We start from the raw sequence: 288,358 nt of genomic DNA on the forward strand, positions 1-288,358 counted from the left end.
ATAAAGAAATTCATGTAAAAAGATAATTTCATCCATTTATGACTGAGCTTTTTAAATTTTTCACATGTTCATAAGTGTTGCTCTATCTTATCTGCAAATTAGAAAGCTCAAAATAATCTATGAGGATGAATGGGGGACACATATGTGGACAGTGCTAGCACAAAGCAATGGTCCCCTAATTCTTTCTAAGCCATAGGTACAAATAATACTGCACGGGCCAGTCACAACCAACAATCCAGGGCGTCTGCGCCTCCATCGGATGATGAATCCATCCATGAAGATCCTCCATTCCAGTCCCTGAATGCTCCACATCCCAAGCCGTCCTTGCGCAGAGACAGTCAAACGCTGCCAAAAAGTTGGGGAAATTCTCCCGCACACAGCCTTGCTCTCCTCGGGGGTCCCCAAACTCCTCTCCCTCTTTGAAGGCTCCCAGAGCCCGCCACAGCTTGAGAGCTATGAGGATGGCACTGACCCACCTGACCCTGCCACGGAGCTGGACCGCAAATTTGCAGAGGTGCTGGTAGCCATAAACGGGTGCCAGTCCAAACTTGTCAATAAGGTGGATGAGCTGCAACAGGACTTTGTTTTGCTAACGCATGATACCCATAAGGCCAAGGAGCAAATCACCGAAACTAAACGCAGAATATCTGAGGTGGAGGATGTCCAGAGGCCTATGCCGACACAGATAAGAGAGCTTCAGCGCCAGATGTCTGCATCCATCGACAGAGCTGATGATTCCGAAAACCGTCTGCGACGGAGCAACGTCAAAGTGGTTGGCCTTCCCGAAAAAGTGGAGGGGTCAGACCCTGTATCCTTTTTTGAAAATTCGCTCAAAAATATGCTACCTGCAAATAACTTCTCCCCGTTCTTCACAGTGGAAAGGGCCCATAGAGTGCCATCCCGCCCTGACCCCCCAGGGGGCAATCCAAGGCACTTTCTGGCCCGGCTGCTGCATTTTAGGGACAGGGACTCTATCCTCAGGGCAGTCCGTACCAAGGGAGAAATTCAGTATGCTGATAGCAGAGTTTTGCTTTTATCCTGATTTCTCTGCATCAGTCAGGAAACAGCGCGCACAGTTCACCGAGGTTCGTGCTCATCTCTGTGACAAAGGGTATAAATACTCCATGATGTACCCTTCCAAGCTCCAAATTGTGGACGGCCAGAAGACTCGATTCTTCACCCAACTGAAGCCCTACATTGGGCCGATGCAGCTCCTCGGGATCCTGCTGGAAGGCCCGCACCTCCTGAGTAACTGGACCGATATCCTTTTATCTGATGTGCTGTGACAATGCTTGACTTAGTCTTGAATAGACGTCAAGGTTCCAAATCACTGTTATGGTTTTCTAATATTGGTTTACATTGGGGCTCGTGCCTCGTAAATTGTACCCCATGACTGATGTGCTATCTCTTTTGGTCAACTTGGCCTGTGAGCCACATATGGCACTTCCCTCTCTTTCCCGCTCAGTACAGAGTACTGTTAGGGCAGCGCACAGTGAGTTCTGGGACGTACACTCAACCCATCCTGATTCTCTCCTAGTCTGGGACTCATACAAGTCCTCGGTTTCGGGGAGCATTTATGTCGGGGGTATAGAAAGTCATTGAATGCGCAAGAGGAAAGGCTGACCGCTGCACTGGTTACTGCAGAAAAGGAATATCTAGAGAAGCCTACTCCAGGGAGCAAAAAGACTTGGGCTCAGGCACAGAGGAACCATCTAGCTGTAGTGAAGGAGCGCACCAGAAAGAACCTGCTAGCCAGGGAAGCGTCCATCTTTGAATTTGGAGATAAAAATGGGAAGCTGCTTGGGTATCTCTCGTGGGCTGAACGTCCTTGTGCTTCCGTTCCCTGTATCCTTGACGGTAACGGAGATTTGATCACATAACTCCGGGCCATAAACATGATTTTTCACAAATTTTACTCTTCTCTCTACAGCTCCAGATTGTCCGCCTCTTCCGTCTAGATTTCCAGATTCCTTGATAGTCTCCCACTCTGGAGGCTCACACCGGAGCAGTCATCGGAGCTTGATGCCCCGCTCTCAGCGTAGGAGGTGGAACTGGCCATCCAATCGTTACCCCCCGGTAAGACACCTGGACTTGACGGGCTGGGAGGTGAGTGGTATAGGGATAACTGTGAGACTCTGGTCCCCCATCTCCTTAGCCTGTGCTCCGCTGCACTTGACAATGGTTCCCTCCCTGACTCCATGCGAGAGGCCCTTATTGTAGTTCTTCCTAAGCCTGGTAAGGAACAGCTACTTCCAGACTCATACCGTCCAATTTCCCTCCTAAACTCAGATGTTACAATACTAGCAAAAATTCTGGCAACAAGGCTTACCAAAGTAATATTATCCTTGGTTCACCTGGACCAGACAGGCTTCATGCCTGGGAGGGGAACTGACATAAACATACAAAGACTACACCTAAACATAGCGGAGGCAGAGAGGTCATCAGACCCGGGGTTTATATTATCCTTAGATAATTACAAGACATTTGATTCTGTGGAGTGGCCCTATTTGTGGACCCTCTTGCCCAGGCTGGGTATTGGCCCTCGCTTCACAGCACTAGATAGATTACTGTATAACGACCCTAAGGCTAGGGTAAGGACCAATCTTAATATCTCACCCTCCCTATGGCCAGGGGCACTAGACAGGGTTGCCACTATCTCCCCTCCTCTTCGCACTTGCCCTTGAGGCCCTCGCTGTGGCGATCCATCACTCCGATGGCATTAAGGGCATTACTAGAGGTACTATTATTGAATAGGTATCCCTGTACACTGATAATACACTGGTATGCCTTGGGGATGTGGGCCCCTCTCTGGAATCCCTTCTGTCCCTGATAGAACGCTATGGAGGGTTCTCGGGTCTCCGGGCTAACAGGGATAAATCGGCCCTTTTTCCCTTATCAGATGTAGGGGTACACTCGCTCCCCATCCCGGTCCAGGTGGTGTCCACTTTTAAATATCTAGGAGTCCAGGTATCACGCAAGGTTCAGGCATATACGGAGTTAAACATTACACCCCTGATAACTGCAACGGAATCGCACCTAAAAGCCTGGGCCACTCTCCCCTTGCCCCTGTACGGGCGTATTAACATATTCAAAATGATTTTTGAAAATGAATTCGGCTCCTTTAGCCTGACAGTGAAATTTTCCAAACTAGAGACTCTGATGAGTACCCCAGACCTCCCTAAGCCACTCACTCAATGCTATGCTCTACTACAAGAGCAAAAGTCCAGACCGTTTGATAGAGCCCATGAATGCTGGAGACAGGATATCCCTGACCTGTCGGATGATGACTGGAGGGAGGTCGAACTGTCCCACTTCACATCTGTAGTGAGTGCGAGGGACTTCCTGATCCAGTCTAAATTTCTACATTGAGTATATTTCACCGCTGCTAGACGATTCCGCATGGGAGCAATGCCCAATGATCTTTACTTTCGCTGTCAGACTGAAGTCGGATCCTTCCTGCACTGTGTCTGGTCCTGCCCTAGGGTTCATGTCTTCTGGTCCGAAGTGCTGGAATTCCTAAATCTGCACTTTGTATTCCCATGCTTACTGTCTCCCTCTGTGTGTCTCCTCGGCATCATAAATGAAGTTTTCAATGGCCACTATGACAAAATTTTCTTTAGACTTGTCTTACACTATGCCCGGAAAGTGGTGATGATGACCTGGAAGGACAAGGAGCCCCCTCCATTAAAAAGATGGATACTACTTATTAACAGTGTCATTTCCCACTACTGGTCCCTGTATGTCAACAGGAAGTGTCCCCAAAAGTTTGATTGCATCTTGTCCAGATGGTGCGTGATTCCCCATAGCCCCACAGCCTTATAATCCCATGTGGTATCTACTTCTCTGTGTGTGTGTGTGTACGACTGATTGTCTATGTGTCAATAGTTATTTATGTCGTAACAAGATGTCTGGCTACATTATTTGCTATCATCTATTACGCAATATCCCTCAGTTAATATTGGAACGCAGTAAGACCCTGATTGTTACCATGGATTTTAATAATTCTGCATTGTCGGGAAGAAAGTATGTAACAGACAATCTTGTTCTTTGGTTTTGTTTATTGTTTTTGTTAAAATTTCAAAAACTGCAAAAAATAAATACTTTTAAAAAAATAATAAACAACATTAAAGACAATTAGAGGGCATAGAGGAGTAGCCGGGAGGCCAGAACAACTATTCTGTAGAAGAAAGAAGGTGGAAGGATCAGGGACTCACCGGAGAGGCACCCACCCAAGAAGATCATGGAAGGTTTGTGAATACTGGAAATAGCGCCAAAACAGTCAAGAGCTGAGAAAACGCTCAAAGAAACCCAATGAACTGCAATCAATAACTTTATTAACTGGATGGCATTTACCTTGTGAACCCACTCCACTATACTGGGGTGATGAGGATTTGAAGGGGGTCAGATCCCTACCAAACTAATGGCTGAAAGTATAAAAAATGGGAGATAGAGTACCCAATTTGGTATAGAGGATATTGAAATGAGGCATGTGACCCAAAGGTTTTTTTTTTTTTAAAGTTTTGGTGGACAGTCCTAAGTCTGCTGGGGCCTGTTGGAGGACTGAGGTAGATGACACACTTCAAAAGCCATGAGTGATGCTTCGACTGCAACCCATTGCTTTGAGTCATTATGGTATTGCCAATCTACTTCCCGTAAAAGAACCATGGACAAATAATAGAGCTTCCAAGAGAGTGTCACCTCCTCTTTCTCTGGGACTAGAGAGAATCTCATATCTTATCCAGGATCTCCCTCCTCTGCAAATGAAATGGCCAAAGGCAGAACGCAACAAGAAGAAAAAGGAATTCAGGGGTGAGATCATCCTCAAAGCAACTGCTAAAAGTTCCATAACAAGGAAGTAGAGCAGGGGTGAGAGCAGACACCCTTGTATTGTGTCATTACCAATAGTAACGGGTTCTGATAGAAGACTAATAGAGATGAGCGAGCACTAAAATGCTCGGGTACTCGTTATTCGAGACGAACTTTTCCCGATGCTCGAGTGCTCGTCTCGAATAACGAGCCCCATTGAAGTCAATGGGAGACTCGAGCATTTTTCAAGGGGACCAAGGCTCTGCAAAGGGAAGCTTGGCCAAGCACCTGGGAACCTCAGAAAAGGATGGAAACACCACGGAAATGGACAGAAAACAGCAGGGGCAGCATGCATGGATGCCTCTGAGGCTGCTTAATCGCACCATTATGCCAAAAGTATGGGCAACAGCATGGCCATGACAGAGTGACCGAGTGAGGCTAGATAGCATCTAAAACATGCAATAATTGACCCTGACACTATAGGGGACGGCATGCAGAGGCGGCAGCGGCAGCGGCAGGCTAGAGAGTGGCATGGCGACATACCCTAAATGGACTCAGGCTTCAAACCAATGGGTGGCAGAGAGGAAGCAAAGGAGGTGAGCAAGAAGCGCTCAAATAATATCGGTACATGATAAAAGTTTGCCAGTATATTTTGTGGATTACACAGCAGGGTGGCGACAAAGTTAACATGGAAGCCATGAAAACAACACAGCTCGTTTGATAAGGGGACCATGTATGGAGGCAGTGAACTAGTAGTAGATTAAAGGTGCTGCAGTTAAAACTATGTTAGTTGGATCTTGGCATGGAGCTGGCGCTCCGCTGCCAGGCGAGCTTTCGCCAATCCAAGCCCCTGTCTCTAGGCTACTCCCCAAACAGCACTTCTAAGAACCTTTTGTATAAGATCAAGTGTAGTAGCGTTCTTATAAGTTTAGGATATGGCGGGTGAGGGGAATGTAAAAAGATGCGCAAGAAGCGCTGAAATAATATTGGTAAATGATAAAAGTTTGCCAGTATATTTTGTGGATTACACAGCAGGGTGGCGACAAAGTTAACAACTTTGATGTGGAATGCCCTGTAATAGCTCTTGGGCGGTGTGTCTTTTATCGCCTAGGCTCAGCAGTTTGAGCACCGCCTGCTGTCGCTTAGCGACGGCACTGCTGCTGTGCCTAGAGCTACCGACTGATGGCGCCATGGCCACGGATGGTAATTCGGAGGAGGAGGAGGTGGAGGAGGGGTCGGAGGAGGAGGAGGAGGCCTTTGAGACCTGGACCGAGGTAGGCCCCGCAATCCTCTGCGTCGGCAGTATATGACCAGCCCCAGGGTCAGACTCGGTCCCAGCCTGCACCAAGTTAAGTGTAGTTGCGTTCTTATAAGTTTGGGATATGGCGGGTGAGGGGAATGTAAACAGATGCTCAAGAAGCGCTGAAATAATATCCCTAAATGGTAAAAGTTTGCCAGTATATTTTGTGGATAACACAGCAGGGTGGCGACAAAGTTAACAACTTTGATGTGGAATCCATGAAAACAACCCAAATTTCTACCTGACACACCTCGTTTGATAAGGGGACGATGTATGGAGGCAGCTATATGGACGACTTTTGGAGGTAGCAATGGAGACAACGTGTGGAGGCTGCTATGGAGACAATTTAATTTGGATAGTGCCTGTATGTGGCAGTCCAAAAAAGTTTTCAAACCAGAGGAGCAGGTAGGTGGCCCTCCAGAAAAATGAAATAGATTGAGTGCCTGTATGTGGCAGTCCAAAAAAGTTTTCAAACCAGAGGAGCAGGTAGGTGGCCCTCCAGAAAAATGAAATAGATTGAGTGCCTGTATGTGGCAGTCCAAAAAAGTTTTCAAACCAGAGGAGCAGGTAGGTGGCCCTCCAGAAAAATGGAATAGATTGCGTGCCTGTATGTGGCAGTCCAAAAAAGTTTTCAAACCAGAGGAGCAGGTAGGTGGCCCTCCAGAAAAATGAAATAGATTGAGTGCCTGTATGTGGCAGTCCAAAAAAGTTTTCAAACCAGAGGAGCAGCTAGGTGGCCCTCCAGAAAAATGGAATAGATTGAGTGCCTGTATGTGGCAGTCCAAAAAAGTTTTCAAACCAGAGGAGCAGGTAGGTGGCCCTCCAGAAAAATGAAATAGATTGAGTGCCTGTATGTGGCAGTCCAAAAAAGTTTTCAAACCAGAGGAGCAGGTAGGTGGCCCTCCAGAAAAATGAAATAGATTGAGTGCCTGTATGTGGCAGTCCAAAAAAGTTTTCAAACCAGAGGAGCAGGTAGGTGGCCCTCCAGAAAAATGGAATAGATTGAGTGCCTGTATGTGGCAGTCCAAAAAAGTTTTCAAACCAGAGGAGCAGGTAGGTGGCCCTCCAGAAAAATGAAATAGATTGAGTGCCTGTATGTGGCAGTCCAAAAATGTTTTCAAACCAGAGGAGCAGGTAGGTGGCCCTCCAGAAAAATTGAATAGATTGAGTGCCTGTATGTGGCACTCCCAAAAATTGTTTAAAACAGAGGACCGGGTAGGTGGCCCTCCGGAAAAATTAAATGCATAAAGTACTATAGCTAGAGCCAGTGGGACCTGTCAAAAAATAGCCAGTTTCCTCTGCTTTAGTGTACAAAGAGGAGGAGAAGGAGGAAAATGAGGAGGAGGAGGAGTGCATAAATTATTCAGGTTGAGCTTCCTTCACCTGGTGGAGATTGGAAATTATGAGAAATCCAGGCTTTATTCATCTTAATAAGCGTCAGCCTGTCAGCGCTGTCAGTCGACAGGCGTGTACGCTTATCGGTGATGATGCCACCAGCTGCACTGAAAACCCGCTCGGACAAGACGCTAGCGGCAGGGCAGGCAAGAACCTCCAAGGCGTACAGCGCCAGTTCGTTCCACATGTCCAGCTTTGAAACCCAGTAGTTGTAGGGAGCTGTGTGATCATTTAGGACGATGGTATGGTCAGCTACGTACTCCCTCACCATCTTTCTGTAAAGATCAGCCCTACTCTGCCGAGACTGGGGACAGGTGACAGTGTCTTGCTGGGGTGACATAAAGCTGGCAAAAGGGGGCGTGGCTTGGCCGCTGACTGTGATGGCCGCATGTTAGAGGAGCTCCGTCTCCACAGCGCTTAAAACAGCTCTTTACCCCAGGTTACTGGCAACGAACACCCCCACAAGATGCCAGGGGCTTCGGCACAACCACCGGGAAGGAAAAGAAGCGGAGCGGGACCCGGCAGCATGCCTATTAAGGCTTTTTTCTCCTCCGACGCCACGAGGCAGCAAGATGGCCGCGGCTCCCCGATACCAGCCAGCGCCACTCTCCAGTCGGACACTGCTAAACCGCAGCATAACAAGCCCAGCAAGCTTCCGACCAAAACAATACCGGAGGGTAAGCAAGCACAAGCGCAATATGGTGCCATCTCCTCCACACTTGCAAGAGGAGTACAGCATGCCTCCCTTAACATTACAACTACAAGAGAACTCTTCCTCTGTATCCAACCACTCACGGAGTAGTGTCTCCTTAGCTTCCTCTCCCTCTGCTAGCCCAGCTAAGCAGAAGCAAAAGAGAGCAGACAACTCCTCTCAGGAAGGACTACATCCCCATCATCCTGAAACACCAGATGCACTGGCTAAAATTCAAACCACTAACAAAGCAGTATCAGAGGCAAAACTAAAAGCGATGCTTGAAGCATTCCGTCTATCACTGCATAAGGACCTCTCTGGGTTGATAACACCACTACAAGCCGCTGTAAACGATATAGGAGAAAGAGTGTCACAGGCAGAGGATAAAATGGAGCACATATCGGCGGCACATAACAGCCTGGTTGATTCCCATGACTACCTGGAAGAGAAAATCAAAACTATCCAAAACAAGCTAATAGACTCTGAGGACAGAGATAGAAGAAATAATATTAAAATAAGAGGCATCCCAGAATTGATACAAGGTCATATGTTAAGATCCTATGTACAGCAAATGACAAAGGCGCTCCTACCTGAGCTAACAGAGTATGAGCTGTGCATCGATAGAGCCCATAGGGTTCCAAAACCACCAAACTTGCCTGAGACGGTTCCACGGGACGTTCTCGCCAGATATTCGTTTTTTCATGTAAAAGATCAACTCCTTTCACAGACGAGGAAACTACAAGTACTTCCAGCTCTTCGTTGACCTTTCCTCAGCTACGCTACAAGCCAGGAAGTCACTCCAACCTATCACTTCTACCTTAAGAAAATATGAAATTCCTTACAGGTGGGGTTTCCCCACGAAGTTACTTATCCGCAAAGATAATGCCGTGCACGTTGTAAAATCTATTGAAGAAGGGATGTCTCTCCTACAAACATGGCAGATCCAGCTTGACAAGCTTGCGGGACCAACAAGGAAGGACTTTCCAGCACGCATCGAAAGAGAGTGGCAGACCGCAGGGGGCAAATGAGACTTTCTCTTTTGGGGTAAAGTAAATGTAATATTATGGTTCTTTCAAGTGGAGATGGGAAAGATGTAACTCCTCCTCTTCATGATCACCCATGAAGTTCTTTTCCCCACTTGAAATTGCACCAATGCTGTTTCACACAGAAGGTGTACTGTATGTTCTTCAATTGGGCACCACAAAAGTGCCTTCATGGTTAATAGTTTCGGTTAAACTTACTTGTTTTTTGTTATTTGTGACTAAGGTAACAATTCCATACAGAACTCTCATTTATAGCTTACCATCCTGGTACCAAACAATGACAGAGGAAAGAGTTTTCCCAATCATACACAATGGGGATTAAGATTGTATCAATGAATGTAAAGGGTCTTAACAACCCCTTTAAGAGATCCATAATGTGGAAAGAAGCTACACAACAAAAAGCTGAAATACTCTGCGTTCAGGAAACGCATTTCTCCAGTAAGCAACCTCCCAAGCTTGCACATCCCATATACACCACACTTGTAACATCTTCATTTAGCAAAAAAAAGAGAGGGGTTATGGTGTCATTTAGCTCTTCCTTAGCATTAACTATAGAGGAACAAATTATTGACTCAGAGAGCCTCTATATAATTATCATTTGCACAATCAATAATCTACGATATACTATAGTTTCGCTTTATGCTCCAAACAGGAAACAAAGCTCCTTCACCAGGAAGCTTTTCAAACTGATAGAAAAAGTTAAAAAAGGTAATCATAACAGGAGATTTCAATGCCATAAGTGACCCCTCACTAGACACATCCAATGTGAAAACCTCTTCACATAGAACATTCACTCTTAAGCAGCTGATCTGGTCTTATAACCTATTCGATATTTGGAGGCTACAACACAGTGGAGAAAGAGACTACTCCTTCTTTTCCAACAGACACAGGAGCTACTCCCGTATAGACTACATATTAATAGATAAATCACTTTTGGACAGATCTACAGACACCCGATTGGGGGATATTAGATGGTCGGACCATTCTCCTGTGTCTCTCACAATTTCAGATAACCTCTCTTCCCACAGCGATTTTGTATGGAGGGCCAAAAATACAATAATTAACCACTCAAAATATACCCCTAGATTAATAAGAGCTCTGGACGAATTTTTTAGATTTAATACCAAAGAAAATGGTAACCCCTTCTCAATATGGATGGCCCACAAAGCCTTCATTGGAGGTGAAATCACAAAATTGCAAATAATGGCCAGTAAAGAAAGAGAGAGAGAAATAGTATCTGTTCACAGGCAAATACACACTCTAGAGCAACAAAATAAAAACTCCCCCTCCCCCATGGTAACCGCCGCAATATTAAAAGAGAGAGATAAGCTAAGAAACCTATTGCTGTTAAGATACGCCCATAGCCATAAATTAATGAAAACGAAGTACTACTCACAAGGCCAAAAGGCAGGTGCTCTACTGGCTCGCAGCCTCAAGCAAAAGACTCAGCAAAGTAAAATCCCTTTTATCAAACACCCCATTACTGGGGACAAAATTATTTCCCCTAGGGGCATTATAGAAGCCTTTAAAACTTATTATGAGGGACTATATAATCTCTCAGAAGATCCAGAGATAATACAACCAACTCAGGAAATGATAAATAAATTTCTCCTTAGAGTAAATCTTCCCCAAGTATCCCAGGTTCAGTTGGATCTCCTTAACACCCCGATCTCCCTGGAAGAAATCAGAGACACTATTAAAGGGACCCCCTGGGGAAAGCCCCTGGCCCGGACGGGCTCCCCTCAGACTATTACAGGAAATTTGTGGATATATTGCTTCCCCATATAAAAAAATCCTTTGATTTAGCTTTCTCATCAGGGGAATTCCCCAAGGATATGCTAGCGGCCCTTATAGTTACCATCCCTAAACCAGGTAAACCTCCCACCTCCCCTGCAAATTTCAGACCCATATCTTTACTCAACAGTGACGTTAAAATATATGCCAAAATATTGGCCGGAAGACTACAGTCCATTATTCCCACTTTGATTAAAAATGATCAGGTAGGGTTTATAGCGGGGAGACAGGCCCCGGACAACACCTGCCGCTTAATTACACTTATGCAACTCTGTGAACGCCACAATGTGACTTTCTCATTTATGACCATTGATGCCGAGAAGGCATTTGACCGAGTGAACTGGTCGTTTGCCTTCTCGGCTCTCACTAAGTTTGGTCTGATGGGCCCAATCCAAACAGCAATCAAATCTTTGTATTCATTCCCTACAGCCCGGGTATACACTAATGGATTGTTGTCTACTGAATTTGCCCTTAAAAATGGTACTAGGCAGGGCTGCCCCCTATCCCCAACATTCTTCATTCTATCAATAGAACCCCTAGCTGAACTTTTGCGAATTGACCCTAACTCCACAAGAGTCAAAATTGGCCCCATTGAACATAAAATTGCGCTATTCGCTGACGACATAATCCTGATCTCTACAAACCCCTCCAAATCCCTACCCTCAATATTTAACCTGATACAAGATTATGGAGCAGTCTCTTATTACAAGATGAACACATCTAAATCCCAGATTCTCCCAATAGCCATACCCCAGGACCAATTGCAATTTCTTAAAAAACGCTTCCCGTTGGATTGGCAAACGGCCTCTATCACATATTTAGGGATCCAATTAACATCCCCCACCTCCAGACTGTATGAAGCAAATTTTCTTCCACTTATAGCTGAAATTGATAAAGACCTTTCTAAATTTGATAAGGTCATACTATCTTGGTTCGGCAAAGCTGCTGTATATAAGATGAGCATTCTCCCAAGATTCCTATACTTATTCAGGACAATCCCCATACAAATTCCTAAATCCTTCTTCACCACTGCTAATACACAAATTAGGAAATTTCTCTGGCAAAACAAATCCCCTAGGATTGCTTTAAATATTCTCACTAGACATAGACACATAGGAGGCTTAGGAATTCCTGACCTGCACAATTACTACATATCTGCAGTTGCAGAACAGTTGATACATTGGTGGCGCAACTCTAAAGAAAAAGCTTGTGATGGAAACCCAATTAAATAATAACCTCCCATTAAGGAACAGGATGATTGCGGCAATGTGGCATCTATCCCCCCCACCAGTAATATATTCAGCAATTTCAATCTCAGATTGGGCATTTAGTCAAATCATCACCACATTAAAACAAGATCATGTTCCTGTACAATTAGACCAGATTCCCCTGACCTTCCTGGAACAGCAAATCCCAAACATTAAACTTACAGCTTGGCATTGCAAGGAAAGAAAGAGCACTTTGCAAGATATTACATTAGAGACCAAACTTCTCCCATTCTCGGACCTGAAAGAGAAGTTCGCCCTTACTTCACAGGAAACCTTAAATTACTTAAAAATACGTAATTTTTTCCTTCAAAATATAGACCCACAGCCCGCAATGATCCGGTCCCTACTGAAATTTCTAGATGATGTTAATTGCACTAAAAAAGGTATATCTATGATTTACAGATTATTAAACTCCAAACATAAGTTGGTCAAAACATCATTCATACTCAGGTGGGAGGAGGAACTGGGGAATACCTTTGAACTTGCCCAGTGGCAAAAAACTTTTGCCTTTGTACAAACTACATTCAGAAGCACTAATTTTCAAGAAGCAATGACCAAAACTATAATGAGATGGTATTTCTCACCGACAAGGCTTGCCTCAATATACCCCTCCTCCTCACCCTTATGTTGGAGAGGCTGCGGAGCAAGAGGCACTACTTCCCATATACTTTGGGGGTGCCCGGCTCTTCAGCCCCTGTGGAAGGCCACATTTGATCTAATTAACAAAATAGCCAAGGCACATATCCAAAACACTCCACACTTGGCGCTTCTCTTAATGGGTATTGAGGATATCAATTATAGGGTCAGAATAGTGGCTGCACACCTACTCATGGCTACTAAATTAGTGGTCACTAGGCACTGGAAGGAGACTTCCCCTCCCGTCTTCCAAGAAGTAATTAATGTCCTGAATGAAACTTGCACATACGAGCAAATCATATCACTACACAATAACATAAGCGATACCTTATAAAATGGGGATCTTGGCTAGATAACTCGCTTTGCACAGTAAAAGGAAATATAGGAATCTAAACTACAGAAATTATAGTCTGGAGATTACCCTCCCCCCCCCCCCTTTTTTTCCCCCTGTCCCCCTTCACATCCCTTAGCCGTGCGCTAATCTAAAGGGGCAGTACTGATAAAGTAATACTTGAGAGTGAGACAATATGGAAAATTAAGAAGCTCTTAGTCACTTTTGTTTTGGTTTAATGTTTTGGTTTCCTTACATTGTTAACTTTAGAGATTATTTTGCTGCTCTCAGCTATGGTATAGCAGTATAATTGATTTGTGATTTAGATATATGACCTCGCTCAACCTTGCTACCTATAACTAATTCACAAGAGGGCATATATGTCAACCAATATGCTAATCCTATGTACCATCATACATTCCATGCTGTAATTGTATTCTGCATTCTTCTGTACTATACTGAAAAATTCAATAAATATTGTTATTAAAAAAAAATAAATAAAAAAATAAAGCTGGCAAAAGCCTTGTAAAGCGTACCCTTGCCAGTGCTGGACAAGCTGCCTGCTCGCCTACTCTCCCTCGCTACTTGTCCCGCAGAACTACGCACTCTGCCGCTAGCGCTGTCAGAAGGGAAATACTGTTTCAGCTTGTGCACCAGGGCCTGCTGGTATTCATGCATTCTTACACTCCTTTCCTCTCCATGGATGAGAGTGGAAAGATTTTGCTTGTACCGTGGGTCCAGGAGAGTGAATACCCAGTAATCGGTGCTGGAATAAATTCTTTGAACGCGAGGGTCACGGGATAGGCAGCCTAGCATGAAATCTGCCATATGCGCCAGAGTACCAATGCGTAAGAATTCACTCCCCTCACTGGCCTGACTGTCCATTTCCTCCTCCTCCAACTCCTCCAACTCCTCTTCTTCTGCCCATACACGCTGAACAGTGAAGGACTCAACAATGGTCCCCTCTTGTGTCTCGCCAACATTCTCCTCCTCTTTCTCCTCATCCTCCTCCACCTCCACCTCCTCCGATATGCGCTGAGAAACAGACCTAAGGGTGCTTTGGTTATCAACAAGGGAATCTTCTTCCCCAGTCTCTTGTGACGAGCGCAAAGCTTCTGACTTCATACTGATCAGAGAGTTTTTCAACAGGCCAAGCAGCGGGATGGTGATGATGGCGGCATCGCCACTGACCATCTGTGTTGACTCCTCGAAGTTACTCAGCACCTGACAGATATCAGACATCCACGTCCACTCCTCATTGTAGACTTGAGGAAGCTGACTGACCTGACTACCAGTTCTGGTGGAAGTTGACATCTGGCAGTCTACAATCGCTCTGCGCTGCTGGTAAACTCTGGATAACATGGTTAATGTTGAATTCCACCTCGTGGGCACGTCGCACAACAGTCGGTGAGCGGGCAGTTGGAGGCGGCGCTGCGCTGCCCTGAGAGTGGCAGCATCTGTGCTGGACTTCCTGAAATGCGCACAGATGCGGCGCACCTTCGTGAGCAAATCAGACAGATTGGGGTATGTCTTGAGGAAACGCTGAACTATGAGATTTAACACATGGGCCAGGCATGGCACATGTGTCAGTCTGCCGAGTTGCAGAGCCGCCACCAGGTTACGGCCGTTGTCACACACAACCATGCCTGGCTTCAGGTTCAGCGGTGCCAGCCACAGATCAGTCTGCGCCGTGATGCCCTGTAATAGTTCTTGGACGGTGTGCCTTTTATCGCCTAGGCTCAGCAGTTTGAGCACCGCCTGCTGTCGCTTAGCGACGGCACTGCTGCTGTGCCTAGAGCTAGCGACTGATGGCGCCATGCCCACGGATGGTAGTTCGGAGGAGGAGGTGGAGGAGGGGTGAAGGGAGGAGGAGGCATAGTAGGCCTGAAAGACCTGGACCGAGATAGGCCCGCAATCCTCGGCGTCGGCAGTATATGACCAGCCGCAGGGTCAGACTCGGTCCCAGCCTCCACCAAGTTAACCCAATCTGCCGTTAGCGATATATAGTGGCCCTGCCCGGCAGCACTCGTCCACGTGTCCGTGGTCAGGTGGACCTTGTCAGAAACGGCGTTGGTCAGGGCAGGAATGATGTTGTCTGACACGTGCTGGTGCAGGGCTGGGACGGCACATCGGGAAAAGTAGTGGCGGCTGGGGACCGAATACCGAGGGGCGGCCGCCGCCATGAGGTTGCGAAAGGCCTCGGTCTCTACTAGCCTATAGGGCAGCATCTCCAGGCTAAGCAATCTGGAGATGTGGACATTAAGAGCTTGGGCGTGCGGGTGGGTTGCACTATATTTGCGTTTCCGCTCCAGCGTCTGGGGTATGGAGAGCTGAACGCTGGTGGATGCTGTGGAGGATCGTGGAGGCGACGATGGGGTTTTTGTGCCAGGGTCCTGGGCAGGGGGCTGACTATCAGCTGACACAGGGGAAGGAGCAGTGGTGTGCACGGCCGGAGGTGAACGGGCTTGGTGCCACTGAGTGGGGTGTTTAGCATTCATATGCCTGCGCATACTGGTGGTAGTTAAGCTAGTAGTGGTGGAACCCCTGCTGATCCTGGTTTGGCAAAGGTTGCACACCACAGTCCGTCGGTCATCCGGTGTTTCCTTAAAGAACCTCCAGACTTCTGAAAATCTAGCCCTCGCCGCAGGAGCCCTCGCCACGGGAGCTTCACTACGTGACACATTTGGCGCTGATGCACCAGCTCTGGCCCTGCCTCTCCGTCTGGCCCCACCACTGCCTCTTCCAACCTGTTCTGGTCGAGGACTCTCCTCCGTCTCAGAAGCATTGTGTTCACCCGGCCTCTCAACCCAGCTTGGGTCTGTCACCTCATCATCCTCCGATCCCTCAGTCTGCTCCCCCCTCGGACTTCCTGCCCTGACAACAACTTCACCACTGTCTGACAACCGTGTCTCCTAATCGTCGGACACCTCTTTACACACTTCTTCCCCTACGTCAAGAAGGTCATCATCACCCACAGACTGCGACTGGTGGAAAACCTGGGCATCGGAAAATTGCTCAGCAGCAACCGGACAAGTGGTTTGTGACTGTGGGAAGGGTCCAGAAAACAGTTCCTCAGAGTATGCCGGTTTAAATGCAAAATTTTCCTGGGAGGGGGCAGACTGGGGGGGAGGAGGCTGAGGTGCAGGAGCTGGAGGAGTGCCGATTTCGGTGACATGGGTGGACTGCGTGGAAGACTGACTGGTGGACAAATTGCTCGAAGCATTGTCGGCAATCCACGACATCACCTGTTCGCACTGTTCTGGCCTCAACAGTGCTCTCCCAGTAACTTCAGACATGAACCTAGGGAGTGTAGCTCTGCGGCGTTCCCCTGCTCCCTCATCAGCAGGTGGTGTCTCACCCCGCCCAGGACCACGGCCTCTGACCCCTGCAGTAGTTGGACGCCCACGTCCCCGCCCTCGTCCTCTACCCCTAGCCCTCGGGTTAAACATTTTGAAAATGAAAGTTATAACTTTAATTTTTTTAAAACTTTTTTTTTTGTGTGTTTTTTTGTGTTTTTTTTTTTTTTTGTGTTTTTTAGTTTTTAAAACCAAACGATGCTATCCTATTGCTATGGCTATTTTCTAGCCAAGTATGAAAGCACACTACTATGCCAGATGAGACGACGCTGAGTTATGAAAAAATAAACGTAAAATAAAAAGGAAATGGCAGACTGTGCCTAATTGAAATCCAACCCCTAATAAATTTTCCCACTTCGGTCTTTGCGATGGATATGTGCGTCACTAAGCGCTAAACACAGCGGTCGCAAGTCTCACTGCAAATTCCTCACAATTTGCTAGTAGATGCACTGCAGCAAGGACAGCCACCAGCAGATCAACCAGAAATAAAATATATATAACGCTATTGTAGGCGTAAGTAAGCCGTTTGGATTCTCCTTTGGCTATTTTCTAGCCAAGTATGAAAGCACACTGCTATGCCAGATGAGATGACGCTGAGTTATGAAAAAATAAAGGTAAAATAAAAAGTAAATGGCAGACTGTGCCTAATTGAAATCAAACCCCTAATAAATTTTCCCACTTTTTTGTTTGAGGTGGATATGTGTGTCACTAAGAGCTAAACACAACGGTAGCAAGTCCCCCTGCAAATTCCTCACAATATGGTACTAGCTGCACTACTAGTGCCAGCAAGCCCAGCCACAAGCAAATAAAAAAAAAAATTATAACGTTATTGTAGCCCTAAGAAGGGCTGTTGGGTTCTTGTAGAATCACTCCTGCCTAACACTATTCTAATAGAACACCCTAACGCTTTCCCTGACCAGCAGCAGCTCTCTCCCTAGCGGCATCCAGACAGAGAATGATCCGAGCAGCGCGGGCAGCGGCTAGTCTATCCCAGGGTCACCTGATCTGGCCAGCCAACCACTGCTATCGACGTGTAAGGGTACCACGTCATGCTGGGTGGAGTGCAGAGTCTCCTGGCTTGTGATTGGCTCTGTTTCTGTTCGCCAAAAAGCAAAACGGCGGGAGCTGCCATTTTCTCGAGCGGGCGAAGTATTCGTCCGAGCAACGAGCAGTTTCGAGTACGCTAATGCTCGAACGAGCATCAAGCTCGGACGAGTATGTTCGCTCATCTCTAAAGACTAATGTAAATACAAAAAAAAATATGTATGGCTCTCCACGAGTTTTTTGAGTACCATGGTGCTCTAGAATCTGGATTGAAAACAGCATTCAGATACGATTTTGGAAAAAAAAAAATTAGCACCAGTTAGTAAAATTCATAGATAAATCTTTATTTCCTTTTAAACACTTTCCATAAAGTTGACATCAAAATACTTTTCACAAGATAGTGTTAGTCAATGCATTTTGAATGCACCGCAGCGTTCTTATTCATGACTGTGAAGTGGCACTGAACTACTGCTCTAATGCTGGTGGAGGAAATCCTCGCCTGATTTGCTAGTCTACTCAAAGACATGCAATGGAGTACAACATAATCCAGAGTCAACACAGTTATTTAAAAACAACCATATAAAACTTAAAGGAGGTCTTCCCACAAATCCAAGTCAGGCCCTATCCATAGGATGCTGATGGTCAGTGTGGTCAGTGTGGTCTCAGTAATGAGACCCCCAAAGATCACAAAAACTAGGGTTCTGATGGTGTCCCAAGTAACTCAGTTGGACCCCTCATCGCTCTAGGAGATTATTGGAGCAGAAAGCCCCTCATGACTGTTCTGCTACATTCATCTTTATAGAGCTGACGAAGATTGCCGAGCGTGGCGTTCAGCAATTTCCATCAGCTCCATAGAGATGAATGGAGCACAGCAGTCATGCGCGGCCGTCTGCTCCAATAATCTCTGGGAGCGTCAAGGGGTCCCACTGAGGTATGTGGTGGGCAAGGGATGGGGAGTATTTTGCCCCAGTGGACACACACCTCATGAACTCTTACAAAATATATGGCTCACACCCACAGCTGTTTGCTGCTGTGTGTACCCCGGTCATAGCTCTAAACACTAAGCATAATTTAGTGTCACAGTATTGTTATCCAGGTAACATTTTAGTCTTGTGATATTTTTTACTTGAAAGTGTGTGGATGTGATACACTTAACTGCTGATATTGGGCAGTAATAAGAAGCCAAAGCAGAAGATTGCTGTAAGTTACTACAGGAAGAAGTATCCTATCATTGTTCTAATTCCAATTGCTGCTTCTTATAACTCACTATCCTGTATATGTGGGGAGAGTAGTACTGAAATGAATAGTATCATTAGGAATTAAATAGTTACAGGAGTCATAAAATCTTTTAATTCTTTGTTTTGTTCAGAATGATATTTCTTGAGTTCAGTTCTGGTTTTAGAAGCAGAATATAAAGTTTAGGAAAAAATATACAACCCAGAACTCCGGCACATGAGGTCAGGATGGCGAATACCTCCACAGCCACCATGTATTTCCCTCTGGTGCTCAGATAAGCCGGGATCATGGAGATCCAGACACTGCAGAACAGCAGCATGCTGAAGGTGATGTACTTGGCCTCATTAAAACTGTCCGGTAATGTCCTCACCATGAAAGCCAGAACAAAGCTTACAGCTGCCAGGAGCCCCATATAACCCAACATGGAGTAGAAGCAGATATCTGACCCCTCATTACACTGAATGATGATCTTCCCAGGATACGTGTGATGGTTATACTCTACATAAGGAGGAGACACCAGCAGCCAAATAACACAAATAAGAACCTGCATAGAAGAACACACCAGGACTACACAGTTATCAACTTTATATGAAATCAGCTTCCTCCAGGAACTTCCGGGTTTGGTGGCTTTGAAGGCAATGCAGACTGTGATAGTTTTGGCCAAAACACAAGAGACTCCAATGGTAAAAAAGTTCCCAAATGATACTTGTCTCAGTAAGCAGGTGATGTCCACTGGACGACCAAGGAAGAAGAAAACACAGAGGAAGCTCAGCAAGATGGAGACCAGGAGGATGAAGCTCACAGTCCGGTTATTGGCTTTAACAACTGGAGTGTCCCAGTAATGGATGAAGCTTCCCAATATGAACAATGTTATAACACACAGAAGCAAAGCAAATGTTAAAAAAATATGAAGTAATATATCCTTCTCATAGGATAGAAACTCTACTACTTTGAAGAGACACAACATCTTCTTCTCGTCGGGCCACATATCTTCAGGACATTTATGGCAGGTTTTACTGTCTTATTTTGCATAAATAGAAAAAAATAAATAAAGTTGTTAAAAATAGTAAAAGGAAAACAAACAATATTAATATTCAACAAGATATTTCTGATTTCTATATAACATTTATTTAAAGAAGGACAAAAAATACTCGATTTTCTAGGGATTCACCACGAACATTTTACATGTCTTGAATCAGAACTTGAATTTAATTCAACCCACCTGTTGCACATCTAGGATATTTATTTTTCTTTAATGGTTGTCCTCACCTTATTCCTAATATTTTATTGGGAAAAACATACACTGCTTGAGGAGTAAGTCATACCTACGTTTCTAAGTCAAAACTGAAAATCAGAAACCATCAGAAACTGGTTCTATAAATCTGTGGTGGCCCCTCTGGTGCAATATAACATGCAGTCTGTTTGGTGCTTTTTGAATATGTACAGCATTTATATCTTTGATACTGTGTTATTTTGCAGTGACGAACCGATTATATTTACATGGATGTTGACGTCTTTTGTGGTGATGGTAGATACTTTATGACTGTACGTAGGACCTTGATGTGCACCGCCTTGTCTTTACCACCTTTTGTGATACTGTTTTTTATTGGGTGTTTTTAAGTCCTAGTGACGATGATATTGTTTGTATACTTATATATACATATTTTGTAGTGAACTGAGTACTGATTCTGTTGTATTTTTGGTATGAGAAAGCGCAAAGACCTCAAAGCTTCAGATAGAGGTTCAGGGCAACGGGACGATCTCTATTTCCTCTGGTTTCAGATTTGAACTCTTGCACACAGAGTAGGACAAGAGTCTAACTGACCCAATACTGGTCGAGATTTTAACTGTTTCACAGTTGAACAAATGAAACAAAGGCGGTTGGGTTGGCCAGACATTACCCTTCTTAGGCTGACGTGTGCAAGCTCATGTTTTCATAGAGCAAGATATGGACACAGCTCTGGAAACATTCTGCATACGTGGTCTTTATAAACCATGGAGTTGGAAGACTTGTCCCACCACTTTGTGTTGGAGATGCCCACCAGGGAGGGTGCACATTCCCTGAAAGACCCCAGGGGCCATTACTGATAAGTAGTTCTGGGATTAAGGACATCATGATCATTATTTGGTCTTGCAGAGCTAAGGAGGAGATTTTTTTAATAACTCAAAGATTATGATATTCCCTGATTGTGCTAGGGAAACATAACTTAATTAAGTTGGATTCCAAATGGTGCAAAAGCATTTTTGTGAGGCAGGAATAAAATGTTTTCTTTATTGTTCACAAGGAAAAGGATCTCTCTTTAATAACCCAGAGAAGGTCTCTAAATACAAACTATGAAGTAGGGCAGTCAGAAACAGTAACATTTATTTAAAGACATGAGGTTGGGTGGATGGAGAGAAACTTAGGGGTTTCATATCTGGATCTTGATACTGATACTGAAAAAAGTTTAAAATAATAAAAGTTTTACCCTCCATTGCATGGCCAGGATTACATTAGAAAAGGTGGATTTGAGGGCCTTTCCTCTTTGTTCGCTTTGTCAAACCTTTTGAAATATTAGCAAGGGAGAAGGCAAGATATGAGGGAATGGGAGTAGTGGGGAAAAGGAGACTCAGAGACTCCCAGGATATGATTCTGTATGTAATACAATTGGTAAAGGATTTTGCCATCTATGCGGGTATGTTAATAAATTGGGATAAATCCATCCTGCTGCTGCTGGATTACATCACAAAGTATCACATGGTGTGACCACAAATCACAGTCACCATAAACCACCATAGTGGGGTTATTCTATTGGACCCAAGGCAGATAGCATTTTGAGAGTCACCACAAAGACAGTCTACTCGGATGCTCAAAGGTGACCAAACTTTTCAGATAGACCACTACCTATTTTTGTAATCATTGGCATTGAGGCACTAGGTCTTTTCTACTTAATTCCCTGACAAGCCTTCATGGCATGTTGGTATTTTATGTTTACTACCTTAACAAAAAAAGGAAGATATTTAGTTGCATTTCATAATTGTGTGCATCTTAAACTTAACAGAATAGATTGTGATGATGATCGTATAGTACAATTAATTGCACTTTAAATTACATGGCCTTTACGCTTGCTAATATTCATGCCCCTAATAAATATCTATATACATTTTTTGAAGGCGTGCTCAGGATAATAAAGAAAATAATTTGGGGAGAAGAAGAATTGGGGGAGATTTTAACACCATAGTCCATTCTGAATTCCACTACTGGAAGTGCCAGGCGGATATTCATTAAAGATATAATACACCAACGTAATTTTGTCCCGCCACCCACGACTTGTGATTTCCTGCTGAGACCCTGTGGCTGTTACGCTCCTCTGCTGCCAGCCCTGACCTTCTGCTCTGCCTCTGACCCTGAACCTTTGCCGCCTATCTTGACCTCCTGCCTGTCCCCGACCACGAGTTTGTCTGACGACTCTGTACCTTGCCTCGGCTGCCACCATGGACAAAGTTACACCTGCGGAACGACCTGGAGGTGCCTCACTGCAGCAAGTCCAACCTGCTTTGCGGCGGGCTCTGGTGAAAACCGGATACCACTTAGACTCTGGTCCCAGGTGTCGGCTTACGTCATCATCCACAGTGGTCCAGTGGGTCCACTACCCCTGGAGCCTGACAAATTTCCATGATATATCAACATCAACATGGAAATGAAAGGGATTTTACGTCTCTAAACCCCACCATCGATACTACCAATGGTCTGGGCCAATTATGCCCCAATAAAACTAACTTTTTGTATAAACCATATTTAGAAAGTTAGATCCAGTTGGAGAATGAATGTTAGACTACTCAAATTATATCATATGGAAATCGGAACAAAGGTTAAAAAAATATTTGGAAGCACAGAGAAGGATTTGGAATACTCGCTCCTATGGTGCAGCCATGAAGCAACCACTGTCTACAGGAATTAAATAGTAGACAGTTGCATAGGGGGGAGTATGAAGCAGGTTCACCGGCTGAGCCCTCTTTATACTCATCAGGTGTTTGCTTCACAATGGAGCAAACACCCTTTGCTAGCACCTATGATGGCCGCCGGCAAAGCCGAGCATTAAAGAGTCACACAAAGATCCGAGGCTATCGTGTTTTAGGCTATCTATTAAAATGCACGATTTACACATTGTAATAGATGATGTGCAAAATCCCCATATACTGCCATACTGTATTATGGCAGTATATAATGGGATCAATCAGACAACCAAGGGTTAAAGTACCCTAGGGGGTCTGAAATATAGTAAAAATAAAAAAAAAATCCTATAGATTCAAATCACCTCCCTTTAAATATAAATAAACAGTAAAAATCATAAACCCATTAGGTATCACCGCATCCAAAATTCTCAATATATCAAAATATAATAATGTTTTTACATTGTGTTTAACCCTTTAATGGAAATTAAAGTCCAAAGTCGCAAATGGCACTTTTTTTGTCATTTTGAAAAATATACAAAATTCAATTAAAAGTGGTCAAAAGATCACACAGTTCTAAAAGTGAAGCAGAAAATGAAGCGTGGCCAGGGAGCTAACCTTGGCACCACGGCCCTGCACCAACACATGTAGGGTCACCATCCAATGGTCTGAGAGAAGTGGGTGTCAGATGTGGTCCATCCTGCAGGCGCAGCAGCAGCAGCAGCACCTAGTGGCACATATGCTGATTCAGCAAGTCAAGGCTCTAGCACCTCTGCTGAAGAGAGCTTTTTGTCTTTGACATCATCTCCCGGTCCAGATGCTCCTGCGCCAGCAGTCGTTGAGCGAGGCGATTAGAAAGAGTCAACTCTATGCGTCCAGCCATCCTAAGGTGCAGAAGCTGACCGTGCTCCTGTCGAAGTTGTTGGTACTGCAGTCTTTCCTTTTCCAAATCATGGACTCTGCACCCTTCAGAGAACTAATGGCTTGTGCAATTTTTTTTTCCAAAAAAGACTTTGCCAGCCCTTTACCAATATGTACAACAGAAGGTGGGCCAGTCCTTGAGCTTATCAGTTTTTTTCCAAGGGGCATGGCAACGTGGACGTGTGGAGCTGCAACTATGGTCAGGACCAGTACATGTCCTTTATAGCCCACTGGGTGAATGTGCTTCCCGCCCAGCCACACCAACAACTTCCACAAGAGACAACGCTTTCTCCTCCACATTGTGAAACTGCAGCTCCTGCACCAGTGTCCGCTTCCTCCTTCTCCACCACCACCTCAGCCTCCACAAGTGCTGCTGCATCACACCACATGTGCAGGGCACAGCGATGTCACGCAGTTCTACACCTGGTTTGCGTGGGCGAACAAAGTCACACAGGGTAGGAACTACTCAGCATCATGCAACAAGAAATCCATGTGTGGCTTTCTCCGGACAACTAAAAATCGGAACCATGGTGACAGACATTAGGAGGAAAATGGTGTCCAAGCTGCATAGAGGAGGGATGGTCCAAGCACCCTGCATGGTGCACGTGTTCAATCTGCTAGTCAACAAGTTCCTGAAGTCTTCCAGCCATCTGCAAGACATTCTAAATATGGCCAGAAAATTGTCCACGCACTTCAGCCTTTCTTACAAAGCCAAGCACACCCTACTCGAGTTGCAGCGTCAGAACGGCCTCCCCCAACATAGTCTGATATGCGATGTTTCCACCCATTGGAATTCCAGCCTCCATATGTTAGACCGCCTGTATGAACATTACATACAGCCATTAATGATTTTTTGATGATGCAAGCAGACTGTAGTACTCCCCTGTGTAACTTTGATGTCAGCCACTGGCAGCTCATGCGTGACACCTGCCGTTTGCTCAGGCCCTTTGAAGAGGCCACGTTATTTGTCAGTCGCCAGGACTGCGGGATGAATAATGTCATTCCACTGCTTCATGTCCTGGAACTCATGCTGCAAAATCTGTCTGTTTATGGCACTGGAGAAGTGAAGACTACATCTCATGGCCACATGAGTCCGGTGGGGGTTGAACTGAAGGAGGGTGAGGAGGAGGACATTGGAGCACAAACAGTCTGGTGAAATCAGTGGTTTTTCCACTCTTGTGAGTTGAAGTGAAAGAGAGGAGGAGCCGGAGCTTCCGGAGGAGGTAGAAGACAAGGCAGATAACTCAGAAGCACTGTGGCAGTATACTGTGGAGATGGAGGAAGGGAGTCCCTCAGAGTCACTTGCGCAGATGGCCCTCAGCATGCTGCTTTGCCTAACTAGTGACAGCCGAATAGTCAACATCCGCCATAGGGATGACTTTTGGCTTTCCACCATCTTGGAACCTCGCTACCGGTCAAAAATGGGTGACTTTTTTTCCCTATGCATATTTAAGCATGGCACAACGTTCTATAACACCCTACAGGCTCTCTGCAGCCAGGAAATAACTGTTTTTTTAATGTGATTTGGGTCTAATCAAATTTTTTCGAAAAATTCGGCAAATCGAATTAACAAATTCACCCATCTCTACTGGTAACATCTGCTAAGGGGAAATTTCACTCAACTTACTGTACTTGGATGATATCACAATGTATAGATTACTAAAAACGTTGACACAAGTATTAAATTAAACATTTTGTCTGGGATTGATAATATGCAAAAGAAGGTTGCAGTTTGGAAAGGGACAGCATTCACCAGACTAATAAAAATGCTAACTCTTCCCCAGTACAAGGTGCTCCATGTTATATGCCAATTATTTGAAACGAAAGCTGGACCCTCTTAATAAATCCGGCGTGCGGTATACTGATTGGTGGGACAAAAAGTTTTGTTTTGAACCTTTAAAAAGTTTTATTTTAAACCTCAGTCTTAGTAAATCCCCCTATTAAATTTATTTTAAAAATTGTATATCTATGATTGTACTGACCCAAAGAATAAAGCAAAGTTGCCATTTGATATGTGCAGTGAAAGCTATAAAAAAGATCCCAAAAGAAAATAACACAAATTTGGATTTTTTCCAGCTTTCCAGTACATGACATGGAATATTAAATACTGACACTAAGAAGTACAATGTGTTACACAAATGGTCCTGTGCAATGTACGCAGTGTATGGTATCAGACCAATGGCTCATGTACAGCCACCTTACAGAACCTTTTAGGTTCATCGCGAAATGTACACCACTTGACGATTTTCAGTAACTTTTTGTGAGTAAGGAATATATTCCATACACCAAAAGTCTTTGAAATTATTGGGAAAAGCTAACGATTGGCTGCAATTATGTATTTTGTATGTTACATGTTATAGAAAGTACAGACATGGAAACATTTCTCACCTGTTATATTGGACGCTTCCCCCTCAGAACATGGGACACAGTTATAGCAGCAGACATGATGTCCTCCATTAGGAGCCTTCCTGAATCCTGGAGAACATCGATCATTACACAGAGACTGCGGCATCTTTAAAAGGGATGAAATGTAATAAAATTCGATTGTAGCAAAGAATCTGTGGAAGTTTTACAAAAGACTTCAATATATATTTGAAGGGTTTCTTAGAAATGTTATCCTGGAGTGATAAATGAAAATCGCGGCACTTGTAAATCTCATCAGCTTACTTTAATTACAAAAGGACATTATCCAGCAAATAGGACGCGTCTCAGCAAATCCTCGCCGAAACATGTGCTATTTGCTGGATTTGCATTAAAATGTCCTTACGTAATTAAAGTAAGCTGATGAGACTTACGAGTGCTGGGAATTTAATTTCTCACTAGAATACTCGGCTTTGCTGAGCCCCTGAGCACCGTGGAACCAAGTGCCGCCCGAAAAGTTTTTTGTTCTGCTATCATGGAATATCTCAATGTACATAACTAGAGATGAGCGAACATACTCGTCCGAGCTTGATGCTCGTTCGAGCATTAGCGTACTCGAAACTGCTCGTTGCTCGGACGAATACTTCGCCCTCTCGAGAAAATGGCATCTCCCGCCGTTTTGCTTTTTGGCGGCCAGAAACAGAGCCAATCACAAGCCAGGAGACTCTGCACTCCACCCAGCATGACGTGGTACCCTTACACGTCGATAGCAGTGGTTGGCTGGCCTGATCAGGTGACCCTGGAATAGACTAGCCCCTGCCCGCGCTGCTCGGATCATTCTGTGTCTGGATGCCGCTAGGGAGAGAGCTGCTGCTGGTCAGGGAAAGCGTTAGGGTGTTCTATTAGAATAGTGTTAGGCAGGAGTGATTCTACAAGAACCCAACAGCCCTTCTTAGGGCTACAATAACGTTATAATTTTTTTTTTTATTTGCTTGTGGCTGGGCTTGCTGGCACTAGTAGTGCAGCTAGTACCATATTGTGAGGAATTTGCAGGGGGACTTGCTACCGTTGTGTTTAGCTCTTAGTGACACACATATCCACCTCAAACACCAAAGTGGGAAAATTTATTAGGGGTTTGAGTAGAATTAGGCAGAGTCTGCTGATTTTTTTTTTTTTACCTTTATATCATTTTATAGCTCAAACTCCTCTTGCAAAGCAGTGTGCTCTCATTGTAGGCTACAAAATAGCCATAGGAGAACCCCAACAGCTTACTTAGGCCTACAATAGCGTTATATTTGCCTTTTTTTTGGTTTGCTTGTGGCTGGGCTTGCTGGCATTAGTAGTGCAGGTAGTACCATACTTTGAGGAATTTGCTGGGAGACCTGCGACCGTTGTGTTTAGCTCTTAGTGACACACATATCCACCTCCAACACCGAAGTGGGACAATTTATTAGGGGTTTGAGTAGAATTAGGCAGAGTCTGCTGATTTATTTTTACCTTTTTTACCTTTATTTCATTTTATAGCTCAAACTCATCTTGCAAAGCACAAAATCCAGTTGTGTGCTGTCAGTTTAGGTTAGAAACTAGCCATAGCAATAGGATAGCATCGTTTTGTTAAAAAAAATAAAAAACTAAAAAAAAATAAACACAAAAAAAATTTTTTTTTCAAGTTTACACTTTAATTTGGAAAATGTTTAACCCGAGGGCTAGGGGTAGAGGACGAGGGCGTGGACGTGGGCGTCCAACTACTGCAGGAGTCAGAGGCCGTGGTCCTGGGCGGGGTGAGACACCACCTGCTGATGGGGGAGCAGGGGAACGCCGCAGAGGTGCACTCCGTAGGTTCATCATGTCTCAAGTTACTGGGACTCGTGGTAGAGCACTGTTGAGGCCAGAACAGTGCGAAGAGGTGATGTCGTGGATTGCGGACAATGCTTCTAACCATTTGTCGACCAGTCAGTCTTCCACGCAGTCCACCCATGTCACCGAAATCGTCACTCCTCCAGCTCCTCCACCTCAGCCTCCTTCCCCCCAGTCTGCCCCCTCCCACCAAAATTTCGCATTTGAACCGGCATACTCTGAGGAACTGTTTTCTGGACCCTTCCCACAGTCACAAACCACTTGTCCTGCTGCTGCTGAGCTATTTTCCGATGCCCAGGTTTTCCACCAGTCGCAGTCTGTGGGTGATGATGACATTATTCACGTAGTGGAAGAAGTGTGTAAAGTGGTGTCGGACGATGAGGAGACACGGTTGTCAGACAGTGGTGAAGTTGTTGTCAGGGCAGGAAGTCCGAGGGGGGAGCAGACTGAGGGATCGGAGGATGATGAGGTGACAGACCCAAGCTGGGTTGATAGGCCGGGTGAACACAGTGCTTCTGAGACGGAGGCGAGTCCTATAGCAGAACAGGTTGGAAGAGGCAGTGGTGGGGCCAGACGGAGAGGCAGGGCCAGACCTGGTGCATCAGCGCCAAATGTTGCCCGTAGTCAAGCTCCCGTGGCGAGGGCTAGATTTTCAGAAGTCTGGAGGTTCTTTAAAGAAACACCGGATGACCGACGGACTGTGGTGTGCAACCTGTGCCACACCAAGATCAGCAGGGGTTCCACCACTACTAGCTTAACTACCACCAGTATGCGCAGGCATCTGAATGCTAAACACCCCACTCAATGGCACCAAGCCCGTTCACCTCCGGCCCGGCATACCACTGCTCCTTCCCCTGTGTCATCTGCTAGTCAGCCCCCTGCCCAGGACCACGGCCCAAACACCTCCCGTGCGAAAACCCCATCGTCGCCTCCATGATCCTCCACAGCATCCACCAGTGTTCAGCTCTCCATACCCCAGACGCTGGAGCGCAAAAGGAGGTATAGCGCAACCCACCCACACGCCCAAGTCCTCAACGTCCACATCTCCAAGTTGCTTAGCCTGGAGATGCTGCCCTATAGGCTGGTAGAGACAGAGGCCTTTCAAAACCTCATGGCGGGGGCCGCCCCTCGGTATTCGGTTCCCAGCCGCCACTACTTTTCCCGATGTGCCGTCCCAGCCCTGCACAAGCACGTGTCAGAGAACATCCTCCGTGCCCTGACCAACGCCGTTTCTGACAAGGTCCACCTGACCACGGACACGTGGACGAGTGCTGCCGGGCAGGGCCACCATATATCGCTGACGGCACATTGGGTTAACTTGGTGGAGGCTGGGACCGAGTCTGACCCTGGGGCTGGTCATATACTGCCGACGCCAAGGATTGCGGGGCCTACCTCGGTCCAGGTCTCAAAGGCCTACTATGCCTCCTCCTCCTCGCACCCCTCCTCCACCTCCTCCTCTGAATTACCATCCGTGGGCATGGCGCCATCAGTCGGTAGCTCTAGGCACAGCAGCAGTGCCGTCGCTAAGCGACAGCAGGCGGTGCTCAAACTTCTGAGCCTAGGCGATAAAAGGCACACCGCCCAAGAGTTATTACAGGGCATCACGGCGCAGACTGATCTAAGGCTGGCACCGCTGAACCTGAAGCCAGGCATGGTTGTGTGTGACAACGGCCGTAACCTGGTGGCAGCTCTGCAACTCGGCAGACTGACACATGTGCCATGCCTGGTCCATGTGTTAAATCTCATAGTTCAGCGTTTCCTCAAGACGTACCCCAATCTGTCTGATTTGCTCACGAAGGTGCGCCGCATCTGTGCGCATTTCAGGAAGTCCAGCACAGATGCTGCCACTCTCAGGGCAGCGCAGCGCCGCCTTCAACTGCCCGCTCACCGACTGTTGTGCGACGTGCCCACGAGGTGGAATTCAACACTGACCATGTTATCCAGAGTTTACCAGCAGCGCAGAGCGATTGTAGACTGCCAGATGTCAACTTCCACCAGAACTGGTAGTCAGGTCAGTCAGCTTCCTCAAGTCTACAATGAGGAGTGGACGTGGATGTCTGATATCTGTCAGGTGCTGAGTAACTTCGAGGAGTCAACACAGATGGTCAGTGGTGATGCCGCCATCATCAGCCTCACCATCCCGCTGCTTGGCCTGTTGAAAAACTCTCTGGTCAGCATGAAGTCGGAAGCTTTGCGCTCGTCACAAGAGACGGGGGAAGAAGATTCCCTTGTTGATAGCCAAAGCACCCTTAGGTCTGTTTCTCAGCGCATATCGGAGGAGGTGGAGGAGGAGAATGTTGGCGAGACAGAAGAGGGGACCATTGTTCAGTCCTTCACTGTTCAGCGTGTATGGGCAGAAGAAGAGGAGTTGGAGGAGTTGGAGGAGGAGGAAATGGACAGTCAGGCCAGTGAGGGGAGTGAATTCTTGCGAGTTGGGACTCTGGCGCATATGGCAGATTTCATGCTAAGCTGCCTATCCCGTGACCCTCGCGTTCAAAGAATTTATTCCAGCACCGATTACTGGGTATTCACTCTCCTGGACCCACAGTACAAGCAAAATCTTTCCACTCTCATCCCTGGAGAGGAAAGGAGTGTGAGAATGCATGAATACCAGCAGGCCCTGGTGCACAAGCTGAAACAGTATTTCCCTTCTGACAGCGCTAGCGGCAGAGGGCGTACTTCTGCGGGACAAGTAGCGAGGGAAAGTAGGCGACCAGGCAGCTTGTCCAGCAGTGGCAGGGGTACGCTTTACAAGGCCTTTGCCAGTTTTATGTCACCCCAGCAAGACACTGTCACCTGTCCCCAGTCTCGGCAGAGTAGGGCTGATCTTTACAGAAAGATGGTGAGGGAGTACGTAGCTGACCATACCATTGTCCTAAATGATCACACAGCTCCCTACAACTACTGGGTTTCAAAGCTGGACATGTGGCACGAACTGGCGCTGTACGCCTTGGAGGTTCTTGCCTGCCCTGCCGCTAGCGTCTTGTCCGAGCGGGTTTTCAGTGCAGCTAGTGGCATCATCACCGATAAGCGTACACGCCTGTCGACTGACAGCGCTGACAGGCTGACGCTTATCAAGATGAATAAAGCCTGGATTTCTCTGCATTTCCATTCTCCACCAGGTGAAAGAAGCTGAACCTGAATAATGTATGCACTCCTCCTCCTCATTGTCCTCCTTCTCCTCCTCTTTGTACACTAAAGCAGAGGAAACTGGCAATTTTTTTGCCAGGGCCAACTGGCTCTGGCTATAGTACTCTATGTATTACATTTTTCTGGAGGGCCAACTACCCTGTCCTCTGTTTTAAACAATTTTTGGGAGTGCCACATACAGGCACTCAATCTATGTAATTTTTCTGGAGGACCAGCTACCTGCTCCTCTGGTTTGAAAACTTTTTTGGACTGCCACATACAGGCACTCAATTTATTTAATCTTTTTGGAGGACCAGCTACCTGCTCCTCTGGTTTGAAAACTTTTTTGGACTGCCACATACAGGCACTCAATCTATGTAATTTTTCTGGAGGACCAGCTACCTGCTCCTCTGGTTTGAAAACTTTTTTGGACTGCCACATACAGGCACTATCCAAATTAAATTGTCTCCATAGCAGCCTCCACACGTCGTCTTTTTAGCTGCCTTCACACGTTGCCTCCATTGCTACCTCCACACGTCATCGCCATAGCTGCCTCCAAAAGTAGTCCATATAGCTGCCTCCATACATGGTCCCCTTATCACACGAGCTGTGTCAGGCAGAATTTTGGATTGTTTTCATGGCTTCCATGTGAACTTTGTCGCCACCCTGCTGTGTAATCCACAAAATATACTGGCAAACTTTTATCATTTACTAATATTATTTCAGCGCTTCTTGCGCATCTGTTTACATTCCCCTCACCCGCCAGAACCCAAACTTATAAGAACGCTACTACACTTGATCTTATACAAAAGGTTCTTAGAAGTGCTGTTTGGGGAGTAGCCTAGAGACAGCGGCTTGGATTGGCGAAAGCTCGCCTGGCAGCGGAGCGCCAGCTCCATCCCAAGATCCAACTAACATAGTTTTAACTGCAGCACCTTTAATCTACTAGTTCACTGCCTCCATACATGGTCCCCTTATCAAACGAGCTGTGTAAGGCAGAATTTTGGGTTGTTTTCATGGCTTCCACATCAAAGTTGTTAACTTTGTCGCCACCCTGCTGTGTAATCCACAAAATATACTGGCAAACTTTTATCATTTACCAATATTATTTCAGCGCTTCTTGCGCATCTGTTTACATTCCCCTCACCCGCCATATCCTAAACTTATAAGAACGCTACTACACTTGATCTTATACAAAAGGTTCTTAAAAGTGCTGTTTGGGGAGTAGCCTAGAGAGAGGGGCTTGGATTGGCGAAAGCTCGCCTGGCAGCGGAGCGCCAGCTCCATCCCAAGATCCAACTAACATAGTTTTAACTGCAGCACCTTTAATCTACTACTAGTTCACTGCCTCCATACATGGTCCCCTTATCAAACGAGCTGTGTCAGGCAGAATTTTGGGTTGTTTTCATGGCTTCCTCATCAAACTTGTTAACTTTGTCGCCACCCTGCTGTGTAATCCACAAAATATACTGGCAAACTTTTATCATTTACCGATATTATTTGAGCGTTCTTGCTCACCTCCTTTGGTTCCTCTCTGCCACCCATTGGTTTTAAGCCTGAGTCCATTTGGGGTATGTTGCCAAGACACTCTCTAGCCTGCCGCTGCTGCCTCTGCATAGTCCCCTATAGTGTCAGGGTCAATTATTGGATGTTTTAGATGCTATCTAGCCTCATTTGGTCACTCTGTCATTGCCATGCTGTTGCCCATACTTTTGGCATAATGGTGCGATTAAGCAGCCTCAGAGGCATCCATGCATGCTGCCCCTGCTGTTTCCTGTCCATTTCCGTGGTGTTTCCATCCTTTTCTGAGGTTCCCAGGTGCTTGGCCAAGCTTCCCTGTGCAGATCCTTGGTCCCCTTGAAAAGTCCTTGGTCCCCTTGCTCGAGTCTCCCATTGACTTCAATGGGGCTCGTTATTCGAGACGAGCACTCGAGCATTGGGAAAAGTTGGTCTCTAGAGATGAGTGAACATACTCGTCCGAGCTTGATGCTCGTTCGAGCATTAGCGTACTCGAAACTGCTCGTTGCTCGAACGAATACTTCGCCCGCTCGAGAAGATGGCAGCTCCCGCCTTTTTGCTTTTTGGCGGCCAGAAACAGAGCCAATTACAAGCCAGGAGACTCTGCACTCCACCCAGCATGACGTGGTACCCTTACACGTCGATAGCAGTGGTTGGCTGGCCAGATCAGGTGACCCTGGGATAGACTAGCCGCTGCCCGCGCTGCTCGGATCATTCTGTGTCTGGATGCCGCTAGGGAGAGAGCTGCTGCTGGTCAGGGAAAGCGTTAGGGTGTTCTATTAGAATAGTGTTAGGCAGGAGTGATTCAACAAGAACCCAACAGCCCTTCTTAGGGCTACAATAACGTTATACTTTTTTTTTTTTGTTTGCTGGTGGCTGGGCTTGCTGGCACTAGTAGTGCAGCTAGTACCATATTGTGAGGAATTTGCAGGGGGACTTGATACCGTTGTGTTTAGCTCTTAGTGACACACATATCCACCTCAAACACCAAAGTGGGAAAATTTATTAGGGGTTTGATTTCAATTAGGCACAGTCTGCCATTTACTTTTTATTTTACGTTTATTTTTTTAATAACTCAGTGTCATCTCATCTGGCATAGTAGTGTGCTTTCATACTTGGCTAGAAAATAGCCATAGGAGAATCCAAACGGCTTACTTACGCCTACAGTAGCGTTATATATATTTGATTTCTGGTTGATCTGCTGGTGGCTGTCCTTGCTGCAGTGCATCTACTAGCAAATTGTGAGCAATTTGTAGTGAGACTTGCGACCGCTGTGTTTTGCGCTTAGTGACGCACATATCCATCGCAAAGACCGAAGTGGAAAATTTATTAGGGGTTGGATTTCAATTAGGCACAGTCTGGCAGTTTCTTTTTATTTTACGTTTATTTTTTCATAACTCAGCGTCATCTCATCAGTGTGCTTTCATACTTAGCTAGAAAATAGCCATAGGAGAATCCAAACGGCTTACTTACGCCTACAGTAGCGTTATATATATTTGATTTCTGGTTGATCTGCTGGTGGCTGTCCTTGCTGCAGTGCATCTACTAGCAAATTGTGAGCAATTTGTAGTGAGACTCGCGACCGCTGTGTTTTGCGCTTAGTGACGCACATATCCATCGCAAAGACCGAAGTGGGAAAATTTATTAGGGGTTGGATTTCAATTAGGCACAGTCTGCCATTTCCTTTTTTATTTTACGTTTATTTTTTTAATAACTCAGCGTCATCTCATCTGGCATAGCAGTGTGCTTTCATACTTGGCTAGAAAATAGCCATAGGAGAATCCAAACGGCTTACTTACGCCTACAGTAGCGTTATATTTATTTGATTTCTGGTTGATCTGCTGGTGGCTGTCCTTGCTGCAGTGCATCTACTAGCAAATTGTGAGCAATTTGTAGTGAGACTCGCGACCGCGGTGTTTTGCGCTGAGTGACGCACATATCCATCGCAAAGACCGAAGTGGGAAAATTTATTAGGGGTTGGATTTCAATTAGGCACAGTCTGCCATTTCCTTTTTTATTTTACGTTTATTTTTTTAATAACTCAGCGTCATCTCATCTGGCATAGCAGTGTGCTTTTATACTTGGCTAGAAAATAGCCATAGCAATAGGATAGCATTGTTTGGTTTTAAAAACTAAAAAACACAAAAAAAAACTAAAAAACACAAAAAAACACAAAAAAAAGTAAAAAAAAAATTAAAGTTATAACTTTCATTTTCAAAATGTTTAACCCGAGGGCTAGGGGTAGAGGACGAGGGCGGGGACGTGGGCGTCCAACTACTGCAGGAATCAGAGGCCGTGGTCCTGGGCGGGGTGAGACACCACCTGCTGATGAGGGAGCAGGGGAACGCCGCAGAGCTACACTCCCTAGGTTCATGTCTGAAGTTACTGGGACTCGTGGTAGAGCACTGTTGAGGCCAGAACAGTGCGAACAGGTGATGTCGTGGATTGCCGACAATGCTTCGAGCAATTTGTCCACCAGTCAGTCTTCCACGCAGTCCACCCATGTCACCGAAATCGTCACTCCTCCAGCTCCTGCACCTCAGCCTCCTCCCCCCCAGTCTGCCCCCTCCCAGGAAAATTTGGCATTTGAACCGGCATACTCTGAGGAACTGTTTTCTGGACCCTTCCCACAGTCACAAACCACTTGTCCGGTTGCTGCTGAGCAATTTTCCGATGCCCAGGTTTTCCACCAGTCGCAGTCTGTGGGTGATGATGACCTTCTTGACGTAGTGGAAGAAGTGTGTAAAGAGGTGTCCGACGATGAGGAGACGCGGTTGTCAGACAGTGGGGAAGTTGTTGTCAGGGCAGGAAGTCCGAGGGGGGAGCAGACTGAGGGATCGGAGGATGATGAGGTGACAGACCCAAGCTGGGTTGATAGGCCGGGTGAACACAGTGCTTCTGAGACGGAGGAGAGTCCTCGACCAGAACAGGTTGGAAGAGGCAGTGGTGGGGCCAGACGGAGAGGCAGGGCCAGACCTGGTGCATCAGCGCCAAATGTGTCAACTAGTGAAGCTCCCGTGGCGAGGGCTCCTGCGGCGAGGGCTAGATTTTCAGAAGTCTGGAGGTTCTTTAAGGAAACACCGGATGACCGACGGACTGTGGTGTGCAACATTTGCCAAACCAGGATCAGCAGGGGTTCCACCACTAATAGCTTAACTACCACCAGTATGCGCAGGCATATGAATGCTAAACACGCCACTCAGTGGCAACAAGCCCGTTCACCTCCGGCCGTGCACACCACTGCTCCTTCCCCTGTGTCAGCTGATAGTCAGCCCCCTGCCCAGGACCCTGCCACAAAAACCCCATCGTCGCCTCCACGATCCTCCACAGCATCCACCAGCGTTCAGCTCTCCATACCCCAGACGCTGGAGCGGAAACGCAAATATAGTGCAACCCACCCGCACGCCCAAGCCCTTAATGTCCACATCTCCAGATTGCTCAGCCTGGAGATGCTGCCCTATAGGCTAGTAGAGACCGAGGCCTTTCGCAACCTCATGGCAGCGGCCGCCCCTCGGTATTCGGTCCCCAGCCGCCACTACTTTTCCCGATGTGCCGTCCCAGCCCTGCACCAGCACGTGTCAGACAACATCATCCGTGCCCTGACCAACCCCGTTTCTGACAAGGTCCACCTGACCACGGACACGTGGACGAGTGCTGCCGGGCAGGGCCACTATATATCGCTGACGGCACATTGGGTTAACTTGGTGGAGGCTGGGACCGAGTCTGACCCTGCGGCTGGTCATATACTGCCGACGCCGAGGATTGCGGGGCCTACCTCGGTCCAGGTGTTTCAGGCCTACTATGCCTCCTCCTCCTCCCACCCCTCCTCCACCTCCTCCTCCGAACTACCATCCGTGGGCATGGCGCCATCAGTCGCTAGCTCTAGGCACAGCAGCAGTGCCGTCGCTAAGCGACAGCAGGCGGTGCTCAAACTGCTGAGCCTAGGCGCTAAAAGGCACACCGCCCAAGAACTATTACAGGGCATCACGGCGCAGACTGATCTGTGGCTGGCACCGCTGAACCTGAAGCCAGGCATGGTTTTGTGTGACAACGGCCGTAACCTGGTGGCGGCTCTGCAACTCGGCAGACTGACACATGTGCCATGCCTGGCCCATGTGTTAAATCTGATGCGCATCTGTGCGCATTTCAGGAAGTCCAGCACAGATGCTGCCACTCTCAGGGCAGCGCAGCGCCGCCTCCAACTGCCCGCTCACCGACTGTTGTGCGACTTGCCCACGAGGTGGAATTCAACACTGACCATGTTATCCAGAGTTTATCAGCAGCGCAGAGCGATTGTAGACTGCCAGATGTCAACTTCCACCAGAACTGGTAGTCAGGTCAGTCAGCTTCCTCAAGTCTACAATGAGGAGTGGACGTGGATGTCTGATATCTGTCAGGTGCTGAGTAACTTTGAGGAGTCAACACAGATGGTCAGTGGCGATGCCGCCATCATTAGCCTCACCATCCCGCTGCTTGGCCTGTTGAAAAACTCTCTGATCAGCATGAAGTCGGAAGCTTTGCGCTCGTCACAAGAGACGGGGGAAGAAGATTCCCTTGTTGATAGCCAAAGCACCCTTAGGTCTGTTTCTCAGCGCATATCGGAGGAGGTGGAGGAGGATGAGGAGGAAGAGGAGGAGAATGTTGGCGAGACACAAGAGGGGACCATTGTTGAGTCCTTCACTGTTCAGCGTGTATGGGCAAAACAAGAGGAGTTGGAGGAGTTGGAGGAGGAGGAAATGGACAGTCAGGCCAGTGAGGGGAGTGAATTCTTACGCGTTGGTACTCTGGCGCATATGGCAGATTTCATGCTAGGCTGCCTATCCAGTGACCCTCGCGTTCAAAGAATTTATTCCAGCACCGATTACTGGGTGTTCACTCTCCTGGACCCACGGTACAAGCAAAATCTTTCCACTCTCATCCCTGGAGAGGAAAGGAGTGTGAGAATGCATGAATACCAGCAGGCCCTGGTGCACAAGCTGAAACAGTATTTCCCTTCTGACAGCGCTAGCGGCAGAGTGCGTAGTTCTGCGGGACAAGTAGCGAGGGAGAGTAGGCGAGCAGGCAGCTTGTCCAGCACTGGCAAGGGTACGCTTTACAAGGCTTTTTCCAACTTTATGTCACCCCAGCAAGACACTGTCACCTGTCCCCAGTCTCGGCAGAGTAGGGCTGATCTTTACAGAAAGATGGTGAGGAAGTACGTAGCTGACCATACCATCGTCCTAAATGATCACACAGCTCCCTACAACTACTGGGTTTCAAAGCTGGACATGTGGCACGAACTGGCGCTGTACGCCTTGGAGGTTCTTGCCTGCCCTGCCGCTAGCGTCTTGTCCGAGCGGGTTTTCAGTGCAGCTGGTGGCATCATCACTGATAAGCGTACACGCCTGTCGACTGACAGCGCTGACAGGCTGACGCTTATTAAGATGAATAAAGCATGGATTTCTCATAATTTCCAATCTCCACCAGGTGAAGGAAGCTCAACCTGAATAATTTATCCACTCCTCCTCCTCCTCATTTTCCTCCTTCTCCTCCTCTTTGTACAGTAAAGCAGAGGAAACTGGCTATTTTTTGACAGGGCCCACTGGCTCTAGCTATAGTACTTTATGCATTTAATTTTTCTGGAGGGCCACCGACCCGGTCCTCTGTTTTAAACAATTTTTGGGAGTGCCACATACAGGCACTCAATCTATTCAATTTTTCTGGAGGGCCACCTACCTGCTCCTCTGGTTTGAAAACTTTTTTGGACTGCCACATACAGGCACTCAATCTATTCCATTTTTCTGGAGGGCCACCTACCTGCTCCTCTGGTTTGAAAACTTTTTTGGACTGCCACATACAGGCACTCAATCTATTCCATTTTTCTGGAGGGCCACCTACCTGCTCCTCTGGTTTGAAAACTTTTTTGGACTGCCACATACAGGCACTATCCAAATTAAATTGTCTCCATAGCAGCCTCCACACGTTGTCTCCATTGCTACCTCCAAAAGTCGTCCATATAGCTGCCTCCATACATCGTCCCTTTATCAAACGAGGTGTGTCAGGCAGAAATTTGGGTTGTTTTCATGGATTCCACATCAAAGTTGTTAACTTTGTCGCCACCCAGCTGTGTTATCCACAAAATATACTGGCAAACTTTTATCATTTACCAATATTATTTCAGCGCTTCTTGCGCTTCTGTTTACATTCCCCTCACCCGCCATATCCTAAACTTATAAGAACGCTACTACACTTGATCTTATACAAAAGGTTCTTAGAAGTGCTGTTTGGGGAGTAGCCTAGAGACAGGGGCTTGAATTGGCGAAAGCTCGCCTGGCAGCGGAGCGCCAGCTCCATGCGCATCATGCGCTTCTTGCGCATCTGTTTACATTCCCCTCACCCGCCATATCCCAAACTTATAAGAACGCTACTACACTTAACTTGGTGCAGGCTGGGACCGAGTCTGACCCTGGGGCTGGTCATATACTGCCGACGCAGAGAATTGCGGGGCCTACCTCGGTCCAGGTCTCAAAGGCCTACTATACCTCCTCCCACCCCTCCTCCACCTCCTCCTCCTCCGAATTACCATCCGTGGGCATGGCGCCATCAGTCGGTAGCTCTAGGCACAGCAGCAGTGCCGTCGCTAAGCGACAGCAGGCGGTGCTGAAACTGCTGAGCCTAGGCGATAAAAGGCACACCGCCCAAGAGCTGTTACAGGGCATTCCACATCAAAGTTGTTAACTTTGTCGCCACCCTGCTGTGTAATCCACAAAATATACTTGCAAACTTTTACCATTTAGGGATATTATTTCAGCGCTTCTTGCGCATCTGTTTACATTCCCCTCACCCGCCATATCCTAAACTTATAAGAACGCTACTACACTTGATCTTATACAAAAGGTTCTTAGAAGTGCTGTTTGGGGAGTAGCCTAGAGACAGGGGCTTGGATTGGCAAAAGCTTGCCTGGCTGCAGAGCGCCAGCTCCATCCCAAGATCCAACTAACATAGTTGCAGCACCTTTAATCTACTACTAGTTCACTGCCTCCATAATAATAATAATAATAATCTTTATTTATATAGCGTCATCATATTCTGTAGCGCTTTACAAATCATAGGAAACAAATACAAATGTAATGTAACAGAGCACAACATTTGTATGGAACAACAGGAGTGAGGTCCCTGCTCGCCAGAGCTTACGGTTTATGAAGATGATGGGGTAACACGAGGTAAAAGAATATTTAATGGTCAAGCCATTCTTCTTAGGGAATAGAAAAAAATATAATAAATGGAATTGCTGTCGCTTGAACCACTCAGCCGTCATCTTATATACCAGGTCCAGGGTGAATGGGACTGCAGAGAAGTCTGGTGCCTGTTGGTTGCTGGATAACAGATGGGAGGACGACACAGGACGGGTTAGTAGAAGAGTTAAAACTTCATGCAGTTAATGAGTGTTATAGGCTTGCCTAAAGAAATGGGTTTTAAGAGCACGTTTGAAACTTTGGAGGTTAGGTATTAGTCTGATAGTCCAGGGCAGAGCATTCCATAGAATTGGTGCAGCTCTAGAGAAGTCTTGGAGACGCGAGTGGGAGGTCCGCACTAGGGTAGAGGTTAATCTAAGATCACTGGCGGATCTAAGAGCACGGGTTGGGCGATAGACTGAGATAAGAGAGGAGAGGTAGGGGGGTGCAGCATTATACAGAGCTTTATGGATGAGGGTTATTATTATTTTAAACTGTATTCGAAAGGAGACTGGCAGCCAGTGCAGCGACTGGCATGAACTGTAAGCATACATGGTCCCCTTATCAAACGAGCTGTGTCAGGCAGAATTTTGGGTTGTTTTCATGGCTTCCATGTTAACTTTGTCGCCACCCTGCTGTGTAATCCACAAAATATACTGGCAAACTTTTATCATGTACTGATATTATTTGAGCGCTTCTTGCTCACCTCCTTTGGTTCCTCTCTGACACCCATTGGTTTGAAGCCTGAGTCCAATTAGGGTATGTCGCCATGCCACTCTCTAGCCTGCTGCCGCTGCCTCTGCCTCTGCATGCCGTCCCCTATAGTGTCAGGGTCAATTATTGGATGTTTTACATGCTATCTAGCTTCATTCTGTCACTCTGTCATGGCCATGCTGTTGCCCATAATTTCGGCATAATGGTGCGATTAAGCAGCCTCAGAGGCATCCATGCATGCTGCCCCTGCTGTTTCCTGTCCATTTCCGTGGTGTTTCCATCCTTTTCTGAGGTTCCCAGGTGTTTGGCCAAGCTTCCCTGTGCAGAGCCTTGGTCCCCTTGAAAAATGCTCGAGTCTCCCATTGACTTCAATGGGGTTCGTTATTCGAGACGAGCACTCGAGCATCGGGAAAAGTTCGTCTCGAATAACGAGTACCCGAGCATTTTAGTGTTCGCTCATCTCTATTTAAGATATATTCGCCGTATAAGACTACCCCTCCAACGCATACAAAACACCGGTATAAATTAAAAAAAAACAGATTTGAATTTAACATGGTCCTTTTTTTAATTTAAATTCTTATGACGTGCAGGTATATAGCAGGAAAACTGTCGCTCATAAACATAAGGCATACAACAACAACATTACCATTACAGCACAGCCCCCAGTAGTATACAGCACAGCCCCCAGAAGTATACAGCACAGCCCCCAGTAGTATACAGCACAGCCCCCAGTAGTATACAGCACTTCCCCCAGTAGTATACAGCACTGCCCCCAGTAGTATACAGCACATCCCCCAGTAGTATACTGTCCAGCCCAGCCCAGCATTAAAAAAAAAATAAACTTATATACTCACCCTCCGGTGGCCCCGATGTGCTGCGCTGCTCCCCCGATGTCCGCGCGGCTAGTCTTCAGTGTTCCGCGCCGTCTTCTTTCTTCTGCTGGGCGCCGCCATTGATCTTCCCCGGCAGGCGCCTAGTATGACGCGCCGCTGCTGGGAAAAACATGGCGGCACCCAGCAGAAGAAAGAAGACGGCGCGGAAGACTGAAGATGAGCCGCGCAGACATAGGGGCCAACGGAGGGTGAGTATGCGCCCCGATGTCTTTTTGAGGTTGCCGGCAGCTTTTTGAGGCTGCCGGCAGCCATCGCTGTGAAAACACCCGCGATCGGTGCTAGCAATATGCAGCAAAGACTTACCGGCTATGGAGAGGGCTCAGCCATGAATACACGGCGGGCGGTCGGGATTACCGGCGTATAAGACGACCCCAGAGAAGACAGAAGATTTTTCTGTCTTCCAAAGTCGTCTTATACGCCGGAATATACGGTAATTACATTAAATGGAGCACAAAAAACATTCCCAAAGAAATTCAACAAAAACGAGGGAAAAAATAGCTTTTTTAATAAATTACAAACAGGAAATCCAGTGGCGTAGCTAGGAGTGGCAGGGCCCCATAGCAGGCTTCGGCGTGGGGCCCCCCTTCCCACTTGAAAATTGTACATATTTGTATACTCATGCAAGTTACAATCACACATTTATACACTTATGTACATATGCTCATATAGAGCATATACACACACATACAGTGACATTTACAAACAAAAAGCATATATACACACATACAGTATATGCAGACGCCATACACCGTATACACATGCAACATATACACATCACAGATGCCGCGTATATACATCACATATATGTTATATACATATTATGATGTACAAAGTGCAGCATAATATGGATATAATGATGCACATCCTCCACTCTTTAGTGTGTCAGGTCAGATGCTGGGGCCCCCTGACACTGTGGGCCCCATAGCGGTTGCTATGGCTGCTACCACTGTTGTTATGCCCCTGGGGAAATCCAAAGAAGTACAGTGCTGAGGGTCCCTAATAAGGGAGGGGGATGCAGATAAAGCTTCTGAGTACAGGAAGGGAAGCTATATACATATTCATTTGCAAAGATGAAAGTTGAGGTAGAGTTTATTCCCAAACAGGTGACATTTTGGTGTAATCAGCTCCTTTCTCAAGCAATGTGTGCTTACTGCTTAGTAACACACAGGCATATGTACCCAAAGTGGGAGTGTTACAACAATAATTTAATTAAGAAGCTGATAGTATAAAAATTCATGAACATACATTCTCCCACAAGTATATATATACTCAACGGCCACTTTATTAGGTACACCATGCTAGTAACGGGTTGGACCCCCTTTTGCCTTCAGAACTGCCTCAATTCTTCGTGGCATAGATTCAACAAGGTGCTGGAAGCTCCTCAGAGATTTTGGTCCATATTGACATGATGGCATCACACAGATTTGTCGGCTGCACATCCATGATGCGAATCTCCCGTTCCACCACATCCCAAAGATGCTCTATTGGATTGAGATCTGGTGACTGTGGAGGCCATTTGAGTCCAGTGACCTCATTGTCATGTTCAAGAAACCAGTCTGAGATGACTCCAGCTTTATGGCATGGCGCATTATCCTGCTGAAAGTAGCCATCAGATGTTACAGGGTACATTGTGCTCATAAAGGGATGGACATGGTCAGCAACAATACTCAGGTAGGCTGTGGCGTTGCAACGATGCTCAATTGGTACCAAGGGGCCCAAAGAGTGCCAAGAAAATATTCCCCACACCATGACACCACCACCACCAGCCTGAACCGTTGATACAAGGCAGGATGGATCCATGCTTTCATGTTGTTGACGCCAAATTCTGACCCTACCATCCGAATGTCGCAGCAGAAATCGAGACTCAGACCAGGCAACATTTTTCCAATCTTCTACTGTCCAATTTCGATGAGCTTGTGCAAATTGTAGCCTCAGTTTCCTGTTCTTAGCTGAAAGGAGTGGCACCTGGTGTGGTCTTCTGCTGCTGTAGCCCATCTGCCTTAAAGTTGGACGTACTGTGCGTTCAGAGATGCTCTTCTGCCTACCTTGGTTGTAACGGGTGGCGATTTGAGTCACTGTTGCCTTTCTATCAGCTCGAACCAGTCTGCCCATTCTCCTCTGACCTCTGGCATCAACAAGGCATTTCCGCCCACAGAACTGCCTCTCACTGGATGTTTTTTCTTTTTCGGACCATTCTCTGTAAACCCTAGAGATGGTTGTGCATGAAAATCCCAGTAGATCAGCAGTTTCTGAAATACTCAGACCAGTCCTTCTGGCACCAACAACCATGCCACGTTCAAAGGCCACAAATCACCTTTCTTCCCCATACTGATGCTCGGTTTGAACTGCAGGAGATTGTCTTGACCATGTCTACATGCCTAAATGCACTGAGTTGCCGCTATGTGATTGGCTGATTAGAAATTAAGTGTTAACGAGCAGTTGGACAGGTGTACCTAATAAAGTGGCCGGTGAGTGTATATATATATATATATATATATATATATATATATATATATATATATATATATATACACATAGTGCAACAAACCTATTAAAGTTTAAGTGCATCATAAATTACAAAGTCATATCATAATGAAACATGAAAAAGTGAGTGCATATAATCTACAAAGTCACACGATCACCTGGTGTTACAACTGATATGTAAATTAAATCTCGGTACCTGGTGTCTCAATATACACTAAAGGAACAAATGGTTTTGTGGAGATTGCGTCTCACTATACAATCAGCACCTGGTAGTAAGTAGCAGACGTGCATGCGCGGTACCACACTGAGATCGTGGCTGCAAAAGATGTCAATATTAAATGATCTGTTAAAATATAAAGCAGAGTTGTTGGGTCAAGAATAGAGATGAGCGAGTATACTCGTCTGAGTATACTGCTCGGTTGAGTATTAGCATACTCGGACCGGCTCGTTACTCGAACGAGTATTTCCCCTGCTTGCGATCGAGCATTAAATTAAGTGAAGAACAGTGTTTTTATTGTTTAATTAAATATTCCAGATCTTTCCTGATGTTTTGCTTGTTTGAGCACATTGAAATAACACTATTCTTCACTTTGCAGGTGTTTCCACGTGTCTCCCGCTAAGTTAGGAGATGTGCACGAACATCTGGAATGTGAAGAATATTGTTCTTTCATTGTGTTCTGCACTGAAACGGTCCTGTATTCACTACTTTTAATGTTTTAATTCTAGTCTTCACATTGCAGGTGTTCGCGTGTCTTCCGATAGGTTCGGAGATACGCGCGCACCTCTGCAAAGTGAAGAATAGAATTAAAACATTAAAAACAGTGAATACAAGATCAATTCAGTGCAGAACACAATGAATTAACAAAATTCTTCACATTTTCGTGCACATCTTAGCGGGAGACACGTGCGAACACCTGCAACGTGAAGAATAGTCTTATTTCAATGTGTTCTAACAAGCAAAACATCAGGAAACATCTGGAATATTTAATTAAGCACTGTTCTTTTACTGTTCTGTTTTAGCAAAAAAATGCTCGGGTCTCCCATTGACTTCAATGGGGTTCGTTATTCGAGACGAGCCCTCGAGCATCTGGAAAAGTTTGTCTCGAATAACGAGTACCCGAGCATTTTAGTGCTCGCTCATCTCTAGTCAAGAACTATGCCGCAAAAGAAAAATGTATTCTCCAGGGAAATCAACCCCACAATATGGTCCGAACTGGATACAAGGTTATCTCAATAACCAACCAATGCCAAAACACAGTGCGCATTTATGGAGTGACTAAAACTTCACAAAAGTGGAGTAAAACTCTGCCAATAGTATTCACATAACCTGCTGTATTGGGGGAATATAATCCCTATATTCGGAGAGAATATCTGCACACATATACATCAGAGTGGCTTCAGCTGGAGATATCAACTCCAGCCCAGATTGTGGAGAAAGTTGTTTTTGACCGTTTCCTGAGGGCCTTGCCGGGTGAGATCCACCAATGGGTGGGACACGGGGACCCATCTGATGCCGAGGCACTGGTGGGGTTGGTGGAGAGGTTTTGTGCTACCCAAGCCCTAAAAAAGGGAGCCCCTCACACTAGGGCAGGCCCTAAGGCACGGAAGGTCATTTCACCCATGAGTCCACGGGCTTAAACCACTTCCCATGCCCGGGAGGTACCCCAGGGAAGGAGGAGGGGGAGGCTCCCACCTGTTGGACCTGCCAGGAGCCAGGTCATATTGCAGCCCATTGCCCCAATTCCTCAGAACCCATGGACTACAGTTCCACCAGAAGGGTTTCTATCTATGCTGCCCCAGTCTACACAGCTTCTATCCTCTACTCTGCTGATGAGCGCTACCTGTGCCGGGTGACTGTAGCAGGGCATCCAAGGTTGACCTTGCTGCACTCAGGCAGGCGGGTGACCTTGATTAATGGTTCCCTAACAGACCCCAAGACAGTCACAGGGTGCATAATTGGAGTTCTGTGCATCCATGGGGATGTAAAGGACTACCCCACTACAGTTATTAACTTCCAGACCTACATGAGGCCGGGGTTTTCATGAACTTGCCCCATGACCTTATCTTGGGACGGGACTTCCCCATGTTCTGGACTCTATTCCAGGGAAACCAAGAGTTGGAGATTCATTCTCCTGGGTTGTCCGGTCAGTGCTCAGAACCCAAGCCCAATAACCCAGACTCTGGGGTTCCTGCCGTAGGGGTGACCACCATAGAAGAAAATGGAAGTTTAACATTTCCCCTAGATGTTATGGCAGGAGAAAATGAGGAGGAAGTGACAGAACTGCAGTTGTCTGATTTGAAGGTATCCCGTGAAGACGACCTTCTCTCCTATTACATATACACATACACCACCTCCTCTCCTATTACATATATACACATACACCACCTCCTCTCCTATTACACATACACCCCTCCTCTCTTGTTACATATTCACATACACCACCTCCTCTCCTATTACACATACACCCCTACTCTCTTGTTACATATACACATACACCCCCTCCTATTACATATACACATACACCCCCCCTCCTATTACATATACACATACACGACCTCACCTCCTATTACATATACAGATACACTGCCTACCCTCCAATTACATACACACATACAACACCTCCTCTCCTATTACATATACACGTACACTACCTTCCTCCTATTACATATGCACATACAGCCCCCCCTCTCCTATTACATATACATATAAACCACCTCCTCTCTTATTACATATACACATATACCACCTCCCCTTCTATTACATCTACACACATACACCACCTCCCCTCCTATTACATATACACATACACAGCCTCCTCTCCTATAACATATATACACATACACCACCTCCCTCCTATTACATATACACATACACCGCCTCCTCTCTTATTACATATACACATACACCACCTCCCCTCCTATTACATATACACATACACCACCTCACCTCCTATTACATATACATATACATCACTCCTCTCCTATTGCATACATACATTAACCACCTTCTCTCCTATTACATATATATACATACACAACCTCCTCTATTATTACATATACATATACAACACCTCCTCTCTACTACATAGCCACACACACCGCCTCCCCTCCTATTACATATATACACATACACCACCTCCTCTCCTATTACATATACACATACACCACCTCCCCTCCTATTACATATACACGTACACCACCTCCTCTCCTATTACATATACACATACACCACCTCCCCTCCTATTACATATACACACATACATCACCTCCCCTCCTATTACATATACACATACACCACCTCCTCTCCTATTACACATACACCCCTCCTCTCTTGTTACATATACACATATACCACCTTCTCTCTAATTAAATATACAAATACACCACCTTCCCTCCTATTATATATACACATACACTGCCTCCCCTCCAATTGCATACACATATACACCACCTCCCCTCCTATTACATATACACATACACCCCCTCCTCTCCAATTACATATACACATACAACAACTCCTCTCCTATTACATATACACATACACCACCTCCCCTCCTATTACATATATACATACACCACCTCCCCTCCTATTACATATACACATACACCACCTCCTCTCCTATTACATATATACATACACCACCTCCCCTCCTATTACATATATACATACACCACCTCCCCTCCTATTACATATACACATACACCACCTCCTCTCCTATTACATATACATATACACCACCTCCTCTCCTATTTCATCTACACATACACCACCTCCTCTACTATTACATCTACACATACACCACCTCCCCTCCTATTACATATACACATACACCACCTACCTCCTATTACATATACATATACACCACCTCCTATCCTATTACGTATATATACATACACCACCTCCCCTCCTATTACATATATGTACATACACCACCTCCCCTCCTATTACATATACACATACACCACCTCCCCTCCTATTACATATATACACATACACCACCTCCTATACTATTACATCTTCACATATACCACCTCCCCTCCAATTACATATATACACATACACCACCTCCCCTCCTATTACATATATACACATACACCACATCCCCTCCTATTACATATACACCACCTCCTCTCCTATTACATAGACATATACACTACCTCCTCTCCTATTACATATATACATACACCACCTACACTCCTGTTACAGGGGATATTATTCATAACTGGACCCTCTGCTCTATTATTATATATATTACATATAGTGTAAATGGATACAGTATATACTGATAGCAGGCACTGATATTCTGTGGTGAGATGTCAGTGTGTACTGAAGCCATTGGGTCATTAACATATCAAAAGGCTTTGAACAGTAAGAAGCCACCATGAACCAGGTGTGAGATTCCCTACACACACTGGGGGCTATCCTAAGAGGGTCTTAGGGTGGAGTTATAGGTGGTGGGAAGGGATTACACACAAGGATATTTAAGCATGGTAAAAACAGAAATTGCTCTTTTGTCTCTTGCTCCTGACCTCCCCGGACGTACAGCACTTACCTAAGGAACCAGGTCATATATTGTGTGTGCTTTCTGTGTATGTATATAACTTTATAAGAGTAATTATAACATAGTACTTATTATAATATAGTAGACTTTATACGTGTACCTATAGATATTCCAGGTGTTATGTGTTTTACCATATATATACATAGCTAAGTGTTTACAGTGAGTGTGTATATATTAGTGTAACTACATGTATAACCTATAGCCGTATCCCATTCACACGTGGATCTCTGCCCTGCACGTGTATTGGAGTATGCTATTGTGCATGAGTCTCTATATGTACATGTATATGGTCAGGTACTGGATGTGACTCCTGCGTCAGGATATATCCAGGAGCTTCTGTAGTGTTAACTATATATTGTATATACATACACATTACTGCGTCCGGGAGGGGTTAGGAGAAGAAGGTTTGTCTCTATGTATTTTGTATTGTATTTTATGTAGTTACTTTGTCACATGTATGTTGTTAGTAAAGTCTTTTTGTATATAAGTATCTGCGAGGGTTGTATGTTATTCCTGTGATATATGAAGGACTGGAGTGGGTGCTTATGGTAAATAGCACAGACTAAGGGGCTGGACAGAACCACTGTAGCCTAGAGGAACTGAACAGAAACCCAATTCCCCAACCCCCCTTTATCAACTCCTATTACATATACACATACACCACCTCCTCTCCTATTACATATACACATACACCACCTACCTCCTATTACATATACACATATACCAACTCCCCTCATATTACATATGCACATACAGCCCCTCCTCTTCTATTACATATACACACAAACCACCTCCTCTCCTATTACATATACACATACACCACCTCCTCTCCTATTACATATACACATACACCACCTCCCCTCCTATTACATATATACACATAAACCACCTCCTCTCCTATTACATATACACATACACCACCTCCCCTCCTATTACATCTACACATACACCACCTCCCCTCCTATTACATATACATATACACCACCTCCTCTCCTATTACATATATATACACATACACCACCTCCCCTCCTATTACATATATACATACACCACCTCCTCTCCTATTACATACAGACATAAACCACCTCCTCTCCTATTACATATACACATACACCACCTCCTCTCCTATTACATACAGACATACACCACCTCCTCTCCTATTACATATGCACATACAGCCCCTCCTCTTCTAATACATATCCACATACACCACCTCCTCTTCTATTACATAGACACATAGACCACCTCCCCTCCTATTACATATATACACATACACCACCTCCTCTCCTATTACATATACACATACACCACCTTCCTCCTATTACATATACACATACACCACCTCCTCTCCTATTACATATATACATACACCACCTCCTCTCCTATTACATATATATATACACCACCTCCTCTCCTATTACATATACACGTACACCACCTTCCTCCTATTACATATATACACATACACCACCTCCTCTCCTATTACATATATATATACAACACCTCCTCTCCTATTACATATATACACATACACCACCTCCCCTCCTATTACATATATACACATACACCACCTCCCCTTCTATTACATATACACACATACACCACCTCCTCTCCTATTACATATACACGTACACCACCTTCCTCCTATTACATATGCACATACAGCCCCTCCTCTCCTATTACATATACATATAAACCACCTCCTCTCCTATTACATATACATATAAACCACCTCCTCTCCTATTACATATACATATAAACCACATTCCTCTCCTATTACATATACACATACACCACCTACACTCCTATTACATATACACATACACCACCTCCTCTCCTATTACATATACACATACAACACCTACCTCCTATTACATATACACATATACCACCTCCCCTCCTCTTACATATGCACATACAGCCCCTCCTCTTCTATTACATATACACATACACCACCTCCTCTCCTATTGCATATACACATACACCACCTCCTCTCCTATTACATATACACATACACCACCTACCTCCTATTACATATACACATATACCAACTCCCCTCATATTACATATGCACATACAGCCCCTCCTCTTCTATTACATATACACACAAACCACCTCCTCTCCTATTACATATACACATACACCACCTCCTCTTCTATTACATATACACATACACCACCTCCTCTCCTATTACATCTACACATACACCACCTCCCCTCCTATTACATATACATATACACCACCTCCCTTCTATTACATATACACATACACCGCCTCCTCTTCTAATACATATACACATACACCACCTCCTCTTCTATTACATAGACACATAGACCACCTCCCATACTATTACATCTACACATACACCACCTCCTCTCCTATTACATATACACATACACCACCTTCCTCCTATTACATATATACATACACCACCTCCTCTCCTATTACATATACACGTACACCACCTTCCTCCTATTACATATATACACATACACCACCTCCTCTCCTATTACATATATATATACAACACCTCCTCTCCTATTACATATATACACATACACCACCTCCCCTCCTATTACATATATACACATACACCACCTCCCCTTCTATTACATATACACACATACACCACCTCCTCTCCTATTACATATACACGTACACCACCTTCCTCCTATTACATATGCACATATAGCCCCTCCTCTCCTATTACATATACATATAAACCACCTCCTCTCCTATTACATATACACATATACCACCTCCCCTTCTATTACATCTACTCACATACACCACCTCTCCTCCTATTACATATACACATACACAGCCTCCTCTCCTATAACATATATACACATACACCACCTCCCTCCTATTACATATACATATACACCTCCTCCTCTCTTATTACATTTACACATATACCACCTCACCTCCTATTACATATACATATGCATTACTCCTCTCCTATTGCATACATACATTAACCACCTCCTCTCCTATTACATATATATACATACACCACCTCCTCTAATATTACATATACATATACACCACCTCCTCTCTACTACATATCCACATACACCGCCTCCCCTCATATTACATATATACACATACACCACCTCCTCTCCTATTACATATACACATACACCACCTCCCCTCCTATTACATATACACATAAACCACCTCCCCTCCTTTTACATATACACATACACCACCTCCTCTCCAATTACATATACACATACACCACCTCCTTTCCTATTATATATATACACATACACCCCTCCTCTCTTGTTACATATACAAATACACCACCTCTTATCCTATTACATATATACACATACACCACCTCCTCTCCTATTACATATAAATATACACCACCTCCTCTCCTATTACATATACACATACACCACCTCCTCTCCTATTACATATACACATACACCAACTACCTCCTATTACATATACACATATACCAACTCCCCTCATATTACATATGCACATACAGCCCCTCCTCTTCTATTACATATACACACAAACCACCTCCTCTCCTATTACATATACACATACACCACCTCCTCTTCTATTACATATACACATACACCACCTCCTCTCCTATTACATATACACATACACCACCTCCCCTCCTATTACATATATACACATAAACCACCTCCTATACTATTACATCTACACATACACCACCTCGCCTCCTATTACATATACATATACACCACCTCCCTTCTATTACATATACACATACACCGCCTCCTCTTCTAATACATATACACATACACCACCTCCTCTTCTATTACATAGACACATAGACCACCTCCCATACTATTACATCTACACATACACCACCTCCTCTCCTATTACATATACACATACACCACCTTCCTCCTATTACATATACACATACACCACCTCCTCTCCTATTACATATATACATACACCACCTCCTCTCCTATTACATATATATATACACCACCTCCTCTCCTATTACATATACACGTACACCACCTTCCTCCTATTACATATATACACATACACCACCTCCTCTCCTATTACATATATATATATACAACACCTCCTCTCCTATTACATATATACACATACACCACCTCCCCTCCTATTACATATATACACATACACCACCTCCCCTTCTATTACATATACACACATACACCACCTCCTCTCCTATTACATATACACGTACACCACCTTCCTCCTATTACATATACACATACACCACCTCCTCTCCTATTACATATACATATAAACCACCTCCTCTCCTATTACATATACACATATACCACCTTCCCTCCTATTACATCTACTCACATACACCACCTCCCCTCCTATTACATATACACATACACAGCCTCCTCTCCTATATCATATATACACATACACCACCTCCCTCCTATTACATATACATATACACCTCCTCCTCTCTTATTACATTTACACATATACCACCTCACCTCCTATTACATATACATATGCATTACTCCTCTCCTATTGCATACATACATTAACCACCTCCTCTCCTATTACATATATATACATACAACACCTCCTCTAATATTACATATACATATACACCACCTCCTCTCTACTACATATCCACATACACCGCCTCCCCTCATATTACATATATACACATACACCACCTCCTCTCCTATTACATATACACATACACCACCTCCCCTCCTATTACATATACACATAAACCACCTCCCCTCCTTTTACATATACACATACACCACCTCCTCTCCAATTACATATACACATACACCACCTCCTTTCCTATTATATATATACACATACACCCCTCCTCTCTTGTTACATATACAAATACACCACCTCTTATCCTATTACATATATACACATACACCACCTCCTCTCCTATTTCATCTACACATATACCACCTCCTCTACTATTACATCTACACATACGCCACCTCCCCTTCTATTACATATACACATACATCACCACCCCTCCTATTACACATACACATACACTGCCTCCCCTCCAATTATATACACACATTCACCACCTCCCCTCCTATTACATATACACATAAACCGCCTCCCCTCATATTACATATATACACATACACCACCTCCTCTCCTATTACATATACACATACACCACCTCCCCTCCTATTACATATACACATAAACCACCTCCCCTCCTTTTACATATACACATACACCACCTCCTCTCCAATTACATATACACATACACCACCTCCTTTCCTATTATATATATACACATACACCCCTCCTCTCTTGTTACATATACAAATACACCACCTCTTATCCTATTACATATATACACATACACCACCTCCTCTCCTATTACATATAAATATACACCACCTCCTCTCCTATTTCATCTACACATATACCACCTCCTCTACTATTACATCTACACATACGCCACCTCCCCTTCTATTACATATACACATACATCACCACCCCTCCTATTACACATACACATACACTGCCTCCCCTCCAATTATATACACACATTCACCACCTCCCCTCCTATTACATGTACACATACAACAACTCCCCTCCTATTACATATACACATACACCACCTCCTCTCCTATTACACATACACCCCTCCTCTCTTGTTACATATACACATATACCACCTCCTTTCCTATTAAATATACACATACACCACCTTCCCTCCTATTATATATACACATACAATGCCTCCCCTCCAATTGCATACACATATACACCACCTCCCCTCCTATTACATATACACATACACCACATCCTATCCAATTACATATACACATACAACACCTCCTCTCCTATTACATATACACATACACCACCTCCTCTCTTGTTACATATACACATACACGACTCCCTCTCCTATTACATATACAAATACACCACCTCCCCTCCTATTACATATATACACATACACCACCTCCTCTCCTATTACATAAACACATACACAACCTCCTCTCCTATTACATATACACATACATCACCTCCCCTCCTATTACATATACACATACACCACCTCCCCTCCTATTACATATATACACATACACCATCTCCTCTCCTATTACATAAACACATACACCACCTCCTCTCCTATTACATATACACATACACCACCTCCTCTCCTATTACATATATACATACACCACCTCCCCTCCTATTACACATACACATACACCACCTCCCCTCCTATTACATATACACCACCTCCTCTCCTATTACATATACATATACACCACCTCCTCTCCTATTACATATATACATACACAACCTACCCTCCTATTACATATACACATACACCACCTCCTCTCCTATTACATATACACATACACCACCTCCTCTCCTATTACATAAACACATACAACACCACCTCTCCTATTACATATACACGTACACTACCTTCCTCCTATTACATATGCACATACAGCCCCCCCTCTCCTATTACATATACATATAAACCACCTCCTCTCCTATTACATATACACATATACCACCACCCCTCCTATTACATCTACACACATACACCACCTCCCCTCCTATTACATATACACATACACAGCCTCCTCTCCTATAACATATATACACATACACCACCTCCCTCCTATTACATATACACATACACCACCTCCTCTCCTATTACATAAACACATATACCACCTCCCCTCCTATTACATATATACACATACACCACATCCCCTCCTATTACATATACACATACACCACCTCCCCTCCTATTACATATATACATACACCACCTCCCCTCCTATTACATATATATACACATACACCACCTCCTCTCCTATTACATATATACATACACCACCTCCTCTACTTTTACATATACACATACACCACCTCCCCTCCTATTACATATACACATACACCACCTCCTCTCCTATAACATATACATATACACCACCTCCTCTCCTATTTCATCTACACAAACACCACCTCCTCTACTATTACATCTACACATACACCACCTCCCCTCCTATTACATATACACATACACCACCTACCTCCTATTATATATACATATACACCACCTCCTATCCTATTACATATATATACATACACCACCTCCCCTCCTATTACATATATGTACATACACCACCTCCCCTCCTATTACATATACACATACACCACCTCCCCTCCTATTACATATATACACATACACCACCTCCTATACTATTAGATCTTCACATACACCACCTCCCTTCTATTACATATACACATACACCACCTCCTCTTCTAATACATATACACATACACCACCTCCTCTCCTATTACATATACACATATACCACCTCAACTCCAATTACATATATACACATACACCCCCTCCCCTCCTATTACATATATACACATACACCACATCCCCTCCTATTACATATACACCACCTCCTCTCCTATTACATAGACATATACACTACCTCCTCTCCTATTACATATATACATACACCACCTACACTCCTATTACATATACACATACACCACCTCCTCTCCTATTACATATACACATACACCACCTCCTCTCCTATTACATATACACATACAACACCTACCTCCTATTACATATACACATATACCACCTCCCCTCCTATTACATATGCACATACAGCCCCTCCTCTTCTATTACATATACACATACACCACCTCCTCTCCTATTACATATACACATACACCACCTCCCCTCCTATTACATTTACACATACACCACCTACCTCCTATTACATATACACATATACCAACTCCCCTCATATTACATATGCACATACAGCCCCTCCTCTTCTATTACATATACACACAAACCACCTCCTCTCCTATTACATATACACATACACCACCTCCTCTTCTATTACATATACACATACACCACCTCCTCTCCTATTACATATACACATACACCACCTCCCCTCCTATTACATATATACACATATACCACCTCCTATACTATTACATCTACACATACACCACCTCTTCTCCTATTACATATACATATACACCACCTCCCTTCTATTACATATACACATACACCGCCTCCTCTTCTATTACATAGACACATAGACCACCTCCCATACTATTACATCTACACATACACCACCTCCTCTCCTATTAAATATACACATACACCACCTTCCTTCTATTACATATACACATACACCACCTCCTCTCCTATTACATATATACATACACCACCTCCTCTCCTATTACATATATATATACACCACCTCCTCTCCTATTACAAATACACGTACACCACCTTCCTCCTATTACATATATACACATACACCACCTCCTCTCCTATTACATATATATATACAACACCTCCTTTCCTATTACATATATACACATACACCACCTCCCCTCCTATTACATATATACACATACAACACCTCCCCTTCTATTACATATACACACATACACCACCTCCTCTCCTATTACATATACACGTACACCACCTTCCTCCTATTACATATGCACATACAGCCCCTCCTCTCCTATTACATATACATATAAACCACCTCCTCTCCTATAACATATACACATTTACCACCTCCCCTCCTATTACATCTACTCACATACACCACCTCCCCTCCTATAACATATACATATACACCTCCTCCTCTCTTATTACATTTACACATATACCAGCTCACCTCCTATTACATATACATATACATTGCTCCTCTCCTATTGCATACATACATTAACCACCTCCTCTCCTATTACATATATATACATACACCACCGCCTCTATTATTACATATACATATACACCACCTCCTCTCTACTACATATCCACATACACCGCCTCCCCTCCTATTACATATATACACATACACCACCTCCTCTCCTATTACATATACACATACACCACCTCCCCTCCTATTACATATACACATAAACCACCTCCCCTCCTTTTACATATACACATACACCACCTCCTCTCCAATTACATATACACATACACCACCTCCTTTCCTATTATATATATACACATACACCCCTCCTCTCTTGTTACATATACAAATACACCACCTCTTATCCTATTACATATATGCACATACACCACCTCCTCTCCTATTACATATAAATATACACCACCTCCTCTCCTATTTCATCTACACATATACCACCTCCTCTACTATTACATCTACACATACGCCACCTCCCCTTCTATTACATATACACATACATCACCACCCCTCCTATTACACATACACATACACTGCCTCCCCTCCAATTATATACACACATTCACCACCTCCCCTCCTATTACATGTACACATACAACACCTCCCCTCCTATTACATATACACATACACCACCTCCTCTCCTATTACACATACACCCCTCCTTTCTTGTTACATATACACATATACCACCTCCTCTCCTATTATATATACACATACACCACCTTCCCTCCTATTATATATAAACATACAATGCCTCCCCTCCAATTGCATACACATATACACCACCTCCCCTCCTAATACATATACACATACACCACATCCTCTCCAATTACATATACACATACAACACCTCCTCTCCTATTACATATACACATACACCACCTCCTCTCTTGTTACATATACACATACACGACTCCCTCTCCTATTACATATACAAATACACCACCTCCCCTCCTATTACATATATACACATACACCACCTCCTATCCTATTACATAAACACATACAACACCTCCTCTCCTATTACATATACACATACACCACCTCCCCTCCTATTACATATACACATACACCACCTCCCCTCCTATTACATATATACACATACACCACCTCCTCTCCTATTACATATATACACATACTCCACCTCCCCTCCTATTACATATATACACATACACCACCTCCTCTCCTATTACATAAACACATACACCACCTCCTCTCCTATTACATATATACATACACCACATCCCCTCCTATTACATATACACCACCTCCTCTCCTATTACATATATACATACACCACCTCCCCTCCTATTACACATACACATACACCACATCCCCTCCTATTACATATACACCACCTCCTCTCCTATTACATATACATATACACCACCTCCTCTCCTATTACATATATACATACACCACCTACCCTCCTATTACATATACACATACACCACCTCCTCTCCTATTACATATACACATACACCACCTCCTCTCCTATTACATAAACACATACAACACCTCCTCTCCTATTACATATACACGTACACTACCTTCCTCCAATTACATATGCACATACAGCCCCCCCTCTCCTATTACATATACATATAAAACACCTCCTCTCTTATTACATATACACATATACCACCTCCCCTCCTATTACATATACACATACACCACCTCCTCTCCTATTACATATACACATACACCGCCTCCTCTCCTATTACATATATATACACATACAACACCTCCCTCCTATTACATATACACATACACCGCCTCCTCTCTTATTACATATACACATATACCACCTCACCTCCTATTACATATACATATACATCACTCCTCTCCTATTGCATATATATAAATACACAACCTCCTCTATTATTACATATACATATACAACACCTCCTCTCTACTACATATCCACACACACCGCCTCCCCTCCTATTACATATATACACATACACCACCTCCTCTCCTATTACATATACACATACACCACCTCCCCTCCTATTACATATACACCACCTCCCCTCCTATTACATATACATATACACCACCTCCTCTCCTATTACACATACACCCCTCCTCTCTTGTTACATATACACATATACCACCTTCTCTCTAATTAAATATACAAATACACCACCTTCCCTCCTATTATATATACACATACACTGCCTCCCCTCCAATTGCATACACATATACACCACCTCCCCTCCTATTACATATACACATACACCACCTCCTCTCCAATTACATATACACATACAACACCTCCTCTCCTATTACATATACACAAACACCACCTCCTCTCTTGTTACATATACATATACACCACTCCCTCTCCTATTACATATACAAATACACCACCTCCCCTCCTATTACATATATACACATACACCACCTCCTCTCCTATTACATAAACACATACACCACATCCTCTCCTATTACATATATACATACACCACCTCCCCTCCTATTACATATACACATACACCACCTCCTCTCCTATTACATATACATATACACCACCTCCTCTCCTATTTCATCTACACATACACCACCTCCTCTACTATTACATCTACACATACACCACCTCCCCTCCTATTACATATACACATACACAACCTACATCCTATTACATATACACATACACCACCTCCTATCCTATTACATATATATATATATACACCACCTCCCCTCCTATTACATATATGAACATACACCACCTCCCCTCCTATTACATATACACATACACCACCTCCTCTTCTATTACATATACACATACACCACCTCCCCTCCTATTACATATATACACATACACCACCTCCCTCCTATTACATATACACATACACCGCCTCCTCTCTTATTACATATACACATATACCACCTCACCTCCTATTACATATACATATACATCACTCCTCTCCTATTGCATATATATACATACACAACCTCCTCTATTATTACATATACATATACAACACCTCCTCTCTACTACATATCCACACACACCGCCTCCCCTCCTATTACATATATACACATACACCACCTCCTATACTATTACATCTTCACATACACCACCTCCCTTCTATTACATATACACATACACCACCTCCTCTTCTAATACATATACACATACACCACCCCCTCTCCTATTACATATACACATATACCACCTCCCCTCCAATTACATATATACACATACACCACCTCCCCTCCTATTACATATACACCACCTCCTCTCCTATTACATATACATATACACTACCTCCTCTCCTATTACACATATACATACACCACCTACCCTCCTATTACATATACACATACACCACCTCCTCTCCTATTACATATAGACATACACCACCTACCTCCTATTACATATATACATATACCACCTCCCCTCCTATTACATATGCACATACAGCCCCTCCTCTTCTATTACATATGCACATACAGCCCCTCCTCTTCTATTACATATACACATACACCACCTCCTCTTCTATTACATATACACATACACCACCTCCTCTCCTATTACATATACACATACACCACCTCCCCTCCTATTAGATATATACACATAAACCACCTCCTATACTATTACATCTACACATACACCACCTCCTCTTCTATTACATATACACATAGACCACCTCCCATTCTATTACATCTACACATACACCACCTCCTCTCCTATTACATATACACATACACCACCTTCCTCCTATTACATATACACATACACCACCTCCTCTCCTATTACATATATACATACACCACCTCCTCTCCTATTACATATATATATACACCACCTCCTCTCCTATTACATATACACGTACACCACCTTCCTCCTATTACATATGCACATACAGCCCCTCCTCTCCTATTACATATACATATAAACCACCTCCTCTCCTATTACATATACACATATACCACCTCCCCTCCTATTACATCTACACACATACACCACCTCCCCTCCTATTACATATACACATACACAGCCTCCTCTCCTATAACATATATACACATACACCGCCTCCCCTCCTATTACATATACATATACACCTCCCCCTCTCTTATTACATTTACACATATACCACCTCACCTCCTATTACATATACATATACATCAATCCTCTCCTATTGCATACATACATTAACCACCTCCTTTCCTATTACAGATATATACATACACCACCTCCTCTATTATTACATATACATATACACCACCTCCTCTCTACTACATATCCACATACACCACCTCCTCTACTATTACATATATACATACACCACCTCCTCTCCTATTACATATACACATACACCACCTCCCCTCCTATTACATATATACACATACACCACCTCCCCTCCTATTACATATACACATACACCACTTTCTCTCCTATTACATATACACCACTTCCTCTCCTATTACATATACACATACACCACCTCCTCTCCTATTACATATACATATACACCACCTCCTCTATTACATATACACATACACCACCGCCTCTCATTTTACATATACATATAAACCACCTCCTCTTTATTACATATACACATAAACCACCTCCTCTCCTATTACATATATACAAACATCACCTCCCCTCCTATTACATATATACACATACACCACCTCCCCTCCTATTACATATACACATACACCACCTCCACTCCTATTACATATATACACATACACCACCTCCCCTCCTATTACATATATACACATACACCACCTCCCCTCCTATTACATATACATGTACACATACACCATCTCCTCTCCTATTATATATACACATACACCACCTCCCCTCCTATTACATATACACATACACCACCTCCTCTCCTATTACATATACACATACACCACCTCCCCTCCTATTACATATATATACACCACCTCCTCTCCTATTACATATACACATACACCACCTCCTCTCCTATTATATAAATACATACACCACCTCCCCTCCTATTATATACAGACATACACCACCTCCCCTCCTATTACAAATATATACACATACACCACCTCCCCTCCTATTACATATATATACACATACACCACCTCCCCTCCTATTACATATACACATACACCACCTCCTCTCCTATTACATATACATATACACCACCTACCTCCTATTACATATACACATATACCACCTCCCCTCCTATTACATATGCACATACAGCCCCTCCTCTTCTATTACATATACACACACACCACCTCCCCTCCTATTACATATACACATACACCACCTCCTCTCCTATTACATATACACATACACCACCTACCTCCTATTACATATACACATACACCACCTCCCCTCCTATTAGATATATACACATATACCACCTCCCCTCCTATTACATCTACACACATACACCACCTCCCCTCCTATTACATATACACATACACAGCCTCCTCTCCTATAACATATATACACATACACCGCCTCCCCTCCTATTACATATACATATACACCTCCCCCTCTCTTATTACATTTACACATATACCACCTCACCTCCTATTACATATACATATACATCAATCCTCTCCTATTGCATACATACATTAACCACCTCCTTTCCTATTACAGATATATACATACACCACCTCCTCTATTATTACATATACATATACACCACCTCCTCTCTACTACATATCCACATACACCACCTCCTCTACTATTACATATATACATACACCACCTCCTCTCCTATTACATATACACATACACCACCTCCCCTCCTATTACATATATACACATACACCACCTCCCCTCCTATTACATATACACATACACCACTTCCTCTCCTATTACATATACACCACTTCCTCTCCTATTACATATACACATACACCACCTCCCCTCCTATTACATATACATATACACCACCTCCTCTATTACATATACACATACACCACCGCCTCTCATTTTACATATACATATAAACCACCTCCTCTTTATTACATATATACATACATCACCTCCCCTCCTATTACATATATACACATACACCACCTCCTCTCCTATTACATATACATATACACATACACCACCTCCCCTCCTATTATATACAGACATACACCACCTCCCCTCCTATTACAAATATATACACATACACCACCTCCCCTCCTATTACATATATATACACATACACCACCTCCCCTCCTATTACATATACACATACACCACCTCCTCTCCTATTACATATACATATACACCACCTACCTCCTATTACATATACACATATACCACCTCCCCTCCTATTACATATGCACATACAGCCCCTCCTCTTCTATTACATATACACACACACCACCTCCCCTCCTATTACATATACACATACACCACCTCCTCTCCTATTACATATACACATACACCACCTACCTCCTATTACATATACACATACACCACCTCCCCTCCTATTAGATATATACACATAAACCACCTCCTATACTATTACATCTACACATACACCACCTCCCCTCCTATTACATATACATATACACAACCTCCCTACTATTACATATACACATACACCGCCTTCTCTTCTAATACATATACACATACACCACCTCCTCTTCTATTACATATACACATAGACCACCTCCCATTCTATTACATCTGCACATACACCACCTCCTCTCCTATTACATATACACATACACCACCTTCCTCCTATTACATATACACATACACCACCTCCTCTCCTATTACATATATACATACACCACCTCCTCTCCTATTACATATATATATACACCACCTCCTCTCCTATTACATATACACGTACACCACCTTCCTCCTATTACATATGCACATACAGCCCCTCCTCTCCTATTACATATACATATAAACCACCTCCTCTCCTATTACATATACACATATACCACCTCCCCTCCTATTACATCTACACACATACACCACCTCCCCTCCTATTACATATACACATACACAGCCTCCTCTCCTATAACATATATACACATACACCACCTCCCCTCCTATTACATATACATATACACCTCCCCCTCTCTTATTACATTTACACATATACCACCTCACCTCCTATTACATATACATATACATCACTCCTCTCCTATTGCATACATACATTAACTACCTCCTTTCCTATTACATATATATACATACACCACCTCCTCTATTATTACATATACACATACACCACCTCCTCTCTACTACATATCCACATACACCGCCTCTCCTCCTATTACATATATACACATACACCACCTCCTCTCCTATTACATATACACATACACCACCTCCCCTCCTATTACATATACACCACTTCCTCTCCTATTACATATACACATACACCACCTCCCCTCCTATTACATTTACATTTACACCACCTCCTCTTTTACATATACACATACACCACCGCCTCTCATTTTACATATACATATAAACCATCTCCTCTTTATTACATATACACATAAACCACCTCCTCTCCTATTACATATATACATACACCACCTCCCCTCCTATTACATATATACATACATCACCTCCCCTCCTATTACATATATACACATACACCACCTCCCCTCCTATTACATATATACATACACCACCTCCTCTCCTATTACATAAACACATTCACCACCTCCCCTCCTATTACATATACATATACACATACACCACCTCCTCTCCTATTATATATACACATACACCACCTCCTCTCCTATTATATAAATACATACACCACCTCCCCTCCTATTATATACAGACATACACCACCTCCCCTCCTATTACAAATATATACACATACACCACCTCCCCTCCTATTACATATATATACACATACACCACCTCCCCTCCTATTACATATACATATACACCACCTCCTCTCCTGTTACATATACACATACACCACCTCCACTCCTATTACATATACACCACCTCCTCTCTATTACGTATACACATACACCACCTCCCCTCCTATTACATATACACATACACCACCTCCACTCCTATTACATATATATATATACATACACCACCTCCCCTCCTATTACATATACACATACACCACCTCCTCTCCTATTACATATATATATACATACACCACCTCCCCTCCTATTACATATATACACATACACCACCTCCCCTCCTATTACATATATATACATATACACCACCTCCTCTCCTATTACATATACATATACACCACCTCCTCTCTATTACATATATACATACACCACCTCCAGTCCTATTACATATACACCACCTCCTCTCCTTTTACATATACATATACACCACCGCCTCTCTATTACATATACACATAAATCGCCTCCCTTCCTATTACATATACACATACACCACCTCCCCTCCTATTACATATATATATACATACACCACCTCCCTTCCTATTACATATATATACACATACACCACCTCCTCTCCTATTACATATACACATATACCACCTCACCTCCTATTACATATACACCACCTCCTCTCTATTACATATCCACATACACCACTTCCCCTCCTATTTGCCCTGTCTTTCTGAAAGAGTGTAAATCTTTGATTATTAACACCACAATCATGTGATGCACCAAACCATGTCTCCACTTTATAAACTACATTTAATTCTTCCTCTAATACAAAAGCCTTGCGCTCATACATTTTATTTGTGATACTTCTTACATTTGTTAACATGCACTTTATTTTCCGCAGTTAATTATTTGATTTATATTAATGTTACTGGCACATACGTATATTCTCACTTTTTTTTTTGTAACTTGTATCTCTCTTTATCCACCGTCTTACTCCCATATTCACCGCCCACCTCACCACCCACCAACATAACCTGCCCCCCCTCTGTCCTGTCTACCCCGTTAGTGTTTTCCTTTTCCTCCTCCCCCAATCCTACTTTAAAAACTCCACCACCTGCTAGGATCTTCTTCCCCCAGCACAGCAGCCCCCCTTCAATTTAAGTGCAAGTTATCTGCGGAAAACAGCTTTTACCCCAATGAAAAGTCAGCCCAATGCTCTAGGAACCCAAATCCCTCTGTTCTACACCAGGATCTGAGCCATGCATTTACCTCCCTGAGCTCCCGCTGTCTGCTCTGTGTAGCGCATGGCACTGGTAGAATTTCGCAGAATACTGCCTTGGAGGTCCTTCCCTTAAGCTTTTAACCTAATTCTTTAAAAACTTTATTCTCACACATCCAGTCCTATAAATTGGGGAACAATATTGTTGATTAAAAAAAAAAAAAAAACTTTGGGGGTCATTTACTAAGGGCCCAAATCGCGTTTTTCCGAATATTCGGAATATTTCCGATTTGCGCTGATTTTCCCTGAATTGCCGCGGAATTTTGGGGTACGCAATCGGATTGTGACGCATCGGCGCCGGCAGAAATGGGGGGCGTGGTTGTAAGAAAACACGACGGATTTGGAAAAACCGCCGCATTTTTTTAAAAAAAGGGTCGCTTGACATTCGCTTACCTGCACCCAGCATAGGACGGTGAACTTCAGTGCACTTTGACGGAATTCAGTGCAGCAGGGACACCTAGTGGATATGGGGCGTCGCTGGATCGCGAATGGACCAGGTAAGAAAATCTGCCCCTTTATGTGGAGTGAAATCCTGGTATATATCACATTTATCTTACCCTGTTATTTTTCCACATGATATTTGCATTTTCTGCATAAATCTCCAAATCCTGAGATTCTTGAAATTGCCCAATGTCCATATCATGTAATCTAAGTGCCGGTGTATCATCTACTTGGAGCATCCAGTTGCTTAATTCCCATGTAAAAGCCACTTCTCTCTTTTCATTAAAGGAAATCTCACTTCCTCCGGGATCTGTGTAGTGAGTGTATTTCATGTACTTCTGCAACTGAAAAACATGCAAAAAATATGTTACAATGAACAATAAAAAAATCATCCACAGTGGTGAAAACGTCATGTATAAGATATATCTGTGCTCACCAGGGGTCCATGTAATAGTAATAGTTATACTTCACACCAGAGAATATTCCTCCCAAATATCTCAATTGGATGACACCAGAAGGACTCAGTGTAATTCTTATAGTTTTGTTTATTGTTATTCAATCGCAAGGTGAATAATATTAAAACTTAACATTTATTTCATTAGTAAAATTTATCAATCTCATAAAAACCACAATTGCCACAAATATTGCACCAACACCTATTGCCAATGTGAAATACTGACAAAAAATGTACGTAGATTACTTACAAGGCACACACATGGGTGCCACCATCAACACCAATGACAAGGGGATTCCCCAAAAATAGATGGCTGTGGGAGCACACGCCGGTCGCATGCCTGGGCTTCACTAAGCCGGACATCCTAGAGACGAATGGAGCCACTGCTTGTTCTCTACCACTAAACAACTATACGCTTCATCAGCCACCGACATTTGTATCCCCTGATGAATCCGCGGGATTGCGGAAGAAACGCGTTGGGACAATTTCCTGCTACGTGACCATCCGATGACGTGGGGTTTTAACAGTGAGGGTGAGCTACACAATAGGGACAGCTGTGGACCGTCCTTGTTAGGACGGGAGTTTATGGACGACAATAGATGCTATGCTAGTATGGAAGTGATACCTAGATTCATCAGTATCTGAATTAATTTGATGGTCGGAATCTTGCGCCCAGGATTGGTAAGAAATTTCCATTCTCTTTCCTTTTGCATACTGTGACTAGTGTTTCAGCAAATACCTTTTTTCCTATGTACTGGGTCCATATAAATATTAGTAAGTTAACCTAATTTTGGATCTATTGGCACTATACTGTCTGAAACTACTACGTTCGTTATTTGGTTGTTTGGCTGTTCTTTTATGATATATTGTGTGTACATACTGTAAATACCAGTAAATACCAGTGAATTTTTCCCATAGTCATCTATTTTTGGGGAATCCCCTTGTCAGCGGTGTTGATGATGGCACCCATGTGTGTGCCTTGTAAGTAATCTTTTTTGTCAGTATTTCACAGTGGCAATAGGTGTTGGTGCAATATTTTTGGCAATAGTGGTTTTTATGAGATTGATAAATTTTACTAATGAAATAAATGTTAAGTTTTAATATTATTCACCTTGCGATTGAATATTGATTTAATTAGGTGATTGGTACAGCCCCTACGGACACAATAGTGCATTCATAGTGTGAACAAAGGGCCAGTTCTGTAGCTTAGTTTTGTTTATTGCCCTCATCTATTTTGCAGTGGCTGTCTATCTCTGGCAGTATATTTCAGAGACTGTCTGTCTGTCTCTGGCACTCTCATCCTAGTGACTGCCTGCCTTGGGCGATCCCATTCCAGTAACTGACTGTCTCGGTCACTCTCATTCCAGTGAGTGTCTGTATTGGGCGCTCTTATTCCATCAACTTTCTGTTTTGGGCGCTCTCATTCAGTGTTTGTCTCAGGCGCTCTCATTCCACTGACTGTCTTGAACACTCTCAATCAAGTGACTGTCTGTCTCTGGCACTCTCATTCCAGTGACTGTCGATCTCAGGTATTCTCATTCCAGGGACTGCTGGTCTCGGGCACTCTCATTCCAGCAACTGTCACTGTCTCCGACTCTCCCTTTTCTAAGGGGGGATTTATCAGAAGTGCCTGGGAGCAAAACTGTTCTAGTTGCCCCTAGCAACTAATAAGGGCTCAAGTTTCATTTTTGTACAGCTGTTTATAATATTATAGCTAATCTCTGATTTTTTATGGAAAAATATGCACAGTTTTCCGGGATGGGATAAGAAAAACCATGTCTCCTTTAGCTACCTTGTTCGGCATCTCCCTTGACATCAAGCATGACCTACAAGAGGCCTTATGACATGATGCAGGATTAAAACCAAACCATAAGGACAACTCTTACTTCCAGACCTTAGTCACAAGCCTCTCACCCAGCCAAACCAGTTCCCTACGCTGTACTGAGGAGACCCATACCACCTAATAATTCAGTGACAGTTACTACATTTCTCTACTTATACTTAATAAAGCACTGAAAGTAACTACACGTATCATCTATCAGTGCTGTGTAGGAGGCACGGTGGTCACATGTCCCAACCTCACTTCAGCCGGGATGGAAAGAAGCTGCAGCAGAAGTTTCAGTGCAATAATTTTATAACTGCCCTTTTCAGGGTATGTAGGTAGTTAGGGATAGAAGGAAAACTAGACATTTAGAAGAATTTTTTTTTCAGAGCAATGTAAAGAACTGGGTGTGTACAGTGCACTCATATTGTCCTATTGTGCAGTGATGGTAACTCTATTCTTATGTTCTTACCATCCAATAGTGAAGTGACAGTAAATGCATTTCTGTACTCATATCATCTAGTGCATTGTGGAGAACTGCAGCTATGAAATGAAGCAAACAGCAAATATGGGACACAGACATGTCCATGGAGTATGGAGCTGGTGCTGTAGGCAGGGGATATATTACATACATGTAAATAACTACAAACCAGATGCAAAATTAGATAACAAGGCCTCAAAAACATCCATTAAAAACAGTATCACAAAAGGTGGTAAATGATCCAACATAGAGCCATAAAGTATCTTCTATCACAGTGGTGGCGAACTTATGGCACGGGTGCCAGAGGTGGCACTCTGAGCCATTTCTGTGTGCACTCAGACCATCACCCCAGGACAGAGTTCACCAAATAGGACCAAATCCACCAAGTCCCAGGCAACTTAAGAGATTCTGCTTTCAGCGCTATTTTAAAGTGACATTTCATTGGCTGTTAGGAACTGCGGGAAAAGTGAGAAGGTGTTGACAGAACGGCAATATCTTTGGAGGTCATCCTGCTGGACCCACCATTCTTCCTGTTCAAAGAGACCCTGGAGAGAAACTGAATTTGCCCTCCGTATTTCAACTGTATTGGTTGCCTCAGGTGGCCGATACAATTGAAAGATGTTGAAGAACAGGTAGCAATAAGTTACTGTATAAAATGCCTTGTTGGCACTTCATGGTAAATAAGTGGATTTTGGTTGTAGTTTGGGCACTCTGTCTCCAAAACGTTCGCCATCACTGTTCTATCATCACATAAGACATCAATATCACCGGCTCGTCACTCCAAGATAACACAGTATTAAAAATATAAATGCATGTACATATTCATTAAGTAACCAACCAGACTGCATGTTGTATTGGACCAGAGGTGTCACCACCTCAGAACCCCGACACGCGTTTCTCTGTCGCTTTCTCAAGGAGTACTGTGGAGCACGGCTCTAGACGGGTTTATACACATGTAGTGGGTGGGGCCTAGGGGATGGTATGGCCAATGAGACAAATCCCCCAATAAATCATTAATTGGCAAGATCCCTGTGTACCTTTGTCAGCAATGCAATGCTTATAAATGTAGGCTCCAGGTGCTCAGCCGCGTCCACAGGGGCCCACGTTGCAATGTCACATCTGCCTACAGGAATGAGGCGTCAACCGCATACATATCACTTCTGCAACACATTTAAAATGAGGCCTGGATCGCAGACAAAATGTGGTGCACATATACACAAGTGGCAGAGAAATAGTGGCTCACACATACAAAAAGTGGCGCACGTATAACATATCCGTGACTAGAGATGGGCAAATGTTTCAAAAATTCGATTTGCAGAGTTTGCTGAATTTTCCGGCAAAATGTGTTTCAACCCGAATGGAGTTATGGCGAATCATATTAAAAAAAAGGTATTTCCCCTGTCCCATCACCAGGATATTGAAGATATTAATCTTCAAGCAGTCTCTTATAGTCTACTGTAGCCTGGAACTCCACCCAGTTTCCCCAAATCTTCTGATGTACTGCATATCTTCTTTCATGTATGCTGTTAATTCCTCCATCCTCCTAATCTCTTCTACTCTTCATTCTTTGTAAGTGGGAGGGCTTATATTCCTCCAATTTGAGGCTATACAACCTCTTGCTGTCTCTCTAACAAAATGTTTGATAAATGCAGCAAGCAAAGAGGTGAATCCAGTTCTATTTGATGTTCATTTAAGTGCCCCATATTCCAGGCTGCAGAGAGACTGTAGGGTGTTGTAGAACGTTGTGCCATGCTTAAATATGCATAGGGAGCGTGGTTTGGTCTACAAACAATGCTGTGTTTTAGTATGACTTGCATAAGACAGCCGCCACTCTTAGTATCACTTTACTCTTCACTTCCATGTGCACTTACAGGGGCCAACTTAACCAAATAAGCGACGCGGGAACGCAGCCTGACAAGGCATCGTCTGTGCCAGCTCAAAAGGACCGAGCTGAGGGCCAAGATCCCACTATAACATCACAGAGTGCACTCTTTTTACACTGACATCAGATGATTCCATAGATTAGTTCTAAACCTATTCTGTTAAACACTGATACATGTAGAAACCCCCCAAAAGAGTGCAGAGGGTGTTGGCACTAATTCTTCATTGACGTCACTGATCATTTTGCCCTTCTTTTCACGCGTCAGTGTCCTCTTTCAATCGGTCAATAATCCATCAGTATTGCTAAAGCCATAAACAAATAGGAGTTGATCCAAAACAGAGATGACCAGTAAATGGGATACTTGTATGTCCTCTGTGTTCTGTATCCACTCCTGCGGATACAGGGTGGAGCGGTGGAGGGTGAAAACAGCATTAAGGAAATCACAGGGTGTTCCAGGGAGACAGTGGTCAGTTGGCAGCAGCATGAGTAGGCGGCAGAGTGGCACAATGACAGATTATGGAGGTGGCAGCAAAATGGTAGGCCACAGTGTGGCACAATGACAGATGGTGGAAGCAGCGGCAGCAGCAGGAGGTCAGATAGTGGCACAATGAGTGGCACAATGACAAATTCTGGTGGTGGGAGCAACATGGTAGGCCACAGAGTGGCAGAGTGCAGAGGTCCCGGCAAGAGCAGCAAGAGGTCAAGAAGTGGCACAATGACAGAGTGTGGAGGTGGGTGACAATTCCAGTCCCTGGTAAAGATGGTGGGAGGCAGATGGAGCAACTGTTAGCAGATGTATGGCATCAGGCAGGCAGCAGTATCAGAATAGTGGCTGAGGCATGCAGTTAGAAACTAGTCTCATTTCTCAACATTTGGAGGAGGCGTCATTGCTGATCTAATCTGAAGGCATTGGTGAGTTGAAATCCTGGCTGACCCATGCCTGATTTATCTTGACAAAGGTCAGTCTCTCCACATTACGGGTGGACAAGCAGGTTCTCCTTGGGGTAATGATGGCCCCCGCAGCACTGAACAACCGCTCTGATGCCACACTACTGGCTGGGCAGGACAGCTTCTCTAATGCAAACGCCGCAATTTCTCTATAGTACGCTAGTTGTTCCATCCTCTCGGGAGCTGGAAAAAAGGCACCCATTTTGGACCGATAGCGAGGGTCCAAGAGGGTGGAGAGTCAAAAGTCATCCCTATGCCAGATGTTGACTATTCGGCTGTCACTAGTTAAGCAAAGCAGCATGCTGCGGGCCATCTGCGGAAGTGACTCTAAAGGACTCCCGGCCTCCTTCTCCACTGTATACTGCCAAGGTGCTTCTGGGTCATTTGCCTCATCTTCTACCTCATCCGGATGCTCCTGCTCCTCCTCTCCTGTCACCTGAGTAGAAAACCACTAATTGCACCAGACTCTGCTTGTGCTTTAATGTCCTCCTCCTCCAGTTCAGCCCCCACTGGATTCATTTGGCCATGAGATGTAGTCACCACTTATCAAGTGCCCTGACCAGACATATTTAGCAACATCTGTTCCAGGACATGAAGCAGTGGAATGATGTAATTCATCCCATAGTCTTGGTGACTGACATATAACGTGGCCTCCGGTAAGGGCCTGAGCAAACGGCAGGTGTCACGCATGAGCTGCCAGTTGATGACATCAAAGTTACACAGGGGAGTACTACGGTCCATTTGCATCATAAAAATTAATAAATGGATTTTCTCTGTTCATACAGGCAGTCTAACATATGGAGGCTGGAATTCCAATGGGTGGAAACATTGCATATCAGACTATGCTGGGGGAGGCCGTTCTGCCGCTGCTACTCAAGGAGGGTGTGCTTGGTTTGTAAGAATGTCTGAAGTGTATGCACAACCAGATTGAACATGTGTCCCATACAGGGCTCATGGACCATCCCTCCTCGGTGCAGTGTGGACACTATGGGGGTCATTTACTAAGGGCCCGATTCGCGCTTTCCCGACTTGTTACCCGAATATTTCCGATTTGCGCCGATTGTACCTGAATTGCCCTGGGATTTTGGCGCATGCGATCGGATTGTGGCGCATCGGCACTGGCATGCACGCAACGGAAATCGGGGGGGGGGGTAGCAACGAAAAACCGACAGATTCGGAAAAACTGCTGCATTTAAAAAAGGAAATTGTGTTGCGGAGCTTGCACTCACCTTCATCCTGGATAGGATCGTGAACTTCAGTGCATTTCAGGGAACTTCAGCGCAGCAGCGCCACCTGGTGGACATCGGAGGAACTGCCTTGATGAATCCCGGCCGGACCCGAATCCAGCACAGAGAACGCGCCGCTGGATTGCGAACAGACTGGGTAAGTAAATCTGCCCCTATATTCCCTCCATTGTCCATCACCATGGTTCCGATTTGCAGTTGTCGCGCAGAAAGCCACAAATTGATTTCTTCTTGCATGTGGTGGAGCAGTTCCTCCCCCTAGTGACTTTGTTTGCCCAGGCAGCCAGGTGTAAAACTGTGTGACACCACTGTGCCCAGCACATATGGTATGATGGAGCAGCACATAGACTTGCTGAGGCTCAGGAGCAGCAGTTTGACAATGTGGAGGAGAAAGTGGCATCTCCTGTTCAAGTTGTTATTGTGGCTGGACGGGAAGCACATTCACCCAGTGGGCCGTAAAGGACATGTATTGGCCCTGACCATAGTTACAGCTCCACCCGTCCGCACCTTGGAAGAAACCGATAAGCTTAAGGACTGGACCACCTTCTGTTCTACATATTTGTGAAGGGCTCGCACTGCCTTTTTGGAAAAGGAATTTCGGCTTGGAACGCTGTACCTTGGTTCGGCACAAGCCATTAGCTCTCCTAAGGGTGCAGAGTCCACGACTTAGAAAGGGAGGGACTGCAGTACCAACAACATGGACAGGAGCACGATCAGCTTCTGCACCTTAGGATGACTGGACGCATACAGTTGTCTCTTTGTAATCGCCTTGTTCAACGACTGCTGGCCCCATGCGTAGTGAGGAGCAAGAGCATCTGGACAGGAAGATGATGTCAAAGACAAACAGCTCCCTTTGGCAGAGGTGCTGGAGCCTTGACTGGCTGAAATGTCATGTTTGCCACTATGTGCTGCTGCAGCTCTTGCTGCGGCAGCAGGATGGACCACCACTAGAGATGAGCGAGCACTAAAATGCTCGGGTACTCGTTATTCGAGACGAACTTTTCCCGATGCTCGAGTTCTCGTCTCGAATAACGAGCCCCATTGAAGTCAATGGGAGACTCGAGCATTTTTCAAGGGGACCAAGGATCTGCACAGGGAAGCTTGGCCAAGCACCTGGGAACCACAGAAAAGGATGGAAACACCACGGAAATGGACAGGAAACAGCAGGGGCAGCATGCATGGATGCCTCTGAGGCTGCTTAATCGCAACATTATGCCAAAATTATGGGCAACAGCATGGCCATGACAGAGTGACCGAATGAGGCTAGATAGCATCTAAAACATCCAATAATTGACCCTGACACTATAGGGGACTATGCAGAGGCAGCGGCAGCAGCGGCAGGCTAGAGAGTGTCTTGGCAACATACCCCAAATGGACTCAGGCTTAAAACCAATGGGTGGCTAGGCTACTCCCCAAACAGCACTTCTAAGAACCTTTTGTATAAGATCAAGTGTAGTAGCGTTCTTATAAGTTTGGGATATGGCGGGTGAGGGGAATGTAAACAGATGCGCAAGAAGCGCTGAAATAATATTGGTAAATGCTAAAAGTTTGCCAGTATATTTTGTGGATTACACAGCAGGGTGGCGACAAAGTTAACAAGTTTGATGAGGAAGCCATGAAAACAACCCAAAATTCTGCCTGACACAGCTCGTTTGATAAGGGGACGATGTATGGAGGCAGTGAACTAGTAGTAGATTAAAGGTGCTGCAGTTAAAACTATGTTAGTTGGATCTTGGGATGGAGCTGGCGCTCCGCTGCCAGGCGAGCTTTCGCCAATCCAAGCCCCTGTCTCTAGGCTACTCCCCAAACAGCACTTCTAAGAACCTTTTGTATAAGATCAAGTGTAGTAGCTTTCTTATAAGTTTGGGTTCGGGCGGGTGAGGGGAATGTAAACAGATGCGCAAGAAACGCTGAAATAATATTGGTAAATGATAAAAGTTTGCCAGTATATTTTGTGGATTACACAGCAGGGTGGCGACAAAGTTAACATGGAAGCCATGAAAACAATCCAAAATTCTGCCTGACACAGCTCGTTTGATAAGGGGACCATGTATGGAGGCAGCTATATGGACTACTTTTGGAGGCAGCTATGGCGATGACGTGTGGAGGTAGCAATGGAGACAACGTGTGAAGGCAGCTAAAAAGACGACGTGTGGAGGCTGCTATGGAGACAATTTAATTTGGATAGTGCCTGTATGTGGCAGTCCAAAAAAGTTTTCAAAGCAGAGGAGCAGGTAGCTGGTCCGCCAGAAAAATTACATAGATTGAGTGCCTGTATGTGGCAGTCCAAAAAAGTTTTCAAAGCAGAGGAGCAGGTAGCTGGTCCTCCAAAAAGATTAAATAAATTGAGTGCCTGTATGTGGCAGTCCAAAAAAGTTTTCAAAGCAGAGGAGCAGGTAGCTGGTCCTCCAAAAAGATTAAATAAATTGAGTGCCTGTATGTGGCAGTCCAAAAAAGTTTTCAAACCAGAGGAGCAGGTAGTTGGCCCTCCAGAAAAATTAAATACATAGAGTACTATAGCCAGAGCCAGTTCGCCCTGGCAAAAAAAATAGCCAGTTTCCTCTGCTTTAGTGTACAAAGAGGAGGAGAAGGAGGACAATGAGGAGGAGGAGTGCATACATTATTCAGGTTCAGCTTCTTTCACCTGGTGGAGAATGGAAATGCGGAGAAATCCAGGCTTTATTCATCTTGATAAGCGTCAGCCTGTCAGCGCTGTCAGCGCTGTCAGTCGACAGGCGTGTACGCTTATCGGTGATGATGCCACCAGCTGCACAGAAAACCCGCTCGGACAACACGCTAGCGGCAGGGCAGGCAAGAACCTCCAAGGCGTACAGCGCCAGTTCGTGCCACATGTCCAGCTTTGAAACCCAGTAGTTGTAGGGAGCTGTGTGATCATTTAGGACGATGGTATGGTCAGCTACATACTCCCTCACCATCTTTCTGTAAAGATCAGCCCTACTCTGCCGAGACTGGGGACAGGTGACAGTGTCTTGCTGGGGTGACATAAAACTGGCAAAGGCCTTGTAAAGCGTACCCCTGCCAGTGCTGGACAAGCTGCCTGGTCGCCTACTCTCCCTCGCTACTTGTCCCACAGAAGTACGCCCTCTGCCGCTAGCGCTGTCAGAAGGGAAATACTGTTTCAGCTTGTGCACCAGGGCCTGCTGGTATTCATGCATTCTCACACTCCTTTCTTCTCCAGGGATGAGAGTGGAAAGATTTTGCTTGTACCGTGGGTCCAGGAGAGTGAATACCCAGTAATCGGTGCTGGAATAAATTCCTTGAACGCGAGGGTCACGGGATAGGCAGCTTAGCATGAAATCTGCCATATGCGCCAGAGTCCCAACGCGCAAGAATTCACTCCCCTCACTGGCCTGACTGTCCATTTCCTCCTCCTCCAACTCCTCCAACTCCTCTTCTTCTGCCCATACATGCTGAACAGTGAAGGACTGAACAATGGTCCCCTCTTCTGTCTCGCCAACATTCTCCTCCTCTTCCTCCTCATCCTCCTCCACTTCCTCCGATATGCGCTGAGAAACAGACCTAAGGGTGCTTTGGCTATCAACAAGTGAATCTTCTTCCCCCGTCTCTTGTGACGAGCGTAAAGCTTCCGACTTCATGCTGACCAGAGAGTTTTTCAACAGGCCAAGCAGCGGGATGGTGAGGCTGATGATGGCGGCATCGCCACTGACCATCTGTGTTGACTCCTCAAAGTTACTCAGCACCTGACAGATATCAGACATCCACGTCCACTCCTCATTGTAGACTTGAGGAAGCTGACTGACCTGACTACCAGGTCTGGTGGAAGTTGACATCTGGCAGTCTACAATCGCTCTGCGCTGCTGGTTAACTCTGGATAACATGGTTAGTGTTGAATTCCACCTCGTGGGCATGTCGCACAACAGTCGGTGAGCGGGCAGTTGGAGGCGGTGCTGCGCTGCCCTGAGAGTGGCAGCATCTGTGCTGGACTTCCTGAAATGCGCACAGATGCGGCGCACCTTCGTGAGCAAATCAGACAGATTGGGGTATGTCTTGAGGAAACGCTGAACTATGAGATTTAACACATGGGCCAGGCATGGCACATGTGTCAGTCTGCCGAGTTGCAGAGCTGCCAACAGGTTAAGGCCGTTGTCACACACAACCATGCCTGGCTTCAGGTTCAGCGGTGCCAGCCACAGATCAGTCTGCGCCGTGATGCCCTGTAATAACTCTTGGGCGGTGTGCCTTTTATCGCCTAGGCTCAGCAGTTTGAGCACCGCCTGCTGTCGCTTAGCGATGGCACTGCTGCTGTGCCTAGAGCTACCGACTGATGGCGCCATGCCCACGGATGGTAATTCAGAGGAGGAGGAGGTGGAGGAGGGGTGGGAGGAGGAGGAGGCATAGTAGGCCTTTGAGACCTGGACCGAGGTAGGCCCCGCAATCCTCGGCGTCGGCAGTATATGACCAGCCCCAGGGTCAGACTCGGTCCCAGCCTCCACCAAGTTAACCCAATGTGCCGTCAACGATATATAGTGGCCCTGCCCGGCAGCACTCGTCCACGTTCAGGTGAATCTTGTCAGAAACGGCGTTGGTCAGGGCACGGACGATGTTCTCTGACACGTGCTTGTGCAGGGCTGGGACGGCACATCGGGAAAAGTAGTGGCGGCTGGGGACCGAATACCGAGGGGCGGCCGCCGCCATGAGGTTTCTAGAGGCCTCGGTCTCTACCAGCCTATAGGGCAGCATCTCCAGGCTAAGCAACTTGGAGATGTGGACATTGAGGGCTTGGGCGTGTGGGTGGGTTGCGCTATACCTCCTTTTGCGCTCCAGCGTCTGGGGTATGGAGAGCTGAATGCTGGTGGATGCTGTGGAGGATCGTGGAGGCGAAGATGGGGTTTTCGCACGGGAGGTGTTTGGGCCGGGGTCCTGGGCAGGGGGCTGACTAGCAGATGACACAGGGGAAGGAGCAGTGGTGTGCCCGGCCGGAGGTGAACGGGCTTGGTGCCATTGAGTGGGGTGTTTAGCATTCAGATGCCTGCGCATACTGGTGGTAGTTAAGCTAGTAGTGGTGGAACCCCTGCTGATCCTGGTTTGGCAAAGTTTGCACACCATAGTCCGTCGGTCATCCGGTGTTTCTTTAAAGAACCTCCAGACTTCTGAAAATCTAGCCCTCGCCACGGGAGCTTGACTACGGGCAACATTTGGCGCTGATGCACCAGCTCTGGCCCTGCCTCTCCATCTGGCCCCACCACTGCCTCTTCCAACCTGTTCTGCTATAGGACTCGCCTCCGTCTTAGAAGCACTGTGTTCACCCGGCCTATCAACCCAACTTGGGTCTGTCACCTCATCATCCTCCGATCCCTCAGTCTGCTCCCCCCTCGGACTTCCTGCCCTGACAACAACTTCACCACTGTCTGACAACCGTGTCTCCTCATCGTCCGACACTTCTTTACACACTTCTTCCACTACGTGAATAATGTCATCATCACCCACAGACTGCGACTGGTGGAAAACCTGGGCATCGGAAAATAGCTCAGCAGCAGGACAAGTGGTTTGTGACTGAGGGAAGGGTCCAGAAAACAGTTCCTCAGAGTATGCCGGTTCAAATGCCAAATTTTGGTGGGAGGGGGCAGACTGGGGGGAAGGAGGCTGAGGTGGAGGAGCTGGAGGAGTGCCGATTTCGGTGACATGGGTGGACTGCGGTGAAGACTGACTGGTGGACAAATGGCTAGAAGCATTGTCCTCAATCCACGACATCACCTCTTCGCACTGTTCTGGCCTCAACAGTGCTCTACCACGAGTCCCAGTAACTTGAGACATGATGAACCTAGGGAGTGTAGCTCTGCGGCGTTCCCCTGCTCCTCCATCAGCAGGTGGTGTCTCACCCCGCCCAGGACCACGGCCTCTGACCCCTGCAGTAGTTGGACGCCCACGTCCACGCCCTCGTCCTTTACCCCTAGCACTCGGGTTAAACATTTTCCAAATTAAAGTGTAAACTTGAAAAAAAAAAAAATGTAGTGCTTATTTTTTTTTAGTTTTTTATTTTTTTTAACAAAACGATACTATCCTATTGCTATGGCTAGTTTCTAACCTACCTAACTGGATTTTGTGCTTTGCAAGATGAGTTTGAGCTATAAAATGAAATACAGGTAAAAAAAAAAAAAAATCAGCAGACTCTGCCTAATTCTACTCAAAACCCTAATAAATTGTCCCACTTCGGTGTTTGAGGTGGATATGTGTGTCACTAAGAGCTAAACACAACGGTCACAGGTCTCCCAGAAAATTCCTCACAATATGGTACTAGCTGCACTACTAATGCCAGCAAGCCCAGCCACAAGCAAACCAAAAAAAGGAAAATATAACGCTATTGTAGGCCTAAGTAAGCTGTTGGGGTTCTCCTATGGCTATTTTGTAGCCTACAATGAAAGCACACTGCTTTGCAAGATGAGTTTGAGCTATAAAATGAAATACAGGTAAAAAAAAATAAAAATCAGCAGACTCTGCCTAATTCTACTCAAAACCCTAATAAATTGTCCCACTTCGGTGTTTGAGGTGGATATGTGTGTCACTAAGAGCTAAACACAACGGTCGCAGGTCTCCCAGCAAATTCCTCACTGTATGGTACTAAGTGCACTACTAATGCCAGCAAGCCCAGCCACAAGCAAATAAAAAAAAAAAGTATAACATTATTGTAGCCCTAAGAAGGGCTGTTGGGTTCTTGTAGAATCACTCCTGCCTAACACTATTCTAATAGAACAGCCTAACGCTGTCCCTGACCAGCAGCAGCTCTCTCCCTAACAGCATCCAGACACAGAATGATCCGAGCAGCGCGGGCAGGGGCTAGTCTATTCCAGGGTCACCTGATCTGGCCAGACAACCACTGCTATCGACGTGTAAGGGTACCACGTCATGCTGGGTGGAGTGCAGAGTCTCTTGGCTTGTGATTGGCTCTGTTTCTGGCCGCCAAAAAGCAAAACGGCGGGAGATGCCATTTTCTCGAGCGGGCAAAGTATTCGTCCGAGCAACGAGCAGTTTCGAGTAGGCTAATGCTCGAACGAGCATCAAGCTCGGACGAGTATGTTCGCTCATCTCTGACCACCACATCTGAGACGCGTTTCTCCAAGGCCATTGGATGGTGACCCTGCATGTGATGATGCAGGGCCGTGGTGCCAAGGTTATCTCCCTGGCCACCCTTTACTTTCTGCCCACAGATTCTACATATATACACGCTCAGCTCCTCTGGTGCCTTAACAAAAAACTGCTACTAACGCCGCTGCCTCCTGAGCCCCTGTGCCACTGCTTTCTTGGACCTGTGAAGCTGGTATTGTAACCCACGGCTTTTCGGCTCCCATACTCACACTGCTGCCGCCCTTATGACTCACAGACACACTAGAGACTTGCTGCCTGCTTCACTGCCTGATGCACAAGATGACACCATCATCAACAATTTGTGTTTCCCAGTCACTGCTATTTTTCTTAATGGCCTCAGTATGCACAGCATGACTATTTGCAAGTGCAACATACTGCATGAAACAGCGGATGTCTGCCCCACCGCTTCACTTCCAAGCTGCTGCTGACTGTCCTCAAAGAGTTTGTTCTCACTGCATAGTTGCGTTGAGCCCAGACAACCTAGTAGATCTCTGGCTGAGGGAAATGAACATTACAGGGGCAAGTTGAGGACAGGTGTGGGCCGCTGTACTGCTCCTGGGCCTTCACAACTAAGGCTTGTATTTGACAAACCCACGGACTCTTGGCTGGGGTTGTGAGATGTCATTTGGGAGGAAGTGGATAACCTAGTCCACCAATCGAGAACCTTTAGGTTGTTTGTCAATACAATGCCACTAGATGAAACCGGCAGTTCTGGCCTCACAGATTTACCTTGCTGTGATGTCTTCTTACTGTGCTGCGACCTGTGCCTTCTCCACCTGCCAACTTTCTGTCTGACATATTGGTTAATCAACTATGTTGATTTGACACAGATTTCTTGATATGAACTTTAGCAACAAAAAATAATTGAAATTTGGGGAATACAGAACCCCAAAAACTGACAAATATATATACATACATTCAATATTTAAATAATTTATAAAAAGACAAGTTGCAAAAGTGCAGAACAAAAAAGAAGAAGCTGATAATAAACCAAAACCAATACAATTTAAGACAGCAATAAAACCCAAGTGAAAGTACTAGCACTTACTACATATTTATCAAAAACCCCATATAATTATATACACAATGCAATAACATTTACAACCATGTACCTCCGGACATCTAAGGACTCTAGTGTCTTTCAGCAAACCCATCTAGACATAATCCCACATACAGTATATAATACAATACCAAAGTCATCAGTCTATCGCACATACCCCACTGACATTTCAGATACAAATAAATAAACAAAATAGAAAATACAGAGCCACTGTAATGTGGCGGGATAGATGGTGTTTATTTGTGTGTGAACTGTAGCTTACTGCTTGTGTTTGGATTAACTGAGCCACACCCTACTCCTTGCATTTCAGCCCTGTCCAGCAAGGGTTACTAGCTTGATGGACAGTTCCCCCAGTGGGCTGCTGGAGGAGTGTCTGGGAACGGCCTTATATACCTGCCCATTCCATCAGACCTTGCTGGTTATTTTTCAATTCTTACCTATGTATCTAGTGCTCTTGCTATCTTTTGGTATTCTGTGTTTTGTATCCGATTCTGTACCTTTGCAGCCATCTCGGTTTTGACCCGGTTTGTTTGTCTCCGCCTGTCTGCCTGTATCTGAACCTGATCTATATAACATCAACCCATTTGATTTTGACCTGACCTGTGTATAACCCACCTGTAGACCTGAATATATCTGTTGTTTGTCCCTCAGTATCGTTTACCTCTTGGTGTTATCCTGCTTTCTCAGACCTGTTTTAGTATTCTGTGCAGCAGTGTGAACACTGGTCTATTCCTGTATTCTGGTTACCTGTCCACTCCACCATCCAGCAGCTGCCAGACGAAGTAAGTTTTCCCTGTCATCTTGTAGGGTCACTCAGGGACCGTCAGCTAGGTTCCAGATAGTAGGCTCACCCTTATCAGGGCCATTTTATCTGCTTTAGGCAGGGCCTTAGCCCGCAGGGACGTCGCAGGGTGAGTTCACCACCACTTACCTAGTCTGATAGCTAGCGCCAAGCCTGGTTGTGGTTGCGCTGTTGCTGGACAGGTGCTGACAGCCACAGATGCAGCTGTCAACAGTTTCACACAAATGAAGTGAAAGATACTTTTTCATTATGCCCGAGAGTCTACAATTTCACAATCCATTTTGTCTCAATCCTTTCAAGTTTCCAAAAAGACTTTCCTCCTCGTTTTCCCAGGATTATCTTGTCAATGCCACAGACCCGTACATCTTGCAAAGGGCCCTAACTTATCAGAAGACATGAGTGCAGAAAGGTGTTCTTCACAATAGTATGTGAAGAACAATAGGGGTCAATTACTAAGGGCCCGATTCGCGTTTTCCCGACATGTTACCCGAATATTTCCGATTTCCGCTGATTGTACCTGAATTGCCCCGGGATTTTGGCGCACGCGATCGGATTGTGGCGCATCGGCGCTGGCATACACGCGATGGAAATCGGGGGCGTGGGGCCGAACGGAAACCCGACGTATTCGGAAAAACTGCCGCATTTAAAAAACGAAAATGTGTCGCTTGGGAAGCGCTTACCTTCACCTGGTCCAGCTCGGTGTATTCCGGCGCGTTCAGATGATTTTCAGTGCAGCAGCGCCACCTGGGGGACGGCGGAGGAACTACCTTCATAAATCTCGTCCGGACCCCAATCCTGTTCAGAGAACGCGCCGCTGGATCGCGAATGGACCGGGTAAGTAAATCTGTCCCAATATGTGTGAAGAACACATTGCAGATGTTTAACACGGGTCATTCTCCTTTTTGAAGTTCCATGAATATACTATTGAATAAAAAAAACAAAGAAACAGGACTGACTTCCTTATTTCTCAATAAAATGACACATTTTATTGGTCACCTTGAAAAATGCTCGAGTCTCCCATTGACTTCAATGGGGCTCGTTATTCGAAACAAGCACTCGAGCATCGGGAAAAGTTTGACTCGAGTAACGAGTACCCGAGCATTTTAGTGCTCGCTCATCTCTAATTGTTACCACTTACCTTATGGTGCTGTACTAAATCACCTTCTCTGAGCTTCATTATGTGTATGGCCTGGGCGATAATATTCACAGATACATAAGTATAATATAAGCTGGAATCTCTAAAATCACAGTGTTTCGATGGAATATAATTCACCTCTGTGCAGTTCACACCAGTCACCTTATAGTAATCCTCATAAAGTGCATTTATCTTCTTGTTTTTAGTCAGACATAGAAATAATATGAAAAATATTTCCTCCAGCAGTGGATCGTCTGGATGTGATAAAGGATTAACATGACGAATGGATTTAACAACTTTAGGAATTGTTCTTCTTGGCACCATAAACACAAAACTACAATTCAGCAATCGTATCATGTCAAGTGACGACGTATAGAAAGCAGAAACCCACGACTCATGAAATATTAGGGTGATGTTCTCAATCATCTTCTTTGATCTGAGGATATCATTTTGGTTTGCTGGTGAGTAAAGTCCACAGATAACTATAACCTCAGCAGATGATTTATCAATCACATACGGGGCCTTATATGAATCTGCAATATCAAGACTAATTATGAAGTCAATGCAGATCTCATGCTCGGCCATCATCTTCATCACTTCTCTTACCTCTATATCAATACTTCTAAGTGTCATAATAATTCCAACCCAATTCCATCCAAAGAACTTCAGAAACTTCACAATGGCCTTGTACTGGTTCCGGACATCTGGAGTAAACAGATATGTGCTGGAGTGTAGTAAGTCTCTTCTATACATGAACGGGTCAGTGACACCATAAATCACCTATAGAAATAGAGAACATCAGTATTTTACGTTGTCCATCTTTTATTTTTAAATTAATAATTACAGTTGTGCTCAGAAGTTTCATAGTTTCATAGTTTATACGGTTGAAAAAAGACACTTGTCCATCAAGTTCAACCAAGGAAGGGAAGGGATTGGATGAGGGAGGGATTTAGGGGAAACAATTCTATATAGCATAACAATTAATGTTATTTAGGTGTAAAAAGGCATCTAGACCCTTCTTGAATCTCTCTGCTGTCCCTGCTGTGACCAGCGCCTGAGCTCGGCTATTCCACAGATTGACAGTTCTCATAGTAAAAAAGCCCTGTCGCCTCCGGTGATTAAACCTTGTTTTCTCCAGACGGAGACAGTGCCCCCTCGTCTTTTGATTTGATTTAATCTGGAACAACTTACCACCATATTTTTTGTATGGACCACTCATATATTTATATAAATTAATCATGTCCCCTCGTAGTCGTCTCTTTTCCAGACTAAATAAATCTAATTGTTTTAATCTTTCCTCATAACTAAGACCCTCCATACCCCTTATCAGTTTTGTGGCTCTACGTTGAACCCTCTCCAGCTCCAGGGCATCCTTTTTATGGACCGGTGCCCAGAACTGGACAGCATATTCCAGGTGAGGCCGAACCAATGCCTTGTATAGTGGTAATATTACATCCCTATCACGAGAGTCCATTCCACTTTTGATACATGACATGATCCTACTAGCTTTAGAGGCAGCTGATTGACATTGCATGTTGTTATTTAATTTATGATCTACTAGTACCCCCAGGTCCTTCTCAACAAGGGACTCTCCCAGATTTACTCCCCCAAGGACATATTTTGCCTTTAGATTATTGGCCCCCAGGTGCATAACATTACATTTATCCACATTAAACCTCATTTGCCAAGTGGATGACCAAACATTCAGTTTGTCCAAGTCACCCTGCAGCCTACGAACATCCTCCATAGACTGTATTACACTACACAGTTTGGTGTCATCTGCAAAAATAGACACAGTGCTATTAATTCCTACCTCTATATCATTAATAAATATATTAAATGGTAGTGGGCCAAGCACAGAACCCTGAGGTACACCACTCATAACTGGTGACCATTACGAGTAGGAATCATTGACCACAACTCTCTGGATACGATCCTTCAGCCAGTTTTCAATCCAATAAAACACAGTTGTTCGTGGTGCACAGTTTGCCCCTTAAGGAGCTACTCACGGTATAAGACTGGTCCACACAGTCTTTGAAAAAGTTCACAAAATAGAGAAAAATATTTTCACTATGACCGGAGCTCCAAGGATTCTAAAACTTCGATGAACAGCACCAATCTTCAATTTCTCCTGCTGAAAGTATGTCACAATTCAGACTAGCACCAACGCACTCTCATTTTCCTCCTTTATTATATTGTAACTGGAAGAAAATATGCAGGCAGATGGTGTGGTACGTTCCAACAAGGTTAAAATTTATTCCAATTCATTATACTCACAAAAATCCATTAAAAATGTGCATATCACAAATTCACATAACGGGACGCTAGCTTTCTATCCGCCCTGGGCTGATGATGATGATTGACCACAAGTTCTCAATGGGATTAAGATCTGGGGAGTTTCCAGGCCATGGACCCAAAATCTCTATGTTTTGTTCCCTGAGCCATTTAGTTCTCCCCTTTATGGCCGGTGCTCCATCATGCTGGAGGAGGCATTGCTCATCACCAAACTGCTCCTGGAGGGTTGGGAGAAGTTGCTCTTGGAGGACATTCTGGTCCCATTCTGTATTCATGGATGTGTTTTTAGGCAACACTGTGAGAGAGCCAATTCCCTTGGCTGAGAAGCCACCTCCCCACACATGAATGGTTGCAGGAGGCTTTACAGGTGGCAGGAGACAAGAGTGGTGCTATCACTCACCTTGTCTTCTCCCAACAAGCTGTTTTCAATATGTTCCAAACAATTGTAAAGGGGATTCATTAGAGAAAATGACTTTCCTCCTGTCCTCATCGGTCCACTCCCTGTCCCTTTTGCAGAATATCCCTCTGTCCCTGATGTTTTTATGGAGAGAAGCGGCTTCTTTGCTCCCCTCCTTGACACCAGGCCTTGCTCCAAGAGTCTCCACCTCACAGTGCGTGCAGATGCCATTCCTGAGCAAGCTCTGCACTGCTGGGAGCCCCATCCCCAAGCTGAGACACTTTTAAGAGACGGTCCTGGCCCTTGCTGGTCCTTCTTGGGCGCCATGGAGCCTTTTTGGTAACAATGGAGCCTCTCTCCTTGGATTCCTGGATGATGCGATAGATTGGTGACTGAGGTGGAATCTTTCTAGCTGTGATACTTTTCTCTTTTAGGCCAGTTTTGTGCAGTGCAATGATGACTGCACATGTTTCTTTAGAGATAACCATGGTTAACAGAAGAAAAACAATGATGCCAAGCACCAGCCTCCTTGTAAAGTGTCCAGTGGTGTGATTTTTACTTAATCGCAACAGATTGATCTCCAGCCCTGTCCTCATTAGTCCCCGCACCTGTGTTACTGGAGATCACTGACACCATGTTAGCTGCTCCTTTTAAGGCGCCTGCAATGAAGTTGAAATGTGTTTTGGGGGAAAAAGTTCATTTTCTAGGCAAATATTGACTTTGCAATTAATTGATGTTATGCTGATTACTCTGTATAACATTCTGCAGTATATGCAAATTTCCATTATAAAACCTGATGCAGAAGACTTTGTAAAAAATAACATTTGTATCATTCTCAAAACTTTTGGCCAGGACTGTACATGCATTTGCAGAATTTTGGATTTCTTGACCTGTTTTCAGTGAATATGAATGATAACACTAAAACATTTTTCTTTCTTAAAAATAGTAAACTCAATAGTTTGACAATAAATAGCTTCACCCAACCACTAAACAGGGGTATGAAAACTTTTGAGCATAACTGTAAAATATAATATCTCAAAATCCATAAAAATACAAATCTAGCTGGGGAGGGGGTAGCTGAAAGAGAACCTGTCACCACATTTTCATATACACAGCTAGTGAAATGTTCCTATAGAGACCTATTAACTAACTGACAACCTTTTTTTAGCTAAAAGTTGTTTTACTCACATTCCAATAAACCAATTTTATCTTTTTTTATCTGGCATCAGAGATGGATTGTCCTGCTTGGCTGGACAGTCCCATCTTCTCCTCCTCATGCTTCTTCTCAGCATGTCATGAGACCAGAAGTAGGAAACACCCAAAATATGCTATCATATGTATCTACCAACTAGTTCACTAGGTAGTAATCCAGCTATGCAGCCTGGAGTCAAAGATGGGTGATATCTAGAGATGAGCGAACATGCTCGTCCGAGCTTGATGCTCGGTCGAGCATTAGGGTACTCGAAACTGCTCGTTGCTCGGACGAATACTTCGCCCGCTCGAGAAAATGGCAGCTCCCGCCGTTTTGCTTTTTGGCGGCCAGAAACAGAGCCAATCACAAGCCAGGAGACTCTGCACTCCACCCAGCATGACGTGGTACCCTTACACGTCGATAGCAGTGGTTGGCTGGCCAGATCAGGTGACCCTGGGATAGACTAGCCGCTGCCCGCGCTGCTCGGATCATTCTGTGTCTGGATGCCGCTAGGGAGAGAGCTGCTGCTGGTCAGGGAAAGCGTTAGGGTGTTCTATTAGCTTACTGTTAGGCAGGAGTGATTCTACAAGAACCCAACAGCCCTTCTTAGGGCTACAATAACGTTCTACTTTTTTTATTTTAATTTGCATCTAGTACCATTTTGTGAGGAATTAGCAGGGGGACTTGCTACCGTTGTGTTTAGCTCTTAGTGGCACACATATCCATAGCAAAGACCGAAGTGGGAAAATTTAGTAGGGGTTGGATTTCAATTAGGCACTAACTCAGTGTCATCTCATCTGGCATAGTAGTGTGCTTTGATACTTGGCTAGAAAATAGCCATAGGAGAATACAAAGAGCTTACTTACGCATACAGTAGCGTTCTATATATTTGATTTCTGGTTGATCTGCTGGTGGCTGTACTTTCTGCAGTGCATGTACTAGCCAATTCTGAGCAATTTGTAGTGAGACTTGCGACCGCTGTGTTCTGCGCTTAGTGACGCACATATCCATAGCAAAGACCGAAGTGGGAAAATTTAGTAGGGGTTGGATTTCAATTAGGCACTAACTCAGTGTCATCTCATCTGGCATAGTAGTGTGCTTTGATACTTGGCTAGAAAATAGCCATAGGAGAATACAAAGAGCTTACTTACGCATACAGTAGCGTTCTATATATTTGATTTCTGGTTGATCTGCTGGTGGCTGTACTTTCTGCAGTGCATGTACTAGCCAATTCTGAGCAATTTGTAGTGAGACTTGCGACCGCTGTGTTCTGCGCTTAGTGACGCACATATCCATAGCAAAGACCGAAGTGGGAAAATTTAGTAGGGGTTGGATTTCAATTAGGCACTAACTCAGTGTCATCTCATCTGGCATAGTAGTGTGCTTTGATACTTGGCTAGAAAATAGCCATAGCAATAGGATAGCATTGTTTGGTTTTAAAAACTCAAAAAAAAACAAAAAACACAAAAAAAAAAAAAAAACACAAAAAAAAACAAAAAAAAGTAAAAAAAAAAATAAAGTTATAACTCTCATTTTAAAAATGTTTAACCCGAGGGCTAGGGGTAGAGGACGAGGGTGGGGACGTGGGCGTCCAACTACTGCAGGGGTCAGAGGCCGTGGTCCTGGGCGGGGTGAGACACCACCTGCTGATGAGGGAGCAGGGGAACGCCGCAGAGCTACACTCCCTAGGTTCATGTCTGAAGTTACTGGGACTCGTGGTAGAGCACTGTTGAGGCCAGAACAGTGCGAACAGGTGATGTCGTGGATTGCTGACAATGCTTCGAGCAATTTGTCCACCACCAGTCAGTCTTCCACGCAGTCCACCCATGTCACCGAAATCGCCACTCCTCCAGCTCCTGCACCTCAGCCTCCTCCCCCCCAGTCTGCCCCCTCCCAGGAAAATTTGGCATTTGAACCGGCATACTCTGAGGAACTGTTTTCTGGACCCTTCCCACAGTCACAAACCACTTGTCCGGTTGCTGCTGAGCAATTTTCCGATGCCCAGGTTTTCCAACAGTCACAGTCTGTGGGTGATGATGACCTTCTTGACGTAGTGGAAGTGTGTAAAGAGGTGTCCGACGATGAGGAGACACGGTTGTCAGACAGTGGGGAAGTTGTTGTCAGGGCAGGAAGTCCGAGGGGGGAGCAGACTGAGGGATCGGAGGATGATGAGGTGACAGACCCAAGCTGGGTTGAGAGGCCGGGTGAACACAGTGCTTCTGAGACGGAGGAGAGTCCTCGACCAGAACAGGTTGGAAGAGGCAGTGGTGGGGCCAGACGGAGAGGCAGGGCCAGAGCTGGTGCATCAGCGCCAAATGTGTCAACTAGTGAAGCTCCCGTGGCGAGGGCTCCTGCGGCGAGGGCTAGATCTTCAGAAGTCTGGAGGTTCTTTAAGGAAACACCGGATGACCGACGGACTGTGGTGTGCAACATTTGCCAAACCAGGCTCAGCAGGGGTTCCACCACTACTAGCTTAACTACCACCAGTATGCGCAGGCATATGAATGCTAAACACCCCACTCAGTGGCAACAAGCCCGTTCACCTCCGGCCGTGCACACCACTGCTCCTTCCCCTGTGTCAGCTGCTAGTCAGCCCCCTGCCCAGGACCCTGCCACAAAAACCCCATCGTCGCCTCCACGATCCTCCACAGCATCCACCAGCGTTCAGCTCTCCATACCCCAGACGCAGGAGCGGAAACGCAAATATAGTGCAACCCACCCGCACGCCCAAGCCCTTAATGTGCACATCTCCAGATTGCTTAGCCTGGAGATGCTGCCCTATAGGCTAGTAGAGACCGAGGCCTTTCGCAACCTCATGGCGGCGGCCGCCCCTCGGTATTCGGTCCCCAGCCGCCACTACTTTTCCCGATGTGCCGTCCCAGCCCTGCACCAGCACGTGTCAGACAACATCATCCGTGCCCTGACCAACGCCGTTTCTGACAAGGTCCACCTGACCACGGACACGTGGACGAGTGCTGCCGGGCAGGGCCACTATATATCGCTGACGGCACATTGGGTTAACTTGGTGGAGGCTGGGACCGAGTCTGACACTGGGGCTGCTCATATACTGCCGACGCCGAGGATTGCGGGGCCTACCTCGGTCCAGGTGTTTCAGGCCTACTATGCCTCCTCCTCCTCCCACCCCTCCTCCACCTCCTCCTCCGAACTACCATCCGTGGGCACGGCGCCATCAGTCGGTAGCTCTAGGCACAGCAGCAGTGCCGTCGCTAAGCGACAGCAGGCGGTGCTCAAACTGCTGAGCCTAGGCGACAAAAGGCACACCGCCCAAGAGCTATTACAGGGCATCACGGCGCAGACTGATCTGTGGCTGGCACCGCTGAACCTCAAGCCGGGAATGGTTGTGTGTGACAACGGCCGTAACCTGGTGGCGGCTCTGCAACTCGGCAGACTGACACATGTGCCATGCCTGGCCCATGTGTTAAATCTGATAGTTCAGCGTTTCCTCAAGACATACCCCAATCTGTCTGATTTGCTCACGAAGGTGCGCCGCATCTGTGCGCATTTCAGGAAGTCCAGCACAGATGCTGCCACTCTCAGGGCAGCGCAGCGCCGCCTCCAACTGCCCGCTCACCGACTGTTGTGCGACGTGCCCACGAGGTGGAATTCAACACTGACCATGTTATCCAGAGTTTACCAGCAGCGCAGAGCGATTGTAGACTGCCAGATGTCAACTTCCACCAGAACTGGTAGTCAGGTCAGTCAGCTTCCTCAAGTCTACAATGAGGAGTGGACGTGGATGTCTGATATCTGTCAGGTGCTGAGTAACTTTGAGGAGTCAACACAGATGGTCAGTGGCGATGCCGCCATCATCAGCCTCACCATCCCGCTGCTTGGCCTGTTGAAAAACTCTCTGGTCAGCATGAAGTCGGAAGCTTTGCGCTCGTCACAAGAGACAGGGGAAGAATATTCCCTTGTTGATAGCCAAAGCACCCTCAGGTCTGTTTCTCAGCGCATATCGGAGGAGGTGGAGGTGGAGGAGGATGAGGAGGAAGAGGAGGAGAATGTTGATGAGACACAAGAGGGGACCATTGTTGAGTCCTTTACTGTTCAGCGTGTATGGGCAGAAGAAGAGGAGTTGGAGGAGTTGGAGGAGGAGGAAATGGACAGTCAGGCCAGTGAGGGGAGTGAATTCTTACGCGTTGGGACTCTGGCGCATATGGCAGATTTCATGCTAGGCTGCCTATCCCGTGACCCTCGCGTTCAAAGAATTTATTCCAGCACCGATTACTGGGTGTTCACTCTCCTGGACCCACGGTACAAGCAAAATCTTTCCACTCTCATCCCTGCAGAGGAAAGGAGTGTGAGAATGCATGAATACCAGCAGGCCCTGGTGCACAAGCTGAAACAGTATTTCCCTTCTGACAGCGCTAGCGGCAGAGTGCGTAGTTCTGCGGGACAAGTAGCGAGGGAGAGTAGGCGAGCAGGCAGCTTGTCCAGCACTGGCAAGGGTACGCTTTACAAGGCTTTTGCCAGCTTTATGTCACCCCAGCAAGACACTGTCACCTGTCCCCAGTCTCGGCAGAGTAGGGCTGATCTTTACAGAAAGATGGTGAGGGAGTACGTAGCTGACCATACCATCGTCCTAAATGATCACACAGCTCCCTACAACTACTGGGTTTCAAAGCTGGACATGTGGCACGAACTGGCGCTGTACGCCTTGGAGGTTCTTGCCTGCCCTGCCGCTAGCGTCTTGTCCGAGCGGGTTTTCAGTGCAGCTGGTGGCATCATCACCGATAAGCGTACACGCCTGTCGACTGACAGCGCTGACAGGCTGACGCTTATTAAAATGAATAAAGGCTGGATTTCTCAGAATTTCCAATCTCCATCAGGTGAAGGAAGCTCAACCTGAATAATTGATCCACTCCTCCTCCTCCTCATTTTCCTCCTTCTCCTCCTCTTTGTACAGTAAAGCAGAGGAAAATGGCTATTTTTTGACAGGGCCCACTGGCTCTTGCTATAGTACTTCATGCATTTAATTTTTCTGGAGGGCCACCTACCCGGTCCTCTGTTTGAAACAATTTTTGTGAGTGCCACATACAGGCACTCAATCTATTCCATTTTACTGCAGGGCCACCTACCTGCTCCTCTGGTTTGAAACATTTTTGTGACTGCCACATACAGGCACTCAATCTATTCCATTTTACTGGAGGGCCACCTACCTGCTCCTCTGGTTTGAAAAATTTTTGGGACTGCCACATACAGGCACTCAATCTATTCCATTTTACTGCAGGGCCACCTACCTGCTCCTCTGGTTTGAAACATTTTTGGGACTGCCACATACAGGCACTCAATCTATTCCATTTTACTGGAGGGCCACCTACCTGCTCCTCTGGTTTGAAAAATGTTTGGGACTGCCACATACAGGCACTATCCAAATTAAATTGTCTCCATAGCAGCCTCCACACGTTGTCCCCATTGCTACCTCCAAAAGTCGTCCATATAGCTGCCTCCATACATCGTCCCTTTATCAAACGAGGTGTGTCAGGCAGAAATTTGGGTTGTTTTCATGGATTCCACATCAAAGTTGTTAACTTTGTCGCCACCCTGCTGTGTTATCCACAAAATATACTGGCAAACTTTTACCATTTAGGGATATTATTTCAGCGCTTCTTGCGCATCTGTTTACATTCCCCTCACCCGGCATATCCTAAACTTATAAGAACGCTACTACACTTGATCTTATACAAAAGGTTCTTAGAAGTGCTGTTTGGGGAGTAGCCTAGAGACAGGGGCTTGAATTGGCGAAAGCTCGCCTGGCAGCGGAGCGCCAGCTCCATGCGCATCATGCGCTTCTTGCGCATCTGTTTACATTCCCCTCACCCGGCATATCCTAAACTTATAAGAACGCTACTACACTTGATCTTATACAAAAGGTTCTTAGAAGTGCTGTTTGGGGAGTAGCCTAGAGACAGGGGCTTGAATTGGCGAAAGCTCGCCTGGCAGCGGAGCGCCAGCTCCATGCGCATCATGCGCTTCTTGCGCATCTGTTTACATTCCCCTCACCCGGCATATCCTAAACTTATAAGAACGCTACTACACTTGATCTTATACAAAAGGTTCTTAGAAGTGCTGTTTGGGGAGTAGCCTAGAGACAGGGGCTTGAATTGGCGAAAGCTCGCCTGGCAGCGGTGCGCCAGCTCCATGCGCATCATGCGCTTCTTGCGCATCTGTTTACATTCCCCTCACCCACCATATCCCAAACTTATAAGAACGCTACTACACTTAACTTGGTGCAGGCTGGGACCGAGTCTGACCCTGGGGCTGGTCATATACTGCCGACGCAGAGAATTGCGGGGCCTACCTCGGTCCAGGTCTCAAAGGCCTACTATACCTCCTCCCACCCCTCCTCCACCTCCTCCTCCTCCGAATTACCATCCGTGGGCATGGCGCCATCAGTCGGTAGCTCTAGGCACAGCAGCAGTGCCGTCGCTAAGCGACAGCAGGCGGTGCTGAAACTGCTGAGCCTAGGCGATAAAAGGCACACCGCCCAAGAGCTATTACAGGGCATTCCACATCAAAGTTGTTAACTTTGTCGCCACCCTGCTGTGTAATCCACAAAATATACTTGCAAACTTTTACCATTTAGGGATATTATTTCAGCGCTTCTTGCGCATCTGTTTACATTCCCCTCACCCGCCATATCCTAAACTTATAAGAACGCTACTACACTTGATCTTATACAAAAGGTTCTTAGAAGTGCTGTTTGGGGAGTAGCCTAGAGACAGGGGCTTGGATTGGCAAAAGCTCGCCTGGCTGCAGAGCGCCAGCTCCATCCCAAGATCCAACTAACATAGTTGCAGCACCTTTAATCTACTACTAGTTCACTGCCTCCATAATAATAATAATAATAATCTTTATTTATATAGCGTCATCATATTCTGTAGCGCTTTACAAATCATAGGAAACAAATACAAATGTAATGTAACAGAGCACAACATTTGTATGGAACAACAGGAGTGAGGTCCCTGCTCGCCAGAGCTTACAGTTTATGAAGATGATGGGGTAACACGAGGTAAAAGAATATTTAATGGTCAAGCCATTCTTCTTAGGGAATAGAAAAAAATATAATAAATGGAATTGCTGTCGCTTGAACCACTCAGCCGTCATCTTATATACCAGGTCCAGGGTGAATGGGACTGCAGAGAAGTCTGGTGCCTGTTGGTTGCTGGATAACAGATGGGAGGACGACACAGGACGGGTTAGTAGAAGAGTTAAAACTTCATGCAGTTAATGAGTGTTATAGGCTTGCCTAAAGAAATGGGTTTTAAGAGCACGTTTGAAACTTTGGAGGTTAGGTATTAGTCTGATAGTCCAGGGCAGAGCATTCCATAGAATTGGTGCAGCTCTAGAGAAGTCTTGGAGACGCGAGTGGGAGGTCCGCACTAGGGTAGAGGTTAATCTAAGATCACTGGCGGATCTAAGAGCACGGGTTGGGCGATAGACTGAGATAAGAGAGGAGAGGTAGGGGGGTGCAGCATTATACAGAGCTTTATGGATGAGGGTTATTATTATTTTAAACTGTATTCGAAAGGAGACTGGCAGCCAGTGCAGCGACTGGCATGAACTGTAAGCATACATGGTCCCCTTATCAAACGAGCTGTGTCAGGCAGAATTTTGGGTTGTTTTCATGGCTTCCATGTTAACTTTGTCGCCACCCTGCTGTGTAATCCACAAAATATACTGGCAAACTTTTATCATGTACCGATATTATTTGAGCGCTTCTTGCTCACCTCCTTTGGTTCCTCTCTGACACCCATTGGTTTGAAGCCTGAGTCCAATTAGGGTATGTCGCCATGCCACTCTCTAGCCTGCTGCCGCTGCCTCTGCCTCTGCATGCCGTCCCCTATAGTGTCAGGGTCAATTATTGGATGTTTTACATGCTATCTAGCTTCATTCTGTCACTCTGTCATGGCCATGCTGTTGCCCATAATTTCGGCATAATGGTGCGATTAAGCAGCCTCAGAGGCATCCATGCATGCTGCCCCTGCTGTTTCCTGTCCATTTCCGTGGTGTTTCCATCCTTTTCTGAGGTTCCCAGGTGTTTGGCCAAGCTTCCCTGTGCAGAGCCTTGGTCCCCTTGAAAAATGCTCGAGTCTCCCATTGACTTCAATGGGGTTCGTTATTCGAGACGAGCACTCGAGCATCGGGAAAAGTTCGTCTCGAATAACGAGTACCCGAGCATTTTAGTGTTCGCTCATCTCTAGTGATATCACTACCTCTCAATGCCAGATCATAGGGATGGAGGGGCACCTGGAGTGTGCATCCTGGGGCCCCCGCCACTTTGCCCTTAAAGGGGGCCCCAGGGGGCTATATATAGTTTTTGCTGTGGGAATGTATATGGGTAATGTTGGTATATAGTGAACTCTGGGGGAGCTGTATATAGAGGTTGCTGGGGGAGCTGCAAAAAGTGATTGCTGGGGGAGCAATATAAAGGGATTTCTGGGTGGCAGTATTTAGTGGTTGCTAGCTAAGCTGTATATAGTAATGGCTGGGGAGCTGTATAAAGTGGTTGCTGTAGGAGCTGTATAAAGTGATTGCTGGAGGAGCTGTATATAGTGATTGCTGGGGGAGCTGTATGTAGTGCTTGCTGGGGGAGCTGTATGTAGTGCTTGCTGGGGGAGCTGTATAAAGTGGTTGCTGGAGGAGCTGTATATAGTGATTGCTGGGGGAGCCGTATATAGTGATTGCTGGGGAGCTGTCTACAGTGATGGCTGGGGGAGCTGTATACAGTGATTGCTGGGGGAGCTGTATATAGTGATTGCTGGGGGAGCTGTATATAGTGATTGCTGGGGGAGCTGTATATAGTGATTGCTGGGGGAGCTGTATATAGTGATTGCTGGGGGAGCTGTATATAGTGATTGCTGGGGGAGCTGTATATAGTGATTGCTGGGGGAGCCGTACATAGTGATTGCTGGGGAGCTGTATATAGTGATTGCTGGGGATATGTATGTAGTGGTTGCTGGGGGAGCTTTATAAAGTGATTGCTAGGGGAGCTGTAAATAATAATTGCTGGGGGAGATGTATATAGTGATTATTGGGAGCTGTATATAGTGATTGCTAGGGGAGCTGTAAATAGTAATTACTGGGAGCTGCATATAGTGGTTCCTGGGGGATTTGCATATTGTGATTAATGGGAGCTGTATACAGTGATTGCTGAAGTATTGTATATGATGGTTGCTGGGGGAGCTATATATAGTGATTTTTTTTTGGGGGGGGCTGTGTATAGTGATTTCCGGGAAGATGTATACAGTGAATTCTGTGGAGCTGTATACAGTGATTGCTGGGGGGCTGGATATAGAGATTGCTGGAGGACTGTAAATAGTGATTGCTTGGGCTTTGTATAGTAATTGTTGGGGGGCTCTTGATAGTGATTACTGGTGGTTCTATATAGTGATTACTGGGACCGGTATATAGTTATTGCCGGGGAGCTTTATATAGTGGTTGCTGTGGGACTTTATATATTGGTTTCTGGGGGATTGTTTACAGTGAATACTAGGGAGGCTGTATTTAGTGATTACAGGGGGATCTGTATATAGTGATTGCTGGGTGTCTACATATATTGGTTGCTGGGGGATTGTATACAGTTGTTGCTGGGGAGCTGTATATAGTGATTATTGGGAGTTGTATATAGTGATTTTTGGAGAGCTTTATATAGTGGTTGCTTGAGGGCTGTATATAGTGGTTGCTGGGGGCTGTATACAATGATTGATGAGGGAGCTGTCTACAGTGATTGCTGGAGAGCTTTATATAGTGATTACTGGGGGCTGTATATAGTGATTACTGGGAGCTTCATATAGTTGTTTCTGGGGAAGCTGTATTTAGTGATTATTGAGAGCTGTATATAGTGGTTGCTGGTGGAGCTATATTTAGCGATTGCTGGGGAAGATGTATATAGTGGTTGCTGGGGAAGCCATATATAGTGATTACTAGGTGCTGTATATTGTTGTTGCTGGGGGAGCTGTATATAGTAATTACTGGAATCTGTATATAGTGGTTGCTCTCGGGGCTGTATATAGTGATTACTGGGAGCTTGATATACTAATTGCTGGTGAGAGCTGTATATGGTGATTACTGGGATCTGTATATAGTGATTACAGGGGAGGCCGTATATAGTTATTGCTGGGGAGCAGTATATAGTGATTTCTGTTCCCTGTCTTGACTACATTTAATGGACCCCACCAAACTTAATCTGGCCCTGCTTCCTCTTAAAACAAGTTGTTTGATTCTCATTACCACCTTGGAAAAGGTGGTCAATTTAGAGGAGAGGAATCGAATGAACAACGTATAATTCCATGGAATTCACAGGCCTGAATTTTTTTCAGAGGAGATACCCCTAAATTGAATGCTCTCTGGGATTCTCTACCATCCAGCCTGATGACTCCAGGAAGAGACAATGCAACTCCAGGAGGCACAACAAAAGTTTTCCAGCCCCAACAGAGAAATCTGAAGAGTCTGGATCAAAGTCTCCAGCTTTTCCGATTGCAACCTGGGATTGAGACTTTGGTATGATGCAGAGCCTTTATGGTTGTCCGGGGTCAAGCCTACCATGCCTTTTAGAACCCTTACTGGCCAATGAAGATCTACGCATTTTGGCGGCCAGAAGTTTGGTTACTGTACCCCGAGGACAAGTCCCTTTTCGGCTGTTGAATGTGGGAGACTCCTCAGTGGATCTGAAGAGCTACCAAGCCTTTGCCAACCTCTTCATTGTTCATCCTTTAGACTTGGTGGAAACCTTCTTCTCTGCCTGACAACAGTTGGAGTTCAACTAAAGTGCTTAAATCGAACCTGCTGACCAATCCTGGTGGCTCAAACTTAATATTGGGGATGATGGCATTACTTGTGGTGATCAGGTACAAGGTGCACTGGAAATCGTTATGCAACACCACCAGACTTTAAGCAAGCACCCGTTGGACTTTGGGCGGACCAAATTTTTAAAAAATCAACATACCATCCTCACTGGCTCTCACTCTACTTTCTAGGAGAGATAACGGCCAATTTCTCCTGCCCGCTATCAAGAAGTAAAGAAGCTGTTCCATGAGATGCAGACAGCTAATGTCATCTGAGAGACATACAGCCCGTGCCCCTTTGGTCCTTGTAAAGAAGAAGGATAGAACCCTTTGTTTCTGCATTGATTCCCGGAAAATAAACAATATCACCCATAAAGTGGCTTATCCACTGACTCCAATCAAGGAGTCACTTACAGCCTTAGGGTTGGCTGCTTTCTTCTCAGTCTCCCTTGAACTGACCATTAGCTACTGGCAAGATTGGTAGAAGAAGGCCTTCACCACCCCAATGGGTCCCTTTGAGTTCAACAACATGCCCTTTGGCTTATGCAATGCTCAGTGCCCTTTTAAGCATTTAATGGAGAATTGTGTGGGACACTCCAAATCCTATCAGGACAATCTCCTGGATGACTTCATCATCTACTCCAAATCCTTTGAGAACCAACTCCAACATCTGACAGAAGTTTTACAAATCCTGACCCAGCATGGGTTGAAGGTTAAACCATCTAAGTGCCATCAATACCTAAGACACGTGGTGAGTGCTGATGGAATCAAGCCAGACCCTGAAAAGGTTGCAGCTGTCCATGACTGGCCTAAACCTTCTACCATCTGGAATGTCAAAAGCTTCTTGGGATTTGCCAATTACTACCAGCAGTTCATCCAGAAGTTTGCCCAGTCTTCTGAAACCCTAAAGGAGCTCCTAAGGGAACTTCCTAAGGACGACCAATGGTCCCACACACCCATCGACTGTATTTAAGTAGTAGCTGCTTTCCAGATGCTGAAACAAAGGCTAACAGAGCCTCTGGTTTGAGGGTATCTGGTCTACAATTGCCCATCATAACATACACCAATGCCAGCAAACAAAGTCTAGGGTCTGTGCGATCCGCAATCCAAAATGCAACCAAGAGGGTCATTGCCTACGCCAGCCGTTCCATTCAGGGAGCCAGAACAGAACAACCAAAATTACAGTCTGTTCAAGTTGTAGTTCCTGGCGTTAGTCTGGACAGTGACCTAAAAGTTTAAGGACTAACTTACTGCTTACTTCTTTACAGCTTTTACTGACAATAACCCTTTGACACACTTGAATACTGCCTGACTCGAGGCCCTTGGGGAGTGGTGGGCCTCCAGACTCACTAACTTCAACTTCACCAACAAGTACTAAGCTGGTAAGACAAACGACAATGCAGATACCTTATACCGTCTCCCTGACTGGGGAACTGTTTCTTCCACAGATGCCCAGTGGGAAGACATTGAGATGTCCGCGTTTTATGGCCTATGACCAACTTTACCAGAATGTAATCCCCAGGAGGGATGCCAAGATAGTGCTGGACATATACCTTAATCAGTCTGCTCACTTTGGCACTCAGAAAAAACACCTCCTGAGGGTATTTTCATTCTTCTGAGTGAATATGAAGCATGACATCGAAGCCTGATGTTGCAAACATAATCAAAGGACTCTATTATACCCCATTGTGAGCCAATTCCCCCTGGAGATTGTGGCCCTAGAATACATGAAGTTGGAGCCAAGTTGGCCCGCCACATCTATGCCATGACCATCATAAACCATTACACAATATTAGTAGTTGCTGTTCTAGTCAAAGATCTTATCGCCAGAACTACCATTGTGGCCCTGTGGAAGAGCTTCAACTTACACTATGGGGCAAGAAGCTCCGTACCACCTACAAGGAAATAGGTTCTAGAGACTCCTGGCTGATGCCAGGGAGATTGTCAACCTAAGGGTAAAGAATGCAAGAGTAAGCAAAAGCAGGGCTTTGACTGAGAGGTGTCTTCATTCCTTTACGCCTCTGTCAAGAGCTCCTGTCCCAATATCCAGTTCCGGGACCTTCTCTGTTGAGAGATTTTTAGCTTTATTGATCTTGTGACTGTTTTGACCTCGATTCTGTGTGCTTGTCTCCACTCCAGTGAGTTCCTGCCCTGAGAAGCTTTTGCCTCCATTGCAGTCACCTGTGTTTCTGCCCCTGGAGGATGATCCCATGCCTGAGCCTACTGCCATCACTGACTCTGAGGTACCTAAATCCTTGGTTTCAGGTCCTGATGGTCCTATTCAGGTAGCAGGTTCGCAGGTTCTCTGCAGATCTGAGAGAGGCTCCTGAATACCTGCAGGGGTACCAGCATTCACAGTGCAAGGGCTGAAAACCCTTAAAATTTGCTGTTTCCATTTGTAAAGATGACTATGCTATTACTTTTATCCCAGTTGGGCTGAACCTAAAACCCCTTGCTGTTCTTGAGCGAGAAAATTTAACTGGACTGCTATTACTATATCCATTTATTGCAAGCCAGAGACATTGCAGGACTTCTCCCAGTTGTGCTTGAAAGCACCCATCTCTGCTGAAAGCAGATGCAACTACCTCTTTTACTAAGGAGTGTGCCCCTCATTGCCCCTCATCACAGAGGAGATCCTTCACCCCTGTTCCCATGTGGTTGATCTAGGCAGCACCCCTTTTCCCTTTTGCAAGGACTATGTCCGGAGAATGGACTAGAATGAACAGATAGATAATTGAGCTCTGTGAGTGACTGATAGTCATCACTTTCTACAGGAAAAGGACTCTCATTTGATAATAAGTGAATGCTAATATGCATATTATGCCTTCCTGCCAAAAGTAATACTTGCTTATGTAACGTTATGAAATGTTTTACAAGCCATGTACCCTTGGGCTATTCACTGCCAATTTGACGTTTGCACATCTAGTAATGACTGCTGTATATGTAATTTGTACTTGCCTTTTACTAGGTTTTTCAACTATGTGTAGAGACTGTATCGGATCGGCTATTTGTTTATATTCATGTCAAATCCTGACCACAGGCCTATGCCTTGAAATGAAGTTTCGTATTTGAGTGGCCTATGTAAACCGCAGGTCTTTAGGGGACCGGGGATGTCTAAGTAGTGGCGTCAAAAGCTAGGGTAAGACTGCAAGACGGCAGGTATATTGTATTTCCTCTATATGCTTTATTTTGGGGCCTCTTTTTTTGTTTTGCCCAGGGGCTAACTTTGTCTAAAACGGGCCTTGTGCAAAACCCCCAACAATTGGCAGTCAAGGGCCCAAAAATTCCTAATGGTGGCCCTACTTACATGTTGCCATTGATGTGTTATGCCACATCTGCATCTGGAAAAAACTCTATGATGCTATATAGATGTCTATTACCTGCGTGTACTTATAGAGATCCGATAATGGCAGCAAGGCTTGCATTGCATCATTGTTAGAATCAACCACAAAGGCGGCCACCTCCCCACGAGACCTGCAGGAATAACTAGGAACCTCATTTCTTCTCCCTGAAAGGATTTGATAGAAAGATTTTGCAGCTTTGATTTCCTCTCCACAAGTGTCCACTATATGATATCCCAGAGTGATGTTAGGGAGGAGGTCAGGATCCCTATTAATCTCCTCTACAGCAAAGATGAAGGACAAGATACTTCTATAAACATCAATACGAACGCTGAAAAGTACAATAATTTATATACATTATAACACAGGAATATTAACACAAATGTTTTTTTATACATTTTGAATGTTTAGCCAGAAAATGATTTGTTTATGCAGAAAATGTAAAGGAAATTTTAAGGAAACCCAGTATACCTTTAGACAGCATTTTTTATGATAAACTGATCTTAACTTGAACTGTAAATAAATTTTTTCTGTGAAAAATTCGATTCTAAAATAATGCAAATTATTCTCTTGCGCTCCTCATGCTGTCACACAGACAGCTTGGCCCTTTGGTATTCTCCTAAATATGCACGCCTTCAGCGTGCGTGTGATAGAATGGCTCGTCCTCCCTTTCCCCACTACCGAGAGTTGGTCACGTCACTGAGCTGTCAGGAGCTGTGGCCTAAGCCTGCGCTACAGCTATAATGCACACATGCTTCATAAGCACTTCGAGGTCCACAGGGTTAATATTCTTGGGCATTTACATGACAATGGAGCACCACCATAGATTCAGCGCTACATCCCCTACCCAATAACAGCACCATGTAGATGTCACTAATTGGGGGACATGAATCTATTTTTTTTTCTTTCAATTTTGCAACTTTTGTCATCTTTTCACTGTGACATTTGCTGTGGTTTCTCCGGTGCACCTTGGTCTGCACCTTATGCCTTATGCATCTTTATTTTCCAGATGTCCTTTGCGATTTTTCACTTACGTATCGCTTTTTTTTCCTTATTTTTATGACGTTTTAGGCACAAATCTGCACCTGAGCCAGGACATCTTGAGAGAAAGGATTCTTTTTCATGGACACTTTTACTTTGTAAATTATAATTATTTCACAAGCTTTAAAGGGAACCTACCACCACGGATCTACCTATAAATTTATATTGGGTGGTAGGTTGCATTTATTGGACGGGAGGATAGCTCTCTTAAGGGCTAATTGTCACGGTTACACCCGTGATCCTCGGTACAGATTGTGGGTGCACCCGTGCCTGCTGCCGCTGTCCCCGCTCCCCCGGGTCTGTACTCACCTCTCCAGGTTCCAGGCGAGACGACTCTCCTGCACTTAAAAGGCTAGCGTCCTCCTAATTGGCGCTGGCATTCTCGGCTCTGCTACATAATCCGCATGGCTCACAGCATCCCTTCCTGGACCTTCAAGTCCTTCCACTAAAAAAAGCCCTCCATATTTTCTGAGCGATTCCAGAAGCCTCTGTGTTTCTGTGGCCGTCCTGTACTCCTGTGGCAGTCCTGTGTTCCTGTGGTCCTCGGCCAGGCTGCATGCCTGTCTCGTCTGGGCCGTGCTCTCCCACTGTTAGGGCATGCCAGCAACGACTTGCTGCACTTGAAGGGCCAGCGTCCTCCTAATTGTCGCTGGCATTCTCAGCTTTGCTAGAAAATCGGGTGGCTCCCAGCATCCCCTTTCAGATCCTCAAGTCCTTCCACTGAAGCGAAAGCCCACCGTGTTTCCTGAGCGTTTCCAGATGCCTCTGTGTTCCTGTGCATTTCCAGATGCCTTCATGTTTCCTATGGCGGTCCTGTGTTCCTATGGTGGTCCTGTGTTCCTGTGGCAGTCCTGTGTTCCTGTAGAGGTCCTGACATCCCGAGGTCCTGCCTTCCCGAGGTCCCTACCTTAGCTGCCACCACGGGCCTGAACAACCTCAAGTCTGGCTTCCACGGCTGCCCGGTTTGTCCACTGTGTCTCCAGAGTCTCCACCAGCCTTCCCAGAGGCCGCTCAGGAGTCTCCTCCGGCCTTCCCAGAGGCCACTCCAGGGTCTCCACTCCAGTCTCCGGTGTGCCAAGAGCCGCTCCAGCCTCCGCAGCTTCCCAGGGCTGCTACAACAGCGCCCCAGCCTCTGCAGCTTGAAAGAAGAAGAGGGGTCCTAAAGGTTGGGGTACTGTCACAGTTACACTTGCGATCTTCGGTACGGATCGCGGGTGCACCCATGCCTGCTGCCACTGTCCCCAATCCCCCAAGCCTGTACTCACCTTTATGGGTTCCAGGCTGTGGTCTTCAGCAAGGCCGCATGCCTGTCTCGTCTGGGCTGCGCGCTCCCGCTGCTTGGGCGCACGCGTGATGACTCTCCTGCACTTAAAAGGCTAGTGTCCTCCTAATTGGCGCTGGCATTCTCGGCTCTGCTACATAATGCGGCGGCTCACGGCATCCCTTCCCGGACCTTCAAGTCCTTCCACTGAAGAGAAAGCCCTCCATATTTTCTGAGCGACTCCAGAAGCCTCTGTGTTTCTGTGGCCGTTCTGTACTTCTAAGGTGGTCCTGTGTTCCTGTGGAGGTCCGGCCTTCCCGAGGTCCATACCTTGGCTGCCACTGCATGCGTAGTCGCACCCGTGGAGTGACCTGGTCATAGCAAAACCACCCCATGGTCGGTCTTTAGCCTCAAGAGACTCACCCACACCTCTGTGTGTGACACTAATCCTCAAGTCACGCAATCTTTTAATAACTTTTATTTGCCTAATATGCAGATTTACTAAAGAGGCTGCTAGGGCATGGAGTAGCCGGAGCTGAGGCTACACGGCGCGTCTACTCCATGCCCCAGTAGCCTCTTTGACCATCCTGTGAAACTCACCTAAGGGGTAGTGCAGTCTGAGGTAATTAGCAGCTGTAGATCCTGCCTGAACAAGCCATGGTTAATTAGGTGTAAGTGTTTGACCAATTCTATTTCTACCATTTGCACTGGAGTGTGATTGGAAAGGTAGCCACCACTTGGCAAGGAGAATAAAACCCCTGGGCAGGGGGGGAGCACATGCTCTTTCCAGCAAGGCCTCTTGGGTTCCAGATCTAGACTACAAGGTCTGTCAGCAGAGACAGAGTGAAGAGAGAAAAACAGTGTCAGTACACTGACACTTAGCTAATCCGAGGACCAGAGTCAGGAGACTCAGAGCTGCAGCTTCCACAACTGGACACAGCTCAATCCCAGCCTGCATTTACCACCAGGCTGGTAAACCATTCCATGACCACTCCAGTAAACTGAATCCGCTGTGAGAACGTTTAGGCCTGTTGCCTGCTGTGAGTTATTTTTCACAACGTTGCCTCTGTCTGATCCCTGGATACGGCTGTCATCACCACGGGCTCCCCATGCATTACCCGGGGACTCATCTTACAGACACTCAGAAACAGTACATCAGTTTCTCCCTCCATGTTTCTTGGGCACACCACCTGCTGGAGACCTGCCAGGCTGTAGGACAGCCCTATGGTCCCCACACCAAGCACCATGACATCAGCGTGCCCTAGGCCGCAATTGCCAGCCAGCTGCAGCTCCTCACTGAAATACCTCGGCACGCACCACAGAAGCGACCCAGAAAGGAAAAATGGTGAAGGGCAACAGGGACAGGTGGATTTAGAGAAATACCTGAAGAAAAAAGCTAGCGCGTCTCCAGCCCCGATAGCGCCGGACACTGCCTCAGAACATGCGGGAGAGGAGGACTCTGATGTTGAAAGCGCTAAGAAATACTCACACACCGAAGGGGAGATCACACAGGTACTGGCAACACGCACTTTTATCAAAAAAGAGTTATTCCAAGCCCTGAACCCATTGGCAAAAGATCTAGCCGAGATAAAAACTGATATCAAGCACCTGGGTCACAGGTTAGAGCAAGTTGAATCTGCACAATGTGATATGCTGCACTTTAATGCTAAAGTGAAAGCTGCTATGTCTACCCATTACACACTGATTAATGAAGCCCTCACAAGAGCAGAGGACCAGGAAAACTGCAGTAGAAGAAATAATGTAAAGATAAGGGGCCTACCTGAAACCATTAGCCACGAGGCTTTACCAGAGGTAGCCAAAGCACTATTCAGCCCCCTAGTAGGCCAAGATAGAGCAGAGCAACTAAGAATCAAGCGTATACACAGAGCACTACGCTCCAAGCCTAGAGAGGGAGACCCTCCTCGGGATGTTATCTGTGGCTTTCTCAGCTACTCCGATGCAGCAGCAGTACTAAAAGCATGCAGAGACAAAGGCGAGTTGAAATATGAGGACTTACTTTTTCAGGACTTGGCACCTTCTACGCTGGCTAAAAGAACAGCTCTAAAGCCACTCTCAGATGCCCTAAAAGCTTCTAACACCCCATTTTCCGTTTGGGCTCGCAATCTCAAAGAACGGCAAACAAATAATCATCAAAACCCCTGCAGATCTGGCAACGGCATGGCCTCTGCTCAATATGTCGCCTTTGGACATTCCTTTTTGGCTACCCTACAAACAAGAATTACAGCTCCCAGTGGTCCCGGAACCATCAATCTGGTCTACACTGGGAGAAAGAGACACACAAATGTGACTTCCGCGACTACTCAAAATCCACCATTAGTGGACTGATCCGTTGGGTATGGTATAAATAGGGTCTTTCTCTTTACAGGTTTACACTAGACTTTGGTTTAGATTTGGATACGGGTGACTCTGGTCATGGCTCAGTAGAAACCCAGACCTGGTGCCATACTCATAAGGCTCACATGTCATATAAATTGCTGTCATTATACAGTAGGTTGTTTATGTAAAGTTCCATAGGTGCCGCCGAGGTATTACTTCCTATCTAGCATAGGTCATTCTATGTTAGTTAGTCCCCCCCCCCCCTCCACAATTGGCTGTTAACTCGGGATGCGAGAAGAACTAACCACTTTGCATTATTTTGTTTGTTTTTGTTATACTTTTTAACCCCTTAGCGCTCCGCACCGTAGCTGTACTGCGCAGCTTCCGACGATTAGCGCTCAGCGCAGTACAGATACGGCGTGAGCGCATACTATTGGTGACATCGGGACGAGATTTGGGTGACAGAGACAGGAGGAGTTCCTGTCTCCGTCACCCGACCAATCAAATCGGTCCCGCTCGCCGATCGCCGTGATTGGCCAGTCAAACCTGACTGGCCAATTACAGCGATTTTAGGCTAAAAAACGTGGTTTTAGCCCTTTCCTCTTCCTCCAGCGGCACCATTTTGGTTTGGTATCGCTGGAGAAAGGAAAGAGCGTTACTGTGCGCACCAAAATACACTTTTACACTATAAATAGTGTTCTGATCCTTATCTGATCCCTATTGTTCCCTACAAATCCCTATCCCTATCTGTTTTTTCCTGTGTCCTGTGTGTTCCCTGTGTGATCGCCTTGTGTGATCCCACGTGTCTTCCGTTTTTCCCTGTCTCTCCCTTCTGAACCCAAACGCACTTTTCAGTGCGCTGTGTTAGTGTTGTTCTGCACTGGACGCACTTTTCAGTGCGCCGTGTGAATAGCGCTGCACAGAATCTTTAGCAGTCTTAGCGGTAGTTAGTTTGTCTTAGGGCAAGCTAGGTGCATTTGTAGCGCCTTTTTGCGCGGTGCACATAGGTTTTTTTTCGGTGCCTGGTAATATTTTTTTCCAAAGCGCCGTAGGTGTACCCGTACTTAGCTATTTTTTGTGTGTGCCATCTGTGCGGCTGGTCCGTGTGGTTTGGTGTGCATTATCTTTTTTTTTGTGTGCTATCTGTGCGGCTCGTCCGTGTAGTTTAGTGCGCATTATTTTTTTTGTGTGCTTTCTGTGCGGCTTGTCCGTGTAGTTTAGTGCGCATTATTTTTTGTGTGTGCCATCTGTGCGGCTTGTCCGTGTAGTTTGGTGTGCATTATCTTTTTTTTTTTGTGTGCTATCTGTGCGGCTTGTCCGTGTAGTTTAGTGCACATTGGGGCAGATTTACTTACCCGGTCCGTTCGCGATCCAGCGGTGCGTTCTCTGCACTGGATTTGGGTCCGGCCAGGATTTAATAAAGTAGTTCCTCCGCCGTCCACCAGGTGGCGCTGCTGCGCTGAAAAGCATCTAAACGCGCTGGAGTTCACCGGCTCGGGCTGAGTGAAGGTAAGCGCGTCCCGAGCGACACATTTTCCGTTCTTAAATGCGGCGTTTTTTCCGAACACGTCGGGTTTTCGTTCCGCCACGCCTCCCGATTTCTGTTGCGCGCATGCCGGCGCCGATGCGCCACAATCCGATTGCGTGCGCAAAAATCCCCGGGGCAATTCAGGTACAATCGGCGCAAATCGGAAATATTCGGGTAACACGTCGGGAAAACGCGAATCGGACCCTTAGTAAATGACCCCCATTATTTTTTGTGAGTGCCATCTGTGCGGCTTGTCCGTGTAGTTTGGTGCGCATTATCTTTTTTTTGTGTGTGCTATCTGTGCGGCTTGTCCGTGTAGTTTAGTGCACATTATTTTTTGTGTGTGCCATCTGTGCGGCTTGTCCGTGTAGTTTGGTGTGCATTATATATTTTTTTTGTGTGCCTGCTAGACGGTTTATCCGTGTAGTTTGGTGCACATTATCTAATTTTTCTAGTTCTCTTTTTTTTTTGTGTGCAATGTCTCAGAAGACGTACACCGTGTTGGAGGCATATAACATGCTTGCCTCTGACACCGAGTCAGCTAGTGGGGATGATGGTCCCTTTTACCTATCATCATCCTCCTGCTCATCTTCCAGTGACCTGGAAGGACCCCCAAGAAGGCGCCGTAGGGTTCCAGGGACTTCTGCGATTGAAGTGCCTGGGACTTCTGCAGGAGAAGTGTCTGGGACTTCTGCAGGAGAAGTGCCTGGGACTTCTGCAGGAGAAGTTTCTGGGACTTCTGCAGGAGAAGCGTCTGGGGCTTCCACTGACCCCACATGGGTAGCCCCAGATAATTATACCCCTCAGGTCCCTGACATTTTGGGCCATCCTGGAATTAACTTTGACACGACAGGGCTCAGAGCTGTGGACTTTTTAAAGTTTTTCTTTGATGAGGCGCTGCTGAGTATTATTATATTTCAGACAAATCTCTACGCTGCACAACATATTGCCCAAAACCCCACGTCCTTTTATGCACAACCCTACAGGTGGACCCCTGTCACTGCAGCAGAGATGCACAAGTATTGGGGCATAATACTCCTTATGGGGATAGTAAAGAAGCCTTCAATCAGGGACTACTGGAGCACAGACATACTGTACCACACCCCCATGTTCCACATGGCAATGAGCAGGATGCGCTTTGAAGCCATCCATAAGTTTTTGCACTACACTGACAACACACAGTGCCCACCCAGAGGTGACCCCAGTTATGATCGGTTATTTAAGGTCAGGCCCATATTAGATCATTTTAGTGCCAAGTTTGCCCAGGCATATACCCCCGCCAAACATGTGAGCATAGACGAGTCCCTGGTACAATTCAAAGGGAGACTTCACTTCCGCCAGTACCTGCCCAATAAGAGGGCAAGGTATGGTGTGAAGATATATAAGCTGTGCGAAAGTTCATCAGGGTACACATACAAGTTCAGGGTATATGAAGGGAAGGACTCCACTATAGTGCCCCCAGAATGCCCCCCTTCTTGGGTGTTACAGGGAAGATAGTGTGGGATTTAGTGCACCCACTGCTGGACCAGGGCTACCACCTCTACCTGGACAATTTCTACACCAGCAACACCCTGTTCAAGTGCCTCACTTCCAGAAATACTGCGGCATGCGGCATGCGGCACTGTACGCAGAAATCAGAGAGGACTCCCTAAGTCGCTGCTTGGGCAAAAACTTAAAAGGCATGAAAGCAGGGCACTATGCAGCGACTCTGTATTGTGTGTTAAAGGAAACCTACCACTTGTAGTGGCAGGTTTCCGATGGCAATACCAGGCACCAGCTCAGGGTGAGCTCAGAGTGAGCTGGTGCCGGAGCTTATTTTAGTTAGTGTTTTAAACCGCGGTATCGCGGTTTAAAACACTTTTTAAACTTTATAGCTGGCGCAGGCAGGTACGCGCTCTGCGCTTACCGTGCACGCGGCTACATAGGAAGTGAATGAGAGCCGCGCGCATGGTAAGCGCCGAGCGCGTACCTCCCTGCGCCGGCTATAAAGTTTAAAAAGTGTTTTAAACCGCGATACCGCGGTTTAAAACACCAACTAAAATAAGCTCCGGCACCAGCTCACCCTGAGCTGGTGCCCGGTATTTCCATCGGAAACCTGCCACTACAAGTGGTAGGTTTCCTTTAAGTACAAGGACAAGAGAGAGGTCCTTGTATTAACCACAATACATGAGCACACCACCACCCCTGTACCAGTACGAGGTGCCAGTACAGAAACCCCCAAGCCAGACTGTATTTTAGATTATAACAAATACATGGGAGGGGTGGACTTGTCTGACCAGGTGCTTCAGCCGTACAATGCCATGCGGAAGTCGAGGGTGTGGTACAAGAAGCTGGCCGTGCACATCATGCAGATGGCATTGTATAATGCTTACGTGCTGCATCGATATGCCGGCCAGAGGGGAACTTTCCTGGAATTTCAAGAGGTGGTAATAAAGTACTTTCTTTTTGGAGACCAGGAAGAGGGGAGTGCTAGCACATCTGAAAGTGAGGCCACATCACGTATTGTACCAGGGCAGCACTTTCCAGGAGTAGTTCCCCAAACAGCCAGCAAGGGAAGGTCACAAAAGAGGTGCAGGGTGTGCTCCAAAAATGGCATTCGGAAGGACACCATTCATCACTGTGAGACATGCCCAGAAGAACCAGGGTTATATATGAAAGATTGCTTCCGAATTTATCATACATCCCTGGATTTTTAGAGTACCCTGTTGTTACCCTGACGCACAGCTTATACATCATGCCGCACCTTCCCTTCTAAGCCCTGCCATGTGCCCAGCCTGTAGGTTACTGTCCCGTATGCTTTACCCGGGAAAACATGCATCATGATTTTTAGGGTGTTTGTCTCCCATGGCAGCAGCTGGGCACAAAATGACATAATAGATATTTTTTACTATGCACTATCCATTATGCACTTTTTCAGGGGTCCACCTGTGGGGTTAAAATGCTAACTATACCCCTAGATTAATTCATGGAGGGGTGTAGTTTTCAAAATAGGGTCAGTTCTTAGGGATTTCTACTGTACTGGCCCCTATTGGCATCTACAAATCTTTCATGATGCCAAAAAGAAAAAAAAAAGTACAATGTCTGTGCTCCAACAAGTTATTCCCTTTTGAGCCCTGTCGTGTCTCCATCCTACAGATTATTGCCTCCTATGGGGTATTGCCCTAACCGGGGTAACCCGCAGAATGATTTTTGATGTGTTTTTCCCCAGTGGCATGAGTTGGGCAAAATACTTTTGTCACTTCAATGGCATATTTGATAAATTGCAATACAATTGTTTCTCTGCACTACTCACTTTGTATTACATTTTAGCCAGCACCTTAGGGGTTAAAATGCTCATACAAGCCTACATACATTCTTTGAGGGGTGCCCTTTCCAAAATGGGTTCACTACTTGGGGGTTTCTATTGTACTGGTACCTCGGGGTACCCCCCCCCCATTACCAATCTAGTGAAAACAAAGCTTGAAAACCTAAATTGTGCTTCTTTCTTCCTGACCCCTGCCGTGTGCCCAGCCTGTAAATTATTGGCACATGTGTGGTATTGCCGTACTCGGGACAACCGAGAATGATTTTTGGGGTGTTTGTCTAAAGTGGCATGGGTTGGGCACAGTATATGAGGCACTAAAATGACATTTTTGAGATAAAAACACAATTTTTACTCTGCACCCTTTAATTTGCATTCAATTTTGGCCAGCGTGTCGGGGGTTAAAGTGCTAACCACAACCACAGATAAATTCTTTGAGGGGTCTAGTTTCCTAAATGGTGACATTTTGGGGGGTTTTCTATTGTACTTTTACTTCAGGGGCTCTTCAATTACACTGTGGCACCACAAAATATTTGCAGCCAAATTGGCCTTCCAAATTCCCAGTATCGCTAACTCTGTTCTGGACATCGCTGTGCGGGGAAACAGCAGCTGACATCCACATGTCTGGTATTGCCGTACTTGGAAGAAGCAGGGCAAGAAATTAGCAATATATATTTACCTCAAATTCCTTCTGAATGTATCCATTTTAGGGCTAAATTGGAAAGATTGAAATCAAAAATTGAAATTTCAAAATTTCCACTCCATTTTCATATGCTTCCGGAAAAATAAATAAAGGGTTAACAGACTTCTTAAATGCTGATTTGAATAGTTTGAGATGTTAGGTTCATAAAATGGTGTTACTTGTGGGGGTATATAGTACAGAAGCCTTTATAGAGCACTTCCAAACTGAATTGATCACCAAAAAGTTCGCATTTTTCAAATTTCAAGAAAATCTGAGAAGTTGCTACTAAAACTTCAAACCTTCTCACATCCATTAAAAAAATGGAAACTTAAAACAAATAATGGATATAAAAAGAAGACCAATGGCAAAAGGTTTCTATCCAAAAAAGATTTGTGGTATCACTTTTTGTCTAAAAAGTATAACATTTGAAACTTTGAAAATAGTCATTTTTTTCAAATTTTTCCAAAATTTTTGAATTTTTACCCCCCAAAAAAGGAACGGATCACCGAAATGACACTACTACCATAAACTACAATGTCTCACGAGAAAACAATCTCAAAATCACAGAGATATCTTAAAGCGTTGAAAAGTTATTACCACCGGAAGAGACACTGGTCAAATTTTAAAAAAAAGTAGCGAGCCTTAACCTGCAAACAGGCTGCGTCCTTAAGGGGTCAATAGTGCAATTAAGTTTTACGTTTGGAGATGACTGTATATTTACATACTTAATGTACACAAACAACATGCCGCCCACTCATAATTAAAACCTATATCTGGGAGATTTATAAAAAGGTAGACCAGGGTAAACGATCTCAAGTTTGGCCATGACTGATTTGGTTATAGCATCACATAACGTAAGGGGTTTTAACACACCACAAAAAAGGAGGAATCTATTGAAGAGACAAAAAGCCTCCATCATACTGCTACAGGAAACACACTTTAAAAATAATAAAATCCCCAATATTCCCACTAGGGACTACGCGACTTGGTTTCACTCCACATATTCAAAGGCAGCCAGAGGAGTAAGCATAGCATTCAGTAAGTCTCTTCCACTTATAATCACTGCGGAGCTAAAGGACGGAGAAGGGCCATATCTTTTTATTAAAGGCACATTAGGAGAAGAACAGGTGACAATAGCTCATTTGTACGCCCCTAATTCTAAACAACTTCAGTGGACTGCCCAAACGCTAGAAAAATTAAGGGAATTAGCAGAAGGTGCCCTCATAGTAGGAGGAGATTTAAATTTGACCCTCAACCCTCAACTAGACTCCAGTGGGGAGAAATTGCCCCTCTCAGAGGAAAATAGTGAAAGTGATAAAAGCACTTAAAGCACTTAACCTAACTGACACGTGGAGGCTCCTAAACACAGATAGCCGAGACTACACATACTTCTCAGCCACTCACCAGTCCTATCACCGGATAGATTATATATTCATCTCTCAAAGGTACAGTCAGGCAGTGATGAAAGTGGATATACATCCGATACTCCGATACTACTATCAGACCAATTTTAACAAAAGATTGGACCAATTGTCAGGCAGGGTTTTTACAGGGTAAGTACAAAAACCGTCCTAGGACGGCATAGGAGAGCCCATATCCCGACAATAGATAGTGACAGCTAAAACTTAGCTTTTATTAATAATACAAATAAGATATGAAGTAACCACTTAGGTGCTCGAATCAAGAATAATACATTAAAAACACAGATGCCCTAGGGGAGGTGGCCTCTGATTGTAAAGTCGTATTGAAGACTAAATAGTAACATCAAAGATTGGCTGGAAAGACGGCCCCCTGTAGGATGAAGGGGAGTGGGTGAGCACCCTAACCAAATGCGGGAGATGGATATTAGGTTTGATGTTGTAGTGGCTAGTAGATAGTATTTGCTAGTATAGTGATGATACAAACCTGAATGCTATGAGTTATTATCATTTAAACCCATGCATTGATTCCTGTGGTAAGGGATCAATCCGATCCCAACCTTGTACAGAAACCTTTTGTGATTGGCACAACAAAACCCTAATCTTCACCAGTCAACAGAACAAAGGTAACACCTCTCTCTAGGTACACTGCAGTTTAAAATTAAGAAAGAGATTAGGGGGGCTAAAAAGTCGTATTTAGTCTTCAATACGACTTTACAATCAGAGGCCACCTCCCCTAGGGCATCTGTGTTTTTAATGTATTATTCTTGATTCGAGCACCTAAGTGGTTACTTCATATCTTATTTGTATTATTAATAAAAGCTAAGTTTTAGCTGTCACTATCTATTGTCGGGATATGGGCTCTCCTATGCCGTCCTAGGATGTTTTTTTCAGACCACACCCCAATATCAATATCTTTAAACTTAAAGAACTTTAATAAGGGAGAATGGTGCTGGAGACTGAACGAGACCTTAATTGCAGACCCAATTCATGTAGCTAGAATTGAATCACAGTTAAATGCTCATTTCTCCCATCCCACTAATACACAACTGACTAAACCTTTTCAATGGGAAGCACATAAGTTGATGGCCAGAGGGGAATTGATATCCATAGGCTCATATGTACAGAAATGCTTTAGGAAACGCTTGGACACACTCTTCAAACAAGTTGAGGACCTAGAAACGTCACATAAAAAATTAGTGAAAGTAGAAAGCTTACAAAAAATTATCGCCCTACGCAATCAGGTGAAAGACATTCTTAATGCTAAGCAAATGCCTTCCAAATGCCTTCTAATCCTTAAAGTGTAAACAATATGCCCACGGAGATAAGGGAAATAAAATCATGACAACACTCAGACAAAAACAAGAGAAAAAACACACATCCACTCAATAACAGGGAAAAATAACAAGAAGCTTACTAAAACAGAACAGATTGCAGACACATTCAGGGAATTCTACGAAGAACTATATAATTTACCAAACCCTAGAGACATACGTATTAATGAAGAAAATTGGGAAGGAAAACTTAACTCTTTTTTGGAAATGTGTAAGTTACCTATCCTAGAACCTGAGCTAGCGTCCACATCAATAAAGCCCTTCACCAGTGAAGAATTAGACAAAGTCCTCCAATCTATAGCGTCAGGGAAGAGTCCGGGTCCTGATGGCTTTACAATAGCATACTATAAAAAATGTAAGCACATACTGCTCCCACACTTCACTTTATTACAAGGTGAATCCCTACCAAAACAATCACTAGAAGCACAAATTACAATTTTGCCTAAAGAAGGGAAAGATACAAACCTATGTAACATCTATAGACCTATTTCATTATTAAATGCTGATTTGAAGTGGTGGGCTAAAGCTTTAGCAAATAGATTAAACCCCCTGTTACCCAAGCTAATTGGGAAAGAGCAGACTGGCTTTATTCTTGGACATCAAGGTAAAGACAATACATGTAGACTCATCAGGCTCATAGAAATAGCCAAACGTAGAAACTCCCCATTGGTTCTTCTCGGCTCTGATGCCAAGAAGGCCTTTGATAGGGTAAATTGGGATTTTTTACGAGCAGTATTGCAGAGATTTGGAATACCACTTCCATTCATTAAGGTGATATTTTCTCTGTACAGCAATCCTAGTGCTAGAATTAGGGTAAACGGATCACTGTCCGGTCCATTCAATATTAGCAATGGAACCAGGCAGGGATGTCCCCTATCTCCCTCCCTTTTTATCATGGTGATGGAATCCTTGATTAGGAGAATTAGGCTAGAACCAGGGATCCAAGGTATGAAAGTAGGTGATTTCGAACACAAGACCGCAGCTTTTGCGGACTATTTGTTAATAATAACCACCAACCCCAAAACATCTCTTTCTTTGATTACAGAAATTTTTAAAGCCTTTGGAATCCTTTCTAACTTCAAACTTAATTTTGCAAAATGAGAAATTTTAAACATTTCAACCCCCCAAATCATTACAAATAGGCTGCAAAAAGATTCCCCCTTAAATGGCCCAAGGATTCTATTAAATACCTAGGTATACAACTTTCAAGGGATCCAACCCAATTATTTAGATTATATTATGAACCACTGTTGAAGGATATCCAAAAACAGCTCTCTGAACTCAAGATACCATATATGTCCTAGCGGGGGAGGAAAAAATTACTGAAAACATTTATAGACCCAAAATTACTTTACCTGTTCCAGACAGTACCGATCTGGCTGCCCAAATCCTATTTTAGTAAAATAAATAAGTTATTTTCAGCTTTCCTATGGCAGAACAAAACTCCCCGTATCAGAAGGGCCTTGTTATCCCAACACCCAAAAAAACGGAGGGATTGGGCTTCCTGATATTTTCAACTATTATCATGCATGTCAATTAGCTAGGTGGATATTGATCACACAGACACCTACGCAATCATTATACACGGAACTAGAAAATGAGGCAATGGATGATAAAGAGAGAGCCAAGCTATGGGGATTAAAAAAGCCTTCTGTCAACACAACATTCAAAAGCCTCTTGCACAAAGGGCTTATATATTCAAGAGAAACCTTGGGCAATATACGCCCATTGCACTCAGACGCACACCCGTTATTACCTTTGGACCTTCTACCAACATGGGTACACCCGGACAGAACAGATTTCCACCCCTACTGGCATAGGCTAAAACACCACACAATAGAGTCCTTTTTCTCTACAGACTCGGAAATATCCACAGACTAACTTTTACAAAAAACAGGTCTTAGGTTGAGTGACTTTCTCCAAACATGTGGAAAATATAAAAAACGATTAAAAGATAAGATTTCTTGCACGTGGTTGGAGAATCTTTGCGCCAGAAAACTCCTAGAAAAGAAAGCTACTCTCTATCTCATACAACACTATACAAGGTCTCCACGCAGTTAATAAACCAGGGTATTTGATAAAATGGGAGGAGGAGCTGCAAGAGAGCTTTTCCGAGGATGACGTTAAGATTTTACTGAAAAACTCAAATGGTTTCTCAAGGTGTATTAGGGCGGGGGAGAATCACTTTAAAATTATATCAAGGTGCTATAAGACCCCCAAATGGCCAAATGGGATTAACCCGGATAAACCAGCCTACTGCTGGAGATGTGAATCAGAAGTTGGAGATATGGCGCATATCTGGTGGAATTGCTTGAAATTGCTCCCATTCTGGGAAAAAGTTATTCACTGGACAGGGAAAATATGTAATTGCACCCTACCAATATCTCCTGGTGTGATATTACTAGGTAAGCCCAGTCAGACGTTCTCTTACAGGAGAGGTTCTCTTGCTCCCTTCCTAATCTCAGCTGCTAAATTGATTATCCCGAGTCTTTGGAAAACATCGGAAACTCCTTTGATTTCCCAGTGGGTAGCTAAGGTAATGAGATATGTAGATTTGAAGAGTTAATACACTGGGAACTATTTAGACCAACACATTCATTAATATTGTACAGTCCATGTCCATCTTACTCTGTCTCTAGATTAGGATTGTAAACTCTGAGATCCTCCCAGGGGTTTAAGGTTATTTATTGATACGGTAATGTCATATTTCAGATGCTAAATGTCATCTCACTTGCTCCACTGGTTTCTTTAGTGTTAATTGTTCCAATTGTTACATTAATAGTATTTATCCCCTATGTCCCCACCCCCCCTCCACCTCCCTCCCCAACCTCCCCTTTCCCCTCTCACAGATATTGAATTGAAGGTCAAAGGAGAAAATGTGAGATAAGTGTCATATAAGAGATGTGTCTTTGTCATTTGTTTAAAATATGAAAAATTGTTACTGTTGCTATAGTACGAACTGTTTTATGTTTACCTATATGAACCTAATAAAAACTGTTTCAAAACAGTACAAGCCAAGATCAGTTCTTGGATTAACATAATGGGGGTCATTTACTAAGGGCCCGATTTGCATTTTCCCGACGTGTTACCCGAATATTTCCGATTTGCGCCGATTTCCCCTGAATTGCCCCTGGATTTTGGCGCACGCGATCGGATTGTGGCGCATTGCGCTGGCATGCACGCGACGGAAATCGGGGGGCATGGCCGAACGAAAATCCAACGGATTCGGAAAAACCGCCGCATTTAAAAATAAAAATCTGTCGCAGAGCTTGCACTTACCTTCACTCAGCCCGGCTCGGTGTATTCTAGTGCGTTCAGATGCTTTTCAGCGCAGCAGCGCCACCTGGTTGGTGTTGGCGGAACTGCCTTAATAAATCCTAGCCGGACCTGAATCCAGCGCAGAGAACGCGCCGCTAGATCGCGAATGGACCGGGTAAGTAAATCTGCCCCAATATTTTGTCTAAAGTTTTGCTTGGTTAAAAATGCCCCTTACCAAGTGGTAGATTTCCTTTAAGATTTTTAGTTTCTACAAATTTCATAAAAAGTTTTATAACCTGCCTCTGGAGTCAAAGGGCCACTAACTTTTATAACACTAAGCAACCAGCACCTGCAGGAAGGTTATGAAATGTCCCAGCATCCCCCCTGTAATCTGACAACATGCGTCGCTATAAGATTCTGACTTTTCAACAGTTTAAATTACCAAAGTGATTTTGATATTTTATTTTGATGTTGCGCGGGTTACAGATTGAACATCAGTTTTCTGTATTTTCAATGGACTATTTTTGGGATGTTTTTTGTTTTTAATGAGCTTTAAAATATAGAATATTAAGAACCCCCCTATATATCACTCCATTTTCAAATCTGCAGCCCCTCAAACAGCTATTGCAAAGATTGTTAAACCTTTGAGATCTTCGTAGTTAATAAAACAAAATGGAGCTGAATTTAGCCTTTAGCCTTTTTGATGTATGGGCTCAGAGCAGGGGCGGACTGGGAATTTAAAATGGCCCTGGAAAAAACTGTAAAAGCGGCCGCATTTTATGGGTGGAGTCAAGACAAGTGGGTGTGGTCAGACAATATGGGTGGGGTCATAACCGACAAATTGTTGGTATATATAGAATAACACATTTAATCCTGCCTTCTTTATACAAAATAAAACTACTAAAATACGTTTTCCCATATACAAGCTAACTATCTATAATCCTGCCCCCTATGTACAAAAATAGAACTACCGTACTATAATACTGCCCACTATGTACAGGAATAGAACTACTATAATACTGCCCCTATGTACAAGAATATAACTACTATAATACTGCCCCCTATGTACAAGAATATAACTACTATAATACTGCCCCCTATGTACAGGAATATAACTACTATAATTCTGCCGCCTATGTACAAGGATATAACTACTATAATACTGCCCCCTATGTACAGGAATATAACTACTATAATACTGCCCCCTATGTACAAGAATATAACTACTATAATACTGCCCCCTATGTACAGGAATATAACTACTATAATACTGCCCCCTATGTACAGGAATATAACTACTATAATACTGCCCCTATGTACAGGAATATAACTACTATAATACTGCCTCCTATGTACAGGAATATAACTACTATAATACTGCCCCCTATGTACAGGAATATAACTACTATAATACTGCCCACTATGTACAAGAATATAACTACTATAATACTGCCCCCTATGTACAAGAATATAACTACTATAATACTGCCCCTTATGTACAGGAATATAACTACTATAATACTGCCCCCTATGTACAGGAATATAACTACTATAATACTGCCCCCTGTGTACAAGAATATAACTACTATAATACTGCCCCCTATGTACAGGAATATAACTACTATAATACTGCCCCCTATGTACAAGAATATAACTACTATAATACTGACCCCTATGTACAAGAATATAACTACTATAATACTGCCCCCTATGTACAGGAAAATAACTACTATAAAACTGCCCCTATGTACAAGAATATAACTACTATAATACTGCCCCTATGTACAAGAATATAACTACTATAATACTGCCCCTATGTACAAGAATATAACTACTATAATTCTGCCCCTATGTACAAGGATATAACTACTATAATACTGCCTCCTATGTACAAGAATATAACTACTATAATACTGCCCCCTATGTACAAGAATAAAACTACTATAATACTGCCCCCTATGTACAGGAATATAACTACTATAATACTGCCCCCTATGTACAAGAATATAACTACTATAATACTGCCCCCTATGTACAAGAATATAACTACTATAATACTGCCCCTTATGTACAGGAATATAACTACTATAATACTGCCAACTATGTACAGGAATAGAACTACTATAATACTGCCCCTATGTACAAGAATATAACTACTATAATTCTGCCCCCTATGTACAAGGATATAACTACTATAATACTGCCCCCTATGTACAAGAATATAACTACTATAATACTGCCCCCTATGTACAAGAATATAACTACTATAATACTGCCCCCTATGTACAGGAATATAACTACTATAATACTGCCCCCTATGTACAAGCATATAACTACTATAATACTGCCCCCTATGTACAAGAATATAACTACTATAATACTGCCCCTTATGTACAGGAATATAACTACTATAATACTGCCCCCTATGTACAGGAATATAACTACTATAATACTGCCCCCTGTGTACAAGAATATAACTACTATAATACTGCCCCCTATGTACAGGAATATAACTACTATAATACTGCCTCCTATGTACAGGAATATAACTACTATAATACTGCCCCCTATGTACAAGAATATAACTACTATAATACTGCCCCCTATGTACAGAAATATAACTACTGTAATACTGCCTCCTAAGTACAGGAATATAACTACTATAATACTGCCCCTATGTACAGGAATATAACTACTATAATACTGCCCCATATGTACAAGACTATAACCACTATAATACTGCCCCCTATGTACAGGGATATAACTACTATAATACTGCCCCTATGTACAGGAATATAACTACTATAATACTGCCCCATATGTACAAGACTATAACCACTATAATACTGCCCCCTATGTACAGGAATATAACTACTATAATACTGCCCCCTATGTACAGGAATATAACTACTATAATACTGCCCCCTATGTACAAGAATAGAACTACTATAATACTGTCCCCTATGTACAAGAATATAACTACTATAATACTGCCCCCTATGTACAAGAATAGAACTACTATAATACTGCCCCTATGTACAGGAATATAACTACTATAATACTGCCCCCTATGTACAAGAATATAACTACTATAATACTGCCCCCTATGTACAGGAATATAACTACTATAATACTGCCCCCTATGTACAAGGATATACCTACTATAACACTGCCCCCTATGTACAGGAATATAACTACTATAATACTGCCTCTATGTACAGGAATATAACTACTATAATACTGTCCCCTATGTACAAGAATATAACTACTATAATACTGCCCCCTATGTACAAGAATATAACTACTATAATACTGCCCCCTATGTACAAGAATATAACTACTATAATACTGCCCCCTATGTACAGGAATATAACTACTATAATACTGCCCCCTATGTACAGGAATATAACTACTATAATACTGCCTCCTATGTACAGGAATATAACTACTATAATACTACCCCCTATGTACAGGAATATAACTACTATAATACTGCCCCCTATGTACAAGACTATAACCACTATAATACTGCCCCCTATGTACAGGAATATAACTACTATAATACTGCCCCCTATGTACAGGAATATAACTACTATAATACTGCCCCCTATGTACAAGAATAGAACTACTATAATACTGCCCCCTATGTACAAGAATATAACTACTATAATACTGCCCCCTATGTACAAGAATAGAACTACTATAATACTGCCCCTATGTACAGGAATATAACTACTATAATACTGCCCCCTATGTACAAGAATATAACTACTATAATACTGCCCCCTATGTACAGGAATATAACTACTATAATACTGCCCCCTATGTACAAGGATATACCTACTATAATACTGCCCCCTATGTACAGGAATATAACTACTATAATACTGCCTCTATGTACAGGAATATAACTACTATAATACTGTCCCCTATGTACAAGAATATAACTACTATAATACTGCCCCCTATGTACAAGAATATAACTACTATAATACTGCCCCCTATGTACAAGAATATAACTACTATAATACTGCCCCCTATGTACAGGAATATAACTACTATAATACTGCCCCCTATGTACAGGAATATAACTACTATAATACTGCCTCCTATGTACAGGAATATAACTACTATAATACTACCCCCTATGTACAGGAATATAACTACTATAATAGTGCCCCCTATGTACAAGAATATAACTACTATAATACTGCCCTCTATGTACAAGAATATAACTACTATAATACTGCCCCCTATGTACAGGAATATAACTACTATAATACTGCCCCCCTATGTACAAGAATATAACTACTATAATACTGCCCCCCTATGTACAAGAATATAACTACTATAATACTGACCCCTATGTACAAGAATATAACTACTATAATACTGCCCCCTATGTACAAGAATATAACTACTATAATACTGCCCCCTATGTACAAGAATATAACTACTATAATACTGCCCTCTATGTACAAGAATATAACTACTATAATACTGCCCCCTATGTACAAGAATATAACTACTATAATACTGCCCCCTATGTACAGGAATATAACTACTATAATACTGCCCCGCTATGTACAAGTATATAACTACTATAATACTGCCCCCTATGTACAAGAATATAACTACTATAATACTGCCCCCTATGTACAAGAATATAACTACTATAATACTGCCCCCCTATGTACAAGAATATAACTACTATAATACTGCCCCCTATGTACAAGAATATAACTACTATAATACTGCCCTCTATGTACAAGAATATAACTACTATAATACTGCCCCCTATGTACAAGAATATAACTACTATAATACTGCCCCCTATGTACAGGAATATAACTACTATAATACTGCCCCGCTATGTACAAGTATATAACTACTATAATACTGCCCCCTATGTACAAGAATATAACTACTATAATACTGCCCCCTATGTACAAGAATATAACTACTATAATACTGCCCCCTATGTACAAGAATATAACTACTATAATACTGCCCTCTATGTACAAGAATATAACTACTATAATACTGCCCCCTATGTACAAGAATATAACTACTATAATACTGCCCCCTATGTACAGGAATATAACTACTATAATACTGCCCCGCTATGTACAAGTATATAACTACTATAATACTGCCCCCTATGTACAAGAATAGAACTACTATAATACTGCCCCTATGTACAGGAATATAACTACTATAATACTGCCCCCTATGTACAAGAATATAACTACTATAATACTGCCCCCTATGTACAGGAATATAACTACTATAATACTGCCCCCTATGTACAAGGATATACCTACTATAATACTGCCCCCTATGTACAGGAATATAACTACTATAATACTGCCTCTATGTACAGGAATATAACTACTATAATACTGTCCCCTATGTACAAGAATATAACTACTATAATACTGCCCCCTATGTACAAGAATATAACTACTATAATACTGCCCCCTATGTACAAGAATATAACTACTATAATACTGCCCCCTATGTACAGGAATATAACTACTATAATACTGCCCCCTATGTACAGGAATATAACTACTATAATACTGCCTCCTATGTACAGGAATATAACTACTATAATACTACCCCCTATGTACAGGAATATAACTACTATAATAGTGCCCCCTATGTACAAGAATATAACTACTATAATACTGCCCTCTATGTACAAGAATATAACTACTATAATACTGCCCCCTATGTACAGGAATATAACTACTATAATACTGCCCCCCTATGTACAAGAATATAACTACTATAATACTGCCCCCCTATGTACAAGAATATAACTACTATAATACTGACCCCTATGTACAAGAATATAACTACTATAATACTGCCCCCTATGTACAAGAATATAACTACTATAATACTGCCCCCTATGTACAAGAATATAACTACTATAATACTGCCCCCTATGTACAGGAATATAACTACTATAATACTGCCCCGCTATGTACAAGTATATAACTACTATAATACTGCCCCCTATGTACAAGAATATAACTACTATAATACTGCCCCCTATGTACAGGAATATAACTACTATAATACTGCCCTCTATGTACAAGAATATAACTACTATAATACAGCCCCCTATGTACAAGACTACAACTACTATAATACTGCCCCCTATGTACAAGAATATAACTACTATAATACCACCCCCTATGTACAAGAATATAACTACTATAATACTGCCCCCTATGTACAGGAATATAACTACTATAATACTGCCCCCTATGTACAAGAATATAACTACTATAATACTGCCCCCTATGTACAGGAATATAACTACTATAATACTGCCCCCTATGTACAAGACTATAACTACTATAATACTGCCCCCTATGTACAAGAATATAACTACTATAATACTGCCCCCTATGTACAGGAATATAACTACTATAATACTGCCCCCTATGTACAAGAATATAACTACTATAATACTGCCCCCTATGTACAAGAATAGAACTACTATAATACTGTCCCCTATGTACAAGAATATAACTACTATAATACTGCCCCCTATGTACAAGAATATAACTACTATAATACTGCCCCCTATGTACAGGAATATAATTGCAAAAAAACTGCCTCCTATGTACATGAGCACTTTACATAGAGGGGATGGCAGCAGTCCTGTGTAAGAAAACAAAGGTGGTCAGGCTGCAGCAGGCCATCGTAAAATATGGACCTATGGGGTGCAGCAGACCTGTGTAATTTATCCACATGGCTGCTGCACCCCATGGCAGCATATTATATGCAGGAATGCTGCGCCAGGCCTCCATATCTTTCCTTCCACAGGACTTCTGTTTCTACCTCGTGTAAAGCAGAAAGTGTCACACTTTGTACATGATTGTCAGAAGTGACATTTAGCTACTCACAGGTGATGATCATCTCCATCAGGTATAAAAGTGCACTGATTCTCCAGGCCTTCACTTGTCGATAAAGAATTCACGCTCACGTTTAGTCGCTTCCTTGCAGCTCCTATGTGAGCCTAAAGACACTACAGTCACTTACACTATAGTGTCACCTGAATAACACTGTGCTCCTAAGTAATATAATATATACCCCTCACACCACAACTGACCACACTGTGCCCCCACATATATCATATATACCCCTCACACCACAACTGACCACACTGTGCCCCACATATATCATATACACTCCTCACACCGCAACTGACCACACTGTGCCCCCACATATATCATATATACCCCTCACACCACAACTGATCACACTGTACCCCACATATATCATATATACCCCTCACACCACAACTGACCACACTGTGCCCCCACATATATCATATATACCCCTCACACCACAACTGACCACACTGTGCCCCACATATATCATATACACTCCTCACACCGCAACTGACCACACTGTACCCCCACATATATCATATATACCCCTCACACCACAACTGACCACACTATACCCCACATATATCATATATACCCCTCACACCACAACTGACCACACTGTGCCCCACATATATCATATACACTCCTCACACCACAACTGCCCACACTGTGCCCCCCACATATATCATATATACCCCTCACACCACAACTGACTACACTATACCCCACATATATCATATATACCCCTCACACCACAACTGACCACACTGTGCCCCCACATATATCATATATACCCCTCACACCACAACTGACCACACTGTGCCCCCACATATATCATATGTACCCCTCACACCACAACTGACCACACTGTGCCCAAATATATATCATATGTACCCCTCACACCACAACTGACCACACTGTGCCCCCACATATATCATATGTACCCCTCACACCACAACTGATCACACTGTACCCCACATATATCATATATACCCCTCACACCACAACTGACCACACTGTGCCCAAATATATATCATATGTACCCCTCACACCACAACTGACCACACTGTGCTCCCACATATATCATATATACCCCCCACACCACAACTGACCACACTGTGCCCCCACATATATCATATATACTCCTCACACCACAACTGATCACACTGTACCCCCACATATATCATATACACCCCTCACACCACAACTGACCACACTGTGCCCCCACATATATCATATATACCCCTCACACCACAACTGACCACACTGTGCCCCCACATATATCATATGTACTCATCACACCACAACTGACCACACTGTGCCCCCCACATCTATCATATATACCCCTCACACCACAACTGACCACACTGTGCCCAAATATATATCATATGTACCCTTCACACCACAACTGACCACACTGTGCCCCACATATATCATATATACCCCTCACACCACAACTGTCCACACTGTACCGCCACATATATCATATATACCCCTCACACCACAACTGATCGCACTGTACCCCCACATATATCATACATACCCCTCACACCACAACTGACCACACTGTGCCCCCACATATATCATATATACCCCTCACACCACAACTGACCACACTGTGCCTCCACATATATCATATATACCCCTCACACAACTGACCACACTGTGCCCCCACATATATCATATATACCCCTCACACCACAACTGATCACACTGTACCCCCACATATATCATATATACCCCTCACACCACAACTGACCACACTGTGCCCTAGGATAAATTATGTGTGTACTAAAATAATAATATTTACATTGCCACTTATAATTTACTATAAAACATACAGCTCCCCACTACATTAGAATAACTACAAATATATACTGTGAATACAGAAGTATATTCTGTTATATTTCCAAGACCTGTTACAATGTGCCAATGGTACATTGTAATAGATCATGTGTTAAATCCACATATACTGCCGTACTGTCGCATTGCAGTATATGGTAGGACCAATCCAGGGGTATGAAAAAGTAAAAAAAAAAATTATAAAAAAGCTAAATATTTAAATCACCCACTTTCCCTAGAACTGATATGAAAATAAACAGTAAAAATCATAAACATGTAAGGTATCCCCGCAAAATGTCCTTTCTATCAAAATATAATAACGGTTATTCTCGGTGTTGAACCCAGTAATGCAAGTGATCAAAGGCCGGACAGATTTCAAAAAGCTAGCAAAGAAAACATCAGCTGATCCCGCAAAAATTCACATCTTTACACAGTCCCGTACACCCAGAGGTCGCACTAAGATATTTCCAGAAGGGTAATATTACTCCTCTTACTACTTTTGAGGAGTATATTTGGCCGGGGAGGAGTATGAAATTTTCAGTAATACATATATATATATATAACTCATGGCGGTATAGAATGTTGATAGACGCTAATTATATAATCATGTGTCAGTGTCTTCTGTGTTTAAATTGAGGCAGTTGTAGTGATGTTACATTATGCATTGCCCAGACTGGAGCCACCAACCCCCCCCCAACCAGACTGCGACTGCAGCCACCAAAACCTCCCACCACCAAACTGTGGCTGCAGCCACCAAAACCTCCCACCACCAACCTGTGGCTGCAGCCACCAAAACCTCCTACCACCAACCTGTGGCTGCAGCCACCAAAACCTCCTACCACCAAACTGTGGCTAACGCCACTGACACCAAGCACCAAGACTGCAGCCGACGCCGCCGAACCCCAGTGGCCAGACTGCAGCTGATACTGCACATCCATGATGGTTGCTTTGTAAAAAGCTTTTTTTTTTTTTTTTAAAGAAAAGTTATTTCATTTTTTTTTGTGTGTGTGTGGGGGGGGGCGTTTTTTCATTATTTTATTAATTGAATTTGCATCTTTGTCATTTTTTGCCACCTGTGCACCCGCCAGACATGCAGCCCCACGTAACACACACCTCATGCCGCCTCAGCCCCTGCCAGACATGCAGCCCCACGTAACACACACCTCATGCCACCTGAGCACCCGCCAGACATGCAGCCCCACGTAACACACACCTCATGCCACCTGAGCACCCGCCAGACATGCAGCCCCACGTAACACACACCTCAAGCCACCTGAGCACCCGCCAGACATGCAGCCCCACGTAACACACACCTCATGCCACCTGAGCACCCGCCAGACATGCAGCCCCACGTAACACACACCTCATGCCACCTGAGCACCCGCCAGACATGCAGCCCCACGTAACACACACCTCAAGCCACCTGAGCACCCGCCAGACATGCAGCCCCACGTAACACACCTCATGCCACCTCAGCACCCGCCAGACATGCAGTCCCACGTAACACACACCTCATGCCACCTCAGCCCCTGCCAGATATGCAGCCCCATGTAAGATACAGGTGTTTCCTGACCTTACTACAGCCATCCTATCTCCTCCTGTGAAGCCCCCTCACCTCCATACACATGTTTGCACACAGTCCCCCTACCAGTTCTTCTTGCAGGCAGCCATTACAGCTCCACTTCCTGCACTGTGAGGAGACTGTGTATAAAGTCACGCCCCTTTCCCGGAGGCTCCGCCCCCTCCTGTGACATCACTGCTGCACGGAGCAGCTCCAGTAGGATGTAGTGTGAGCTGAGCGGCGCCGGCCTGCGCGCTGTGCACCATACCTGTGCGCTCCGGACCCTCAGCTCACAGGCAGCGGCGCTTCACTGCCTCTGTGTGTTACTAGTACCCTCATCAGTTATAGGATGTGGGTACTATTGATTAAAGTTGTAGAAAGTCCGAGGAGGGGGAGAGGAGACCGGCCCCAGACAGAGGAGATCGGCCCTGTCCAGCCAGAAACCGACCGGCCCACCGGGAGAATTCCCGGTGAGTACAATGGCCAGTCCGCCCCTGGCTCAGAGCAAGACGTAAAAGGGAAGGAGCATGCATTAGCCATTATTTCCCTGTAGGAAAATGGTTTTTAGTTGGTTCAGGATGCAATTTTGTGAGCTATAAAATATTTGGCATTGCCATTTTCCAAACTCTTTTAATTTATGTTTATAGATAGGTTAATCATCTTTATTTATATAGCACCTTTACATTCCATAGCACTTACCATATCCATTCAGCTTGTTTTGTACATGGCTTGTTGTACTTTACATCAGAATAAAAAAAACATATTATATGAAAATAGATAATCCTAACTCCAACATGCCCTCTACAAAGCAAGTGTAACCAGAGTTATGGCATTTGGAAATGTATAAACTTCAAAATTAGGATCGATTCTACAAAATTAGTAAAATGCAAGCAAAAATATATCGAAATTTGGCATTGCCATAATCTAACTGAGCCACAGAATGAATGTAACATGCTACTAGTGTACACCAAAAGAAAGTAAAAAAATTGATTAGAGTATTATAGAATTTATGTTTTTTCTAAAACCCCTCACTCAAAGTATAAAAAAAATTCAGTAATAGGGGATAGCCACCCCAAAATAGCATTGCTGAAAATGCATCTCATCCTGCAAAAAATAAGCCCTCACATAAAAATATCAATGGAAAATTAAATATTTTATAGCTCACAAAAGTGCGGCCACGAACCAACTAAACAGCAATAAATTCTATAGAGCAACACTGGCTGCTGCACGACCCTCCTTCCCTTCTGCGCCTGTAAGATGTGTCTTCTTTTTTATCTTTTGTAAACGTGTAAATTTTAGAGCAAAATTTCGAAAATTGCTAATTTTTAAAAAATAAATGCAAAACTTATCAGCCGAAATTTACCACTAATGTGAAGTACAACATGTGGCAAACAAACAATCTCAAAATCACTAATAAGGGCTCTCTCACATTGCTGCCGGTTCTCAGCTTCCGTTGCGCTTCCGTTACGTTTTTGTCTCCATTGTGTTTCCGTTTTTCTTCGGTTTTGTCTCTGTGATGCATCTGAAGGTTTGACGTTGCTTTGAATATGTCATACCTGGTCTCTCTGCCTCATCATTGAAAAAATACAGAGGTTCTATCTGTTTTTTTGCGGATCCATATTGCCGTCCTGATCCGCATTAGTAAAAAAAAATTGGACATGTTTCATAATTTCTTCCACGGACAACGGATCAGTGAGAGTAAAAGCCAATGTGAAAACACCCATAGAAATCAATGCCTCTGTGAGACATCCATGGAAATCACTGAACCACGGACATGGAAAAAAAACACCAATGTGAAAGAGACCAAAGTTAACCCTTTCAGGACTCAACCTATTTTTGCCTCTAGGACGCGAGCCCAGTTTTCAAATCTGCCCTCTGTCATTATAAGTGGTTATAGCTTGGAGCGCTATAAGATATCCAGAGGATTTTGAGACTGTTTTCTCATGACACATTTTACTTCAAGTTAGTTTACAAATTTGGATGATATCTTTTGGGGTTTTTTTCTAGAATGTTATGAGGCTTAGAATTTGGGGGCCATTTGGGGGCCAAAACCTGTTTTTATAGGGACTTGCTCAACTTCCAAATGACTGTAACAGGGCTACATAATAGCAAGACTAGCAAATGACCCCATAATGGAAGCTACATACATCAACATATGAAAAAGCACTTTTAAGAAGTTTGTTAACCCCTTAGGTGTTTTATAGGGGTTAAAACAAAATGGAGGTGCGGTCTACAAATTGTAATAGTTTTTGACAATGCATTCCTTTTGGGTGGAAAATTAAACATTTGTAATGGATTAAATAAAAAAAAGGCTTCACAAATTTTCATATCAAATTTCTCCTGAGTAGAAATCCCTCAATTCCATACAATGCAAGGAGCCATCCAGAGCAGATTTGCAGTGTCAAATTAATTGTTAATTGTTAATTTTTTTTTTCTGCATGAGATGCTAATTGTTGAGATTTTATTACATCTTTGTTGGTGGATGAAATTCATCAATTTTTGTGAAGATTTTTGTTATTTTGGACATTCACCATAAAAATAGTATATTATCTATGGATTGCCACGATTATGATAAATACCTCCTTTATATAGATTTTTTTATTTTTTCCCAATTTTACTCAATAATAAGTAATTTGGAGAAACTGTTGTTCATTTTAGCATTTGTATTTCTTTATTTTTTTAATTTATTTTAATGTTTTAAACTTTACTTGTTATAACTTTTTTTAATCTATACAAACTTGATCTTGAATCAGCGATGCCTCAGGCATGCTCAGAAAGTTTGCAGGCAGACCAAGGAGGGATCTGACTTCCAGGACATCGGGAAGCCCCAGAGCCCCCGAAGGTTAAACTAATCAAAAGTTATAACCATATAAAGCAACACATGTCTGTTTATAAAGAATGGGACTGAGCCTTAAGCTATTATCTGTATGTTTCCTAAAGTGGTTAAAGCTCTTTATAACATCCAGATGTTGAATATTAGCAGGAGTGGGAGTTCAAGTCACATTGAAGAGTGTCCAGTTACTGTCTAGTGTCTAGATAGTCTGGTCTCTGGTAGGAATTGTAGATAGGAGAGTAACAGCTAAAATATTTGACACCAGGATGTAGAGTGCCCAATATATCAAATAAGGGTGAATTTAATAAAGAAATGTAATTTTTTTTTTAATGAAAAAGGGAGGAGTCTACTGATAGGTGCAGAGCCACACTCAGATCACCCCCTACACTAAGTAAACCTTCTGAAAATTGGTAAAGAAAGAAGCATGCCCGGACGCCAAAGCACATGATTGTAATTAGGGGCATGCAGGTAAGTAATCATGACAGTTACATTGGTAATAGTCCCTTTAATAAAGATACATTTGCCTGATGGGTCTACCTATACTATACACTATAACATGGAAAGGAACAATCCTGTGGATGGCAGTGGAAGACCCTCTAGAGGATGAGGCTGGTACCAGTTATTACATTTTTTCCCTTTCAAATTGGGGATTGGATTGTGGCAGAAATCGGTCTCTGTATAAAAGCATCTTGTACTGTCATGGTAGAAAAGTCTCACAAAATGGATTAGTTTTTAGGGATGTTCACGCCCCTTTCTTTCAGGGTGGTAAATTTAAGGGATCTCCACAATCAATTTGTTGTTCAGCTTAAGAACATTACACATAAAATAGTTTACATGAGCGTCTATAGTAGGATGTAGTGTGAGCTGAGCGGCGCCGGCCTGCGCGCTGTGCACCATACCTGTGCGCTCCGGACCCTCAGCTCACAGGCAGCGGCGCTTCACTGCCTCTGTGTGTTACTAGTACCCTCATCAGTTATAGGATGTGGGTACTATTGATTAAAGTTGTAGGAAGTCCGAGGAGGGGGAGAGGAGACCGGCCCCAGACAGAGGAGATCGGCCCTGTCCAGCCAGAAACCGACCGGCCCACCGGGAGAATTCCCGGTGAGTACAATGGCCAGTCCGCCCCTGGCTCAGAGCAAGACGTAAAAGGGAAGGAGCATGCATTAGCCATTATTTCCCTGTAGGAAAATGGTTTTTAGTTGGTTCAGGATGCAATTTTGTGAGCTATAAAATATTTGGCATTGCCATTTTCCAAACTCTTTTAATTTATGTTTATAGATAGGTTAATCATCTTTATTTATATAGCACCTTTACATTCCATAGCACTTACCATATCCATTCAGCTTGTTTTGTACATGGCTTGTTGTACTTTACATCAGAATAAAAAAAACATATTATATGAAAATAGATAATCCTAACTACAACATGCCCTCTACAAAGCAAGTGTAACCAGAGTTATGGCATTTGGAAATGTATAAACTTCAAAATTAGGATCGATTCTACAAAATTAGTGGTTAGAGATGGTTAGAGGAGAGATGAGTAATAACTTGAGGGAAACAAGCGGTGAGAGGTCTGTGCTTATCTGTCAGGATCTTAAAGCAAAATGCAGTGGATGAGTGGAAGAGTTACAGTCACTCAGAATGGGTGACGGTGCAGTGTTTAAAATGGGGATCTTCTTTCAATGTGGGGCATTTAAAACTCCTATAACATTGAAGAGGCCTCCAAAATAATTGATTCTGAAACTTCCTTGAAAATTGCTCTTCACTTTATAAGCCTCACACTTAAAAAAAAAAAAGAATAATCAACAACCTACAGCAGACACGAGGTAAATGTTAGTTATGAACCAATCTGATTTTTTGTAAATTCTGAAATCACAATTTTTTCTACATTTTCACCAAATTTCAAATTTTTTCATAAATAAATAAAATGTAGCAATAACACAATGTACAAAAAGTCACAAAATAATTTTAAAATAGCCTGGGTAAGTTCAAGTGCCTTACATTACTAGGACACTTCATTGGTTTGGTAAGGGAAGGAAATTGTACAGACATGGGCAAAAGTTTTGAGAATGACACAAATATTATATTGTCACATGATCTGTCGCCCTCTGGTTTGTCAGATGTTTTTATCACCTACAGAAATACAAGTGCAATCATATTATGAGGAACAAAAGCTTTTATTGTCAGGTAGGAGGAGTTACTGCAGTGAGTCAGTATCTGCAGTGTTGAACCTTCTTTATTCATAAATGTGTTTTTAGGCAAGACTGTGAGAGAGTCGATTCCCTGAGAAGCCGCCCCACACATGAATGGCTGCAGGAGGCTTTACAGGTGGCATGAGACAAGACTGGTGGGATCACTCACCTTGTCTTCTCTGAACCAGCTGTTTTCCAGATGTTCCAAACAATCGGAAAGGGGATTCATCAGAGAAAATGACTTTATCCCAGTCCTCAGCAGTCCACTCCCTGTATCTTGTGCAGAATATCAGTCTGTCCCTGATGTTTTATATGGAGAGAAGTGGCTTCTTTGCTGCCCTCCTTGACACCAGACCTTGCTCCAAGAGTCTCCACAGCCTCACAGTGCGCGCAGATGCCCTCACACCTGCCTCTTGCCATTCCTGAGCAAGCTCTGCACTGCTGGTAGCCCAATCCTGAAGCTAAAACACTTTTAGGAGACAGTCCTGGTTTCTTGGACACCCTGGAGCCTTTTTGGCAACAATGGAACCTCTCTCCTTGAATTCCTTGATGATGCGATAGATTGGTGACTGAGGTGAGGTGCAATCTGTGTGCAGTGCAATGGGGACTGCATGTGTTTCTTTAGAGATAACCATGGTTAACAGAAGAGAAACAATGATGCCAAGCACCAGCCTCATTTTAAAGTGCGCAGTGGTGTGATTCTTACTTAATCATGACAGATTGATCTCCAACCCTGTCCTCATCAGCACCCACACCTGTGGAGCAATCACTGAAACCATGTTAGCTGCTCTTTTTAAGGCGCCTGCAATGAAGTGGAAATGTGTTTGGGGGAAGAAAGTTCATTTTCTAGGCAAATATGGATTTTGCAATTAGTTGATGTTAAGCCGATCACTCTTTATAACATTCTGGAGTATATGCAAATTGCCATTATAAAACCTGATGCAGTAGACTTTGTAAAAATTAACATTTATATAATTCTCAAATCTTTTGGCCATGACTGTACTTACAATGCACACCGAGAGTCCAGACAATCTTGTTGACGATAAGACCTCTGTATTTTTATAAAACTTTCACTATGAGCAGCGATCAATCCTCCTATAATGACATCTCCCTCCTTGTAATAATCATATTCTATCTCCGGGTTGACCCCCGGCATAGAGCATCCTGTGTTACTGCTTCCATCAGATATTACAGGGAGCACAAGGATAAGCACATAACAGGCAGTAAGAAGAGGAGAGCAGCTCATGACAGGGACAAGGTCTTCTCCTCCAGCACAGCGTCCCCCGGCTCTGCAGATCCTCAGCACAGGAGAGGCACAGGCCGTCACTCTGCAGCCGCTTATATACACAACTGGGGACGGATTTACACTCAGAATCAGCTGCAAAATGAGAAAATGTAATGGGAATAAAATAAATAAATCCATGTCTAAAGATAATTTCATCCATTTATGACTGAGCTTTTTTAATTTTTCACATGTTCAAAAGTGTTGCTCTATCTAATCTGCAAACTATGAAAGAGTTAGAGCCATGATAAAAAGAAATATTTTTCATGAGAACTTGTGATCTATGAGGATGAATGGGGGACACATATGGTGAGAGTTCTGGTACAATGCAATGGTCCCCTAATTCTTTATAAGCCATAGCTATAAATAATACTGCACGGGCAAGTCACAGCCCATAATCTTTATGTACAGATTCCAAGGTTCATGGGTCCACAGAGTAACCTTTATGTTTTATATGTCTTCATTGGGAGAAAAGTATCAATAGGGAGTACCCATGATAAGGAACAAAGGGGAAAAATCACCAATCACAGCAGATAAAGCTAAAACAAGGGATCAAATAATGAATAATGAATTAGATGGCTTAGAGAAGTAACCGGGAGGCTGAAATGTCTCCTCAGCAGAAGAAAGAGAAATAGGTTAAGAATGGGAACTCACCAGAGAGGCGCCTAACCAAGAATGTCATGGAAGGGTTTAGAATAGCGGAAATGGCGATCAAGCAGTAGCTGATAAAAAAGTCAAAGTAAACCAAGTCAACTGCAATCAGTTCCTCTATTAACAGGATGGCATTTACTTTGTGAACCCACTTAACTACACTGGGGTGATGAGGATTCAAAGGGTGTCAGATCAGTTGCAAACTGATGACTGGAAGTGTGTAAAAGAAAGAACCCTCACATCCTCAGTGGAGGGCCACGAAAAATAGGAGATAGAGGACCCAATTTGGTAGAGAGTATCGAGACACAGGAAATTGTCTCATAGGTTAAAAGCAGTTTTTGATAGTGGACAGTCCTGAGCCTGCTGCGCATGTTGCAGGGAAAAATACAAGGTAGAATACAAACTTCAGAAGCCAGATGTGACACTTTGATTCCAACCCATTGTTCTGTTGCCATGGTATTGGTCCGCGGTTGGTCTGAAGAAAACACCTCCATGGCTAAGCGGATCTCAGAAAAAAGATTGTCAAGGTGCAACATTAGAATGACCGGGACATGGTCAGACCAAGCCAACAGAGCAAAATCTGCAAGAGCCCTCAAGAATCTCAGACAAGCTGATCATGATTGGGAAGATAGCAATTAGCAACAGTTAGGATCTTACCGCAGATTTTGAGCTTGAGAAATATATAAAGCATTCCAAAGTTTCAGCGGATGACGACAGAGATAACCATTAGACTTTACATACATTTTCTTTGCAATTAATTTCTGCTTATGTATCTGAAACAGTACTTGGCTACACTTTGGAGGGACATTGAGGTCCTGCAAGTTTAGAGAGCAACTATGATTAGGAGACACCTCTGGTAGAGAAGGGGGAGGTTAGAGGAAAAGGGAGGAGGAAGGAAGTGGACAGGATGGGAGAAAGAGGAGAGGGATGAAAGCAAAAAGAAAAATAGAAAGGACTAAAACATAAAGACTACAGTATATCAATAAAAGAACCAACTGTTACATAAACCAATAGGTAACTGCTGTACTGGAAAACATGCTTTCAATGCAGGGAGGATACCTCCCGATAGAGATGGAAGAATCGATTCTAACTAATCAGAATTTGTTCCGAATTTCAGGAAAACTTTGATTCGTCACAATTCCAAAGTTTACAGTGATTCGTGGGAACAAAGTTTTTTTCCCCTTTATTAGCTAAATGGGCACGAACACAGCATGTTACATGGGGCAGAGAACTCTGGGAAAGAGAAAGGAACACCTTCAATCAAATGTAGATGCAGACATGAAAGCATATCAGAGACTGGCAGGCTTATGTGATGTCACAGCCCTAGGCAGCCATTTTCAATCCTGTCATTTCACACTGCATATTCTGTGTGTAGCGTCTATCTCTTTGTGCTCAGAAACTGCTGGAGTGATTTTTTGCTGAAATTCCAGGGTATCAGTTCTTGTGGTTCTGTATTCCCCCCATTTCAAGTACTTTTTTGTTAATAAAGTAAACATCAAGAAATCTGTGTAAAATCCACATAGTTGATTAACCAATATGTCAGACAGAGAGGTGGCAGGTAGAGGAGGCACAGGTCACAGCACAGTAAGGGGACAGGGGTAACTCTGTTGGGCCAAAACTGCCAACAACCCAAAGGTTCTGGATTGGTTGACAAGGTCATCCACTACCTCCCAAATGACATCTCACAACTCCAGCCAAGAGTCTGTGGGTTCATCAGATACTACCCTTAGTTAGGATAGCCCAGGATCAGGTCAGCGGCCCACAGCTGTCCTCAACAACCTCCATCCTGTTCATTTCCCTCAGCCCGAGATTTACTATGTGGTCTAGGCTCAGCACCACTATACAGCGAGGATGAATTCTTTGAGGACAGTCTTTGAAGCCTTTGTTAGTTTTTGAAGCAGTGAAGAGGTGGGGCAGACATCCGCCACTTCGTGCAGTAAGGGGGAAAGTAGAGATGTGGAAAGTGGCACGGGAGGTTATGTTGTACTTGCAAGTAGTCAGGCTGTGCATACCGAGACCATTGAGGAGAATAGCAGTGACAGTGAAACACAAATTGATGATAATGTAGCCAATCGCACTTGGGAGCTGGGTGAAGCCAGGGCTTCATCATCATCGTTGGAAGAATAGGGTGTCAGCTTGTGCGTCAGGCAGCAAAGCAGGCAGCAAGTCGCTACTGTGGTCATGAGTCAGAAGGTTGGCAACAGTGTGAGGACAGGAGCTCAAGCAGTGGTACAGGGGCTCAGCGGCATTAGTAGTCGCTCAGTGCAGAGTTTTGGCGGAAAAAAATCACCAAATCAGCAGTGTGTCAGTTTTTCGTTAAGACACCAGAGGAGCCAAGCATGTAAAATCAGTGGGCAGAAAGTAAAGCATGGCTAGGGAGCTAACATTGGCATCACAGCCCTGCATCAACACATGTAGCGTCCCCATCCAATGGCCTAAAAGAAACGTGTCTCAGATGTGGTCGTCCATCCTTTCATCGCAGCAACAGCAGCTGCACCTTGTGGCACACTTGCCATTTCAGCCAGTCAAGGCTCCAGCACCTCTGCTTTGACATCATCTCAAGATCCAGATGAGACCAGCCATCCTAAGGTGAAGAAGCGGACCGTGCTCCTGTCCAAGTTTTTGGTACTGCAGTCCATCCCTTTCCAAGTCGTGGACTCTGCACCCTTCAGAACTAATGGCTTGTGCTGAACCGAGGGGGAGAGTTCCAAGCCAAAATTTATTTTCCAAAAATATGTAGAACAGAAGGTGGGCCAGTCCTTGAGCTTATCGGTTTCTTCCAAGGTGCACAGCAGTGCGGATGTGTGGAGCTGTAACTACGGCTAGGGCCAGTACATGTCCTTTACGGCCCACTGGGTGAATGTGCTTCCTACCCAGCCTCACAAACAACTTGAACAAGAGATGCCAATTTCTCCTCCATGTTGTCAAACTGCTTCTTCTGTACCAATATCCAACTCCACGTTCTCCACCACCACCTCAGCCTCAACAGGTCTAAGTGCTGCTACATCATACCACCTGTGCAGGGAAGAGCGGTGTCACGCAGTTCTACACCTGGTTTGCCAGGGTGAACTAAGTCATGCAGGGGAGGAACTGCTCCGCAAGAAGAAATCAATGTGTGGCTTTCTCTGCAACAACTGCAAACCGGAACCATGGTAACAGACAATGGGAGGAACATGGTGTCCACGCTGCACCAAGGAGGGATGGTCTTGTTCTCAAAAGGTTTCTGCAGTCTTGCACCCATCTGCAAGTCATTGTAAAAATGGGCAGGAAACTGTGCATGCACTTCAGCCATTCTTACAAAGCCAATCATACCCTCCTCGAGTTGCAGCAGCAGAATGGCCTCCCCTAACTTAGGCGGATATGCAATGTTTTCAACCATTGTAATTCCATATGTTAGCTCTCTTTCACCCCAGGTAGAGGATCCCCTCTGTCATTCTGCCACTCTGTGGCCTACGATGTTGCTGCCACCGCCATAATTTATCATTGTGCCACTCTGCGGCATACTCATGCTGCTGCCAACCCCCCGCTCTCTCCCTGGAACACCCTCCATAATGCTGTTGTCACCCACCACCGTTCTATGACGTTGCCACTATGTTTGGTTTTTCCCTTCATTTCATCTGTCAGGAGGAATGAAAAGCTTCAGGATTAATCTACAAAAGCAGGAGTGGATACAGAACTTCTGCCAGATACTGGAAGCCATGCTCTTTTAACTATATAACAGCCTATCACATTGAAATTAATTAGTGTCTAAACTATACCTGGTGCCTGATCAAGATCCCGGGCGTGTTACATCAAGTGACGCAAGATCTCACTACTCGCGATGACACCCGATATCCACATAGTCTATCTCGCGGGTTTGTAAACATATTGGGAAGAGAACCCCGATCAAGATCCTGGGTGTATGATATCAAGTGATGCAAAATCTCGCCGCTCGCGATAACTCCTGGTATCCACTTGGTCTATCTCGTGAGATTGTAAACATATCGGGAGGAGAACACAAAGATATTAACGTGCAAGAAAATACTACCGCAATGATAGGAGTGCATATAACTAGGTAAAATACATAATTAAAGTTAAATTAAGAAATATAGAAATACATACTATGGGGCAGATTTACTTACCCAGTCCATTCGCGATCCAGCAGCGCGTTCTCTGCGGTGGATTCGGGTCCGGCCGGGATTCATTAAGGTAGTTCCTCCGGCGTCCACCAGGTGGCGCTGCTGCACTGAAGTTACCCGGAACGCACTGGAATACACCGAGCCGGGCTGAGTGAAGGTAAGTGCAAGCTCCGCGACACATTTTTTTTTATGCGGTGGTTTTTCTGAATCCGTCAGGTTTTCGTTCGGCCACGCCCCCCGATTTCCGTCGCGTGCATGCCAGACGATGCGCCACAACCGATCGTGTGCGCCAAAATCCCGGGGCAATTCAGGGGAAATAAATTAATAAATAAATAAATAATAAATTCATATAAAAAGGGCCAAACGTGAGGTGACATGCAACGTGAAAAAACCCCAGTGCAGTGAACAAAAGTACAAAATTAATCAAAGCATGAAAAATTCAAAAAATAGAATAACACTCCAAAAAACAAAAAGTAAGGGCAAAGGGAATAGAAGGATGATTCCCCCCAAAACGGATAGGCTGAAAAATAAACAACATAACAAAAAACAACGAAAAAAGATAAAAAAAGAGAACAAATTAATTAATAATAAACCCATAAAAAACCTACTGAAATGTTAAAAAGGTTGCCTATGGTGGCTTCATATATGGCACCTGAATACCAACACAAAAATACAAAGGATATCAGAATTGTTTATAAAAAGGAAACAAAACTCAAATTTCCATAGAGGTCATGGGGATTGACGGCATTAAATTCATATATCCATCTCGCCTCCCTTTGTGCTAGGGTGCGTTTCCAACCCCCCCCCCCCCCCCCCATTATCAAACAGTATACTGTCAATGCCTCTCACCTTCAAAAGGTATCCATCACTGTTATGGTACTACTTAAAATGACGTGGAAGGGTTTTCAGAGTCTTTTTGGATTCCTTAGCTGCTTCTATTCCCAAGACATGTTCCCTGATCCTTCTTCAGAGTTCCCTGGAATTCGAGCCTACATAATACAAATTGCAAGGACACGTTGCCAAATAGATTACCCCCACAGTGGTACAATTTATTGTGTGTGTTATTGTGTACTCCTTACACCAGTTTTTGGACAGAAAAAGTTCTAATATAAAACATCACTTTTATCGGCTCAACTCAATATGAAATTATCCAAAAGAACACATGCTTTATAGTGCACTAGAGGATATGTGTTTAAAAACACAATGCAGTTTACATCTCAAGTTAGGTCAGCTATATTAGATATGGTAATGGGACAAAGGACCCGGTGTGGTACATGACCAAAGGGGACCAGTTGACTCAATCCAGACATTGACCTAATTGATGTCAAGTAGATAATATATTACACATAGTATAAACAGGTTGTTGGGAAAAAGATCGGAGAGCTATACACCCTGTAGTGGCTGTAACGGTCAGCTCACTCAGCTATAGGCATAGTCCTATCATGGTCTCGCATGGATAATTTATTGATTGCTTGTGTGGGAGGCAGTGAGCACCAATCTGATGGTAAAAACGTGTGATAAACACCATATAATGTGAACAGGCCTCTATGATCCACTAGAGACCGTATGAGCTGCTGTCGCAGCTACTCACATTGAGGCTATCACATAGGAGAGCTTGCTCAGTTGCTGACTTGATAGGTTATGTTGGTCAAATATGACAGCGTGGAATGAAGCAGCCTTGGTTGCAACTTTTAATAAGAGACTTTCTGGACAGATTACAGATCCATTGGGGCTCATTTAGGGTCATGCTGCTCACTTTTGTCTGATTTTGCACTGTTTTCAGGGATTACATGGCTTGGACAGGTATTTAACAGGTGTCTGCATTGGGATTTTGGCCACAAGATCATTTTTTGGCCCAGCTGCGCTGGCTTCTAGCGCAGGATTTAACTTTCAAATTGTGTCACAAGCTAATGCACTTACCTGCACCACTCAGAAGATAGTGAACTCTAATGGACCTGAGAGGGGAAGCAAGTTCGGTGAACTCCAGCTGATGGGTGAGTAACTGTGCCCCATTGTCTGCATGTGACCTGCCTTCTACTCTGAGTGTTCACATCTCTCTGGCCTCTCAGATTGACATCCGGTTTACTGAGCAATCTAAGGAGCAGAATCTTGAGCAGGTGCAAGTCAGGACCCAACGTCTGCCCCGTCTGGCTTCTGTTTTTCAAAGACCACGTCAACCCCCTTCTTTGTCATGCACACACCTAGAGTTCTTGGGAGAAGCATTCCTAGGTGAGAACAAAGCTTCTCCACATCTGAACATACCTGTCCTACTCAGCTCCAGGAGAGGTAATCAGTTTCAAGTCTCTGCCTTCCTGCTCAGCAGGAAACTTTGTATCGCCTTCCTGTGCTCCTCCTTGAGAAGCCGCTGGTCACTTTGTCGGTTAATGGGCAGATTCTCTGTGATTCCGTCCATTACCACACCAAGCTTCTTTCTCTGCAAGTTGCACAAAGAGAAATCTTTTTATGTGCTTCCTGGTTTCCACAGCCTCCATGCTTTTGGACCTCCCGTGGTTTCAGCTAAAAGCTCCTGTGCTCCACTGGCAGACTAGGCAGATTCAGGTCCGGAGTGCCAATCTTGCTGTCTCATGGCTCTCCATCCGGTGTCCACCATACTCTCCGCAGTGATCTACAAGTCTCTGGTGGGTCTCCTCACTTCTTATATGGACTATGCTAATGTCTTCTTGGAGAAGCAAGCAGAGATTCTGCCTCCACACCGTCCTTAAAACTGCCCCATTGAGCTACTACCAGGTGCATCACCTCCCCGAGGTTGGGTGTACTCATTGGGGGTCATTTACTAAGTGCCCGAATCGTGTTTTTACGTTGTTTTACCCGAATTTTACCAATTTGCGCCATTTTTCCCTGAATTGCCCTGGGATTTTGGCACGCGCGATTGGATTGTGGCGCATCAGCGCCGGCATGCACGCGATGGATATCGGAGGGCATGGCCGTTGGAAAACGGATTTGGAGAAACCGCCATATTTTTTTTAAAAAAATGAGTCGCTTGACACACGCTTACCTGCACCCGGCCTGGCTTGGTGAAGTTCAGTGCACTCCGATGGAATTCAGTGCAGCAGCGACACCTAGTGGACATCAGGGGAACTACCTTAGTGAAACCCGGCAGAACCCGAATCCTCCGCAGAGAACGCGTCGCTGGATCGCGAATGGACCGGGTAAGTAAATCTGCCCCATTGTCTGTGAAACAGAGGCTATGTCAGACTACATCATGGAGAATTTGCAGAAAGGGTTCATCCGCAAATCCTCTTCTCCTGCCAGTGCAGGATTCTTTTTTGTGGCCAAGAAAGATGGGTCTCTCCGTCCCTGCATTGACTATTTTGGGCTTAATAAAGTCACTGTAAAGAACCACTATCCAATACCCTTGATTACGGATCTCTTCGACAGCCTCCATGGAACCTTTACTAAATTGGACCTTTCGAGGAGCATATGATCTCATCCGCAATGGTGAAGGCGATGAATGGAAGACCGCCTTTAACACTCGGGATGGACATTTCCAGTATTTGTTCATGCCCTTTGGACTCTGCAACGTGCCTGCTGTGTTTCAAGAGTTTGTTAATGACATATTTAGAGACTTACTTTACACCTACCTGGACAATATCTTGGTGTTTTCTACAGAACTGGAATGCTATCAGGTCCATGTACAACAAGTCCTCAGATGTCTAAGGGCCAATCCCCTTTATGGCAAACTTTTTTTAAATTTTCATTTAGTACATAGTATAAATACATAAAAACAGCTTTGCCATTTTAAAACAGTATAGGTTTTCAATATCTTTTTCACTTCCTTTTTCTGCTTCCTTAAATGACCCATCATCTAAGCATTATATACTTGTAAGGCATTAGTAGTATTGGTACATTTTAGTATGTTATTACTTGTAAGGGATTAGCTCCGGGGATCGTCGTCTCCTAAGCAGACGACCAGCACACACAGGGAATTCACACAATGTGAGTAAGGTTAAAACTGGCCTCAGCGAGCTTTATTTGGCAGTACACAAACTCAAAACATAAAAATAATACCTAAGCCTCTCCGGCACTAACTAAACATCGAGGTTCCCTACCTCACCAGGTGCTGGCCTACTGCCAGCCACCCCAAAAACACAGTAACAGTTCACTGCCACCGCTCCACAGGCCTTTGCCGTAGCCTGTCTCTTCCCCAGGGTGGAGCCCAGTGTGAAGTCTGTCCCATGTATTAGTGCAGCCCCTCCAGCTGAAAACTAATCAACTTAATTAGACAGACCCAACTTTTCCAGGTCTGTCTTCTACTCAGCTTTTCATAAGGCAAAATGCACATTTTATGCCCAAAAGCTTCTCTAGTGGCAGCCACCCTGCCACATATCCTCCCCCTGTGATCAAGGCCGTAGGCCTGATCAATAAGCTTAATTCTCCCTCCGGGGTCAAAGCTCCTATATTGGGGTCTAATCCCTACGGTTCCTAGAAGCACTGTAGAGACCCTACTATCCACTACATCTTCTATACCTGGAAAATGACAGCTTTTTTTCTTAACTGCAGGAGACACAGACAGCTCAAAATTAGTCCCAGCATCTCTTCCTTCACACAACTGATCATCTTCAATCATGTCTCTATTAACAATGATAGATTTTCTTCTCCTCTTTCTCTTGCATTTTACTGGAGACTCCACATACCCCTCAGGGCTTGGCATGGTTAGGCCCCATCTCTTCATCACCTTGTGGATGCCGTCACACCGGTTACCATCCACTGAGGCATATGCACTGTGCTTTTCCCCCTTAGCATTGCACACGACACGCACGGGTTTGCCCGTTTTCCAGTCTTCAGCTTCGGCACCTTCTTTGTCATTGAAGGGGGCATTACCGTTCAGAACCAGGGCACGATTCACATTGGTGAGCTTCTGGTCACATGTCTGCAAAGCTGTGAGCTTGCTACCTCTGAGGTCACAACCTCCGCTCTCGGTGTAGGTGAAACTCATCTCAACATCAGCATCATCCTCATCACCTCCAGCTAACACTTCGGACTTCGGACCCAAGTCCTGGCATGGACTTTCCACAATGGCAGCCTTAAGCTCTTCATGGCTTGCACTAGGTTCCTGGCTGACCTCTTCCTCGGTCAGTCCTTCATACGCCTTGCTGGCCAACACCTCAGTCTTCACCGAGTCTTTCCAGTGTAGGAATTTCGAGGGCTCTGTTGACATTATATCAGACACAGTCTCCTCGCATCCACTGCAGTCATCACCCGGTATATCTTCAAGGCACTTCTCACCATCCAGACCATCTTCACTTTCGCTCTTCAGATGATCAGGCAGATCTACCGTTGGGTGCAGCTGTGCTCGAGTCTCTGTAGGGCCCATCTGGGTATTCCTCCACTTGCCCAGAGAATGCTGGCATGCACTATGACAGAGACGAGACGACAGAGCTTCCACACGTACACAGCAACTCGGCTGGTCCCTTTGTTGTAGACTTGGCGCCACTTCAACCTTCTCCACAGGTTCAGCAGGCTGAGACAGCTCTTCACCTGTCTTCGGGGGGTAACCATTAACCCATTCTTCGGATTTTCCCAAGACTGTATTCAGACTACTGGTTATAAGCGATCCCACTTGGGTGGCCATCACGGTTGAGACTACAGACTTAGTCACACCCACACCGCCTTGTACTGCGCCAGCTTCCCAGCCCAATATATCGGACGTCGCACCTGTAACAGTGTCTCGGGCACCAGTCACTGTATTTGTCTTCAATACGGCTTTTCCAGTTGGCTGCTGAAGAAAAGCCAGGTTGGACTCCTGTTTCCCCAAACCTTTGCGAGCAAAGTCATTACTTGTGGCAACCGGTGGTTCCAGAATGCCTATGAGAGGCCTTGATCCAGTCACTGTAACGTCAGTCAAGGGCTTCTCCTCCTTCTCAGCAACATCACGATCACTGCGGATGCATGGGCGACCTCCCCTCACAGAGTTGTAGACTGCACTCACCACACTGCAGGCAGAACTACCAAAGGGCTGGTGCATCACATGTTCCACCACCTTCTGGGGATCTGGGGTCCCCTCATCCGTAGGTGTATGATTAAGAGTGGCGCTTCCACCCTGTTCACACACAATTTCAGTCAGCACGCCATCATGCGTATTCTGCGGTTCATCAGCAGGTGTACAGGGGTCTGGTTTACGCCTGGTCTCCTTCCTAGGACACTTCTGGTGCCACATCACGACAGAACACACCTGGAGGTCGACATCACCATTTTGGCACTTTCTTTTGTTCCCCGAACACGTACACATGTGAACCTCCCATTCACTTTTCTTTGCAAACACTGTATCACAGAAAGGACAGTACGAGATATCAATCTTCAACTCATGTTTCTGTAATATATGTCTCTTTAGGTCATCTTTTCTTCTATAAGACACGTGACAAGTGTAGCATTTATACCAGTTATTCCGCAAACCAGTATTCACATGACGCTTCAGTTTATTGATGCTTCTTCTGGCCTTGTTCACACACGAACTCAGTACATCAATCTCCTCAGAAGCCTCAGGTGTATCAGATGTCTGGTTTCCCCCTGACATTTCCTGAACACTGATGTGAGACTCCTCCACAGGTGACTGACACCGGCTATCCCCACCTCCTGCAGGTTCTGAGCGAGTAGCTGCTTCTCTAGGGCTCTGTTCACACTCACTGTTTGTGTAACTCTGGGCTGAAGGGAAACCACTAACAATCAGGATCTCATTATCTTCACCTGCCCTTGCTATGGCGGTATCCCTATCTGAACTGCCATTAGCTACATTACACATCTCAGGCTCGCTACCTGTGTCATTACAACTCACCACCTCTAGGGGCACCTCTGAGCTAACTCTCTCAGTATCTAGGGCTGCACCTAGTTCACACTCTGCATAATTCTGAACAGACATTGTAACGCTATCAGATGTTACCGGCATTGCAGAATTGTCACATGTTACAGGTAGTGTCATATAATCACAGTTAACACTATAATCACAGGTTAGAGGCAGATTATGCACAACATTACACTTTTCTGGTTTAACTTCAAAAATTAAGGCATCACAAATATTATCAACATCACATAGTCCATCAGACTTTATCAGTCTCAGTGGCAGAGTCTCCTTCTGTGGGATCAAGACCCCTTGGTCACAGTTCAGACTGCAACCTGTTGAGACTCCACCCACCATCACCTCAGGTCGCTGAGACTTCTCCAGATCGTCCTTTGGGGAGATTGGGACTGTACCCGATGTCAGAGGGGTCTCCCAGGAAAAGCAGCTATTCCCACTACTTGGAATACTTTCCCACAAGTCCCAGAAAAAAGGGAGGTTTTTCCCCAGGATGAACTCCACCTCCAGATCTGCACAAATCTCCAGCTTATGTGTCACAATCGCAATATCACTTTAAAAGTCAATCCAGACAGTCTTACCCTTCCCTGGCTGGTACTTCAGGAACAATAAGATGTCCGGTTTAACTCTGGAGACATCCTGAGAACAGTCCAGTTCCACCATCAGCGGGATTCCACCCACTATCATCTCACAGGTCTTGACTGGCAACTTCTCTGGTCTCCTGACCAGAGGACAATGAGGTGCACTGACCTCACATGGCACAGCCGCATGCTGTCGCCGTTGGTTGCCCCTAGCAACCACATCTTTGCGCTGCTGCATACACGCTGCAACACGTGGCCACTTGGCCGCAGGACATTCCGTCACACACCGGTTCATCCGTAGACATCTGCAAAGCTGCTCCCGGCAACGGCACATAGCAACCTCTCCTCAGGAACTGCAGACCGATCACAGACATCTTGAACCATCGGCTGGGATCCGCTCGTCTTGGCAGTTGGGGTCTCCATAACCCGAATGGCTTCTGGCATTCCAAGGTCCTCCCACATCATCTGCCGCCAGCGTCTAGGGAACTCATCCATCGGACCCATGGTGATTACTCCCACAGCAAACAAGCAGTCTCTGTATATCTCTCACACCAAGACAAATCTTCCCGTGACCACAGCGCCTCCAGCAGCAGGAACAACAGTCTCTCACATGAGGGTTACTGGCCCTTTAAATCTCGCTGTGTGTGCTGATTTTCATGCCACAGCATACCGCCACCATATGTAAGGGATTAGCTCCGGGGATCGTTGTCTCCTAAGCAGACGACCAGCACACACAGGGAATTCACACAATGTGAGTAAGGTTAAGACTGGCCTCAGCTAGCTTTATTTGGCAGTACACAAACTCAAAACATAAAAATAATACCTAAGCCTCTCCGGCACTAACTAAACATCGAGGTTCCCTACCTCACCAGGTGCTGGCCTACTGCCAGCCACCCCAAAAACACAGTAACAGTACACTGCCACCGCTCCACAGGCCTTTGCCGTAGCCTGTCTCTTCCCCAGGGTGGAGCCCAGTGTGAAGTCTGTCCCATGTATTAGTGCAGCCCCTCCAGCTGAAAACTAATCAACTTAATTAGACAGACCCAACTTTTCCAGGTCTGTCTTCTACTCAGCTTTTCATAAGGCAAAATGCACATTTTATGCCCAAAAGCTTCTCTAGTGGCAGCCACCCTGCCACATACTGTATAGAACTTATTCAAAAACCGAAAAGAAGAACAAAGACATTCCTTCCCCTTCCCACCCCTGTGTCTGTGTGTTGATCCCAACCAACCCCCCAGATTCCCCGCCCGCCTCACTAGATCTTAAGTCCTCCCAGTCTGCCTCTGAGATCCTCTTAACAATACCATTGAGTATACTGGAAGGGAGTCATGAATTCCACTATATCCTGTCTACTATAATGATTCAGTAAAAATATTTTCCATTTCCGGAAAAAAACCTTTGCTCCCTTTTCCTTATGTCGTAAAGTGTCTATCCTATCTATGTTAAACAAAAGTTTTAGTTGCTCTATCAACTCTAGGACTGTGGGAGATGAACTCTTCAACCAATGGGAGAGGATACAGCGTTTAGCTACTAGCAACACCGCATGTGGAAATCGCAACTTATTCGGAACTCTTCCTTCTACTATTTTCCTTTCTCCCTCCCCTTCAACATGGCTCTCCTCATTTTGATCACCAATCTCATGAAATAAACATTCTCCTGGACTCCCCGTGATGTTCGTGTCCCAATTTCTATTTATATAATCAACAACTTGGGACCAATATCCTTGAATATTTGCAAATGTCCACATAACATGCCATAGATCTGGCAATGTTGCTCCACATTTCTGGCAATCTGTAATACGATCAGGCCTGGAGGGTGAAGGAAGAATATTTAGGCCATATATCGCCCCATGCATCAATTTAAAATAAGTCTTCCTCCATCTTTCATTAACTATGACATGTAGGACTTTTGCCCAACCTTGCAAAATGAGCATGGTTGGGTCGGGCACTTGCAATCTCTCCCCCCATTTTTTAAAAAGATCAGAGGTCGCCTTTCCCCAAAGTTGTTGCTGCTTTACTGTATATAAGAAAGATATTGTGTAATGCCCTGGAGCGATACTTAAAAGACCCTCAAAGACCTGATCAGAAAGTTCCTTTCTATTGTCTCTCACCCTTTCCTACAGAAGGACAATATCTGAAAAATTTCAAGTTGTCGTTGAAATGACAGATTATATTTAGCTATTATATCCGAGGCCTTGGATGTTTAATATCCGATTCTGGATGTTTAATCAATGGCATATGTTTGGAGATCATAAATGGTAACCCATAAAGGCCTCTCACTTTTTTCCACGTAATTATGGTATCTCTTGGCAAGATAGAGGACTTCACCTCTTTTGGCATTTTTGACTATCTCGTATGCATTAATGCCATCAAATCCCAAGGTGCTGCTAGATCCCTTTCCAATTCCCAGTTAGAGTGGGAAGAGGCCCTGTGATGCCAATCTAGAACATGACGAAACAGGCAGACTAAGTTATATCCCCTAATATTCGGAAAGTTCAGACCTCCCTCAACTTTTGGGAGCATTAGTTTCCGCAGGGCTATTCTTGCTCTACCCCCTCTCCATATAAATTGTTTGAAGTCCTTTTTAAGCCTATTGACATCCTTGTGCTGTAACAATAGTGGCAGGGTCTGTAGTTGGTATAATAGTTTAGAAAAGCTCATCATTTTAATCAAATGGCATCTTCCTAGCTGCGATAGAGGTAAATTCTTCCATCTTTCCAATTCCCTTATTATTTTAGATATTAGAGGGGGATAATTTAGCTTATATAAAGATCCTGGATTTCTACCTATTTTGATTCCCAAATATTTGATCTCATGAGCAAATGGTTTTATTCCTAAGGAAAGCTCATTCCAATCCCTGACGTTAGCCGTTTGTTTCAGTTCTAAAACTTCACTCTTCTCCACGTTAACCCTGTATCAAGAGAATTCCCCAAATTCCTTTATTGCTGAGAATACCCCAGGAAGGTGTCTCATGGGATGCGATAAGAATAAAATTACGTCATCTGCAAATAACGCTATCTTCACCACTTCCTTCCTGATATATATGCCCTCATATAAATCAGAATCTTCAAAGTATCTAGCTAATGGCTCTAGTACAATATCAAAGAGGAGTGGTGATAGGGGGCACCCCTGGCGTGTGCCTTTTTGTAATTTAAAGGGAGCTGAAATATACCCTGGTGTACTAATTTGCGCTGTCGGATTATTATAAATCCCCTTAAGGTAAGTGCGGAATTTTCCTGTTATTCTCATACAGTCCAGTACCATCCCCAACCAATCCCATCTAACATTATCAAAAGCCTTTTCGGCATCTAGGGCTACTAGTGTTGGTCTCTCTCTTGTTTGAGGATGGCACTGGACCCTGTCCAACACCGCAAGAACCTTACGGATATTAGTCACGGCAGCTCGCCCTTTCACAAAACCCACTTGAGACTTCCCTATTAGTCCCGGTAGCAGTCCTGCTAAACACTGGGCTAATATTTTTGAAAATAACTTCATATTGACATTGATTAACGATATTGGCCTGTAGGACCCCGGGCTTAATGGATCCTTTCCCGGCTTTGGCAGCAATTAAATATATGCATTTTTAGAATCCCTCCTAATTTCCCCTGTTTCTAGCACTGAATTGAAATAGTTACATAGTGGCGTGACCACTTGTTCTCACATCCCCTTGTAGAACTCACCAGGATAGCCATCAGGACCTGGAGATTTCCCCCCTGCCAATGATCCTATTGCCTTCTGCACTTTCCTCTCAGATATTGCTGCATTAAGTTCCATCTGCTGGTCCTCGCTTATGGAGAGTATCTTAACTCTATCTAGGAATTCCTTCTCTTTTGTCATTTGATGGCCATCGTCCTGATACAATTGCTTATAATAATCCCTGAAAAGAGAATTGATCTCCTCAGGTTGTTTTTTATTCAGACCTGATTGGTCCCGAAGTGCTCCTATATGGGGGATTGTACATTTCCCCTCTGCTAGTTTCGCCAACAGTTTTCCCACTTTATCCCCAAATTTATGAAGGTCTGTTTCCCATTCTGCACAATAAAAACCTTCTTTCCGTTCTGCCCATGCCTCAAATTCGCCTTTCGCCTGCACCCATTTATCTTTTGCAGAGTCTTGTTGCGTCTGTGTGAAAATGGAGTACGCCTCACGGAGCCGCTGACTTGCTGCGAGGAATTTTTTATGTTAGGATCAGTGGATCCTCTGGACCACCGCGGGAGATGTAACTAGCCAACACCCGGAACCGGAGCCTAGCGGCACCTGGTATTCACCAGAGCCCGCCGCAAAGCGGGTTGGACTTTCTGCGGCAGGATACCACTAGTTCGTTCCCAGGTGTGACTAGCCCACGGTGGCAGCCGAAGTCGAGGTACCTTAGCGGATGACAATCTCGTAGACAGGTCCAGGCACAGGGTCAGGGCAGGCGGCAGAGGTGCAACGTCAGGTCTAAATCCGGGGTCAGCAACAGGAGGTCCAGGCAGGTGGGAACGGGAACACAGCAACACGGAGGAACTCGGGTAACACAGGACACAGGAGCGGGAACACACAAGAATACACGGGAACGCAGGAATACACAGGAACGCAGGAATACACAGGAACGCAGGAATAATCGCTAGGAAGCTTTCTCTAAGGCTATGAGGCACAAAGATCCGGCAGGGGACACAGGAAGAGGCAGGATTCTTAAAGGTGAGGTTCAGCCAGTGCATCAATTAGCGGTGCACTGGCCCTTTACATTTTCGGCAGGAGCCGCGCGCGCCCCCTAGGAGGCGGGGACGCGCGTGCACGGCAGTCCGGGAAAGAGCAGGAGCCGGGAGAGGTGAGTTCAGCGACCGGCCTGCAGCGGGGGCAAACGGGGGTGCACGGATGAGCCCGCGATCCGAGACAGGGATCGCGGGAGCACCCGTGACATTTTATGAGCTTCTCTTTTCTTTGCTTTAACATATGACATGATTTGCCCCCTGACCATCATTTTAGCTGACGCCCAGTAAAGACCCGGATCATCAATATGCTGCTCATGAATAGAACTAACCTCCAGCCACCAACCTTTCAACAAGGCCTGGAATCCCCCCTCTTTGGATAGGAAACTTGGGTATCTCCATGTCACATGTGAGCCCCTTGGATGTTTATCCGCATAATGCACCTCCACTGGGGCATGATCAGAGATGACCGAGTCTCCTATGGATGCCTCTGTCACTCGCCTGCTTAGCAAGGTAGAGGATAGTACATAGTCAATCCTCGACCATGTGCCATGTGCATAGGAGAAATGGGTATATTCTCTACCTTCTGGATTTTGGAGACTCCACGTATCCCCCAGACTTGTCTTCTCTAAAAATGAGGACAGCACACAGTCTTCCCCCCTCCCAAGGCCCATTCGTGGGCGGCTAGTTCGTTTGTCTTCTTCCACATTATGGACAACATTGAGATCTCCCCCCCACCATTAAATGTGTGGACTTGGATTTAAGGATTTCCTCCTCTAATTTTATGAAAAAGGGGCCAGAGCTTCCATTAGGACCATAAACATTGTACAAGTCATATGTTTCTCCTAAGTATGATAAAGTTAGACATGATACCCTGCCCTCCTGGTCTGAGTTGTGTTTTAACACTTCAATAGGTAGATGCCTAATAATTAATGTCAGGACCCCTGCTTTCATATTTCTGGCTGTCGATCCGAATATACTACCCACCCACATCTTTTGCATTCTTACAAAATCGGGTTCTTCCAAATGAGTCTCTTGTAGCATAACAATGTCTAGGTGCATTCTTCTCAGGTGGCGCAATATCGCCATACGATTATTTGGAGAGCCTAACCCTTTCACATTTCAAGTTCTAATCTTAATTGTGCATAGTTTTTGTGGTTACCATTATAGGGCATACCATTTATATCCCCAAGATTCAGGGCAACCAGGCATCCGGATCGGCAGCCGGGGACAACACACAGGCACATCCCCCCTGCAAACAAATAAAACAAACCCCCCAACAACAGAACATCCATAATCCTCTCCGTGAACTTCTTCCCAACTAGAAGTAATACCCCAATTCTACACCACACCAACAAAAATATTGGATTAGGACATTCCCAACCCCATTGGTTGGCGTTCGCGACTTCTCTTTTTTCTACCATGTGCATATTGCCCCCCCCCCCCTTACCTCACTTTAACAGATCTTCTTTACATTAAACTCTTCCCCCTTTTGGGGGTTCCACACCCTGCTTCAATATGTAAACACCCCTTTTCTTTTTTATAACAATAATAATACTACTCGCTCCTTAGTGAGCATACAGTTCCAATATCGTAATCTTATCTGTTTTCTGTCTCCCCAAACATCTTGCGCTGGTTTTTTCTGATGCCACTTGGAGTCTCTTTGGGCTTTTGGTGACTCCCCTTTCTCCGTGTATTCGTCCGATGATGTCGCCGTTCCACTTGACTTTCTCCTCTGGGCTCGCTGTTTTGGGCTCTCCGTCTGCGGCGAGTTACAGCTGAAGAGGGACGCCAGTTCCCCCTCTGCTTCTTCTGGAGTGCGATACACCTGGGTTCGCGCACCTTCTGAAAAGACCCTAAGAATTGCCGGGTAGGCTAACTGGAATTTAATTTTATGCTTATATAGTTTGGAGCAAAGTTCACTGAAAGATATACGCTGCTGTGCCACCGCCGCCGAGTAATCTTCAAACATAAGTACCTGCTCGCCCTTATATGTCAGCCGGCGTCTACGTCTCCTGTATTATCCTCCTGTATCTTTTCTATCTCTGTCTGCATCGTTGCCCTGTCATCTTCTAGCATGGAAATCCTGGACTCCAGGTCTTCAAAACGTGTATTATGCTGCTGTATCTCTTCAGCCAAACTATTAGTGTCAGCTCAAGTGTTTTCTGTACGTCAGCAGCTAAAAGCCTTGCCACTTCCACAGCCAGTTGTCTGTAGTTAACACCCGGAGCGTCTGATAATGTGGGAGATTCAGGTGGTACAGTAATATTAGGGCTCAGCATTATTTCTCCATTGCCCCCTCCTGTACTGACATCCGTTCTGTCTGCGTCTGACTGTCTTATCGCAGTTGCAGCTCCCGCGGCTGCCGCCGCCATCTTGGGCGCACGTGCTGGGCCCGACTCCTTCTCCTCTGGCGCTGCTTCCCCTTTCTGTGAACTTCGGAGAAGATACCCGGCGTGGTAAGGTAAGGTGCTGGGTGCTTTTGTTTTCGTTTCTGTGTGGCACTTAGCAGGTCTGTGTGAGGGGATATCGGGAGCTCCGTTCCTCACTTCCTCACATGGCAGCGCCGGAACCGGAAGTTTTATGACAAACTTGATAAGTGTCAGTTCCAGTCATTTTCTGGCTCCTGTGGCTGAATCCACTAATGTCTTCGAGGTTAAGGAGGTCCCGGATATGAAGGAGGTCCATAATATATTTAAAGACGTTGGTCTCCACTTGCCTGAATGACAGAATTTCAAAGGCTTGCAATTTGAAAATGCTCCTATTTAGGACAAAAACTTGTGCATGCAATGGGAACTTACACTTTCACTCCATTATTTGGAGGATGGAGAGCTGAACAGATGATGTGGACAGGCTTTGTGATGGTGATGGTAGTGCTACTGCGGTTGTTAGTGTTAGCGTGGTATCACGTTATGCAGGAAGGCAGGTGGCTTTGCGACTTGAGAGATGGTAAACCAGGCTGGGCCAACTGAAGCAGTAAGAGGATCTACAGGCTGATCACTGCACCTCTGTCTCTTTCCACTTGTTCTGCCAGCTGCGTGGTGCTACCTGACCATAACTGCTATCATTGCATTACACCTATGTCAGGTCGAGGACTTTATCATCTCTTCTCGCTTCTTAAACCACTGAGCCATCATCACTGTCCTCCATTTCAGTCTGCACATTGCAGAAAGCCTCAGCCTTTGGCAGTTGTGTTTCTTAGTTACCATAGGTCACATCTGTTGGTCCACTGTCCACACACTCATCAAAAAAAGTTCTTGGTAATCTTGGAGCTTCATTTTTCCTACTGGGGCAGGGATAGATGGGCAGATGGCTGGGCCACGAAATCCCAGGAATGAGTTTCATCATACAACAAATTTGACTTGCTCATGACTTGTGGCTTAAACTGCTTTGCTACTTTGAAGGGTGTGAGGTGGAGGTCTCTGTACCTCAAACTGAGGATGAGATAATCCCATGGAAGTCAAGTATTGTTGTATGATCCTTTTTAAGCAGTAAGAATATACCTGCAATATATGAGTCTATCAGAAGTTAGATGTGGTTCTTTACAGTGCCCTAAAACGGGCAATTATTTTATATTTCCACCTCCTTCACATACTGAAAATGGCAATTGCTGGTTTTTGAGAAGTCCCTGTTTTTCTGACTCTATGATGTGAAGCATGCTCTATTTATCTCTGCATCCTGTGTTTAATGGCATTTGGACATGTGACCCAGCTCTGATACTGCGGAGTCACATGTAAAGCCCGGACAATAAGAGGCCTGCCTAGAGAGGACATGCTTGTGATAGCGGAGTGGCTGCAAGCTACTTGATTAGCTACTTCTGCAGTAAATCAATCAGCTTGGTGCAAATATTTGGCACAGACCTGAAATTTATACAGTTTGGGTACTCTAACTAGTACAGACAATACCTCTGCACCACAGTTCTCCATTTGTGGTGTTGTGGAACAGGACCCTATCCAAGTTTGTTTGCTGAAGGGTGACCCACTAACAGCTCTTTCAGCGCATCTGAGAACCCAAGTCTGAATTAATAACTTAGCGAATAGTCATTCCAAGCTGATGGACCACGCCATTTCCTAAATGCCGTACAATATTCTTCTGCTGGTCTTCTGCTTTGGCTCAGTGCTGGCCTCCAGCATACCCAACCCCTAAGGCAGAAAACAAAATCCACAAAGGACATGACCAGACCATCTGGGGCTAATGAAATGCCCAAACCTGATTATGTCATTGCCACTGTTCCACGTTTGAGTGGACATATCCCTCATTTGGGGTTCTTTATACATATTATTCATAGTATTCAGCGCTAGAAATTCTAAGATTGGGCACAGACTGGGCACCTAAGACCACATTTTGGAATTCACAGCCTGATTAAGACCTACAGTAGATTGTATACCACTTGGGGGGGGGGCACACATTCTACATTTGTTCATACAATTAAAGGCTCTCATCATCAAGATAAATTTTAAGCTCAGAAAACCGTGTGAATATTTTTATTAAAAAAACACCTTACAAGGATTATTTTGGCTATTATTTGAATAAAACTTAACATTAATCCAATTGCTTCCCCTCCTTTTCCACTTACACTTTTAATTCATTAATTTATTGTGTGGCTTAAAGTTTCTTAAAATTACATATTATCGAAATGTAATCACTGGGCAAGGTACAGAAGTCACAGCCTTAATAAGAAATAAATGACTATACTAGTTAGTGGTGCACATCATGTATTAGGATCACTTCCATATAGCAACTTAGTTGTAGGGATTTCAAATTTCAGGCTAAAAAGCTAAATTTTTGGTGCCTTTTATGGTAAGACAGTTTAGAGTCATTATTGTAGTATCTAGTAATATACATTATATTTGTCAAAGAAAAAACAAGAAAGAAGTGTGTATAATGGCCAAAAACTATGTACAAAATTTTATTATGTTACATGATATAGTACCAAACAAAACAAGATTAAAAACATCTAAAAAGTACAAGAGTACATATGAGAAAGACCTCTGTATCAAACCCTAATAAGTAGATACAATACATTGCAAGAATTGATATTCAATAAATAAATATTGCCACAAGCCCCAATAGTAAACAGCAATTTGTGCACAAGGAGGTTGTTAGAGAAAGTAAAAAAGTATAGCACCATGAGGTAGATAAACAATAGATGGCACAACCTATAAGGATACAGCACTTTGCTGTAGTATAGTTACCACATGAAGGAACAAAGGTCAATGGAGGCAAAAGGCTAAAAAGATATAATGCAATGTATAGGGCATCTCTATACATTGCATTATATTTATCTAGCCTTTTGCCTCCATTGACCTTTGTTCCTTCATGTGGTAACTATACTACAGCAAAGTGCTGTATCCTTATAGGTTGTGCCATCTATTGTTTATCTACCTCATGGTGCTATACTTTTTTACTTTCTCTAACAACCTCCTTGTGCACAAATTGCTGTTTACTATTGGGGCTTGTGGCAATATTTATTTATTGAATATCAATTCTTGCAATGTATTGTATCTACTTATTAGGGTTTGATACAGAGGTCTTTCTCATATGTACTCTTGTACTTTTTAGATGTTTTTAATCTTGTTTTGTTTGGTACTATATCATGTAACATAATAAAATTTTGTACATAGTTTTTGGCCATTATACACACTTCTTTCTTGTTTTTTCTTTGATTCATATTCAGTGTGTGGGCCTTGTTACATTATGATTTTAATTAGCATATATTGAGCAGTGCCAGGTTTTTTCTAGCATTTGATACATTATATTTGTGTAATATCTGGTGATATGATAAATTCATTAAATTGTTATTTAGTAATATGTAATATACATTGTATTATTGTAGTTTCTAGTACTATACATCATTGTGGTATATAGTATATATATTGTGGTATATAGTGTATATATTGTGGTATATAGTGTATATATTGTGGTATATAGTGTATATTGTGGTATATAGTGTATATTGTGGTATATAGTATATATATTGTGGTATATAGTGTATATATTGTGGTATATAGTGTATATTGTGGTATATAGTGTATATTGTGGTATATAGTATATATATTGTGGTATATAGTGTATATTGTGGTATATAGTGTATATTGTGGTATATAGTATATATATTGTGGTATATAGTGTATATATTGTGGTATATAGTATACAGATGACTCGGTGCTTGGTCTCACATATTGCACTTTGTAAATGTAAAATCTTTATTCACTTCTTTCATGTTACAGACGGGTTAAGAGAAAACACAACCTGGATTTACCAGAATAGATGAGAAGTTTCTGGGCTGTAAATAAGTAAAAGTTTCCTGGTGTCTCTGGAGTCTGTGATGTGGCGAGAATCCGGATCTGCCCTGTAATTATGATTCTGTATGAGGGATGTGACGGGGGAATTGTACACGGGGCGGAGATGTGACTGAGATGTGAGGAGGGGGCCGCGCCGCTCCTACGGTTATTTCTTACTATGACTCTGATTCTTTGTGCTATGTAATTATGTCTCCAGGTAACTGCTGGATGTATTACACATCTATCCATGTAGTGAGGGGGGGGGGGAGCGCAGCACAGCCGGGAGCGCAGCCGCATCTCTCATCTGGTTATACAATGTCACCTCCAATACAGAGAATAATACAAGAAACTCAATGTATAATACAATAACACATGTGCCCGGACTCTATAGGATATAATACAATGTATAATATAATAACACATGTGCCCGGACTCTATAGGATATAATACAATGTATAATATAATAACACATGTGCCCGGACTCTATAGGATTTAATACAATGTATAATATAATAACACATGTGCCGGACTCTATAGGATATAATACAATGTATAATATAATAACACATGTGCCGGACTCTATAGGATATAATACAATGTATAATATAATAACACATGTGCCGGACTCTATAGGATATAATACAATGTATAATACAATAACACATGTGCCCGGACTCTATAGGATATAATACAATGTATAATATAATAACACATGTGCCGGACTCTATAGGATATAATACAATGTATAATACAATAACACATGTGCCCGGACTCTATAGGATATAATACAATGTATAATATAATAACACATGTGCCCGGACTCTATAGGATATAATACAATGTATAATATAATAACACATGTGCCCGGACTCTATAGGATATAATACAATGTATAATATAATAACACATGTGCCCGGACTCTATAGGATATAATACAATGTATAATATAATAACACATGTGCCGGACTCTATAGGATATAATACAATGTATAATATAATAACACATGTGCCCGGACTCTATAGTATATAATACAATGTATAATATAATAACACATATGCCGGACTCTATAGGATATAATACAATGTATAATATAATAACACATGTGCCCGGACTCTATAGGACATAATACAGTGTATAATATAATAACACATGTGCCCGGACTCTATAGTATATAATACAATGTATAATATAATAACACATATGCCGGACTCTATAGGATATAATACAATGTATAATATAATAACACATGTGCCCGGACTCTATAGGATATAATACAATGTATAATATAATAACACATGTGCCGGACTCTATAGGATATAATACAATGTATAATATAATAACACATGTGCCCGGACTCTATAGGATATAATACAATGTATAATATAATAACACATGTGCCCGGACTCTATAGGATATAATACAATGTATAATATAATAACACATGTGCCCGGACTCTATAGGATATAATAGAATGTATAATATAATAACACATGTGCCCGGACTCTATAGGGTATAATACAATGTATAATATAATAACACATGTGCCAGACTCTATAGGATATAATACAATGTATAATACAATAACACATGTGCCCGGACTCTATAGGATATAATACAGTGTATAATATAATAACACATGTGCCGGACTCTATAGGATATAATACACTGTATAATATAATAACACATGTGCCGGACTCTATAGGATATAATACAATGTATAATATAATAACACATGTGCCGGACTCTATAGGATATAATACAATGTATAATACAATAACACATGTGCCGGAATCTATAGGATATAATACAATGTATAATACATAACACATGTGCCCGGACTCTATAGGATATAATACAATGTATAATATAATAACACATGTGCCGGACTCTATAGGATATAATACAATGTATAATATAATAACACATGTGCCGGACTCTATAGGATATAATACAGTGTATAATATAATAACACATGTGCCGGACTCTATAGGATATAATACAATGTATAATATAATAACACATGTGCCCGGACTCTATAGGATATAATACAATGTATAATATAATAACACATGTGCCCGGACTCTATAGGATATAATACAATGTATAATATAATAACACATGTGCCCGGACTCTATAGGATATAATACAATGTATAATATAATAACACATGTGCCGGACTCTATAGGATATAATACAATGTATAATATAATAACACATGTGCCGGACTCTATAGGATATAATACAATTAGAGATGAGCGAGCACTAAAATGCTCCGGTACTCGTTATTCGAGACGAACTTTTCCCGATGCTCAAGTGCTCGTCTCGAATAACGAGCCCCATTGAAGTCAATGGGAGACTCGAGCATTTTTCAAGGGGACCAAGGATCTGCACAGGGAAGCTTGGCCAAGCACCTGGGAACCTCAGAAAAGGATGGAAACACCACGGAAATGGACAGGAAACAGCAGGGGCAGCATGCATGGATGCCTCTGAGGCTGCTTAATCGCACCATTATGCCAAAATTATGGGCAACAGCATGGCCATGACAGAGTGACCGAATGAGGCTAGATGGCATCTAAAACATCCAATAATTGACCCTGACACTACAGGGGACGGCATGCAGAGGCAGCGGCAGCAGCGGCAGGCTAGAGAGTGTCTTGGCAACATACCCCAAATGGACTCAGGCTTAAAAACAATGGGTGGCAGAGAGGAACCAAAGGAGGTGAGCAAGAAGCGCTCAAATAATATCGGTAAATGATAAAAGTTTGCCAGTATATTTTGTGGATTACACAGCAGGGTGGCGACAAAGTTAGCAAGTTTGATGTGGAAGCCATGAAAACAACGCAAAATTCTGCCTGACACAGCTCGTTTGATAAGGGGACCATGTATGTAGGCAGCTATATGGACTACATTTGGAGGCAGCTATGGCGATGACGTGTGGAGGTAGCAATGGAGACAACGTGTGAAGGCAGCTAAAAAGACGACGTGTGGAGGCTGCTATGGAGACAATGTAATTTGGATAGTGCCTGTATGCGGCAGTCCAAAAAAGTTTTCAAACCAGAGGAGCAGGTAGCTGGTCCTCCAGAAAAATTACATAGATTGAGTGCCTGTATGTGGCAGTCCAAAAAAGTTTTCAAACCAGAGGAGCAGGTAGCTGGTACTCCAGAAAAATTACATAGATTGAGTTCCTGTATGTGGCATTCCAAAAAAGTTTTCAAACCAGAGGAGCAGGTAGCTGGTCCTCCAAAAAGATTAAATAAATTGAGTGCCTGTATGTGGCAGTCCAAAAAAGTTTTCAAACCAGAGGAGCAGGTAGCTGGTCCTCCAGAAAAATTACATAGATTGAGTGCCTGTATGTGGCACTCCCAAAAATTGTTTAAAACAGAGGACAGGGTAGTTGGCCCTCCAGAAAAATTAAATACATAGAGTACTATAACCAGAGCCAGTTGGCCCTGGCAAAAAAATAGCCAGTTTCCTCTGCTTTAGTGTACAAAGAGGAGGAGCAGGAGGACAATGAGGAGGAGGAGTGCATACATTATTCAGGTTCAGCTTCTTTCACCTGGTGGAGAATGGAAATGCGGAGAAATCCAGGCTTTATTCATCTTGATAAGCATCAGCCTGTAAGCGCTGTCAGTCGACAGGCGTGTACGCTTATCGGTGATGATGCCACCAGCTGCACTGAAAACCCGCTCGGACAACACGCTAGCGGCAGGGCAGGCAAGAACCTCCAAGGCGTACAGCGCCAGTTCGTGCCACATGTCCAGCTTTGAAACCCAGTAGTTGTAGGGAGCTGTGTGATCATTTAGGACGATGGTATGGTCAGCTACGTACTCCCTCACCATCTTTCTGTAAAGATCAGCCCTACTCTGCTGAGACTGGGGACAGGTGACAGTGTCTTGCTGGGGTGACATAAAACTGGCAAAGGCCTTGTAAAGCTTACCCCTGCCAGTGCTGGACAAGCTGCCTGGTCGCCTACTCTCCCTTGCTACTTGTCCCGCAGAAGTACGCCCTCTGCCGCTAGCGCTGTCAGAAGGGAAATACTGTTTCAGCTTGTGCACCAGGGCCTGCTGGTATTCATGCATTCTCACACTCCTTTCCTCTCCAGGGATGAGAGTGGAAAGATTTTGCTTGTACCGTGGGTCCAGGAGAGTGAGTACCCAGTAATCGGTGCTGTAATAAATTCTTTGAACGCGAGGGTCACGGGATAGGCAGCAGTCGGTGAGCGGGCAGTTAGAGGCGGCGCTGCGCTGCCCTGAGAGTGGCAGCATCTGTGCTGGACTTCCTGAAATGCGCACAGATGCGGCGCACCTTCGTGAGCAAATCAGACAGATTGGGGTATGTCTTGAGGAAACGCTGAACTATGAGATTTAACACATGGGCCAGGCATGGCCTTTTGCGCTCCAGCGTCTGGGGTATGGAGAGCTGAACGCTGGTGGATGCTGTGGAGGATCGTGGAGGCGAAGATGGGGTTTTCGCACGGGAGGTGTTTGGGCCGGGGTCCTGGGCAGGGGGATGACTAGCAGATGACACAGGGGAAGGAGCAGTGGTGTGCCCGGCCGGAGGTGAACGGGCTTGGTGCCATTGAGTGGGGTGTTTAGCATTCAGATGCCTGCGCATACTGGTGGTAGTTAAGCTAGTAGTGGTGGAACCCCTGCTGATCCTGGTTTGGCAAAGGTTGCACACCACAGTCCGTCGGTCATCCGGTGTTTCTTTAAAGAACCTCCAGACTTCTGAAAATCTAGCCCTCGCCACGGGAGCTTGACTACGGGCAACATTTGGCGCTGATGCACCAGCTCTGGCCCTGCCTCTCCGTCTGGCCCCACCACTGCCTCTTCCCAGCTTGGGTCTGTCACCTCATCATCCTCCGATCCCTCAGTCTGCTCCCCCCTCGGACTTCCTGCCCTGACAACAACTTCACCACTGTCTGACAACTGTGTCTCCTCATCGTCCGACACCTCTTTACACACTTCTTCCACTACGTCAAGAAGGTCATCATCACCCACAGACTGCGACTGATGGAAAACCTGGGCATCGGAAAATAGCTCAGTAGCAGCAGGACAAGTGGTTTGTGACTGTAGGAAGGGTCCAGAAAACAGTTCCTCAGAGTATGCCGGTTCAAATGCCAAATTTTGGTGGGAGGGGGCAGACTGGGGGGAAGGAGGCTGAGGTGGAGGAGCCGGAGGAGTGCCGATTTCGGTGACATGGGTGGACTGCGTGGAAGACTGACTGGTGGACAAATGGCTAGAAGCATTGTCCGCAATCCACGACATCACCTCTTCGCACTGTTCTGGCCTCAACAGTGCTCTACCACGAGTCCCAGTAACTTGAGACATGATGAACCTAGGGAGTGTACCTCTGCGGCGTTCCCCTGCTCCCCCATCAGCAGGTGGAGTCTCACCCCGCCCAGGACCACGGCCTCTGACCCCTGCAGTAGTTGGACGCCCACGTCCACGCCCTCGTCCTCTACCCCTAGCCCTCGGGTTAAACATTTTCCAAATTAAAGTGTAAACTTGAAAAAAACATTTTTTTGTGTTTATTTTTATTTTTTTTTTTTAACAAAACGATGCTATCCTATTGCTATGGCTAGTTTCTAACCTACACTGACAGCACACAACTGGATTTTGTGCTTTGCAAGAGGAGTTTGAGCTATAAAATGAAATACAGCTAAAAAAAAAAAAAATCTGCAGACTCTGCCTAATTCTACTCAAACCCCTAATAAATTGTCCCACTTCGGTGTTGGAGGTGGATATGCGTGTCACTAAGAGCTAAACACAACGGTCGCAGGTCTCCCAGCAAATTCCTCACAGTATGGTACTAGCTGCACTACTAGTGCCAGCAAGCCCAGCCACAAGCAAATAAAAAAAAAAAAAGTATAACGTTATTGTAGCCCTAAGAAGGGCTGTTGGGTTCTTGTAGAATCACTCCTGCCTAACAGTAAGCTAATAGAACAGCCTAACGCTTTCCCTGACCAGCAGCAGCTCTCTACCTAGCGGCATCCAGATAGAGAATGATCCGAGCAGCGCGGGCAGGGGCTAGTCTATTCCAGGGTCACCTGATCTGGCCAGACAACCACTGCTATCGACGTGTAAGGGTACCACGTCATGCTGGGTGGAGTGCAGAGTCTCTTGGCTTGTGATTGGCTCTGTTTCTGGCCGCCAAAAAGCAAAAAGGCGGGAGATGCCATTTTCTCGAGCGGGCGAAGTATTCGTCCGAGCAACGAGCAGTTTCGAATAAGCTAATGCTCGAATGAGCATCAAGCTTGGACGAGTATGTTCGCTCATCTCTAAATACAATGTATAATATAATAACACATGTGCCCGGACTCTATAGGATATAATACAATGTATAATATAATAACACATGTGCCCGGACTCTATAGGATATAATACAATGTATAAAATATAACACATGTGCCGGACTCTATAGGATATAATACAATGTATATTACAATAACACATGTGCCGGACTCTATAGGATATAATACAATGTATAATATAATAACACATGTGCAAGACTCTATAGCAGGGGTCAGGAACCTTTTTGGCTGAGAGAGCCGTGAACACCACATATTTTAAAATATAATTCTGTGAGAGCCATACAATATGCACATGGCCCCCCAGTAGATAGGTAGCCACAGGACTTCCCCTCTAGTAGATATGTAGTCCCAGTATATGGCCCCCAGTAAATAGGTATTCACAGCACATGCCCCCAGTAAATAGGTATTCACAGCACATGCCTCCAGTGGATAGGTAGCCCCAGCACATTCCCCCCAGTACATAGGTAGCCACAGCACATGCACCCAAATAGATAGCTAGCCCCAGCACATGCCCCTAAGTGGATAGGCAGCCACAGCATATGCCTCCCAATAAATTGATAATCATGGCACATGCCCCCCCCCCCAGCAGATTGGTAGCCACAGTAAATACCTCCCAGTAGATAGGTAGTCACAGCAAAACAAAAAAGGGAATACTCACCTACCTGCCCTCCCTTCAAGGGCTTCTCATCACTCCCGCGCTCTTCTCTGTGACCCAGGCACCGCTGCCTTTGTTGCTTAGACAATGGTGCCTGGGTCATAGAGAGGAATGGATGCTGCTCTACTCTGACACAGGAGCTGTCACCTTAAAGGGGTATTCTTGTCTGGGCATTCACATTCTGTTTCATTAATCTGCCATACATAAACATTTCTTCAATTAGATGTTATTTAAAAAAATGTACCTATGTGAAGTTAATTTCTCATAAATGTAGTCATATGGTTGCTTAGAAACAAAACTATATCCTTGGATACGGCCACCTCTGCTGGAGGTATTGCACAAAGACACAAAGGATGTTTGTATATGAAATGTCCAGGAGTTATTTTATGTCCTACAGCCGTCCTGTGGTAATGATCGCTGAAGCCAGGAGGTCAGGTAGGACTCACTAGCGCATGTCTGGCCACCGCTGCCAAAATGTGAGGTGGTCGTATATCTAGTTTCTAAGGGACAACATTGCTACATTTATGAGAAATATCTTCAAACAGAAAAAAACATTTTTAATAACATCCAATTGAAGAAATGCTTACATATGGCAAATGAATTAAATTAAATGTAAATGCCCAAATGAGAGTACCCCTTTAAGCAACGGTGCAGCGATGGCACCTTGGTCACACAAAGGATGCAGGGAGCGGTAACATCCCTGCCTGCATCTAGTGATCATCGCCGTGTGTGCCTTATATGTACACACTAATCGCTATTAATCAATGATTTTTCTGAGAGCCAGATGCAGCCATAAAAAGAGCCACATATGGCTCCCGAGCCATAGGTTCCCTACCCCTGCTCTATAGGATATAATACAATGTATAATATAATAACACATGTGCCGGACTCTATAGGATATAATTAGAGAAGAGCGAACATACTCGTCCGAGCTTGATGCTCGTTCGAGCATTAGCGTACTCGAAACTGCTCGTTGCTCGGACGAATACTTCGCCCGCTCGAGAAAATGGCAGCTCCCGCCGTTTTGCTTTTTGGCGGCCAGAAACAGAGCCAATCACAAGCCAGGAGACTCTGCACTCCACCCAGCATGACGTGGTACCCTTACACGTCGATAGCAGTGGTTGGCTGGCCAGATCAGGTGACCCTGGAATAGACTAGCCCCTGCCCGCGCTGCTCGGATCATTCTGTGTCTGGATGCCGCTAGGTAGAGAGCTGCTGCTGGTCAGGGAAAGCGTTAGGGTGTTCTATTAGAATAGTGTTAGGCAGGAGTGATTCTACAAGAACCCAACAGCCCTTCTTAGGGCTACAATAACGTTATACTTTTTTTTTTTTGTTTGCTTGTGGCTGGGCATGCTGGCACTAGTAGTGCAGCTAGTACCATATTGTGAGGAATTTGCAGGGGGACTTGCTACCGTTGTGTTTAGCTCTTAGTGACACACATATCCACCTCAAACACCAAAGTGGGAAAATTTATTAGGGGTTTGATTTCAATTAGGCACAGTCTGCCATTTAGTTTTTATTTTCCGTTTATTTTTTCATAACTCAGCGTCATCTCATCTGGCATAGTAGTGTGCTTTCATACTTGGCTAGAAAATAGCCATAGGAGAATCCAAACGGCTTACTTACGCCTACAATAGCGTTATATATATTTGATTTCTGGTTGATCTGCTGGTGGCTGTCCTTGCTGCAGTGCATATACTAGCCAATTGTGAGGAATTTGGAGTGAGACTTGCGACCGCTGTGTTTAGCACTTAGTGACGCACATATCCATCGCAAAGCTCGAAGTGGGAAAATTTATTAGGGGTTAGATTTCAATTAGGCACAGTCTGCCATTTCCTTTTTTATTTTACGTTTATTTTTTCATAACTCAGCGTCATCTCATCAGTGTAGTACCATATTGTGAGGAATTTGGAGTGAGACATGCGACCGCTGTGTTTAGCTCTTAGTGACACGCATATCCACCTCCAACACCGAAGTGGGACAATTTATTAGGGGTTTGAGTAGAATTAGGCAGAGTCTGCTGATTTATTTTTTTTTTAGCTGTATTTCATTTTATAGCTCAAACTCCTCTTGCAAAGCACAAAATCCAGTTGTGTGCTGTCAGTGTAGGTTAGAAACTAGCCATAGCAATAGGATAGCATCGTTTTGTTAAAAAAAATAAAAAACTAAAAAAAATAAACACAAAAAAATGTTTTTTTCAAGTTTACACTTTAATTTGGAAAATGTTTAACCCGAGGGCTAGGGGTTTTTTGGACCCTTCCCACAGTCACAAACCACTTGTCCTGCTGCTGCTGAGCTATTTTCCGATGCCCACGTTTTCCACCAGTCGCAGTCTGTGGGTGATGATGACATTAATCACGTAGTGGAAGAAGTGTGTAAAGAGGTGTCGGACGATGAGGAGACACAGTTGTCAGACAGTGGTGAAGTTGTTGTCAGGGCAGGAAGTCCGAGGGGGGAGCAGACTGAGGGATCGGAGGATGATGAGGTGACAGACCCAAGCTGGGTTGATAGGCCGGGTGAACAAATTGCTTCTGAGACGGAGGCGAGTCCTATAGCAGAACAGGTTGGAAGAGGCAGTGGTGGGGCCAGACGGAGAGGCAGGGCCAGAGCTGGTGCATCAGCGCCAAATGTTGCCCGTAGTCAAGCTCCCGTGGCGAGGGCTAGATTTTCAGAAGCCTGGAGGTTCTTTAATGAAACACCGGATGATCGACGGACTGTGGTGTGCAACCTTTGCCAAACCAGGATCAGCAGGGGTTCCACCACTACTAGCTTAACTACCACCAGTATGCACAGGCATCTGAATGCTAAACACCCCACTCAATAGCACCAAGCCCGTTCACCTCCGGCCGGGCACACCACTGCTCCTTCCCCTGTGTCATCTGCTAGTCAGCCCCCTGCCCAGGACCCCGGCCCAAACACCTCCCGTGCGAAAACCCCATCTTCGCCTCCACGATCCTCCACAGCATCCACCAGCGTTCAGCTCTCCATACCCCAGACGCTGGAGCGCAAAAGGAGGTATAGCACAACCCACCCACACGCCCAAGCCCTCAACGTCCACATCTCCAAGTTGCTTAGCCTGGAGATGCTGTTTTATAGGCTGGTAGAGACCGAGGCCTTTCAAAACCTCATGGCGGCGGCCGCCGTGGGACCGAGTCTGACCCTGGGGCTGGTCATATACTGCCGACGCCGAGGATTGCGGGGCCTACCTCGGTCCAGGTCTCAAAGGCCTTCTATGCCTCCTCCTCCTCCCACCCCTCCTCCACCTCCTCCTCTGAATTACCATCCGTGGGCATGGCGCCATCAGTCGGTAGCTCTAGGCACAGCAGCAGTGCCATCGCTAAGCGACAGCAGGCGGTGCTCAAACTGCTGAGCCTAGGCGATAAAAGGCACACCGCCCAAGAGATATTACAGGGCATCACGGCGCAGACTGATCTGTGGCTGGCACCGCTGAACCTGAAGCCAGGCATGGTTGTGTGTGACAACGGCCGTAACCTGGTGGCAGCTCTGCAACTCGGCAGACTGACACATGTGCCTGGCCCATGTGTTAAATCTCATAGTTCAGTGTTTCCTCAAGACATACCCCAATCTGTCTGATTTGCTCACGAAGGTGCGCCGCATCTGTGCGCATTTCAGGAAGTCCAGCACAGATGCTGCCACTCTCAGGGCAGCGCAGCGCCGCCTCCAACTGCCCGCTCACCGACTGTTGTGCGACGTGCCCACGAGGTGGAATTCAACACTGACCATGTTATCCAGAGTTTACCAGCAGCGCAGAGCGATTGTAGACTGCCAGATGTCAACTTCCACCAGAACTGGTAGTCAGGTCACTCAGCTTCCTCAAGTCTACAATGAGGAGTGGACATGGATGTCTGATATCTGTCAGGTGCTGAGTAACTTTGAGGAGTCAACACAGATGGTCAGTGGTGATGCCGCCATCATCAGCCTCACCATCCCGCTGCTTGGCCTGTTGAAAAACTCTCTGGTCAGCATGAAGTCGGAAGCTTTGCGCTCGTCACAAGAGACGGGGGAAGAAGATTCCCTTGTTGATAGCCAAGGCACCCTTAGGTCTGTTTCTCAGCGCATATCGGAGGAGGTGGAGGTGGTGGAGGATGAGGAGGAAGAGGAGGAGAATGTTGGGCGAGAAAGAAGAGGGGACCATTGTTCAGTCCTTCACTGTTCAGCGTGTATGGGCAGAAGAAGAGGAGTTGGAGGAGTTGGAGGAGGAGGAAATGGACAGTCAGGCCAGTGAGGGGAGTGAATTCTTGCACGTTGGGACTCTGGCGCATATGGCAGATTTCTTGCTAAGCTGCCTATCCTGTGACCCTCGCGTTCAAAGAATTTATTCCAGCACCGATTACTGGGTATTCACTCTCCTGGACCCACGGTACAAGCAAAATATTTCCACTCTCATCCCTGGAGAGGAAAGGAGTGTGAGAATGCATGAATACCAGCAGGCCCTGGTGCACAAGCTGAAAAAGTATTTCCCTTCTGACAGCGCTAGCGGCAGAGGGCGTACTTCTGCGGGACAAGTAGCGAGGGAGAGTAGGCGACCAGACAGCTTGTCCAGCACTGGCAGGGGTACGCTTTACAAGGCCTTTGCCAGTTTTATGTCACCCCAGCAAGACACTGTCACCTGTCCCCAGTCTCGGCAGAGTAGGGCTGATCTTTACAGAAAGATGAGGGAGTACGTAGCTGACCATACCATCGTCCTAAATGATCACACAGCTTCCTACAACTACTGGGTTTCAAAGCTGGACATGTGGCACGAACTGGCACTGTACGCCTTGGAGGTTCTTGCCTGCCCTGCCGCTAGCGTGTTGTCCGAGCGGGTTTTCAGTGCAGCTGGTGGCATCATCACCGATAAGCGTACACGCCTGTCGACTGACAGCGCTGACAGGCTGACGCTTATCAAGATGAATAAAGCCTGGATTTCTCCGCATTTCCATTCTCCACCAGGTGAAAGAAGCTGAACCTGAATAATGTATGCACTCCTCCTCCTCATTGTCCTCCTTCTCCTCCTCTTTGTACACTAAAGCAGAGGAAACTGGCTATTTTTTTGCCAGGGCCAACTGGCTCTGGCTATAGTACACTATGTATTTAATTTTTCTGGAGGACCAACTACCCTGTCCTCTGTTTTAAACAATTTTTGGGAGTGCCACATACAGGCACTCAATCTATGTAATTTTTCTGGAGGACCAGCTACCTGCTCCTCTGGTTTGAAAACTTTTTTGGACTGCCACATACAGGCACTCAATTTATTTAATCTTTTTGGAGGACCAGCTACCTGCTCCTCTGCTTTGAAAACTTTTTTGGACTGCCACATACAGGCACTCAATCTATGTAATTTTTCCGGAGGACCAGCTACCTGCTCCTCTGGTTTGAAAACTTTTTTGGACTGCCACATACAGGCACTTAATCTATGTAATTTTTCTGGAGGACCAGCTACCTGCTCCTCTGGTTTGAAAACTTTTTTGGACTGCCACATACAGGCACTATCCAAATTAAATTGTCTCCATAGCAGCCTCCACACGTCGTCTTTTTAGCTGCCTTCACACGTTGTCTCCATTGCTACCTCCACACGTCATCGCCATAGCTGCCTCCAAAAGTAGTCCATATAGCTGCCTCCATACATCGTCCCCTTATCAAACGAGCTGTGTCAGGCAGAATTTTGGGTTGTTTTCATGGCTTCCACATCAAACTTGTTAACTTTGTCGCCACCCTGCTGTGTAATTCACAAAATATACTGGCAAACTTTTATCATTTGCCAATATTATTTCAGCGCTTCTTGCGCATCTGTTTACATTCCCCTCACCCGCCATATCCTAAACTTATAAGAACGCTACTACACTTGATCTTATACAAAAGGTTCTTAAAAGTGCTGTTTGGGCAGTAGCCTAGAGACAGGGGCTTGGATTGGCGAAAGCTCGCCTGGCAGCGGAGCGCCAGCTCCATCCCAAGATCCAACTAACATAGTTTTAACTGCAGCACCTTTAATCTACTACTAGTTCACTGCCTCCATACATGGTCCCCTTATCAAACGAGCTGTGTCAGGCAGAATTTTGGGTTGTTTTCATGGCTTCCTCATCAAACTTGTTAACTTTGTCGCCACCCTGCTGTGTAATCCACAAAATATACTGGCAAACTTTTATCATTTACCGATATTATTTGAGCGCTTCTTGCTCACCTCCTTTGGTTCCTCTCTGCCATCCATTGGTTTTAAGCCTGAGTCCATTTGGGTTATGTTGCCAAGACACTCTCTAGCCTGCCGCTGCTGCCGCTGCCTCTACATAGTCCCCTATAGTGTCAGGGTCAATTATTGGATGTTTTAGATGCTATCTAGCCTCATTCGGTCACTCTGTCATTGCCATGCTGTTGCCCATAGTTTTGGCATAATGGTACGATTAAGCAGCCTCAGAGGCATCCATGCATGCTGCCCCTGCTGTTTCCTGTCCATTTCCGTGGTGTTTCCATCCTTTTCTGAGGTTCCCAGGTGCTTGGCCAAGTTTCCCTGTGCAGATCTTTGGTCCCCTTGAAAAATGCTCGAGTCTCCCATTGACTTCAATGGGGCTCGTTATTCGAGACGAGCACTCGAGCATCGGGAAAAGTTCGTCTCGAATAACGAGTACCCGAGCATTTTAGTGCTCGCTCATCTCTAGTATTCTCACAAAGGAAAAAAATTCTTAAACATACTCAGGAGGCAAAATAACAAATTCTCTAATTCAATGTTATCAACAAAAATACAGCATTTCCCAGATATAAATCTAACCTATCTCTATCAGTATTGCTGTTGTGTGTTTTGGTTGGCATTAGATACAACCATAAAATCAGTCTTTACTATGGTCTAGCAGGTCTTCCTATCTGGTCAGATGAATCCTCTACTGCAGGAGCAGGGGCAAGGGGCTGAGATCACTAGAGCCGGTGGCACTTCTTGTCCTGCAGCGTGAAGAGGAGAGCAGCTCTACACACAAGACATAACAGAGCTGAGTGTGCATTTTATCAAGTGAAGCAGCAGGGCCTAGTTTGCTATCAGGGATTTTACATCCATCTCATGACTCTGATTCATCTCATCTCTGTTATTCTATGTGTCTAAGTCAAATGAAAGTGTAGCTAAACCCTCTGCCCTGATAATCCAAGCACATTGTCAGCACACGGTAACAGGTGGATCAGAGGACGTGCAGGAGCATAGCATAGAGCAGTGATGGCGAACCTTTTAGAGCCTGTGTGCCCAAACTTCAACCAAAAGCCACTTATTTATTGCAAAGTGCCAGCACAGCAATTTAAGCAGTAAGTTATTTCTCCTTGTTCTTTGACAACTTTCAATCGTTCAGCCTCCTAAAGAGACCAACGCAGTTGAAAGGAGGAGGGCAAATTCACCTATTATTGTAGGAAGATTCTGTAGGAAGATTCTTTGAGTCCTGTCTGGTGAACTTCATGCTGGGGTGATGGCCTGGGTGCCCACAGAGATGGCCCCGAGTGCCGCCTCTGGCACCAGTGCCATAGGTTCGCCACCACTGGCATAGAGGAATAAGGAAGTGTCTGCTCTGCTAGTGCCCACCCATTTTACATTCAGGAGCTCATATAGCAGTAGGAGCAGTTATCTTTATCAAATTAGCTTAACTAATGGAGTAAGATTTGAGGACTTTCTTTCATGGGCAAACTCCAGTATGAAACGGTTAAATCTTTCATGATCTGTGGAGTAAATTTACAAAATTCATTTTTACGCTTTGCTTGTATTCTCCATAGAATTTGTGATTCCCAATCCGTCTCAGGTGAAGGATATAAGAAGCTCCGGCTGCCGTCTCTCTTCTTGTAAGACTCTGCAGAGACGTCTGTGTCTGTGCCGCAGGAGAAGACCTCACACAGAGCATGAGCCGCTCTCCCCCGCACTGTGTCTCTTATGTGATTTTAGCTTTTTTTGCTGTTACTTATGTTGGAGTTGTAATGAATCAGGAAATTGACTTTGAATATTATCAGGCGGGAGACGTGATTATTGCAGGTCTGATTTCTGCTCATCATGGAAGTGTACAAACTAAAGATTATTTATCAAGTTATTCACTTATGTTCTGCTTTGAGTGAGTGTCCGTCACTTTATACTTTTCCATCTGCTCTATAATTTCATACATAAAATAATGAACAGGAATGAACAACAAGTAAGAAGCCCCCCTCCCTCTATAGGTCACTGGATGACAAATTATGTGTTTGGAGATGAGACACAAATGATTTAGAATATGTAGATAATCTTTATGTCTGTAGATTTGTCCTCCTATAAAAGAGCTTGAAATCAAATTGAATACAAACATCACAGTGTAAAGGGTCACATGATGAGGCTCCTGAAGCTCCTTGTCTCCAGACTGTAACGTGCTTTTGTGTTATTACTTTTTGTATTGTCTTTTTCTAAAAATCCGATTTTTTTGCATTTTCCATTTGTGACTTCATCCTCCATCGCCAGGTGTTGTCTTATGAGATAAGTGAAACTTCTAGGTTTAAATGGGTTGGGCACTGTGTGTGTGTGGGGGGGGGGGGGGCAGGATACTTTGTAATTTACCAATATACATCTAATAAGAGTTCTGCTCTAATTTTGTGATATGTAAAGTGAAGCCTCCTGTCATTTCCCTCATCAGCCAGAGATTCCTGACCATAAAATGATGGAGGGTCATGTGATCTTGATCTGCCCATGAGCAATCACCATGCCAGCACTGATTCATGAATATAAGATCAATGTCCTGGCAGGGCGGTTGCTCATAGACAGATGGAGATAACATGGCCCTCCATCTGTGGCCTTTTTAGGTAAATCACCTAATATTTTGTGCCCTCAACCTACACGAATATTACCAATACAAGAGGCAAAGTGATAAACCCCTTTACGTTTAGATCTGAATAAAATGTTTTGAACCCATAATTGTTTGGTCAGAATCTAAAAGTGCATTAATCCACCTGAGCGTCAATGGGAGAAGTCCAGCTGTGCAGTGGGAGATGTCCAGCTGTGTAGTGGGAGATGTACAGCTGTGTAGTGAGAGAGGTCCAGCTGTGTGGTGGGAGATGTCCAGCTGTGTGGTGGGAGATGTCCAGCTGTGTAGTGGGAGATGTCCAGCTGTGTGGTGGGAGAGGTCCAGCTGTGTGGTGGGAGAGGTCCAGCTGTGTGGTAGGTGATGTCCAGCTGTGTAGTGGGAGATGTCCAGCTGTGTGGTGGGAGATGTCCAGCTGTGTATTGGGAGATGTCCAGCTGTGTGGTGGGAGATGTCCAGCTGTGTAGTGGGAGATGTCCAGCTGTGTAGTGGGAGAGGTCCAGCTGTGTGGTAGGTGATGTCCAGCTGTGTACTGGGTGATGTCCAGCTGTGTAGTGGGAGATGTCCAGCTGTGTAGTGAGAGAGGTCCAGCTGTGTAGTGGGAGAGGTCCAGCTGTGTGGTGGGAGAGGTCCAGCTGTGTGGTAGGTGATGTCCAGCTGTGTAGTGGGAGATGTCCAGCTGTGTAGTGGGAGATGTCCAGCTGTGTATTGGGAGAGGTCCAGCTGTGTAGTGGGAGATGTCCAGCTGTGTATTGGGAGATGTCCAGCTTTGTAGTGGGAGATGCCCAGCTGTGTATTGGGAGATGTCCAGCTGTGTAGTGGGAGATGTCCAGCTGTGTATTGGGAGATGTCCAGCTTTGTAGTGGGAGATGCCCAGCTGTGTATTGGGAGATGTCCAGCTGTGTAGTGGGAGATGTCCAGCTGTGTATTGGGAGATGTCCAGCTTTGTAGTGGGAGATGCCCAGCTGTGTAGTGGGAGATGTCCAGCTGTGTAGTGGGAGATGTCCAGCTGTGTAGTGGGTGATGCCCAGCTGTGTATTGGGAGATGTCCAGCTGTGTATTGGGAGATGTCCAGCTGTGTAGTGGGAGATGTCCAGCTGTGTATTGGGAGATGTCCAGCTGTGTGGTGGGAGATGTCCAGCTGTGTAGTGGGAGATGTCCAGCTGTGTATTGGGAGAGGTCCAGCTGTGTGGTAGGTGATGTCCAGCTGTGTATTGGGAGAAGTCCAGCTGTGTGGTGGGAGATGTCCAGCTGTGTGGTGGGAGATGTCCAGCTGTGTAGTAGTTGATGTCCAGCTGCTTAGTGGGAGTTTTAGCATCATCCAAGGTGGGAAAAGTAGAGGTTTGAACATAGTTATGTGGCTCCACTAGCAGCTGTAGCAGCACATTATATAAAGGAGAAGAAAATATCGTGCTGCCCACCGATCCAAACTGCTCACATGTGCCGGAGATCCTCAAATAGGTAGTGTAGATTCTTGAACGAAGAAAAAGAAAAGGTCTCCGCACCAGTGGTGGGATAAAACATTGGTAAGTGTCCGTCCAGACTTTATTTAGTGCATATTTAAAATATACACAGCATATCCCCCTAGACCATGAAGAGGAGGAAAAACCTACGCGTTTCAGGTGCATGCGGTACCTTTAGTCATGGTTATCTTCGTTGGGGTACACATCAAGATATGTACCCACCCATTGGGCATAATATGGTCACCTGACATAGGTGATACCAAAGATGTGTGACAGATCATGGAGCAATCAATAAGAACAACACGTATATAAATACATGTTGTATAAATGTGAACTTTGTTAAAACCAACAAGTATAGATAATCAATATAGAAATGGACATATCTAGACAGCAATTCATATAAAATGCCATGTATTAGCATCCTGACTAGTGCACTAGAAAACCTTTGGCAAAACACGATCTGGATTCCACAGTAATACTTACTATGTGTGCTCCGATGCACTGGGGAACACATACCTAGTCTGTACGCTACTATGGAAGGCAGGAAAAAACAGCGTGTGTATAAGATACAGACCACTGGGAGTCATACTAATGTGTCAGTTCATGTTTAAAATTCATCCCGGCTGGAAATCTACTATTGAGGCAAAAAATCAGCAGGATTTTTGTTCTATCGCCTCCCCTTTTTAATAGGCGGACCTGTCCTATTGCCATAGCTGAAAGTGTAGCTAGCTTGCCCTGATGATGTTCGGAATCAGTCGACTCCAGACAGATTCCAGATTTTTTTGTGTTGTTCTATCTGACTGCTTTAGCACCAGTTGGTTATGTCTCTGATAGCTAGTGCATCTGATCTGATAGACCACATGGCCGCTGTTACAGTTCAGAAAACTCTTCACGGTATGGATTTCGGGATCAGTACTATTGGAAGAGGCTTTTTGACGGTAAAACAAAAATACAAGATTTACACGGGTAAGTACCACATTTAGAGAATCCTTTTTGTTGTAACCAATAGCGACCACTGTTCCTGCTTGTTCTAAACATACTGGATGACACGCAATTGCCAATAGTCTTCATTCTCCGTGCCACTACCTTACATCCCTTCTGTAAAATTGTGGACAATACCTGATCCTCAAAAAGAATGGGTATATGTGTCTGGACAAGTTTCTTCATCTGATAGAATTAATCAGAAAATTGTAACATTAAATAGCGGACATCATTCCCGCAATGTTTTTTGGTGATGTGATGTTAGTTTGTTTCTATTCGACATAGCTGGCGTTCCTTTCTGGCAACTACCTCTTCTGCTCTACTTAACATCCAATGTGGGTAATTTCTCAGTTTTAATCTTTGCTGTATTTGCTCCACTTCTTGTTTATAATCTATAGGGAGGGTGCAGTTTCTTTTTGCTCTAATATGTTCCCCTATTGGGGTAGCTTTCACTTCATGTTTTGGATGTGAGCTCCTTGCATGAAGGATTATGTTACCTGCAGTGTCCTTGCAATGTGCGGATGTAACTATTGTGTTTGTATCTTTGATTTGTAATTTTAGATCTAGAAGCATTGGTACGGCAGATACATTGCCCCTCCACACTCAGTAGATCATCAATGTATCTGCCGTAGCAATGTATAAGCAAAGCAAAGGGGTTGGCCTCTGTATAGATAAAGCGTTCCTCCCAATATGCCATAACAATATTGGCCAGGAAGGGGGTGAACTTTATTCCCATTGACACTCCTTGAATTCCACTACAATCGCTGTATTTGTTTAGATGAAGAAAGAAAGGGCAGCTGTCCATTTAACCCCCCCCCCCCCTATCCCTTGTAAGACATTATTTGTGTCTTGGAGGTAACCAGGTATACGTCTTACCAAGGGCTGTAAATGGACATCAAGCCACTGGCACATGCGTTCATGTGAGAACCAGTGCCAGAGACTCTCGGGCTCATGGGGGGCAGTCATGTTTTTGTGAATTTTGGGAAGTGCATGCAAAATCAGAATAACTGGATTTTTATTTTTGATGTACTCACCCTGTTTTTCCGAGATGGTGCCCAGTGACATATCATTATCGATAAGTTTATAAAGAGATTTTGCAAAAGTTTTAGTGGGGTTTGAGGGGAGTGTCATGTAATAATTCCTCTATTTGTGTTCTGTACATGTCCCTACTCATCACTATCACCGTGCCCCCATTTTACACCATTTTGATAATCCTGCGTTCGTCCTCCTGTAATTGTTTCAATGCAATTCTCTGCTGAAAGTTTAGATTACTTTTACTAGTGGGCATTTTGTCGTGCAATTTCAACAGCTCCCTCTCTATTACCTCTTGAAACCTATCCATGGCTTCAAATGGAAAGAGGATCCGGCACTCACAATTTAGGTGAAGAAATCCTTTTCTTTATTGGTTAAAATCTGACATAGCGATCACAAATACAGGTACATCGTAATGTTAGCGATTGACGCATATAGCCTAAGTCATGATCGAAAATTGTGTGAACAAATCCATGGCTTCCACTTTGGTTTGCACAGGGTAGAAGTCAGGATTTGGGACAACAAACTTACAATTGTTTTTATTGATTTTAGTTTTGTCATCCACATGACCATTTAGCTCAGATAACATGAAAATTCAATTCTGATCTGAAAAATTAAGGTCATAGCATCTATTTTCATTTGCTACAGTTTCATTTTCATGAGGAGACATTTCCTGAGAATAAAAATGTTTCTTGACTGTCAATCTACAAATAAAATGACCAAATATACTCAAATATAAGCCTAGTTTTTCAGCACAAAAAAATGTGCTGAAAACCCAAACTCAGCTTATACCAGGTTTTTGTAGTAAAATTAGGGGCCTCAGCTTATACTTTGGTCGGCTTATACTTGTGTATATACTGTATTAATATCTTTTAAAGTGGAAAAAAGATCAAAGTTGAAATAGAAAAATTCAGACCCAGACACAAAACTTAAATTTGTCCTGGGGTAAGTGGTATATCGGACAGATTCAAAACATCTACTCCATTACTATTCCCATTATCCTGATTAGTCTCTTTAATTAGGTCAGTGTGAACTGATGAAGTTGAATTAAAGATATTTAAGAGAGATTCATTTTATTATGCTCACAATCAGGTGTATGAAGGGGGGAGGAGGGATCATCCATGGAGCATTCCTCGGCCCATTTTAAAGAAACATTCGAACAAGCACTTTAAACCCAAGGTTAACTTTAATTCATCAGAAACTTCAAACCTGGAAACCAGGATTTAGGACTTACAAACTTCACAAAATAAAGAAAAGCAATCAGTGTCGTATGAAAACAAAATGAAAACAAAAAAAAAACATTGACAAAAAACGAATTAGACGAGGTGGACGAAACCATAAAAAATAAAACATCGGCGGCACACAGAAAACTGAGGAGGTAAACTCCAAAATAAATGGAGACTATGTGAACACAGACCTAATAAAAGAGACTAATCAGGATAATGTGAAAAGTAGTGCAGAAGATGTTTCGAATCTGTCCGATATACCACTTACCCCAGGACAAATTGAAGTTTTGTGTCTGGGTTTAAATTTTTTCATTTCATCTAACTTTGTTTTTTTTTCCACTTTAAACAATATTAAAAATTTTTGTACGTAGATTGACAGTCAAGAAACATTTTTATTATCAGGAAATGTCTGCTCATGAAAATGTAAACGTACCAAATGAAAATAGATACTGTGACTATAGTTGGGCGAATTCAGTTATGATTTTGGCTGCTTCTACTGTACTGTGCTGTAGTAATTTTTTCCAAAAGGGTGTCCGTTTTGGGGGATCTGTATACCCCAAATAGCATTTATTTTTTGTTGCTGAAGTGAATGGAAGAAATCAGTGTAAAATCCAAATACTTTCTGTAGTGATTTCTGCTCCAGTCCCAGGAAGTCTGTTTTGGGGGTCTGTATACCCAAATTGACTCTCCACCAAGGTACAGCGTTCCAAGCCGCAATTTTTTTGTTTCCAAAAAGACAGTTCCAGCCCTTCACAAATATCTAGAACAGAAGGTGGGCCAGTCCTTGAGCTTATCGGTTTCTTTCAAGGTGCACGGCAGCGCGGACGTGTGGAGCTGTAACTTTGGTCAGGGCCAGTCCATGTCCTATACGGCCCACGGTGAATGTGCTTCCTGCCGAGCCACATCAACAACTTGAACAAGAGATGACGCTTTCTCCTCCACATTGTCAGACTGCTGCTCCAGCGCAAGTGTCCCCCTCTTCCTTCTCCACCACCACCTCAGCCTCCACAAGTCTAAGTGCTTCTCCACCATACTGCATGTGCAGGGCACAGAAGTGTCACGCAGTTCTATACCCGGTTTTCCTGGGAAAATGAAGTCACACAGGGTAGGGACTGCTCCGTGTCATGCAACAATAAATCAATGTGTGGCTTTCTCCGCAACAACTGCAATTGGAGGAACATGGTGTCTGTGCTGCACCGAGGAGGGGTGGGCCATGCGTCCTGTGTGGCGCATGTGTCCAAACTGGTTGTCAACAGGTTCCTCAAGTCTTCAACTCATCTGCTAAAAATGACCAGGAAACTGTGCACGCACTTCAGCCATTCTTACAAAGTCAAGCACACCCTCCTCGATTTGCAGCGGCAGAATGCCCTCCCCAAACATAGTCTGATATGCGATGTTTCCACCAGGTGGAATTCCAGCCTCCATATGTTAGACTGCCTGTATGAACAGAGAAAAGCCATTATTTTTTGATGCTGAAAGCGGACCTGAGTACTCCCCTGTGTAACTTTGATGTCAGCCACTGGCAGCTCATACGTGACACCTGCCGTTTGCTCAGGCCCTTTGAAGAGGCCACGTTATTTGTCAGACGCCCGGACTGCGGGATGAATAACGTCATGCCACTGCCTAATGTCCTGGAACTAATGCTGCAAAATCTGTCTGGTCAGGGCACTGGAGAAGTCGAGACTACATCTCATGCCCACATGAGTCCGGTGGGGGCTGAACTGGAGTAGGAAGACATTGGAGCACAAGCAGAGTCTGGTGAAATCAATGTTTTTTTTCCGCTCAGGTGACAACAGAGGAGGAGACAGAGCATCTGGAGGAGGTAAAAGACGAGGCAGATGACCCAGGATCACAGTGGCAGATCACTTGCACAGATGGCCCGCAGCATGCTGCTTTGCCTAACTAATATCAACATCCGCCATAGGGTTGAGTTTTGTCTCACCACCCTCTTGGACCCTCACTACTGTTTAAAAATAGGTGACTTTTTTCCAGCTGCCTAGAGGGAGGAACTGGCGTACTATAGAGAAATACTGTGCACACAGTTGGCTGCTGCCTATGTGCGCCATTGTCCAACCTCTGTCAGGTCTCACCAGGGGCTTCCCGACAGTCATTGCCGGTTTCGGTCGCAGCAATTGTGACCGGTCCCGGCAATGGTTAGGGTCCCAAAGTCCGAAATGCAACAGCAGCCGTAACTGCATGGCACAGTGGCCCGCCTTCTCCAACTGCGGCTGCCCTGCCAATCCTATCCACGGCCGACAATGTTATCTGTTGCCGCCCATCCCATCCGCAGCCGACCTGCCCACCCAGACCATGTGCCCGCCAAGCCACCATCCCTCCTGCCCACACAGACGGCCAAACCTACCTCCTGCTTGCTGGCACAGCGGGTGGTCCTCCCGCAGTGGCCCAGCCAGCCACTTTCCCTCCTGCCTGCTTACAGCTCTCCGCTCTCTGCCCACCTGCAACACAGCCAACAGAATTCTGGATGCGGAATGGCACAGACCCTGGAGCACCCACCCGCCCGATCCTCTGCTCTTCCCGCAGAATGCAACAGCCGACTGTAAGTCCCTCTATGTATATGCTGTGTGTGTGTGTGCCCTGTGAGTGTATGAATATGCTGTGTGAGTGTATGCGCGGAGTGAGTGTATGTGCTGAGTGTGAGTATATGTGCTGTGTGTGAGTGTATGTGCAGTTTGTGAATGTATGTGCTGTGTGTGAGTGTGCTGTATGTAAGTGTGTGCTTTGTGTGAGTGTGTGAGTGTGTGTGCTGTGTGTGAGTGTGTGTGTGTGCTGTGTGTGAGTGTGTGTGATGTGTATGTTGTGTGTGCGCCATGTGAGTGGATGATTGTGCTTTGTGAGTGTATGGTGTGTGTGGGTGCGCTATGAGTGTGTGTGCCCTGTGAGTGTATGAATATGGTGTGTGAGTGTATGTGTTGTGTGTATATGCTGTATATACTGTAAGTATGTGTATATGTTTTATGTGTATGTATATGCAGCATGCAGCATGTATATACATGTGAACATAAATGTGTGGGTATAAGTGTATACATTTATGTATGTATGTGTGTACAAGTATAAAAATGTGTGTATATGTATAAATTTATGTAATTGTATAAACACATGTACAAATATGTATGGATATATTTTTAAGGCTACATTCACCCAGCCATTGGGGGATGTATATACGGCTGGCATATATAAGTCTCCCATTAGCCGGCAATAGGTGCACGGTGGGGTACAGAGCAGAATGGTGCAGCACACGAGCAATACCGTACCGTTCCGTACCAGGGGAAGATAGGACATGTCCTATCTTTTCCTGTAATACGGCAATGTGCACTCAACCCCTCCTCCTGTCCCTTGCGCCGATGTGTGCCTGCCGTGCTATGGTCCGGTGGGCACATGTTTGTGTGAATTGGCCCAAGGTGAAGGGGGGCCCCATGCAGAAGTTTGTCATAGGGCCCAGCTTCTCCTAGTTACGGCTCTGGTCATCGCTCGTATAATACTGCCAAGGCTTCTGTGGGGAGCTGGGGGAGTAGGAGCAGTAGCAGCTCCATCAGCAGCAGCTTAAGTCTGGATTCCTTAATGAAAAGCTTCCTTCACCCGCCTAGTGAGGAGGCTATCCGCCACCAGCAGCAAGAGGACATGGAGCAGATCCAGCACCAGCAGGATGTCAGTAAACCGGATGTCTATCTGAGTGTCCAGAGATATTATACCACTAAGTTTAGACTGAGATCCCGTGATCCCGTGCAGACATGGTGTCTTTGATCTGACCCGACAGTCCCTTTTTAAAAGTCCAATCCAGTACGGAACTGGAATGTGCAGTCTCCCACAGATGAGTTTCCTTGACGCAGGTTCAGGAGCGCGGTCTCAGCTGAAGATGCTCGAGCAGGTTCCTCAAAGACAGACCGGAACTCAGCAAAGAAGGAGGTGATGTCAGCTGTAACTGGGTCCTTTCTGTTCCAGAATGGAGTAGCCCATGCCAGGGCTTTCCCGGAGAGAAGGCTGATCACGAACACCACCTTATCCCTCTCTGTGGCAAACTGTGAAGGCATCAGCTCGATATGCAGGGAGCACCGAGTAACGAAGCCCCTGCACAACTTGACCTCCCCGTCATATTCGTAGGGCATGGATAGACGCAGCCTGGGCTCTGCAGTAGATGATACAGCTGTAGAAACAGGAGTCACTGCAGTTACTGGATGCAGGTGTTGGATAGCCAAAAACTGCTGCAAGGTGGCGGTGAGTTGTGCAATTTGCTGTCCTTGCGCGACAATCTGTTGTGACTGCTGACCCACGAAGGTGGTAAGGTCAGTCATTTCAAGTACTGTAACCTCGGTGGGATCCATGGCCAGATCTTACTGTCAGGATTCGGGATGCGTGGATCTACAGAACCACCACGGGAGGTGGTACTAGCCGACAACTGGGACCGGAGTCTAAGGGGCACCTGGTCTTCACCAGAGCCCGGCGCAAAGCAGGATGGATTTGCTGCGGCAGGGTACCACCAGGTAAATCCACAGGTTCGACTAGCCCACGGTGGCAGCCGAGGTCAAGGTAACTTAGCATGAGGCAGTCTTGGGTCAGGTCCAGGCCCAGGATCAGGGCAGGTAGCAAAGATGCAACGTCAAGTCCAATCCGGGGTCAGCAACGGGAGGTCCAAGCAGATGGGTACAGGAACACAGGAACGCAGGACAAGTGAACTCATGAGCAAGAGCACACGGAAGCAGAAATGCCAGATACGATACACAGGAACACACAGGAATGCTGGAGACACAGGAACGCAGGAGACACAGGAACGCAGGAGACACAGAAACACAGGAGACACAGAAACACAGGAGACACAGAAACACAGGAGACACAGAAACGCAGGAGACACTGGAACGTAGGAATATCGCTGGGAAGCTTTCTCTAAGTCTGTGAGGCACAAAGATCAGGCAGGGCTTGCAGGAAGAGGCGGACTTAAATAGTTTTCCAGGAAATGGTCAGCGCCAATTAACAGCACGCTGGCCATTTAAATCCGCTGAAGCCGATGCATGTGCCCGACTCTTAGGGCTCACACGCGACGGCTTCAGCGGATATAAATTTCCAGCACACAGCTGAGGAGGAGCGCTAGCAGGGGGAGAGGAGCACGGGTGAGCCCACAACCCATGATATGGGTCGGGGGAGCCCCCTTGACACATATAGATACATACATCTGAAAACAATCCACTTAACAAACTGGTGAAAGGTATAAAGCACGTTATACTCACAGCAATAGGATTCCCTGATGAAGGAGACAGAAATAGCCTCAGAAACGCTTTGTCCTTCTGGACTTACTATAGCTCAGTGATGTCACCAAACGGAACTACCCAGGACTGTGTATGGAGGATTAGCCACTAGCCGGAGCTCTTCTCCGCGTGATAAAATTATCTTCAAGCCTGGAAACTTTTCCATCAGTGGATTTCCTTTTGGATATAAAAATTTGAAGAACTTTTGGGTGGATTAACTAAAGAACTCTACACCCTCGGATACCTAACACCATACCCTAGTTCAGATGAAGAGTCGCTAACAGCTTCAATACAGATACTAACACTTGCCTACATTCCGCGTATGCACAGTACTTCATCTGACCTAACGACCAGTAAGTGCACCTTCTGTTGTATGCTCCTGTAGGTATAGTTACATGCTCAGTATCATAGGCATTTATTAGTCATAGCGGCTGTATGTTTTAATGCATATCCAATTCTTTTTTGTTGCCGCAGGTATTGTATTTTTATTTTAGTTATTTATGGTGGTTTCCTTTAATTGTGATCCAGTGAGTTCCTTGGGCGCAGGATACCATTCAATTATGCTAGCAACACTACTAACACACATTGATATTTCCGGTAATTTGCGCCAAATCCGAAAAATCTCTTTTATAATATAAAGTTTGCATAAGGGCATGTGGGCATAAAACTTATATTTGAAATGTTGGTACTGTTTGGAATGTGTGATATTGAGTCTAATAACTTTTCCTGGTTTGCTTTTATGTTTTGGAGTGTATTAAGATGGCTTCAAGAGTTTCCTACGTGAACAAAAGGTTGACGGTATTAAATCGTATAAAATTACGCCACACGTGACGTACAGTACGCTTCACCGGCAGAGAGAATGTGGATTGGGATTTCTGGAGACTAGCTTGCTAAACAGTAGCAGGCAGACTAAGCTAGATGAAATTGCATTTCCGCCGCTGACAGCACACAAAATGATTTTGTGCTGTGACTTTCACTTTCACTTTTGAAAAAAAACAAAAAACACAGCAGACTGTGCCTAATTCAATCAAACACCCAATAAATTGTCCCACTTAGGTGTTTGAGATGGATATGTATGTCACTAAGAGCTAAATATAACGTTCGCAAGTTTCCCTGCAAATTCCTCACAGTATGGTACTAGCTGCACTACTAGTGCCAGCAAGCCCAGCCACAAGCAAATAAAAAAAAATAAATAAATAACGCTATTGTAGCCCTAACAAGGACTGTTGAGCTCTTGGGTAGAATCACTCCTGCCTAACAGTAAGCTAATATAGCTAATAATAATAGCTCTCTCCCTAGCGGCATCCAGACAGAGAATGATCCGAGCACCGTGGCTGTGGCTAGTCTATTCCAGGGTCACCTGATATGGCCAGCCAACCACTGCTATCGACATGTAAGGGTACCACGTCATGCTGGGTGGAGTGCAGAGTCTCCTGGCTTGTGATTGGCTCTGTTTCTGGCCGCCAAAAATCAAAACGGCGGGAGATGCCATTTTCTCGAGCGGGCGAAATACTTGTCCAAGCAGTTGTGACTGCATTACAAAGGGCAAACAGTCATATGGAACAATAGGAGTGAGGGCCCTGCTCACAAGAGCTTACAGACTATGAGGATGAGGGGGTGACACAAGAGCTTACAGTCTATGAGGATGAGGGGGAGACACAAGAGCTTACAGTCTATGAGGATGAGGGGTGACACAAGAGCTTACATTCAATGAGGATGAGGGGGTGACACAAAAGCTTACAGTCTATGAGGATGAGAGGGGCACAAGAGCTTACAGTCTATGAGGAGGAGGGGGTGACACAAGAGCTTACAGTCTATGAGGATGAGGGGGTGACACAAGAGCTTACAGTCTATGAGGATGAGGGGGGACACAAGAGGTTTTATAATGGTACAGCCATTCTTTATAAGGGAAAAGTATAAAATAATTTAATAAATAATTTACTAAATAAAGATGTTGCTGCTTGAACCAGCCATCAGCCGCCATCTTATTTACAAGGTGCAAGGTGAAAAAGACTGCAGAGAAGCCTGGAGCTTGGTATATATCTGCTGTTTGCCAGATAACAGATAGGATAGTACAGTACATAGGATGGATTAGTAAAGGGAGAGTTGACATTTCATGCAGATAGCGAGTGTGATAGGCTTGCCTAAAGAGATGGGTTTTAAGAGCACGTTTGAAGCTTTGGAGGGTAGGTATTAGTCTAAGAGTCCGGGGAAGGGCATTCCAGAGAATTGGAGCAACTCGGGAGAAGTCCTGGAGACGTGCATGGGAGGTTCTAATTAAGGTAGAGATTAATCTAATGTCACTGGCAGATCGAAGAGCATGGGAAGGGCGATAGACTGAGATGAGAGAAGAGAGATAGGGAGGTGCAGCATTATTCAGAGCTTTGTGGATGAGGGTTATTATTTTAAAGTGAATACGGAAGGAGACAGGTAGCCAGTGCAGTGATTGGCACAAACTGGAGGCATCTGTGTAGCGTTTGGCCTGAAAGACGAGGAGTTACAGTAGTCTAGTCGAGAGTGAATAAGTGCAACAATTAGCATTTTAGAAGTTTCAAATGTCAGAAACAGACGGATTCTGGAGATGTTTCTGAGATGCATCCGGTAAGAGCGAGCAATAGATTGAATATATGATGAAAAGGAGAGGTCAGAGTCCAGCACAACCCCAAGACAGCGGGCCTGCTGCCTCGGGGCTATAGTGATCCCACAGACCGAGATGGAGAGGTCAGGGTTGGTTTGGTTAGTAGATGGTGGAAAGACAAGAAGTTCAGTCTTAGAAAGATTAAGTTTCAAGAAGAGAGAGGACATGATGTAAGAGACAGCAGAGAGACAGTCACTAGTGTTCTGGAGTAAGGCAGGAGTGATGTTACGTGCAGATGTATATAGCTGGGTGTCATCAGCATAAAGATGATACTGGAAACCAAATCTGCTGATGGTTTGTCCAATGGGGGCAGTATAGAGGGAGAAGAGAAGAGGACCTAGAACTGAGCCCTGAGGGACCCCGACACTGAGAGGAAGATGAGAAGAGAAAGATCCAGAAAAGGAGACACTGAAAGTGCGGTCAGAGAGATAGGAAGAAAACCAAGAGAGTGCAGTGTCCTTTAGGCCAATGGAGTGAAGCATCCTGAGGAGGAGCTGGTGGTCCACAGTATCGAACGCTGCCGATAGATCCAGGAGAATGAGGAGAGAATAGACCTTTGGATTTTGCAGTGAGGAGATCATTGGAGACTTTAGAAAGAGCAGCTTCAGTGGAGAACATAGAGCGGAAACCAGATTGTAGGGGGTCAATGACTTGAACTTGACATGAACTTGTGTCCGATGTTTACCAATTTGAACATAGTTAGGTTATGAAAGAAATAGTCTCTTCTCTGATGACTTTGATGCAAAGCAGAATCGTGTGTATAATCCTTACTAGCAGGGTGTAGTGTTCTCCATATGACAATGAGGGGCCCATCTGGTTGTACTCTATATGGTCCTTATCTACTTTGCTTTTGCTGCACCCATCAGAATCTGAACCGGTGTCCTGTGGCCTTTCTGGTTGGTTCTCTACCATTGTGCTATGTGGCCTGATTATTTTATACCTGTCTTTTTGCTATTGGTGTTTCTGCATTACCTGCTTGTGTTTTTAGGTTGCAGCCGTGTTAATTTGTTTTTTCCTATCAGGAGATGCCGGGCTCCATGTAAGGCTGGGTTTGTCTTTAGTATTTGCCAGGTATTGCTGCAGCTTATCCCTGGCTCTGTTCTATAGGAACATCTATGCTTTCTAGTGACTTTTTACATTGTCTGTTTTGTATGCTCACCACTTTACTGTCCATTTCCCTTTGGTTTGTATTTATGTAATAGTAGGTGCCATGTGGACACTGTTGTTGCCATTTTTCCCTGTCCTCCATATTGTCCTCCTCCATGTATCAGTGTTAGTTGTGTGTTTGTGTGCATGCTGGGACTGATAGTTCTCTAAGTTACTTGCAATCTTTTCGCTTGAGTGGGCCCAAATTTAGTACACCAGACCCTAGTATTCTTTAGTGCTTTCCCCTACTATCTGGATTGATCTCGGTGTTCAGAGAGAGAGAAGTTGTTGGGTCCGGAACTAGTCCAGGGAAGCTGAACATCACCTGCAGCCAGGTACTAGCTTAGCCTTAATAGGGACTGTTTTCCAGGACAGTTTTGATTCTACACGGTTTCCAGCACCTGTGTAAACCATGACACCTATGCTCCGAGAGATCACTAGGAGAATAGTAGCAGGTGAACATCTCTGATGTTAAGAGCAAGGTCTGATCTGATAACATTACTCACAAATACCAATAGGCTTAAGAGAGCCCACCCAGCAAGAGCAGTCCTAGCCATTCAGGAGGCCTCTAAATCGTGTATCTTTGAAGTTTTCTTATTTGCTATGGGAGATTTCAATCTCACCAATGTGATCCACAGGTTTATCTTCGGCAGAGCGGGTATGTCCAGAAGCTGTCCCAATATGGGGAGCCATGAGGAGATGTCCAGAAGTACTTTAACCAGAACTGACCATGCTCTTGTTAAGTTCCCTGGGCCTCTAATCGTGCAATGGTTGCCATCTGCTACGAAGGTGATTCCAAATGGGAATTAGAGCTTCCTATGGCGCAAATGATTAGTGAACAGACTTTTATAGAGCTTTGGTGGTGCTATGTCTTGTGGCTATTGAGGTCCCTGCTGTTTCCCAGTCATTCTTTGTTTCTACTGCTTAACCCCTCATCAACGTGTGACATACTAGTACATCACATGTAGGCTGTGGGTGAATGCAGATGGCTCATGGGCTGAGCCCTCTCCATAGATGGTAAGTGTTCTGCTGAAGACCCAAGGCTGTCTCTTTTATCCATTTCATTACCATGTGCAATTCCCCTTTATGGAAAATAGTGCCCAAAGTCGAAAATTCAACTTTTTTGACATTTTTAATAATATAATAAATACAATAAAAAGTGATCAAATGGCCGTACAGTATTTAAAATGGTAGCATTGAAAATGTCAAAGTCACAAAATGACACTACCCACAGCTCCGTACACCGAAGTATGAAAAAGTTATTAGCGCCAAAAGATGGCAAAATGAAGAATAGTTTTTTCGTACAGAAGGTTTTAATTTTTGTACATGCATAAAAACATTATAAAACCTATATAAATGTGATATTCCTGTGATCGCAGCAACCCAAAGAATAAAGTAGACATGTACAGTAATTTGGGGCTGCATCGTGAAGGGCCTGGTCGTTAAGGGGTTAATATAGACTCAGTGGGGCACATTTACTGAGGGTCCAAATCGCTCTTTTTCGTCAGGTTTCCCGAAAATTACCGGTTTGCGCCAAATTACCCCAGGTTTTTGGCGCACACGATCGGATTGTAGCACATCGGCGCCGGGATGCATGAAACGGAAATAGGAGGGCGTGGCCATTGGAAAACCTGACGGATTAAAAAAAAAACGTGGTATTTTTTTTAAAAAAAATGTGCCGCTTGACACGCGCTTACATGCACCAGGAATAGGTTGGTGAACTCCGGCGAACCTCGGCGGACCTAAGCGCAGCAGCGACACCTGGTGGACATCGGGCGCACGACTTTAGTGAATCGTCGGAAGACCCGAATCCTCGACGGAGAACTCGGTGGTGGGGGTCTCAATGACTATATCTTTGGCTCTTTCTTCTGTCAGGATTAAAGAGAATAAAGATTGTACCTCTAAATGAAGCATTTCTGATGTAATATCTTCTTAAAGCCCCTTTCTTCTAATATTGCATCTTCTCCTCTTGGTCTTCTATTACACGCAGAGCAGAGTTAATGCGACTACACACTGTGCAAGGGCTTCACTGCGCTCCACTATCGTGGCATGCTGCTCTTCAAGCTGTTCCACCCATAGATTTCCCCGCAGTGTGTATAGCGGTAAGCTCCTTCATTACCGGGGATTGGAGCTATTTCAGGAAGGCCCTGGATAAAGGTGCAGAGTCAGGTTGTGCTTCCTGGGCCTCTTGGCTATCCAATTCCGGGTCTACTGTAATGTCTGAAATCAAAGGTGCGCCTTATAGTCCAATGCGCCTTGTATATGACAACAGCTCCCTTGAACTGTGCACAGGTCTGCCACCTGCTGGTTATTCATCCTTATAATCCGGTGCGCCTTATACATGAACCTAGACATTTTAGCAGGCATTTATTGATGGTGCGCCTTATAATCCAAAAAATACTGTATATATGAAACATGAAAAACCAAATTATCATGTTAAGTGATGATAAGTATTAAGCCCCTTGCTCAGTGTTGAGAAGAAGGAGCTTTTGGGCTAGTACGGCCAGGAGTCTTCTTGGGAATGATGCAACAAGTTTTTGCAACAATCATTAACATACTGAGGAATGCTTCTGAGGCTCCGCCTCCTTCTTCAGGCATATATATATATATAAGGAACACTGGTACATACACTCACCGGCCACTTTATTAGGTACACCTGTCCAACTGCTCGTTAACACTTAATTTCTAATCAGCCAATCACATGCTACAGGCTCTACAGTAGGGATGGGCTGCACCTCAATGGGGAGGGGGCTGCTGTTTTAGGGGAAAAAATGGCTAGAAGGTTGGAGGAGTGTTTAAACTAGAGACCTGGGGGGAGGGCAACTACACTTGTGCAGGGCAAATAGACGGTGTACATAGAGAGCTGGGAAGAGCCATAGTCCATGGGGGAGGAAGGGGGGCTGGAATGAGATTGGGGAATAAGGACAAAAGGAATACGGACAGGGAAAACCATATAAAGTGTATGTACACAAATGCCAGAAGCCTCACAAACAAAATGGAGGAACTGGAACTCTTGATGTTGGAGCGGAAATATGATATAGTGGGTATCAGCGAGACATGGCTGGACAGTAGCTATGACTGGGCTGTTCCTATAGATGGTTATAGTCTTTTTAGAAAGGATCGTATAAATAAAAAAGGGGGAGGGGTTTGTTTATATGTGAATTCTTGCCTCAAGCCCGTCTTGCGAGATGACATCAGTAACGCAAATGTGGAGTCCCTATGGGTGGAGATAAGAGGAGGGAAAAATAAAAATAAAATATTACTAGGGGTTTGTTATAAGGCTCCAAATATAATGGAGGCAGCAGAGGAAATGCTGATAAGTGAAATGGATGCGGCTTCAAAGCAAGGTGAAGTACTTATCATGGGGGACTTCAATTATCCAGATATTGACTGGGGGGCAGAAACCTGCAGGTCCTTCAAAGGTAGCAGGTTCTTGTCAACAACAAAAGACAATTACCTGTCGCAACTAGTCCTGGAGCCAACAAGAGGGGGGGCACTTCTGGACCTTATCCTTACCAACAGACCTGATAGGGTATCAAAACTACAGGTTGGGGGGAACCTGGGGAATAGTGATCATAATATCATTGATTTTGTATTACGCTTTACTAAGCACGTTAGTGAAGGGGCAACCAACACTCTAAACTTCAGGAGGGCAAATTTTCATCAACTAAGGGAAGACCTTAAAGGCATAGACTGGGATAATGCTCTCAAGGACAAAAGCCCCCCCAAAAAATGGGACTTTTTCTCATATATTCTGAAAAAGTCCTGTGAGAAACACATACCTTATGGTAAAAAGCATAAGAGGAACAAGAAAAAGCCAATGTGGCTAACTAGTCTTGTAAGGAAAGCAATAAGCGAGAAAGATAAAGCGTTTAAGGTGCTAAAACGTGAAGGTAGCGATGAGGCATTACAGGATTATAGAGAGAAAAATAAATCCTGTAAAAAGCAGATAAAGGCCGCAAAAATAGAGACTGAAAGAAATATTGCCAGGGAGAGCAAAAATAATCCCAAATTATTTTTCAAGTATATAAATGATAAGAAACTAAAAACAGAGAGTGTGGGTCCCCTTGGAAATAACATGGGGGTCATGGTGGAAGGAGATGAGGAAAGGGCCAATCTACTGAATGTCGCCTTCTCAACTGTCTTTACCCAGGAAAATCCCCTGGTGGAAGACACAATGAGGAATAATGTAAAATCTTTTTATAATGTCAACAGTTTAACCCAGGAAGAGGTACGGCGCCGCCTAGCAAGCACTAAGATAGATAAATCACCTGGGCCAGATGGCATACACCCCCGGGTTCTGCATGAATTATGTACGGTGATAGACAGACCGTTATTTTTAATATTTGAAGATTCACTGAGGACTGGTTATGTTCCACAGGAATGGCGCATAGCAAATGTGGTACCAATATACAAAAAAGGATCAAATAGCGATCCTGGAAACTACAGACCCGTAAGTCTAACTGCTGTGGTGGGGAAAATATTTGAGGGGTTTATTAGAGATGCTATCCTGGAGTATCTCACTGAGCACAACCTTATAACCCAGCGTCAGCATGGGTTTATGAGAGATCGGTCCTGTCAGACTAATCTGATTGGTTTCTACGAGGAGGTAAGTTCAAGACTGGATCTGGGGGACGCTGTGGATGTTGTATATCTGGACTTCTCAAAGGCATTTGACACCGTGCCACATAAAAGGTTGGTATATAAAATGAGACTGCTGGGAATAGGAGAAAATCTGTGTATCTGGGTAAGTAATTGGCTTAGTGATAGAAAACAGAGGGTGGTCATTAATGGCACATTCTCAGATTGGGTTGATGTTACCAGTGGAGCGCCACAGGGGTCAGTATTGGGGCCACTTCTTTTTAATATTTTTATTAATGACCTTGTAGTGGGTTTACACAGTCAAGTTTCAATATTTGCAGATGATACTAAGCTGTGTAAAGTAATAAATACTGAGGTCGATAGTTTAGCATTACAGAGGGATTTGTGGAAGCTTGAGGGATGGGCAGAGAAATGGTTGATGAGGTTTAATGTAGATAAATGTAAAGTTATGCACTTGGGCCATGGAAACAAAAAGTATAATTATGTTCTAAATGGTCAATTACTTAGTAAAACTGAAGCTGAAAAGGACTTGGGCGTATTGGTGGATGGTAAACTTCATTTTAGTGACCAGAGCCAGGCGGCTGCTGCTAAAGCAAATAAAATAATGGGATGTATCAAGAGAGGAATAGATTCTCATGATAAAGACATAGTTCTGCCCTTATACAAATCCCTGGTCAGACCACACATGGAATATTGTGTACAGTTTTGGGCACCAGTATATAAAAAGGATATAGTAGAGCTGGAACGGGTGCAGAGGAGAGCAACCAGGATTATTAGGGGAATGGGGGGACTAGAATACAATGACAGATTACAAAATTTGGGATTATTCAGTTTAGAAAAAAGACGACTGAGGGGAGACCTCATTACAATGTACAAATACCTGAACGGACAGTACAAGGATCTCTCCAAAGATCTTTTTATACCTAGGCCTGTGACCAGGACAAGGGGGCATCCTCTACGCCTAGAGGAGAGGCGATTCTACCATCACCATAGACAAAGGTTCTTTACTGTAAGAGCAGTGAGACTATGGAACTCTCTGCCGCAGGAGGTTGTTATGGCCGACTCTATGTACATGTTCAAGAGAGGCCTGGATGCCTTTCTGGAGAGCAAAAATATCACTGGTTATGGGGATAAAACATTTATTTAATTCTTGAAGGTTGGACTTGATGGACTTGCGTCTCCTTCCAGCCTTATATACTATGATACTATGATACATGGCAACAACTCAGTGCATTTCGGCACTGACAATCAAGACAATCTCCTGCAGTTCAAACCGAGCATCAGTATGGGGAAGAAAGGTGATTTGAGGCCTTTGAACGTGGCATGGTTGTTGGTGCCAGAAGGGCTGGTCTGAGTATTTCAGAAACTGCTGATCCACTGGGATTTTCACACACAACCATCTCTAGGGTTTACAGAGAATGGTCCGAAAAAGAAAAAACATCCAGTGAGCGGCAGTTCTGTGGGCGAAAATGCCTTGTTGATGCCAGAGGTCAGAAGAGGATGGGCAGACTGGTTCGAGCTGATAGAAAGGCAACAGTGACTCATATCACCACCCGTTACAACCAAGGTAGGCAGAAGAGCATCTCTGAATGCACAGTACGTCCAACTTTGAGGCAGATGGGCTACAGCAGCAGAAGACCACACCGGGTGCCACTCCTTTCAGCTAAGAACAGAAAACTGAGGCTACAATTTGCATAAGCTCATCGAAATTGGACAGTAGAAGATTGGAAAAGCGTTGCCTGGTCTGATGAGTCTCGATTTCTGCTGCGACATTCGGATGGTAGGTTCAGAATTTGGCGTCAACAACATGAAAGCATGGATCCATCCTGCCTTGTATCAACGGTTCAGGCTGGTGGTGGTGGTGTCATGGTGTGGGGAATATTTTCTTGGCACTCTTTGTGCCCCATGGTACCAATTGAGCATCGTTGCGACACCCGAGCCCACCTGAGTATTGTTGCTGACCATGTCCTTCCCTTTATGAGCACAATGTACCCAACATCTGATGGCTACTTTCAGCAGGATAATGCGCCATGTCATAAAGCTGGAATCATCTCAGACTGGTTTCTTGAACATGACAATGAGGTCACTGGACTCAAATGGCCTCCACAGTAACCAGATCTCAATCCAATAGAGCATCTTTGGGATGTGGTGGAACGGGAGATTCGCATCATGGATGTGCAGCCGACAAATCTGCGGCAACTGTGTGATGCCATCATGTCAATATGGAGCAAAATCTCTGAGGAGCTTCCAGCACCTTGTTGAATCTATGCCACGAAGAATTGAGGCAGTTCTGAAGGCAAAAGGGGGTCCAACCCGTTACTAGCATGGTGTACCTAATAAAGTGGCCGGTGAGTGTATATATATAATTTTATAAATAGTCCATTTAATTGTGAAAACAGACATACACATTACAAAGAAACATAACTCAAACCAATGTAAAATCATTGTATAATCTACCAACAGACATTTATTATAGGAAAACACTGAAATTGCATTGTTCTTTTAACCACTGATGTTGCAGTAACTAACTTTAAAATCCAATAAACTTCCCTCTGCAGTAGCTTGTTAAGACAGAAATCTTTGTTACTGTCTGATATCTCTTCTAATACAAACCATCTGACCTCATACACACTTAATGTCGTGCCACACTCATTTCACAAGGTATGGGGATGTCATATGCATTTTTTGGAGAGGTAACGAGACTGTAAGAAGAGTTTCTGGCATATATTAATGGACGGCACCCATTAATCCAGTATTCATTGCAATCTTGTACATTATTTGGATGATGACGTGAAGGCCGGTTTGAGACTAATTTGTATTCTAAAGCAGCTGATGAAAACAATTTGCTCCATCATGACAGCCATCATCGTCCTCAGACCTCTAAGGGAATCCCGATGGGCCAATTTATGTGGACATTTTGGATCTGTTGTATAGATGAGAAGTACAGAAAACATAGTCAGAATATTGTTAAAAAAATTGTTGAGAGAGGTTATTCAAAGAAGGAAAAAGTTGCCCTGGATATGTCACAAATATCGATGGATAAAGCCAGACAACTAAGGGTTAAACAGAAGAGCAATAGGGTCGCATTCATATTTAAATATGATAGCTATGACAAATTGAATACAGATATAACTTTTTTTGATCTTGCCAATTGGCTTCAATGAAACAAACAGGGGAGCACCACCCATAAGGCGCCTCGCTTGGCGCCACCTGGTGGACATTGAGGGGAGCGCCAATTTAGGGAGGTTGATAAAAAGCAGCCAGCCAGAGCCAGAGCCAGGACATTAGAAATACAAATAATCATGACCGCCACATGTCCTGGCTATGTGTTGGTCAGCAGGAGAAGGGGTCGGCATGTTGAAGAGAGCCACATTAGTGCCTTGCCCTGGCATGACTGTCAACTGTGCTGTGGGCACAGTGATGCAGGAGGATTGTTCGCTGCTGTAGAGCACTGTACAGTCAGGCTAGTCAGCGGTGCCATTTACCCTGAGTGTGTAGCATGGAGCTAGCACAGGGGGGTCACTATCATTGTCAGCCACTGAAGCCTCCTAAGTGCATGTCCCTTTGAGTGAGTACTCTCCATGAGCATCAGTGCAGCAAGGTGTGTAAACTAATGCCAATGCTGCAAATGTAATCCCACTGCCACAGCCAGCCATAATCCCCCATGAAATTGATGTACAAATAGCCAGAGCTGAGGTATCCCCTTCAGGTCTGCTACGTCACAGACTCTCCTTCTACTGAAGGACATCAGCTGCGGGAGGAGATGGAACTGATTTGAGTGGAGGCGAGAGGACAAGAAAGAGCATGTGCCCTGTCCTGTGCTCCCTCCTACTGCTGCAGCCTGCCCTGTGCTCCCTCCTACTGCTGCAGCAAGTCCTTTGCTCCCTCCTACTGCTGCCGCCTGCCCTGCCCTGTGCTCCTTCCTACTGCTGCAGCATGTCCTGTGCTCCTTCCTACTGCTGCTACTGCCATGTCCTGTGCTCCCTCATACTACTGCCAACTGCCGTGTCCTATGCTCCCTCCTACTGCTGCAGCCTGCCCAGTGCTTTCTCCTGCTGCTGCCATCTGCCATGTCCTGTGCTTGCTCCTACTGCTGCTGCCTGCACTGTGCTCTATCCTAATACTGCGGCCTGCCGTGTGCTGTTATCCCTCCTAATGCTGCAGCCTGCCCTGTCCTGTTCTCCCTCCTACTGCTGCTGCCTGCACTGTGCTCTATCCTACTACTGCAGCCTGCTGTGTCCTGTGCTCCCTCCTACTGCTGCAGCATGCCCTGTCCTGTGCTCCCTTCTACTGCTGCAGCCTGCCCAGTGTTCCATCCTACTGCTGCAGCATGCCCAAAGCTCTATCCTACTGCTGCTGCGTGCCATGTCCTGTGCTCCATCCTACTGATGCAGCCTGCCCAATGCTCTATCCTACTGATGACACCTGCCTTGTCCTTTTTTTACTCCTACTGCTGCAGCCTGCACTGTGCTCTATCCTACTGCTGCCGCCTGCCCTGTCCTTTGCTCGCCCCTACTGCTGCTGCCTGCACTGTGCTCTATCCTACTGCTGCGGCCTGCTGTGTCCTGTGCTCCCTCCTACTGCTGCTGCCTGCCGTGTCCTGTGCTACCTCCTACTGCTGCAGCCTGCCCTGTCCTGTGCTACCTTCTACTGCTGAAGCCTGCCGTGTCCTGTGCTCCCTCTTACTGCTACAGCCTGCCCTGTCCTGTGCTCCCTCCTACTGCTGCAGCCTGCCCTTTCCTATGCTACCGAATACTGCTCCAGCCTGCCCTGACCTGTGCTCCCTTCTACTGCTGAAGCCTGCTATGTCCTGTGCTCCCTCCTACTGCTGCAGCCTGCCCTGTCCTGTGCTCCCTCCTACTACATCAGCCTGCCCTGTCCTGTGCTCCCTCCTAATGCTGGATCCTGTCCTGTGCTCCCTCCTACTGCTGCAGCTTGCCCTGTCCTTTTCTCCCTCCGACTGCTGCCGCCTGCCGTGTCCTTTGCTCCCTCCTACTGCTGCTGCCTTCACTGCGCTCTATCCTACTGCTGCCGCCTTCCATGTCCTGTGCTCGCTCCTACTGCTGCTGCCTGCACTCTGCTCTATACTACTGCTGCCGCCTGCCATGTCCTGTGCTCCCTCCTACTGTTGCTGCCTGTCCTGTGCTCCCTCCTACTGCTGCAGCCTGCCCTGTGATCCCTCCTACTGCTGCCGCCTGCCCTGTCCTGTGCTCCCTCCTACTGCTGCAGCTTGCCCTCTCCTGTGCTCCCTCCTACTTCCACAGCCTGCCATGCCCTGTGCTCCCCCTTACTGCTGCAGCCTGCCCTGTCCTGAGCTCCCTTCTACTGCTGCGGCCTGCCCTGTCCTGTGCTCGCTCCTACTGCTGTAGCTTGCCCTGTCCTGTGCTCTCTCCTACTGCTGCAGCCTGCCCTGTCATGTGCTATCTCCTACTGCTGTAGCCTGCCCTGTCCTGTGCTCCCTCCTACTGCTGCAGCCTGTCCTGTGCTCCTTCCTACTGTTGCTACCTGCCATGTCCTGTGCTCCCTCATACTACTGCCGCCTGCCATGTCCTGTGCTCCCTCCTAATGCTGCAGCCTGCCCAGTGCTCGCTCCTGCTGCTGCCACCTGCCGTGTCCTGTGCTCCGTCCTAATGCTGCAGCCTGCACTGTGCTCTGTCCTACTACTGCGGCCTGCCGTGTCCTGTGCTCCCTCCTACTGCTGCAGCCTTCCCTGTCCTGTTCTCCCTCCTACTGCTGCTGCCTGCACTGTGCTCTTTCCTACTACTGCGGCCTGCCGTGTCCTGTGCTCCTCCTACTGCTGCAGCATGCCCTGTCCTGTGCTCCCTCCTTTTGCTTCAGCATGCCCTGTGCTCCATCCTACTGCGGCAGCATGCCCAATGCTCTATCCAACTGCTGCTGCGTGCCGTGTCCTGTGCTCCCTCCTACTGCTGCAGCCTGCCCAATGCTCTATCTTACTGCTGCCACCTGCTGTGTCCTCTTTTTACTCCTACTGCTGTAGCCTGCACTGTGCTCTATCCTACTGCTGCCGCCTGCCCTGTCCTTTGCTCACCCCTACTGCTGCTGCCTGCACTGTGCTCTATCCTACTGCTGCAGCCTGCCGTGTCCTGTGATCCCTACTACTGTTGCCGCCTGCCCTGTCCTGTGCTCCCTCCTACTTCTGCAGCCTGCCCGGTGACCCCTCCTACTGCTGCCGCCTGCGGTGTCCTGTGCTTCCTTCTACTGCTGAAGCCTGCCGTGTCCTGTGCTCCCTCCTACTGCTGCAGCCTGCCCTGTCCTGTGCTCGATCTTACTGCTGCAGCCTGCCTTGTCCTGTGCTCTGTCCTACTGCTGCAGCCTGCCCTGTCCTGTTATCCGTCTTACTGCTGCAGCCTGCCCTGTCCTGTGCTCCCTCCTAATGCTGGATCCTGTCATGTGCTCCCTCCTACTGCTGCAGCCTGCCCTTTTTTCTGTGCTACCTCCTACTACTGAAGCCTGCCCTGTCCTGTCCTGTGCTCGCTCCTACTACTGCAGCCTGCCCTGTCCTGTGCTCCCTCCTACTTCTGCAGCTTGCCCTGTCCTGTGCTCCCTCTTCCTACTACTGCTGCCTGTCCTGTCCTGTGCTTCCTCCTACTGCTGCAGCCTGCCCTTTTTTCTGCGCTACCTCCTACTGCTGCAGCCTGCCCTGTCCTGTGCTCGCTCCTACTGCTGCAGCCTGCCCTGTCCTGTGCTCCCTCCTACTGCTGCAGCTTGCCCTGTCCTGTGCTCCCTCTTACTGCTGCAGCTTGCCCTGTCCTGTGCTCCCTCTTTCTGCTGCAGCCTGCCCTGTGCTCCCTCCTACTTCTACTGCCTGCCACGCCCTGTTCTCCCTCTTACTGCCGCAGCCTGTCTTGTCCTTCGCTCCCTCCTACTGCTGCAGCCTGCCCTGTCCTCTGCTCGCTCCTACTGCTGTAGCCTGCACTGTCCTGTGCTCGCTCCTACTGCTGCAGCCTGCTCTGTCATGTGCTACCTCCTACTGCTGCAGCCTGCCCTGTCATGTGCTACCTCCTACTGCTACAGTATGCCCTGTCCTGTGCTCGCTCCTACTGCTGCAGCCTGCCCTGTCATGTGCTAACTCCTACTGCTACAGTCTGCCTTGTCCTGTGCTCCCTCCTACTGCTGCAGCCTGCCCTGTCCTGTGCTCCCTCCTAGTTCTGCAGCCTGCCCTGTCCTGTGCACCCACCTACTGCTGCAGCCTGCCCTGTCCTGTGCTCCATCTTACTGCTGCAGCCTGCCCTGTCCTGTGCTCCCTCCGACTGCTGCAGCCTGCCCTGCCCTGTGCTCGCTCCTACTGCTACAGTCTGCCCTGTCCTGTGCTCCCTCCTAGTGCTGCAGCCTGCCCTGTCCTGTGCACCCACCTACTGCTGCAGCCTGCCCTGTCCTGTGCTCCATCTTACTGCTGCAGCCTGCCCTGTCCTGTGCTCCCTCCGACTGCTGCTGCTTGCACTACCCGGGGTTTGAAGAGATGATGTCCCTTACTGAGTGCCTGACCACCTCTTACTATATGCAAGAGAGATAAGTGTAGAGTAATGTTGTCTGTAACTGTATGTGCATGCAGATCATATACAGTAATAATCAGTAATGGTGTTTGTATTCTTGTTGATCATGTTTCAGTAACGTGTGTGTGTATTCTATGTATTGGTGATGTGTGAGTGTGTGTGAATGCAAATAAAATAATAAATGTAATAAGTTTATGCGAACACTATTATTGCCATTTTAAGGCTGCCTTAGGTCATTGAACTTTTAAGAATAGACATTGTACAACTTTGTGAAAGACAGCTGTAGCTGGACTCTGCAAGGACACTACCCCCCCCCCCTCACTAAAGACTATTTTTATATTTAGTTGCACATTGTAGCTTTCTCATCAGCTTTATGTAAAGGACATATATGACATCATGTGTTCTCTTATGTCATCAGTCACATGTGTATGTAGATTGTGAGGGGCAGTCCCAGGATTTTACTATATATAATAAATAGAGATGAGCGAGCACTAAAATGCTCGGGTACTCGCTATTCGAGATGAACTTTTCCCGATGCTTTTTTTTCAAGGGGACCAAGGCTCTGCACAGGGAAGCTTGGCCAAACACCTGGGAACCTCAGAAAAGTATGGAAACACCATGGAAATGGACAGGAAACAGCAGGGGCAGCATGCATGGATGCCTCTGAGGCTGCTTAATCGCACCATTATGCCAAAATTATGGGCAACAGCATGGCCATAACAGAGTGACCGAATGAGGCTAGATAGCATCTTAAACATGCAATAATTGACCCTGACACTATAGGGGATGGCATGCAGAGGCAGCGGCAGTGGCAGGCTAGAGAATGTCATGGTGACATACCCTAAATGGACTCAGGCTTCACCAAAGGAGGTGAGCAAGAAGCGCTGAAATGATTTCCTATGTGAACAAAAGGTTGACGGTATATTTAGTCGATAACACAGCATGGTGGCGACATAGTGACCAAGTTCCATAACGTATCTGGTGAAACACCCGAAAAATGAGCCTGACACAGCTCTTTTGATAAGGGGACGACATGTGGAGGCAGCCATGGAGACGACTTCCATGATTAAGAGCGACAGTATGGGGCATTCATATTGCGCTGCTATGATTTAAACTTCAGGTCTCCAGCATGGCGGCGGCAGATGGGCCGAGTTCCACTATGTATCTGGTGAAATACCTGAAAATTCTGCCTAACACAGCTCTTTTGATAAGGGGATGATGTGCTGCATATCCTCTCGCGCTCCAGCGTTTGGGGTATAGAGAGTTGAAAGTTGTGCATGCAGACATTGGTGGATGCTGTGGAGGATCGTGGAGGCAAAATGGACAGGAAACAGCAGGGGCAGCATGCATGGATGCCTCTGAGGCTGCCTAATCTTGGGATGGAGCTGGCGGTCCACTGCCAGGCGAGCTTTCTCCTGTCCAAGCCCCTGTCTCTCGGCTCCTCCCCACCCAAAATGGGCCTGGGGGGCAGAAGCGTTTACTTTGAAAAAATTATAATTTTAAAAGCAGGCCGGGTCGTTTGAATATTTCACCTAGGAATAATGGAATAGAATAGTGGTTCTATTTTTAATAGTTTTTTCGGAAATGGTTCCATGATTAAGAGCGACATTATGGGGCATCCATATTGCGCTGCTATGATTGCAACTTCAGGTCTCCAGCATGGCGGTGACAGATGGGCCGAGTTCCACTATGTATCTGGTGAAACACCAGAAAATTCTGCCTGACACAGCTCGATTGATAAGGGGATGATGTATGGAGGCAGTGAACTAGTAGTAGATTAAAGGTGCTGCAGTTAAAACTATGTTAGTTGGATCTTGGGATGGAGCTGGCACTCCGCTGCCAGGCGAGCTTTTGCCTATCTAAGCCCCTGTCTCTCGGCTACTCCCCAAACAGCACTTCTAAGAACCTTTTGTATAAGATCAAGTGTAGTAGTGTTCTTATATGTTTGGGTTATGGCGGGTGAGGGGAATGTAAACAGATACGCAAGAAGCGCTGAAATAATATCGGTAAATGATAAAAGTTTGCCAGGATATTTTGTGGATTACACAGCAGGGTGGCGACAAAGTTAACAAGTTTGATGTGGAAGCCATGAAAACAACCCAAAATTCTGCCTGACACAGCTCGTTTGATAAGGGGACGATGTATGGAGGCAGCTATATGGACGACTTTTGGAGGCAGCTATGGCGATGACGTGTGGAGGTAGCAATGGAGACAACGTGTGGAGGCAGCTATAAAGACGACGTGTGGAGGTTGCTATGGAGACAATTTAATTTGGATAGTGCCTGTATGTGGCAGTCCAAAAAAGTTTTCAAACCAGAGGAGCAGGTAGGTGGTCCTCCAGAAAAATTAAATAGATTGAGTGCCTGTATGTGGCAGTCCAAAAAAGTTTTCAAACCAGAGGAGCAGGTAGCTGGTCCTCCAGAAAAATTAAATAGATTGAGTGCCTGTATGTGGCAGTCCAAAAAAGTTTTCAAACCAGAGGAGCAGGTAGGTGGTCCTCCAGAAAAATTAAATAGATTGAGTGCCTGTATGTGGCACTCCCAAAAATTGTTTAAAACAGAGGACCGGGTAGGTGGCCCTCCAGAAAAATTAAATACATAGAGTAATATAGCTAGAGCCAGTTGGCCCTGGCAAAAAATAGCCAGTTTCCTCTGCTTTATTATACAAAGAGGAGGAGAAGGAAGACAATGAGGAGGAGGAGTGCATAAATTATTCAGGTTGAGCTTATTTCACCTGGTAGAAAATGAAAATCCGGAGAAATCCAGGCTTTATTCATCTTGGTAAGCGTCAGCCTGTCAGCGCTGTCAGTCGACAGGCGTGTACGCTTATGGGTGATGATGCCACCAGCTGCACTGAAAACCCGCTCAGAGAACACGTTAGCGGCAGGGCAGGGAAGAACCTCCAAGGCGTACAGCGCCAGTTCGGGCCACAAGTCCAGCTTTGAAACCCAGTAGTTGTAGGGAGCTGTGTGATCATTTAGGACGATGGTATGGTCAGCTACGTACTCCCTCACCATCTTTCTGTAAAGATCAGCCCTACTCTGCCGAGACTGGGGACAGGTGACAGTGTCTTGATGGGGCGACATAAAACTGGCAAAGGCCTTGTAAAGCGTACCCTTGCCAGTGCTGGACAAGCTGCCTGCTCACCTATTCTCCTTCGCTACAGCTAGCGCTGTCAGAAGGGAAATACTGCTTCAGCTTGTGCACCAGGGCCTGCTGGTATTCATGCATTCTCACACTCCTTTCCTCTCCAGGGATGAGAGTGGAAAGATTTTGCTTGTACCGTGGGTCCAGGAGAATGAATACCCAGTAATCGGTGCTGGAATAAATTCTTTGAACGCGAGGGTCACGGGATAGGCAGCCTAGCATGAAATCTGCCATATGCATCAGAGTACCAACGCGTAAGAATTCACTCCCCTCACTGGCCTGACTGTCCATTTCCTCCTCCTCCAACTCCTCCAACTCCTCTTCTTCTGCCCCTACACGCTGAACAGTGAAGGACTGAACAATGGTCCCCTCTTCTGTCTCGCCAACATTCTCCTCCTCCTCATCCTGCTCCACCTCCTCCGGTATGCGCTGAGAAACAGAACTGAGGGTGCTTTGGCTATCAACAAGGGAATCTTCTTCCCCCATCTCTTGCGACAAGCGCAAAGCTTCCGACTTCATGCTTACCAGAGAGTTTTTCAACAGGCCAAGCAGCGGGATGGTGAGGCTGATGATGGCGGCATTGCCACTGACTATCTGTGTTGACTCCTCACAGTTACTCAGCACCTGACAGATATCAGACATCCACGTCCACTCCTCATTGTAGACTTGAGGAAGCTGACTGACCTGACTACCAGTTCTGGTGGAAGTTGACATCTGGCAGTCTACAATCGCTCTGCGCTGCTGGTAAACTCTGGATAACATGGTTAATGTTGAATTCCACCTCGTGGGCACGTCGCACAACAGTCAGTGAGCGGGCAGTTGGAGGCGGCGCTGCGCTGCCCTGAGAGTGGCAGCATCTGTGCTGGACTTCCTGAAATGCGCACAGATGCGGCGCACCTTCGTGAGCAAATCAGACAAATTGGGGTATGTCTTGAGGAAACGCTGAACTATGAGATTTAACACATGGGCCAGGCATGGCACATGTGTCGGTCTGCTGAGTTGCAGAGACGCCACGAGGTTACGGCCGTTGTCACACACAACCATGCCTGGCTTCAGGTTCAGCGGTGCCAACCACAGATCAGTCTGCGCCGTGATGCCCTGTAATAGCTCTTGGGCGGTGTGCCTTTTATCGCCTAGGCTCAGCAGTTTGAGCACCGCCTGCTTTTGCTTAGAGCTACCGACTGATGGCGCCATGCCCACGGATGGTAATTCGGAGGAGGAGGTGGAGGAGGGGTGGGAGGAGGAGGCATAGTAGGCCTTTGAGACCTGCACCGAGGTAGGCCCCGCAATTCTCGGCGTGGACAGTCTATGACCAGCCCCAGGCTCAGACTCGATCCCAGCCTCCCCCAAGTTAACCCAATGTGCCATCAGCGATATATAGTGGCCCTGCCCGGCAGCACTCGTCCACGTGTCCGTGGTCAGGTGGACCTTGTCAGAAACGGCGTTGGTCAGGGCGTGGATGATGTTGTCTGACACGTGCTTGTTCAGGGCTGGGACAGCACATCGGGAAAAGTAGTGGTGGCTGGGGACCGAATACCGAGGGCTGGCCACCGCCATGAGTTTTCGAAAGGCCTCGGTCTCTACCAGCCTATAGGGCAGCATCTCCAGGCTAAGCAGTTTGGAGATGTGGACGTTGAGGGCTTGGGAGTATGGGAGGGTTGCACTATACTTCCTTTTGCGCTCCAGCGTCTGGGGTATGGAGAGCTGAACGCTGGTGGATGCTGTGGAGGATCGTGGAGGCGAAGATGGGGTTTTCGCACGGGAGGTGTTTGGTCCGGGGTCCTGGGCAGGGGGCTGACTAGCGGATGACACAGGGGAAGGAGCAGTGGTGTGCCCGGCCGGAGGTGAACAGACTTGGTGCCATTGAGTGGGGTGTTTAGCAGTCTGTCGGTCATCCAGTGTTTCTTTAAAGAACCACCAGACTTCTGAAAATCTAGCCCTTGCCACGGGAGCTTGACTACGAGAAACATTTGGCGCTGATGCACCAGCTCTGGCCCTGCCTCTCCGTCTGGCCCCACCACTGCCTCTTCCAACCTGTTCTGGTATAGGACTCGCCTCCATCTCAGAAGCACTGTGTTCACCCGGCCTATCAACCCAGCTTGGGTCTGTCACCTTATCATCCTCCGAACCCCTTAGTCTGCTCCCCCCTTGGACTTCCTGCCCTGACAACAACTTCACCACTGTCTGACAACCATGTCTCCTCATCATCCGACACCTCTTCACACTTCTTCCACTACGTCAATAATGTCATCATCACCCACAGACTGCGACCGGTGGAAAACCTGGGCATTGGAAAATAGCTCAGCAGCAACCGGACAAGTGGTTTGTGACTGTGGGAAGGGTCCAGAAGACAGTTCCTCAGAGTATGCCGGTTCAAATGCCAAATTTTGCTGGGAGGGGGCAGACTGGGGGGAAGGAGGCTGAGGTGGAGGAGCTGGAGGAGTGCGGATTTCGGTGACATGGGTGGACTGCGTGGAAGACTGACTGGTGGACAAATGGCTAGAAGCATTGTCCGCAATCCACGAAATCACCTCTTCGCACTGTTCTGGCCTCAACAGTGCTCTACCACGAGTCTCAGTAACTTGAGACATGATGAACCTAGGGAGTGTACCTCTGCGGCGTTCCCCTGCTCCCCCATCAGCAGGTGGTGTCTCACCCCGCCCAGGACCACGGCCTCTGACCCCTGCAGTAGTTGGACGCCCACGTCCACGCCCTCGTCCTCTACCCCTAGCCCTCGGGTTAAACATTTTCAAAATTAAAGTGTAAACTTTATTATTTTTTTTTTTTTAAACAAAACGATACTATCCTATTGCTATGGCTAGTTTCTAGCCTACACTGACGGCACACAACTGGATTTTGTGCTGTGCCTGATGACTTTGAGTTATAAAAGTAAATAAACTTAAAAAAAAAAAATCAGCAGACTGTGCCTAATTCAAATCAAACCCCTAATAAAGTGTCCCATTTCGGTGTTTGAGGTGGATATGTGTGTCACTAAGAGCTAAACACAACGGTCGCAAGTCTCCCAGCAAATTCCTCACAATATGGTACTAGCTGCATTACTAGTGGCAGCAAGCCCAGCCACAAGCAAACCAGAAAAAAGGAAAATATACCGCTATTGTAGGCCTAAGTAAGCCGTTGGGGTTCTCCTGTGGCTATTTTCTAGCCTACACTGAAAGCACACTGCTTTGCCAGATTACTTTGAGTTATAAAAGTAAATAAACGTAAAAAAAAATAAATCAGCAGACTGTGCCTAATTCAAATCAAACCCCTAATAAATGGTCCCACTTCGGTGTTTGAAGTGGATATGTGTGTCACTAAGAGCTAAACACAACGGTCGCAAGTCTCCCTGCAAATTCCTCACAATATGGTACTAGCTGCACTACTAGTGGTAGCAAGCCCAGCCACAAACAAACAAAAAAACAAGTAAATATATAACGTTATTGTAGCCCTAAGAAGGACTGTTGGGTTCTTGTAGAATCACTCCTGCCTAACACTATTCTAATAGAACACCCTAACGCTTTCCCTGACCAGCAGCAGCTCTCTCCCTAGCGGCATCCAGACAGAGAATGATCCGAGCAGCGCGGGAAGGGGCTAGTCTATTCCAGGGTCACCTGATCAGGCCAACCAACCACTGCTATCGACATGTAAGGGTACCACGTCATGCTGGGTGGAGTGCAGAGTCTCCTGGCTTGTGATTGGCTCTGTTTCTGGCCGCAAAAATCACAACAGCAGGAGATGCCATTTTCTCAAGCTGCCGAAATACTCGTCCGAGCAACTAGCAGTTTCGAGTACTCTAACGCTCGAAGGACGAGTATGTTCGCTCATCTCTAATAATAAAGTTTATTTGTATGCTCTGTGGGGGGAGGAGAATAAGGAGATAGAGCACTAAGCAACACATGTGTCACCTGCGTCTCTTTCTCTACCCCCACCATCTCTCAATGGGGGGGATGATTCTGTTCTCTCTGTATGTCTGTCAGTCTGTCTGTCTCAGTCTCCAACCCACAGTTATCTGCTGTTAGCCATTGCAACGACATTACTTGGGGGCTCGTCCGGGATTATGGAAAAAACCAAAAGAAATAATCCATGGAGGGCAGTGGCTAATAGGACAGCAGGGAATGGCATCATTGGACTGGTGAGTAAGACAATTGACAAAATTGTATTAGCTACTGTCCAGGTATTGTTTTCTTGATGTTTATTAGGAAGTAGAGTTTTCTATGGGCTGTGTATATGTACAGTTGTCAATGTTTAGTTGTTGTTAGAATAAGAAACTGACTGTGTGGTGTTCCTAGGTTGTGGGACTGATGATGTGGTTAAGAAATACTGGAGTATGAGTTAGGTAATGCTCTAGAGCAAAGATGGCACACCTTTTACAGACATAGTGCCCAAACTACATCTAAAATCCACTTTTTTACCATGAAGTGCCAGCATGGAATTTTATACAGTAACTTACTGGTACCCGTTCTTTCACATCTTTCAATTGTATTGGCTGCCTGAGGCCACCATAATAGTTGACAGAAGAAAGGCAAATTCAAACTATCATTGTAGCTTCTTTCCATGGTCTCTCTGTAAAGGAAGAAATGGTGGGTCCAGCAGGAGGATTTCCAAAGCTAATGTAGTTCTGTCGACACCTTCTTACTTTCCTCGCAGTTCCAAACAGCCAAGAAAGTGTCACTTTAAAATAGCGCTGAGAGCAGCTTCTCTTAAGTTGATTATTCAGTGTTTGGTGAACTCTGTCCTTGGACAATTGCCTGAGTGCCCGCAGAAAGGGCTCCAAGTGCCACCTCTGGCACCTGTGCCATAGGTTCGCCACCTCTGCTCTAGGGGCCATTGTAACATAGGATAGATTGTTTTGAGTGCTACTGCATATGATAAGTAACTCATTTATGTTGTTTAAAGCCTTTCTGCACGGAGTCTAGCGGATTCTGGTGGTAGTTTAACCAGCTGCGGTATGCACGTTGATGCTAGACGCTTGATCCACTGGAAATCAGGTTGGCTGTTGGGTAGGGTGCAGATTGGTTTCGCTACATCCAGTGATAGTTACTGATTTCCAGGAATCACGTTAAGGCCACCAATATTAGAGGTCTGATCACCCTCTTTTGTTTAGGTTTTTTTTTTTTTTTTGTGTTTTGCACCAGTATTAAGGTAAGGTGCTGATGGGAATATTGGGGTCTAAAGCTAATGCAGAGATGACCACAGAGGGTGGGGAGCTACGGCAGTGGAAATAGTTACTGAAAAATGTGGAGAAGGCAGTTAGAGAATGGGTTCAGATACCATGGGCTGAGTTCATTTAGAATTATGGAGTTTTAATAAAAATGCAGGACCCTGGGAGCTAGAGATGAAGTGATGTGATTTGGAGATATACAGCATAATGAACTAACAATAACTTTTAACAACTTTAAGAATTGTGCCTTATCTGGCACTAGTAGAAGTGAATTCACATGTTTATGTTTTTTTCCAGGTAATGTGAGTAAAAAGGGAGAACTGTCTATTTGTATTGTCATAATGTAATATGTTTATGTAAAATGTAACAGATATCCTTCAAATTGAATCTTTGGTACCAGTTTACGTGACAAAAAATTCTGTGTGCATTTCGTCTGTTTTTATGTAATTGTGCATGTGCATTTTTGGGGATGTAAAAATATGATGTTCCTATTTTTAGGGGCATGCCATTGCTTCTGGTGTTAGGTGCAAGCCGTGGAATGTTGGAAAAAAAACATGCTAATTGATTGACAGGAGCAAAGTGACATCTGTGACCATTTATGGCTAAGAATAGGTTATATCTAGTGATGAGCTCGGGTGCTTGTTATTCGAGACAAATTTTTCCCGATGCTCGAGTGCTCGTCTCGAATAACGAACCTCATTGAAGTCAATGGGAGACCATTTTTCAAGGGGACCAAGGGTCTGCACAGGGAAGCTTGGCCAAACACCTGGAAACCTCAGAAAATGATGGAAACACCACGGAAATGGACAGGAAACAGCAGGGGCAGCATGCATGGATGCCTCTGAGACTGCTTAATCGCACCATTATGCCAAAATTATGGGCAACAGCATGGCGATGACAGAGTGACTGAGTGAGGCGAGATAGCATCTAAAACATACAATAATTGACCCTGACACTATAGGGGACGGCATGCAGAGGCAGCAGTGGCAGGCTAGAGGAACCAAAGGAGGAGAGCAAGAAGCGCTGAAATGATTTCCTATGTGAACAAAAGGTTGACGTTATATTTAGTCGATAACACAGCATGGTGGCGACATAGTGACAAAGATTCAAAACGTATCCGGTGAAATACCCGAAATATGAGCCTTACACAGCTCGTTTGATAAGGGGACAACATGTGGAGGCAGTTATGGAGACGACTTCCATGAGGCATCGTTATTGCGCTGCTATGATTGAAACTTCAGGTCTCCAGCATGGCGGCGACAGATGGGCCGAGTTCCACTATGTATCTGGTGAAACACCTGAAAATTCTGCCTGACACAGCTCGTTTGATAAGGGGATGATGTGCTGTGTATCCTCTCGCGCTCCAGCGTCTGGGGTATAGACAGTTGAAAGTTGCGCATGGAGACATTGGTGGACGCTGTGGAGGATCATGGAGGCGAAATGGACAGGAAACAGCAGGGGCAGTATGCATAGATGCCTCTGAGGCTGCCTAATCTTGGGATGGAGCTGGCAGTCCGCTTACAGGCGAGCTTTCGCCTGTCCAAGCCCCTGTCTCTCGGCTCCTCCCCACCCAAAATGGGCCTGGGGGCCAGAAGCCATTACATTAAAAAAATTATAATTTTCAAAGCAGGTCGTTTGAATATTTAATCTAGGAATAATGGAATATCATAGCGGTTCTATTTTTAATTGTTTTTTGGAAATGGTTCCGTGATTAAGAGAGACAGTATGGGGCATGCATATTGCGCTGCTATTATTGAAACTTTAGGTCTCCAGCATGGCGGCGACAGATGGGCCGAGTTCCACTATGTATCTGGTGAAACACCTGAAAATTCTGCCTGACACAGCTAGTTTGATAAGGGGACTATGTATGGAGGCAGTAAAGTAGTAGTAGATTAAAGGTGCTGCAGTTAAAACTATGTTAGTTGGATCTTGGGATGGAGCTGGCGGTCCGCTGAAAGGCGAGCTTTCTCCTGTCCAAGCCCCTGCCTCTCGGCTCCTCCCCACCCAAAATGGGCCTGGCGGCCAGAAGCGTTTACTTTGAAAAAATTATCATTTTCAAAGCAAGCGGGGGCTACAAACAGCACTTCTAGGAACCTTTTGTATAAGATCAAGTGTAGAACTGTTCTTATAAGTTATTGGCTTGGATATGGCGGGTGAGGGGAATGTAAACAGATGCGCAAAAAGCACTGAAATAATATCGGTAAATGATAAAAGTTTGCCAGTATATTTTGTGGATAACACAGCAGGGTGGCGACAAAGTTAACAAGTTTGATGTGGAAGCCATGAAAACAACCCAAAATTCTGCCTGACACAGCTCGTTTGCTAAGGGGACGATGTATTGAGGCAGTGAGGTAGTAGAAGATTAAAGGTGCTGCAGCTAAAATTATGTTAGTTGGATCTTTGGATGGAGCTGGCTGTCCGCTGCCAGGCGAGCTTTTCCTGTCCAAGCCCCTGCCTCTCGGCTCCTCCCCACCCGAAAGGGGCCTGGGGGCCAGAAGCGTTTACTTTGAAAAAATTATAATTTTTAAAGCAGGCGGGGGCTACAAACAGCTCTTCTAGGAACCTTTTGTATAAGATCAAGTGTAGTACTGTTCTTATAAGTAATTGGCTTGGTTATGGCGGGTGAGGGGAATGTAAACAGATGCGCAAGAAGCGCTGAAATAATATCGGTAAATGATAAAAGTTTGGCAGTATATTTTGTGGATAACACAGCAGGGTGGCGACAAAGTTAACAAGTTTGATGTGGAAGCCATGAAAACAACCCAAAATTCTGCCTGACACAGCTCGTTTGATAAGGGGACCATGTATGGAGGCAGCTATATGGACGACTTTTGGAGGCAGCTATGGAGATGATGTGTGGAGGTAGCAATGCAGACAACGTGTGGAGGCAGCTATAAAGACGACGTATGGAGACAATTAAATTTGGATAGTGCCTGTATGTGGCAGTCCAAAAAAGTTTTCAAACCAGAGGACCGGGTGGGTGGCCCTCCAGAAAAATTAAATACATAGAGTACCTATATATGGCACTCCCAAAAATTGTTTAAAACAGAGGACTGGGTAGGTGGCCCTCCAGAAAAATTAAATACATAGAGTACTATAGCTAGAGCCAGTTGGCCCTTGCAAAAAATAGCCAGTTTCCTCTGCTTTAGTGTACAAAGAGGAGGAGAAGGAGGAAAATGAGGAGGAGGAGTGCATACATTATTCAGGTTGAGCTTCTTTCACCTGGTGGAGAATGGAAATCCTGAGAAATCTAGGCTTTACTCATCTTGAAAAGCATCAGCCTGTCAGCGCTGTCAGTCGACAGGCATGTATGCTTATCGGTGATGATGCCACCAGCTGCACTGAAAACCCGCTCAGACAACACGCTAGCGGCATGGCAGGCAAGAACCTCCAAGGCGTACAGCGCCAGTTTGTGCCACATGACCGGCTTTGAAACCCAGTAGTTGTAGAGAGCTGTGTGATCATTTAGGACAATGGTATGGTCAGCTATGTACTCCCTCACCATCTTTCTTTAAAGATCAGCCCTACTCTGCCGAGAGTGGGGACAGGTGACAGTGTCTTGCTGGGGTGACATAAAACTGGCAAAGGCCTTGTAAAGCTTACCCCTGCCAGTGCTGGCTGCCTGCTCGCCTAATCACCCTCACTACTTGTCCCGCAGAAGTACGCCCTCAGACGCTGGCGGGATGAGAGTGGAAAGATTTTGCTTGTACCGTGGAAGTGAATACCCAGTAATCGGTGCTGGAATAAATTCTTTGAATGCAAGGGTCAAGGGATAGGCAGCCTAGCATGAAATCTACCATATGCGCCAGAGTCCCAACTCGCAAGAATTCACTCCCCTCACTGGCCTGACTCTCCATTTCCTCCTAATCCAACTCCTCTTCTTCTGCCCCTACACGCTGAACAGTGAAGGACTGAGCAATGCTCCCCTCTTCTGTCTCACCAACATTCTCCTCCTCATCCTCCTCCACCTCCTCCGATATGCGCTGAGAAACAGACCTGAGGGTGCTTTGGCTATTAACAAGGGAATCTTCTTCCCCCGTCTCTTGTGACGAGCGCAAAGCTTCCGACTTCATGCTGACCAGAGAGTTTTTCAACAGGCCAAGCAGCAGGATGGTGAGGCTGATTATGGCGGCATCGCCACTGACCATCTGTGTTGACTCCTCAAAGTTACTCAGCACCTGACAGATATCAGACATCCACGTCCACTCCTCATTGTAGACTTGAGGAAGCTGACTGACCTGACTACCAGTTCTGGTGGAAGTTGACATCTGGCAGTCTACAATCGCTCTTTGCGCTGCTGGTAAACTCTGGATAACATGGTTAATGTTGAATTCCACCTCGTGGGCACTTCGCACAACAGTCAGTGAGCGGGCAGTTGGAGGCGGCGCTGCACTGCCCTGAGAGTGACAGCATCTGTGCTGGACTTCCTGAAATGCGCATAGTTGCAGCGCACCTTCGTGAGCAAATCAGACAGATTGGGGTATGTTTTGAGGAACCGCTGAACTATGAGATTTAACACATGGGCCAGGCATTGAACTATTGAACATGTGTCTGTTTCATTGAGTATGAAACACTTCCTTTATTTAATTCTGTTTTTATATAATTAGTGGTGTGTTTTGTACCCTGCTATATTACATATTCAGGGTCCAAAAGACGGGAGATATGATTTGGATAAATAAGGAAGGACAGACATCTCGGACTGTGGGATAGAATACAGACTGGTCACAGGGAATTCTCATAGTACACAGGTGACTACATTGCTCATTGTCTAACTGATACTTTAGGTTGTCTTGTAGATTTCATCCTGAAGGATCTACTAGATCGATCAGAGATCTTCTTACCACCCTGACAGCTGGGATAGAGAACCACTCCTGCCCTGTCAGTACAGGAGGGGGAGCTGAGGGCATTCGCTGATACATGGAAGCTGGTAAGAGGGGTCTTTAGTATTGTGGTTATGGCCATGTCTGGAGATGTAAGACCTTGCTGGGTCCTGAGGAAATCTCATGATGAATGTTGATGAGTGTTTGAGATCCTGACACTGCCTCTGTATTATGTAATATCAAGGTATGGGCACATATATGTTATCTGATGAGGAGGGTGAGGCTGCTGCCTTGCTCTACCTCTCCCATAGCATATGGTCTCTTCATGACTGTGGAGGATAAAGGTCCTGTAGTCGTGTTAGATGAGCTGCAAGGATTGATCCCAATGGCTGAGAGGAAGCACTGGGAAGCCTTCAGTGTATCTTGGAGTGATGGGAGCAGGAATATGCCTAGAACTATGTTTCCATAATGGTTTATTTTCTGGATGGAGGGACAAGTGTCAGGACAAGGACTATGTTTGCATGATTATGGGACACCCTGGGATCTAGCAATGCTGCCAGATTTGTGCAATGATATATGTGTGTGCCATAACCTGACAACACTGTGTGAGTTACAGAAAGACACATGGAGAGAGCAGCTTACACATCTCAGCCACTGCAGGGGGTAACTTGTCAAGGGTTGGTGAGTATAAGGATGTTCTGGTCTGTGCAGATCCCTTCTCAGGTGGACAGAAGGAAGATGGACCAGGAAGAGTGGTAAAGGTATTGCCTTTGCTCAAAACGTAATAACTGAGATGTTTTAAGGATTCTGGATAAATCAGGCTTTTCACACTCCTTAGCCTGGAAGCAGTGGGAAGGGAAGGTGGAAAGACTGAATTAGACCGTCCAGCTTGGAGTTCAGGAGGCAATGGGAAATGTGTGTTAACTAATGAGAAATCATCAATAATCAGGAACTGGAAATGTGTTAACTGAAATCAGGAGAACCAGTTGTTAGATGTCTCCTGGTCTGATGTATAGTGTCAGCTCTTTTTAATTTCTGTTAAACATCATGTGACCATAGTAAAATATAACTATTATTATTATAAGTGTTTCCTATTTATGGAAGTAGTTTTTGTTAAATTATTGGGACCTGTAGAGGGTGAGAATTTCTAGTGACCGGCCTGTCTCAGTTTGTTTAGTCAACTGGTGGTGGCCTTGAGGCATTTATCAATTTTAGAGATTTTAAATGTATTGTTAGTAGGGATGTGTATTTTTGCTGTTTTTGCTGTCTTTTAAGCTTGTGTTTTGCTTTTGTGTAAGGTAATTTAAAGCAACAGCTGAAGATGCTGAAACAGTACAAGTCCAGGGTGGTCCAAGCTCAGCAGAGTCCAAGGGGAGATGATTAAATCTTTCTGAAGTCAGATGATGTGACCCTTGAACTTCTGGAGTTTGGCGCCGCATAAGAAGATCCCCCTACTTCAATACTTTATTTGATACAATCCCTTAGATATAGTGAAATGACTGGTCTGCAAGAGTTCCAGAGTTTTAGTATTTCCTTATGAGGTTGCGGCCCAACTGGTGAATGACGTTCGAGTGTCCTGGTCCGGGGGATCCGGCCAGAAGTAGCTGTTTGGGTGCAACAACATAAGGAGGCAATAAATGTGTTCAAAAGGAGGAAATGTGAATGCAAATAAAGTAATAAATGTAATGATTATGTGAACACAATTATTGCCTTGTGCTGGCTGCCTTAGGTCATTGAACCCTGACAAGAATAGACATTGTACAGCTCTGTGAATGACAGCTGTAGCTGGACTCTGCAAGGACACTACCCCCATCACTAAAGACTATTTTTATATTTAGTTGCACATTGTAGCTTTATCATCAGCTTTATGTAAAGGACATATATGGCATCATGTGTTCTCTTATGTCATCAGTCACATGTCTATGTAGATTGTGAGGGGCAGTCCCAGGATTTCACTATATACAATAAAGTTTATTTGAATGCTCTGGGGGGGAAGGTGGATGGAGCACTAAGCAACAACGTGTCACCTGTGTCTCTTTCTCTACCCTCACCATCTCACAATGGGGGGATGACTCTGTTCTCTCTGTATGTCTGTCAGTCTGTCTGTCACAGTTATCTCCTGTTAGCCATTGCAACGACAAGTGTGTGGGTATAAATCATGTGACAGTAGTGTGTGAGTGTATGTAGATAATGTGCCGGTAATGTGTGTAGGGGATAACTTTCTGATCAGTGGGGGATCATGAATCATGAGAACAGGGGCTCGGAGTACCACAAATTAATAAAACAATAGGATGCACATACTCACTGGTGCTCCATTCATTGTGTATGGCACTGATATAGATATCAGCTATCTCCGCCAGTGCCATAGAGATGAGAAAAGCAGCAGGAAGGATACATGTTGAGGTCTCAATAGAATAGTTTCACTAAGCACAGTATATAACTATTCCTAACCTGACGCGGGGGGATGCTTGGTCTTTCTATAGTTCACCTCAGGCAGCAGAGGTGCGAGGTTCACCCCTGAAACAAAGAGTGAAAAATGTAAAGGGGTCTGATTACTTTCTGTACACACCGTAGATGAAGGAGAAGATATAGGGGGAGAATCTTTGGAGAGCATCAGCCTTTGCTATTGTTCATTGCACTCTCGCCTCTCTTCTTTCAATGTTGAATTTTCTTCTTTATCCCTACTATGAACCCTTATTTTTGTATTCTTAATATTAATGTTTAAAAAATGCAGATTTATTGGTTTCCTCCAACCTTGGTTTTCATGTATATGTTTAATAGAAGAAAAGAGATTGGGGCAGATTTATCAAGCAGTCTGAAAGTCAGAATATTTCCAGTTGCCCATGGCAACCAATCACAGCTCAGCTTTCATTTCACCAGTGCTCATTAATATTTTAAAGGGGAGCTGTGATTGGTTGCCATGAGCAACTGGAAATATTCTGACTTTCAGACTGCTTGATAAATCTGCCCCATTATGTTGCTGTTTATGTTTGATGTGCAATGGAAACAATTCATGTTCTGATCATATTATCTGCTTATAGAGTTCAAATAGATAAATACAGAAGCATCTTATCCTTCATGTTTGCCATTGATGAGATTAATAGGGATCCCAACCTTCTGCCCAATATTAGTCTGGGTTATCATATTATTGACACTTGCGGAAATGAATGGAAAACCTTACAATCAGTTTTTCATACATTGTCTGGAAGTCGGCAGGAAATTCCTAATTATTCCTGCGGAGATCACGGGGAAGTGATTGCCTTTATCTGTGAAACCAATTTCTTCACAAATCAGATCATGAATCCGCTCCTCAGCGTCTATAAGTACCCACAGGTAAGTACCTAGTAATTATTTTCAGTACTATAGAATTAAAAAAACTTTATATCTTATTTTGTAAACAAGCTCTGGAACCTGCAAACATCAGGTTCTTCCAGTTACTTTGACAAGACTCATTTCATGTCTCCAAGCTTGAATTTTTGTCTTGTAGATAAATCATGGAGTTTCAGACAACATCCAGCGCGATAAAGAACAGTTATCTCCGGTATTCCGGATGTTTCCCGATGAGAAGTCACAATTTACAACTATTATTTACTGGCTGAAATATTGTAGATGGAATTGGATCGGAATCATTACATCTCTATATGGAAGTGGTGACACGGAATTAATGGAACTGAGTAAAATGATGACCCAGAATGAGATCTGTATTGAATTCAGTGTTAGACTGACTACTAATAGGAAGAAGAACAGAAAGATAATGGCCTCGGTTTCTAAGTCAACTGTTAAGATAGTTGTAATATTAGGACGTTATTCTGTAGAATTCGGATCATTTCTTTATGAAAATAGAGATATTATACGCAATTTTACACTGATCTTTCAGGACTCTTGGGTTCAGGTTCTGAATACGGGATCTTATTTATTGCCATTGATTAACTGCAGCTTCATTTTTATGTTGCGAGAGAAAACAGTTCCCCACATTAAGAAAATAATTGACAACGTCACTTCAGTATCTCGTCCAGATGACCCAATATTGGAGGACATTTGGTTTTTCTATTTTAAATGTCTCAGTCGGAATAAAAAGAAAAATGATTGTTTTCAAGGAAACAATAATACTTTCCTCATTAACTGCACGGACGTCTATCACCTTCCCCGACTGACTTACAGCTCAGATAACAACCTGTATTATACATATGTTTCGATTTATATCCTGGCTCAGGCCATTCACGACATGCAAGAGCATAAAAAAAAACAAAAAATAAGTCACAAAGTAAGTGTCACATATACGTAGCAGCTAAATAGGTGTTAGAGTTGGGTAACACAGAAGACAGGGGATAGTGTGCCCTGAGCTTGCCCCAACCTCTGTCCCTTCCTATAGCCCCTCCCAAGCTAAACCATGAGGCGACTACTTGAAGACTCAAAATACACTGGATAAGTGTGGGAAGGGAAAACACAAAAGGACTGACAAACATAAAACACAAAATAGTGGTAAACTAGCCTGAGTCACAACGAGAGGGTACGTCAAGAACAAAGTCAGAAAGCAAAGACTCAATGTAAAAAACTAGCCAAGATAACAACAATTCAGTAGAGAGAGGTCGAGATAACAACAAACGGTAGAGAGAGGTCAGGTTGAACCAAAACTGGGACAGACGAGAAAGCCGCTTTTAGAGTTTCAAATGCAGAGCAAGCGGCAGGGGACCAATTACTCGGATCAGCACCCTTACGGGTTAAATCCGTGAGGGGTTTGGCGATCACGGAAAAGTTCTTAATAAAGTTCCGATAATAGTTAGCGAAACCTAAAAAACGTTGTAAGGCCTTAAGATTGGTAGGCTGAACCCAGTCTGTGAGCGCCTGAACCTTACTCGGATCCATCTGTACATCAGAGGGAGTCAGAACAGTTTTCCAGTTTAGCGAAGAGGTGGTTTTTGTGTAACCTGGCGGAGAACTTGGCGGAGATGTTGCTGGTGTGAAACCATATCAGGAGAAAAAATCTAAATATCGTCAAGATACACCACCATAAACACACCGATGTAATCATGAAAGATGGAGTTCATAAACCCTTGGAAAACCGCTGGGGCATTACTCAAACCAAAGGGCATAACCAGGTATTCAAAGTATCCCAAAGGTGTATTAAAAGCGGTCTTCCACTCATCCCCTTCCCGGATGTGAATCAGGTTATAAGCCCCTCTGAGATCTAACTGAGAGAAAACTTGGGCCCCAGAAGGACCTGAGTTTTTTACCGTTAGCTTATTTCATTCTCGATAATCAATGCATGCCCATAAACTACCATCTTTTTTCTCAACAAAAAAGAACCCGGCCCCAGTGGGCAACTCAGAGGGATGGATGTGTCCGATTGCCAAACTCTCATCAATATAACTCTTCAGCGACTCCCGTTCTGGTACTGACAGGTTATATATACGACCCTTAGGCAATCTTGCATCAGGAAGAAGGTCAATTTTACAATCAAACTCCCTGTGAGGAGGAAGGACTTGGGACAAGGGTTTTGAAAACACATCTGAGTAATCAGAGAGAAAACCTGGAAGACTCTGATCTTCCGCCACCACTGTACATAATGAAACTCTGGTCAGGTGATCCTTACAGTGAGGACCCCAATGAACCAGCTCCAGAGTTTCCCAATCAATTACCGGATTATGGATCCGGAGCCAGGGTAAACCAAGAATGACATTTTCAGACAGAAAAGAACACCGTTCTTCATTCATAGCTCCTACCATAAGGTTTATCTGCGGGGTTCGGAATTTAATCAACCCTGCCTGTAGAGGGGTTAAATCCGCACCCGACATCTGGATAGGAGTGGACAATGGAATCAATGACATAGATAACCGAGAGACAAAATTATAATCAATGAAATTAGACGCAGCACCTGAATCCAAGAAGGCGCGGCCAGTGCAGGAAACAGACTGAAACTTAACCGTACAAGGTAAATACATTCTAAACACAACTGGGAGTACCTGAGCTCCCAAGCAGTTCCCCCGATTGCTGCTTAGGAGCCAAAGTTTTTCCTGCTGCTGCCTCTTGGAACAGGTGTGTATCTGATGATCAGGACTTCCACAGCAGAAACAAAGATGGCATCTTATTCGATGTTGCTTCCGCTGTCCAGGAGAGATGCTATCCAGCTCCATGGATTCCAATTCTTGATGGCCTGGAGTCAGACTGGCCGCTGGCTGACAGTCAGGGGACACCCGAGATGATCGCTTGGATCTTAGGCGACGATCAACTCGGATGACCAGAGTCATAGCTTCATCTAATGTCTGAGGCTCGGCATAAGCTAAGACTAAGTCCTGTACTCGGACAAGTACCTGTACAAGTCCAGACATAAATTGGTCTTTTAGGGCACAGTTATTCCATTGCGAGTCAGTCACATACTGTCTGAATTGGGCACAATAATCTTCCGACGTCTGTTTTCTCTGACACAGAGATCTAAGATGGGAAACTGCCATTACTCGGCGGTCAGGTTTGTCATAAATCTGGCCTAAAGCAGAAAACAAAGCGTCAAGAAAAGAACGGGATGGAGAGTCAGGTGGGAGAGAGAAGGCCCAATTTTGCGGATCCCCACGCAAAAGAGAAATGACCATGCCCACCCATTGTGTCTCTGTGCCCGTTGAGTGAGGACGTAAAGAAAAATAAAGTTTACATCCCTCCCTAAATGAAAAAAAATTCTTACGGTCACCAAGAAACAAGTCAGGGAGAGGAACCTTAGGTTCTGATGCAAGTGGTGGTGGAGCCTGCGATGTTGTCTGCCCCAAAACCTGCATTTGAAGACGGGCAGACGGACCCTGAACATGCTTAATTAAGGTCTGTACCTGAGCGACCACAGCTGACAAAGGCTCCATGGGAGGGTGAATGTAGAAGGTCGGATACAGGATGCAGACCTATGTGTGGGCCAGTGTTTCTGTTAGGGTTGGGTAACACAGAAGACAGGGGATAGTGTGCCCTGAGCTTGCCCCAACCTCTGTCCCTTCCTATAGCCCCCCCATATGCTAAACCGTGGGGTGACTACTTGAAGACTGGAAATACACTGATAAGTGTGGGAAGGGAAAGCACGAACAGACTGACAAACATAAAACACAAAAGAGTGGTAAACTAGCCGTCACAACGAGAGGGTACGTCAAGAGCAAAATCAGTAAGCAAAGAGTCAATGTCAAAAAACAGCCGAGATCACAACAATTCAGACACAGAGGAAGTCAAACTTATTCCGGAGAGCAAGTGAAGAAAGGGATTTCAAACACTGGCACAGGTGACTACTGAGGCTGCAATTTATGTAGCCAGAACCCCACCTCCAGAATCTGATAGGAGCTGGACAACTACTGGGAATTAAGCCCTCATGGAGCAGAATAAGCAAGCACAATAGCAGGCACCATGCAGAGGTACCACAAGTCCCAGCAGTTCAGGCCACAACCCCTAGACAGCACAAGATCTTAGCAGCTGCTGCCTGGGGAGTTTGCATGGGTACACGCCGGAGGCCGGAGAACGCTGCTAGCACCACCAGAAGAACCAGAAGTCCCAGCATTCTCCCTAGCGGACCTGACAATAGGTTTTATAAATATAATTTCGTAAGTGAAACATGTTGACAAGAAAGATATTCTCAAGTACACACTACTATCTACACACTTGTTAATTGGTATTTGCCCAACTCCAGTCCAGTTCCTGTTTGCCGTTCCTTTCTGCGGGTATGAGCTGAATTCATGGAGGCTGAACTCATCGTAGGGGGTAACTTAAACTTAACTATAGACTCATCGCTGAGCACCTACTCTGGGAGTCATCCTGTAGCCACACGTCACACGCGGTCCTTACAGCATGCATTACGCTTGACCGATGTCTAGTGGATCTTCCACCCTACACGTAGTGACTACACCTATTTTTCTTTGGCCCACCTTGCATATAGTAGGATTGATGTATTCCTGAACTACTCGGGTGGCACCCTGTGGCATCGATAGGGAACATAATCATGTCCAATCATGTCTCAGTCTTTCTCACGATTACACCCCCATATTCTCTATGCCGTACATGGTCGTCGAGGCTTAATGACAACTTACTCAGGGACCCACTGTGCATGAGTTGAGGACCCCTTGGAGCGGTTCGTGCATGCTCACACTTACAACCCTACACCATTCCCTGTTCTGTAGAAAACCGTCAAGGGAGAATTCAGGGAAGTGTTCATACTGCACAGCATTAGGTTGAAGGGGCAAAAAGCAGCTAAGATAACCTCCTTATTACAACAAATTAATTCTCTAGAACACCGCTATGAGGAATCCCTGGCTCCTGAGATCCTTTTTTACATTTTTTTATTATTTTCTTCCAATTACAATGACATAATTCAATATAAAATTCATATACAAACACATGAATACCTTTTAAACTTACCCGTCCCTATCTCTTCCCCCACCCCTTAATGTCCGTTTGGAGTGAAATAAAAAAAAAATCTTCTATTAAGCATCTCTTTTGCCATACATGTACTTTTTCTATATCTATATATTTGACTTTCATAATTTTTAATTCTCTCCAATCCATTTTCCCAGTTCTTAAGGCTCCTGAGATGTCTTGAAGATCTCACGACTAAGGAACTTCCACTTCCTTATTGATCAGACCCAACTCCAATATAGGTCCCATTTCTCCCGATATTTATAACATGCTGATAAATCCAGCAAATCACTTGCTAGACTCTTGTATTTCCTGTAGCATGGCGACTTACATCCATAAGATTCGAAACTCTAATGGATTTTTGATACATAACCCCCCCAGAGATCTTGGATATATTTAACCCCTAGGCGCACCAGGACGTTATAGTACGTCCCCGGGGCTAGATGCTTAGCGCACGGGGACGTTCTATAACGTCCTGCTTCTGGCACCGGCTCACGAACGGAGCCGGTACCAGAAGCAGCGGCTGTCAGCCGGCTCCGATCGCGGGTGTTAACCCCTTACACGCCGCGGTCAAACATGACCGCGGCGTGCAAGGGTGTTTGCGCTGTGGATCGGATCCCCCGTGCCGCTTACCGGGGGATCCGATCCACTTCTGGGCAGCTCCGAGGACTGGCATGTGCCCCGGAGCTGCCCGGTTTCCATGGCAGTCAGACCCCTTCCGGGTCTGACTGTAAACTGTCTGAGCATGCGCAAGCTTGCTCAGACAGTTTACACTGCTCTACAATAAAATAGTATTGTAGAGCAGTGTATTGGACTTAAACCAGTGATCAGAGCATCACTGGTTTAAGTTCAAGTATGTAGAACTAAAAATATGAAAAAACAGTTAACACTACACATTATAATAAATAAAAAATAAATACATAAAAATATAAGCCCCTAAAATGTCACTTTCCCATAAAAACACTTAATAAAGTATAAAAAACACAAAAACACAAAAAACCCCGCATATTTGGTATTGACGCATCCGTAACAATCTGTATAATAAAACAGAATTGTTACTGGACCCGCACGGTACACGCCGTAGAAAAAAAAACGCAAAAACGTTCCGAAAAAAGATAATTTTTAATTAATACCCTATAAAAAAATGCTCTAAAAAGTAATTTAAAAAATGTTATGCACTCCAAAATAAGCCCACTAAAAAGAACAACTCTTCTCGCAAAAAATAAGCCCCTAACTAGATTTGTCAGCCGAAAAATAAAAAAGTTATGCATATGAAAAGATGATGATGCTAAAATGAACAAGATTTTCTCCAAATTGGTTTTTATTCAGTACAATTGAAAAAAATACACAAAACCCCCACATATTTGGTATCCCTGCGTCCGTAACAATCTGCATAATAAAACAGAATCGTTATTAGATCCGCAAAGTTAACCCCGTAAAAAACAAAACAAAAAAAAGCTCCAGAAAAAAGATCATTTTCAATTAATACCCTATAAAAATGCTCTAAAAAGGGATTTAAAAAATGTTATGCACTCTAAAATAAGACCACTAAAAAGAACAATCCTTCTCGCAAAAAATAAGCCCTTAAACAGATTTGTGAGGCGAAAAATAAAAAAGTTATGCATATGAAAGACGGTGATGCTAAAAGTAACAACATTTTTGCCAAATTACTTTTTATGCACTAAAAATGGGGAAAAAATAAAAAATCTATATAAATGAGGTCTTTTTGTAATCGTGGCGACCCATAGAATAAAAATAATATACTATTTTTATGGTATGGTAAACAGCCAAAAAAAAACCCCCATAAAAATCTTCCTGAAAAGTGATGATTTTCATTTCCTCCACCAACAAAGAGTTAATAAAATCTCACCAATTAGCCTATAGATTCCCCCAAATTACGTACCAGAAAAGTGCATCTCATGTGGCAAAAGAAATAAGCCCCTATAGGTCCACATTAAAAAAAGAAAAAAATTATAGCCTGTACAATGTGACATAGCAAATCTGCTCTGGATGGCGCCTCCTTCCCTTCTATGCCCGGCCGTGCGCCCATACAGCAGGTCACCACCACATATGGGGGATCGGTACTCGGGAGAAATTGGGTAACAAACTTTGTGGAGCCTTTATTCATTTAATCCATTGTAAATGTTTAATTTTCCACCCAAAATGGGTGTATTGTGAAAAAATATTACAATTTGCAGACTGCACCTCCATTTTGTTTTAACCCCTATAAAACACGTAAAGCGTTAACAAACTTCTTAAAAGTGGTTTTTCATACGTTGAGGTGTGTAGTTTCCACAATGGGGTATTTTACGAGTCCCACTATTATTTAGGCCTCTCAGTGTCAATTAGAAGTTGAGCAGGTCCATCTAAATACGGGTTTTGGTGATTTTACAAAAAATTTGAAAAATGATACCTAAATTCTGAGCCTCATAACATTCTAGTAAAATATGTGGGATCTTAAAAAACCATGCCAGCATAAAGCAGACATTTGGGAAATGTAAGTTATGAATTTATTTGGGAGCTATGACTATCTGCATCAAAAGTAGAGAATTTAGAACATTGAAAATAAAGAATTTTTCCAAATTTTTTCCAAATTTAGTTTTTTTTCATAACTAAACACAAAAGATATCATCCAAATTTTTAAACTAATTTGAAGTACAATGTGTCACGAGAAAACAATCTCAAAATCCCCTGGATATCTCATAGCGTTCCAAAACTATAACCACTTATAGTGACACAGGTCAGATTTGAAGAATGGGGCCGCGTCCTTAAGGCCAAAATAGGGGTTAAAGTTCCTATAACTGCCATCAGTTTGCGGACATTGATTAGTCTCAACGCGTCAGTCACATTGATACCGGTTTTAATGACAGCTTTACCGACCCTATTGCACGAAATGGAAGCCCTTGAAAAAAATTCACCGTGTATTCTGTGAAACTCCTGCAGGGAAAAGTCCGGAGGCAACATATTCATAGCAGCTTTTTATAAAGAGTTCTTGACTCACCAAGGTTTTCAAAACAATCTTGGACATGGACCCATTTGCCTCTCAGTCCCTTGAGGCAAACATCAGTGTGATCTCAAAACCTAGTTAAGTCCCTATGGCTCCTAGTAGTTATAAATCTCTCTACTTAATGTAGACATTAAGCTATACTCAAAGGTCTTGGCTAATAGGTTAAATCCCCTTCTCCTGTCCATTATACACTATGACCAGGTGGGCTTTGTTCAAGGCTCAGAAGCCCAATATAATCTTAATAAAAACATTGCTATTTACTTAATAGCAAAAAGCTAAATCATCCAACACCCCTCTGTGTTTGCTTTCTATAGATGCTGACTGGGTGCACTGGAGCTTCATGCAGGCTGCTCTTAGGCAACTCGGTATGGGTCCTGGTTTCCTGGGGAAAATTGTAGTTTAACACTTAACACATTCTGCTTGGGTTTGAGTTAACGGTGCTTTATAGGCCTCGCTACATATTTTTAACGGTACTTTTCAGGGATGTCCGTTGTCTCCCTTACTGTATACCATCATCATAGAACATTAAGCGGTGGCAATATGAAAGAACCCAAATTATGAAAGAGTCCCTGTTGGGACTGATCTATTAGTTTACGTCTCGCAACCAAGGATAACGCTTCCTTCTCTGCTACATGAGATTGAGGGCTATAGCGACCTGAGTAATTTCAAAATTAACTACAATAATAACTAATAATAAGCCAGTTGATTGGAAGCAATGGCATGATTGTGCCATCTTCCAATGAAAGGTTATGGAGTTTTAATAAAAACCCAGTCCCAAAAAATACCTCACTGTTGGGAGGGGGATAAAAAAACTTCCCCTCACAGTGTCGTCACAGCCAGCTGTGGGGGTCAAAAATCCCCTGGGTTTAAATTAGTGAAGCAGCCACATGGCTTGATTCAGTTTTGAGGATTCTATCACACTAGAAGACTGGATTGGTGTCTATGCCCAGTCCTCGGGCCAAAGAACTTCTTACTATTTCAATAGCAAGAGTTTTCTGTTGAGTGCACTGTATTTTTTTTTTCAAATTCAAAAGCTTTATTGAAAAAAATTACAGGCAGAAATTATGACATCACATTCAAGCGGTAGCGTGTTGGATACTTGGATATTTACAAAGGATGTATCAGCTGATTTCAAAGAAGTGGTACAATTGTGTATTGTAGTTACCATAATAAGCTTATACAACCGATAATTGTATGTTTATATCAAAGTTGGTTACAAAAAGAAAAGCAAACTGTGGGAACAAAGGGCAGATGGGGAAAAGAGAGAGGGGTGGTAGGGTGGTAAGGAGTAGAATCTCAGTTCTGCAGTGAGGTGTTAGTGGTTGAGCGCATAAAGTCCATCCATGGGCCCCGGGTCAGAATGTGGCTTTCCCTTGAGTGGTGTAATTACATTCTCTGCAAGAACAAGATCTCTACGAACCAGTCCGACATGGTTGGCACTAGGGTGGACTTCCATAGTCTCGGGATCAGCGCACGAGGCGCAATCAGTAAAAAACTTGTTAGTTACCTTTTTGCTTTGGAGACGGGCAGTGGGAGCATGGATAACAGGAGATGTGCAGGATCGTTTTGCAGCGTGTGGCCAATTAATTTCTCTACCAGGTCCACTACCCAACTCCAGAAGGGCTGTAGAACCAGACATTCCCACCAAATATGTAGCATACTGCCTACATTCTGTCGGCATCTCCAGCACTCAGCCGGACAAGAGGTGTAGATGGAGTATAACTTAGCTGGCGTCCAGTACCATCTGGACATGATTTTGAAGTTAGTCTCCTGAGCCCTACCTGATACAGAAACTTTATGACAAAGTTCATAAGCTTTAGAGCACTCATCCAGTGTAAAAATTTTACCCAGTTCTCTTTCCCATGTGTTTACATAAGGGGGGCTACTTTAGCCCACTCGTCTTGAAAGAGTCCATAGAGTGTTGAGATCGGGTGAGGAGTAGCTGTAGGTGATGTGCACATATGTTCGAAGGGTCACAGTTGGCGATGGAAGTTGAGGAGCCTTTTGTGCGTTGTGTAGAAGTGGAGCAGCTGCTTGTAGTTCCATGTTGTGCGTGGTGAGCACTTGGATGGGGTTACAATATTGGTGAGGGGGCGGAGTGAGGAGTCCTTTATCAGGTCCTTGAACACCAGAGTGGTACTAGTTCTAAGGGGGGCTAGGAATTCTGAATGGTTCCCTGGGGGGAAGTCTGGATTATCAGTAATGGGGACCAATGGCCCATCAAGGGTTAAATTAAGTGGGTAGTAGCATCTAGTCACTTTTTTAGAGTTTGGGTGGCCACGTGAGGGAGCGTGATTAGGAGATGGTCCAGTGAGACATAAGAGTGAGACCAGGGCAGAGTAGTTAAAGGAGCAGGAGAGAGATTATCTTCTATGTGGACCCAAAACTTATTTTTACTGCTGTGGAACCAGCCAAGTATCCCCTGATGAAGTCACCGTGAGGACGGAACGCGTGGGGTGGACATGCTCATTCCCTGGTTGCCTGGGTTTCTTTGCTCCCTTTTGTACAGCCATGCTGACTTCAGGTTTTGCATTTTAGGATGGTCAATGTGGTTATTATGCCCTGGCTATTTTGAGCATATATTGTCTGTACATATATCGACTATACTGACTATAACATTATTGTTTACTTATATGCACTTTATTGTACTATATGAATTGGGGATGTCTACTTTCACCCCATTTCTGTGTGTATTTGAGCAGTAACCCTTATGATTAGTGGAAACAGGGATGGTTGTTGGTGAGTTTATCACACTCACCACATCGAGTTTTTGGTGTAGTCACTACACCTTTTAATTGTTTTTATACTGTTTGTCTGGTCTTTGTTGTTTGTAAATTAATAAAGTAATTTTGATATTTATTTTTGGGTTGTTATGGCACATCTTTTCTTGTGAGTTTACACAAATGTGAAGTTCTTCCATCACCAAAGTGTACAAAAGTGGAGACAGGGGGTATCCGTTTTTGATGGAGAAGGGGAGTGATAGTGAGCCATTAATTCTTATTTGTGCTTTAACCTTTGCCCTAATCACAGGACCAAGCCCAATTTGGGATAAAGTTTCTTCTAGGAAGACCCAGTCCACCCGATCGAAAGCCTTTTCGGCATCTAGCGAGAGAATGAGAGAGGGTTTTTTGATAGAACTGTTTGGTGAATCAGGGAGAAGAAGGACTTTAGGGTATTATCCCTTGCCTCTCTTTTTGGAATGAATCCCACTTGATCGGGGTGGACTAGGTCTCCCAGAAGTCATGCCAATCGACATGCAAGCCTCTTAGCATAGATTTTAGTATCAGTGTTAATAAGGGATATTGGTCTGTAGCTCGGGCATAGCTGGGGGTCTTTTACCGCCTTGGGGATGACTCTGATGTGGGCATGGAGAAATTAAGAAGGTAGAGGATTTGCAAAGGTAATTGCGTTGAATGTATCTAACAAGCTTGGTGAAATTTTGTGGATCATGGCTTTATAGAAAGCAGCAGTGCACCCATCAGGGCCTGGACTCTTACCAGTTGGAAGAGATTTTATCACCGTTTTTAATTCCTCCAATGTGAAGGGCAGTTCAAGCAGTTCTGTATCCTCGTGAGAGAGGGTTGGTAAAGCCATGTCTTGGATATATTGTTGCAATGTGGGTGAGGGTTGTGGTGGGGTGAATGAGGTTGAGAGTGGAGGGAGATTATATAAAGAATGATAGTAAGAGGAAGAGGCCTCAGCTATCTCTTCTGTGGTGTGGACAGGCATACCCCCAACCCTTTTTACCAATGCTATATATGTGGATGCTCTTTTATCTTGGAGGACCCCAGCAAGTAATCACCCAGGCTTGTTCCCCCATTCATAAAAAGAGTGGGAGTACAAATGCTTGAAGCGTTGTTTTTTGGCCTCAAGGATAGTCTTGACTTCATGTCTGACTGCAGTGAGCTCACGTAGGGTATGTTTAACCTCAAGGTCGTGGAGAGTGGACAGAAGAGATTTGAGGTTTTTTAGGTTACGCTTCAAAATTTCCCACTTGAAGGCAGGGACTGTGTAGTCGTGTTGGTGGTCAAGATTAAATTTGTTGGTGGCCCCCTTTAGCTCAGATAGGCAGAGTTGGTCTTGTAATAGGGATTAATTTAGTCTCCAATTGAAGGGGGAACATCTACCGGGTTAGAGCTAGAGGGTGCATGTTACCGGAGCATGATCTGAGACTATCAATGAATCGATCTCGGTGCTAAGGGCAGATGAGAGTAGGTGGTGCTGGATATAGATATATCTATTCTGCTGTAAGAGTTGTGCACTTGTGAGTAGAAGGTATAATCCCTACCCTCTGGGTGATGTAGCCGCCAGATATCGCATAGCTGCATAGAGTGAAGTAATTTACGCAGGCGATTAAGCTTGCCATAGGACACAGAAGATTTGCCTGTAGAGGTGTCTTTGAGAGGGTTGATAGGTTAAAATCACCACAGAGGATTAGGGAGCCACTTGCTAATTCCGTTAAATCCTCTAGCGTTTTGAGTAGAAAGCATGTCTGGTCATTGTTTGGGGCATAGATGTTAGAAAATGTGTATTCGGAACCCTGAATGTCACAATTTAACAAAATATATCTGGCCTTGGTGTCAAGTTTTGTTTCCAATATGAAGCACTGTGCAGATTTGTGTATGAATATAGATACCCCTCTGGATTTAGTATCGGGGTTGGTGCTGTGCAGATGCATGGGGTAGTGTTTGCAGTTAATTGCGGGCATGCTATCTGTCTTAAAATGTGTCTCCTGTACACATAGGACCTGGACCCTCTGTTTGTGAAAGGAATAGAGTCTGCGATCTCTTTCCGGGAACAATCAGTCCATTAGCGTTAAAGGAAGCCATTTTGAATGGGAGAGCTGCTGGAGCGGCCATTGTTGAGGGGTGATATAGAACCACTCAGACACACCTTGGTACTCTTGATGTAGTGTGCTGAGATTCAGTGGCTACACTGGAGTGGGAGGGGGGAAGGGAAAGAGTAAGGTAAGTGCTAGGGGTTGGTGTGACAGAAAAGAACTTAAAACACAGTAAAACCTGGAAAAGAAACAAACCCAAGAAGGGTGCTAAACAGTTTAGTGCGAGAGCACAAATCTCAACCGTAGTGTCTTACTACTTAGTGATAAACCAAAGCAGAGTAACAGCTCGTAGTGGCATGAACGATCAAAGTTGAACAGGTGCGTGTGTAGGGGTGGGCTTGTAGAGATAAAGAAAGTATGTGGTAGGGGATATGTATGAGGAATGGTCTTCTTGCGTCTGTGGACCCCACAGCTTCAAAGGTGAGAGCTCTGAATGTAGAGAGGCAACTGTGGGGTATGTATGAGTCGCAGAGGTTCCGGGTTGTAGTGAGAGACTAGTCTATGAGTGCAAGAGAGGGAGTAGCAAACCAGTATGACAACAATCAAGCAATAACATAAGGGAAAATGGAAGGATATGAAGCTTGAGAAGGGTGATGCTTCTAAGGTGAACCAGAGAAGATTGTGATCTTGGATCTATTCAAAGTCAGAGCGTCCCCTGTTTCTCTGGCGTTGCGAGTAGGGTGAGTCCGAGCCTAGAGAACTTCCAGGAGCCGGGGCAGGGGGGCCGTTGAGTTAAAGGGAGGCGGTCCGATGGTGGATTTACCCAATAAGGAAGAGTCATTGAAGGAAGGTCTAGATTGCGCAAGAAAGATGGTGTGCATGTAGAGAGAAGGGGAACCCCCTCCTGCAGGGAATGTTCTTTTCTTGCAGCACTTGTAGGAGAGGGCGGAGAGTGGCTCTCTGTCAGAGTGTGCGTCTAGAAAGGTCAGGGAACAAAGCTATGTGTGCTCCATCAAAGTCCAGATCACCCTTATGTCTTGCCTTCTGCATTATCTGATCTTTAATAGAAAAGAAGTGCAATTTGACAACTCGTGGTCTCAAAGGGTCCGCACCCGGAGTCAATTTCGATCAATTTCGATTTTGTTAGCTACTGGGCATCCCAGTAGTATGATGAATATACCCGTGAGGGTAGGGATGATATTAGATGCATGAGTCGCCCCTGGCAGGCCCCTAACTCTTATGTTGTTTCGTCTGTTCCTGTTCTCCAGGTTGTCTAGCTGCGACATGAGTTGTTTCACTTGTGTGGATTGGGATTCAGCCTTCTCTCAGATCTCTAAGTGAGCAGTGTTAGCTTCTGCCCTGAACACTACTCTGTCTTGTATAGCATCAACCTCCACTTGGACTTTCTGGAGATATTGGCGCCAAGCCCCTTTAAGATCCTGTGCTAGTGTGTCCATATCCCCTTTAGAGGGAAGTAGAGCTAAAAGGAATTTTGCAATTCTGGATGTCCCTAGAGAGCACGGGCTGCGGATTTATGGGTGGGCAGTGTAGGACACCGGGCTCCTCCTCGGGATCACATTGGTGGGCCTGCTGTGACACCCTATATGTTTTGCGTCCTTTAAGTAATAGGAAATGTTTGGTTGGGGGGCTCTGGAGTGAGGCGTTCTCCCCTTGTGATCCCTTCTTTGGGGTTTCATGGGAGGCCTTTGCTGTGGTAGCTGAGGGGGTCTTGAATGGTGGGGCCATTATGCTATGGTTCCTATCTGTAGGAATGACTGCTCCCTGTTGTTTCTGCAGGACTTGTGTGGTACCTGAGTGTAATACGGTCAGGGGGAGAGCTCACCATTTGCTGGGCCTCTAATCCCTGTGAAGAGGCCAGGTTGGAGGCAGACTGGCTGCAGGAGCAGGCAGCAGGCTGCTGCACATTTGAGTCGCTCCCTCTCCGGTGTTCGTGGACGGCATGCACGTCTTCTGTGATGCTGATGAGGGGGCTCGTCTTTGCCCTGAAAACGCTGGGTGTTTCAGTCAGTGCCGGGCGATCATCACTGCAGCGGGTCTGGGTATTCTCTTTCCTGCTGCTGGAGTGGGTGGTGACCGGAGTCCTCTTCGCAGCTCCACGTGGAGCGCAAGATGGCGACAGTTGAGAAGCTACAGGACTCTCTGTCCGAGGAGTGTAAGCGCTCCTGGAGAGAAGAGAAATAGTTAAAGATGGGTGTTCTGTGTGGCGACTGGCTTCTCTGGCGTCTCGGTGCCCTCCTGGTGCCTGATTGCCACTTGTGACAGTTTAATTTGCCCCTATTAGCTCGGACAGGCTAATCTGCTTAGATCTGCTTAGGAATGTCTGCTCTGCATCGCAGTCAGGCCACACCCCCTTGTACTGTATTTTTTTATATGTAAATTAAATTGTTCTTTTAATAAGTCTCTGCTTGTAGCCTTAAAGAATCTCAGTCTCCGAAGGGAATTACGTTACCAGAGGTAATTTTTAGCATAGTCTATATAGTATAAGTAGTGAGTGCATGTGCTGTATGGTTGAGGTGCATACGGCCTTCTTAGCATAAATAACTTGTGGGTGGGGGCATTGGATTGATTGGGTGCAGAGATTGCGTGGAGTAAATTTAGCGTTAAGACGCCATTTTGTGGAAGTGGGCAGAGTTTAAGGGCTAAATTCTGGGACTCCATAGAGTAGGTATCCCGTGTGTTAACTCCTGCGAGTGGGGTGCGTGACAGCACTGAAGAGTAGAACACGGGAACTTCAGTGCAGATCCAGCGGACAAGGATAAATACCTGCTGGAGGACCAGGATTGGTTGGTCAGGTCACATGAACAATTCTCTTGCATCAAAAGAAGTGATGTCATTGCAGGTCCTGCAGAAACCAGAGTACAGCAGACCTGACAGAAACTCTGGAATAGACTCCAGGAAACCCACTATCTCAGACAGGAAATTCAGGAGTGGAGTAAGGTTTGGAAAGTGCCTGGTAAACCAGTCAGAGCTGCCTCCTGCGCTGAAACGCAACTGGCCATAGGCCAAAGTGGAGATGACCAGAAGGGGCAACGCCCCTGTGAACACAAGATCTGGAGCAGTGAGTAGGAGAACATCAGTGCTCCACAGCCGCCCTTACAATTTCATTATGTTTAATTGGTTTTTCATTGTGTTCGCTAATCTCCATCTCCAGCATGGAGAAATTGGCCAATTAACCTCTTTTATGCTGGATGGCGGCTGCGCTGACTCAGAAGCACTCTCGTGTTTCTGCGCAGCAGTGTTTTGTGCCAGAAGGTGGTGTTAAATTTTCTCCTTTGCCACAAAGCTGTGGGCAGGATTTGCACCATCGGCACAGGGGGTGGAGGTTGGTTTGTGCAGACTGTAGGTTCTTACCAGTGAGGATTTTGGTGGGCTGGTATTTCTTGCACAGTCGTTGCAGCGATTAACCCCTTCAGGGCTGCATCAGCAGCAGATGTAGCATAGCTGATACAGTTCTTTGCAGGAGTTAACATCATAGGTGCTGGAGCAATGCTCTACAGCACATGGCAGCAATGAAACACAGTCTTTCTGGTAAATCAAAATCACTTGGGCCTTAATCTGGATGGCAGCAGGTTTAGGCAGCATAGTCGTTTTAACAACAGTTCACGAAGCCGAAGTTTATGCTGATTCATGGGAACAAAGTTTTTTTTCCCCTCTTTTTTCAGCTATATGGGCGTGAGCACAACATGTTACATGGGGCAGAGAACTCTGGGAAGGAGAAAGGAACACCACCGATGACATTGGCAGACCTGTAAGCCAATCAGTGACCAGCTTAGGCTTAGGCTCACAGCCCTATAAAACTGTTGGCCATTTGCAATCCTGGCATTTTACACTTCATGTGCTATCTGTAGCGTCTATCTGCTGCTACTGTACTGTGCAATAGCAATTCCGGCTCCAATCCCTGGGTTTTCTTTAAGGGGGATCTGTATACTCCAAATAGCAGTTCTATTTAGTGACAAAATCGAATAGGAAGAAATCTGTTTTATATTCATGCATCTGCAGTAGTGATTTGTGGGGTATCTGTATAACGCAAATTCCCATACCTTTTTGTGGCTATAGTTTAAAACCAGATTTACGTGTCAATTCCACGTAGTTTATACAGTGATATCCACTCCAATTACAGGGTGTCAGTTGTAGGGTATCTGTATAATACAAATTCCCATACCTTACGTGTCAAATCCACGTAGTTTATAAACCACTATGTGAGACACAAAGGTGGCTGGTGGAGCAGGCAGAGGTGGCAGAACAGTAGGGGGACGTCGCAGCAGGGGTGACTCTGTGAGGCCAACTCTGCCGTTGTCATCTAGCGGCAGTGTGTTGATCAACAACCCAAAGGTTGTTGAATAATTGACTAGGTCATCCAATTACTCAAATATGACAGCTGACAACCCCAGCCAAGAGTTTGTGGGTTCCTGAGATACAACAATATGTTTGCCCAGGAGCAGGTTGGCAGCGTCACCATCCAATGGCCTGGAAGAAACGGGTGTCAGATATGGTCCATCCTGAAGGCGCAGCAACAGCAGCAGCACCTAGTGGCACATATGCTGTTTCAGCAAGTCAAGGCTCCAGCACCTCTGCCGAAAGGGAGCTTTTTGTCTTTGACACGCATGGCGCCAGCAGTCATTAAGCGAGGTGACTACATAGAGACAACTCTATACGTCCAGCCATCCTAAGGTGCAGAAGGTGACCGTGCTCTTGTCTTGTTGGCACTGCAGTCCCTCCCTTTCCAAGTCATGGACTCTGAACCTTTCAGAGAACTAATGGTTTGTGCCGAACCGAGGTGGAGAATTCCAAGCTGCAGAAGGTGGGCCAGTCGTTGAGCTTATCAGGTGCATTTGGAGCTGTAACTATATTCAGGGCCAGGACATGTCCTTTACAGCCCACTGGGTGAATGTGCTTCCCGCCCAGCCACACCAACAACTTCCACAAGAGACTGCATTTTCTCTACCACGTTGTCAAACTGCTGCTCTTGCGCCGGTGTCCGCCTCCTCCTCCTCTTTCTCCACCACCAACTCAGCTTCCACAGCTGAGTGCTGCTTCATCATAACACATGTGCAGGGCACAGCGGTGTCTCGCAGTTCTACACCTGGTTTGCCTGGGCAAACAAAGTCACACAGGGAAGGAACTGCTCAGAAACATGCAACAAGAAATCAATGTGTGGTTTGGACAACTAAAAATCGGAACCATGGTGACAGACAATGGGAGGAACATGGTGTCCGCGCTGCACCAGGGAGGGATGGCCCATGCACCCTGCATGGCGCATGTGTTCAATCTGGTGCCAGGCCCAATCTGTCAACAAGTTCTTGAAGTCTTCCACCCATCTGCAAGACATTCTAAAAATTGCCAGGACACTGTGCACGCACTTCAGTCATTCTTACAAAGCCAAGCACACCCTCCTAGAGTTGCAGCGTCAGAACGGCCTACCCCAACATAGTCTGATATGCAATGTTTCCACCCATTGGAATTCAGGCCTCCATATGTTAGACCACCTATATGAACAGAGAAAAGCCATTAATGATTTTTTTAAAAACAGAGTACTCCTCTGTGTAACTTTGATGTCAGCCACTGGCAGCTCATGCGTGAAACCTGGCCTTTGAAGAGGCTACATTATTTGACAGTCTCCAGGACTGCGGGATGAATAACACCATTTCACTGCTTCATGTCCTGAAACTCATGCTACAAAATCTGTCTGGTCAGGGCAATGGAGAAGTGGAGACTACATTTCATGGCCACATGAGTCCTGTGGGGGCTGAATTGAAGGAGGAGGAGGACATTGGAGCACAAGCAGAGTCTGGTGCAATTTGTGGTTTTTCTACTCAGGTGACAGGAGAGCAGGAGCATGAGCATCCAGAGGAGGTAGAAGACGAGGCAGATGACCCAGAAGCACTGTGGTAGTATACAGTGGAGAGGTAGGCCGGAAGTCCCTCAGAGTCACTAGCACAGATGACCGGCAGCATGCTGCTTTGCCTAACTATTGACAGCAAAATAGTCAACATCTGCCATAGGGATGACTTCTGTCTCTCCACCTTCTTGGACCCTCGCTGCTGGTCAAAAATGGTATGACTTTTTTCCAGATGCTGAGAGGCAGGAACAAATGGCACACTATAGTGAAATACTGTGCACACAGTGGGCTGCTGCCTATGTGCACCATTGCCCATCCTCTGTTAGGTCAGGTGGATTCCTGGCAGTCATGTACCACTGCCACGGCTGCAGAGGGGAGCTGGGGTGGGGTCGGAGCAGTAGCAGCTCCATCAGCAGTAGCTTAAGTCTGGATTCCTTAATGACCAACTTCCTTTACCCGCCTATTAAGGAGGGTAGCCGCCACCAGCAGCAACATCAGGACATGGAGCAGACCCTGCACCAGTAGGGGGTGGCCTACTTGGACAGCACTTTACCACCTCAGGTAGAGGATCCCATGGACTACTGGGCAGCCAAACATGATGCGTGGCCGCAACTTGCAGAGTTTGGAATAGAGAAGCTGTCCTGCCCGGACAGTAGTGTGGCATCAGAGCCTGTAATGTGGAGAGAATGACCTTTGTCAAGATGAATCAGGCTTGGATCGGCCAGGATTTCAACTCACCACTGCCTAATGCATCAGATTAGATCAGCCATGACGCCTCCTCCAAATGTTGAGAAATGAGTCTGGGTTCTAACTACCTGCCTCAGCCACTATTCTGATGCTGCCACCCGCCTGATGCCACACATCTGCTGCCAGTTGCTCCATCTGCCTCCTACCATCTTTACCGGGCACTGGAATTGTCTGCCACTTCCACAATATATCATGGTTCCACTCTGTGGGCTCCTGCTGCTGCTGATTCCACCTTTACACTAAATCATTTTGCCACTCTGTGGGCTCCTGTTGCTGCTGAAACCACCTCCACACCTCTTAACTCATGCTGCTGCTGGTTCCACCTTTGCAGTTCTTTTTTGGCAAAGACCTGATATTTTCTGGAAAACTGTAATGTATTATGGATGTGGTGTGTCTAATCTTCAAAGTTAAATGTAAAATTTCAACTTTTAATTCAATTCAAACTTTGTCATTGTGCCACAATGTGGCCTCCATTTATATCGGCTGTGAGGGCTCCTGCGGCTGCCGCCACCACCTCCACGATCTTTCATTGTGCCACTCTGTGGCCTACCATGTTGCCACCACCTCCACACCTCTGACCTCATGCTACTGGTGCCACCTATGCAGTTCTGTTTTGTCAAAGACCAGATATTTTCAGGAAAACTGTAATGTATTATGGATGGGGTGTCTCTAATCTTCAAATTTAAATGGAAAATGTCAACTTCTAATTCATTTCAAACTTTGTCATTGTGCCACAATGTGGCCTCCTCTGCTGTGCTACGTGGGCTCCTGCTGCCGCTACCTCCACACTCATTGTGCCCCTCTGTGGCTTTCCATCATGCTCCCAACGCTTTCCATGTTGCTGCCGCCACCTCCTCACTTTATCATTTTGCCACTCTGTGGCCTACCATGTTTCTGCCAGCTCCATAATTTGTCATTGTGCCACTCTGCAGCCTATACATGCTGCTACAAACTGACCGCTTTCTCCCTAGAATACCCTGTGATTTCCATAATGCTGTTTTCACCCTCCATCGCTCTATGACGTTGCCGCTATGTTTATTTTCCACCTTCATTTCATCTGTCAGAAGGAATGAAAAGCCTCAGGATTTATAGCCAAAAGCAGGAGAACACAGAGGACATGAAAATATCCCATTTACTGGTCATCTCTGTTTTGGATCCACTCCTGTTAGTTTTTGGCTTTAGCAATACTGATGGATTATTGACCAATTGAAAGAGGACACTGACAGACGAAATGAAGGGGAAAACGATCTGCGACATCAATGCAGAATTACTGCCGACACCCTCTCCACTCTTTTGGGGGGGTTTCTACATGTATCAGCATTTAACAGAACAGGTTATGTCGTAATCTATGGCATCATCTGATGTCAATGTAAAAAGAGTGCACTCTGTGATGTTATAGTGGGATTTTGGCCCTCAGCTCAGTCCTTTTGAGCTGGCACAGACGTTACCTTGTCAGGCTGCGTTCCTGCTTTGCTTATTTGGTGAAGTTGGCCATGGAATTGAAGAGTGAAGTGAGTCTAAGAGCGGTGGCTGTCATGTGCGTGTCATACTAATACACAACATTGTTTGAAGACCAAACCACGCTCACTATGCATATTTAAGCATGGCACAACTTTCTAAAACACCCACAGACTCTCTGCAGCCAGGAAATACCTGTATTTTAACGTTATTCATCATGATTTGAAAAATTTGGCGAATCAGAACGAACCGAATTTTAACAAATTTGTCCATCACTAGTCACTGTGCTTGGTATGGGGACCGGCGGCTGTCCTACTGCCTAGCAGGTCTTCAGCAGGTGGTGTGTGCAAGAAATATGGATTTAGAGGCTGATGCAGTGTTTCCTTCCTGGGCCAACACTTGAGTGTCTGTAGGATGAGTCCCTGCGTGATGATTAGCCCGTACATGATGTGTATCACATACTGGGATGCAGGGACTGATATGGTACAGGGAGGATCTTGTTCCTCCTTATTAAGCAGCCGTTCCACTGTAAAAGGAGGACAGCTTGAACTCCTACTTTTTCTGGGAAACCAATGCATCTCAAATTATATCTCCTACATCTATGTTCAAGATGTTCAAGATCAATCAGATTCTCTGACATATCCTGAGTATTTTTCCATAAATTTCTAACTTCTTCAGCACTGACACTAACTTCATCTTCCACCCTGCTTACTATTGATGACCTCTGGCATCAACAAGGCATTTCTGCCCACAGAACTGCCGCTCACTGGATGTTTTTTCTTTTTCGGACCATTCTCTGTAAACCCTAGAGATGGTTGTGCGTGAAAATCCCAGTAGATCTGCAGTTTCTGAAATACTCAGACCAGCCCTTCTGGCACCAACAATCATGCCACGTTCAAAGGCCTCAAATCACCTTTCATAGTTTCATAGTTTATACGGTTGAAAAAAGACACTGGTCCATCAAGTTCAACCAAGGAATGATGCTCAGTTCGAACTGCAGGAGATTGTCTTGACCATGTCTACATGCCTAAATGCACTGAGTTGCCGCCATGTGATTGGCTGATTAGAAATTAAGTGTTAACGAGCAGTTGGACAGGTGTACCTAATAAAGTGGTCGGTGAGTGTATGTATATCTATATTGAGGCATCCATTTTTGTTGAAATAACGTTCAATTGAGTCTTTGTGTTTATATGTCCTGTGCCCCCAGTCATATATTTTTTCTACTTCTGGGCTTTTGAAAGGCCCTTACTTAATTTGCCTCTGCGTCTGTATGAGAATGTACTCTAAACATTTTTTACCTATAAGAACTGCAGTTTGGTCCGCTGGTACTGAACGAGCTAAAAACGGGAACCTGCATGACCATAAATAAAACCTCCTAGGTCATGCTATTATGGTAGGACAAATCAAGCCCTCCATATATAAGAGTTCCTACTAATAGCTTTGATTAACAAAATATCTATAAGGCTTTTGTATAGTAGGAGGCAGACACTCCCCCTTTGCCAGTAAATAAATACTTACCCTTTGTGATTGAGGGGTTAGTTAAGGTGCGATGATGACATCGGGGGAGGCGGAGTTAATACCCCGTACCCTCCGATATCGGACTCCTCCCACACCATGATGTACGTCTCTCTGTGCATTTGTGGGGGCGTGGTGTGGGTAGGTCCTGTATCATCTATTTCTAGCGGACGCACAGACGCCGCATCCTAACCTAGTAATTAGGTCCATGCTCGCACATAGTAGACGAGCTACTGCCCATCTCTCTAACTATTATGGACCACTGCTCTTTAGGTGTAAGCAAGCTTAACAACACTAGATTCCCTTGATGAGTGTATTTTTACCAATACACAAAATGCATAGGGAAATAATGCTTGGGCATTGTCTAGCGTGAGGGCATACTAGCCACATTTAGGGGCATAGGGGGACCTCTTTTGTAAGGGCCGGGAGTAATTCCATGGGGTTAGGGATTGAGCTATAATAGGGTCTACTAGACAACTGTCGCATCTGGATTTCCCTAATCCTATACCCCTGGATGAAAATTGGTGAGATTAAATTTATCTTATTTTTCTCCGATATATGTTGTGGTGTATGTCTAGAAGATCATTATTGCTCTCAAGCGTTTTGCAAACTGTTTTTGTGTTGGTTCAGGACGATTTGTGGTGATTTTCCTTCACTAGGTTTGTCACATTGTACTGTCTATTATTGAGTCAGCACTGATTATGTTTTTATCTGATAATAATTAAAAGCTAAGTTTTAATATTTATTAGGTATTTTGCTATTGCACTTTAATCTATTGATGCCTGGTCAATGGTTAGTCCCCTATTGTCTGCTCACTAGTTGGGGCAAGTGAGGATTGGCTGCCGCTGTTTGTACAGCTACCTTTCAGGATCAACTCCTTGGGGAAAGCTGGGTGTGTGATTTAATTTTAGTTTGTGTTCAGCTGAGGATTGATTGATGGGCTGCCAAACTAATCAGCTGCTGGGGGTGGCACCCATTTCAACCCAATGGGGCACATTTACTTATCTGTCTGGAGGAGGTTCCAGAAAGTGCATTGTCCGACGATTATGCACTGTTCCGCAATTCACTATGATTGTGAGCCCGATATCCTGCATGTGTCGCTTCCCCGCTCAGGTCCACGGAGTTCACCTTCTACTTCCTGGTGCATGTAAGGCCCCTTCCACACTTGCGTTGCAGATCACGTCAGAGTTTGATCAGGGTGCGATCAGGGTTTGGTCAGTGACTGACATTTTCCATCAGAGTGCAATCAGTTTTCAGTCAGAGTTTGTTCAGTGTCTCAGTTTTTCACGCGCGTTTTCAATGCAATTTCAATGCGTTTTCAATGCGGAAGGACTCAGGACTGAGCTCTATCTTTTCTATGGCAATTGATGCGTGAAAAACGCATTGCACTTGCAAGTGTCTCAGAGTGCAATGCGTTTTTGATGCATCTCCATAGACTTGTTTGGTGCATTTTTCACACGCGTGACTTGCAAAAGTAGAGCATGTCGAGATGTAAACGCACGTTAAAAAAAACGCGCGTGTGTGCGTGAAAAAAAATGCTCTGAAAAGTCTGAAAAGACGCATTGATTACAATGGGTCAGAGTGCAATGCAAGTTCTGCGCGTCAAAAGCACGCGCAGAAAACACGCATGAAAAATGCAAGTGTGAAAGGGGCCTAAGTGCTTGATCTTGTGACACAATTTGAAAGTTACATCCTGCGTTAAGTCTGAATCAGTTGGATCGTCCGGCACAGCCCCCCGATTTCTGTTCCATGAAAGCAGCACAGCTACACCAAAATACAATCGCGTGCGACACAATCCCCTGTTAAATATCTGTCACAGGAGTGCAAAATCCAAAAATAAGCCACTATGTGTCTGCCCAGTTTTTTCACAGGTTGCTGGTTATTACAGTCCTCCAGTCCACTTGTTGCCAGTTCCCATTTTGTATTGCTTTGTTATTCTGTGTATCTGTCCTCTCCTATGTTTAGTCAGCTACCTCTTGCCCATTTTTTTGCTCCTCGATTCCCTAAGACAAAAAGAGAAATATCCTCTTAAATAGGGCAGTGATTGGGACATGGATGTGAAAGAAAGTTTTGTTCTTTTAAAGGGATTAAAAATATAAAAATTTTGTATTAAGGAAAAAAAAAAAAGGTACCTATTGTGCAGGGCATTAGAGTGCATTTACTAAGAGCAATGCAGTCTGTTCTGTGTGCTCATGTAGTGTGCAGAGGGCGCCAGATTCAGGATTTCTGGCACATGCTCTGCATGAATCTGGCGCCCCATTCACTGCCCCAACCAAGTGCACCTTTAACATGGGGCGTGCAACACAATTCTGACTTTGCATGATAAATCTGGTGCGCGGTCTGCCCCCCCAGATTGTGTCCCATGGAGACTAGTACAGTGTGACACATATGTGGTGCAGATACTTCTTAAATACCTGTGTAGGCAGTTTTCACTAGAAAGAACGTGCAAAGTCCAACAGAAAACTGGCGCATGGCCCTTAGTAAATGTGCCCTGTTGAATTCTATATGGGTATAATTATCCATGTTGAATCAAAGTATGTTTAATCCAGTTCAGGCTTTCCAGGAAAAATATGCAAATATTTCCCAAGATGGGATAAGGAATACCACGCCTATTTTAGCTACATTGTAAGGCAGCTCCCTTGACATTAAGCATGACCTACAAGAGGCCTTATGACAAGCTAAACAAGTATATCTATTTCAGAAGAAACAGACTCCCAACTGTAGTTGGCGCTGTTTTGACCTGGTTGGGTCTCCTCAGTACAGCACAGGGAACTGGTTTGGCTGGATGAGAGGCTTGTTACTAGGGTCAGGAAGTAAGAGTTCTCCTTAAGGAGAGCGCCAATTAAGGCCACCATGTAGGCGTATGGAGTCTCCTAGTCATGGATGCTCTACTAAGGGAGGTGTGGTTGCCCTTATCCCATCTTGGAAAACTTTGCATATGGTGGCCTTAATTTGCACTCTCCATAAGGAGAACTCCCAAAAAGTAGCCAGACCTTGAGAAAGACACACAGGGGGTCATTTACTAAGGGCCCGATTCGCGTTTTTACCGACGTGCTACCCGAATATTTCCGATTTGCGCCAATTTTCCCTGAATTGCCCCGGGATTGTGGCGCATCGGTGCTGGCATGCACGAAACGGAAATCAGGGGGCGCGGCCGAACGAAAACCCGACGGATTCGGAAAAACCGCCACATTTAAGACAAAAAATGTGTTGCAAAAATTACACTTACCTTCACCAGGTATAGGCCGGTGAATTTCAGGGCATTCCAGCGCGCCTCCAGGAACTTCAGCGCAGCTGCGCCACCTGGTGGACGGCGGAGGAACTACCTTAGTGAATCCCGGCCGGACCCGAATCCAGCACAGAGAACGCGCCGCTGTATCGCGAATGGACCAATGGGGCAGATTTACTTACCTGGTCCATTCGCGATACAGCGGCGCATTCTCTGCGCTGGATTCGGGTCCGGCCGGGATTTAATAAGGTAGTTCCTCTGCCGTCCACCAGGTGGCGCTGCTGCGCTGAAAAGCATCTGAACGCGCCGGAATTCACAGAGGCCGTTTTTAAATGCGGCGGTTTTTCCGAATCCGTCGGGTTTTCGTTTGGCCACGCCCCCTGATTTCCGTCGCGTGCATGCCAGCGCCGATGCGCCACAATCCAATCGCGTGCGCCAAAGTCCCAGGGCAATTCAGGGGAAATTGTCGCAAATCGGAAATATTCGGGTAACACTTCGGGAAAACGCAAATCGGGCCCTTAGTAAATGACCCCCTCTATGTTGTGTCATTGTTTTTATTATGGATCAAAAAATAAGATTTCTGTTTTACTGCAAACCTACGATGTGCTGGTTTGGGGCAGAGCATGTGCTAGTTTTTGTTTCTACAAGTGGTTCTACATTTGGTTAGGCTCGAGATCAGTTCCGTGCTCCGTAGGACACAGCAAAATGTGAGTGCCAAGTTTGATAAGCACCGGGTGTGGAGATAAATTTCTCTGTTGTTTTCCTTAAAAATTTCCCTTGTCTTTCTTTCCTCTCCTTTTAGTTTCCTCCAATAACCTTATTATAGTTATTATGGACAGTTCCCTGCTTTCAGCACTCATTGAGGGTTATGTATGAAAGCAGGGAACTGTCCATGGTGCTGAAATGCCTCATGTCATTCTACACCAGATACATCATAACAATTATTCAGCTGTATTAACAAAACATACTGCAGCATGTTATTTACCTGCTTTGTGTCTCTTTCCAGAAACAGTTTTCCTTTCTGCCTATTAGATCCAAGGATCTCCCTGTTTTCCAAAGCTTAGGCAGATATGTGCGGTCTTGCCCGAAAAAACTGTTCTTCACAATAGTATGTGAAGAACAATATGTGTGAAGAACACATTGCACATGTTTCCATACATCTGCTAACTTAGAACACCAACTTTTTCCAATGCTGTGCTCGTTTCTCAATAAAGTTATTTCTCAATAAAATGACACATTTCCCCTTGGTCCCCTTGAAAAATGCTCGAGTCTCCCATTGACTTCAATGGGAAAAAGTTTGACTCGAGTAACGAGTACCCGAGCATTTTAGTGCTCGCTCATCTCTAATAAAAATCCAAACATTTCTATAGTGATGAAATCTCTGTAATAATAATAACAATTTCCCTCCACATCTTTATTGTCTTACACAGCTTCATAAGTATCTAAGGAAAGTCAAGTACACAGATCCCACAGGAGACATTGTTTCCTTCGATGACAGAGGTGAAAAGCATTTGGAAAGTATCTTATGGAATTTTGTCTATTACAAAGTAAGTGACAAAGAGGAGTATTTAAGGTTTGAGAAACTGCTCGCCTACAATGAATCAATTCAAGAAGACAAAGTGTTCAATATCATCCAACGTAACCTGACATGGAAGAATGACAGAGTAAGAACAACATTTTCAAAAAATTATTGTCACAAATCACAAATGTATTTTATTTTTGTTATTCTTTGATGTTAAGAGCTAGATTTTGGATTGAGTGTTGTAGAATAGAACTAGAGATTGAGGCATTGGAGAACATATAGCCCTCGAGATAAAACTAGACCTAGACAAACATTGGGGCCACAAACCCTAAAAAAAAAAACTATGTGCAATACATTCACAAAAAAAAAATAGAAAGTTAATCAATAAGTCCATATGGATGTAATTTTATCCCTGGAATAAAATATCTAAGGCCGTTGTAAGCGACCAGAAAAGAAAATTTCTTACCAATCACCAATGTTATTGTTTAAAAGTTATAAAATGGATTTACCCATCTAACATCCAGCATGATAAACCAGGGCATTACTTTTTATATTTGTCATCCAAGGCCTCCTTCCTTCTAAAATAAAGGTTAACAATTATGCTTACAAACCTTTTCTCTGTTTTCACAGGCTGTTGCAATATATCACCCCCCCCCTCCCACTCCCTTTCTCTGCTATATTCTCATGACAGCAGCACCCAGTGGAGCGTAGAAGTGCAGAGAGAGCAGAGGGAAGGGTGACACAGCGTAAAAGTTTGTGGAGACAGAGCATGGCGTGCCTCTGGTATTGCTCCCTGGAGCTTTGGCTCATTAGCATAATTTTAAAAAGTTGACTTTAGAAGGCTGGAGGCCATAGCAACAAATATAAGAAGATACCACAGTCAAAGTGCCTGGATCTATGAGTAATGTCCTTGGTTTTTCAGGATGGATTTTTTCTTTACATCCCAAGAACTTTTTTAAGCAGACCCAGCATTGTACGCAATGCACATATGATTTAAAACCTCCATATAGATGAAAACACAGTGGGGCACATTTACTTACCCGGTCCAGTCGCAATAACGATGCGCGTTGTCCAACGAGGTTTCGGGTCTGCCGGGATTCACTAAGGTCGTGCGCCCAATATCCAGCAGGTGACGCTGCTGCGCCGAGGTCCGCTGGAGTTCACCTGCTTCTTCTTGGTGCATGTAAGTGCTTGATCTTGCGACACAAATCATTTTTTAAATTCCGTGTTTTTTCTGAATCCATCGGGTTTCCAGATTAATTCCATTTTTCCCAGAATTGCCGCAGAATTTTGGCGCATGCAATCGGATTTTGGCGCATCTGAGCACGCTTGCATGCAACAGAAATCGGGGGGCGTGGCCGTCGGGCAACCCGACGGATTCGGACAAATCTCAGAAGTTAAACTATTTGTGTCGCAAGATCACACACTTACATGCACTAGGAAGAAGAAGGTGAACTCCGGCAGACCTCAGCGCAGCAGCAACACCTGCTGGATATAGGGCGCACGATGTTAGTGAATCCCGGCAGAACCTGAATCCACGTCGTACAACGCGCCGCGGGATCCCGACTAGACCGGGTAAGTAAATGTGCCCCATTGAGATAAGCTTTTATGAATTACATCTAAAGAACATCTGACGGCTCTGCATATTTTTTTAGGTGCAAACTGCTTGCACAAGTATTTAGTAAGGGCTTGTATCACATTTGTGCTGCTCTATTCTTCCTGTGACACAAATTCCTGCATTGTAAAGGAGGTTCCGGTGATCAGTCGGACAGTGCACCATATTAAACATGCAAAGTCAGACAGAAATGTGTTGCAAGCTCTATGTCAAAGGTTCATAAAAAAAAAAAAAAAAAGTAGGGGCACAATGTTGGGGAAGTTCAGAGGGCACCAGATTTATGAAGAAAGTGCAATAGAAATTCAGAATCTGCCCCCCTCATACTACACAGGACACTGCACATAGTACACAATGCACTGTTCTAGTGTTCTTAGTAAATTTGGCCATTGTATCACATATCCCATGCAGAACAAAGAAAAAACAACCTTATATGTTATCGATGGGAAGGGAAGAGAATTGAGAGCAACAGTAGAAAGAGACAGAGCGGGAACAGAGAGGGCAGCAAGGAAAGTCAGAGGGAATACAAAAAGGCAGGGAAAGAGGGTAGTATCCACCTGTACCTAAGAATATGTTCTGCACTCAAGAGACCCATGAAAGGCCAGCCATGGGGACCAGCATTCAAAGTCAAGTCCCACAGAGAATCGACCTGGGAGAGGGAAGTCTGAGGGTACAGTATTGACAACAAGCAGGAAGCTGCACCAACGGAAGATCAAAAGTTGCCAGAAATGCTTGCAAGCCATCAGGATGTGACACAAATGCTTGTTTGGGTCCCAACTTAGCATTGGCTGGATCTCATAGACTGGAGCTTACACAGCAGCAGTCTCAGAGAGCCTGTAGCCGGAGGTTTCGTCTGGACAGATCAGGAAAGATGGTCAATTTGGCACCATCAAAGTCGATATACCCCACTTGCTGCACACTGCATAATGTACTCCTTCAAGGGATAATGGAAACAATAGATTACATCACAAGGTCTGTTCAGTTCGGTGGGACGCTCCCACCAAGCTCTTTGCACTCGGTCTATCTCTATGTGCGTCTAAAGTTGGAGGTCAAATAGCATATTAAAGAATCCTGTCACCATAGGCAAAAGATCGTTGGCATGAGTAGCTTTCGGTAGGCCTTTAATAGGTTTATTATTTTGACAATTCTGGTTCTCAAAAAGATCTAGCACACAGGTGTCAAACTCATTTTCATCCTTATGGTTGCCTTAAAGGGGCCGAATGTAATTGTATATATGTAGTTTATATAGAATTACCATTAAAATCAGGGCAGCCAAAATGGTGAGCATATTGTTAAATAACACTAACGTGAGAATGTGTTCACATGTGGTGATTGCGTTGCATTTCAAAACAAACAATGACGGGGCAGCGCAAAACCGCCAATACACTCTTCTCTCAGACACCCCAAATTATTTGAGCATGCGTGCACGTTTTGATAAGAAAAGACAGAAGACTGAAGTTCTGTTTTATCCTAAGTTCATGCTCCTAACTTGCCGTACAGAAAAGAGAAATGAACTGTGTCTTTATTTCCTGATACATAGCTTCTTATACCCTTACAAAAAGGTGTGGTTACATACATTAAAATCATTATAATTGGTTATAGCTAAGCATATATGTCTGGCCCCCGACCCCTGCTGATTGGTCCTCAAAACTAGGCCTTGGTTGCTATGCCAGGGGAATTTCCAGTCACCATTGTCTACAGTAAATCGACCGCTAGTCTGGATGCTGATGCTATTCTTATCAAACATCTGCTTTTTGATCATAAAACTTGAGTTTCGCTGACAGTTGCATGTCTGGTTAAAACTGATGTAAGGGAAAAGCTCTGTATTTCATAACAAACAGTGTACAAAAATGTAGGGCAAAGGGCACATGTATACAATCATAAAGCATATAATTATTATGGACACATAATCATTACTTTGATCCTCACAATTCCCCCCTAAATACTAAGCTTTTCCTTACACTTCACTAAAGATCATTTTTTCTGTAGGCTGTTCATGTGGTGGGAGAGGGGAGTGGATTGCTTCACTAAGTCGTTAACCCAACAGGCCCTTGCGGCACTCAGGTTAATTTCCCAGCACTAACCTAACTAACCTAGTCAAAAAGCGATCCTGGAAACTACAAACCCGTGAGTCTAACTGCTGTGGTGGGGAAAATATTTGTGGGGTTTGTTAGAGATGCTATCCTGAAGTATCTCACTGTGCACAACCTTATAACCCAGCGTCAGCATCGGGTTTATGAGAGATCGGTCCTGTCAGACTAATCTGATGGAATCTTTGTGGAAGCTTGAGGAGTGGGCAAAAAAATGGTTGATAAGATTTAATGTAGGTAAATGTAAAGTTATGCACTTGGGCCAGGGAAACAAAAAGTATAATTATGTTCTAAAGAGTCAATTACTTGGTAAAACTGGAGCTGGAAAGGACTTGGGGGTATTGGTGGATGGTAAACTTAATTTTAGTGACCAGAGCCATTCTAGTTTGTAGGGTCATCAAAAAAGTGTGAATAGAATACTGTAATGCTATTGGCCATAACAACAGTTTAAATAAGAAAAATAGCTGAATTAAAACATTTAACTCTATAGCTGCTGAGCGGGCAACATACACCTCCCCCCCCCCCACAGACACACACACTCCAGGACGGAGCTGTAATGCCGTTTTAGTTCTCTTGCTCAAGATGGCCGCCGTAGAGGAATATATCACCAACAATTCCTCCCTTTTGAGCTCTGCTGGCCTGTAATTCCATCCTGTGTGACCTCTTCAAACTCCAGGTTCCCACAGGTAGGCTAAGCCCGTACCTGCTGGACTTGTTAACTCTTCACCAGATCCCCCAGAGGCCAGTCACTCAGGGGTTACAGGTCTGCACACTCAAATCACATCACTGAGTTCCCATAGTCCATAGGTTTGTAAACAGGCTGGTTCTCCAACAGGCAGCATCATCCTCCGCTCCGGACACTCCTCCTGTCGTGGTTCTTACCTGGACGGCCATTTGGGACATGGTGGACTTGATGAGGGGGACCACACAACCCGCAATAAGTGACAAAAGCAAAATCACAATCCCCAATATCACCCCCACTTAAAAGAAACCCTTCCAATCCCCCAACCACAAAGTGAAGGACAAAGTGTCCACCCCAGAGTTTCTCTTTGGTTCCCTGGACAGTCCTTAAATCTTTTCACAAGCATGGGTAATGGATCCATAGGGGGCGATGTCATCTGGGATGTAACAAGCCACTCCCACCATCTTATAGACTCCTCCCTTCTCAGCAAGGATCATGTCCAAAGCCGTGCGGTTCTGGGAAGCATCTCCGATATAATTCACAAATCTCTGTTGATTACAATACAACCAGTTAACCCAACCAACATCTTTGCTCATAGCTCTCTGGGGAATAATGGACTCTAGACCTGCCCATATCTGATTGTGGGCCTTGTACTCATCTGGGACCCCTCTTGGTGCTCCCTTGGTGTATCTATATAAACGATGTCATCTTGGGGTGCTTCTCTCAGACCTCCAGAATCCTTTGGGATTCTCTACCTTTCCTTATGTGTCTGATCAACCTTATCCCTGGGGATCACGAGGAAGGAATGCACAAATATTATCACCGTACACTCACCTTCCCAGCCTCTAGGCCTGACCTGACTCTCCTATCCCCTCAAATCCAGTACATCAGACACTGCTAATACAGGGTTACCTGTGCTGTCAATGTTAAAGAAGGTCATTGTCTTGTTGCACCAACCGTAGGTAAAGTCTCCTACCCTGGGGGTATCCTGGTCAGCCCTACAGATACAATAATACTCATGGTTGGGTTGTTCTTGAGCATACAGTCAGTCAGAAAAGACCAGCTAGCAGGAAGAATAAGTAAGTTTGCAATAATAAGCGTGGCTTTCCTCTAGCTTCACAGACATGTCATTGGTCAGCAGGACTTGGAAAAGACCATCGTAGCGAGGCTCCAGACTCTCTCTCTGGTGTCTCTTTACCACCACGTAGTCTCCGGGCTTCAAGTTATGCGTCCTGAGGTCTCTGTCTGCATCTGAAAAAGGAATCAGAAACACTTTTGCGGACCTTTTCCAAGGCCTGGCTCAGCTGTGTGGCTTGTTCCACCTTGTTTCCTGCCATCAGCTATAGGGTCTGTGGGAAGTAGGGGCCTAGTCTGGGTGCACAGCCAAAAAGTACTTCAAAGGGGGACAATCCCATCTTTCTGTTGGAGGTGGTCCTAACTGAATGGTGGGCAGCAGGAAAGCACTCGCCTGTTCTACACCCAGGAGGGACAAGGTTTCAGTCTTTACCTGTCCAGTGAAGTGGGTTCTGCGACCGGACTCTATGGTCTCTGGAAGTCTAAACATGCAGAAAAATTTCACTCACCAACTTCTTGGCTGCGGCTCCAGCAATAGCCTTGGTCATGGCAGAAGCTTCTGGCCACCCTGGAAAGAGATCAATGCACACAGGCACGTATTCCTACGTACCACTTTTTGGTAGCTGGATAAAATCCATCTGCAGTCTTTGGAAGGGATACAGCAGCTTGGGTGTCACCTTCTGTGGGGTCTTTACCACCTTACCCGGGTTGTGGCGGGCACAGACTATAAAGGCTTTCACTAGTCTAGTGACGGGTAGTAACGCCCGGGCAAACCACTTGCGGTTTATGAGCACAAGCATGGCCATTTTGGATATGTGTGTGTGTCCGTAGGCTACTTGACTTACTGTCGGGTGCAGGGCTCCTGGCAGGCACACCCTCTCTCCCAGCATCCAGGTCCCATCGTCATCTGGGCTCCAGCTTTCCTCCACACTTCCTTCACTTCTGATGACACTCGGGCCACCAGGGACTGGAACACCTGTGGATCAGACTTTTAGCTCAGAACTCACCGCTGAGACTTCAGGACAGTCTCTGGGCTCCATCTGTGCAGCTGCCTTTGCCATCCCGTCAGCCACATCCTTGCCCTTGGCTTGTAGAGTTACCAAATTGTGTGTGCTTTTGCTTTTACTATCCCCACCTCTTTTGGAAGTAAGAGAGCATCCATAAGCTCTTTAATCAGTGTGCCATGCTTAAAGGGGGTCCCTGCAAAGGTGAGGAAATCTCTAGCCTTCCATATGGGTTCATAGTCGTGTTTAGACCCCAGGACTATACCTTGAGTATAGATGTTTGCCCTTTTACCTTCCACCAGCTGTAGCGCTTCTCTGAGTGCCATCACTTCACCTCCTGCGCTGACCTGTGTGGAGGGACTGGTTCTGCTTGTACTACCTCATGTGCGCCTGTGACTCCTCATGTATTTACTAAATGCAATACAAACGCAATATTATTTCAATAAGTGATTGCAGGAAGAGTCTTTGCATTATGAAAAGCAACAACAACGCAATAGCAAGGTGTGAATGTGACCTCAATCATGTCATGGCCAGTATGTCTCCCCACTAGAGATGGGCAAATTTTTCAAAATTTAATTCGCCAAATTTTCCGACAAGATTTGTTTCGACCCGAATCGAATCATGATGAATCAAGTTAAAAACAGGCATTTCCTGGCTGCAGATGGAGCATAAGGAGCGTGGTTTGGTCTTCAAACATTGCTGTGTTTTAGTATGGCACGCACATGGCAGCCGCCGCTCTTAGAATCCCTTCAATCTTCAATTCCATGTGCACTTACAGGGGCCAACTTCACCAAATAAGCGAAGCGGGAACACAGCCTGACAAGGTAATGTCTGTGCCAGCTTGAAAGGACTGAGCTGAGGGCCAAGATCCCACTATAACATCACACTCTTTTTACACTGACATCAGATGATTCCATAGATTACGACAGAACCTGTTCTGTTAAGTGCGGATACATGAATAAACCCCCAAAAGAGTGAAGAGGGTGTCGGTAGTAAATTTGCATTGACGTCACTGATCATTTTGCCCTTCATTTCATCCGTCAGTGTCTGCTTTCAAGCGGCCAATAATCCATCATCAGTATTGCTGAAGCCAAAAATAAACAGGATTGGATTAAAAACAAAGACAATCAGTAAATGGGATACTTGCATGTCCTCTGTGTTCTGTATCCACTCCTGCTTTTGGCTATCAATCCTGAGGCTTTTCATTGCTTCTGACAGATGAAATGAACAGGAAAACCAAACATAGTGGCAATGTCATAGAGCGGTGGAGGATGAAAACAGCATTATGGAAATCAAAGTGTGTTCCTGGGAGACAGCGGTCAGTTGGTAGCAGCATGAGTTGGCTGCAGAGTGGCACAATGACAAATTATGGAGGTGCCAGCAACATCGTAGACCATAGAGTGGCACAATGATAGAGTGTGGAGGTGCCTGCAGCAGCAGAAGGTCAGAAAGTGTCACAATGGCACCAATCCCTGGTAAAAATGGTGGAGCAACTGGCAGCAGATGTGTGGCATCAGGCAGGTGGCAGCATCAGAATAGTAGCTGAGGCAGGTAGTTAGAATCCAGACTAATTTCTCAACGTTTGGGGAGGCGTCATGGCTGATCTAATCTGATGTATAAGGCTTTGCTGTTTTGAAATCCTGGCTGATCCACGCCTCATTCATCTTGACAAAGGTTAGTCTCTCCACCTTATGGGTCGACAAATGGGTTCTCCTTGGAGTAACTATGGCCGTGGCCGCACTGAACACCCGCTCTGATGCGACACTACTGGCCATGCCTGCTCCATCTGCCACCTCTCTGTCTGACATATTGGTTAATCAACCACGTTGATTTGACACGGATTTCTTGATATCAACTTTAGGAACACAAAAGAATTGAAATGTGGAGAATACAGAACCCCAAAAACTGTCACCCTGGACCTTGAGAAAAAATAACTACAGCACCTATGTTGATTTGACCCAGATTTCTTGATATCAACTTTAGCAACAAAAAAGAATTGAAATTCGGGGTATACATATCCCCCAAAACTGACACCCTGGATTTTGAGCAAAAATCACTCCATCAGCTACTCATTACAAGCAGCTGGACGCTAGAGACAGCACATGCAGTGTGAAATGACGGGATTGCAAATGGCCATTTGTTTTAATAAGGCTGTGACATCACATAAGCCTACCAGTCGCTGATTGGCTTACATGTCTGCACATCTTCCCACATCTTCCACCCAGCAACCACAGTGCCCCCCCACCTTCCCCCCAGCTACCAACATCTTTAACCTTCCTCCAGCAACCACCATGCCCCTCATTCCCCTCCAACAGCCACCATGCCCTTCATTTCACCCCCCAAGGGGATACAGTGCCCTTTATTCCCCCCCACTAGCTACAGTGCCCCTCATCCCCCTGAACAGCTACAGTGCCCCTCATTCCCCCCAAACAGCCTCAATGCCCCTCTTTCCCTCCCAGTAGTGCTACCTCATCCCCCCAGCAACTAGAGTGCCACTCCTCCTCCCGTCAAGCTGCAACAGTGCCGCTCATTACCCCCCAGCAGTTGCAGTGCCCATTGTTTCCCCTCAGAAGCAGCAGTGCCCCTCATCACCCCCTACAAGCAGTTGCAGTACCCCTCATTCCCCTCCTCAGCAGCTATAGTGCCCCTCATTCCCCATCAAAGCAGTCACAGTGCTCCTCATTCCCCTTTCAGCTGCCACAGCCCCCCTTCACTCCCAACCCAAGCAACAAAAGTGCCTCTCATTCTGGTATCTGACACCGGAGAAATGGACTGCGATGTGCTGCACAAGAGTGAATACTTATAAGTGGTTATTGTACCATTGAAAAACATCTGCATTGTCTGGAAATTGATTTATATAAAGAAAAAATTGGTCTAGCAAACTATCTCTGTGTGTGAACAACGCTTGATTCATTTATGCAGTAATTGACAGGGTTAGAGACCTGAAGTTGTGAGCACTGTGGGACTGGCCACACTTGTATATATTGGGGCAGATTTACTTACCCGGTCCTGTCGCAATCCCCGAGGTGCGTTCTCAGATGAGGATAAAGTCCGGTGCAATTCTTCAAGATCGTGCGTCCATTATCCTGCATGTGTCTCTTCCCATGAGGTCCGCTGGAATTCACCTTCCTCTTCCCACTGTATGTGAGTGCATTGTCTTGCGACACAATTTGAATTGTAAATCCCACGCTAAGTCCGAATCAGTCTGGTTGTCCGTCGGCCACGCCCCCAATTTGTGTCGCATGCGAGTCTGTGCGATTGCACCAAAAACCTCACTTAGATGCAGCACAAAATGGAAATAATCAGGAAACCCGAGGAAAATGCACAGTGCGGACCCTTAGTAAATTTGCCCCATTGTATTGATGGCTTCCATTGCCTGCACACTGCCATGCTCTATACCTCCTGCCCCTATCCCCTGCATTACAAGACCAGCTCAGACACAGGCACTTCCTACTGGCAAGCAGTGTGCAGAGACTTACTCTTTTAGCTACAAATAAGATAAAGTCTTTATCCAAGGGGAAGGAGTCATAGCTCTGATGACTTTGTGTGTTATAGGTGAGATATCAGAGATGAGTGTGTCATTTTGTTTATTTCCATATCATTACTCTGATCTGTCTCATCTCTCTTTTCCTATGTGTTAAATAAAAATGTAGAAGGTTCAGAAGCAAAATAAAAGTGTAGGGAAACCATATGCCCTGATAATCTAAGCACATTGTCATCACATAGCATCACATAGCACAGAGGAATCATGAAGTGTCTGCTCAGAGAGCAACCCTTTCACATTCTTAAATTTTACACTGACCACTACTGATAAGAGCTAAAATAGCAATAACACTGAGTAACATTGTAAAGTGAGGGGTTAAAATGCTCTTTATTGTGTAAACATAGCTATGGTATTACATTTCAGAATTTTCTTTCATGGGCATGAAACCCATGTAAGCCCGAAGCTCTCCTCAATGTTCTGCTCCAAAGAGCTGCTTCACAGTTCTTCCCATTTGCTTGGAGTAGGAGCTCTATCTGGATTTTGGTTGGATAGTTACAGCAGTTACTCAGAGCAGTTGGGAACTATTCATTGCAAAGAGCAAAAACCTTCTCAGGCTGAAAGACCCTTCCAGAACTCTCACGCAGCTGCAAACCTGGTTTAATTGTTACTTAACAAACACAGATCACTAGGACTATGCCTGGAACTATCTACAGTGTATTATGGTCAAAACGAATGACAAAATCCCTATAATCATATTTACATAAGTGGGGTACTTGTATCAAACTTTTGGCTTGCCTTTTTCTTTAATTTTTGAGACTTTTTCATGGTGCTTTAGCTCATTTGCAACATTATTTTGCGCCTCTAACTGTTTTGCTTCAAAGTTCACCAGTTTTCAGCAGTGTTCCCTGAGTTATCACCTAAACCCAGATGTGAAAGTTGCGACTTTTTAAAAAGGTCCCAAAAAAAAATCACACATCTTTGTGTAAATCTACGGCTGACCCCGACCACACGTAGAGCTGGGAAGCTAATTGCAACTTTGGGAGACTTTTTACAACATTTGTTTTAAAAATTCACAACTTCACTACAGATCAAACGCTACATGTATCAATAATGAAAAAATACAAAAATACATCTGACCAGCAGGAAAGCCAAGAAAAGTCTCAAAAAACAGACAGAGAAAGCCAGACATATGATACATGTGCCCCAATGTTATCTTTATAAGATTCTGGAAGTCTGGATAAACATTCTAATGGAAAATGAGCCAGAACTATTAATATGTCTGTCTTCAGTATCAATGCTTGTGATGAGTAATGATTTAAAGGGCACCTACCACCACGAATCTACCTATAAAGGTAGATCGGGTGGTAGGTGGATGTATGGGACGTGAGGATAGCCCTTTTTAGAGCTAATCCTCACGTCCCCGCATGCGCAGTAACTCCGGCCTCGTTCCCGAGATCGCGCATCCTCGGGCTCCGAGCGCAGGCCCGAGGATGCGCGATCTCGGGAACGAGGCCGGAGTTACTGCGCATGCGCAGAACTCCGGCTTCTCGGACGAGGGCGCGCAGCTGCCAGGAGCTGCGCGCCGAAGATCACAGGGTAGGCGGGGAAAGCGGCTACTGGGGCGTGGAGTAGCCGCGCCGTGTAGCCTCGTGTCCGGCTACTCCACGCCCCAGTAGCCGCTTAATAAAATTTACATATTAGGGCAATAAAGTTTATGCTACGCTAGCGGGGACGTGAGGATTAGCTCTAAAAAGTGCTATCCTCACGTCCCATACATCCACCTACCACCCGATCTACCTTTATAAGTAGATTCGTGGTGGTAGGTTCGCTTTAAGAGGCATCCTCCCCCCAGTTCAAAAAACCTTTGCTACATGATGGACTGATTCCCACATATGCACCACTCCAATTGTTTCTTCTATCTGGCTTTGTGTTTCTTCTGTCCCATTAATAGCAAATTTATGCAGACTTTCTGGCATCTTCCTGTGTGTGTGCCCTGTATGATCACTGCCCAGTGTGTATGAAATGCTGTGAATTTTCTGTTTCATTCACAACATCATGTCTGATGAAGAGAACTAGTATTCTCAAAAGCTCACCATCAAATCAATCAATCAAATCAAAAAGGTATCGCCTGATTTCTTCACTCTTTCCCTGTCCCTTAAAATGGCTGCTTAAGAGTATGGCAAAATGATACATCAAAGCAAACTTGGTCATCGGGTTCGGCATTAGAGGGCGGCAAACTGGGCATTTGCCAAGGGCCCCCTTGTCCTAAAGAGGCCCACTGCACATGGACTTTCTTGAGCAGAGGAAGTATTGCTTCTTTATTTTCTGAATAAATCCACCATCCAGCCGAACTCCAAGAACAATACTATCTTTATGGAAGCAGAGTAGCTTTATACAAATCCACTCAGACAAGCGAATGTGGTCAACGTGTTTCAGACAGTTTGCCTGTCCTTAATCATGGCTAATACACCGCTATTACCAACAAATATTTAAATAGCTAAAAGCATCCAAACTCCTCCTAACTGGGAGGTCACTTCTGATCCCACCCATCGATACTATCGTCATTACAATAATTCTAATAATAATAGATATATAAGACCTGCGGATGAGATAGACCATATGGCTTGCCGCATAACATATGGATTGCCATTATGCAAACAGTATACATCAGTAACACATCCATAAATCATGTGATGCCATAGTCACAAGATTGAACATCGGTATCCAAGGAGACCAGTCGGCATCACAACGGAGATCCATAAGGCCAGACGGCACAAGAATAAGTGGTAATTAAACGGATGATCACATTTCGTGTTTTGTTTGGCTAATGTTTAAGGATCCAAGCAGCGCAGCCAAAATGACTCCCAGAGAATCCCAGAGGAAAATAGGAAGTGTGGTAAAATAGAAACATTTTGTATAAGTACACAAAGGTGAGGTTAACTCTTTATGTGTATATGCCATCAGGAGAATTAAAAGTAATACCAGAGGGTGGAACGTTGGAGCCAAATTAGCAAATCTTGAAGCATACTAAATTTTTAATGTGTAAACACATTTCCCACAGGGATTAAACTCATGTCCCATTATTGAAGTTATATATTCATATAATGGAACCACTTAAATGTGTTGCTTTTCCATCTTATAAATATCGACTTTTTTAGGACAGAATAGGTGATTTTTTTTTTTTTTTACATTATAGGTGATTTGGCAGCTCTATGCAGCGCTGCATAAACTGTGCATGCTATATAAATAAAGGAATTATTAATTATTATTATTATATAGCACAAATTTTATATACATACTTCCTATTTTCCTCTGAGATTCTCAGGGAGTCAATTCGGTTGTGCTGCGTGGATTCTTGAACATGAGTCAAAGAAAATACGAGACACGATTATCCATTTTGTGACCACTAATTCTTGTGCCTCCTGGCCACATGAATCTCCGTTGTGATGACGACTGGTTTCCTTGGATACCGATGTTCAATCATGTGACTACGGTATCACGTGATTTATCACTAATATATGCCATTGGGATATGGATATGTTACTGATATTAACTGTTTGCATAATGACAATCCATTTCATTTTCAGGCCCTATATCTATTACAATTAGAGATGAGTGAGTATACTCGTCCGAGCTTGCTGCTCGTTCGAGTATTAGCATACTCGGAACGGCTCGTTGCTCGGACGAGTATTTCCTTTTCTTTAATTAAGAAAAGTCAGTGAAGAACAGTGAGGAATACAATGAAAACAGTGAACACAGTGAACATGGGATCATTTGAGTGAAGAACACAGTGAAGAACACATTGCAAATGTTCCGTACATCTGATAACTTATCTGAAGACACGCGTGCCGAACAGTGTTCTTCACAATAGTATGTGAAGAACAATATGTGTGAAGAACACATTGGGGGTCATTTACTAAGGGCCCGATTCGCGTTTTCCCGACGTGTTACCCGAATATTTCCGATTTGCGCCGCTTGTACATGAATTGCCCCGGGTTTTTGGCGCACGCGATCGGATTGTGGCGCATCGGGGCCGGCATGCGCGCGACAGAAATCGGGGGGCGTGGCCGAACGAAAACCCGACGTATTCGGAAAAACCGCCGCATTTAAAAACCGAAACTGTGTCGCTTGGGGAGCGCTCACCTTCACCTTCTATGGGATGGTGCATTCCGGGGCGTTAAGATTATTTTCGGCGCTGCAGCGCCACCTGGTGGACGGCGGAGGAACTACCATCTTAAATCCCAGCCGGACCCGAATCCTGTGCAGAGAACGCGCCGCTGGATCGCGACTGGGCCGGGTAAGTAAATGTGCCCCATTGTTTCCATACAGATGCAGATGATTCCATACATCTGCAATGTGTTCTTCACACATATTGTTCTTCACATATTATTGTGGAGAACACCCTTCTGCACGTGTGTCTTCGGAACACGGATCTGCAATCTGTTCTTTAGTGTTCTTACAATGTGTTCTTTCAGTGAAAACATCTGCAAACATCTGCAATTTGTTCTTCTTCACTGTGTTCTTTCAATGTGTTCTTTCAGTGAAAAATGCTCGAGTCTCCCATTGACTTCAATGGGGCTCGTTATTCGAGACGAGCACTCGAGCACCGGGAAAAGTTTGTCTCGAATAACGATTTTAGTGCTCGCACATCTCTAATTACTATTAGAATTCTTGTAATAAGGTTGTGACGATAGTATCCCCGGGCTGGATCGCAACTGATATTCTGAACTGAAGTTGGAGATCTAGAAAAATAGATATTTTCTTTCTTGTGTGTCCTAAGGAGAAGATATTCCCAGCATATTTTCCAGCATTGATTTACAAATACAACAATACCAAACACCATTAGGACATATTTAGCCAATTGTTGCCATCTTATGTGCTAAATTGTGAGGCTCCCTAGTGCAGGTGCACCTCATGATTGAAACAACTGTGGTTTTACAAAAATAAGAACTTTTATTACAAAAGTGTAGTAAATAATGTATCTCCCATTATATTTACTTTACCACAGACACCACAGTCTAAGTGTAATTATCCATGTTCTCCAGGATCCAGGAAGGCTCCTAAAAGAGGACATCATGTCTGTTGCTATGACTGTGTCCCATGTCCTGAGGGGGAAGTGTCCAAGGAAAGAGGTAAAAATCAGATGTGATTGAATTATTATTTAAGATCCTCATTTTGGACTATATTGGATTTTCCATAGGCCGTAGCCCAGAAGAACATACTTCCATCTCCTCCTCTTTCTTGTACCTGCACCACTATCACATTATTTTTCATCTACCTGCACTTCCATCACCTCCTCTTTATCATGTTTGCAATTTCTTCACCTCTTCTTTCTCATGCCTGCACTTTCATCTCCTCCTTCTTGTTCTTGCACTTCCATATCATTCTCTTGCTTATGTCTGGACTTCCATCTAACCCTCTTTCTTGTGTTTGAAGTCCTATCTCCTCCTCTTTCACTTGTCTTCATTTCTATCTCCTCTTTTATCCCATGCAAGCACTTCCATCTCCTCCTTTCTTGTGCCAGCACTTCCTTATCCTCCTCTTCCTAATGCCGGGAATTCCATCTCATCTTTCTTGTGTCTGCACTTCCTTCTCCTCTTTCTTGTGCCTGAACTTCCATCTTTTCCTCTTTCTCTTTCCTGCACATCTGTCTCCTATTTCTTGTACCTGCACTTCCGTCTCCCCCTCTTTCTTCTACCTGCACTTCCGTCTCCCCTTCTTTCTTGTACCTGCACTTCCGTCTCCCCCTCTTTCTTGTACCTGCACTTCCATCCCCCCCCCCTTTCTTGTACCTGCACTTCCGTCTCGCCCTCTTTCTTCTACCTGCACTTCCGTCTCCCCCTCTTTCTTGTACCTGCACTTCCGTCTCCCCCTCTTTCTTGTACCTGCACTTCCATCCCCCCTGTTTCTTGTACCTGCACTTCCATCCCCCCTGTTTCTTGTACCTGCACTTCCATCCCCCCTGTTTCTTGTACCTGCACTTCCATCCCCCCTCTTTCTTGTACCTGCACTTCCGTCTCGCCCTCTTTCTTCTACCTGCACTTCCGTCTCCCCCTCTTTCTTGTACCTGCACTTCCGTCTCCCCCTCTTTCTTGTACCTGCACTTCCATCCCCCCTGTTTCTTGTACCTGCACTTCCATCCCCCTTCTTTCTTATACCTGAACTTCCGTCTCCCCCTCTTTTTTCTACCTGCACTTCCGTCTCCCCCTCTTTCTTCTACCTGCACTTCCGTCTCCCCCTCTTTCTTGTACCTGCACTTCCGTCTCCCCCTCTTTCTTGTACCTGCACTTCCATCCCCCCTGTTTCTTGTACCTGCACTTCCATCCCCCTTCTTTCTTATACCTGAACTTCCGTCTCCCCCTCTTTCTTGTACCTGCACTTCCGTCTCCCCCTCTTTCTTGTACCTGCACTTCCGTCTCCCCCTCTTTCTTGTACCTGCACTTCCATCCCCCCTGTTTCTTGTACCTGCACTTCCATCCCCCTTCTTTCTTCTACCTGAACTTTCGTCTCCCCCTCTTTCTTCTACCTGAACTTCCGTCTCCCCCTCTTTCTTCTACCTGCACTTCCGTCTCGCCCTCTTTCTTGTACCTGCAGTTCCGTCTCGCCCTCTTTCTTGTACCTGCACTTCCGTCTCGCCCTCTTTCTTGTACCTGCACTTCCATCCCCCTTATTTCTTGTGCCTGCACTTCTATCCCCCCTCTTTTTTGTGTCTGCACTTCCATCTCCTCCTGTTTCTTGTGTCTACATTTCAATCTCCTCCTCTTTATTTTGTCCTAAAAGGTAGACATGTTTCATATTCCTGCTTACAGATAAATGTAATGGCTTATTTTATCTTTAACAATTTGTACTTCCTAGTTTTACATTTAACATTTTAATGCAATTTACAGGGAAGCTGGGGAAAATATCAAATGAAGTAAACATGCCCTTTCAGATCAATTTAAATGTGGCCACAACTTTGTTGGTGGCTTAAAGCAGTGAGAACATTATAATAAATTCTGGGTGTGCATTAAAGGGGCTGTCCAAACTTTACAAAAAAACAAAGGTGGCCAAGAGGGGGGCTGTTTAAAAAAATAAACATGTACTTATCTCCTGGTGGCCTCTGGGTGTCCCACGCTGCTGTCCCTCTGGTCCCCATGTAAACAAACATGGCCGCGGAAGAGGCTTTGCATTCAGGTTCCGGTCGGACCCGACACCCATCCATCCCACATATACAATGCTATGAATAGGGACAGGAGGCCATGGCCGGCCAGAGCTAAGTGCAACACTGCTTCAGCAGTCATTTATGTTTACCTGAGGCATAGACCAGAGCGACAGCAGCACGGAACACCCTGAGGGCACCAAGATGTAAGTACATGTTTATTTTTTTTAAGCAGCACCCTCCCAGACACATTTTGTTTCTTTTGTAAAGTCGCAGAAAACCCCTTTAAGGAACATTAATAAATTCAATATGCACACAGACTTTGACTTGCGGGTCGGCTCAACCCTACTGACAGTTTGTAATAAGTGTATACATAAAAGTTGAAAATGTGTTCAGGTCCAGATTTGAATACTGAACCCTAACTACATTTCCAGTCACCCCCACGATGGCATACACCAAAGTTACCAGTGGAATTTATATAGTCCCCATTTTGGGGAGGTTTGGTGCTCCATGATGGCAGCATTATGGAGCAAACATCCAACAGTGACAACCATGATCAGTGCTGCCTCCAATATATTATGTTGACCCTTTTAATGCCACTAGCATGGTCACCTTATTCCAAGTAAATTCTTTTTTCTCTATTTTAGACAGTGAAATCTGCCATAAATGTCCTGAAGAGGAGTGGCCTGATCAGCAGAAAGTGAAATGTATTCCCAAAAAATTTGAGTTTTTATCGTATAATGATATTTTTTCATTTATATTTCTAGGATTAATATTATTATTTGTTATAGCAACAGTATTCATATTGAGAAGCTTCATCCATTACTGGGACACTCCCATTGTTAAAGCCAATAACCGGACTGTGAGCTTCATCCTCCTGGTCTCCATCTTGCTGAGCTTCCTCTGTGTCTTTCTTTTCCTTGGTCGTCCAGTGGACATCACCTGCTTACTGAGACAAATATTATTTGGAACTTTTTTCTCAATTGGAGTCTCTTCTATTCTGGCCAAAACGGTCACAGTCTGCATTGCCTTCAAAGCCACAAAACCTGGAAGTTTCTGGGTCAAGTTGGTTTCATTCAAACTTTCTAATTCTGTGGTACTTATCTGTTCTTCTGTACAAGTTCTTATTTGTGTTATTTGGCTGTTGGTGTCTCCTCCTTATGTAGAGTATAACCATCACACGTATCCTGGGAAGATCATCATTCAGTGTAATGAGGGGTCAGATATCTGCTTCTACTCCATGTTGGGTTATATGGGGCTCCTGGCAGCTGTGAGCTTTGTTCTGGCTTTCATGGTGAGGACATTACCGGACAGTTTTAATGAGGCCAAGTACATCACCTTCAGCATGCTGCTGTTCTGCAGTGTCTGGATCGCCATGATCCCGGCTTATCTGAGCACCAGAGGGAAATACATGGTGGCTGTGGAGGTATTCGCCATCCTGACCTCATGTGCTGGAATACTTGGTTGCATTTTTTTCCCTAAAGTGTATATTCTGCTTTTGAAACCCAGTTTTACCTCAAGAAATGTGATAATAGAGAAAAAAATCTATTTTTAACTTTAATACATTGTACACAGGAATATTACCAAGAACAACACAAGATCAAACCTCATAGAATCATAGGGGGCCCAAACACCCAAGTTGGGGATTTATGGCTGAGTCTGCCGACTGAAACCTCTCCTGAGTGCAAGACATATGAAAGCTGCATACAAAACACATGAAGGACTCCCAAACTATGAGAAATAAGATTCTCTGGTCTGATGAGACAAAGATTTAACTTTTTGGTGTTAATTATCAATGGTATGTGTGGAGAAAACCAGGCAAATACAGTCCCTACATTGAAACATTATAGTGGCAGAATCATGGTATGGTTGCAATTAATGGAAAGATGAATGCGGCCAAGTACAGAGATATCCTGGATAAAATCCTCTTCCAGAGGCCTCTGGATATTAGACTGGGCCAAAGGTTCATCTTACTAAGCACACAGCTAAAATAACAAAGCATTTTGTGACCATTGCTCACTGGCTCAGCCAGGGTACAGACCTAAACCCAATTGAGCATCTCTGGAGAGACTTCCAAATGGCGTCCACCAACATTCACCAATGAACCTGTGGGACTAGAGAGGATCTGCAAGGCATACGATCCCCAAGTCCAGGGGTGAAAAACTTCATTGAAACTTACTACTCAATAATGAAAAAAGGGGCTTATAATAATGACCAGGGGCTGAATAATTATGACCAGGGGCTAAATACTTATGACCAGGGGCTAAATACATATGACCAGGGGCTGAATAATTATGACCATGGGCTGAATACACATAACCATGTGATATTTCAGTTTTTCTTGTTTAATAAATTAGCAAAAGAATCTACATTTCTGGGGGTTTTTTTCCAGTTAAGATGAGGGCACATTAACAAGAAAAAAAACTTTTTGGATCGTACTGATTGGCTTTAATGAAACAAAGGGCTCTGAATACTTTCCATATATATAATTATTTCCATTTGTATAATTATATTTTCCAGTAACCCACAGTTTTATGCACTTGCTTTTATTTGTCCTTATGGTATTAAAGTTTGTGTCTAATAATGCTGAGGGACATACAAACACTTTTTTAATGGACAGAAACCGAAGAATAGTGACATATTAATGGTTCAGGAGACGCATATTGCCCATCGTATAAAAAAGACTCCCATTATATTCCCCCATATTTATTAAGCACATTTTAAAGTAGAGGAGTATTTATAGGGCTGAGAAGTACAGCAGCTCTTCAGGAAGTTATCTCGCTGAATAATCTCATGTGCACCCTGGGAAATCTGTACGCACCCAGTGAAAATCAGCTAGATTGCATACAGAAACTGCTCAGATTGGTTCAGAAATGCAAACAATTAATAGTAGAAATGCAGGCAAGTGTTTGCTTGGGGGCGACTTAAACCTGACATATGACCCTCTGGTTGACTGCATTCCATCCTCCCAGAGACATCCTGGAGGGCTTGGCCGAAAGTGGCCGATCACCATGACTTTTATCACATTATCAACATTTTCAGGAAAGAGACTGCACCTTTCATTCTCGGCCTCATAACTCATACTCACACCTTGACATGTTGGCAGTTTTCTGCTACATTGCTCCATTTCAACCTCCATCCACACTCTCACGTGGTCAGGCGAATGCTCCTATCACCCTGACAGTATCCAAACCTTTCTCCAACCTCAGACATATCTATGGAGCTGCATCTTCTATTCTCTCACTGTAAATATAAAGCACAAATAGAATCTGAGCTTAAGGATTTCTTACAACGAGAATCACCGGTTTCCATCACCCCAGCACATTGTGGAGAGCACACAAGATGTTTGTTAGAGGAGTCATGATCAGTATTGGCAATTTCTTAAAAAAAAAAAAGGAGAGATCCGAGATAACAAGTCATTGAATATGTCCATGGCTAGTCAGACCTTTGCAGATCAATTGTCTACATTACACGACAAACTTCACCTCTTATTGCTGCGCACATGAAAAGCAACTAAAGAAAATTAAGGCAGTGTACTACTCCCAGGAGAACAAAGCAGGAAAACTTTCAGCCAACTAGCTTAAGATTAGAAACTGTTGAGGGCGATCCAAGTGGACCATACAGTATTGATTAAGGTTCTGAATGAATAATAATTATAGGCTTAGACCGAGGTTATAATCACAAACGCAGAAATGTGCATAACATAAGTTTCTCTGGTTTTTTTTGGTTCATATATACTCCATACTCATAATTATGCAGTCATCACATGACATTAATCAATTACCATATCCCTACATCATCATCTGATGTTAAAATAGTGCGTCATTCGTACTTTCCAAAATGACGTTACAAGTCTACATTACCATATTATTAAGATTTAGTTACACATCAAAATGTTATTAAAACTACGCTTAAAGTAAACCTACCTTCAAAATCCACCATGACAAACAAGGGACACTGACTCACTGATACAGACACTGTGACTGTGGTCATCATCTTATATTTGTTATCCTTGGCCTCCTTCCTTCTAAGATCAACTTTTACATTTTTTAAAATGAGCCTGAAGGGCTACCATATCCCCCTTTGTGATGTGGCTTTACAGGTTGTTACACTGTGTTCTCCTCCCCACTCTTAGGAAGTGTTTACTGTATAATTGCTGAGGCAGCAGGGGGGGCGGTGAGATAGTATAAGAGTCTGTAAAGCTACATCACAGCGGGGCCAGATTCGCCCATCAGGTCAAATTTTAAAAGTTGACCTTAGAAGGAAGGAGGCCATGGATAAAATATAACAAGATCACCACAGTCAAGGTGTCTGGATCTATGAGTGATGTCCCTGGTTTATCATAATGGACTTTAGTCACTTTGCATGGGGTGCGTTCATTGTGTGGGTTTAATAGTGTTATACTAATCTTAATATTACTGTAAAGAATAAATTCCCTCTCCTGTTGATCCCAACTTGTTCAATCAGATAGTGGGTGTCTACAAGTTCACTTAGATTGAACTGTGGGTCCTATAATCAGATTCATATCATGGAAGGAGATGAATTGAAGATGGTGTTTATTACTCCAGAGGGACACTTTGATTACCTGGTTATGCCTTTTCGGTTGTATAATGTCCCTGCTGTATAAATTTATAAATGATATATTTCGAGATGCTCTGGGTCAATATTTTGTGGTTGATTTAGGTGGTAAATTCAGTGGGGCATCCATATTGCGCTGCTATGATTGCAACTTCAGGTCTCCAGCATGGCGGTGACAAATGGGCCGAGTTCCACTATGTATCTGGTGAAACACCTGAAAATTCTGCCTGACACAGCTCGTTTGATAACGGGACGATGTATGGAGGCAGTGAACTAGTAGTAGATTAAAGGTGCTGCAGTTAAAACTATGTTCGTTGGATCTTGGGATGGAGCTGGCGCTCCACTGCCAGGCGAGCTTTCGCCTGTCCAAGCCCCTGTCTCTAGGCTACTCCCCAAACAGCACTTCTAAGAACCTTTTGTATAAGATGAGGTGTAGTAGCGTTCTTATAAGTTTGGGTTATGGCGGGTGAGGGGAATGTAAACAGATGCGCAAGAAGCACTGAAATAATATCGGTAAATGATAAAAGTTTGCCTGTATATTTTGTGGATTACACAGCAGGGTGGCAACAAAGTTAACAAGTTTGATGTGGAAGCCATGAAAACAAACCAAAATTCTGCCTGACACAGTTCGTTTGATAAGGGGACCATGCATGGAGGCAGCTATATGGACGACTTTTGGAGGCAGCTATGGAGAGGACGTGTGGAGGTAGCAATGGAGACAACGTGTGAAGGCAGCTAAAAAGACGACATGTGGAGGCTGCTATGGAGACAATTTAATTTGGATAGTGCCTGTATGTGGCAGTCCAAAAAAGTTTTCAAACCAGAGGAGCAGGTAGGTGGTCCTCCAGAAAAATAAAATAGATTGAGTGTCTGTATGTGGCAGTCCAAAAAAGTTTTCAAACCAGAGGAGCAGGTAGCTGGTCCTCCGAAAAATTAAATAAATTGAGTGTCTGTATGTGGCAGTCCAAAAAAGTTTTCAAACAAGAAGAGCAGGTAGGTGGTCCTCCAGAAAAATTAAATAGATTGATTGCCTGTATGTGGCACTCCCAAAAATTGTTTAAAAAAGAGGACCGGGTAGCTGGCCCTCCAGAAAAATTAAATACATAGAGTACTATAGCCAGAGCCAGTTGGCCCTGGCAGAAAATAGCCAGTTTCCTCTGCTTTAGTGTAAAAAAAGGAGGAGAAGGAGGACAATGAGGAGGAGAAGTGCATACATTATTCAGGTTCAGCTTCTTTCACCTGGTGGAGAATGAAAATCCTAAGAAATCCAGGCTTTATTCATCTTGATAAGCGTCAGCCTGTGAGTGCTGTCAGTCGACAGACGTGTACGCTTATCGGTGATGATGCCACCAGTTGCACTGAAAACCCGCCGGACAACACGCTAGCGGCAGGGCAGGCAAGAACCTCCAAGGCGTACAGCACCAGTTTGTGCCACATGTCCAGCTTTGAAACCCAATAGTTGTAGGGAGCTGTGTGATCATTTAGGACGATGGTATGGTCAGCTACGTACTCCCTCACCATCTTTCTGTAAAGATCAGCCCTACTCTCCCGAGACTGGGGACAGGTGACAGTGTCTTGCTGGGGTGACATAAAACTGGCAAAGGCCTTGTAAAGCATACCCCTGCCAGTGCTGGACAAGCTGCCTGCTCGCCTACTCTCCCTCGCTACTTGTCCCACACAAGTGAGCCCTCTGCCGCTAGCGCTGTCAGAAGGGAAATACTGTTTCAGCTTGTGCACCAGGGCCTGCTGGTATTCATGCATTCTCACACTCCTTTCCTCTCCAGGCATGAGAGTGGAAATATTTTGATTGTACCGTGGGTCCAGGAGAGTGAATACCCAGTAATCGGTGCTGGAATAAATTCTTTGAACGCAAGGGTCACGGGATAGGCAGCTTAGCATGAAATCTGCCTTATGCGCCAGAGTCCCAAAGCGCAAGAATTCACTCCCCTCACTGGCCTGACTGTCCATTTCCTCCTCCTCCAACTCCTCTTCTTCTGCCCATACACACTGAACAGTGAAGGACTGAACAATGGTCCCCTCTTGTGTCTCGCCAACATTCTCCTCCTCATCCTCCTCTGATATGCGCTGAGAAACAGACCTGAGGGTGCTTTGGCTATCAACAAGGGAATCTTCTTTCCCCGTCTCTTGTGACGAGCGCAAAGCTTCCGACTTCATGCTGATCAGAGAGTTTTTCAACAGGCCAAGCAGCGGGATGGTGAGGCTGATGATGGCGGCATCGCCACTGACCATCTGTGTTGACTCCTCAAAGTTACTCAGCACCTGACAGATATCAGACATCCACGTCCACTCCTCATTGTAGACTTGAGGAAGCTGACTGACCTGACTACCAGTTCTGGTGGAAGTTGAAATCTGGCAGTCTACAATCGCTCTGCGCTGCTGGTAAACTCTGGATAACATGGTTAATGTTGAATTCCACCTCGTGGGCATGTCGCACAACAGTCGGTGAGCGGGCAGTTCGAGGCGGCGCTGCGCTGCCCTGAGAGTGGCAGCATCTGTGCTGGACTTCCTGAAATGCGCACAGATGTGGCGTACCTTCGTGAGAAAATCAGACTGATTGGGGTATGTCTTGAGGAAACGCTGAACTATGAGATTTAACACATGGGCCAGGCATGGCACATGTGTCAGTCTGCCGAGTTGCAGAGCCGCCAAAAGGTTACGGCCGTTGTCACACACAACCATGCCTGGCTTCAGGTTCAGTGGTGCCAGCCACAGATCACTCTGCGCCGTGATGCCCTGTAATAACTCTTGAGAGGTGTGCCTTTTATCGCCTAGGCTCAGCAGTTTGAGCACCGCCTGCTGTCGCTTAGCGATGGCAATGCTGCTGTGCCTAGAGCTACCGACTGATGGCGCCATGCCCACGGATGGTAATTTGGAGGAGGAGGTGGAGGAGGGGTGGGAGGAGGAGGAGGCATAGTAGGCCTTTGAGACCTGGACCGAGGTAGGCCCCACAATCCTCGGCGTCGGCAGTATATGACCAGCCCCAGGGTCAGACTCGGTCTCAGCCTCCACCAAGTTAACCCAATGTGCCGTCAGCGATATATAGTGGCCCTGCCTGGCAGCACTCGTCCACGTGTCCGTGGTCAGGTGGACCTTGTCAGAAACGGCGTTGGTCAGGGCACGGATGATGTTCTCCGACACGTGCTTGTGCAGGGCTGGGACGGCACATCGGGAAAAGTAGTGTCGGCTGTGGACCGAATACCGAGTGGCAGCCGGCGCCATGAGGTTTCGAAAGGCCTCGGTCTCTACCAACCTATAGGGCAGAATCTCCAGGCTAAGCAGTTTGGAGATGTGGACGTTGAGGGCTTGGGCGTGTGGGTGGGTTGCACTATACCTCCTTTTGCGCTCCAGCGTCTGGGGTATGGAGAGCTGAACGCTGGTGGATGCTGTGGAGGATCGTGGAGGCGAAGATGGTGGTTTTCGCACGTTAGGTGTTTGGGCCGGGGTCCTGGGCAGGGGGCTTACTAGCAGATGACACAGGGGAAGGAGCAGTGGTGTGCCCGGCCGGAGGTGAACGGGCTTGGTGCCATTGAGTGGGGTGTTTAGCATTCATATGCCTGCGCATACTGGTGGTAGTTAAGCTAGTAGTGGTGGAACCCCTGCTGATCCTGGTTTGGCACAGGTTGCACACCACAGTCCGTCGGTCATCCGGTGTTTCTTTAACCCCTTAAGGACGCAGCCATTTTACAGCTTAAGGCTCAGCCCCATTTTTTGGATTCTGACTTGCTTTGCTTTATATGGTTATAACTTTTGAACACTGTTACTTATCAAAGCGATTCTGAGATTGTGTTTTTCCCACATGTTGTACTTAATTTTAGTGGTAAATGTTGGCTGATAAGTTTTGAGTTTATTTTCCAAAAAAAGAAGAAATTATGAATTTTTTGAAAAATCTCACTTTTTTGAAATTCAAAATCATTACATTTTCAGGTAGATAGCTTTACCACCTAAATAAGTTGCTGCATAACATTTCCCATGTGTCTACTTTACATTTTCATAATTTTTGAAATGTCTTGATAATATATTTTGATGTCGCTCGGCTTACAATTCGAAGAGCGATTTTCCGTATTTTCTGAATTTACTCTTTTGCGGATAAATACAGTTTTGAATGAAATGTTACATATTTAGTATCAAAACCTCTGTATATAATCAACCCATTTTCAAATCTGCACCGCTCAAACTATCAGAAACAGCTTTTAGAAAGATTGTTAACCCCTTGAGATCTTCATAGTAATTGAATCAAAATGGAGGTGAAATTTAGATTGGTCAAATTGTTCCGTTATATGCTCATTTAGCCCTAAAATTTACACATTTCCAAAAAATAAAAATAGAAAACCCACCATACAATTTATTCTGCAATTTCTCCCGAGTGCAGAGACCCCCCACATGTGGACGTTACTTGTTTTATGGGTACACAGCGAGGCGCAGAATGGAAGGAGGGACCTGCAGCCTCCAGGATTTTAGTTTCCTCTTTGGTCCCTTTTGTAGGCTATAAATTTTCGCTTTTTCGTTATTGGGGCCATGTACTGGCAATTTTTTTTTGCGGGATGAGATGCTTTTTCCAGTGTTGCCATTTTGGGGTTGGTATCCCGTATTGTTGAAAATTTAGGAACTCATCAATTCTGTACTGGATTTTTGACTTTTTTTTTTCGTGTTCACCGTTTAGCCTAATAATCATGTTAGCTTTATTCTATGGGACGATACGATTACCGGGATACCAGACTTGAATATATTTTCTTACATTTTGCTAAATTTGTCAAATAAAACAGTAATGTGGGAAAAAATCTATCATTTTTGCATTGCCGTCTTCCAAGTGGCATAACATTTTTACTTTTTTGACTTGGGAGCTGGTTGATGGCTTGTTTTTTGCGGGACATGCTGTACTTTACAGCAGTATCATTATGGAGTACATTTGTTTTTTTGATCACTTTTGATGGAATTTTTTGTAAGATCGAATAGGTAAAAATGTTAATTTTTGGTGGGTTTTCAATAGTTTTTTTTTAACGGCGTTCAACGTATGGGTTCAATAATGATTTACTTGTATTCTACGGGTTGTTACGGAGGCGGTGATACTATATATGTGGGGTTTTTGTTATGATTTAGACTTTTTGGGGGTTATTTGTCACTTTATATGTTATGGGGCATATGGGCATTTTTATTGATTTATTACTTTATTTTTTATTGAACAACATTTTTTTTTACTTTTTCACTTTTTCCACCATGGGAAATGACCAAGCAATCATCTGATTGCTTGTTCATGATAATACTCTGCAATAATCATGTATTGCAGGGTATTATCAGTGTTAGCCTATGCGTTTGCATAGGCTGGCACTATGCCAGTAAGATGACGTCACAGACGCCATCTTACTGGAAGTGCCTGCAGGCAGTGCTGGGGACAAGATCGGACCCCAGCACTTCCATAGCAGCGATCGGCGTCCCCCAAAAACGGTTCAGGGGGGACGATCGTGGGGGAAAGACCCCAAGAGGCATGTTAGATGCCACGGTTGTGCTGACCGCGGCATTTAACGGGTTACACACCCGAGATCGGAGCCCACTCTGACCGCGGGTGTTACACTGGAGTGCCGGCTATTAGTTACAGCCGGCACCCCGTGTTTCCCGATGCCGGTTTGGCTCTGATCCAGAGCCGAGCCGGCATAAGCGCATGAAGGGGTAAAAGAACCTACAGACTTCTAGCCATTCCCACGGGAGCTTGACTACGGGCAACATTTGGCGCTGATGCACCAGCTCTGGCCCTGCCTCTCCATCTGGCCCCACCACTGCCTCTTCCAACCTGTTCTGCTATAGGACTCCCCTCCGTCTCAGAAGCACCTATCAACCCAGCTTGGGTCTGTCACCTCATCATCCTCTGATCCCTCAGTCTGCTCCCCCCTCGGATCTCCTGCCTGACAACAACTTCACCACTGTCTGACAATCATCTCTCCTCATCGTCCGACACCTCTTTACACACTTCTTCCACTACGTCAATAATGTCATCATCACCCACAGACTGCGACCGGGGGAAAACCTGGGCATCGGAAAATAGCTCAGTAGCAGCCAGACAAGTGGTTTGTGACTGTGGGAAGGGTCCAGAAAGCAGTTCCTCAGAGTATGCCGGTTCAAATGCCAAATTTTGGTGGGAGGGGGCAGACTGGGGGGAAGGAGGCTGAGGTGGAGGAGCTGGAGGAGTGCTGATTTCGGTGACATGGGTGGACTGCGTGGAAGACTGACTGGTGGACAAATGGCTAGAAGCATTGTCCGCAATCCTCGACATCACCTCTTCGCACTGTTCTGGCCTCAACAGTGCTCTACCACGAGTCCCAGTAACTTGAGACATGATGAACCTAGGGAGTGTAGCTCTGCGGCGTTCCCCTGCTCCCTCATCAGCAGGTGGTGTCTGACCTCGCCCAGGACCACGGCCTCTGACCCCTGCAGTAGTTGGACGCCAACGTCCACGCCCTCGTCCTCTACCCCTACCCCTCGGGTTAAACATTTTCCAAATTAAAGTGTAAACTTTATTTATTTATTTTTTTTAAACAAAACGATGCTATCCTATTGCTATGGCTAGTTTCTAACCTACACTGACAGCACACAACTGGATTTTGTGCTGTGCCTGATGACTTTGAGTTCTAAAAAGAAATAAAGGTCAAAAAACATAAATCAGCAGACTCTGCCTAATTCTAATCAAACCCCTAATAAATTGTCCCACTTCGGTTTTTGAGGTGGATATGTGTGTCACTAAGAGCTAAACACAACGGTAGCAAGTCCCCCTGCAAATTCTTCACAATATGGTACTAGCTACACTACTAGTGCCAGCAAGCCCAGCCACAAGCAAATAAAAAAAATATATATATAACGTTATTGTAGCCCTAAGAAGGGCTGTTGGATTCTTGTAGAATCACTCCTGCCTAACACTATTCTAATAGAACACCCTAACGCTTTCCCTGACCAGCAGCAGCTCTCTCCCTAGCGGCATCCAGACAGTGAATGATCCGAGCAGCGCGGGCAGGGGCTAGTCTATTCCAGGGTCACCTGATCAGGCCAGCCAACCACTGTTATCGACGTGTAAGGGTACCACGTCATGCTGGGTGGAGTGCAGAGTCTCCTGGCTTGTGATTGGCTCTGTTTCTGGCCGCCAAAAATCATAACAGCGGGAGATGCCATTTTCTCGAGCGGGCGAAGTATTCGTCCGAGCAACGAGCAGTTTCGAGTACGCTAATGCTCCAACCAGCATCAAGCTCGGACGAGTATGTTCGCTCATCTCTAGTTATGTCCCTTTCCCAGGAAGAACTAATGGCCCAAGGATAATAGGAAGAGAAGGGAACAGAGAGACAGTACTGCTGACAGACAAAAAGAGAAATTTACCTTCTCCTTCTAATTCAGACCTTGTGAAAAAATGTGGCCGGGACTTGTTTTATGGGTTCACATCGAGGTGCAGAAGGGAAGGAGCGCCCTGCAGCTGCCAGGATTTTAGTTTCCTCATTGGCCCCTCTTGTAAGCTATAAAATTTTTCGTTATTGGGGCCATGTGACGGCATTTTTTTTTTTTTTTTTTGCGGGATGAGATGCTTTTTCCAGTTTTACCATTTTGGGTTTGGTATCAACTGTTGTTGAAAATTTAGGAACTTTTTTTTGAGGGAAGGAGTAGAAAAGCATCAATTCTGTACTGGATTTTTTAAAATTACTTTTCATAGTATTTTTTGTGGGATTGAATAGGTAAAAATCATAATTTTTGGAGGGTTTATAACAGTTTTTTTTTTTAGGGCGTTCATCATGCGGGTTCAATTTACTGTTATTCTACAGGTTGTTACAGATGTGGTGATACTATATATGTGGGGTTTGTGTTACGATTTAGACTTTTTTTGGGTTATATGTCTCTTTATATATTATGGGGCTTATGGGAATTTTTATTGATTTCTTAGTTTATTTTGTATTGAATAACCCTTTTTTTTTTTTTAACTTTTTGACTATTTCCACCATGGGACATGAACAAGCAATCATCTGATTGCTTGTTCATGATAATACTCTGCAAAACTGAAGTATTTCTTCTATTCTATTTTTTTGTATTTCTTTTTATTAGCAGTGTCTGACACTGTGCCTTTAAGATGATGTCATAGACACCATCTTTCAGGCACTGCCAGTAGGCAGCTCTTGGGTCCTAATCGGACCCAGGGCTGCCATAGCAATGATTGGCGCCCCCTAAAGGAAAGTTAAATGCCATAGTCGCACTGACCACTGCATTTAACAGGTTAAACAACGGTAGATTACCGCTGACACCGTGCGACAACTGATGCCGTCTCGCTCTGGTGCAGAGCCAAACCGGCATCGGCTCATCGCCATACTGGTACTGCGCTGAGCACTAATCAGAGGAGCCCACGCTGGACAAGTACAAAGCAGAGCGCTAAGGGGTTAAAAATGTTGGGTTGTCATAAGAACCAGGATTAACAATAAATCTTAATTGCAGACACCTGTGATAACTGTTATAGCTGTCTATTGTAGCCTAAAGCTAAAGTACATTAAGTTACCAACATCCAGAGGTTCGGTTGTAACTAGGAGTTATCTGTAAGTCGGGTGTTTTTAAGTAGGGGACTGCCTGTACTTCAAAAACATGTTGGAGGTGTAAATATGAAACTGAAACATTATCCACATAGATTTTCTGGTTCCAAATTCTTACCCTTCTTAAAAATATAACCAATACCCAGGTCCCCTGGGGACCAGAAGTTGCCCTTCTCTTTCTTAACCTGGAACAACTAACAAGAAATTCCATTGCCTCTAATTGGAAAAGTGAAACTCTCTTCCATTTTAGAAATTGAAAGAAATAAGATGTAATTATCAGAAGGAGCAGATGACAGCTCACAACCCAGGAGATAGGAAAATCTTTAATTCTAATTGGTCCAAATTGGAAAATGATGACTTTTCTCCCTGATCCTTTCTCTTCTATTTTACATATCCATCCCAGATTACAGAACTAGTGAGCAGCACAATCTGGCAATATCAGTGCGCGCTTAAACCTGTAACCTAGTGGAGGCAACGTTAGGTTTAGTTTTAAGTTCTGTTCCTTTTTCTTCTCTTTTCCTTTTAATTCTGACTCCATTTTTATTAAAAAGTATGAAAACATTTACCTTATAGTGAATTTGTATGCACTGCTTGTAAGGAGCGTATAAATAGTATATACCTGATTCAACGATTCAACAATATACAGTATATACCCTGCAAGGTAATCAAGCTTTCTGGTACTGATTCATGTTCATGGATCACATTTATGTGCTATGTATTATTGTAAAAATTAATAAAAATGTAAGTTACTAAAATACATTTTTTTTTACCGTAATATTTTTTTTGTTTTGTACAAAAGATGCACATTTTTTAAATCTACTAAAATGTTATAAATCAAATGTACATTTGGTATCTCCGTAATAGTACTGACTAGAGATGAGCGAACATACTCGTCCGAGCTTGATGCTCGATCGAGCATTAGCGTACTCGTAACTGCTCGTTGCTCGGACGAGTATTTCGCCCGCTCGAGAAAATGGCAGCTCCCGCCGTTTTGCTTTTTGGCGGCCAGAAACAGAGCCAATCACAAGCCAGGAGACTCTGCACTCCACCCAGCATGACGTGGTACCCTTACACGTAGATAGCAGTGGTTGGCTGGCCAGATCAGGTGACCCTGGGATAGACTAGCCGCTGCCCGCGCTGCTCGGATCATTCTCTGTCTGGATGCCGCTAGGGAGAGAGCTGCTGCTGCTCAGGGAAAGCGTTAGGGTGTTCTATTAGAATAGTGTTAGGCAGGAGTGATTCTACAAGAACCCAACAGCCCTTCTTAGGGTTACAATAACGTTATACTTTTTTTTTTTTTTATTTGCAGCTAGTACCATATTGTGAGGAATTAGCAGGGGGACTTGCTACCGTTGTGTTTAGCTCTTAGTGACACACATATCCACCTCAAACACCAAAGTGGGAAAATTTATTAGGGGTTTGAGTAGAATTAGGCACAGTCTGCCAGTTTCTTTTTATTTTACGTTTATTTTTTTCATAACTCAGCGTCATCTCATCTGGCATAGCAGTGTGCTGTTATACTTGGCTAGAAAATAGCCATAGGAGAATACAAACGTCTTAATTACGCCTACAGTAGCGTTATATATATTTGATTTCTGGTTGATCTGCTGGTGGCTGTACTTGCTGCAGTGCATCTACTATCAAATTGGGAGCAATTTGGAGTCAGACTTGCGACCACTGTGTTTTAGTGACGCACATACCCATCGCAAAGACCGAAGTGGGAAAATTTATTAGGGCCCGGGGTTGTATTTCAACTAGGCACAGTCTGCCATTTCCTTTTTTATTTTACGTTTATTTTTTTCATAACTCAGCGTCATCTCATCTGGCATAGTAGTGTGCTGTAATACTTGGCTAGAAAATAGCCATAGCGATAGGATAGCATCGTTTGGTTTTAAAAACTAAAAAACACAAAAAAAAAAAAAAAAAAAAAAAGTTAAAAAAAAAATACAAGTTATAACTCTCATTTTCAAAATGTTTAACCCGAGGGCTAGGGGTAGAGGACGAGGGCGGGGACGTGGGCGTCCAACTACTGCAGGGGTCAGAGGCCGTGGTCCTGGGCGGGGTGAGACACCACCTGCTTATGAGGGAGCAGGGGAACGCCGCAGAGCTACACTCCCTAGGTTCATGTCTGAAGTTACTGGGACTCGTGGTAGAGCACTGTTGAGGCCAGAACAGTGCGAACAGGTGATGTCGTGGATTGCCGACAATGCTTCGAGCAATTTGTCCACCAGTCAGTCTTCCACGCAGTCCACCCATGTCACCGAAATCGGCACTCCTCCAGCTCCTGCACCTCAGCCTCCTCCCCCCCAGTCTGCCCCCTCCCAGCAAAATTTGCCATTTGAACCGGCATACTCTGAGGAACTGTTTTCTGGACCCTTCCCACAGTCACAAACCACTTGTCCGGTTGCTGATGAGCAATTTTCCGATGCCCAGGTTTTCCACCAGTCGCAGTCTGTGGGTGATGATGACCTTGTTGACGTAGTGGAAGAAGTGTGTAAAGAGGTGTCCGACGATGAGGAGACACGGTTGTCAGACAGTGGGGAAGTTGTTGTCAGGGCAGGAAGTCCGAGGGGGGAGCAGACTGAGGGATCGGAGGATGATGAGGTGACAGACCCAAGCTGGGTTGAGAGGCCGGGTGAACACAGTGCTTCTGAGACGGAGGAGAGTCCTCGACCAGAACAGGTTGGAAGAGGCAGTGGTGGGGCCAGACGGAGAGGCAGGGCCAGAGCTGGTGCATCAGCGCCAAATGTGTCAACTAGTGAAGCTCCCGTGGCGAGGGCTCCTGCGGCGAGGGCTAGATTTTCAGAAGTCTGGAGGTTCTTTAAGGAAACACCAGATGACCGACGGACTGTGGTGTGCCACATTTGCCAAACCAGGATCAGCAGGGGTTCCACCACTACTAGCTTAACTACCACCAGTATGCGCAGGCATATGAATGCTAAACACCCCACTCAGTGGCAACAAGCGCGTTCACCTCCGGCCGTGCACACCACTGCTCCTTCCCCTGTGTCAGCTGATAGTCAGCCCCCTGCCCAGGACCCTGCCACAAAAACCCCATCGTCACCTCCACGATCCTCCACAGCATCCACCAGCGTTCAGCTCTCCATACCCCAGACGCTGGAGCGGAAACGCAAATATAGTGCAACCCACCCGCACGCCCAAGCCCTTAATGTGCACATTTCCAGATTGCTAAGCCTGGAGATGCTGCCCTATAGGCTAGTAGAGACCGAGGCCTTTCGCAGCCTCATGGCGGCGGCCGCCCCTCGGTATTCGGTCCCCAGCCGCCACTACTTTTCCCGATGTGCCGTCCCAGCCCTGCACCAGCACGTGTCAGACAACATAATCCGTGCCCTGACCAACGCCGTTTCTGACAAAGTCCACCTGACCACGGACACGTGGACGAGTGCTGCCGGGCAGGGCCACTATATATCTCTGACGGCACATTGGGTTAACTTGGTGGAGGCTGGGACCGAGTGTGACCCTGCGGCTGGTCATATACTGCCGACGCCGAGGATTGCGGGGCCTACCTCGGTCCAGGTGTTTGAGGCCTACTATGCCTCCTCCTCCTCCCACCCCTCCTCCACCTCCTCCTCCGAACGACCATCCGTGGGCATGGCGCCATCAGTCGGTAGCTCTAGGCACAGCAGCAGTGCCGTCGCTAAGCGACAGCAGGCGGTGCTCAAACTGCTGAGCCTAGGCGATAAAAGGCACACCGCCCAAGAACTATTACAGGGCATCACGGAGCAGACTGATCTGTGGCTGGCACCGCTGAACCTGAAGCCAGGCATGGTTGTGTGTGACAACGGCCGGAACCTGGTGGCGGCTCTGCAACTCGGCAGACTGACACATGTGCCATGCCTGGCCCATGTGTTAAATCTGATAGTTCAGCGTTTCCTCAAGACATACCCCAATCTGTCTGATTTGCTCACGAAGGTGCGCCGCATCTGTGCGCATTTCAGGAAGTCCAGCACAGATGCTGCCACTCTCAGGGCAGCGCAGCGCCGCCTCCAACTGCCCGCTCACCGACTGTTGTGCGACGTGCCCACGAGGTGGAATTCAACACTGACCATGTTATCCAGAGTTTACCAGCAGCGCAGAGCGATTGTAGACTGCCAGATGTCAACTTCCACCAGAACTGGTAGTCAGGTCAGTCAGCTTCCTCAAGTCTACAATGAGGAGTGGACGTGGATGTCTGATATCTGTCAGGTGCTGAGTAACTTTGAGGAGTCAACACAGATGGTCAGTGGCGATGCCGCCATCATCAGCCTCACCATCCCGCTGCTTGGCCTGTTGAAAAACTCTCTGGTCAGCATGAAGTCGGAAGCTTTGCGCTCACAAGAGACAGGGGAAGAAGATTCCCTTGTTGATAGCCAAAGCACCCTTAGGTCTGTTTCTCAGCGCATATCGGAGGAGGTGGAGGTGGGGGAGGATGAGGAGGAAGAGGAGGAGAATGTTGGCGAGACACAAGAGGGGACCATTGTTGAGTCCTACACTGTTGAGCGTGTATGGGCAGAAGAAGAGGAGTTGGAGGAGTTGGAGGAGGAGGAAATGGACAATCAGGCCAGTGAGGGGAGTGAATTCTTACGCGTTGGTACTCTGGCGCATATGGCAGATTTCATGCTAGGCTGCCTATCCCGTGACCCTCGCGTTCAAAGAATTTATTCCAGCACCGATTACTGGGTGTTCACTCTCCTGGACCCACGGTACAAGCAAAATCTTTCCACTCTCATCCCTGCAGAGGAAAGGAGTGTGAGAATGCATGAATACCAGCAGGCCCTGGTGCACAAGCTGAAACAGTATTTCCCTTCTGACAGCGCTAGCGGCAGAGTGCGTAGTTCTGCGGGACAAGTAGCGAGGGAGAGTAGGCGAGCAGGCAGCTTGTCCAGCACTGGCAAGGGTACGCTTTACAAGGCTTTTGCCAGCTTTATGTCACCCCAGCAAGACACTGTCACCTGTCCCCAGTCTCGGCAGAGTAGGGCTGATCTTTACAGAAAGATGGTGAGGGAGTACGTAGCTGACCATACCATCGTCCTAAATGATCACACAGCTCCCTACAACTACTGGGTTTCAAAGCTGGACATGTGGCACGAACTGGCGCTCTACGCCTTGGAGGTTCTTGCCTGCCCTGCCGCTAGCGTCTTGTCAGAGCGGGTTTTCAGTGCAGCTGGTGGCATCATCACCGATAAGCGTACACGCCTGTCGACTGACAGCGCTGACAGGCTTATGCTTATCAAGATGAATAAAGCATGGATTTCTCCTAATTTCAAATCTCCAGCAGGTGAAGGAAGCTCAACCTGAATAATTTATCCACTCCTCCTCCTCCTCATTTTCCTCCTTCTCCTCCTCTTTCTACAGTAAAGCAGAGGAAACTGGCTGTTTTTTGACAGGGCCCACTGGCTCTAGGTATAGTACTTTATGCATTTAATTTTTCTGGAGGGCCACCGACACGGTCCTCTGTTTTAAACAATTTTTGGGAGTGCCACATACAGGCACTCAATCTATTCAATTTTTCTGGAGGGCCACCTTTCCGGTCCTCTGTTTTAAACAATGTTTTGGGACTGCCACATACAGGCACTCAATCTATTCCATTTTTCTGGAGGGCCACCTACCTGCTCCTCTGGTTTAAAAACTTTTTTGGACTGCCACATACAGGCACTCAATCTATTCCATTTTTCTGGAGGGCCACCTACCTGCTCATCTGGTTTAAAAACTTTTTTGGACTGCCACATACAGGCACTCAATCTATTCTATTTTTCTGGAGGGTCACCTACCTGCTCCTCTGGTTTGAAAAATTTTTTGGACTGCCACATACAGGCACTCAATCTATTCCATTTTTCTGGAGGGCCACCTACCTGCTCCTCTGGTTTTAAAAATTTTTTGGACTGCCACATACAGGCACTATCCAAATTGAATTGTCTCCATAGCAGCCTCCACACGTTGTCTCCATTGCTACCTCCAAAAGTCGTCCATATAGCTGCCTCCATACATCGTCCCTTTATCAAACGAGGTTTGTCAGGCCGAAATTTGGGTTGTTTTCATGGATTCCACATCAAAGTTGTTAACTTTGTCGCCACCCTGCTGTGTTATCCACAAAATACACTGGCAAACTTTTACCATTTACGGATATTATTTCAGCGCTTCTTGCGCATCTGTTTACATTCCCCTCACCCGCCATATCCTAAACTTATAAGAACGCTACTACACTTGATCTTATACAAAAGGTTCTTAGAAGTGCTGTTTGGGGAGTAGCCTAGAGACAGGGGCTTGGATTGGCGAAAGCTCGCCTAGCAGCGGAGCGCCAGCTCCATGCGCATCATGCGCTTCTTGCGCATCTGTTTACATTCCCCTCACCCGCCATATCCCAAACTTATAAGAACGCTACTACACTTAACTTGGTGCAGGCTGGGACCGAGTCTGACCCTGGGGCTGGTCATATACTGCCGACGCAGAGGATTGCGGGGCCTACCTCGGTCCAGGTCTCAAAGGCCTACTATACCTCCAAATCCTCCCACCCCTCCTCCACCTCCTCCTCCTCCGAAATACCATCCGTGGGCATGGCGCCATCAGTCGGTAGCTCTAGGCACAGCAGCAGTGCCGTTGCTAAGCGACAGCAGGCGGTGCTCAAACTGCTGAGCCTAGGTGATAAAAGGCACACCGCCCAAGAGCTATTGCAGGGCATTCCACATCAAACTTGTTAACTTTGTCGCCACCCTGCTGTGTAAGCCACAAAATATACTGGAAAACTTTTTTCATTTACGGATATTATTTCAGCGCTTCTTGCGCAGATGTTTACATTCCCCTCACCCGCCATATCCCAAACTTATAAGAACGCTACTACACTTGATCTTATCCGAAAGGTTCTTAGAAGTGCTGTTTGGGGAGTAGCCTAGAGACAGGGGCTTGGATTGGCGAAAGCTCGCCTGGCAGCGGAGCGCCAGCTCCATGCCAAGAACCAACTAACATAGTTTTAACTGCAGCACCTTTAATCTACTACTAGTTCACTGCCTCCATACATCGTCCCCTTATCAAACGAGCTGTGTCAGGCAGAATTTTGGATTGTTTTCATGGCTTCCATGTTAACTTTGTCGCCACCCTGCTGTGTAATCCACAAAATATACTGGCAAACTTTTATCATGTACCAATATTATTTGAGCGCTTCTTGCTCACCTCCTTTGGTTCCTCTCTGCTACCCATTGGTTTGAAGCCTGAGTCCATTTAGGGTATGTCGCCATGCCACTCTCTAGCCTTCCGCTGCTGCCGCTGCCTCTGCATGCCGTCCCCTATAGTGTCAGGGTCAATTATTGGATGTTTTAGATGCTATCTAGCTTCATTCTGTCACTCTGTCATGGCCATGCTGTTGCCCATAATTTCGGCATAATGGTACGATTAAGCAGCCTCAGAGGCATCCATGCATGCTGCCCCTGCTGTTTCCTGTCCATTTCCGTGGTCTTTCCATCCTTTTCTGAGGTTCCCAGGTGTCTGGCCAAGCTTCCCTGTGCAGAGCCTTGGTCCCCTTGAAAAATGCTCGAGTCTCCCATTGACTTCAATGGGGCTTGTTACTCGAAACGAGCACTCGAGCATCGGGAAAAGTTCGTCTCGAATAACGAGTACCCGAGCATTTTAGTGCTCGCTCATCTCTAGTACTGACCCAAAAAATCAAAGAAAGGTATCATTTGGAGCGCACAGTTTAATCCGTAAAACATGGCCCAAAAGAAAATGGCGTAAATGTGTAATTTTGTCAATTTCACCGCATTCAGAATTTTTTCCCAGTACATGGTAGGGAATATTTATACAGCTCTGTATGCTGGAAAATAAAACATCTATGGAATTTTGAAAGTGGGGAGTGAAAAACAGAAATTCAGTCCCGGTGTATACAATTTTGGTTGTTCCTTGTTACGACCATAAACTCCTGACTATAATCAGGCACATTAATAGCTTCTCTTTTACCCCAAGAGGAGGGGCAGGAGCCAGGGAGCACTACAGACAGAGGCAATTCCTGGCAGCAGCAGAGGAATCATTAGCAGCTCTACACTCAAGATAAGCTCTTAATCCAAGGGAAGGGGGACAGAGCAGAGCTGACTGTGTGTTTAATGATTAGATGATGTGGCAAAGCAGAGTGGATTAGTGTGTCTTATATCTATCTCATGACTCTGATCTGGCTCATTTATTTTTTTTTCTATGTGTCAAATATCAGCAGAATGTTCAGAAGCTAAATTAAATTGTATATAAACCTGTACACTGAGAATCTAAGCACATTGTCAGCGCACAGTATCTCATAGCACACAGGGATCATGAAATGTCTGCTCAGAGCATTTTACACTGACCAGCCTAAATTTGAGGGCTCTCTACAATAAAAGTTTCAATGGGAAAGCCACATTCCTTTCCTCTCAGTGAGGTGTCATTATAGAAGTTGAAATTCCGGGAAGAAGAACCAACAGCAACACTTCAGTGTTTCACCACAATTACCATCAGCACCCCAGGCACCCTACTGTAGTAACCCCTATGCATGTCTGTCTAACCAGTGTCTATATTTTGTCACTAGTGTAACAAATACTGTTTCTCTTATGTAATGTATTGTGCTGTATCACTCTGTCCTGGGAAAAAATATGTGTTTCCTAGTGAATCAATTGCAGAGGCAGCAAAGTCCTATTAAGGGGTAGGTGTGCGATAGCAGGTTTGCTAGACTGGACTGACAGGCGGCCTCTATGAGCCAAGCAGCGTGTGGGTGCCATAATGGACCACCCTCTGACTTGACCTGTCCTCCTGTCACTGTTTGTAAAGCAGAGTGATTTTTTGAGAGGTTCAAACCGTTGTCCACAAGTGATTTTGCAATTATTTGATTTGGAGGCACTGCATCTGTTCTGTTTGGGGGTTACTTTTGAAAAATAAATATTTCACACTCAAGTACATTTCAACTGTTAAAAGGACAAAATCCAAAATATATACATAGATATATTTTTAAATAATGAATGTGATTTTATTGCATGAAATAAGCATTTTTCACAAAAGATAAACTGTATATTTGAGACCCTATATCCCTTTGTTTGCAATAACGGGGGAAGACGTTTCCTGTAGTTACTGCTTACGTTTGGTCACACTGCAGCAGGGATTTTGTCCCACACCTCTACACACCAATAAGCAAACAAGAAGTCAACTCTCCCGACTGCTAGTGTATCAAGGATGTCTTCTCTAAATACACAATGGGGCTTATTTACTAAGGGTCCCACAGCCGCATTTTCGTTGGGTTTCCCGACTTTTAGGGGATCGCGCCGAGGATTATATAACTCGTGATCGTATTATGTTGTAATAGTGCCGGCTTTCACGTGACACAAATCGGGGAGCGGGCGGTCGGACGATCCAAAAGATACACAAGCCATGCACTTACATACACCAGGAGAAAGATGGTGAACTCCGTCGGACCTGATTGTGGGAAGCAACACATGCAGAAATCAGGCGCACAATCTTCATGGATCGCGGCAGAGTTCATCCTCGTCAGACAATCTGGATTGGGGATAGAAGGAGAGAGATGATACAGATAAGAGATGTGTGAGATGCCTGTTACACAGAGACATGACAGACAGAGGCTGACAGACTTTTACACTGTCAGGTCTGCTACATCTCTGTTCTCACAGACATATGCCTGCCTCCCCCTTCCCCCTGATCACTTATCTGCTTGTAGTTTGTAGTTTGCAGTTTATGTCTGTTCAGGATGTGTTTGCTGGCAGGAAGTGATGAGCGTCAGTGTGAGCTCCGTCCTGGACTGCCGGGGGTGGGGCTACAGGCACAGAGCAAAGAGAGACAGAAATCTCAGCAGCACGGAGTCCCACAGAAATCCAAGATGGTTGCCAACCCTAAGTGAGAAGTTACAGGGTCGTGTCTAGGGGCAACTGAAATTGTGGACACCAGGACTGGTAGAGACAGCTTGGACTGTTTGTGAAATGTTGTATTTTTGTTAATAATAGTGAAGAGAATGTGTTATTCTGTTATCCTGAGTAGTAACTCAAGGAGAGAGCCTTTAGTGCTGATTCATGTTGAGTCCTTATAGGACAGTTAATTCTTGAGGTAGGAACAGAAGTGGGAAGTAGTGTTGGTAAATGTGGGACAATTTTCAAAAAGAGAGCAATCCAGATTTTGTACATCCATGTATTAGATTGAAACAATATTCTTTATTATATTGTAGTGAAATAAGAAAAGAAAATTGATCCACCATTGCCCACATTGGGGATTATTTACTAAGGGTCATGGCTGCACTTTAGTCAGATTTTCCGCTATTTTCAGGGATTGCATGGACGTGACAGGTATTTAGCAGAGGAATGTGTTGCATGCAAAAGAATTTTGATGCAGCTGCACTGGCTTTTTCAATGCAACAGAAATCAGGGGGCGTGCCGTCGGACGATCCGACTCATTCGGACCGAGCGCGGGATTTAACATTCAAATTCTGTCACAATCCATTGCACTTACATGCACCAGGAAGAAGAAGATGAACTCTGTCGGACCTGAGCGGGGAAGCGACACATGCAGGATATCGGGCGCATGATATTAGTGAATGGCGGCGCAGTGATTTCTCGTCAGGTAATGCATTCCCGGTGAACAACTCCAGACGGCTAAGTAAATGTGCCCCATTGCATCCTTCCTTAGATATGACTGGCTCAATAGAAATTAAAATGTTGCTATACCCACAATGTCACGTGATTGTAAATAGGTAATGCTGATAAGTCCTTTAACATGGGAGGATATTTAAAAACAATTATACATGTAAGGGAGACTAATTAAACATGAATATTGGAAAAATATTGGAATTTTGAAAATATTGGAAAAGCCGGCGCCAAAATCCGATCGTGTGCAACACAATCCCCCTTTGAATGTGGCGCAAATCGGAAAACGTCGGAATGTCCGACATTTGTGCGGTCCACTGACCTTTAGTAAATGAGCCCCATCATGTATTGGAGGTCACCACATCGCTGTTGGTGAAAATAACTCCGTTCTCATTGCAACTTTTCTTCTTATGTGTTTTGTGTGTATAAAGAATGGATTTCATATGACTTGTAGAAATTGTCCTTCTTTTGTTTTCCAAAAAGCGCAGTCCTGCATATCTCTTTGAAACTAGTTTTTTTTTTTTAACATTCATAAATGTTTGCTGAAGTTTAGAGATATTTGCCCACATTTATAAAAACCAGTGCAGTCTGTACTATGTGCAGTGTCCTGTGGAGTGTGCAGGGCGGCAATATCAACAAAACAAGGGGCAAGGTCTTCATGAACCTGGCGCCCCCTGCACTGCTCGGAGAAGTGGCGCCATTTGTTACTTGGTGCGCTGTGTTCATCCTGAAGAATTGTGATACACTTTAATATTCAATGTGACACAAACTTAAATGTGCACATTTTTGCTGTCTTCTCTGACACAGAGCAGCCGCGACACAAAACTGTACTTTATAAATGCATGTGCCCGCAGTTTGCATGTTCTTGCTTGTGCAATATCCGAAAAAAAAACTGGCGTAAACACTGTAATAAATGTGACCATTGAGGATAATGTATGTGCAACACCCTCGCTGATGCAATGGCGAGAGAGTGTTTGCGAATACGTCCCACCTGCATGTAATCACATCAAACTACATGGTCCTGATAGGACATAGGGGTATTGCAGTGGTGAATCCTGCCTGGCAGGGCAGGAGTTAAGTATTTTGTATGATGCAAGATGCTATTGTCCAATGATCTGTGTTACATCCTGTCCTTTGTAAGCTGAGATGTGATTGGAGGAGCAGCCACCACTTGACCAAAGGGAGGTAATAAAACCCCCTGACCAGGAATGTTCTGGAGAGAAGTCCCAGATGTCAGGAATTAGAGAGATCTTCTTTCAGAGAGATTCAAGTGTAGGAGAATCCTAGAGATCAGTGAGTGAGCAATCTCTGTCTAACCCATACCAGAGCAGGAAGAGCCTAGCCCCTGCCTCTGAAGAGTGGAGCTAATAGATTAGAGTTAGTGTAGTGAGGAAAAGGGGTATCATCTTACCTTTAAAGGTGATACCTGAAGCCCTACAGGACAAGCTGAAGCTTCCTACCAGGACACAGCTGCCTCCCAGCCTGCCCTCTACATCCAGGCTGGTGAACTATCTCCTGAGGCTCCCTCCAACTTGCATCTCAGCACTCCATCTACCTGTTAAAGGCACGTTGCTGCGGTTCCTGCCGGTTCAAATAAAGAACTGTAAGTTGTTTTCTTCAACTTCTGTCTCCGTCTGGTCCCTGCTAATACGGCTGTCTTCATCACCGCCACTCTGTCCATCACCCAGAGACTCACACTCGGGACATTAAGGGGTTTCCCCAGGGAGATCCGCTATAGCAGCCTCTCCCTCATCATTTCTTGCCAACACCACCTGCTGGAGACCTGCCAGGCTGTAGGACAGCCCTCCGGTTCCCCCGTACCAAGCACCGTGACAATAGCGTGCTTAGGCCGCAACCACCAGCCACTCTGGTACCGCGGGCCCCGACTGTCTCCAGGCCTCACCTCTAAGGCTAGGCCCCGGTGGGGGATGTTGCATATGATCAGGGGCTTGGCTTCCCATCACAATTATTTAAGTAGCTTCAGGCCCAAGATAGATCTGATTCTAGTGTTCTTATGCAACGGCTGCATAAAAATAACCTTGGAAATAGACTTCAATCATTCCCATGCTTCTGACATCACTCCACATCCTGTAGATAATAACCATATAGGGACACCCAGGAGAGGGCGGTGCACAGGCTGTACTTTCTAGGAGATCGGGTGAAGCCCTGTCAGTGCCTCACCTGATCTCCATTACAGCGGTCAGGAGGGCATCTTATAGTTTAAAATATAATTATATTACTGTTAATTTCAAAAGGAAGTAGAAAATAATGAAAGACCCTAACCAGAAATCAATTTAAGTCCAGTATTCAGTCACCCCCTCTAGTCTTACACTCATGGTTAGAGATGGGCGAATCGATTTGAACGAAGGGGAATTCGTTTCAAATTTCAGTTAAAACTTCGGTTCAGCACAAATCTGAAGCTTAAGGTGATTCGTGGAAACAAAATAGTTTTTTCCCCTTTATGAGCAAAATGGCCGCTAGCACAATGGGGCACATTTCCTTTGGGTTTCACAAATTTTTCCAATTTGCCCTGAATTGCACAGGGGTTTTTGACGCACGCGATCAGATTGTGGCGCATCGGCGCCGGCTTGCATGCGACACAAATCAGGGGCGTGGCCTGACGGATTTGGACAAAACGTAGAATTTAAAAATGAAATTGTGTCTCACATGAACCGGAAAGAAGGTGAACTCCCCTTAGCGGGGGAAGCAACACATGCAGGAAATTGGATGCATGATCTTAGTGAATCGTGGCAGGTCCGAATTCTCGTCGGACATTCCGCATCGGCGGCATCAATGCGACGGGTAAGTAAATTACATGGGGCAGAGAACTCTGGGAAGAAGAAAGGAACACCCTCAGTCACATGTGCAGACATTGAAGCAGACATCGCCCACCGGCAGGCTTATATGATGTCACAGCCCTATAAAAACAGACAGCCATTTGCAATCCCATCACCTCCCACTGCATGTGCTGTCTCTAGCGTCCAGCTGCTTGTACTCAGTAGCTGATGGAGTGATTTTTTTCTCAATGTCCCAGGTGTCCGTTTTGGGAGATCTGTATACCCCAAATTTCAATTCTTTTTCATTGTTCATATCAAGAAATCCATGTCAAATCCACATAGTTGCTGAAGTGATTTTTTTTCTCAAAGCCCAGGGTGTCAGCTTTTGGGGTTCTGTATTCCCCAAATCTGTATTCCCCAAATTGTCATTGTGCCACTCTCTGGCCTCATGCTGCTGCTACAGCGGCACACCTACGCACACTGTGATTGTGCCACTCTGTGGCCTACCATGTTGCTGCCACCTCCAGAATTTGTCATTGCACCACTCTCTGACCTCATGATACTGTTGCCGCCACCTCCATAATCTGTCATTGTGCCACTCTGCAGCCTACTCATGCTGCTGCCAACTGACCGCTGTCTCCCTGGAACAACCTGTGACTTCCATAACGCTCTATGACTTTGCCACTAAGTTTGGTCTTCTCCTTCATTTCATCTGTCAGGAGGAATAAAAAGCTTCAGGATTGATAGCAAAAAGCAGGAGTGGATAAAGAACACAGAGGACATGCAAATATCCCATTTACTGGTCATCTCTGTTTTGTTTATGGCTTTAGCAATACCGATGGATTATTGACCAATTGAAAGAGGACACTGATGGATGAAAAGAAAGGCAAAATGATCAGTGACGTCAATGCAGAATTACTGCCGACACCCTCTCCACTCTTTTGGGTGGTCTCTAAATGTATCCGCGATTAACAGAACAGGTTCTGTCATAATCTATGGAATCATCTGATGTCAGACCCGCTCCCATTGTCTTACCTCTCCTGGTTCCCACTCCCGTCCAGACTAGGCCCCACTCGAGGCCCCACTCCCTAGGGTGCATTCACAGCAGTACTTCTAGATTTAAAGGGCCATCGTAACAGGCCACTTACTGTTCTGCATTTGATTACCGGCCATCATTCCGTGCTGGATCATTGTTTGTGTTACTCCATTGTGAAAGCTCCCCTGCAATGTTCCTGTGTATTCCTGTGTTCCTGAGTTACCAGAGTCCCTCAATGTTCCTGTGTTACTAGAGTCCCTCTGTGTTGTTGTATTCCTGTGTCTCTGTGTCCCTTGCACCTGTCCTCCTGTTCCCATCTGCCTGGACTTCCTGTTGCTGGACTTGACATTGCATCACTTCCACCTCCCCTTACCCTGTGCCTGGACCTGACCATGAGACTGTCTGCTGTTAAGGTACCTCGACCTCAGCTGCCACCGCAGGCTAGTTGCACCTGTGGAATGACCTGGTGGTACCCCGCCACAGCAAGACCATCCCGCTTGGCGGCGGGCTCTAGTGAAGACCAGGTGCCACTTAGACTTTGGTCCCAGGTGTCGGCTAGTACCACCTCCCGCGGTGGTCCAGGGGGTTCACTGATTCCTGACAGTTATTAGCATTTACATATACTGGGATGCTAGACAATTTTTAAGCAAGGGCCTTTGCAGCTACTAGAATTTGTTAAATATTTATAGGTATATGTAATAGATGCCGTTATTTTTTTGTGATTTTTGTGATGTAATTCAAGAGAGTAATGTGACATCCCTGTATAAGATGCAATAAGTTTATGACTTTGTGTTATTTTATTTGTTGTATTATGAATATACACTTTTTTAATGAATT

General features: G+C 44.9%; 1 protein-coding gene across 1 annotated transcript; it reads right to left on the reverse strand.

Moving 5' to 3' along the window:
- Window positions 1–19,012: 19,012 nt before the first annotated feature.
- LOC140131002 (vomeronasal type-2 receptor 26-like) lies at window positions 19,013–19,888 on the reverse strand. Its single transcript, XM_072150861.1, has one exon. It carries the CDS (start codon window positions 19,886–19,888, stop codon window positions 19,013–19,015), a length of 876 nt encoding a protein of 291 aa, XP_072006962.1.
- Between the last annotated feature and the right edge of the window lie 268,470 nt (window positions 19,889–288,358).

The sequence above is a fragment of the Engystomops pustulosus genome, chromosome 1, assembly GCF_040894005.1.
Source record: "Engystomops pustulosus chromosome 1, aEngPut4.maternal, whole genome shotgun sequence".
NCBI classification, from domain to species: Eukaryota; Metazoa; Chordata; class Amphibia; order Anura; family Leptodactylidae; genus Engystomops; species Engystomops pustulosus.

Excerpts from the sequence above, each read along its gene's own strand:
- LOC140131002 (XM_072150861.1), bottom strand. The coding sequence starts at position 19,888 with ATGTGGCCCGACGAGAAGAAGATGTTGTGTCTCTTCAAAGTAGTAGAG.